Source organism: Mustela erminea, chromosome 12 (genome assembly GCF_009829155.1).
Source record: "Mustela erminea isolate mMusErm1 chromosome 12, mMusErm1.Pri, whole genome shotgun sequence".
NCBI classification, from domain to species: domain Eukaryota; kingdom Metazoa; phylum Chordata; class Mammalia; order Carnivora; family Mustelidae; genus Mustela; species Mustela erminea.
The window spans coordinates 66,903,499-67,191,856 of record NC_045625.1 but is presented as its reverse complement, the minus strand read 5'-3'; the positions used below and the strand labels follow the sequence as shown (position 1 = coordinate 67,191,856).

General features: G+C 39.5%; 1 protein-coding gene, 1 long non-coding RNA gene and 1 pseudogene across 9 annotated transcripts; 2 read left to right on the top strand and 1 right to left on the bottom strand.

The window, feature by feature from the left end:
• LOC116569999 overlaps positions 1 to 21,327 on the top strand; it is a 24,403-nt pseudogene extending 3,076 nt beyond the window's left edge.
• Positions 21,328 to 85,976: 64,649 nt separating this feature from the next.
• LOC116570994 lies at positions 85,977 to 92,843 on the top strand. The gene is made up of 3 exons (XR_004277637.1): positions 85,977 to 86,264; positions 88,001 to 88,105; positions 88,488 to 92,843. It is a non-coding gene; the product is annotated as an uncharacterized LOC116570994 (long non-coding RNA).
• A 16,708-nt stretch (positions 92,844 to 109,551) lies between these two features.
• AGTPBP1 (ATP/GTP binding protein 1) lies at positions 109,552 to 267,612 on the bottom strand. 8 transcript variants are annotated; one of them, XM_032306880.1, is made up of 26 exons: positions 267,397 to 267,612; positions 240,959 to 241,023; positions 228,851 to 228,975; positions 218,353 to 218,420; positions 214,919 to 214,982; positions 214,342 to 214,488; positions 213,403 to 213,534; positions 211,059 to 211,152; positions 204,122 to 204,159; positions 200,891 to 201,099; positions 198,786 to 198,963; positions 190,148 to 190,245; positions 185,014 to 185,130; positions 173,767 to 174,482; positions 165,055 to 165,138; positions 163,406 to 163,492; positions 163,176 to 163,324; positions 144,413 to 144,500; positions 140,689 to 140,833; positions 138,072 to 138,225; positions 136,728 to 136,908; positions 134,670 to 134,799; positions 133,553 to 133,684; positions 131,087 to 131,263; positions 127,189 to 127,349; positions 109,552 to 110,304 (listed from the first exon to the last, which is right to left on the bottom strand). In XM_032306880.1, exons 2-26 carry the CDS (start codon positions 240,988 to 240,990, stop codon positions 110,127 to 110,129), a joined length of 3,684 nt encoding a protein of 1,227 aa, XP_032162771.1. In that variant the 5' UTR covers positions 240,991 to 241,023; positions 267,397 to 267,612; the 3' UTR covers positions 109,552 to 110,126. The 8 variants fall into 8 exon arrangements, 6 of the variants coding, with proteins under 6 accessions (XP_032162771.1, XP_032162772.1, XP_032162774.1 ...); XM_032306881.1 differs by lacking the exon at positions 267,397 to 267,612 and adding an exon at positions 267,232 to 267,390; XM_032306882.1 differs by lacking the exon at positions 109,552 to 110,304 and adding an exon at positions 111,634 to 116,088.
• Positions 267,613 to 288,358: the final 20,746 nt, after the last annotated feature.

Below are 288,358 nucleotides of genomic sequence, written 5' to 3'. Positions count from 1 at the left end.
CAAACTGATGGACATTTATGCCCTTTTCTCCAGTGAGTCATTTAATTCTACAGCATCATAACAGCCCCCTCAAAGAAGTTCCCAGCCCGGGATCACTATACATCTGTTTCTCTTCCTTACTGTGGATACTGAAGACGCTTAGCCTACTTCACAAGTCCAGCGTTCACCGCATCTTATGACCACAGATGGCTTTGGTCATTTTCTGCTGTTTTCTCCAGGCTTCTTTTTCTCCCCTTCCGCATCTTGATTCAGGCTACGTGTAAGTCACTTATTTGTCTCTGTCGACTGAGGATCGGCCTTTTATTTTTTTTTAACCTGAGGGAAGTTAGTCATTTGAAAGGCTTTAATCTATTACAACGTATCATAGATGTTGTTCCTTCAAGGTTAAGAGAGAGGCAGGAAAAAAACAGAAGGGGAAAGAATTATAAGAAGTATCACTCAGGTGGTCCACGGATGGGACTAACTTCTCATAAAGCTGGCAAACACCAACACCATTCTCCAACCAAAGCCAATCCCCTGACCCCTGACCTAAGTCAAAATAGATCAATACTAACTCCAAACACTGGCAAGGGTGTGGAGAAATGGGGTTCCTTGTACATTACTGGTGGGAATGTACAATGACACAGTCCCTCAGTAACACAGTGAGCCAGTGTCTCGTACAACTACATACGCACTCACCATATGGCCTAACAATTCCATTTGTGGCCAATTCTGCCAGACAAATGGAAACCTATGTGCACACAAAAACCTGTCCACGGATGTTCATAGCAGGTCTGCTCACAAAATCCCAAAACAGGAACCCACCGAAATGTCCTTCCGTGGATGGCTGGGTAGAGAAACATGGATCTATCAAAACCATGAAATACCACTCTGCAGTAAAAACAAACTTGACAGACACACCAACTCAGATGAAATGAAGAATCCCAAAAGGTTACACCTATACGATTTCATTTACACAACATTCTTGAAACGACAAAATTACAAAGATGGACCAAGACTGACAGTTGCCAGGGTTGGTGGGGCGGGGGAGGGAAGGAGGGAGCTGTAGCTGGAAAGGGTAGCGTGAGGGATCCTTGCAAAGAAACTGTCCTGGGTCTTCACTGCGGTGACGATCAAATCTGTACAGGTGACAAAATTACACAGAACTGCATACACACAAATGAATGCATGCAAAACTCGTGAAATCCAAGTAAGATTGCTGGGTTGTATCAATCTCATCAATATCAGTTTCCTGTTCTTGATATTGATGATGTGAGATGTTGAGAGACAGAGAGATCAATGCTAACAGCACGTATGTGGACAATAAAGAACCAGAATCAGCTTACGGTATTGTATTTTTCCTGTAAGGTTTTCCTATCCAATAGAAATGCAAATCTGTCCTCTAGTCCACACTCCCTGCAATTTTAAATTGCTCCTAACTTTGGGTGTTCTGCTTTGTGCTGGTTGTCATGGTGATGTTTAAAGGAGGGGAGAACCATAAAGTGCTATACAAAGATCCTACTTTCTCCAAGGAGCTAGAAGAAGGTCTCCTGAGTAGAGCACATATCTTGGTTACTTGCCCACAGAGTGCGGCCGGCCTCCACGGTCACCTGCAGAGAGAAATACCAGGGGGCGGACACCTCAGGGAGTGGACACAATCCGCAAGTGAAGAAAGACCAGAGCTGGCGAATAAACATGGCGTCTTGGTCCCGTGTCATGGGACGAACCTGAGGTGTAATCTACACCCTCTCTCAAAGGGTCGGGTCCCTAGCGGGAAGAAATCTCAGTTGCCCACAGCACTAATCTGCTGATGACTATGCCTTTTATGGCTTTTCCTTCTTAGAAACCCCCCCCCCTCCCCCGTCACCCTCATTCCACCTCCCGAGTAAACCGCTGGACCCAACTCCTCCTCTCAGGGTCTGCTTTCCGAAGGACCCAAACTCAGTGTGAATGCTGAGGATACGCTCGATGCAGACTGCACTGCCTGCTTCGAACAACTGATATTTTACTTTCCTTAATCAATACCAAAATCTTTTAAAAAAATTGTTTTTAACCTGCTACGAATTTCATGGAAATGTAACAAAACACAACTCATTTTATTTAAGACAGATGACAAGATCCTCGGGTAAATACAGTCTTGGTCATTTCTGAAGCTCTTCTCCTGTGTGCCTCGTAGCCAAATGGCCATCAGGCTGTTTAACAACTCACCGCAAAGCTCTTTTCATGCAGACTGCATTCACTTCAAACAATCCACATTCAGCACACACCTCTTCAGAAAACTGCCGTGCTTGTGTTCTAGATTCTGGAAGACAATCCAGAGCCCACAAATCCAGTAGGGTCATCGAAAGAGCTGACATGTCAGCCAGTTCCCAAGAGGAAACCTAAGGGACTTAGGAAAGTCACTTACAGAAAACTCTGGACTGAAAAAAAAAAATTTTTTAATGGAAGATTCTTTGAGATCCTGAAAACCATGCTAGATATAACCCCCCTGGACTATGAACCAGCCGTTGTCCTGGCAGTAACACTTTGAACCACTCTCCTCTGAATCTTAGCTGGTATCAAGGCTGCCCTCCAGGGTCAACATTTTCAGTGGTTCCACTATAAACATGCTCGTGTCCGTGTAACATCCGATGGGCTTGGGAGACAGGAGCCGGAAGAAAAATGAATCGGAAGTCTGAACACTTAGAGCCCAGCCCTGCCTGCATCTGAGGAGGGGGCGGCAGGAGGGAAAAGTTTTGGCCACAGCCCTTGGGACTTCCTGGGTCTCTACATGTCAGCATAATGAAGGGTTTGAATCAGATGAAAAGGACAAACCAAGCTTGACAAATCTGTGATGCTAGACAGTGCTTTGCTTAGGAGAAATGGGACCTGCTAGCAGTATTATTACCCATGCACTGATTCATTTAGCAATTACTAAGCCTCTTCTTTGTAGCAAGCACTGTATGAGGGATACCAAGTGTCCCCATGCATAAGCAGACAGGCCAGCCCCAGCCCTTGCCACAGCTCATGTTCTCACCTCCATACTTCCCTTCATCTAAGCTTCAACTGATCCAGATTCAATATCTCGGGAGCCAGCGTCCACCAGGCCAAGCTTGGGTCGTGTGCTTGACCTCAGACACTTCAACAAAACAGACAAAGAATCTGGCCTCTGTCAACTTCCATGGAGGCAGGCAGCAGGAAGTGGCTGTCACTGGGAACTGCCCACCCACCAAGATGACACACATAGCAAATTGCCCCAGCAGGAAATCAGCGTACTCAAAGGAAGAGGGGGATTTGAATGTTGGATGACACACGTCCTCTACATCTGTGTCCCTGAGCTCTCTGACACACAGTGCAAACGTTGTGTGTGCATATGTGCATCTTTGGGGAAGGGAGGACCCACAACCTTCACCCAGCTCTCCAGATGATTCTGGCTTAGGCAAAGAGAAGTTAAATCCAGGGGGGTTCTCTTGCGTTAGTGGGCAGATGGCTCTCCATTTCCTTTCTCCTGGCGTTCTCACATGAGACACAGCCATAAGGAATCTACTCAGGAATCTGGAAGTCTAGATTGGGATTGCCTTGCTGGCTCGATCTGAATCTCCATGTACTGTCACTACCACCTTCACCAAGAGGCTGGCAGAGAAAATATTAAGGACAATGTTCAGGACAAGGGTGCCATGCAGTGCCTAGGTCATGGGTCACATGGGGAACTTGCCAACATTTCATGGGTAAACAATAGTGGTTATGTTGGCCCAAGCTGGCAGTGATGTGACCCTCCTCTGATCACAGAAAGTTGATAGCATCAGGCTGCCCCAGGTCCCAATACCTACTTAGCATCAGAAATCCTGCTTCCACCACTGCCCTTTGCTATGGCTCCCCTCTCACTAAATAACTTGGTGTAATTAGGAGGCCAACACAAATGAAACTTTCACATGAAACCCATAATCCACATAAGAACGCAAAGACCTATAGTAGAAGTAGCCATACCCCCGTGTTCGGGGCTGTATACTATTCCAAAATGTTTCTATTCCCCTAATCTTTTTTTTTTAATTTTTATTTATTTATTTATTTGACAGACAGATCACAAGTAGGCAGAGAGGCACACAGAGAGATGAAGGGAAGCAGGCTCCTCGCTGAGCAGAGAGCCCGATGTGGGGCTCGATCCCAGGACCCTGGGATCATGACCTGAGCCAAAGGCAGAGGATTTAACCCACTGAGCCACCCAGGTGCCCCTCTATTCCCTTAATCTTAATGGATATTTTTAACATTTCCAATGTTTTACATTTCAATTATTACTACTGTGAGTGCATGCACATGAATGTTGCCTGACTACGTACTTCATCATAGATTCCCAGGGCCCAGCCTAGGTATAACTTCCCTTTTATTAAATAATGTGAAATTATTTTCCAAGCACATGTCCCACTTTACCCTCTCCCCAGCAGTGCATCAGAGTCCTGGTTGCTTTACATCCTCAGCATCACTTGAGAAGTTCAGACTTTCTAAATGTTACCCATCTCAGCTACTGAAAATGGCAGAGCAAGCTGGTCCTTCATTTGCCTTTCCCAAGATGATTTTTTGCCTATCAGTCCTCACTACCAGACATTTAGATCCAAAAAGCAGAAAGCATGCAGAGTTCAGGTTTGTGGCCTCTGCACATAGAACTTTCCAGCACACACAACCAGTTAATGGTGGTGGAGTGAATGATGGACATTCATGGGCTTCCCAATCCACAAGGCTCAGAAAGGAACACAATAGGAAGCCTGGGGTTGGAAAGAGAAGGACAGTGGAAGTTGACCAAACCCATCTCTTGCCAAGTGAGATGTCATGGACCACATGGGGAGAAGATACAGGGGAACAGAAGCACAGAGCCTTGAAGGAGGGAGCCTGCTCTGTTTTGTTTCTCTTCTCATAAAATCCTGCACCAAGTGGGGTTAAGAGCGGAGGGGAGGGGCACCTGGGTGGCTCAGTGGGTTAAGCCTCTGCCTTTGGCTCAGGTCATGATCTCAGGGTCCTGGGATCCAGTCCCACATTAGGCTCTCTGCTCGGCAGGGAGCCTGCTTCCCCCCCGCTCCCCGCCTGCCTCTCTGCCTACTTGTGATCTCTCTCTGTCAAATAAATAAATCCTTTTAAACAACAAATAAATAAATAAAAGAGCGGAGGGGAAATGAAGAGATTTGCCCCCAGAACCAGGAATAGGATTGCAAGTTCTTCTGTCACACTGACCAACTTCCTCATTGCCTCTATTCCTCAGACAGAGCCCAAAGAGGGCCCCCCCCCCAGGGTGGGAATAGGAGCTAGGCCAATGCTGAGTAAGTGCCCCGAGAGCCCAAAATCAGCCAGCAAGGATGCTGGTCATGGGCAGAGCCCTCGTGGCGTCTGCTGGGTACTGCTGTCACCCCAGGCTGCACTGTTAGACCTGCTTCCCCCTTGTCCTTCCCAGTCACCAGTGGCGCGTTCCTGGCAGCTGCCTCTTTGCAGAATTCTGCACCAAAATTAAACCCATCAAGCTGTCAGCCCGTTGCCGGGGCTGCTCCCATGTCAGCCCATGTCATGACAACCGATGATAGAAATTCAGGCTTCACGGGGAGCATCTGTTTCCTTTTTAAAATCGCTTTAAAAAGAAGCCTGAGCAAGGCGCCTGATGCTCGGGACAGTGCCGAATGCCGAGGCAGGCAGGCAGCCTCAGCACCTGCTGGGGCGGCACTTTCTCTAGAATTGAGGAAACCAGTGGGGGAGGGGGGCAGGCTTCCAGAAACAGCAGCCCTGGGAGGGAGCGAGCAAAGGACCCACAGAAGTCTGAGCTTCTCCTCCCTGGGGTCCTCCTCTTCTTAACCACGATGCAGCAAGTGCTTCTTCAAAGTCCAGCACTGTGCCTGGCCCTGGGTTACAACTCAGTTTTGCCTTCTCAGGAGGGTCTTTGTCCCGAGGCACTTCCAAAGCTTCCAAAATACTGGAGATTCTCTCCTCTGACCCCTACAGCATGGAGAGAGGGTTGAGGAAGGCCAGGGGGTTTCTTATCCCAAACACAAACAGTCTCCCCTTTGATGGGCCTGTGATTCAGGATTGCTCAGCGACATAAAATCTGGGGGAGAAAGAGCATTAGCTGAATCCCTGCTGAGTCCCTGTCTCCAGCTGCCCTTGGCCCTTGCCCAGGATCTATCTATCTATCTATCTATCTATCTATCTCTCTCTCTCTCACACACACACACACACACACACCACATGCCCCACACACAATGTATGTATTATTGTGTTGACTAAATAGCCCCAGACACAAATTAAGCACATTCGTATTCAGTGTTCAGCTTCTGAAAAATCTCAGCTTCCATCTTTCCCATTTCCCTCAGGAAACTGAAGCCCAGAGAAGTCAAGCAACTTCCAAAATTTCACAGTTTGATATTAACAAATAGGGGGGAGAAATCCCAGAATCTTCTGCTCTTGGATCTGAGTATGACCAAACAACAAAAACCAACTGGGAAGCCTTCCTCTAGAGAAACACAAGAATACTCTGCATGGCAGAGGAAAGGTTTATCTGATAGGATCTGGAAAGCAAGGAGTATCAGAAAGCACCTACTTTAAAGATGAATTTTAAAGAATGCACCCAGACCAGCTTTACCTTACTGCAGACAGGGATTAGAGTGAATTGAGGGTCAAGGAAATCCTTACAACCTGGGAAGTAAGTACGAATGAGACTTGAGTCTTCAGTGATGCAGAGGCCCCAGAATGCCTTAGGCAGCTCACAGCTGGGTGGCTGACCTGCCAGGAAGACTCTGCCTTGGCCGAGCACATGCATGTCCAAACCCACCTCCGGGGGTTTCTGCAGGTACAAGAAGAGATTTAGCATTCTTAAATGTTGTCTTATACCTCACTTCACAACGATGTTCTTTTTCTAGTTCCATGGGTCTTATTTGCTGTCCCACCTACACTAGGGTTTTCTCTGTCCCAGGTGCCTGCTATTAGTCCAAACAAATGAATCCTTGCTTACAGGGAAGGGAATGCTGTCAGGTTCCCCAAGTCTTAAATATGTGTCAAAAAGTCTGCTGGCTAAGTTCCAGTATCCATTCTCCACTCCTTCCCTAGTAAAAGAATTCTATTTTACCTGAGTGCTTAGGAATCTTTATTAAGAATCCATAGCAACATGCTGTGGATGGTGATAGCAATACTGGTTTTCACTGACTGAGCACATAGCATACACCAGGCACTGTTCTAAGAGCCCCATGTTAATTGCATATTTACCCCACACAGAAGCTCTCCGAGTAGATGACAGTTGAATCATCTTCATATTTACAGAAGAGCAACTCAAGGCACTGAGAGTTTATATATTTTTTCAAGTCATGCAGCCACTAAATGTCAGGGCCAACTTGAGTGCAGGAGTCTGTCCCAGATGATGTGTTTAATTCCTGTGGCTGCAGTGGATGGGGGTCAAAAGGGGAGCATGCGAGACCCGCCTCAGCCATGGGCTGGTCCGCTCACTCTGGCTGTCTGCGGTGATTTCCAAGGGGGCAAACATTCTGGGTGAAGTTCCACATGGTTGTGTAACGTTGGGCGAGTGTGCAGTAAGGAGTCAGTTCGGCAGGCCTGGGTTGTGCAGAGTCTTCATATTCTACGGGTCCTTCAGACTGACCCTTGAGCAGCAGCTCCTGAGAGATCACCTCTGAGCCTCTGGAATATTGTACTGGACAGAGTGTCTCTGTTTACCTGGAGCCATGGGCCACACCACACAGTTTCTCCCTAACAATGGGATTTGTGGCAGGAGTCTCGGACCCTGCTCCATAGTTTGACCTCTGAGTGGCAGACTGGGGACTGGGTAACTAGGGTCAGTCGATGGGGTGCTGTGTTCCTATGTGACGGATTCCCCAGGGATATCTCTGGACACCAAGGCTCCCGAGAGCTTCCCCAGTTAGCAAAACTTCATATATGTCATCATGGCCTGTAGCTGGGCAAATTCAGCACTGCCCATTGAGTACACGGGGACATGGCCACCAAAAGGTCATACCTACCATTTCCTGAACTCCACCGTATGATTTCAAGCTGCATCCTTCCAGTGTAATAAACTGTAACTGTGAGTACACCTGTTTCCCTGAGTCCTCTGAGTCCTTCTAGTGAACTATCAAGCCAGTGTGTAGACTCAGTGACCCCCGACACAAGTCAACTCTTCCCTCTGGCCCTCGGGGGCTTCAAATATCAAGTGAGGGAGTTGACCAAGCATGATTTCCAAGCATTCTTAAATGTTGTCTTATACCTCACTTCACAACGATGTTCTTTTTCTAGTTCCATGGGTCTTATTTGCTGTCCCACCTACACTAGGGTTTTCTCTGTCCCAGGTGCCTGCTATTAGTCCAAACAAATGAATCCTTGCTTACAGGGAAGGGAATGCTGTCAGGTTCCCCAAGTCTTAAATATGTGTCAAAAAGTCTGCTGGCTAAGTTCCAGTATCCATTCTCCACTCCTTCCCTAGTAAAAGAATTCTATTTTACCTGAGTGCTTAGGAATCTTTATTAAGAATAAATGTGGTATGGACTGGCATGTTTGTGTCTTCCCCAAATTCATATGCTGAAACCCTACCCCTCAATGTGATTATATGAGATTCAATCTTTGAAAAGTAAGTAGAATTCAATGAACAGAATCAGTGCCCTTATAAGTGTCATAAGAAAGACTACTTCCCTTCTCTGCTCTCCTCCATGGGAGGACACAGTGAGAAATCAGCACCTCAAAAGAAGGTGCTCACCAGAACCTGGTACACTGACCTTGGATTTCCAGGCTCCAGAACTGTCCGAAATAAATTTCTGTTGTTAATAAGCCACCCAGTCTAGGTATTTTGTTACAGCAGCCAGAATCAAGATACCAGTCTTCCTAGCAACTAGATGTGGCCATGTGACTTAGTACTGATCAATAGTGTGTGAGCAAAATTATAATTGTGTGGTTCCTGGGAAATGCCTTAAAGGAAGCCTGTGCTCCCTTCCTATCTGTCCCTCTTCCACAACGGTGACTGGTGGCGTGGGGTGGGGGGCAGGTCTGGATGACTTCCCTGTCCATCAGGAGGAAGCCATGTTCTAAAGATGACAGCACAGGGAGATGAAGTCTGGCTCTCCAGGGACTCAATGAAGGCACCAGTCAGCCATGAACTGTCTCCTCTACATTTCTTTTTCACAAGCAACAAATAGCATCCGTCTTGTTTAAGCCACTGTTATTTTGGGTTTTCTGTCACATAGCTCTCCTAACCAACACAGGCTGCATCTCCCACCTAATGAGAGACTTAGCAGGGCTCCCCATCTGAGCCCATCTAGTGCCTGTACAAAAAAGCAATGATGATTCATTTAAAAGCACTCTATTCAGAATATGATCTTCTCCTATTTCCTACAAATCAAATTACCAAGAGACCAATTGGATTTTTCAAGTCCTTCAAAATGTTCTTTTTAGATGTTCTTGGTATTAAACAGTAAGAGAATTTAAATGGCATCAACCAAACACGCAGATGTGACTGTGATGATAAGTTACATAAATCTGTGACAGAAAGAACCTCACCAGAGCACACGGATACAGCCGAGATGGGAAAACAGTGAGCTGGATTTCACAGATTGTTTCTAGCTACTACCATCTTTTCATAGGTGACCATCTTCCCTGCTCCTAGGGAGACTGACATTCAAACAGTTTAGGGTAGTAAGAGGCTGGGAGCCTTAATATACTCGTTTCTGGAACTCACATTGTCTCTGGTCCCTGAGCTCATGGAAAACAGAAGCTGAAGTGGTGTCTCCTTCACCAAGTACATCCCTTGTGCCAAGCACAGTGCTGGGCCCAGAATAAGCTCAGTGTCAGGGGCTTGGCTTTAATCCCCATCTCTGTCAGCTCCATGCAGGTACTATAACCAAGGGACAAAACCTGAGCCCTTGCCAATATTCCCCTTTTCGTAATGGTTTATTGAGCCCTCCTACACACCAGACACTGTGCCGAACACTTCGCGTTCATCTTCTGTACTCTTCACAGCAACGCTGTGAAGTGGGGACTTTGAGTATCCCCATTCTACAAGGGAAGCAGAGGAGGCCCAAAGGAGTGAAATTTCTTGCCCGGAGTTATCTAGCTATCAAGGGGCAGACTGTGGATTCAGGGACAGCAGCTTGTTCTTATTGTTGCTCTTCTTGTTGCTGTCATGGACTCAAAAGAGGGGAGGGAACAAACGTTTGTGGGATGCCCGTGTCTGCTTGGGTCAGGACTATGCCTGACATTTTATCTATATTGTTTCATTTCATCTGCCCAGAGGCTTATTCCCAATATACAGATAAGGTAATTGGAACTTGGGAGGTCAAAAGAGATCCCGCAAGACTGCAGCTCTCATGGTAGCAAATGGACTTCACTGCAGGGCTCCCTGACTTCCAAGCCCACACACTTTCCATTCCTCCATGCTCCATCCAGGCCCACTCCCCATGCCATACAGGCTCCCAACAACTCTTCCTGAAAGACCAACAATTTCAGTTCTAATAAAGATGATTGCCACTGATTAGGAAAGCTTTTTACTATTAAAATCATTTAGGCTCCAACCCATCCAAAAAAAAATCTGAGGCAATGCAAAAGACCATCTAGAGGTTAATAAAATAATTATTTTATCAGATATCAAATGAGGGAGTTGACCAACCTCCAATATATATTCATGTATACGAAGTAATTATTGTTAATGGGGAATGTCTGTTGCTGATTTGTCTTAACAAAGCCAGTTGGGTCTTGGTCTGGCATAGCAGAATTGGGGGTGCCAGTCGGGTTTGGCAGGCAGACTCACAAGACACAAAGACTTTAATCTTGTACCATATTTCCTCAGCTTTATGGAAGGATATAGACCTGGAGTTATAGGTACAGCATTTTCAGTTCCTTTGGAGGCCCAGCAGCCACCTGAGGGCACAGCTTCTTCTGTCTCCTCATCCACATGGGACACATGCATGATGGTCAACGATGGGAGCTGAGGTGCGTGGGGAGTCACCTGACACAGAGAAACACAGAACACCTCGGTCCCTCACCCGTCTTTAATACCATCTTCAACCTGTAGGCTCAGGGCCTGAAGGCCCACTCACAGCTAACCCGCCCCAGATGATGTCTCCCCAGTCAGGGATCTCACAGATATGACAGTTGCTATTTGTCCCACCTCTGGAGTTTCCACAGAACAATGCTGTGGGAAGAAGGTCAACTCTGGTCTGATGGCAACTCTTAACTCCGAGGTGTCACACTAAGAGATAAGAACGCTCAAAGAGCTATGTTGTAGCATGTCAATTCTCCATCAGGCTGAAAGTAACAGGAAAACCCAACTAATATTTCCTTCAACATGCAGGCGTTGATTTTCTCCCAGCAGTAGCCCAGTGACGAGGTGCTGAGCTGGGGTGAATCCTGAGACGCTGTTTGTTGCCTTGTGGCCACCATACATGATGCTGTGCCATATGGGGTCCTAGCCACAGGACAAGCAGAAAAGGAGGGGAAAGGGAAAAGGGGGAAAAATCTGTAATAGGAAACTTTCCCCCAAATTCCCAGCAGATATCCCCTCACATCCCATTGGCTTTAGCTACCTCACAGAGCCACTGTTATCTGCAAGAGAATCTGGGAAAGCGAGTGTCCTCAGCTCACCAAAGAGCTGCCCCAAACACAGAAGGGTTCTGTTCATAAGAAAGATGGGACAATCAGATAGAGGGTAAATGAGCAGGTAATCCGCAATTCCTATCATACATGGCAACCGAGAAGAGAGTTTTCAAACCCACCAGGCCCTACACAATTTTAGGCTGCCTGCTTTACACACACGGGCCTCTTCCCAACAAGCAGAACTCATTCCATCTGCCCCTAGCTTCTTCCTCCTGTGAGCGCCCCATACACACAACAGTGTGCTACACAAACACAGGTCTCTTTGCTCAGCATACCACCCCCCCATTCTCTCCACTTGCCATCTGACTTTTGGGGAAATCCCCAAGAGATTTATATCCCTGGCCTCATTTTTAGAGCTCCAGTAAGGGCTTGGTTTTTACAAATGGACTTTAGAAAGAATGGTCAAGAACACAATGGCGGGGGCCACTGTTCCTTTAGGCAGATCCCCAGGTTTGCATGTTTTTTCTTATTTTGCCAACCAAATGCTGAGCCCTAGAACATACTTTAAAAACAAAATGGCTATGATGACCTAGATATTTCTTTGAGTATCTTGGGATTATTCGCAGAGTCTACACTAGTTAAAGCTTCCTTAGTAGGTAGTGAGCTCCTTGATATGAGAGACAGCCCACAGGCTGGCCAGCCACCTCTTAAAGGCAGCAGAGTGTGCTAGGTATCAGAGAAAGGAGAGACATTTCTTTCTGACTCCAAAAGACAATGGTTTGGAAATCTGTAGCTTGCTTTAGTTTCCCTGTTAAAACAGCATCAAGAAAAAGTTGTGAGGCTCCCAACAAAGGGAAAGATGAGTCATAGAGTTTAAAAACTGGGTTAAGGGAAGCTTAGTTCTAAACCTGCCCTGTGGTTGACTGGGATGGAATTCTAGATGGTTCTCCTGGACACCAATTTAGAATTTAGGGTTTGGGATTTCTTTTATTTTTTTTTTAATTATTTTTAAAGATTTTATTTATTTATTTGAAAGACTGAGAGAGAGAGAGAGCGCATGAGAAAAGGAGGGTCAGAGGGAGAAGCAGACTCCCTGCAAACAGGGAGCCTGATGTGGGACTCAGTCCTGGGACTCCAGGATCATGACCTGAGCGCAACAAACTGAGCCACCAAGGTGCCCTTATTTATTTATTTATTTATCTCCTGAGAAGAGGTACCTCATGGCAGCTTCATGATGGTGATGGGTTTTTATCTGGAAGCTGCCTCTTGAGGACACCCCAACCTGGCTCGTATTTCATAAGCTAGGAATCGAAGGGACAGGAACTATTAATAATAATACAACTATCAAAATAAAACTAACCTCTCCTCTCCTTCAGGTGGGGAATCTGAGAATGGGAAGAGAAAAGATTACTGAAGGCAAAAAAAAAAGCTCTGGAATGAAATCTTCATCCTAGAGTTTTAGAACCTAAAAGATCTACAAAGAAGGTACACAAGTTCCTAACATGCTCCAGTTCAAATCCTTCAAACATGCTCTAGATCAAATATTCTAATGTGCTTCCAGATCCTAACATGCTCTAAATCAAGTCAAATCTGCTTCTACATAGTGGGTCTTAAGATCACAAGGAATTTTGGGGAGAGGTAAGGAAATACAATTTTTTTGCTACTGGAGAAATATTTAGAAAATAATAACCCACATGTGGTAGACTGATTACAAAAACAACCTCCATTATTTACCACTCCCCGTACTCATAACCTTTATCATGTGATTCTGTAGCTCCTACTGTCACAAGGTGAAGTCTACCTCGCCACCCTAGAATCTGGGCCTGGAACTTTGCAATAGAATGTGGCAGAAGTGACAATGTTTGGTCAATTCTAAGTCTGGGTCTTAAGAGAACTTGCTCATGTCTGCTCTCTTTCAAAAACATTCCCACTGCTATGTGAACAAGACCAGACTAACCAGCCAGAGGATAAGAGGTCTCATGGATAAAAGCCCAGCCAAGGCCATTCCAGATTCATCCATAGCCAGCCAGCCACCAAACATGTGAGAAAGACCAGCCGAGATTAGCAGAACTGCCTGACTGACCTATAGCTGACTTCGGATGTATGGAGGAGGCAATCCAGGAGCTGAAGAACCCACAGACTTGTGGGCAAATTATAAATGCTTATTGTTTTAAGGCAGGGTCAGCAAACTTTCTCCACAAAGGGTCAGATAGTAAATATTTTAGGCTCGGGCCACATCTGGTCTCTGGGGCATATTCTTATTTTTGTTTTTCAAACACTTTAAAAATACAAAACCATTGTTAGCCTGTGAGTCCTATAAAAACATGCTGTGGGCCAAATTGGGGCACAGTTTTCCATCTGGCCTAAGCCACTGTGCTTTGGGATGGATTGTTACACAGTGATAGCTAGCTAACGTAACCACATGGCACGGGTTTGCTCTTAGATCTCATTCCCTTGCAGACAGAGATGAAACCATGGGGGTTCTTGCCTCTGGGATGAAGAGACTGCCTGCCGTAAAAACGAAAAAGCCACTGATCAACTCTGAGTCTCAAAGCTGATTTTGTCAGTTCCTTTTATAAAAACAACAGCCTGAAAGCCCATCTTTCTGGTGAGGAAGATTTCTAAACTTCAGGGACTACTAGTCAAGATTACGCAATTCCAGAGGAGACTGCCAGCATTTAATCCCAAAAAGTTAGGTAAAATCAGTCTGCATCAGTGGAAACCACTGCTGCTGTAAGACCAGAGCTGTCATCCTACAGTAAATACCAGCAAGGAGCCAGGGTCACAGTAAGTCTGCCTTTTCCTCTATGACCATAAAGTCACGTCAACCCAAGTTTCTAAACTCTAGATTCTGAGGAGATAGAAGGAAAAGAAAAAGGAAGTAAGAAACACTGAGCATCTATCTGAGTCATGCCCATGGAGAATGAATAGACCATTTAAGTCATTCAATTGGACTGAGTTTACTGGATTGGACTAAATTTAGTTTTTCCTTGCTACTCAGTGGGTTGGAAACTTAAAAAGGAGATAGATCAGTCATAGGAAATAAGCCTGTTATGAGTTGAATTATGTCCCCAAAAAGAGGTATCGAAATCCTAACACCCAGTACCTATGAATGTGATCTTCTTTAGAAGTAGGGTCTTTGAGGATGTAATAAATTACAATAAGGTCTTTAGGGTGGGCTCTAATCCAAGGTATCCTTATAAATGGAGAAGAAAACAGAGACAGGAGAAGGCCATGTGGTGATGGGGGCAGAGCCTGAAATTACGCAGTTGCAAGCCAAGAAATACCAAGGATTTGCCAGGAACACCAGAAGCTAAGAGAAAGGCATGAAACAGATTCTCCCTTATAGCCCAAGAGGGAGGCCCCAGGGGCCCAGTGTGGCCCTGCCAATGCTTTGACTTTGGACATGCAGCCTCCAGAATTCAGCAGGGATAAATCTTTCTTGTTTGAAACCACCCAGTTTCAGCAACCACAGGAAACGAACACCATGTCCATTTCTTTTTTAGAAAAGTAACTATATCTGCTAATTGATAATGATTTCAACCCTGTGTCTCTTAAGTTCCATTTCCGAAACTTGAAGGAGTTCCAGAGGGTCCCTCAAACACTGGCAGAAATGGGAGCATCATTCTCCCCACAGAGCAGATTCAGATGAACATGGAGACCCAGCATGAAGGTGTATTCTCTGAAGACTTCTGTTTTGGTTTGTGTTTGAGTTTGGTTTTGTTTTCGTTGTTGTTGTTGTTGTTTTAAGGTTGTATTTATTTATTTGAGAGAGAGCAAGCAAGAGAGCTCGAACAGAGGGAGAAGCAGACTCCCCACTGAGCAGGGAGCCCGAGGTGAGGCTTAATTCCAGGACCCTGAGATCATGACCTGAGCCAAAGGCAAATACTTAACTGACTGAGTCACCCAGGCACCCCTGGATTTGAGTTTTGAAGGGAAAAGGTTGCTTTAAAAAGGTAAGGTGGTTCAAAGAACAATTTGCCTTTTCAGGGCCCTAACTTTGGTGTGCATTAAAATCATCCAGAAAACAAAGGTTTCTGAGCCCTATCCTCAATATTCTTTTTTTTTTTTTTTAAGATTTTATTTATTAGACAGAGATCACAAGTAGGCAGAGAGGCAGGCAGAGAGAGAGGAGGAAGCAGGCTCTCCGCGGAGCAGGCACTCAATCCCAAGACCCCGGATCATGACCTGAGCCAAAGGCAGAGGCTTTAACCCACTGAGCCACCCAGGCTCCCTATCCTCCATATTCTGACTCACTTTTTCCAGAGAATGAAATCTAAGAACTATATCTTGAACAAGCACGTTCAAGGGATTCTGGTGAAATAGACAGAAAAACCCTTTCCCAAAAGCATTCATGGAGGGACCCCAAAATTCAAAGTGGCATGGAGTTCCCATTCATCTCCTGCCTGCCCAGAAAACTGTCCCGGTATGGGGACTGGCCGAAATGGGAGAGCTTGGACAGAGTGCACTTTCCATCTGTGGCATCCCTCAGGGCAGAAGAGAAGCAAGGCAGAACTAGCCTCCCCGTGGAAGTTCCTCACCCTTCCCAAGTTTGGACCCTGAACAAGACTCTGAGAAAAAAGCACCCCCTGGTGGCCATGTTTAGCTTTCCCTGTACCTAGCAACCGGAACAGGGCCAGTAGCTAGCTACAAGGCCCCCACATAAATGGATGGCACTATATCAGTAAAGCAGGGCAATGAAGCAACTTATTGTGATCTTGACTCATATGGCAATAAATATGAAATCGAAACACAGAAGCAGAACATCCACAGGAAATGGCAACAGCATTTTATGGGTCTTAAATTTCATAGCAGCAGAGAAAATCACTACCGGGCTCTGAGAAGCTGAAGCCAGTCTTTTTTTTTTTTTTTTTCTCCCAAATCCATTCCAGAAGAAAGCAAGGCAAAACTGAAGAACACAGAGCTCAGTTAGGGGGAGGTCAGGGGGAGTCAAGCCATTTGGAGAGAAAATCTCTGTAGTTTTTTTTTTTCTTAATCTTTTATTTTTTTATTAACATAGAATGTATGAAAATCTCTAGTTTTAAGAGGGAAACATTTGAGCAGCATAAATCAAAAGAAATTAAGATTCTTAAAATGCATTTGGTTTTTTAAAAGCAGCCAATAACTAGTACAAATAAATTTTGTTTTCTCCTTCCTACTCCATCCCATGAATTAAATTACAAAACGGGGAAATGATGAATCTCCGAATTTGGCCTCCAAGCCCATCAATCCCTATCGTTTGCAAGCACCTGCATGTTTGTGATAATTTCATAATTTCTCTGAACACCTACTATGTGTCTGACCCTTCGCATACATTGTCTCTAATCATCTGAGCAATCCTGTAGGTAGCTAATACTAATCACACGTTTCAGAAGAACTGACAGCCAGTGTAATTAAACCAGCTCACTAGTACTAAGGGTGGGATTAGGACACCAGCCTTCCTGACCCCAGAACTCAAGGTTAATCTCAGATTAGTTTCTCTGAAGAACTTGAAACATGTCTTGAACTTCCATTTTGCACAATAAAATAATACTAGAAGTGGGGATTCACCTTAGCCAGGCAAGAGTATCTCATTGAGCTAAAGAAAATATTCTAAAACTGGATTGTGGTGATGGTTGAAAAACTCTATAAACTTAACAAAAATCATTAAATTGGGGCAGCCGGGTGGCTCAGTGGGTCAAGCCTCTGCCTTTGGCTCAGGTCATGATCCCAAGGTCCTGGGATCGAGCCCCACATCGGGCTCTCCATTCGGTGGGGAGCCTGCTTCTCCCTCTCTCTCTCTGTCTGCCTCTCTGCCTACTTCTGCCTACTTGCAATTTCTCTCTCTCTGTCAAATAAATAAATAAATAATCTTTAACAAAAAATAAAAATTAAAATAAATAAACTAATTAATAAAAATCATTGAATTATGTACTTAAAATGGGTAGATTTCTGATATGCAAATTATATGCATAGAAAATGCAATATAAAAAAGAATAATATATTGAAACCAAAAGTCAAATAATAATGATGATGATGATGTCATATTAAGTCTATGGGAGATAGATTTGTTTCCCCATAAACCTGGGGACAAAATTAAGGGTAGAGTTGATGAAGAGATAACTGCCCACCACAGAGCAGGCCCCGGGGCTTTATCATGAAGACAGACTCAGGCAACATCAGCCTCTCTCTGTGGCTGAATTTCTCTCCTGAGAGACAACCACTTTCCTATCATATGGGAAATATGTGACTCCTTCTTCTTCCCTTCTTCCAAAACCTATTTGCAGGCCTTTGTTTATACTCAAGTGTAAATGACTGATTCATGTTTAAAGGGCCTCTCTTCTAAAGAAAATACATAATTTTAGAACTCCAAATATTCGATCCTCCCCTCTCTACTAAAGAACATAGAGACAGACCGTTTCACTTGGATGTCCAAGTGACTTCAAAATCAACAAGCAACATCTAAACCCATTATCATCACACCACCAATGATCCCCCAGGTCGAAATGTCCACCTTTCTAACTTCCTTAAGCCTGCTGGTCATCCACATTTCTCTGGCTCTCTTGCCACCTGCTAACATAGGTCTCAACCCCTCGAAAAGTCCCTGAACTCCAAGTACTTCTGGAGAACACCAGAGATTAGGTCCTGTAAGTTCTCAGATCATCTGTGCCTGTCAGAGGGCATCTGTCACTTTTATCTTCCTCTCCTGCTCCAACCTCCTCCATTCCAACCTTGGAACACAAGTGCCATTCTGCTCTGGACCATGACTCCCACTGTGTCGTCCCTTTGCTAGCTGGCATTCTGCTCTAGGGTACCTGTGTGTCCCCTGGACACGGCGGGCAGCCCTGGTACCTCTGTTGGCAGGTGGGAGAGAGAGAGCTGAGGGCCAGAGCTGTGCAGTGTTCTACGTTGACGTGAGAGAGTTCTCCTCCTCTTTCATGTGCTACACTGTTAGGAAGGTCCCAAATCAATCCTGCCTTCCTCCCAACACCCCACAAAAGGAAATCCAGAATTAAATCTAGGGATGTTTATCTGAATAAGATCTTCTATCTGGAACGACTACCAAACCATTGTTTTTCTTCAATAAACAGAAATATCACCAAAGGGTCATTTTTCATCTCGATGGACAAACCATCCAAGCACTTCGCAGTGTTTTACCCAGAGTGAAATCACACTGCAGTCCGCTTTTATAGCTCAATCCGCAGGGACCGTCGCACTCCAGAGAAGCTTCAAATTACCCCCGAGGCCAGAGAAACTAACCTGACATTGTTTTAGAGAACTCTAGCGCAAGGCAGGGATCTTAACAGGAGAGAATGCCATAAACCTCCTTCTTAATGGGGTCTCCTTTAGGAAAGCCCATAAGAAAGCTGCAAAGGTATTCTCCAGAGACAGTTAACAGACAATTGTGCCAATCAGTTTTTTAGAAAATCAATGTTTTGGCCTATGGTAAAGCTGTACTCCTTGATCTGGATGAATTTGGGCAGTTCTGCCTGGTTTTTTCTCCCTTGATTCTTTTTTTTTTTTTTTCTCCCTTGATTCTAATCCTGGGCAACCCTCTGAGTCTTGCCTTTTCAATGCACTGTTCTCTAGCATCACTTTAAAAAATCAGCCTCATTTTTTCCTTCTTAGTCAAAAGCAGCAACAAAATATGTTGATTTCATTTATGTCTCCCAGGATTCTAAAGACTCTATAAAGATATGATGCCAGCGCTACCTGGGACCCTGCTGCTGGGTATCATGATCTCTTGGAAATCCGCGCTTCTCCTCATACTCACTACCTAGTCCTACGTGCGCTTTCACACTGGGGATTTCCAGTCCCTGCTCTTCACCCTAGTAACTGCTCCTTTCTGCGCAGACAGGGTTTGCGACATACTTTCCTAAAGAGCTTTCCTTCTTTTGTTTCAATGACTATTTTGAGAAAGAAACTAGATAAGGTCTTTGGAATTACCTACCATGTCTTGGAGAAGGCAAAGAAAGCATGACCCCCATGCCATGCGAGCTCTCCAAGATCCCCCCATCGGGACACCAGGCGACATCACTCACTGAGTCTCCCTGCCCTGGACGCTGGCAATGGGACAACCCGCCATACCCAAGGTGGGGCCCAGGCAGCCACAGACGAACATAGTCACCACAGAGGATTTGTCAGGCAGGTGAGACGTACCTAGTGCTCTGTGAGTCACTTAGAACATGCTGACACGATCTGTCCTCATAGAAGGTGAAAGTATAGCTGGAGAAGTAAACTCAGCTTCTGGGAAACAGGAGGGAACAAGGAGCGAGCACAAAGCCAAGGGGATGGGGAGAGGGCACCGATTCTTAGAAAACCAGGAGTTTGGGAAAATGAAGGTGGATCAGAGGAAGCTTCTCGAAGGAATGAGCATTGAATGAGCAGGATTATAAGAGGCAGAAGGGGCCGAGGAAAGCATTTATGGTGGTGGGCGAGCGATTACAGAAAAGGTACAAAGAAAGCCGGTACGGGGTGGGGCAGGATCAGTCATCGGCCAGGAAAGAGAAAGCAAGCCGCTCCAGCACACCACGGACAAAGGGTTTAATAGCAAGTTCGTCTGCAGAGGGGAAGGCCCGTGTAAGAAACCACACAGGGTTTGAGGTCTCCTCAGGCCAGTGGGCCAGCGACAGTGGGGAGCTGTGGTAGCCACAATCCTCCCGGGACAAGGGGAAAGAGTGAGTACCAGGACCCGGAGAGGCTCGCTCTCCAGGGGAGACCAACACAAGCTGTGCTAAAAGCAACCACCAGTCTACAGAGAAGCTAGATTGGGGAGGAGAGGGGAAAGTCCCTTCCTTCCAAAGGTCACATGTTCTGCCCTGGTCACAGCAGGGGGCCAAAAAAGTATGACATTCTGAGCTCTCTGCCACCCCCAGAGAGATTTCTCTGCCCTTCCTTAATGCAGAGCTGGACAGAGCCCCCAGAGTGGTGGCCCAGCCATGGCCTCGGCGCTCCCTCTTGTCGGCTGACGCTCCTGGGGCAGGTCAGCGAGATGAGAGAGACTTTCCGGTTGGAGAGTCCCCAGCCATACATGGATTTATGCTGCACCCAGTTCCTGCGGGAGGAAGGTCTGTTCTGACATCAAACAGTCCGTCAGCATTGCCGTTCCAGAAACTGGTAGCATGATGAGTGGGCCCCACAAAGGTAGCGGGGTAACGGTTAGCTCATCTCTAATTATATGGGATTTACGATTAGGCAGCAAGTTTATTTTGGAACACTGCAGTAACAAGACACACAGCAGTGGTGAGGCCGAGGGGGCGGAGTTCTAGCTTGGCCTTTAGAATATAATAGCTTGTCATTGCCATGGAAACCAGCTCCCGGGGAGTTGCAGGCACCTTATTCTATAATTATAAGAGATCTGATAAGGGCTGGGGTTGGGGGGTTGGGGGGTGGTGGTGTGTATTTTTTTTTTCTTTATAAATTGTATTCGGTGGCTGAAAATAGAAGAACCTGGAGAACAAAGCCTGTTATTAACCACCATCTGCTAAAAGGCGTCTGCACTTCAGCTGCCTGGAGAGGCTCTTCTGCAAGGCCCTGCAGATGTGCCCAGAATGCCAGGGGTCGCTGGGAACTCGAGGGGCCCGTGCCGGGAAAGGGGGAAGGTGTGTCCGGGCCCGCCACGTGCGAACGTGGCTTCGAGCTGAAATGGCCGTGCTGGGGTGTTGGGATGGACTGCCCCCTCTGCCTGAGGGCAGGCTGCTCCGGGCCCCCACCCCAAGGCAATCTGCGGGGTCTCCTTGTCTCCTCTCCACGCCTCCCCCTTCCTTCTCAGATTTCAGCTGCGGGTGGAACCGCAGCCCTCCCAGCCTCCGGGAGCTTGAGCTCATTTCTTAGGCTTTCTGAACCTCCGTTCTTTTTGTGATGAAGGACTGTTAGGGGGAATTACATGAAGATGATGGGAACAGGTTTGGCAAAGTGGACACTTCGCTGCTCGCAGCTGGATTCTCTGAAGAACGGAGCCAAACTTGATTTGGGAGAAAATCTCCCTTCATTTAAAAATCAAACCCCCTATTTTCCAGTTGGATGAGTTTACCAATAATTCCACAGTAGATGTTAAAGAGAACAGAAATGCCCCTTATTAGAACAATAATAATAATCAATAGCTCCCATTTGTATAGCGTTTAATGGCTTCAAAGTGTCATCACCATATTTTATTGTAGTTATATGTTGCCTTACTGGAGTGAGCTCTGGGTTGATTCATTTGTAAGGAAGCCCAGGCAGTTTGGAAAGCTGCTTTCCTAAAAAGGCCTTCTTTTTTAAAAATGGGTCATGGTCATTAAAAACTGAAGCCCAGCAGCATCAAGTATGGCTGTGTATGTTAAGGGCACTGAGTCAATAAAATCACCAGGAGCTGTTTTCTAAAGCTATTCAAACTTGATAGAGTTCATCCAATTGCCCTCTAAAAACAGGAAATGAGTGAGAAGAATAGAGAATACTTCCTTCTATTCATGACCATGGTCAGCCTGTTACCCCACATTAATACTCTTTAAAAGCCAGAGACATATGGGGGGGGGGGATAGCTCACTTACATTGCTTCCCCTGCTACATATGACTCCCATGGATGGCCCATCACTTCTGGAAGCAGAAGGACAGTGTTCACTGCTCACCGTCTGCCATCAGTTAGGATTACATATGGTTCCAAGTAATAAAATCCCTAATGAACAATGGCTGAAATGAGGTAACAATTTACTTACCTCTCAAGTAAAGCTGCAGAGGTAGACAGCACAGTGCTGACATGGGGGCTCTGCTCAAGGAGTTCCCAGGGACCTGCCTCACCACTCTGCCATCTCCATGGCCTGGCCTCATCCTCGTGGTCCAATGTGGCAGCTACAGCACTGGCTCTCACAAATGCATTCCAGAGAGCTGGAGAAGGGACCAAAAACAAGGGAGACAGAGTGTGAGCTGCCTGTTCTTACGAGCTTCCGTCCAATAATTCTGCTCATATACCATTGGCTTAAGGTCAGGAGTTCTGGAAGAAGGGGAGGCTCATATGAGGGGCCACCAGCAATCTCCACCCATGCTTTTCACATTCTTAATCTGCTTCCACATCACTTTTTGCCAGGTGACACACTTGAGGTCATCCTCAACAACGTTGTTCAATTATATGGAGTCAGGAGCTAACCGGAGGCCTTGGACTAAGCCCCAAACAAAAACCACCCCACATTTGTGGATGTCCAGCCATGTTACAGGAGTGAAGGTGTACTTTGAGCCCCACTCCTAACCTCCTACCCTCAAAGAGCTTACCTTCTCCCTATGATAACCTCAAAGCCCAGGGTTGACAAGAGCCAGAAACTTTACCCTCTCCAGTTTAAACAAAAAAAAAAAAAAAAAAAAAAAAAAAAAAATGGACTTCCTAGAAAGATGATGGGTTCTGACTGAAGACTAAGACAGAAAGAATGTGTGGGTCTCAGGGGCCCTGAAACCAGGCACTGCAAAGCCATGCAGGCTTTTGTTCTTTTCCTGCATGTGTACCTTTCTTGCTGATGGTCTGCTTCTTCCATGAAGGGGACCACGGAGATGCCAACAGCTGCTGAGCTTTCCATCCTACAGCTTCAGCCACTTGAGACAGAAAGTGACCAGATGTGCACTCTGGTTCAAAGTCAGGAATTACCAGGGGATAGATTCAGTGGTCCACGTTAGCCAGGTGTTAACCCTGGGTTCATCAGGGTATCCAGATGGGCTTAGCCAGCTGAGACCCATGGACAGAGCAGGAAAAAGTTCCTACCAACAGGGAGCTCGTCAGACAGAGTCAGCTGACAAGTATGCAAGGCAACATTCTCTAAGCTCCAATGATCAGTTTCTAGGACAGGTCAAAATTCCCTGGGAAACAGCTACAGAGCCCTTGTCACTGAGGGCTCATTCGGGTAACTTCACCGGGGCAGTTTCCAGAGCCGCAGGACACACTCTGTTTATATACCATGTTCCCCCGAGGAAACAGGCTCTCCAGCCACAGCTCCAAAGGGCAGACCCATGTGCCCTCCAGGAAATGATGACGTTGCCCAAATCAAGGCCTCCAAATCAGCAGAATACCAAACACTCAGGAAAGTATCAGACTAGATTTTTGTCCCCCACCATGAAGTTTAAAACAGATGCAGGAAAAACGACTCTTGAAAAGTGAGCCCATGGGGCGCCTGGGTGGCTCAGTGGGTTAAGCCTCTGCCTTCAGCTCAGGTCATGATCCCAGGGTCCTGGGATTGAGTCCCACATCGGGCTCTCTGCTCAGCGGGGAGCCTGCTTCCTCCTCCCTCTCTCTGGCTGCCTCTCTGCTACTTGTGATCTCTGTCTGTCAAATAAATAAATAAAATCTTAAAAAAAAAAAAAAAAACAAAGTGAGCCCAAGGACAGTCACAGCTACCCAGGAGGGTTAACCCTCTGAAGGTATCCAGGAGGTCCTCTGCATTGCCACCTCACCAGTCAACAGTGAAGAATCAGGGGAAGCAGGTCAAAGTAATCACTCATGAAAACTAAGAAAAATGTATCCTCTGCCAGAAAAGATTGACCACGTAGCTACTGTCACAGTGTGCTGCATTAGATGACCTTCCCCCACCCCCTGCCAAGGTCCTGCCAGCCAGGGTCATTTTCAGATCTGTTCTCAGCACCTAGACTCTCATTGCCCATCATTTGTCTCCCAAGAGTGAGAGAAACAAAAAGACAAAACATACCAGTTGAGTCACCCAAGTCATTATGAAGCCAGAGTCATTATTCATTATTAAGCTATCGTCAATGATCACCAGAATATCCCTGCTTTCCCGTGAGGGGCTCTCTAGAGAAAAAACTGTGTTGTTATTCCTCAAATCACAGGACAGCAGTCTCCTAAGAGTCGCCTCGAGTGCTGATGGAGCCCCGCGTGGATGTGTTTCCCAGACCACATTGGTCTTCAGGAGCCAAACGGGGAGACGTCCTCCCCCCAGGAGCATCATTAGCACCGTGGAAATAATACTGAATGAGGGTCCAGCCACAGCTCCATTACTTTTCTGGAGAACTCAAGTCGTGTAACCCTTCTCATCCCTGCTGACTGCCAAAATAGAATGATACCTACCTCAGGGATAAGATGTGGGAATATGGAAGCATTCTGAAACTGTACACTTTTAATCTCAGGTAAGATGAAGGGTATTGGCATCATACGCACGTGTATTAAAGACAGAGCTACTGAAATGAAGAAATTCATACCAGTAGACCTCCGTAAGAAGCGATAACTTATATGGGTTTTCCAGTTGCTACCGTGAGTAAAAACTGCAGATCAGCCATGAGAAATGAGGCCAGGTCAGATCCCCAAACCTCCCCTTCTTCATTCTCTTCCTGGGGAAGCTACGTCACGGAACTCCAGTAAAGGCACATCTACCTTCATTTATGAATTAAACTTGCATTTTTTCTTTTGAAAACAAATAAAATAGCCCTTTTTCACTTTGTATCAATGCTGCCTACCCACGTATAAATCCTCAAAATAAAACCCATTTCACTGTCATTTTTAAAAACCCATTTTATCTGCCTGGTCTCTAGCCTCTGAAAGCACCTGCCAGATCTCTGAGCCAAGGTCACAGAGCACGTGGGTTAGCTGCAGAGACCCCCATTCACTCCCCAGTAAGTGCCTGGAGTGGCTCTTTGTCTCTCATCCACTTTCTCCAAGAGGCTCATCTTCACCTGTCCGTGATCTCCTGGTCTCACATTCCAGCTGCAATCTTGCCTCTGGACCTTGAGACTTGTTGATTCAGAAAACACTGAGTGCCTGCTGTGTGCAAGGCACTGTTTGTTCACAGTGAACAAAACCATCAAAACCTCATGGCTCCCTGAAGCTCATGGTCTAGTTCAGTCCTGAGTCCTAATGTTAGAATCTAGGTTTCTTCGAATGGATTCTGACATCTCTGGACCTGGCACGTTTTAGCCCTGTGGGCAGCAAACTTCAATTGTCAATTGTGTCATCAAGAAAAGGAGAACTTGAAGTAAATGGCACATGGAACTTTCTAGAAAACCAGGTTCAAGGAAACCAAATAAACTACAACAGGGCACACAAATGCAAAAAACACAGGCATGTCGGCTTCTGCAGCCTCCTTTTGTGGATCCTCCACAGAAAATGGCCAAAGTAACCTTTGCTCTCCTGAATCCCCTCTTCTAGTAGGATATGCCAGGCTGGGTGTCTTTCCCTCAAAATTATCCTGGATGTGTCCATTATGTCTCATGGGACTGCCTCTCTCTGGAACCATTTACAAGGTTAAGGAAGGGAAATAAAACAAAATACCTTCTTTAAAGCAAGAGTTCTAAGTAATCGAAATACCACATTTACTGGCCATCAATTCCTAGCACACCTGATGCTCTATCTCTGTTCCTGAGAGCGTGGAGTTAAACAATAAGTAAAGCACTTCCCTTCCAGTACCAGTTTGGAAATTAGCCACCGGATGGTGGGTTTTGTTGGTTGGCTTTTTCATAAACTTTACAATGGTATTCATTTTGCATATGGAGAGTTTTAAAAGAATGGCAGAGCTTGCAAGTTAAACTGGAGACCAGATAGTGGCCTCTGGATCCAAATGTCCCAAGCAGCGCGTCATATACTTATAAAAGTAGAAAGACGAAAAATCACAATAACACTAGAAACAAAGGAAATTAATAATCCAATGTTCTCTGGGAGAAATGTACAAAAACTGAAGCATGGATGGAGCCCTAGAACAGAGGAGCAGAGGAAGGAAGTAAAAATGCGCCCCCTCGTTTGACTATCATCTCAGACCTGAGATGTCAGGTCTCTGATGCCCTTATGGCCAGTAGCCCCCCTCCTATTGTCATGTAACCACTTTCTGAAATGACTGTTGTTTGTTTCCTACTGGAGTCATTAGTGCTGCCTACATGGACTTTTCTCTCTCTTCCTTCGTGTATGATAGGATTGCATTTCCTTGATCCCTTGATGAAATATAGACCTGTGACTCCCTTTGCTTGAGAAAAGTGATGTGTGTCACTTCTGGATGGAAGCTTTCACACCCAGTGCACATTAGCAAAATTGATATGGCCTCTGCTAAGGGGACCAGAAGCTCTCCAGACAGTGGCTGCTCCAACAGTCTAGATCCTGGAGTGAGAAACAAACCTATTATGTCAAGGCAGTAAGAGTTGGAGGCTGTTTGTTACTGCAGCATGCTGACTTCTATTCCTATACCTTAAACGAGGGTTGCCAGATATTCTTCACAAAATTTCATAATCCAGGTGATGTGAGAGTGAAAAATATGCATTTAATTTTTATGTGATCAAAGGTATTTACATTTTATAATATTCCCACTTTCAAAACTGTTCTGCTGTTTTACAGTAACTAGACAGATCAGGAGGCTGGCAAACTTTTCTGTGAAAGACCAGACAGTCAATACCTTAGCTTTTGTGGGTCATACATATGGTCTTTACTGCAAATACCCAATCCAATTGTTGGTATTTTAATATTTATGTGTTTATTTTAGAAAGAGCATGAGCATGCAAGTGGTAGGAGTGCTTGAGGGAGAGAATCTTCAAGAAGACGCCCCCGTATCCGTAGGTTGGTTGGAATGGTTATGCTTTAGGCTAAGAGTTGGGTTCAAGTTCAATTTCAAGTCTGTTGCCTGATAGGTATGAGCCTGGAGCCTGACAGGAGGTTCAATCTTGTGACCCATGAGATCATGACCTGACCGAAACCAAAAGTTGGACGATTAACCAACCGAGCAACCCAGGCGCCCCAACCCTGCTGTTGTAGCACTAAGCAGTTATAGACAATTTATAAGGGAGTATCATGGCTGTGTTTCTTTTTTTTTAAGATTTTATTTATTTATCTGACAGATCGCACACAAGTAGGCAGAGCGACAAACAAAGGGAAAGGAAGAAGCAAGCTCCCCATGAACAGGGAGTCCAAGGCAGAACTCATTCCCAGGACCCTGCGATCATGACCCGAGCCAAAGTCAGATGCTTAACCAACTGAGCCACCCAGGCACTCCCATGGCTGTGTTTCAGTAAAATTTTATTTACAAAAATAGATGGAAGGCCACACTTGGCCCACATGGCATGATTTGCCAACACCTGATAGAGATCACTGAAGAGGGAACAGAATCAATCAACTTTGTACTGACTTCCCCACCATTCGGCTTCATTTGTTGACTTACACATTGCTCGTTGCACTGAAAAATCTATCTACAGCTGCATTCAGGACAGGAATCAAAGCCTAAAAATGAATTAATTTCAAAAATGTTAGAACTTCTGTTAATTAAATAACTGTGCTGGCCCCACAGGGAGAGAAATGGTATAGTTAAAGAAAGAACTTCATCATAAAGGGAATTAGGAAAGAGATCTTTTTTTCCTAAGTAGGAGCCATTAATTTTTTCTGATTTCATCATGATTGGATGTTTACTACAAGAAATACAGCATGCACTGAGGCCACAAAAATACGATATACAAAATTACTCAAAGGACACATTTTCCTAGGTACCTTGCATAAATATTTAAAGATTCTTTTGTAAAATTTTCAACCAAACACACTGAAAACAATTGCTTATACAATGCAAATGTAACCCTTTTCTTAGAAAGTAATTATTTTTGTCAAGGAATTGAATTTTCTCAAAATGAAAGAAAGGGCCAATTTATTTTATTTTGAGAGTGAATATGATGAGCACAGAAATAAGTGAATAGAATGCAGACAAGTTCTGGAGCTACTAGCTATTGTAGTAGGGTATATCTTTGGCTCTTTCTTCCTCCCTGATCCTTGCCAATATCCCCCACCGTTTACCTCTCCATCCCACTGATGTTGTGCTCAGCCAAGTGACTAGTTTAGCCAGTTAACAAACAGAAATGACAATGTGGGATGTCAGAGCAGAGGTCTTTAACGACCAGTCCCAAGTTTGTTTTCCCCCTTTTGCACTCTGCCATCCTGCATGTGCCAAAAGGGAATGATGGCCCTTTGCCGTTTCTATCTGTGATGCAGAACACATGCAACAAACTTGAAATTGAACTTGAACCCAACTCATTCCAACCAACCTACAGATATGTGGGTGACAAAATAAATGTTTGTTTTTGTATACCATTGAGATTCTGGAGTTCTTTGTTATGCAGTGTTATCACATTAATTGTTGACTAATACAGCTTTTACCATACATTATTTCCCATTTTATATTATTTACTACTTTATATTATTTACTATTTTATGTACTATTTTGTTTTATATTTATATATTATAAATATATAATTATATCTACTATTTTGTATGTTACTATTAATATTTTACATTTCTTGCTTAATCAGAAAAAAATTTTTATATTGTCATGGGAAAAATCATGGTTTGCAAATAAACTGTCATCATTTCATGGGGTTCCTGTGTGGCTCAGTCAGCTAAGCATCTCCCTTCAACTCAGGTCATGATCGCAGGGTCCTGGGGTCGAGTTCTGCCTCGGGCTCCCTGCTCAGTGGGGAGTCTGCTTCTCCCTCTCCCTCTGCCTCTTCTCTCCACTCATGCTTGCTCGCACTCACTCTCTCACAAAAATAAATAAAATCTAAATAATAATAATAATTAAAAAAGAAAAGATATACATCTTTCCTTATTGATGACATTATTAGATTCCTAGAAAACTTAAAAAGATTTAATAGAAGACAATTAATTAGGTAATGGAACGAAACACAAAATAAATACATAAAATTAACATCTTTTACCAGATTAATAATAATCAACTATAAATATATGTGAAAAAAAATCAAGATGGTGATCAGAACTGTGTAATATATAGGAACAAGTGTGATTTTTTTTAAGGTTATAAGACATAAGTAAAAAGACATGCCACAGAGTCCAAAAAGATATTCACAAAGCACATATTCAACGAAAGAACTTATAACCAGAAAAAATAGATACATAATTTTATATATATATTCTAAGTGAGCTCCATGTCCAGCATGGAGCAGAAGGCCGGGCTTGAACTCATGACCCTGAGATCAAGACCTGGGCTAAGATGAAGAGTCAGACACTTAACTAACCAGTTAAGCCACCCAGGTGTCCCCAGAATGTATTTTTTAAAATTCTTTTGAATCAATAGAAAAAAAAAGCCAGGCCATTTAAAAAAAAAAAAAAAAAAAAGGCAAAAGACTTAAACCAGACACTCCCACCAAAGAGGCTATCCAAATGATAAATAAGCATATGAAAAATATTTAACATCATTGGTCACAATGAGATACTATGTACTCATCAGAATAGCTAACATTCTAACAACTGACAACCCAAGTTGGCAAGAACAGGGACATCTGGTCTGTCCCGAAGTTGGCAGTAGCATCACTTGGCATGGGAACTTTGCAGAACTCTAGCATTCTCTGTTAGAGGTGAATATCTGCATACATGCTGCCCAGCAATTCCCTTCCTGGCATATACTCAAAGTCAATGTGTCCACAAGTGGACCAACAGACATGTATAAGAATGCTTTGGGTGTTACTCCTAACATCCAGAATGCTAAACAACCCAGATGTCCAGCAAGAGTAGAATGGAGGAGTAGAAATGTAAATGATACACCCACTGTGGAAATGTTATAGTGATTCCTCAAAAAATTAATCATATGGCCCAGCAATTCTACTTCTGGGTATATACTCAAAAGAGCAGAGATCTGAATGGATAGCTGTGTACCCATGTTCCCACCAGAATTATTCACAACTGCTAAAAGATGAAAGTGACCCAAGTGTCCCTCAACAAATATGGATAAACACGGAGAAAACAAAATGAATGGGAAAAACAAAAAGATTCTACACAAAGGAATATTATTTAGCCTTAAAAAGAAATAATATGACTCATGCTATGATGATAGCAGATGATGACCCTTGAAGACAATAATTATACTAAGCGATGATGGGAGAGGATTTGCCAGTTCGACATTGTTTCCTATAAAATACACGTTACATAAAAATCTTAGCTTTAAAAAATAGAATGAACATGGGACGCCTGGGTGGCTCAGTCTGTTAAGTGTCTGCCTTTGGCTCAAGTCATGATCCTGGGATCCTGGGATCAAGTCCAGGCTCCTTGCTCAGCGGGGAACCTGCTTCTCCCTTTGCTTGCTGCTCCCCCTGCTTCTGCTCTCTCTCTCTGACAAATAAATAAATAAAGCTTTAAAAAAAAAACCAAGATGAATGATTTTGCTGAAATAAAGGCAAGAAACTCTTAAGAAAGAGTAATGTACAACAAAAAAAATTAATAAATAAAATTACACTGAGTGAAATAAGCCAGACACAAAAAGACCAATATGATACGATCCCACTTATATGAAGAACCTGGTGTAGTCAAACTCTTAGAGGCAGAAAGTAGAATGATGGCTGCAAGGGGCTGAGGAAAAGGGAAATGAGATGCTATTGTTTAATCCCCATAGATTTGAGTTTGGGATGACAAAAAATTGCTGGAGATGCATAGTGGTGACGGTTGCAGAACACTGTAAATATGCTCATTGTCACTGCAAGGTACACTTAAAAATGATTAAAATGGTAAGTTTTATGTTATTTATATTTTGCCACAATAAAAAAAATTTACCAGTGGATTTGATAACCTGTCACTCATGTAATGGAATAATATACAGCAATGAAAATGAAAACAACATAGATTTTAAATTTTTAAAATCCAGTAGCAAAAAAAAAAGTGATGTGTATGTTTGAAAATACATAAACAATGACAAAAATAGATGCAAAAGGACACTGTTACATCCTTAGAAATATAGAGAACATATTTTTAGCCATGGTAGAATTGCATTATGTTCCAGCTTTATCCAGGAAGCCTTCTGAAAACTGAGGCCAAGAAAAATTCAAATGATCGAGACAAATACTTAGATGACTTTTCTTTTAATATTTCTTACTGAATAAACAAACCAAAAAAAACCCAGAAATTCCAAGCTACCAGTTCTATCCTGGACCCTGGCATCCCTTCCCCGGCTACACTAATCATTCCCAGGGGCAGGGTTCTGAGACCGCAGTCACTGGCTAGGAGCTGAAGTAGACAAGGCAGTGAAGACTTGCTTCTCAAGTGTGAGATTCCAAGGAGGGATGGACAGAGTCAGGAATGGCCCTTAGAGAGGATTCTTGCCAAGACTGCAATTTTTGATTAATGTTTCTGAGGCAGGAAGAGGAATAGATTGTTTCAAGTGGCCAAGAAATACAATGTATCAAGTTACTCAACCTTCCTTTGGGGGAGAGAAGATTCCTGAGGCTCCCATCAAACAGTGAACCCGGTGAGATGCACACATGCTCATCCTCCTCCCTTGAGATGGGAGAGGAGGAAGACACTGGCAGCACAGTGTGTCAGGTGGGAGTTAGGGGGAGTTCAAGGACAACTCATACCCAGAGCCAGGTGAGCCAGGACCCTGACAAGCCCTCACTACTCCAACATCAAGTGGGCAGAAAAGAGCCACGGGGAGCCACAAAAGAAGGTTGATCCAGAGAAAAAGGAAATAGTATACAGTTTGCTGAGGCTAAGGAATATCCACTGTGTTTATTCTTTTAAAAAAAATGACAAACACTCAAATAAGCAGAAAAGTTATTACTGAAACCTGCAGCCCTATACTAGTCTTCTAGGATTCTCTCCCAGAGCCCTTGGAAGGAGCGTGGCCCTGACCACACTGCCAGAAGTGCGAGAATTAATTTCTGCTGTTTTAAAGCGCCTACTTTGTGCTGGTTCCTTATAGTAGCCCTAGGAATCTATTACAGTAAGATATTCTGAAAAGTGTATTTGATGTAAATGGGTACAGTTCAAAGTCAGTAACAATGAAATAAACAACCTTTATCCACAACCTAGTTTACAAAAGGGAAGTTACTGGTAGCTTGGAAGCCCCTCCAATGTGCTCTTCCCAGATCACTATTCCCACCCTTACCTCTACTATCTGAAATTTTGTGTTGAGCACTCCTTTCATTTTCTTTATAATTTCTTTACATATACATATATGAATCTATCCCGAAATAACATGGTGCTTAGTTTTGCCTGTATGGGCTTTTGTAAAAATTGAGTCATACTTTATATGCTCTTCTTTATGTATTTGCTAAACAATTTGGTTTTTTTTTTTAAGATTTTATTTGACAGACAGAGATCACAAGTAGGCAGAGAGAGAGAGAGAGAGAGAGGAGGAAGCAGGCTCCCTGCTAAGCAGAGAGCCCGATGCGGGGCTCGATCCCAGGACCCTGGGATCATGACCTGAGCTGAAGGCAGAGGCTTTAACCCACTAAGCCACCCAGGCCCCCCCAACAATTTGGTTTTGAAGAGTAATTTATGATGTGTAATATTTCACATACAATCCATTTACTTCACTACAAATAATACCTCAGTGGTTTCCTAATTTTTTGTTATTATAAACAGTATTACCATGAACATTCTTATGTAGGTCCCCTAAAACACATGGACATTACAATTATAAAAACGTGGGTTACAACAGGTCTAGCATTGAAATAGAGTTTCTACCTAACAGAATTGCTGAATTATAGAATGTGTTTATGTTCAACTTTATGAAAAGTACACTTTAAGTCCATAGATAACAGAATTAAAAGGAACTCTTTAGATGTCAAAGACACAGACTCAGAACAAGATAGAAAAGATGAGATTAAAAAACCAATCAGTTAATAATCCAAAACATCTGACAAGGACACGAAAGAAATACAGACCAATCTCACTTATGAATATAGATGTGAAAATCATAAGTAAAATATAAGCAATTCAAATGTAAAAATACCTAATAATAATATACCAAGTTGACTTTACTCCAGGAATGCATGCATGACTAAATATTATGAAAAATTCATATAATTTATAAAATGAGTCACACTATAAAACATGAAAGTATATGATCACCTCAATCAGTATTAAAAAGGTTTGATAATATTCAGAATCTATTTCTCTTTTTTAAAAAAACTCTTTATAAATCAATACTAGATAAAGTGATTTTTAACATGATGGAAAATATCCACATTAAATTAGGAACAAAGATAGAATGCTTGCTTTCACTTCCATTATTCAAACTAAAATCTCTAGTCTCTGTATTAAGAGAAAGTAATGTATAAATATAAAGGAGACAAAAATTAAAAAGGAGAAAAGTTATTATTCAGAGATGACATACGATTTGCAAGTGATTTTTCACCTAGAAAACACATGATTAAAAATCTTGGATTGTAAAACTTATCTTTGAAAAATGTTCCCATAATGGAGACAGATAAACATACCACTCAGTAGTGTGTCCTGCAAAGACAATTTGTCCTATGGTATTGGCACAATGTTTTTAGTGGAGCAACAGATTAGGGAGAAGATTGGCATTAATAATCCATGTTGTACGAAAAATGGTAACTATTGACACAGGTATCATGACAAAATGGTCACATCATTAGATGTAACAACTGGTTCACCTCCCCCTTCTCGTACTCACTCTTAGACAGAACTGTATTGGGTGGAAGGGGGAATGGAACTAACATTTGTATCATTACCTCTTTTCTCTCTATTTTTTTTTCCTGACAGAGCAGACATTTGAATTTATGTACTTCAAATGTATAAATAATCTAACATCATTATAAATAAAATCTTAATATCCAGGTGTGGCGGCTTGCAAATTCTGCTTTTGCTTGATGCTGGGCTTGGTAACAAAATCTAGCCCTGCTACAAATCCTATCTCTCAACAAATAATCCGAGGTTTTGCATGTGTGGGAAGTGGGATATATGGGAAATCTCTGTACTTTTCATTTGATTTTGCTATGAACCTAAAACTGCTCTAAAAAATATATTTTATAATTAAAATATAGAATTTGCTCATTATGTGCAAAATTAAAGAGTTGACATCACAGAGTGCATGTTATTTCCAATAGGCAACTCCTTTGGGCAATTAGGACCCCAGCTCTTGGTTCCAGAATTAAGAGGCCCAATTGTGGCTTTTTCCAGCTGAACCCTGTCCGTGACCTGTGGTCTATGGAGTCAAGAGCTGTGCTCTCTAGAGCACATGTCTTCAAACTGTCCTTTTGTCCCTCACCTACTCTCTCTTCTTTTCTGTCTATGCAATATTTCTCTGCCTCCCTTATTTTATTTTTTATTAGAAAAGCTTCTTGTTATTTTCATGAAACCCCAAAACCAGCTACATGATCATTTTTACCCTCAACCTTCTTAGAGTCTTTTTGCAGTGAAACCAGGCTCTACGTATAAACAAAGGTTAACATCAGCAGCAGAGATGCTAAGACAGTCTTCACCTCGCTTACAAACACAAACACAAATTCTTTCTATGTATATGCATTAATTTGTTAGAAAATATTAAGGAAAATGTCCTTTTGCATAACAACAAAGACAAAATAACCTGAAGTCAAATCAACAGAAAATGTGCAGGATTTAAATGAAAAGAATTGGCAGCATATGGAGGTACCCAAAAGCTACAAAAGTGGAGGGCTATACTGTGGTCCAGATTATAAGTTTCTATATTGTACAGATGACAATTATCCCCAAATTAACAATTAATGCAGTGAAATTCCAAACAAATTCTCAATGGTGTTTTTTTATTTTAAACAATAAAGATAAATAGGATAATATAACATGTATACTATCTTGTAGTGAAGAAGGCCCCAGAAGCATAGAATAAAACCCAAAATCCATCTAGAAACTCTCAATGGACCGCACACATAAAAATTTAGAATTTCTGCCTGGAAAACAAAAGCTATGTAAAAGTAAGAAAATGCAAAGGCAGAGGACACGATAAAATAAGTTTACAACATAAAAAACAGAAAAAAGTTGACATATTTGGAAGAGGTATTTTTAATCAATAAAATACTACAGAACAAGAAATCAAGAAACAAGTGAAGAACACAAATGGGTCACAAATGGCCAATAAAAATACAAAGTACTATTCAATATCAACAGTAACCAAAGAACGCAAGCATTCTTAAAATAAGATAATTATCCTTTATCACTAGGCAAAGATTTTTTTTTTAAGTATTCTTAAGGATTCGAGAATTGCACATTCTCATACACCATCAGCGTATGACAGGGTATAAACCTGCATAATTTAAAAAGTGCTTTGGCAGTAAACATAAAATCCATAAAATGTGCCTAACATTTGACTTAATAGTCTTTCTTTCAGGAATTTGTTCCATGGAAATAACTATACAAAGGGTCTAATTACCTGAGCAAAAGAATGATTGTCTTGACCTTTATGAAAGGTGAAAATTTCGAAACAGTCTGAATGTCCAGCATCTGCCAGGCCCATTAAAATTAAGCATCGCGGGGTGGACTATTGGACGGCCGTGAAAAATGACGCTGCCGGCTCCAGGATGTTAGCAGGAGGAGTCGCGGCAGCCAGGCACCTGTCCTCCCCACAAGCACCGCCAAGATGCCCAAGAGTAAGGGCAATTCAGCCCACAGGCAGTAAAGGAACCCCAAGCTATCAGCAAAGTGGTCCACCAAACCCATTTCTGCGAAAGTTTAAACCAACCCCCACCTCACAAAGGCAACAGGGAACTCTCAGTCTTCAGAATACAAACAAGTAAAGGAGAAAAAGGAGCAAAAGGAGGGGCTGAAGTGGGTCACAAAAAACCATAGACTGATCTGCAGAAAACAGAACAAACAGGAGCAGCCAGGCTCTGAGGAAGTCAAGCAAAAGCCCAGTCTGGTGACGAATATCCTATCCCAAGACTTCTCTGTGCTGCCTGCCCTTCCCTTACTCGTCAACTGTCTTGTAAAGACAAGATTTTTAGAAGCTCTGGAAATAATCATTAAGAGGTTTGGGGGGATTTGGGGGTTTTGTGTGTGTGTGTGTATGTTTTACATCCTTAGGTAAGTGTCAATGCTTTTTCTTCAAAGGCTAAACTAAGACCTGTTGTTCAGTGTTTCTGTACAGCCAGGAGTCTCAGGAATATTGGAATGAAGTAGCCTGTGGCATCTTATGCACCAATTTAGCATCCCACAGGCTGGTGCTGGGGAGGGTTAGAGCCCATTATACAAAACACAATTAAATGCCATGCATACTCATAATCATGTATGCAGCATGTCTCAAAGATTTCAAATTGTGGAGCTTCTACCCCCATGTTCTTTGAGAGCACAGTTTTTTCAAGGCACCTGCTCCCTGACTTTGGGTCACCCACTTAGACGTGAGTGTCACCTGTGACATTTCCAGTAGCAGCAGTCCAGTCTATCTTACAGCTTTGCTAATACACTGCTAAGATGGGACTTTTTTTAGAATGTATGATATTAAGAAGATTTAGAAGTATGATATTAAGTCATGAATTCATGGAACTTTAGACTTTCACTGAAGTGACTGGGCAATTTTTTAGAAAACAATTGCAATCATTCTTTTTTTAGATTGCTAATACTTGCATAGGAATTACATTCAGATTCCTCCATGTATAGATTCTTACATGTAAGAATTGTATCCAGATTGTTTATAGTGTCTGTGAACAGAAGAGGCAGAAACCTTAATATCTTAATTATTACCCAAATGAGGGGAAAAGGGGAGGGAATTCTTGGTGGCTCAGTCAGTTAAGTGGCCAACTCTTGATTTTGGCTCGGGTCCTGATCTCAGGGTCCTGAGATAGAGCCCTGCACTGGGATCCTCACTCAGTGGGGAGTCTGCCCTGCTTGAGGATTCTCTCTCTCTTTATCTCTCTCTTTCTCTCCTTCTGCCCCTCCCCCCACTCACGCTCTCTCTCTCTCTCTAATAAAGGAATAAATCTTTTTTTAAGAAAGGGGTGCCTGGGTGGGTGGCTCAGTCAGTTAAGTATCCAACTTGGTTTCAGCTCAGGTCATCATCTCAGAGTCCTGATATTAGGACCCATGTCAAGATTTTCTCCCTCTCCGTCTGCCCCTCCCCTACCACCACTTGCACTTGTTCTCTCTCTCTCTCTCTCAAAAAAAAAAAGTGCATATATACTGTATTTTATTGACTCAACCACCTACATTTTTCACACAGGTCCTGCTATCCTTCTAACTGCTTGGACATGCACAAACCCCAGCAAAGCTTCCATACAGTTATCATTTCAAATCGAGTTACACATTTTATTGGTAATAGAGCCACTGAGTTTCATTCTTATTTAAAATACCTTTCCAAAGATTTCACCATAACTTCATTGGAACAAACGTCCATAATGTATACAGAAAGATAGGGAAACAAAAAAGCAAGGAACAAACTTAATATTACTGAAGAAAATAATCTTTGTTGAAAGAATGAATTTAAGTTCATTTTTTTTCCTAGAGAAGACACAACCAAATGCTCAATGGGACCCAAGGAAGAAAATATGCAGAAGTGGCTAAAGATAGGAAAATACAGAAAGATCGCCATCACACACCATGCAATGCAACTGAAGGGTGGAGAAACACAAAAGTCAGAAGAGATGAAGGAAATTTTAAAGCATCAGGAAGCTGCTTCTGTCAGACAGAGAAAGACAAATACCATATTGATCTCACTTATATGAGGAATTAAAAAAAAACAAAAAACCAAACTCATGGATACAGAGAACAGATAGGGGCTTGCCAGGCGTGGGGGCTGGAGAGTAGGCAAAATGGGTGAACAGAGTCAAAAGGTACAAACTTCCAGTTATAATATAAGTCCTGGGGATATAATGTACAGCGTGGTGACTACAGTTAATAATACTGTCTTCTATTTCTGAAAGTTACTAAGCGATTAGATCTTAGATCTTAGATCTCATCACAAGAAAAGACATATAACTATGTGTGCTATTGAATGTTAACTAGACTTACGCTGATCATCTTACAATATATACAAATATCGACTCATTATACTGTACACTTGAAACTCATATAAAAAACACAATATAATAATATATGTCAATTACACCTCAATTTTTTATACTTTTTTTATTCATTTATTTGAGAGAGAGAGAGAGCAAAGTGAGTGAGAACATGAGTGAGAGGAAGAAGGGCAGATGGAAAGGGAGATACAGGCTCCCTGCTGAGCAGGGAGCAGAGCCCTATGTGGGGCTCGATCTCAGGACCTCAGGATCACGATCTGAGACTGCGGACCCTAACCGACTGAGCTACCCTGGCACCTCTACACCTCAACTTAAAAAAAATAAAACAAAAAAAAGAGGAGGAGGAGAAGGAAGAGGAGGAGGAAGAAGGAAAAAGAAGAAGAGGAGGAGGAGAAAGAAACTGGTCATGACACACAGGACTATCAATGAGGCATTGTCCCATAGTTTAAATGGCAGCATTTTTTTCTTTCTTCCTCAGCAGAACATTAAAAAAAAAAAAAAAAAAAAAACACTAACAATAATGATATCTTACATTCAGTGAAATATAGTTTTTGTGTTAACATGAAAGATAACCTTGATACACTGTAAGCTTCCCTTTCAGCAGCACACAGGCTAAATAAAAGAGAATGATCCAGAGTCGATGTAGCACCTGGATAAGGGCAACATGCAACCTCACAAAGTGTTCCATGGTCTTTCTATTTCTTAATCTAGGTGTTTATTTGTGAACATCCACCCATCTGTACACTTAGGTTTGGTGCACATTTCACTAAGTGCGCCATGCTTTAATATAAGTTTCTTGAAATATCAGTGCAGAACAGTTTATAGAGCACGGATACCTTTTTTGGTAACTCGGTGCAGGTGGGCACGTATTCTCCCATTTGTGTGCACGTTCGTGAATGCAGGCATAGAATCTAAATGTCAATAGGAATGATCGGAAGACAGGTACCTTTCACTTTCTTCTTTCTCCTTTTCTGTGTCTGAAGACTTTCTACAATGAGCACATTGTTTACAATCAGAAGAAAAACACAGAAAGGGCTACTGTCACTTTACAAACACATGCACATAAAACTGGCGTATTGTGCTTCACAGAAATTGTGTAGAGAAATAATGAAGGATGTGTACAAATCAGCTATTAGAAGACTCATCACATTCATATGTTCTACCCAGTATTTTCATTTCTGAGAATTTAGCCTACAAATGATTAGAGATATCAGCAAATATTTATTTACTAAGTTTTTCATCACAGTGTTTTATAAAGTATCAAACACTTCAATAACATATGAATAGTTAAATTACTGTACATTCATACAATGAATGCAACCACTAACATGGGTGTGGATTTTGAAGAAAATGTGATGACGTAAGAGATGCTTATTCACACCTGTCAAATGAAAATGTGCAACACGAGACTCTAAATGCAGTATAAAAGATTTTGTAAAATAGGCATAAAATAAATATATGAAATACACATGCAAATAAAAAAAGAAGAAATACATGTATGTTTATAGTGGTTATTTCTAACTGTGAATTTTACCTTTTAATTGTCTTTTTATACCTTTCTGTATTTTCTAAATTCTATAAAATGAGTATTATATATTCTGTAATTTTTACAAAGTCATTTTTTAAATCACTGCAGTCACACACTTAATCCAGAGAGCAAACATCCACACCAAAATAAAAAGCTGATTCTACAGAGAAGTACAGAAAGTGGCCCAGGCCCTGCTTTGCAGCCCTGTACTCACCGTAACTGAAAGATGCCCTGTTATTTAGAGTCTACTGGGTCCATTGAAATGCAGCCCTCGTACTCCCACTCATCTTATTTCCTTCCCCAAAATAAATTACAAAAACTGATGGAGGCAGGCAGAGGAATGTAGTTGCCAAGAGATATAACAATCAATGTAAACATGAGAAAAAAATAAAATGAAAAATAATAGTAGACACAGTTATAATCCAGGGTTATTTAGTAACAAGACATAGAATCCCATAGACTTGAGGGCAACAATGAATTAAAACAATCCATATCCACATCCAGAATGTAAGTCAAGTCATTAAAAACTTTTCTATGGAACATTTCTCTATTAAAAACTCTCAAGTTATAAAATTTCATAGAAGTGAGCAGAGTTATAAAAGTTAGAACAAGGAGTTTTATAATTTTTTGAATGCATAACAAACATTTCCTTTAACAGATTAATATTGTACTACCATATTTATAGAGAAACATAAATAAAAAATATAATTTTTGAAGGATCAGAGTTTGAAATGTGTCTTACACCATAAATGGATCATTTTGTGCATTGATTTAGTTCAGAATTCAGCAAACTAATATCTGTATTTTATTCACTCCTTTTATTACTGAACACTTTATTAAAACACAAGATAAATTCAGAGAATCATTTTATTCCCATTTTTACTGAGAATTTCTGTATTAAAAAGAGGGAAGTAGAAAACACCACCTGCTCAGTATTTAATTTATCTGTCACCTTATGATTCTCCTGGCAATCTTATAAGAGATGAGAAGAACAAACTATAGCCCTAGTCTAACACTATTGGATGATTGAATCTGGCTGCTTTTTGATACATAATGAAGCCCTTTTTACCTGACAGACTCCTTTTCTCTTACAAAAAATAAAAAGCAAAATAGATCATCTTTAATACCTATTACGTTACATTTTACATGGCGGAGGAAGGGTCTTTACTTCTATCTGCTCATGTCTTCTATACATCATAAATTTTTCTCAAGGTAAGCACCTAAGATTTGAGACAAAGAAAAGCAATTTTGTAACCATAACAATAATAATCACATATACAGATCTATCTATCTCTTTATCTATCTATATATAGTAAGTTATGCTAATATGTGAGTCTTGTATTACATAGTAAGGGCAGTTACATTTAGAAGTGATTTATAGGCAAAGATGACTTATGGATAAGAACTGCACTAATAACATACAACAGTGTTTTTCCCAACAGTAGCTTGTAAATTATGGAGGAAAGTATTCGAGATAAGAGATATTTGCCTAATTTTTAAAATATTACGTGAATGGCTGAATAATGATTATCATTTATTAATGTTTGTAAAAACTTTTACATTTTATGTCCATTATCCCACTGTTTCCAAAAGCATGAGAAATGCAACAAGCAAAAAGAGACATTAAAGATGACTGGACTGAAGGCAACTGTGGTTCAGCCACAACAGTAGCTACAACAACATGCAACATACATAGAAGGCACCCCTGAAGCACCAGATCCTGGTGAACAGCGGACACTACAATGCAGGGCACTATAAGATCTCCCCTTCACAATTCCACTACTTTCAAGAGCAGGAGACATAGCTGACTTTCCTAACACACATAGGGAGTTAGACAAAATGGGGAAACAAAAGAAATATGTCCCAAATGAAAGAACAGAACAAAACCACAGCAAAAGAGTTACATGAAACAGAGATAAGTAACATGCCTGATAGAGAATTTAAAGTAATGGTCAAAAATATACTAAGTGGACTTGAGGAAAGAATGGAAGATCTCAGTGAAATCCTCAACAAAGAGATCAAAAACAAAAAAGAACCCATTGGAGATGAAGAACTCAATAACTGAAATTTAAAATACACTAGAGGGAATAAATAGAAAACAAGAGGAAGCAGAAGACAGATCAATGACCAGGAAGACAGAGAAATGGAAAACAATCAGGCAAACAGGAGAAAGAAAAAAGAATAATAAAAAAAGAGAATAGATTAAGGGAACATCAAGCATAACAACATTCACATTATAAGAATCCCAGAAAGAAAAGAGAGAGAAAAGGAAACAGAAAATTTATTTGAAGAAATAATAGCAGAAAACATGCTGAATCTGGGGAAAGAAACAGAAATCTAGATCCAGGAGGTAGAGAGGGCCTCCAGTGAAATTAATCCAAGGTCATCCACATCAAAACACATAAAAATTAAAATGGTAAAGTGTAGGGATAAAGAGAGAATTCCAAAAGCATCAAGAGAAAAGAAAACAGTTACTTTAATGTAACTTATCAGGGAAACCTGATAAGCCTATTCACTGATTTTTTAGCAATAGCTTTGCAGGCCAGAGCAAGTGGCATCATATATTCAAAGGGCTGAAAGAAAAAAACCTGCAACCAAGAATACTCTATTCAGCAAGATTATGAGTCAGAATAGAAGGAAAGATAAATACTTCCTCATAGAAACAAAAGTTAAAGTAACTCATCACTTTAAACCAGTCTTATAAGAAATGTTAAATTGGGGGGGGGGGGTGCCTGAGTGGCTCAGGGGGTTAAGCCTCTGCCTTCAGCTCAGGTCATGATCTCGGGGTCCTGGGATCGAGCCCCATGTAGGGCTCTCTGCTCAACAGAGAGCCTGCTTCCTCCTCTCTCTCTGCCTGCCTCTCTGCCTACTTGTGATCTCTGTCAAATAAATAAATAAAATCTTAAAAAAAAAAAAAAAAGAAATGTTAAAGGGGATTCTTTGAGTGGAAAGGAAAGACCATAAGTGGGAATAAGAAAAGTAGGAAGCCCAAAGAAATAAAACTAAGTATATCTACAAAAATCAGTTAAGGGATTTGCAAAATAAAAAGAATGTAAAGTATGACACCATATATCTAAAATGTGGGGGGAGGGAGTAAAAATTTAGTACTTTTAGAATGAGTTCAAACTTAAGCAACCATCAATGTTAATATAAACTGCTATATGCAGAAGATGTTATATGTAAATCTAATAGTAACCACTAATCAAAACCAGTAATACATATGCAAAATATAAAGAGAAAGGAATCCAAGTATATCATTAAAGAAAGCAGCAAACACTGAAAGAGGAGAGCAAAAGAAGAAAGGAACAGAGAAGGACTACAAAAACAAGCATAAAACAAGTAACAAAATGGCAATAAGTGCACATCTATCGATTGTTACTTTGTTAATAGACTAAACACTCCTAGCAAAAGATAGAGGGTGACAGAATGGATCAAAAGCAAGATCCACCTGTATACTGCCTACAAGAGACTCATTTCAGACCTAAAGACATATGCAGATTGAAGTGAAGGGATGGAAAAGTATTTATCATGCAAAAGGAAGTGACAAGAAAGCTGGGTAGCAATACTTACATCAGAAAAAAACAGATTTTAAAACAAAGAGTGTTATAAGAGACAAGGAAGGAAACTATATAATCATAAAGGGACCAATCTGACAAAAAGATGTAACAATTGTAAATATTTATGCACCCAACAAGAGAGCACCCAAATATATAAAGCAACTACTAACAAACATAAATGAAATAATCAATAGTAATATACTAATAGTAGGGGACTTTACATCAATGAATAAACCATCCAAGCAGAAAATCAGCAGGGAAACATTGGCTCTGAATGATACATTGGACCAGATGGATCTCACAGATATATTCAGAAGATTCCATTCTGAAACAGAATACACATTCTTTTCAAGTGCACAGGGAACATACTCCATATGCCACAAAACAAATCTCAACAACTTCAAAAAGACTGAAGTCCTACCAGGCATCTTTTCTCACCACTACATTATAAACTAGAAGTCAACCATACGGAGATTAAATAACATGCTAATAAACAATGAATGAGTCAATCAAGAAAAAAAGGAGGAAATTTTTAAAAATGGAGACAAATTAAATTGAAAAAACACTGCTTCAAAATCGTTGGGATGTGGCAAAAGCTGTTCTAAGAGGGAATATTATAGCAGTACAGGCCTACTTCAATAACCAAGAAAAATCGCAAATAAACAACCTAAGATTACACCCAAAGGACATATAATTAAAAAAAGAAAGAAACCTTAAACCAGAATAAGGGAGGAAATAATAAAAGATTAGAGGAGAAATAAAGGAAAAAGAAATTAAAACACCAATACAACAGATCAAGGAAACCCAATTCTTTGAAAAGATCAACAAACGATTTAGCCAGAGTCACAAGAAAGAAAGAAAGAAAGAAAGAAAGAAAGAAAGAAAGAAAGAAAGAAAGAAAGATGATTCAAACAAAATCAGAAATGAAAGAGGAGAAATAAAACCACGCAGAAATACAAACAATTATAAGAGAATATTATGAAAGGTTATATGTCAGCAAACTGGACAACCTAGAAGAAATGGATTAATTCCTAGAAACATAACCTCTCAAAACTGAATCAGAAAGTAGAAAATCTGAACAGACTGATTACCAGCAATGAAATTGAATCAGTAATCAAAACACTCCCCAAAAATGAAAGGCCAGGACCAGTCTCATAGGTGAATTCTACTGGACATTTAAAGAGGAGTTAATACCTATTCTTCTCAAACTTTTAGAAAAGGAACCAGAAGAGGAAGGAAAACTTCCAGATTCATTCCATGAGGCCAGCGTTACCCTGATTCCAAAACCAGATAAAGACACTACAAAAAAAAAAAAAAAAACTAGAGGTCAGTATCTCTGATGAACACTGATGCAAAAATCTTCAACAAAGTATTAGCAAACAAAATCCAACAATACATTAAAGAAATCATTTACTATGATCAGGAGGGATTTATTCCTGCAAGACAAGGGTGGTTCGATATTAACAAATCATTCAACGTGATATGTCACATCAATAAGAGGATAAAAACCATATGATCATTTCAAAAGATGCAGAAAAAGCATTTGACAAGGTACAACATCTATTCATGATAAAAACTCTCAAAAAAGTAGGTTTAGAGGAAACATAGCTCAATACAATAAAGGACATATAAGAAAAACCTACAGTAAACATATCCCAGTGAAAAGCTAAAAGCTTTTCCCTGAAGATCAGGAAAAAGATAAAAATGTCCTCTCTCAACACTTTTATTCAACACAGTACCAGAAGTCCTAGCTATAGCAATCAGACAAGAAAAACAAATAAAAGGCATCCAAACTGGTAAGAAGGAAGTAAAACGTTCACTATTTGCAGATGACATACTATATATAGAAACCCCTCAAGACGCCACCAAAAAATTGCTAGAATGGATAAATGAATTCAATAAAGTAACAGGAAACAAAATCAATATACAGAAATCTGTTGCATTTCTGTACACTAATACATGAAGTAGCATAAAGAGAAATTAAGAAAACAATCCCATTTACAACTGCACCAAAAATAATAAAATACCAAACAATAAACTTAACCAAGGATGTGAAAGACCTGTACTCTGAAAACTATAAAACACAGATGAAAGAAACTGAAGATGATACAAACAAATAGAAAGATATTCCATGCTCATGGGTTGGGAGAACAAATATTGTTAAAATGTCCATACTACCCAAAGCAATCAATTTAACAGAATCCCTTCAAAATACAAACAGTACTTTTCACAGAACTAGAACAAATAATCCTAAAATTTTTTTGGAACCACAAAAGACCCCAATAGCCAAAGCAATCTTGAAAAAGAACAACAAAACTGGAGGTATCACATTCCTAGATTTCAAGATGTACTACAAAGCTATAGTGATAAAAACAGTATGGTACCAGCAAAAAAACAGACACAAAGATCAATGGAACAGGACAGAGAGCCCAGAAACAAACCTACAATTATATGATCAATTAATCTATAACAAAGGAGGGAGGAGGGAAAACTCTAGAATTGGAAAAAGACAGTCTCTTCAACAAATGATGTTGCGAAAACTGGCAAGCTACATGCAAAAGAATGAAGCTCAACTATTTCTTACACTATACACAAAAATAAACTGAAATGGATTAAGGACCTAAATGTGAGGCCTGAATAAAACCCCTAAAAGAAAGCACAGGCAGTAATTCCTCGGACATAGGCTACAGCAATGTTTTCTACAAGATGTCCCCTAAGGCAAAGAAAATAGACTCTTAAATACAGAGAACAAACTGGTAGTTACCAGAGGGGAGGTGAGTGGGGGAATGGGTCAAATAAGTAAAGGAGATTAAGAGTACACTTACTGTGATGAGCAGTGAGTCACATATAGAATTGATGAGTCACTATATTGTACACCTAAAACCAACATAACACTGTACATTGACTGTACTAGAATTTTATAAATTAAAAAAATAAAATAGAAGCATGAGAGATACTCTTCAACAAAGCAGTTCTGTGATCAAGTAAGTTTAGGAAATACTACATCTTTCTTGGAAATTCACAATGTCTTTAACATATCAAAAGCTCTGAGAAGGACCAAGGTAAATACTTTGTCTAAATTAGAATTGCCCAACATAGAATTTCCCAAATGTATTTGACCATGAAACCTTTTTTGTTTATTTGCCACCTACTAGAATTTCATGGAACTAATGACCTGGGACTATACTAGAGAAGCTTTATCTTCAATTTCCAATAATGAAATTGACTGTGGAGAAGTTGGAAAACCTGCCCAAGATTTTATCGCGGTAGAAGACAGAGCTAGTCTTCTGAACCACATCCATGGTCTTCCCCCTAGCAATTTCTCCAACACTTGCTTTATGATTAATAATAAAGAAGCCCAGTAAAGAAGAAACCTACCAATTCTCATTTAAAATACATTCTCCTTGTTTTATATTCTTGTTTTGTAGTTTTTCTTTTGAAAATGAGTCTATAGTCTTGCCAATAGTCTTGTCAATTATTAATGAAAAAATGAGGGACTTGTAGCAGGAAAATGAATGCCTTATGAAAACTGTAAAAGCAATGAGGGGGTACTTTATTCTGAACATGATTAGTTTTCTTCCCTTTAAAAAACATTGCATTGTGAGCTTTCATGCAAATAACAAAATGTACAAGATAAATTACAATAATACATTATGCTCCAAAAACCAATTCTTGAAACTATACAATGGAAAGAACTATAAGAATAGTCACTATGCAGATCAGTGGGCATTTTCTCGTATTGCTTACTAAATGGCTCAAATAATACTAAGTGTATTTCTTGTGTTATAAAAAATGTTTAAGTTAAATGCTATGAACCAACCCTCTTACTGAGTGTGTGTGACAGGCCAAGTACTTTGTATACATTATCTCATTTAATTCTCAGTGGGACCCTGCCAAATATAGGAAGTATATGCTCTTAATCCCATATGAAAGGTAACAAAATAAAGGCTCAGGGAGTTAGCACAGGTTCAGGAGCTCAGAAATCCAGTTTAAATCCTGTCTCTCCCTTCTGTGTAACCTAGCAAGCCCCTGAGCTCCTCTGTGCCTCAGTGTCTTTATCTGTTAAATGGGGACAATAATCCTCAATGAGAAGCTGCCATGATTAAATAAGCCTCAAAAAATGTATGTTACTTCTAGGAATGCCTGGGTGGCTCAAGCTCACTTGGTTGAGCGGCCCAACTCTTGATCTCAGCTCAGGTCATGATCTCAAGGTCGTGAGATCAAGCACGGGATCGGGCTCTGTGCTCAGTGCAGAGTCTGCTTCAGATTCTCTCTCCCTCCTCTCCCTCTTCACTCTCTCTCACTGTCTCAAATAAATACATAATTTTTTTTAATGTATGCTATCCCTATTTTTAAGTAAATTTCACAGGCTCACTGAGTGGATGCTTGTTTTTCTCTCGTGACCATAACCAGCTCCCTCCACCTTCTGCATTTATTATCCTGGAAATGCTTTAAGTCTCTATTCAAAAGCAGCAACGTGAGTGCTACTTCAATCCACTGCACCCCGGTCACAGAACGAGCGCCCACGCTTGGCATTCCATGTGCGTCACTTTGATACACCAAAGGAAACCATGGCGCCCAGAGGTCTGCTTCTGAAATGCAGACTGGAGGCAACAGGGCATGCCCCCGAGGGATGGGCCAGCCAGGTCCCCAAACCGCCGGCTTCCTGATGGCTTCACATCCCTCCGTGTGCTATGAAGACGGGACTCAACAGAGCACATGCCTGAAATCAGGGCTTATCCAAAGGCAAAACAAAACCAAAAATCTCACCAGAAAGGATGGAGAAGCCTGCGTTTGATATGCTAAACTGTAATTTTCTCAGGCTTGTGAAGGGGGAAAGGAAGAAACATCAAAAAAGCATTCAGAAAGCTGACTGCGACCACAAAGAAAATTCACTTCAGCTGAGCAAATATTTATTGAGAGTCTACTTGCTCAGGCCCGGGCAGATGCGAAGGAGTGTGGGACTGGAATTTTACACAGTTTATAATTGGGCTTCCTATTACACATGGAAGGCTGAACACCTGTGTTCCCTCCTTAAATCCTTCTCAAATGCCTAAAAGGATTTCTGAAAAAGAAGAAGCAAAGTTTAAGCTCACCGCCTCAGCTTACCCTCATCCTCAGTCTCCGCTGATGACCGCACCGCGTGTTCCATGAGAGACCTGAGGCAGTCAGAGAAAACTCCCCCAGCTCCCATCACATCTACCCGCCTCCAGCTGCCACAGCATCTGCACCCATGAGTCCTTCCTTCCTCTTCCTGAAAACGAGCTGAGTATGAGCACTTACGGCTGCACGGCCGTTGTGAGGCTCCCCACACTACGTGCTAGTTCAGGGACCCACTCCAACGTTCTCCCTGTCCCAACCCACCATGTCGGTGTCCTGGGCCATCCCATCTGTCAACAAACTAGCTGGATTTCTCCTTCCTCCTTCAGCTCCCTCCGTATTTCTCCATACAAAAGGTCTGCAAAGTCATCTTACACACTATTTTATCCAATTCCTTTCCCTATTTAGGTCCACCCCACCCAACAATCTTAGTGTGCCTCCAATGATGTCCACATTACTTATTCCAATAGTCAACTCTCTCCTTTCCTTCCCTGGCACAATTTATCACTCCCTCTGACTTGATACACTTCTCTACCTTTGCTTCTCTCAGAACACACTCTTCTGACTTTCCCACCTTACTGGTCCCATCCCTCATGTTAATCCTCTGTTCTCTCCGCCTGTTCCAAGGGCAACTCAGAGGCCACATGTTGAAGATGGTGGCATCAAGAGATGGAAGGAGCCTGAATTCCGTGAAGGTGTGGAGAACCACCTTCTACCTCCCTGACAATCTACACTGCAAAAGAAAGACTTTGTTGGCAGTGTCTTCTTTCTTTTCTTTTTTCATTCTTTTTTGTCAAGCCAGCATGATGGGGAGGTTGTTTATTACAGGAGTGAGCATTACTTAGCCTAATATTCTCAACCACTGGAAGACAATGAAATGTGATAAATCAAGAAACAGACACTGAAGAAAATACTTAGATATATGGATGTACATAGGGGAAAGAGAGAGAGAGAGAGAGGTGAAAATGATCCATCCAAGGAGTGGAACTAGTGTGGGGTGGGGTAGATGATTGCTGATTTTCATTATAAGCCTAAAAGTAATACCAACCTTCTAAGTATATCTTTGCATCATTTAAAGACATTATTGATTTAAGAGAGATTTCTAAGCGTCCAGGAGAAGTAGATACTAAGTAGACAGAATACAATCATAGAATACACACTATAAATACCCAAAGTGAAGCATGATGCGTTATGAGTAAAACCACAGGAAAAGTTCTCAAAAGGAATCAAACACACTTGAGTGTAATAAATGTTGTGTTCAATTCAGTTAGGTTGTTTCACTGTAGATTTGGGGCTTCACAGAGGGTAAAAATCTTGGCAGCATCTTCTTTCTTTTTTCTTTTCATTCTTTTTTGGGGGAAGAGGAACATGGAAAAGGCAGATATTTTAAATAAGTAGAAGAATGCCAAAAATCAGGGCTTTGCTAGCACACCCTTTCTTTGTGCAAATTTTTTTAAAGCACCCCTTCCTCGTGATACTTTCATCTGTTGGAAAATTGCCTCTAACAGACCTCTACTGTTAGAATGAGACACTTTACTGACATCTGGTGGATAAACATCATAATTAATACTCAAGTTCAAATACTCTTACCCGCCAAGTGAATTGCCCTCCTTAGATGTGTAATTTGTTCTGTGCACAACCTGTACAACTCACGCTTTGGATGTCATTGTTCCTAAAATATCTGTTGACGACCCCAGGCCTTCTAGACCCTGGCCCCTCAACTGACCCATTTGCTAGCTCCTCTCTTTCCCCTTCTCCCTTCCATCGTTTTCTTTCTCTCTGGCCTCTTGTTGAAGAGCACCTCTCTCCCTCCACTTACCACCCATTTCTTTTGCAGAGCCAAAGCCTTGGTTTCACCAATGAGACCCTTAGAGCTTCACTGTCTACCCAGACCTCTATCCAAAATGAAGGTGTAAATCCAGAACCTGTCGTTAAGAAAATATTTTCCACTTCAATATAGATATAGGCCACAATTCAGTATGTCTTCTAATTTAAGGCCCTTGCGCCAGCTGAAAGGGGTCTGCCCATAGCAGTATCTTGCCTGGAGGCTCTCCCAGCTCCATCCCTGGGACCAGGAACACAGCTGGCTTGGAAGTGAGTATTTGCCGCATCCATTCGGATCATCTTCAAAGGCTCACCTCAACCAGGGAGGGGCCAGAAAAGCAATGAGTGTGCTTTCTTCACTTCTCTTAGAAATCTAGGCTGGTTTTGCTGAGGTTTGCATGAAGCCCCTGCCTGATTCAGCTCAGCTGATTAAAAGGGAAGCCTTACTTATTTCCCTCTGCTTTTTCTGGTTCCCTAAAGCGATTGGCTGATACACATCTGCAGAAAAAGTTTCATTCTTTCTGGGCCTAACTCACCTCTTTCTCTTTGTGAGCAATTGAATGAACCGACCTATGATTTGAGAATGTAGAGTGTCTCAATCCCTTTTACCCATGTGCATGACTTCATGCCACCAATTCTCCGTATTACTCCCTATAACCCATAATCCCAGATTAAAAGATTTATCTCCAATGAATCTCTTTTTTGTCTTCCATCTCCCCTAACACTAGTAAAGGGAACTAAGGTGCCTTCAAACAGGCAACCCAATCTCAATGACTAGCTTCTGAATTATTTTGATTCTTAAACATGCCGTACTATGGGAAACATTGTCTGTAAACTTGGGGCAGTATAAATTCGAATGTCTTTAGCCAACTGCATCACAATCTACTGAGTTTGAGTCCTGGGGAAATTTTAAGAAATTGGGCTAGCCTCGGCCAGAAAGGAAAAAAGAGAAATTAGCCAGGGAAGGTATGGATACCTTCAGATATAAAAAGAGTTACTGTAAGGATCTTACCATTCATTTTTATTTATGTCCAATAAAATAAGCTTAAGTTGCAATTATACAGCAATCGGTTAGAAAAGATTTTAAACATGCGGATGAATAAACTCTGGAAGGCCGTCCTTACTCACACGGAAGAGCTTTTTGCTTTGTTATAAACCCACTGGAGGCAGGGGGATAAAGAGACGGCCTCCGTCGGACCCCCTGGAGCCCGAAGTCTACACTGCTCGCTCAACAAGCACTAATTGGGTGTCTCTATTCACCAGACACTGATGGGAGATGAGGAGTACAGAGTAAATCAACTAAAATCCTTGCCCTTAGGAGCTCGCAATCTGCCTGTGGACTCCAGCTTTGCCAATTCTGAAACAGCTCAGTTTCCCCTTTACCAACTGGTAAGGGGAAGTCACAAGTTACTCCCTTAAACTAAAGTCCTGCTGATCTGAGCATCTCTCAGACTCACCTGGCAGTGTAAGTGTGGCTGTAATTTACCCCAAATCATGAAACACCTGGATTCTGTGCCCTTCCGAAGAAGACCCCTTGGCTCTCTATTAGCCAGCCAGCATGGGAGCAAAGAGGGTTTTATTTTAAGTGTCCTAGAAGTACCTTCAATTACACTATACATCAGGAATGTCTTAGGAGTAACATAGGGAGGGATTCTAATCCCAAACTGGAAAATTCAATGCCGCTCTGTCTCTTCTGAAGCTATAATCAAGATTTTCCCTGCCCGTCCAGGATTACAAGGTTTGTAAGAAATCAGAGCAAGTGTAAAATCAAGACGACACACACTGAAATGTGAAAATGCTATATTACCTATTATATGATTTACCCTTCTTAGTCCTCATAAAATTAAATCATTATTATCATGCTTAATTAATGATCATTTTTCATAGGTCCTATATCAGCATTCTAGCAGAAAAGACTAGAATATTCAAATGAGAATATTTCAAGAAATATTAAATGAAAGAACAATTTTAAGTTGCACAGTGAAACCACAAGGAAGAGAACAGCCCCCTAAACTAGTGGAATTGGTACTAGACACTTGGGACTCAAAGTGGGAGGGAAGGAGTGGTCACCTACAAGAAGGTGTAAGTCATCAGAGGATACCTTTTGATGAGGAGCTGTGACTTCTGTGAAAGGGCACAGCCATCCAAGGCCAGCCCACGGGGGCAGACGTCCAGGAGAAGAAAGATCCCAGCCCCACCTCCCTCCCTTCCTTCCTCCTTCCCTCCCCAAGTGGAGCTGAAGGACAAAGAAGCCCATTGCTTCCTTCAGGATTATCACCAAGAGGACGAGAGCAATGCACAGTAGACATGGATGGGCAAAGAAAACATCTAGACCAGAATCCCAGGTCTGAAACCTACATCCAGTTCCCAAGATATCACCAAGCAACTTTAAAATTAACTCAGTCCACCCCATGGGATTAGAAAATAGATGTAGCAAATTCTCAGTCCAAACTGGACCATCCTTCGGACCCGTCCTGCACTTTTTCTAACAGTGTATCATCAAATGCCAATGGACATCCTTAGTAAGTCACTTGAATATGTTCATTAACTCCATGTGGGAAACCCTTTCACAAATCGTATGTCTATCAAGTCTCATGTTGTACACTCTAAATATCTTACAATTTGTTTGCAATAAAGCCAAAAGAAATACTAAAATAATTTCTTAGAAAGATAGAAAAATAATAAAAGAAAAGATAGATAAAAGATAGAAAAATAATAATAAAAATAATAAAAGATAGAAAAGATAAAGATACTGGTAACAATTTAATAAATGTATTTAAGATGCAGGGTCAGAAGCATGATTAGTAAATGGAGGAACACCAGTTAAAAACCTAAAAAGCTTCTGCTACTTTTTCTTCTCATTTTTCTATATAATCTATACTGCTCTATCTGTATCTATAGATACTTACTCTAAAATAATAGAATAAGACTTTACATTCAAAATCAACAACCACATACAAATATTTACTTTTTCTGTCAATCAAATCCCACTGAAACAATAAAAGAAAGAGTAATAAGTAAATCCACAGCAATTCCCATAAGCCAGGTAAGTGTCACCAGAAGAACTAACAATGACAAACTGAGAGATAAAGCAGAAGGGAAATAGTAGGTACCAAACTGAATGGACCTGAGGAGCTCATAAACCCAAAGTCAACAGAGAAGGGCATCCAATAATAGCGAGGATCTCTCTTCAGAACCTCTGAATAAACCCAAGCCAGCAATGACGGCCTGGAGAAAGAGCTGTTAGGAAGCTAAAATCTGATCACTGGCTCAAGCTTTCTGAAGATGAACTTCTGATGGGGCAGCGACCCAGGGTGGTAGGTGAGGCCATCAAAGCTGACGTTTATAAGGAACAGGCAGTGGGCTTGGAACCCAGAAGACAAGTTACCAGCACACCTGCCTAGCCACGCACCTGGCTAAGAGAAGTTCATGTACCACGAGGGCTGAGGCTCTGGCACCTGCACTGGGGCCCTCTGGAAGAGCTCATGCCTTCCAGGTCCACAAATCAGCTGATGCTAGAACCTTCCCCAGCCCAAGGAGTCCAGAAGGTGAGCAGAGGGTAAATTAAACCCACTGTAGCATTATTTCACTTTCTAACTGAGTGGGATTGGTAGAAACAGCTCTTGTTACATTATTTATACTTCTTACCTGTGTGCATACTTCATTTATTTAAAGAACTGCAACTTTAAAAGAATTGTTTAAAAGTTTTAAAGAACTCTTGTGATAGAAAAACATTTATCTGAGTATTTCCTTCAATTTCATTTCAGCTGCCTTTTATAATAATTTCAAATAATATTACTTAATAAATATTGTTTTTAGAAATACATGTGGTATAATCCCACATTTCTGAAATTCTTCCTGTATGTGTGTGTGTGTGCACGCGCGCACACACCTGCATAGATGCACAGAAATGTATCTATTTTGGTGTTCAAAAATATTAGCACAGGTGTGCTGGGGATAGTTGGGCCTTACTGTGGTTTGTCCCCTTCATTTTGTAGTTTAAAAAAAAATCACGTTAATTTTTTATAATGAGCATGTTTCACTTATGGAGAAAAACAGTCATTAGACCAAGGAGCTGAAATCCTGGGGATCTAGACCACTTGCCCTTAAACATAATGCAAGAGGGAAGGAATGTTCTCCCGTTCTTTGAGGAGTGACCGAGCCTGGTCAGGACACCGGATTTCTGCTAGTTCACTGAGAGATGGTCAAAGAGAGGATCCTGGCCCCAGCAGCCCTTTCAGGGTATCCCTGACCTCAGCACCAAGCCCAGCCTCCCACTCTGCTGAGCACAGCCACGGAGAGAAGCAAATCACCAGCAACACTGGGCAGCAGCTCCCTCACACTCTCACTCTCACTCTCTTCCCACCACACGCTCCTCTCTCTCTCGCTCTCTTTCTCTCTCTCTCTCTCTCTCTCTCACACACACACACACACACACACACTGTTTAAAGACTAAATGAACCACAGGAGGAGGCCTACCCTCTTTACCGTGGCACAGGAGAACTGGGGAGGCATTAAAAAACCTCTTAATCCCACCACTTACGGGCCAGCCAATCTTCAGCCATTCCAACCACAGCAAAAACACCCTTAACAACTAGCACCAGAGACTCGGGCCTCCAGAGGAACATGGGGCACCTGATCCACCAGCAAATGTGATTCTTGGAAAATCTGGAGACAGGGACATGATGCGGGATTCTGAGAAAATCAGGGGAGAAGTGGCCTCGAGAAAAGACTAAACTTCCTGCCAAACTAATGGTTTAGGACTTTTTAGAACCAGAGAGATAAAAGCGACCTAATCTATTCTTCCAAGCTGTTCTCATCCATTCTCTCTCTTGTGTTACTTTTCTTTGCACCTCTGCCTGCTCATAAGAAGGACGGAAGGAAGGATTGCCACATACTTATACCTTTTGTATCTTCTATATTGCTATAAATATTTATATATTGGTATATCCCTGATTTGTGGACTCAGTCTCTCATTCCATTCCTTCAGGACACATATCCATTAGCAATTATGTCATTTCCCTGCCAGTTTATTTACTCTCCCTCTATGCCACACTGGAATATAATCTCCAGGAAGGCAAAGAGTTTACCAGTTTTGTTTATCATGATATTACCGCTGCCCAGCACAGTGTAAATAATGAATAAATGTTCTACCGTGTGGCATCTACTATATCAGCTGACTTATCTACATCATCTCATTTAAGGGACTGCCAACAGCTGGACCAGATGTTCTGAAATAGGGGCCTATCATACAACACCCAAATACTTGATGAATCCATCAAACATAATTTTAGATGCACCATTGTGCTCACAATAAAGGATATCTCCATCCCCACCAGACCCTCCTCCACACCCCACAAAAAACACCCGTAAGCTTAAAATAGAGGAAATTTGGTAGGTAAGGCTACACTGGAATGGGAGCAAATGCTGATGTCAGGAACTCAGGGCCTTAGGGTAGGGAATCACAGCCACCTGCAAGGGAACAAGGCCTTGAGCCCACTGAAAATGAGACCCTACAAATAGCCGGGACAGCTTTAGTGGCACCGTGAAAAAGTGGGCAAGGGGAAATTGGCCAGAATCAAAGGGAGCCCATTTGTAGAAATGGGCTTCTACCAGGTCCCAGCAGAAAAATTAACAGTCATCAGTTCCTTGAGATACTGCAAGCAACAGGCGTGCTCTCACAAGAATCTGAGAAGGAAATCCACACTGGCTGCCGTGGCTTGGCAATGTGTCGGCTGGCTGGGCCGGACCACAAGTCCCAGAATTCCTTTCCTTACCTATTTCCGGTTCGGGCGGAAGAGAAGAGACTTGTGGGAGATTTGGAAGGAGGGAGGGAGGGGCCTACAGAGGCCCCTCCTTCCTCTGGAGCCTCCTTCAGCTTCTGTCTCCTGGATCCCAGGAGCCTTACTGGTGGGATCATGACCTGAGCTGAAGGCAGAGGCTTTAATCCACTGAGCCACCCAGGTGCCCCTGTTATTTTAAATTTTTAATTGAAATAAAATTGGCATGTAACATGTATTCATTTTAGGTGGATAACTTAGTGATTTGCTATGATCACTACAATAAGTCTACCGAACATCCATCTCCACACAATTACAATTTTTCTTTCCTTGCCATGAGAACTTTTAAGTTCTCCCTTAGCAACTTTCAGATATATCATATAGCATTGTTAACTGTAGTCACCATGCTGTACATTCTATCCCCGGATTTACTCATCTCGTAACTGGAAGTTTGTACCTTTCACCCATCCTCCTCCCCACCCCCTCACAACCATCAATCTGTTCTCTGTATCTGAGTGACATCATACAGTACTTGCCTTTCTTGGTCTCACTGATTTCACTCAGCATTATGTCCATCCGTGTTGTTGCAAATGGTAGGATTGCCTCCCATATATACTGCATCTTTATCCATACATAGTTTAATGGACACTTAGGTTGTTTACATATCTTGGCTATATAAACAAGGCTGATGTAAACACGGGGTGCAGATATCTTTCTGAGATAGTGATTTAGTTTTTTTCAGATAAATACCCCCAAATGGAATTGCTGGATCATATAGTAGTTCTGTTTTTAATTTGGGGGGAGCCTCCATACTGTTTTTCTATAGTGGCTGCACCAGTTTATATCCCCACTAGCAGCGCATGAGGATTGTCTTTTCTCCATATCTTTTCCGACACTTGTTATTTCTCATCTTTTTGATAATAGCAATTCTAAAAGGTATGAGGTGCTATCTCATTGTGGTTCTGACTTGCATTCCCTGATGCTTAGTAATGCCGAGCATCTTTCCATGTACCTGTCAGCTATTTGTATGTCTTTGGAAAAAAATGTGTATTCAGCTGCTTCCCATTTTTAAATCTGATTGTCTCTTTTCTATTAAGCTGTAGGTCTTCTATGTATTTCAGACATTAACATCTTATCAGAAATCATTTGTAGGTATTTTGTCCCATTCCTTAGGTTGCCTTTTCAATGTATTGATAGTTTCCTTTGCTGTGCAAAGTTTTTGTTATAGTTGTTATTATTTTTTTGTGTGTGTGGTCCCACTTGTTTGTTTTTGCCCTTATTGCCTTTGCTTTTAATGTCAGATCCTAAAAGTCATTGCCAAAACTGAAGGTTCTAGGGTTTCTGATCTTTAGTTCTCTGGTCTAATTAGATTTAAAGACATTAGTAAGTCTGTTTCTAGTGGTAAAGAGAGGACTGGTTTAGGGGCTCAGAGGGTTAAGTGTCTGCCTTCGGCTCAGGTCATGATATCCGGGTTCTGGGATTGAACCCCACGTGGCTCCCAGCTCAACGGGGAGTCTACTTCTCCCTCTCCCTCTCCCTCTGCCTCTCCCACTGCTCATGCGCGCTCTCTCTCTCTCTCTCTGTCTCTGTATCTCAGGATTGGTTTTTAGTTAAGCAGTAAACTGAAACAAAACACTGTTTATCTCACATTCTCTTCATTAGCCCTGCTCTGTGTCAGCAGTTCTGTTTTTTGAAAGGTTTGCTCCAGGCCTAAGATTAGAAATTAGTAATTACATTATTCTTCAAATAGTTGTCCCTGAAGATTAGCAGTTATCATTTTAAGACATATAATTTTCATGCTTTTATTTGATTTCTTAAAGCTTAATTTACCTTTTTATCTTTACAAATGTATACATAATATCTACTTTTTTTCCTCTCCTCATTGATCTATGCTCTTGATTAATCCTATTATTCCTTGTCATTTGGTATCTATCTACCCAGAGCCTTTCTGTGGAAAAATCTCTCTATTCACAGCCCCTTCAGCCTAATTTTATAGCATTTGGATGCTTTACCCACCTAGTCTTGCAGATTGGATTAGAAATAAACACTTAACCCATGGGCAGCCAATCCATAAACTTGCCAGCAATGACATGGCCTACCCTAAGAAAAGCCAGACTAAGCAGACCTTCTTTCTATGTAATTCAAATTGGGAAAATCAGGGATAATGATAGTCACATGAAAACTAAAGCAATTGAGGGAGTGTAAGCTGTGTGTAGGTAGACCAGCCCTGGCCATAAATGCTTTGAAATAAAGCAGGACACACAGAAGGCTACACAGATCCTGAAAGGGGATGGGTGGCTCATGATTTAGAGTAACTGAATCCTGGGGGCTGTTCAGTTTTGCCACTTTCCCAGTTCCAATTCCAGATAAGGTCCTTGTGTGCCATTTTCCTGAGTCATTTTCCTCAAGTAACAGCCATCAAAGGCTTATCAGCACATCACAGATCAATATTTTCACTATTAATTAATAAACTTGAAAGAGAAGCAGCTGAAAAACTGTCCCCAAAATGACAGTGTTAAGGTCACTGATCTGTAAATAGCTCTTATAGACAAAGAAGCAAAATAGACCCCAGCAGAAATATGGGCAAAGGAGAAGAGACAATTCAGAAATAAAAAAGAAAAAAGAAATTGTTAATGAACATAAGAAAAAGGTAACCGAAATCAGTTGTAAAGGAGAAAGCCAGTGATTTAGGTAACATATGATTTTTTTTAAGGGCACGGAGTGTCAGAGGGAGATGGGGAGAGAAAGAATCTCAAGCAGGCTTCAAGCCCAGCACAGAACCTGCCTGGGGCTCAATCTCACAACCCTGAGATCACGACCTGAGCCAAAATGAAGAGTTTAATGCTTAACTGACTGAGCCACCCCAGGCACCCCAAGTAATATGTAATTTTCAAAATCTCAAATAGCAACACTTAAAAGTGAATACTAGAGATGAGGGAATTCCAGGGTTGGGGCAATAGTGCGAAGTACGTACACATCTGCCAGCCGAGGGAGTGGTGAGGAAGGGAGGTGGTCACTGAGGACAGGCCGGTCAGGAGCAGGTCACACTGCAGAGAGATGGGGCTGAGGTTGGCCGGTCTAGTCTATCCCGGTCTCTCCTGGCCTCCCAGGGCAGAGCCCTCAGGACACCATTTCCCCAGTCTTTGGGGTGGTCCCTGATAGTCCCCATCCACCCGCACATTCATCTGCATCTCCCCTCTGTCCTGGGACATGAAATCTTTTGAAAGTTTAAAGCCAAGTTGCTGACCATACTTAAGAGTTTTTTTGTTTGTTTTGTTTGTTCATTTATTTTGTATTTTAGATTTCACATATAAGTGAAATCATACAGTATCTATCTTTATCTGACTTATTTCGCTTGGCATAATACCCTTAGGTCCATCCAGGTTGTCGCAAATGCAGGATCTCATCCTTTTTTACGGTGAGTAATATTCTATTTATACACACACACACACACACACACACACACACACACATCTACATCCGTTTGGTTGCTAGAGGGAAGGTGGGTGTGGGAATGGGAAAATAGATGAAGAGGATTAAGAGGTACAAATTTTTGGTTATAAAATAAGTAAGTCACACAGATGGAAAGTGCAGCATAGAAAATATAGTCAATAATATTGTAATAATGTTGTTTGGTGACAGAAGATGACTGCACTTATGGTGAGCACTGAGTAACGTACAAGATTCTTGACTCAGTGTGTTAAAAGTTGAATCAATATGTTGTACATCTGAAACTAATATAACATTGTATATCAACTATAGTTATAAATGAATAAATAAAGCTGCTATAAACCTCCTATGAATAAACGAATGTAGAGTATCATTAAATTATGGACCTCACCATTTAGTTATCAACTTACCTTATCCTTTCTGGTCTGATTGTCTTCTGTCTTTCTTTTCAAGTTGCTTGTTACACACTTAAGCAAATGTTGGTGGAGGCTTGGTCAGAAAATCCACCAAATGCCCCAAGTGTTGCTGATGCTCAGAGAGACAAGCTTTGTAAATGTTTTTGTAAAACTAAGATTTCTCCCATTTCGGGGGTGGAAACATCAGCCGTGGTAGTTCAGAATTTATAGTTTCACCAGACAGAAAAAAAGAAGAAAAAGAAAGAAAAAATTGCCAGCAAAGACATTGCCTGTGGGAAAGATTTATAAACATTTAAGATTCTAATCTCAGTGTAGGTTGACATCCTCTCCCCCAGTCCCACCCTTTGGGGCCTTGTCAGCTAATTCATCACCCTCCCAACCAGGAAAAGAACACTCTTTTTCTCAGAAGAGCTCTCAAGAACCTCCAATGCGGGGAGAGAAACAACTCAACAATAGTAGTTTCAGGGGGAAATTACAGAAGGAAAATGCTCAGATGGAGGCGGGTGATTGAGCTACTCTTCAGCAAATCTGTAACTTCGGAAGAATATTGGGACAAGAGAAATTTGAAGTGGTCCCTGAGGCTGCAGACAAGGAAATGGGAACTGAGTGGGCAGAGGCTGAAGCTCCCCCGTGAAGTTACTGAGGTGGGGGTGAGCATCACAAAAAGCGTAAAACCCGAGCAGACTGTACATCTGAAGCAAGTGTTTGAGACTCCTGAGTCATCCCTATAGTGGAGCTTTGTGAGGAGGGAGAATTCAGATTCCGAGAAGGCGTCAAGGTAGATCATCCAAAGCCTTGCTCACACCAGTTAGAGCATACCTTCACAACAGGGCACACTGAGATCTGAAACAGGAGGGCACAATGGTTTAAAGCAGCTTTATGATGCTAACAACTTCCACATAAAGGTAATTTACACTTAGATGTGGGGAAGCCATGCTGTGCCTCACTGTGGGATTCCTGCAGCTAGCAATGCCCATGGCCATAGCCAGCAGTGTGACATCGGGGCATAGGTGCATGAGGACACATTCTTATGTGGAACCTACCCTTTATGGCAAGCTCAGAAGAGAAATTTTTGAATTAATAAAAGAGAACTACATTTTGAAGATCCACTTTGGGACTCTACAAGTGACAGTGCTAAAAGCATTTCCAAACAACTTTAAAAAGTGGATCTTGCTCCCAGAAGCACATCTGAAGAACTGCTGGATAACCAGTGGGTAGCAGGCAATATGCTTTGTTTAGCAAGATCCACCAAGGTGCTAGAGAATGGAAAATCAACCTGGGAACTGATGAGGAAAACAGATCAATCATTCCATTTAAGAACCATTGAAAATTATCAACCGAGGAGAAGTGTCACTGGTTCTGAAGACTGCCATCGAAGTAGAGGAAACCAGCCTTCTACTTGGGAAAAGGCTGGTTGGACAAAATGGACAGTTTGGAAATGTTCTGTCCGGGCTCCATATCTAGCAAAGTCTTCCACTTGGGTTTGAGGAAGAACTAGAGAAACCCTCTGTAACTTCAAGCCAAGAAAGAGCAACCCAAGGCACTACTAAAGGTGATGCCCATGTAGAATTGAAAAGAAGGTTTACTGTTCCATCCCTACCAACAGAATGCTCTTTCTATGGCTAATTCAAGGCTGGGAGAAAGGACACACTATGCCAAGCCTTTAAGTGCTGCTGACCCCTATGTCTGCCTGCATCAGTGTAAAACTGAAGCCAGTCATCTCCAAAGCCACAGGCCCTGCACAGGGGGGTCCAAGGACAGCCACCATTTGGCTTGATGGCAGACTGCATTTGGAATCCAGTTAAGCCATATGCAAGGGTTATCAAAATAGACACCTTCAAAGCAGCAAGGCTAGTTGCAGAGGCTTCAGGTCTACTTGCTCAGCTTTACTTATATTTATTTTATTTTTAGTCACAGGTATTTATAGGTGAATAGGAGAAGCCAGATATGATCATGGAGGGCACAGGTTAGGCGCATTCCACACCGGAAGACTTGGTTGGCACGTTGCTCATAAGCTTGCCGCGGTCATTACGGGCACGTGCTCTGGCCACCTACACGTGTTCTCATGGCTTGGGGTTGCTAGACATTACTCAAGATGACATAGTTTAATTTTAGAAGAACAGGAGATTTTATACTACTCACTATTAACTTACTGCTAAATTCCACATTTTATTGATTAAATCAAACAGAAATATATCCTAACTGTGCCTCCCCTCCAAAAAAAAAAAAAAAAAATGAATTCTGCAAGGGTGTGGCAAGATTCACCACTGGTCATAAGGTAATTCAGAACACATTTTCGGAAAAATAGAGGAACATGCAGCAAAAACCTTAAAAGCGTGTATATTCTATGCATAATCGTCCTGAATCTCAGTCTTCTCACCATAAAGAGAGGACGATGATGACCCCTCCTCAGACTGCTGTGACAGTGGAAATTCTGTGTTCGCATAACTGGAAGGAATAGCTGCTCCGTAAACGCCACTTCCATTCTCCCCTCTGTTAAAAGCCCATCTGTTCATCACCCATGTCCCTTTCCTAGGTCCCACATACGCCCAGCAACTCAGTAGTGACCATGACTCCCTATGTTACTCTGGAGACCTGGTGCCACATGACATGCACGGTGAGATGGCTTTTAAACAGGGAAGATGACCAGTGTGAGTCCGAGGCCAAGAAGTCTGGTGCAGCCAGCTCATGAGACATTAAATTCATGATGTGTCCTCACTTTGTTAGCTTTATGTTCTGAACAAATAAGCCAAGGAGATAGAAAACGCACCAAGACCATTTGTTGTATACCCAGGACTGCCACATGTCTGACCTTATTTAATCTACCCAGCAACAACCTGAAATAAAGCGTTAACTCCATGGCACAGTTGAGGCATCCAGAGCTCAGAGTAAATATGTGACTCCCACGTGGCAGTCAGAGATAGACCCATAATCTGAACCTCAGTCCTCTGGCTCTTGAGACCCATCCGGGATCTTCCTTCCACCGTGCCCCCTCAGCGATGCTCCTGATTCCATCTCTGACCCAGCTGACCCGACAAGCTGTGGTGTGGTGTTGCAGAGAGGGCAGTGGCCTGTTTACATTCCTCTTTCATCAGATACTAACTGAGCATCTTCTGTGTGCAGGCTCCATGGTAGATTCCAGGAATGCAGAGGTCAATGAGCCAAAGCCCCTGATCAGCACATGGACTTATGCTTCGGCTGGGGAGTCAGCTTGTGGGGACCTGGAAGTGTGATGAGGGAAGCACTTGGGATGGGGCAGCCACAGCATCCACGCAGACTGCATTTGAAATGAGATCTGGAAGAACTAACTGTAAGATCTGAGGATGGAGAGGTCCAGGCAGAAGAGCACAGACAGCACATACCCTGGGGCGGGTGCGGGGTGAACAAGGAGAGGATCAAGAGAATGCCAGTGTGGCTGGAAAGGAAGGAAGACGGAGAGTGGCATGAGAGAGGGCAGGAGGTGAGCAAGGTCTAGGGAGTCACCACCTCGTGGGCCATGGTTGGATCATACTCTAAATTATGGTGGGAGGCCACTATGGGGTTTTTAGCAGGGGGATTACACCATCTGATTCATATTCTTAAACAACTACTCTGGCTTCTGTGTGGAGAGTGGAATGAGAGCTGTAAGACCAATTAGAGGGCCCATTACAGTACTTCCTAAGGGAGCTGATGGTGGTCAAGGCAGAAGCAATAAAGATGCAGGAAAATGAACCATTTTGACACCTGCGTTAGAGATAGCATTGAGTCAGTTCACTAATAAATTGAATCTGTGACTATTGGGAGTAAGGTGAGGGTAGGGGAAAGAAAAAAATTGAACCAGGTGCATTAACTGAGGTAGGGAGGCCTAAGGGAGGAAGCTGGGAATCAAGAATTCTATTTTGGCTGTTTGAGATGCCACTTAGAAATCCAAATGAATGTGAGAGAGGTAGGCAGGTGAACTCGCCTTTTGCCCTGTGGATGGTCACTGTGAGACTGGATCAACTAGGAAGTGAGTTAGAGAAACGGAGGAGTCTGGGCCCTTGTTTAGAAAGTTGGAGCAATGCTTCCTGCCTGTTCTGCCTTAAACATTGTCTTTCCTAGGAGGAATGAGGTGAGGGCAGATCTCTGTTGCAATGCCAGGGATTGTCGCTGAGTTGTAAATGCCACCTTCTTAGAGGTAAGGTGGCTGATGAGGATTTTCCAATGTGGAAAAGCCCCCCAATAACTAAAGAAATTGGAAGAGGTGCTGGAGTGACCTCTTCCCTCCCTCTAAGAACAGCTGGTTTCTCTGAGCCTTAGTTTCATTCCAGTGATCCTGAAACAACTAAAAATGAGCCCATCTTCTTCCCCATCCTGCTGTTGTTTCAGCGACTCTCACCATCATTGCGCTGAAATGCAGGGCCCACCAGGATGTGAGATGCTCTCGGAGCCATTGGGCAGTTGGTTGGAGAATTCTGGGTGAAACCAGTGCTCCCTTTTCTCAAACTTTATAGGCACGTGGAATGATTCATTTTGTAATTGCCAGATGTTCTTTAGTCTGTTATCTACGAGGAAGACAGATTCTTTTTATTTTGTTTGCAGTGTTACACACACACACACACACCCCACACACCCCCTTCCTCCCATCTAGCGGCAAAACAGAGAACATCTTTTCTTTGATTTCATCTCCTCTCCTGGGGAATGCCGACCAAGCATAGCAAATTTCCAGTCGACGGAGCAATTCCTTCCAAAGCTGTGATACCCATGAGGACAGGGTGCGGTAATGACCTACACCTGCACCCGGGCTGCATGCTCCTCGCCGTTGGCCCGTGGGGCAAGCGCTGGGCTGGAAGGCAGCCACCTGTGCGTTACTCGCACCTCCGCAACTTGTCCAGCCTTCCACCGAAGAGGATGAAAGCATTGTTTCCTCCCCAGGGGTGCTGTGGAAAATGCATGGGAGAATCCACTGCGTGTGGGCTTGTGGTCTGAGTTGCTCTAAGATGGGAAAAAACGAAGTATAAAATAAATGCCTTAGCAAAGTCTTCTTTTATCTTACTCGGTGACTAAATAAATAATAAATCATATTATATTATATCATATTATCCATGTTATTCACTCCTACTCATTCCCTCAAAAACACTGTATTGAAACGTGTCTATGTACATCTATTTACACAGACTCTTACATTTGCCTCTTATACACAATATACACAAGGAGGCTGTAGGTTACACAAATATTAAATATCTGGAAACTTTTCTGAAGTCCTACCCTGTGTCAGGGTCTATGCTAAGTACTACTGATTCAAAAATGAATAATGCACAAAATATCTTTTCTTGTGGAGTTCACTGTCTCATAGTAGATACAGACTCTTAAACAATCTCATTCTGCTTACCAAGGACAATATGAGGAATTTTTTCAGCTTTAGAGAATGTGCAGAGGACAGAGCAAAGCGATGTGGCAGAAAAAAATAGGCTGAAATAAAGGCCTCCAGATATATCCACGTCCTAACCCCTGACACCTGTGGATGTGCCTTACATGGCAAAAGGGACTTTGCAGATGGGATTAAGGATCTTCCTGTGGGGAGATTATCCTGGATTATCCAAGCGAGTCCAATGTCATCACAAGGGTCCTTGAAAGAGGGTGACAAGAGAATCAGAATGAGAAAGAGAAATGAGGACAGAAGCAGAAGGGAGAGGGATGTGTTAGGACAGGGAGGTGGGGGCCACAAGCTGGGAATGTGGTACCCTCTAGAAGCTCGAAGAGCCAGGGCACGGATGCATCCCCTGACGCCTCCCCAAGGAACACAACCCTGCTAGCATCTTGAGTTTAGACTTCAAACCTCTAGAACTGAGAGAATAAATTTGTGTTGTTTTAAGCCACTGAATTTGTGACAACTGGTCACAGCAGCAGTAGGGAACTAGCGCGGAAGGATTGGAAGTGATGCCTGGAGGAGAGTAGGTTTAGGTCTGAAAACTAAGTGGGATGGTTCTGGAAGCCAACACGGGAGTGACACGTTGAGGCAGCCAGGCAGAGGACCACCTCAGCAGTGGATGTCCCTGTAAAAACACATGCTGACGAGGCTTTGCTTTCATGTAAATTTTGTTCTGCTGGTAAAGGCAGCGGAGGGAAGAATGAGGTGACACTGAGCACACCGTGGAGGCCTTGAAAGGGGCCTGTCAGTTACCTATGGCCACAGCCAGGCTACATAACCAACCACCCCAACACTGTGCTTCCAAGCACTATGCTCTTACCGTTTCTCACCAGTTGGGTCATCTGGGTGGTTCTACTCACCTGAGCAGACAAGGCTATTTTAGCTGGACTTGCTCACGTGTGCGCAATCAGACAGGTTGGCTGTGGGCTGACTGGTCCAGAGCAGCCTCAGCTGGGAGGTCTTGGCTCTCCACCACGTATCTCTCACATCCTTCCAGGGGGCTAGCCTGGGCATGTTCTCTTAGGAGCAGCCAGGGTGAAAAGAGAAGCAGACATTCAGAACAACTTTTTCAGTCTTCTCTTTGCTTGTAGATTGCCACTGTCCCATTGGTGAAAGCAAGTCACGAGGTGTATTGGTTTACTAGGGCTGCCAGAACAAAGTACAGATTGGGTGGCTTAAACATCAAAAATATATGTCCGCAGTATTTGGGAGACTAGAAGTCTAAGATCAAGGTGTTGGCACAGTTGTTTCTTCTGAGGCCTCGCTCCTTGGCCTGTGGATGGCTGTCCTCTTCCTGTGTCTTCGCATGGTCTTCCCCCTACCCATGTCAAGTTCCTAATTTCTTCTTCTTCTAAGGACCAATAGTGTTGGATTAGGGCCCACCCTAATGACATAATTTTAACTCACAATTCAGCCCATGATACGTGGCCAAATCCAGAGTCATTGTGAGAGGGGAGTATCAAGGCCATGGACCCTGGGAAACATGAAAATGTGGGACCATTAATGTAATCAATGTCCCACATGAACTGAGAATTTTGCTTTAAATCCATTAAGTGATTGGAAGTCTAAAGATTTTTAACTGGAAAGTATAATGATTTTTTAAATATGTTTAAAAAGATTATAGTTCCAAACATATATTTTTGGTATACAGAACACTATATGCAGAATATGAATAAGAGTGGATTCTAAATGTCATGGCTCTGATCGAACATGCCGATTTCAGGTATCTATTGTAAAACAGCTCCAAACTTATGGCTTAAACAACCACTTTCTTAGATTGCATGTTTTTATGGGTTTGGAACTTGGGCTGGACCACGCTAAGCCCCTCAGAGCACCCAGATAGAGTATTACAAGAGAAAGTCCGGCCTTCTAAGGACTATGCCCAGAAACAGGCACAGAGTTACTGCCACTGCACTGTGTTGGGCCAAAAAAGTCACAGACCAAATCAGTCTCTTCGTTTCTAAAACCCTGTTGCTTCCTCAGGAAAACAGAGCCTGAGTGGCTGGGTTTACATTATCCTTTTTGCACATGTTTGAGAAGGGGTTTACAAGAACATGAGCAACACTTCACACCTGTGTGGGACAGTACTGGATCTGGAAGGTGGGTTGGTAGCCTGTTCTCAGTCCTACTGTAGATTCACTCTGGAGGACTGAGCCTTGGCTTGTATCCAGACCCAGCATCTCTGAGCGGGGGCTCTGTGCTCTTGACCGCTACCAGCAGCAGTGGGCTCCAGACTGTCTCTTGTGTGGAAAGAATGAAGGGACCAACTTTCTGGCCCTTCCTTACTGGTGCTGTTATTCTACAGCACCAAAAAAGGAGCAAGGGGCACAGGCTCCACATCCTCACCTGACTTCCCGGCTCAAAAGAGAAAGGCAGTCCATCTTCCCAGGATACACACCAGAACTTAGGTCTTGGGTTGGCTTACCCCAAGACTGTGAGTCGAGGATTCAAGTGCAAGAAGTTAACCTGCGAGGTGATCGCAGGAAGCTCCAGGAGTGCAGTGGAGAAGGGAAGGAAGCCCAAAGAGAGCATGTTGTTGAGCAGATGGCCATTGTGGGCAACCGAGACTCGCTCTTGCTGGGGGCCTCTGGGGCTGGGGGCCTCTGGGGCTGGGGGCCCAGAGAATGCACAGGTTGGAGCCCCCATGCATTCTGCTGAGGACTGCTCTCAGGACAACTCCCGTGCATATCAGGCCTGCCCCCTGCGTGGGGCTCGCAGCCAGAGCAGGCTCAGGCAGAGCGCAGGTGCTCACAGCGGCAAGCTACCAGCAAGTGCAGGGCAGGAACAGTGTCAAGGGAATAAGGGCAGGACACCAATAAGATCCACCAGAAACTCATAATCCAGGGGCCCACATTAGACCTCACATCCTGGCTATTTTTACCAATTACATCACTGAGATATTTTTCTACCAAATAAGAAAAGAAAGGAAAACTTGAATGGCAGATACATCCCAGGGAAATAAAATACACGGAAGTGAGTTGGAATGTTACAGAAACGTATGCAATCAAAAATAAAAGTCCCTTTCATCTCTTTGTTCCTGTGCCCCATTCCACAGAGGCATCAACTCTCTTCACTGTTTCTGTTTTCAGTGGCTGGTTACAATCATTCCTCTAAATCATATACTTAGACAGAAGGTCCTCATTATCCAAGTACAATTGGCACCGGAAAAAAAGCCACTTAAAGTGAATCCATTTAAAACAGATCAAAATTTCACAGTAAATGGTGATTAAGAGATTATCCTGAAAACTGAAACTAAAATTATAAAAATAAGTGTGTTTTTATTTAATAAAACTTAAGTTATAATGGCAGCTGGGCACTAGTTCTTAGAGTAAGAAGAAATCAAGCATTTAAGGGGCTTTGGGAGTCATTTTTCAGACAAAATTGTACAATAGCAGGAGACGACATCCTTTGTTACATATTTGACTTTCACAGTTCAATCATAGGACAATCATCTTTGCCAAGAGCATTCGGAGATTCCATAAATGTTCCCAAGGACTTCTCTTATTATGAGATATTAAAATTCATTTCCAAGCAATGGTACCATTGCCATTCTGGCCAGCTTTTCCCTTCCCAGTTGTTAACCCGCCTCTTCCTGCCAGCCCTTCATTTGCCCTTGGCTTTGAGGGTGATACACGCAGCTATGCTTCTTACTTTAGTTTACATGAACTCCTACATCTTCTTTAGGATTTTGATTGAATTAAAGTGATAAAGGGAGACAACCATGAATGTCAAGAAGGGAGGGTACTGGGGCGCCTGGGTGGCTCAGTCAGTTAAACGTCTGCCTTTGGATCAGGTCATAATCCCAGCTCTCTCTCTCTCTCTCTCTCTCTCTGTGTCAAATAAATAAATAAAATTTTAAAAAAGAAGAAGAAGAAGAAGAAGAGAGAGTGTGTCAGGGAGATTACCACATAATCCAACATGTCATGGCTCTGATCGAACATGCTGATTTCAGGTATCTATTGATACCTGAAATTGACAACTTTTGATTCTCTGTACAACCTCATCACTACAGAGACTGACATAATGAACCCTCAGATAATAGGGGCCACTGTCCATCCATGTCTCATCATCTTTAGACAGATCTACTTACATTCCCACTATGAAAGATGGAACATTGTTGCCCTTAAATTGCCTGCTGCATCCCCATCCTATACCTCTTGATTTTTGCTATATAATCTTCTAGGTCTTCTAGGTTTGCCTTTGTGGTTTTTCTTAGATTTTATTTATTTGACAGAGAGAGAGCACAAGCAGGGGGAATAGCAGAGGGAGAGAGAGAAGCAGGCTCCACGCTGAGCAGGGAACCCAATGTGGGGCTCAATCCCAGGACCCTGAGATCATGTCCTGAGCCAAAGTCACTTAACCAATTGAGCCACCCAGGTGCCCCAGTTTGCCTTTATGTTTTAGATACACTTCAACTTCTTTCGATCCAGAGATCTTGAACTGCAACCACTGACTCTGCCCTGAGAAGCACTGCCTTAAGCCCCCACAGAGCTTGCCCAGTGGACCAAGAGCACAGATACAAGTGTAGGACATCAGGCCTCTGGGCTGCTGAGAAAGGATCCCACTGCACAAGGGTGGGCCCTGCTGTGCATGGGGAAGGGCAGAGCTGAGCCCCAAGGCAGCTGAAATTGAACTTGATTCATTCTGGGTTTCTTAACCTGGTCCATTCTCAGTTTCAAGGGGGAAACTAAGGTAGCCAACTCCACCAAAAAGACACATGCATGTGTAGCAGAGAAAAACATCTTTGAGGTAACAATCTGTTAAAAAAAAAAAAAAAAGAAGAAGAAGAAGAAAGAAAAAGAAGCAACAGCTAATGTTGATGAGAATTTTCACATCAATGTACCTAGTCTGTAAAGGGGATTAAGTCTAAAATCCGAAAGAGCAGCAACTTCCAGGGCAGCAGTGCCCAAACCTGGTTATACATCCCAAACATCTGAGGAGTCCAGTTTCCAGGCCCCACCTCTATCTCTGGAAGTGGGGCCAGGGAGTCGGGCTTTTCATCAGGAACCCCAGGTTTCAGATCCTTCTGGGCACTCTGCAGCCCAAGACCTCTGAAAGGCATTTAAGGACCGCTTCTGCAGAAGTGCTCAGCTATCCTGGCTAGGCCACGGCACAGAGAGACCGGAAGGAGGAAGAAGAAAAAGGCCACCGATGTCTAGTGAAGGCCTCTCCCACGCCTGGCACGGGGCCAGGCTCTCTACATACACTATCCCCTTTCATCCTGACAACACCACCATGAGGTGTCAGTGTTCCCATTTTACAGATAATATATCTGAAGCTCAAAGAGGTTAAGCAAGTCATCTGGATCATTCAGCTTATAAATGGTAAAACCAAGATCTGAACCCAGGCCACTTGATTCATCAAGACCATTTCTGAGAACGGAAGTGCAGAAAAGGGTATTATGGTCTGAACTGTGTTCCCTCAAAATTTATATATTGACGCCCTAACCCACAGTACCTCAAAGCAAATTTGGAGATGGACATTTTTAAAGGGAATTCAAGTTAAATGAGATCACAAGGGTGAAGCCTAATCCAATAGGACTGATGTCCTTATTAGACGGATGCACCAGTACAAAGGAGAGAACAAGTGAGGACCCAGTCAGAAGGCAACTGTCAACACACCAAGGAGAGTGGTCTCAGAAGAAACCAAACGGCCCAACACCTTGCTCTTGGACTTCCAGTTTCCAGAACTATAAGAAATAAATGTTAGTTGTTTCAACCACGCAGCCTGTGATCTTGGTTATGGCAGCCCTGGGAAAGGAATACAGAGGGGAAATGGAAAAGGAACAGAGGAAGAAGAAAAGGGAAAGGGCAGCGAAAGGGAAGCAGAGGAAGTGAGGAAAAAGGACTCATCATTGGTCTCGCTTGGGTTGGAGGAGAAGCTTGCTTCATGAATCAGCAGAGAAGCAACGAACAAAACTTTAAGGAACACTCTCTTAACCATTGATAAGGAAAGCCTCTAGAATGTTCTGTGAACAGACACCAGCTCTACACACATTCTGGTCCCTCGGAAGGACTTGCTGATCCTAATAAGGGTGGCCTTTGTTTTATTTTCTCCTGCGCCCTTGACCTGACACAATGCCCTCGAAGGGAGGCATCAAAAGGAAATCATACCAAATGCCTACTAAACAAGCAGTTCTGACTTCAAAGCCCCTGGGAGATTTAAAGAAGCAAACTGAAGACAAGCTCCTTTGTCCCCATCAAAAGCAGTTCCCACAAAGCAGCAGCCCTCTCCACAGTGATTGCTCCATGTCCACGGTGACCAGCATGGCAGCCGGGAAGGGGTCCGTGCCAGGAACCCGAGGCCCCTGCCAAGGTGTGTTCACAGCAGACGCAGGATGCTTGCTTTAATGTCATCCAACCATTGGAGGGCGCAGAGCTTGAAAGAGCTTCTGTCTGAGCATGTGAAGGGGTGAGCCCCCCACACTAGCAGCTGAGAAAACCAAGTCTTCAAAGGTGGGCTCAATTCCTGACCACAAAGCAGTGTTAGTTCTGAGAAAGGAGGAATTTTTTAAACTTTGCAGTAGAGATTATGAAATAATAGACGGGATGGAGGTATCTGGAGGTGTGGGCGGGGTGCTTATAAACAACAGACATTTTTTTCTAATGGTTCGAAGGCTGGAAGTCCAAGGTTGAGATGCCAGGACAGTCAGGTTTTGGGAAGACCTCTTTTTTCCAGTTATAGATGGCCACCTTCTCAACTGGAGGGGTGGAGGGGTGGGGAGATTCTCCAGAGTCCCTTTTATAATAAAGAACACAAATGCCCATTGTGAGGGCTCTACTCTTATGACCTATCACCTCCCAAAGGCCCACCTCCTAAGACCGTTACATCCTGGGGTTAGGATTTCAATATATGTATTTGGGGGGAGGGTGACACCAACATTCAGACGATCACATAACATGACAGAACCACTCTTGAGATGGTCAGTCTGAGATCTTCAGTGAAGCAGAACTTTGGCTGTTGCAGGCCTTGGAAACCCAGCTCCAAGGAAGAATCACTCAACACACACCAGAAGGATGTAGTGACTTGCCTGATGAGGAGGTCTAGGAGGGGCTGACTTCAGGCCCACCTGAATTTGAGATAGGATCATCGATTGTCTTAATAGTTTGTGTTTGTTTTTTGCTATTTTTTTCCCTCTGAGAGCTAAGAAGGCAGCCATGGCTTTCTTGCTGCCTAACTTCGGAGAAGTGTTGTCACAGAGAAAATAGCAGAAATTGCCCGTACACCCTCAGCCTTCTGTTTCTCTGAACCAGGGCGTTCTTGAGAGGATGTCTGGGTTTGGGAGCCTCCAAAAAAGACCCCAAGACTAGGATGTCAGTGCACGTGGTTATTTGGGAGGCGATGTCAGAAGACACTATGGGAGTGCCGGGAGTGATGAAGGGGAGGGAATTGGCAAGTTAGCAATGCGGGTAACAGGGCTCATGCCTGCAGCAGAGCTCTGGGAAATGGTGTAGACCACACCTCGGAGATATCCCAGTCAAGAGGAGAAGCACTGGGAGCATCTGTCCACCACATCCCTTCCGTCATCAGTTGAGGGCTGCTCCTGGTGGGACGTGAATGATCATGTGCTTCCTGCCCTGAGAGCCTGCCCTGAGAGCGCGCCCAGGGGCTGCAGTGGCCAGAGGAAGGCACGGTCTACACACACTTGCAGTTGGAAGTGGGCTTGTGGAGCGTGTGAGAATGATGAGGGCTGTGGGAACGTTGGTAGAATACCACAGTCTCCGCCCCAGAGTTTGGGCTAAGGGAAGAGAGAGATGCCTGGCAAGTTAGAACTGACACTCAGCTGGTCCGAACCAACAATGGCCAATAACAACGGCTTGTATCAGGGGAAGAGCTCTAACTGTAGACAAACCCAGACCTAAATACAAGCTTGTGGTCAGTGGACTCTGACTGCCAGCCTCCACTTTCTGCATCTTTTCTCTGCCTCCCATTCTACCTCTTTCACCAATCCAATATCTTCGGGTGGCCCAGTGCTCTTTGCTTCAGAATTCTCACTTAGGAAATGCTCATGTGTCTGTCATTTACACCATGGTATGAATTTAAGATAATAAAGCATCTGTGCTGAACTTCATCTCGACTGTGGAAGAAAAGGCAGAATCTCTATGAAAGACATATTCACAATGGGGGTGAGGGGAGGTACAACTTTGCCCTACAGCAGCTCCATGGTAGCATCCCACGAGGAGAGGGATAAGGCAGGGTAGGCCGTAAGGCAGACCAATCTTACTTTAGTGTTTTGAGGGAGCTTGTGGCCTGTCTTCCCAGATCTGTCAGAGCCATTGACCCTTACATCCCTTACCCGTCAAAGCCTGATGACCTTCTAGGACACTGATCGAGCTCTTCCTTGGTGCCCACCCAACCACATAGCACAGCGTCTTACCAGAAACCAGCTCGGTGCTTCATTCCTTCACGGGTCGGGTGAGGAACTCTGGGCTTATTCAAAACAGAAGCCTGCTTTTGTAAGACTTTGCCGGCTGGGTCCCAGGGCATGCCTGCACGGGCTCTGTCCTCACCATGGGGTGGAAGCAGAGGAAGAACTCTCTAGCCTTGCACAGCTCTCAGTCCCCATGGCCGTGCTCGCCCGAGACTGTGCCTCTTCTAAAGCCAGAAGTCTCCACCTCTCTTCCCAGCCTCTACCCACTACTCTGCCCTGCGTTTTGCTGCAGATTTTTTTTTTTTTTTCCTAAAAGCACACTGAGCAGTCTTTAAAAGCACAGCCGGAGGTAAGCTGTGTCCCCCAGTAGACCTTCCAGTGGGTTCCTGCTGTTTTTTCGTAAGTCCCCCAAGACGGAACTTAGCTTGGAGGGCATCAAAGAACCTGTGCCAAGCCGCTTTCCCACATTCGGGTCCCGGAGTCCATGGGACAACCATCCTCACCTCGGGGGGAAATACAGAGATCTCTTCACATGCCCACTGCTCAAGGGCCCACGAGGTTGGCCTACCTCTGCTGCGGCATGTGTGGGGCGTCCTCTGGGAAGACATGAGATTGGGTTCATTCCAACGGGCTGGGAGGAGGTCAGGACTGCCCGCCGGGGCACGGGCGTGCAGCTGCTCTATGTGGAGTGGCTTCTGCATGCTCAGGGGGTAGGATTTCTTCATGGGGATTCAGAGCTCTGTATGTGAGTGTTCCCATTCCCAGGGCAGGAACCGCAAGTCCGGTTATGGCCTAGCCTTGCAGGTCCGGCATCATCATTGACACGGCCTTCCAGCGGCTACATATGGGGCACCAGCCACACTCTTCAGAGAAAGAAGAGAAGACCTCCCATGATGCATGGGAGATGTTGCTGGGATCATCTTTGGAAAATACGATCCGCCCAATAAGTAGAAGCCAAAGGAAACCTCTAGCTGTTAGCAAAGTGTGCCCATGCTCTCCCACCCCTGGCACCCCGGTGGGAGGCCTAAATATTCTAAATATGGTCTGGCCTTTAAGGTCCTCCTGCAGCCAAAGTCAGCCCTTCCTTCTCTGCTTCCCCCACACCATAGCTGTTTTCAGGTGACTACCCACTTCTCCCTTGCGTGCTAGGTACCTGGGCCCGCCTGGCTGTCCTAGTCCCCAGGGCTCGTGCCCCACACCTCTTCGTGGCCCCTCTGTATCTGGGAATTGGCCTGATTCACAGTAGATTTTAAACCCCAGAAGTATTCCAAGAGCACCCGTGAGGGGCCAGGGTAATCGGAACAACGTGTCCTGGGGGTGTGTCTGTTGGTAAAACATGCCTTTGGCAAATTTATTCAGCCTCCGAATGCAGCCTCGGCCCTGGCCCAGCCCCAGCTGGCAAGCTCTGGAGAACAAGCTGGACTGGCTGGACATCGTCACTGACGCTTTCCAGGCCCATACTCTCGCCCCTGGCTCCTTAAACACGATGCTCTCAAAACAGGCTCCCCAGCCTTCTGAGCTAGACAGACATCGCCTCCAGGCCTGCATGGAGCTGGCTGGCACTCAGGGCTCTTGCTGTACAAATGCTGGGGTCCTCTAGAGGCTTGGATCGCCTAAGATGTCTTTTCTCTCTGGGCGATGGTACTCATGTGAAGGCTATGGCCACTCCCCCTTCTTTTTTAAATTTTTTTCCAGCTTTATCAAGGTATATGTGATAAGTAAAACTGTAAAATATTTGAAGTGTACCCAGCGACGATTTGATAAATGCACACATTGTGGAAGGGGTCCTCCCATCAAGTCCACCTTCTGGACCAAGGATGGCAAACCACACCTGGGGCCCAAATCTGGCCCATCACTCGTTTTCATAAACTTAGATTGGAACACAGCCCTGCCCGTTTGTTGCACGTTGCCTGGGGCTGCTTTCCCACTCCGATGACAGGGTTGGGTATGACAGAGATTGTACGACTTGCAAAGCCAAAAATACTATCTGGCCATTTACAGAAAAAGTCTGCTGACCCCAGCTCTAGACGCTTTTAGATGATCTCACCATCCCTCACTGGGGAGGATGAGCCCCAGTCGGCATGTCCAACCTGCGACTCAGCCCAGGAGTTCAAGCAAAGGAGGAAAATTTCCAAACAGCACAGAAGATAGAGTCTCCCATGATACCAGATCAAAGGCATAAGGAGAAACAGACTCCTGGACCAGCAGGCCGTCCAGCTCTACTTCTCCCATCTCCTCCTCTAGAGATAAGCAAGTTTTTTTTTTACCTGCCTCATCTAAGAGCTGGGATTGAAATTGTATTCGAAGAAAACCCAGAGAAATAAAAAATGAATTGGGGTGAGCTAAAAAAAAATCAGTGTCCAGCTTCAATCAGCTCAGTGAGAACTACCTCCAGATTCGGAGCCCACAGCCCCCCTCAGCCAGGCTGGAGAATAGTGACTGACCGGCAGCAAAACTTGGGTCCCCTGCATGAGATTCATGCCCGCCACCAGGTCCTGGTTGTCTGGGGTCCTTTTTCATCTCAAATCTCAGCTGACCCCATGGTCCCAGCACCCCTCAGATGGGACAGGTAGACCCATTCTCTTTCGCCACAGTGAACCACCCCACAAGGCCACTCTACAAAGACACCCGTCCAGTCACCCATCCGCAGCAGAGAGATGACAACCTTACCCTGAGTCAGAGAAGGCTCCGAGGCTTTCCTTCTCAGGTGACCAACTTGTAGCCTTTTCCTTAAGGAAGGAGGCGTGCAGAATCCTATTCCATAAGGCTGTCAAATAATGAATTCCAAGAATGAATCTCTCCTTTGCCAGCTTTGAACCTCAAGCAAATTATTTAAATCTCTCCCAAGCCTCATTTTCATCTTCTGGAAATGGGATAATACTGTCAACCTCATCTGGTTAAATGGCATGTATGAGGCCCTCACTAGAGTGACCAGTGCAAAGGGTGAATGGGGGCTTTGAACAAACAGGAATAATGACACCTGTACGTCAGGGGAAGTTTTGTTCACCAGGCCTCTCGGGATTATGCCTCTTTCCCTTTGTCCTGTTTCATTCAATTTATCCTCATTTATCCCCACAGAAACTTCTTTCCCTTTTTATTCCATTCTCAAGGCAATAAAGAATAAAAGATACACTTGTAAATTAAATGTATATTTAGTTCATTATATTATACCGAAATACAAAATTTGGCAAGACAGCCGTACATTGCTGCTTCCTCTCTTTCTTCCCTCGGACCAAAGTTAGCCCCTACATATGCAGCCAAATTTATTAATGCCCAATAAACATATGTATGTGTACCTCGTTTGCATAAGGAAGTAACTAAATAAAATTTTTAAATGACTGAAAGGAGTGGCCAAAGACTAGAGTCCAAGTTTCTGCTTTGCCCACAGATACATCATGTGACCTTCAGAGACTCACTTGACCTCCATGAGTCTCAGTTTCCATAGCTCAGCATAAGGGGTTTGGACTAAATTCTATTATGCCTGGCCCTCTTATAAGACCTAACATTTGAGGAAAAGCATTTAAGTTCTTAGGTATTTTTAGAGAACCGAGACTTTTATCACTGTGTAAGGTCGCTCTTGATCTCCGACAACTTTCCTTGCTTTGAAGTCCGTTCTGTCTGAAATGAATATAACTACTTCTGTTTTCCTTTGAGTGGTGTCAGTGTGGTGTACCTGTCTTCATTCCTTTACTTCTAATCCACATGTGTTTAAAGTGAGTTTGTTGCAGGCAACATAGAGGTGAGTCTCACGCTTTGATCCACTCTGGCAATCTCTGCCCTTAAACTGGTGCCTTTAGACCACTGAGGCTCCGCGCGGTTACTGATAGAGTGACAGCCCCCATATTTATTACTGTTTTCTAGTGGCTGCCCTTGTTCGGTGTGCCCATTGTTGTCTTCCACTTCCTCCACTTTTCTCTTTTTTTGGCCTTGTGTCATTTTTTTTTTTTTAAAGATCTATTCATTTATTTGAGAGAGAGAGAGAGAGCATAAGCAGGAGGAGCAGAGGAGAGGGAGGGAATCTGAAACGGACTCTGTGCTGAGCGTGGAGCCTGACATGGGGCTCGATCTCACGACACTGAGATCATGACCTCAAGAGATCAAACCTGATATGAAACCAAGAGTCAGATTCTTAACTAGCTGTGCTACCCAGGCGCCCCTGTTTGGCCTGGTTTTAACTGATCACTTAATATGGTTTCCTTTCCTTTCTTAGCTTGTCAGTTGTACTTCATTTTCTTTTTTTTAGTGGTGGATTCAGATACGCAAGAATCTCATGCCTCACACTCACAGGTGCCTGCCAGCTCAACGTCCCCGTAACAGTCACAGCTTGGCTGTAGGACTCAGCGCATTTCTCTGCAGACCAGGCTTTTGCACTCAGCGGATGGGAACATGAAACGCTGGCTGGCACGTAAATCCTTCTTCCTGAGCTGTATAGCATTCTGGATAACTGAGAATTGGGGCAGATATTTTCATTCCAAACTTTCAGTCTTCCGCCCACCCAAAGACTTATACAGGAGCGGCCAGAGCTGCATTGTTCATAGCAGACCCAAACTGGGTACAATTCCAGCAGGCAACAAGCTCTGGATGAGTAAAAGAATGTGGTATGTCCATACAATGGGATGTTTTGCAGCAATGAAAGCAAATAGACTGCAGATCCGTGAGGAGATATGGATGGACTTCGAAAACATTTTGTTATGTGAAAGAAGCCAGACACAACAGACTATAGAGTGGATGATTCCGCTTATAAAAAAATGCCCAGAAAAAGGCAAATCTAGACACACAAAGTAGATAATTGGCTTCCTGGAGAGCGGAGAGGGAGAAATGGGGATTAACAGTAAAGGGGCATACATGATCTTACTAGGGGGACAGAAATGTTCTAAATGTGATTTTATGGTAATGATCACACAACTTGGTAAATTTACTAAAAAATAAATCATTGAATTGAGCACTTGAAAGGGATAAATTAGATGATATGTACAATATGCCCCAGTGAACTTTTTTTTTAATTCTAAAATTCGTAAACTTGTCTTTTAAAATATTTTTTGCGTGCCTCTGCCTCCCAGCCTCATTCATTCAGTAGAGAGGACCATAGCACATTTTCAACTGATTATTGCTGAAGATTTTACACTAAAGGTTCCGAAGCTTCAAATAGAGGGCTAACATCCTGAATCCGTAAGACCTACCCAGAAAGCTTTTTTTTAAGTCTCCAGCTTCCACACCCCTGCAATGTGTCCATATTTCTGTAAATGGGTTCTAAATTAATCAGGATTTTTATCATTTTTTCCTTTTTCTCCCTCCAGAATCTTCTCCTGGGGAGAGGCAGACCGAAAGCATTGGGCGCAATTCCAGATGGGGTCCTCGTCACTGCTACACCCCACCCGCCCTCCATCGCTTAACGCTTAGTAGGACCTCCATACTTGTGAAGCCGTAGAGAAAGGCAGGTTGCTTGCCTTCCATCTGGGAAACTTCATGACCCACTTCCAAAGCCCCTCCAAGTGGAGCAGCTGGCTAAGCACAGCACCGGGGAGTCAAATTTGTGTTTGTAGGAGAAACAAATAATTAAAACAGATCAAAGACTCGATGTGATAATTAGAAAACATGTTCATCGCTGTTCACACACTGGGAAGATCTCCATTCTCCAAGATGAAGAAACGGCCACAGGCATTATTTTAAAACTGTCCTCATTCCCGGCCCCCACCACCTAGGTTCACTCCCCCACCCCCGAGGGGGTTTGAGGTTTCTGCTTATCATATTTGCAACCTAAGCCTCGGTCTTCTTTCTCAGACTCTTACACATACTTTAAGACAACCTCAAATGCCACATCGTCTGAGAAGCCGGTCTTGGTCCCTTGGGGCTCTGGCTCGTGGCCGTTGGAGCCCTTCCGTTGTGCTTCGTCGGGCATCTGGGATGAGGCTGCAGGTTCCACCACCAGGGCATTGCTCTATGAAGGCCAAACCTGGGACACTCATCTCCGGGCCTTTGCACAGCCACCGGCCCCCAGGGCCCAGCAGGCGTGCAATATGGTTCACCCAGCACCGGCCACTGGCCACACAGCGTCTCTGCCACTCTTCCAAGGGCCACCAACATGCCCACAGTGCCCACAAGTCATCCACCTCTCCCCGCCAGACTCACTGAGAAAGGAGAAACATTCGGAGCTAATATTCTCTCCACCCCCAATCATTCCCCACCGCCAGTTCTCACCTGCTCCCTTAGTGTCGAGAAGGAGACCCCCTTCCTCTCTTTAAAGTGAAGTCCTCTCTCCCATCTTTTTCCACTTCTGTTTCAAGTATCTGGCATCTGCCCAAAAGCTTCCACCTCTCCCCCTGTACTTACCTCACCTCCCAGCAAACTCCAGAGGACCCCACCTTGATCCCACCCAGGTACGTGCTCATGCGCTTGCCCACAGGGCGTGCAACACGCAGCAATAAGGGAAAGGCTGGAGGGGAAGAGAAGAGGAAGTGAATAGACTGGGGAGCACCCAAGAGGGGTTACCAGGGCCTCCCCAGGTCTCTGTGCTCTGCTTTCTCTCCGGGCAATCTCATTCCTAGCTAAGGCTCCGGTAGGCGCTACACCACACTCACTGGCCACCCCTAACTCAGTTTCCGGCAAGTTCTACAGGCAGGTAAACATTCGCTCTTCCCTCATCCTGCCCTTTCCCTCACCGGCTCCTCATCACTCGGAAATCAATGTCACAATCCTTGGCTTGGCATTTCACCATCCTATGCCTTCCTGCCATCCCGCACCCTGCATCCCAGCCACACCAAACTTCTGGCCCCTCTTACTGCGCCGCACCTTGCCCAGCTCTGTGCTCTGTGTAGGCTTTTCCCCTTCTCTTCTTTCAAGATGGGCTCCGAAGCAGCCATTCCAGGCCCTGCCTTGGTGTTCATGGCACAACCATGAATGTAGTGTTTCCTGCACTGTGTTGTCAATCTGTGTTTGCTTGTCCGTGTCCACATCCAAATTGCAAGGATCCTTACTGCAGAGACTCTGTTTTGCTCATTTTCACGGTGCCGTGACTACCCGATTTTAATAGGTTTTTAATATTATTCTGGTATGCCAATGCCAACAGACCAGGAGAGGACTGCCAGTGAAACGATGGTATGTTAGTCCCAGTTCCCGAGAGGAGAGAGCACAGCACGCCACCATGTCACCGTGCGCCATATGGGGAAGCCCCAGAGCGGGCAGGGATGCAGAGGGCCTCAGGGGAGAACAGGGGCAAGAGCCTTTACTGTGGTTTCCGTGGGAAGAATGAGGGGATTGGGTGAGCAGCTTTAGCGTTGGCTCGTTGGAATCATTTCAGACGACAATGGAATATAGGAGCTGTTCTTAGAAGTCTAGCATCTGGGGTGCTAGGACACGTTGATGGTGGCCCCAAGTGTGCAAGTCCAATAAGGAAGGTAGCCGGGTGTGCGGACTCTGGCTGAACTTCTTTGTATTTGAAAAGCACAGCCCTGGGAGAAGGACTCCTCCCAAGCAAGTGGGAGGTATCAAGGGAGATAGACACAGAGGCCAGGTGATTCAGGCATATCACCCAGTTGTCGAGAACAACGTGTGTCTGACATGTGCACGCACGGCAGATGTTATTAAATCCTCGAGTTTACCAAAGCTGGAAACATGGTCAATACCGTAGATGCTTAAAAGAAGTTGAGACAATAACCAAATGGGTAGATGGTTGGGTGGTTGGAAGATGGGTACATGGCTGGTGGGCGTGTGTGAATGGAGAGAGGGGCGGCTAGATAGATGAATGCATGGATGGGGGTAAATGGACGGACAGGTGCATCGACAGGTGCGTGGATGGGTAAATGGACAGAGAGTTCACATGCCGGTAGTTTCAGATAGTCCAGAGAAATCACAGAGGCATTTTGGTCTTCTGTCCTTTAGAGTTTTGCATATTAAAAAAATATGGGAGAATTAGGATTTCTCCCTAAAGCAGTGCCCCCCAAAAACCGAGGAAAGCTTTTGTGCATAGCCTGATTGTGATAGATATTTTACAGATGCTATTAACTCACAACTTTTCCTTCTAATTATGGTTAAATAGAAAATTCACATTACAGTTTTGATTGGGGGAAGAGGAGGCCTCCTCGTTTACTGCCCCAGGAAATGCAGTAAAGACTGTAACGTCCCGCGCTGAAGAGCTCATTGGCACTGATGGAGTCCAGACCTATCTGGACTGGGATGTTCAAGGCCAGAGATGAAAAGGCTTTGAGGAGGCTTAGGCTCAGCCTGGAGTCAGTGGCATCAGAAATGGCTCCACCGAGGCTAACAGCCAAGTAAGTCCCTGATGACGCCTGGTGCCAACCACCTCCCTGTCTCCCTCTCTCCTTGTCTGTCTCCCTCCCTCTCCTTCTCTCTCTGCCCCCCCCCACCACAAATACAAATTTTTGTCACCAATTAAAAATTACTGATGATTTTAAACCTACTGCAAAGATGTTTCAGAAGAAAGCCACACTCCGGAAACAGAGCAGAAATCCAACTTTCAGACGCATCCCAGAAATATCCCTGTGGCGCATCCCCCACTTTAATCTGTTTTATGTGATTATAAGATTTTAACTTTTTTGTTTTTACATTGGCATCATCAGTCTCATAAAAAAAAAACACCCTGCCTGCTTACATAATCCAACTTAATATAAATCCAAACAAATATAAAAGGAAAAGAGATTGCATTTATAAGATCAAAGACGGCAAACCACTGTCATTGCTAAAATCTCACTTTCTTTCTTTTCCTTCCTTCCTTCTCTTTCTTTCTTTCTTTTTTTTTTAATCTCATTTTCAATGGCTTTGGTTTACCACTGCATGAGCTTTCCACTGCTCCCAAAAAGAAGGCCACAGGGGCTCATGTAGCATAGCCTTTAGCTGAGAGCCAATAAAAAGTGGGGAAATAGGGGCACCTGGGTGGCTCAGTGGGTTAAGCCGCTGCCTTCGGCTTGGGTCATGATCTCAGGGTCCTGGGATCGAGCCCCACATCGGGCTCTCTGCTCGGCAGGGAGCCTGTTTCCTCCTCTCTCTCTGCCTGCCTCTCTGCCTGCTTGTGATGTCTCTCTGTCAAATAAATAAATAAAATCTCAAAAAAAAAAAAAAAGAAACCAGGTAAAGAAAATAAAACATAAATTGTTAAAAAAAAAAAAAAGTGGGGAAATAAAGCACATTATTGCAGTTAGTGCAGGAGAGACATATCAGATAAAGCAGGCCAGAAAGTTTAGTGTTCATTCCTTAGGCTACAGAAAGACATGGTGTTTCCAAGTTCCCAATGAAGTGGATGTTCCTGGCAATGAGAGTCTCAGGGAACTTGGGGCTCACGCTTTGTTTGGCTTTCTCCCCCATGGGGAGTCAGAAACGGGCAACAGAGCACAGGGAGCAGACGGAAGGGGGGCAGTCTGCACACCCAGCCCTGCCTCACAGAAACTCACAACCAGCCTGTGCAAATGACCAAGGCGTTCTTGGGCTCCCACCGGGGCCGCCATCTCAGGCATCCTGACACAACATCCCATCTCCTGCAGCTGTGTCCGCTCCTCGCTACAGGGCTCACGGTGGCAGGGGCACCCGGGGGCAGTGACTGGAACGCCCCAGGTGGTCACTTTTCTCCTGCCCTGTCACCGTCCCTGCATCAGGGGCCCCTCGTAACTCATCTCCCATATGTGTGCCGATTGGCAGAACAACTTCCCATTTTAGCCAGATTCTCTCCTCCGGCCTCTACCTGTCAAGGTTCTTTGAAGAATTTTGAATTCAAGGCCCAGCACCTGTTAAAAACGTAACCCCGAGTTTGTGATGTATAAGCCAGGATTGAGAGCTCTGAATGTTATTGCTACGTGTTATATAGTGAAATAATACTTCGCATGTACTGGGTTACCTTAAACATGGACTAGACGTCAGCTGTTATTATGAAATTATTGATATTTTCTTAGTGTGATAATAGTGCTGCGATTGTTAGGAAAATTTAAATACAGACTCCTATAGAGCTCGGTACATCCTATCCGTAGCAAAATGTAAATGAATCTAGATGAAGTAAATGGGTATTCCTTGCACTATTATCTCAACTTTCTCACAGTTTGACCATTTTCTTTTCCTTTTTTAAAAAAAAGATTTTATTTATTTGAGAGAGAGCAAGAGAGGGCACAAGCAAGGGGAACAGCAGGCAGAGGGAGAAGCAGTCTCCCCACTGAGCAGGGAGCCTGACTTGGGGCTCGATCCCAGGACCCTGAAATCACGACATAAGCCAAAGGCAGAGGCTTAACCAACGAAGCCACCCAGGTGTGCTCTTGTTTGCACATTTTCATAACACACACACACAGAAAAACCAAACTGCAATTAGCAAACAGCCAAATAAATACTATTATTATAATAATCAGAAGCTTATAACCATAATTTAAAAGGAGAAAAAAAATCTTTATAACATGAAAATTTCCCATGTCAGGATATGCTAATCATTCAGACATCTAAGAGAAGACAGATGCTTGCAGAAAATGACCGCTATGGTCCGGAGGGTCCAGGGGTGGGGGTGGGGGTGGTGGGGCTGTCGTAGGCGCAGGCATCAAGGAGGGCGCTCCGGCCGGGTCTTCATGGCTTTTCCCTGGCAGTTCCACTGCGAAGAGGTGAGCCTGGGCAGACTGTAAAACAAAGGGCCGGAAAGACGCACCTTGAAGGATAAACACAGCTGGCAACTTACCAACAGTCCCTCGGGGCTGGGAGAGCCCCACGTTGGAATGATACTCAGGCATCACCATTTCGGATACAGACCACATAGGGTGCCCCTGAAAGATGTCCGTAGTTGAAAAAAGCAGCTTAGATAATAGATAGAAACAGACAGGGAGACATTATGGCTCTTTTTTTTTTTTTTTTAATCTTTACTTTTTGTTTCCTGAAAAATTTTAAATTATCATATTTTTGTAATGAGGGGGAAAATGGCCAATGAACCAAAAGGGCACAGGCCTGGTTACCCAGGGTAAAACTGTGGGGGCACAGCGCGTGCCACGCGGGCTCGCCTGTCTGCAGCGAGAGGCGCCGGCATTCTGGCCACAGCTCCCTGGTCACCCGCATACGTCCGCCAGGACCCCCTCCGGGCACTGACGGGTTAACCGAGTGTGCAGCTCTCAGGCTTCTCGGAAAGAAGAGCACGCAGTGTTATTCTTTCTCTCTCTCTCTCTCCAGGCATGCCAGGCTGCATTTCATAGTTTGATTGAAATTGTGCCATCCAGTCTGTGTCTCCACAAACAAATGGAATATTCTGAGCTTCCAGCATTTGGAGGCACACAGCTTGCATCTTTTTATGAAGAAAAATAAACACCGTGTATGGTAACAACCAAGTCATGATGGATCCAACACGCCTGCCACGCAGAAGCCCTCCCGCAGGCGGGACGGCCGACCGCAGCCAGGTGAGGACGGGCTGGCGGCGATGGGGCCCGGCCCCGGCATGGGGAACACGTGGGGACGTGCCCCGGGGAGCGCACCCTTATCTGGTCACGTGCCCACCTTTTCTGAAGAACAAAAGGCTCACGTTGTTTATCCCAATGGTGACATCGGAGGAGTCCGGTTCCCTCCAAGCTTCTGGTCACGACTCCTGTCACCCCTTCCCCCCCGGACATCCCCCCGGCTGCTCTGGGGCTAGAAGGAATCCAAAACCACTCCCGTGCGAATTTCCACCCCATTTCTTAGGGTGTCCCAGCGGTGGTTCCGCAAGCTAGGTCTCTGGGCGGGCAGATCCATACGGGCAGGAGTGCGTGCAAACTCCAAGTTCATAAGCTCCGCCCCAGACCTACAGGAGGGGGTGGGCCAAGGGCAAAGAACACATGCCCTGTGAATCTGCACCCACTGACAGACTTTCCAGAAGGTTCAGCCAACAAGCTCAATGGTGCCTCTTTGGCCAGAACTGTGTTGTATGGACATTACTCACTGCAAGGGAGATGGAAAGTATAGCTTTTTGGTTGAGGCCACTGCATTGGGACACATACACACATGTCCCCAGGAAACAAGAGTTCTGCCAGCATGGCTGAAAGAAAAGAGGTTGCTGAGTAGTGGCTGGGAATGCCTGCTGCCGCCATCGTGTGTCTCTTATTCACCCTTCCTCTTTCCACCCCTCCAGCAAAAAGACCAAGGAGAACTGGTCCACCACCTACACATGCGCAGACTGGAGGGTCCTGGAGTCATCAGCTTTCCTGAAGGTCAACTCCAGGTTGTCCCTAATCACCTCTTCTCATCTTTGGATAACACTGTCTCCCTTGGCACCTCACCACTGGCAGTAGAGAGACGTCCCTATCCTTAGAAGAGTGCCTCTTTCCTCACAAGTGCACTTTCTGCCTTTGGGAATTTCCCACGTCATCAGCATTCTCTCTCTGTGCCAAGAGGCTGTGTGTCACCTCACTGCACCCTTGAATGCCATGTGGTTAGTCCTTGGTGTACTCGACCAAGGCTCTTGACTTACTTTCATGGGACGGTTTGTCTTTGTACTTAGAGCATTTAGGAGAGCTTAGAAAGTCCCTGTAAAGGATGTCGGTACAAATCCCTCGTGTTCCAGTCAACCGCTGCTGCACAACAAACCAGCACAGAACCTGACTTGAGACAACAACATTATCTCCCATAGTCCAGTGTGTTTATGGACCTCAGCTACAGGTTCTTACGGGGACTCTCATGCCATTGCATTCAGATGTCAGCTGGGGCTGCGTCACATGAAGGCCTTTCCATGGACATAGCAACCTCCTGGAGTAGGTCCTTGGTGCTGGCTTTCAGCTGAAAGCTCAGCCAGGGCTGGAGACTGGAGTGTGCTCCCAGGGCTTCTCCATGGTGGAGGGAGGGGGTGGGGAGGGGAACTTTAGGTAAAAATTCCAGGCTTTGGGGGAGCCTGGGTGGCTCAATGGGTTGAGGCCTCTGCCTTCGGCTCAGGTCATGATCCCAGAGTCCTGGGATCGAGCTCCGCATCGGGCTCTCTGCTCAGCAGGGAGCCTGCTTCCTCCTCTTTCTCTACCTGCCTCTCTGCCTACTTGTGATCTCTGTCTGTCAAATAAATAAATAAAATCTTAAAAAAAAAAAATTCCAGGCTTTGCTCTAGAGAATACCCATCGAATCCAGATAGACTTCTTTTTGAAAGATCACAAGATCTCTCCCTATTTCAAATATGATGGACAGCTGTGGCCGTCCATGAGGGTTAACACTCACTAGTAATAAAGAAATAGCCATATCGTGGCCATTCAATTCAGAACTAGATCCTGGAGCAATTCTTCTAGTATTTGTGACAAGTATTCATGGAGCCTTCCTATTTACTGAGTCTTTTTAAAACTAGACTATAAAGGGCGCCTGGGTGGCTCACTGGGTTAAGCCTCTGCCTTCGGCTCAAGTTGTGATCTCAGGGTCCTGGGATTGAGACCAGCATCGGGCTCTCTGCTCAGCAGGGAGCCTGCTTCCCACCCCCCCCCACCCTCTCCTGCCTCTCTGCCTGCTTGTGATCTGTCTGTCAAATAAATGAATAAAAAAAAATCTTTAAAAAATAGACCATAAAGATGATCTCTACCCATGGAGGGTTAGATTCTAGGGCCAGAAACTGAATGAGTAAGTTGTGTTAGAAAACAAACGATCCTAAATGCCTCCGTCACATCTTTCTCAGATACTTTAGCACTAACTGAAAGTACTAGGAATTTTTGCCAAAGTGACCTCCTGGTGATGTCCCTGAATCAAGTCTCCAATGTTTCCACAAGTTTTATCTGGCCACCTGGCCACTCACATAAGAACTACAATTCCCAGGGGTGTCTGGGTGGCTCAGTCGTTAAAGATCTGTCTTCGACTCAGGTTATGATCCCAGGGGTCCTGGGATCAAACCCAGCATCAGGCTTCCTGCTTGGGTGGGAAGCCTGCTTCTCCCTCTCCCACTCCCCCTGCTTGTGTTCCCTCTCTCACTGTCTCTCTCTCTGTCAAATAAATAAATAAAATCTTAGAAGAAAAAAAAAAAAAAGAACTACAATTCCCAGCTTCCCCTGCATCTCACTTGGCCTTGTGACCACGTCTGGACCAATCAGATGACCACTGTCTGGATCATGACCTGAAAGGGAAGAGGCAGGCCCTGTACCTCTCTTGTCCCCTTTCTGCTGACTCTATCTCCTCCATGATAGGAGATAGAGCAGCCATCTAAGACCCAGAGGTTGGAAGCCCGCTGTGAATGGCAGCATGTGGCCATCCTTCACACTGCTTGCCACTGTTTAGTCCTCACCTCTGTCCCGGCACACCTGTTGGAGAATTTCTGCCCGTTGAGTTGTGTGTGAGCATGTCACTCACTGATATGAGGCTACTGCTGTGACCACCAGAAATGTTCCAGTAGTGGCTGTTAATCAGTCTGAGTCCCAGATAAGGACAACACCCCTTTGCTGACCCTCAGTGGATAGGGAGCATAACAGGGAAATAAAACTATCCTTTTAAGGAACTAAGATGTGGGTTTTGTTTGTCACTGCAGCATAACCTCACCTCTCCTGACTAATCTACCAGCCAACGAGAGAAGAGAGGGATCTTTCGTCCTTGAACTCCCAGCACCACCATCTCTCCTGTACTGCTCACACCAGTAAGAGAAAAAAATTCTTATATTTTTTTACAGCACTATGATTTTGGCTGTTCTTTGGCAACCAAGCCACTAATTTACTAACATAATTCTCGATCAGGAATCAAATTTTGGAAGGTACTCAGCACCCTGGTCATTTAAAAAAAAAAAAAAAAAGGAGGGGTGAAGTTGGGGGGTGGGCACCAGGATGTTGAACTTTGAGTTCCGATCATATCTTCATGTTCAAGTTTGGACAAATGGGGTTTAATCCCATAAGGGAAACTCTGAAAGCCAGGGTCAAACAGCCCAGTTATCGTACCCATGGTAGCCAGGAAGGTGGGGTATGTATCCACCAAGCCCTGAGAATTCCTGGTTCAGTGAGGCTCCCGGGACATTAATTTTTCAGAACTTATAGCCCGACATATTGGTGGCAAAGTCAAGGCAGAAGAAAGAGAAGGCCATCTGGTGAAGCAGGGAAGGTGCTGGTATTGTTACAGGTGGAACCTGTGGGTGCTCAGGTGGGAAGAAGGTCCAGAGGAGGTGGCCAGCCCATATGCCACGTGCCTCTAGGCCCCCATCTCTATCCCAAGCCTCAGCAAGAGCTTCTATGGGCAGGTGCTGACAAGGAGGCCATCTTCAGCCCAGCAAGCAGAGTTGTCTGAGTGAAGGCCCCGTACAGCCTAACCCCTACTGCCCTCTCCAGCTTTCTCATTCCCTCCTTCCACACGGTGCGCTGAAACCCGCAGTTTCTCCCAACCTCTGTGCCTGTCTCTGGCCTTCTGCATATCCTGTTCCTGCCACTCAGAATGTTCTGTTCTGGCTTCAGAGGCTGAAGTTCATTCTGTAGGTCTGGACTTAAAAACATTATTTGCTCTAGAAAGACAGCTGCCCACCTCCGGAGCGCCCTCTGCCCCATCTCGCCAGGTCTCCCCAGCCTGCTGGGCCGTCATTCTGTGGGGCTCGCCCTCTCATCCTTTAGGCCACTGACCCAACACTAGAGTCTGGTCAGCAGATGAAGCAGGCAGGTCAGCCAACAGCAACAGTAGGCAAGAGCCTCAGCCTTCCAGGAGGGGACCTTTCCCGTCAGGATAACTGACCAACTGACCCCTGTACCATGACCACCAGATGGGTCATTTGTGAGGCTCTTTCTTCCATAAAAAAGAAGTCAGTGAGATAAAAGGACTATATGAGCACTAAGTAGAAGAGGAGGAAGCTAGGTCAGTTTCCAGGTTTTGCACAATAGTCAAGAGATTCCTACATACCCCACCCAAAGCTGACCAACGTTCTCTCCCAGAGAGGAATGAGCAGGCATGACCTTCCACGCCGGGTTCTGAAAGCAAGGTCTCGACTCTCCCTCTTAGGACCTGCTTTGCTCCGTTCTGCCTGGGAGTTGGCTGTGTGTCCCCCAGAGCAATAATCAACTATCTCTAGTTCCCTCCGCCCCATACAGACAAAGAAGAAACCCAGGCAATAGGGCAAAAGCGAAATAAATGATAAAGAATACAGTTCTCACTGAGAAGCCCATCAACAGTCTGAGCCTTCCTGAAAGCCTGTTGTCTCACACTGAAATACCAAAGCAGCCCCAGGTGGCTCTGGGAGTGCTGGCCAAGAGAGGCAACCTTCCTCTATCAGACAATTTCCATCCCCATGGGAGAAACGCAGCCCCTGAAGTCCCCGGCCATTGCATGGACAATGTCAGGACCGCACTCATCTGCAAATAAAACCCCTATTTCCCGAAGACAGGTGAACCCCCACTCCCAAAGGGAACAGGACACATAGACATATTCTTTCTCCTTCCCCCATCCCATGACTTTATTTCTCCTACCTTAAAGATGGTAGGCCAGAGTAATTTGGAGAGATCTTTGTAACACGTATTCCCTCGTAAACAGTGGGGGGCCCAAAAACATGCTGATGAAACAAAGTCAAAGGAGAGCAGAGACAAGAATTAATGCTTGTTTAACCTAGGACGTACCATGTGCTAAAACAGCTGCTCTCATTCATTAACTTATCAATACCCACAAAAATCTTCTGAGGTCCGAATTGCCATACGTTATAAAAGAGATAACTGAGAATCAGAGAGGTTCAGCAACTTGTCCAAGATCACACAGTAGAGGTAGGAAAACCTAATAGGATCATCTTTTTGTTGTTATTATGGTTTTCTCCTCACCTTAACATGGCTGTTGGCCTTCTGCTCCCCCGGAATGCGAATCCGTCTGCTGTCAGGAGAAGACCTCTCCCCTCGTGCCTTCCCACCAACTCCCCCATTCCCACCCAGGCCCGTGTCTGTTTGACAAACTGCAGGAGGGAAAGCTGCTCCAGGCACAGCTCAAGCTGCAAAGCTTTTAGGAATGTGGGGTTTAAGACACCTTCTTTGAATGATCCCAAATCTGTGAGACACAAATAAAACCCAGAATTCTTCAGCTGTGGTCTATTGGAATATCTGGACCCTTTTCCCAGCATCATGACATCATTTTCCTTCCAGACTTCGATGTTAAAAATAGTCTAGCAAAGCCTTTGAACCACTGTCTCCTTAAAACACAATATGGATTGTATGTGTGTTTAGCACTTTGAAGAAACACTCTGTGACAGGAGACAGGCTGGCCGACTGCCCCCTCAGAGGATGCACAGGCTCGTTGCACTTACACTAAACAGACACGCACACACACTCAGGCTGCTCTTATGTGAGACAACCACTCCTAAGCCACGGCTCACAAGCCTTAAAACAGCCCTGTGAGGCGACCAGCACTCCGGACGACCGCCCCATGTTCTGTCTCCCATTCAGGTAGCTTGAAAGCCTGATCAGGCAGAATTTTAAGAAGCTGCCATTTTAATATTTCTAACAGCTTTTCTGTCTGGATGGGCACAACACATTTGGTTCGAGAAAATGTTACTTTCTGGCTTCTTTAAAGCGAGGCGGTTGGCCTCCTCTGCTCTGGTGCCTTAACGAAGGCCTCTCCTGGAGACACTTCATAGGCGGGACAGGCGCTGACAGGACATGAGAACGTTTGCCAGAAGCCAACACACTTCCTGGGGGGCGCAAGGATGGGGCACCGACCTGAGTCCTTGCGGTTCATGATACAGGAGGCCCTCCTTCGGACTAGAATATTCCACCTCGGTCAGATGACAGGACAAGAGCAAGCCCCTCAGTGGAAAACGGGTGTTTGACTGGAAAGCCCAGACCAGCTAGCTGGGCAGCCCTCCCAAAGCAGGTGCCCTGGCACAAAGGCGGCTGATCCTTCAGCCTCGTGGGTAAGCAGCTTCCCTCAGAGAAACACAGAAGCTTGCCGGAGATCCCGGGGGAGGGCTCGTCACAGCGCTGAGCAAAGGCACATCAAACCCTGAAGAGCAGTTTTTAAAGCAACGTGAGGTAGTGTGGCACTCAGCGAAAGAAGTGGATCCCCCTAGTTGTTTTGGGGGGATGTGGGAGGCGGCAGGGAGGCCCTGACATTTGCCAACACCACTGCGCCAACCCCAGGGGGCAGGGATACCCCGGGATACCCCAGGTCACCGGGTTAAATTGGAATTCCCGATAAACAATAAAGAAGGTCTTGGTGCAAGTATGTCCCAAATATCACACTGCTGTTTCTCTGAAATTCAAGTTTAATTGTGCGTGAGATCTTTCTGTTGGCTGAATCTGGCAACCTTGGCCTCACTGCAAAGTCTGCTGTGGGGCTCTACCTGCACAAGGACCAGAGCCTTCTGCCCATGAACCCAAGGAGGCGGTTGGGCCCAGCAAGGATGAGGCTGGGGAAGAGGAATGATTGTTTATTTAGTCAAGAGGGGGAAGATATAAAAGGACTGATGCTGTAGGGAAATAGGCGTGAGGACGAAGGCCCATGGAATCTTAGCACTTGAACCCCTAGGTTCTTTGGGGCCTCCTGAGCCCTGGGGCAACTGGATGATCTCATATGTGATTTTGGGTTTCTTTCCCCCAAATCTGAAATTAGCAGCAACCAGCGCACAAGGTCCCACAACCAAGCTCTGGAGGTACCTCCTAACGGCCCCAGGTGACGGCTCTGGGGCCTGGCCCTTCCCACTTGCAAAAGTTCACGTCCACCTCACACCACAGCAGAGACGGCGATGTGGGAGGAGAGGTGGCCGGCCCTCCTGCGAGAGCAGAGCCAGGGTGGCCTGAAAGTCAAGGGCCCTGCGGGTGGCTGTCACCACCACACCCCCCTTGGGAGGCCTTGGGGCAGACCCAGTGCAGCAGCTAGTGCAACTGTTGTCAAACAGCGTCACGGCCACAGCCAGCAGGCGGCGGGGGTCCTCAGAAGAGCCCACCCCAGGCCAAGCAAAGGCAAACAGAGAAGTCCAGCTCCAGTACCACCGACCTCCAGGCCCTGACCCCTCTGGCCAGGAGCATCCGCAGCTGCAGACCATCCCCCCCCGTCTGCCCTCTGAGTCTCCTGAGCTACCTCTGTGCACTCACCTCTCCCAGGGTCCCCGAAGAGGCAGAAAAGCCCTGGGTTTGGAGTGACTTTAGGGAGCATCTATGTGCTCCGATTTCCTCTCAGCCCGCCTCCTTGAAGACACGAAGAACTCATTCTTCCATGGTCAGCTTCTTCTACCTCTGGTCATTCCTTACACTGAGTCCAAACCGATTGACTCTCACACCGTTACCCAGAACCTGGGGCCACCTGGAGCCCGTGTCACCCTCTACTGTATGACACCTGTATCAATTTACAGGACAGTTCTCAACTCTGTGGGGATAGAAGCATGAAACAGTTTTATTTTTTCCTCCAATGATTTTTTTTTTTAAATTGAGGTGTAATTGACATAGAACTTTAAAGTTTTTTTTGTTTGTTTGTTTTTGTTGTTTTTTTAAATAATCTCAACACTCAACATGGGGCTTGAACTCACAACCCAGCCAGGGGCCTGTGACATTGAACTTTAGATTAGTTTCAGCTGTACAACATGATTCACTATTTGCATATATTATGAAATGATCATCACGGGAAGGTCTTGTTAACCTCCCTCATCACACCTAGTTACAAAATTTTTTTTCCTGTGGTGAGAACTTAAAGATCTACTCTCTTAGCAACTTTCAAATATGCAGTACAGTATTATTAACTATACATCATGCTGTATATTACCAGGACTTATTTATTTTATAGTGAGAAATCTGTACCTTTACTCCCTTCACCCCCACTTTGGTCCACCTTTTTTTTTTTTTAATTCTACACAGAAGTGAGATCATATATTATTAGCCTTTCTCTGTCTGACTCACTTCACCTAGCATAAAGTCCAGTGGTATTTTCTTTTTTTTTTTTTAATTAATTCATTTATTTGATAGAGAGAGACACAGTGAGAGAGGGAACACAAGCAGTTTAAGTGGGAGAGGGAGATGCAGGCTCCCCACCAAGCAAGAAGCCCGATGCAGGGCTCGATCCCAGGACCCCGGGATCATGACCTGAGCCGAAGGCAGACGCTTAACGACTGAGCCACCCAGGTGCCCCAGTGGTTATTTTCGATGATACTGTGTCAACTCTCCTATTTCCTCCCCTTGATGCCATTTTGAGTTCATACCATGGACTTAACCTCAAATTCTATTTCAGGCTCGTCTTCTCCCCTCCTCAAGGACTAACTTGATCAGACCCTGAATGTTTGCAGAGACGGGTCAGGGTTGAGCTCTGAATCAGCTCCTGACCCTCAGGGCAAGGCTCCTCTGGCCTGTAGGGGATGGCGCAGGGAGAGGGAAAGAGCCGTTGTTTCTTTAGTTCACTGGGTCCCAGTGTAGTCCCTTTCCTACTGGTTGCCTCCACTTCTTGGACTAGGAGTTAGGGGTAAGATTAGGCCCAGCTATATACCTCTTGCTCACACCGAGTCGTTATTGGTGCCCTTTGGGGAGTGGGCATTTCAGGGGGGTTGTGTCTGAGTCCTTCAGAGCAGCCTGAGGGGGACTCCTTATGGCTCAGTTCCCTGCTGTCTCTTTAGTGCCCTCAGCCTGTGCCCCCAGCATACAGCCCCTGGCCCTGGGCAGGGGAGGCCCATCTGCTGGGCAGTGGCAGTGAGTGGGACAGTGGAGAACCATCGCCAGCCCAGCTGCTCCCCCAGCTCCCCCTCCCTGGGCCCACCGACACGCACATATCCCACCTCACCTTTTCTACACGGTCCACTGGCTCAGGGAATTTTGCTCATTGTAATCCCACATGCACTGAACGCACAGGTGTGACCACACTCGGTAACTGGCAGCTGGAATAGTCCACCTTTCTGATATTAAAAAGGGTAAAAAGGCCAAGGTCATTCTGACAAAGTGGAACCTTGTACAAGATTCGAAATCAAGGAAAAAGCATATGTGGCTGAGAGTCCTATGGAGTTATGCAATTCTCAGGACATCTACATATTATCAATCACTCCACACAAATAAGGACACCCAAACTGGCCAAGCTGTTTGGGGCCAACTGGGTGAGGCAACTCCCAGACCTCTGGGCAATCCTAAAGGACAGCGCCAGGCTGCTTCACGGTATGTTTTTCTCTCTTTCCACCCAAAACTTCAACCGAACTACTACTCCACACTGAGTGTTAATCCCATAAAATGCCTGAAACGTCAACGCATTTGGAACGATTTGACTTTTAAATGAGGAAAGTATATTTTCTCCTAACTCAGAAGGGGATTAAAATAAACTTTCCAATATGCTTGCAAACAAACAGAAAGCAGCACCTCGAAGCTGAGGCCAAACGTGCAAGTTGGAGCTCGAGCGACAGGAGAGGTGGTTCATGTTGTCTGTCAAAGGAATCGCGTTGCCAGCCTATCCGAAACCCGCGGGATCGCCCCGTGGTGGCTGGGTGCTGGCTTTCCGTTCTTTCCCCCTCCCCTCCTTCTCTAGATACCCCCCTTTGGATTATTTTGAGTGAAAGTTACTTGAGGGGGGGAATATCTGGGTGGCTCAGTCGGGTAAGCATCTGCCTTCGGCTCAGATCACAATTCTGGAGTCCTGGGATCGAGCCCCATGAAGGGAGCCTGCTTCTCCTACTCCCTCTGCTCCCCTGGCTTGTGCTCTCTCTCTTTCTCTCAAATAAATAAATAAAATCTTAAAAAAAGAAAAGTTACTTAAGAAACAGCAACATAAGAAGGACATTCTGACCCTCCTTGGTCCTCCTGAAAGCAGGAGATTAATCTCCCAAACGACGGAACCCCCCAAGTACAGGGAGGAAAGCCTCCTTATGGCCAGAGATGGGGAACGGAAGGCTGAGGAGACGCGATCAACCAGCTTCGTCGCTTCTTCATAAATTTGCTATCCCAAACCCCAACCCCCTGTGTTTTGTCAGATCTTCACAAAGAAGTGAAAAAACGTGCATGAAAGCGGGCGGCTCTGGTTCCTTCTTTGGGACTCCCAGCTCTCGGGCTCCCGCACTCTCCCGTCGATCTGACTTAGACCAGTGTAATTATTAGTCCAGCCGAAGAGCCCCGACGGGAAGAGGGGGGAGATGTCGGTACAGAACATCCCTAGAATCCTGCCTCCCTCCCTCTAGTTCTGCTCCTATTTACTAACTTGTTTTTCAGGTTAATTTTCTTCTTTGTGCGGACGGAGAGCCAGGTAATTTGAATCTATGTTGTCACTTTCCCTCTGCTCTTCCAACTGGACGGCCATCCGCCTGGCCGCCTCGGCCGGGAAGCACCGGGCTTGCAACTACACGCCAGGGCTGGGGGCTGGGGTCACAACACACTCATACACACACACACACACACACACACAATGTCGGTGGAGTTCAACACCAGCTCCTTTGTGAAGCCTTCCCGGCCGCTGGAGGGGAGCTTTTGGGGTGGTGTGTATTGCCATCCTGCACAAAGTCGGGATCCCGCTGCGGAGGGAGAGCAGGGTGGCCCGGTCAGCCGTGCGTCCCCCGCCACATGACCCCGCCAGCAGCGAGGCGCCGCCTGTTCTCAGAGAAAACGAGCACAGTCTTGCAAAGAATCCGATTCGGAAAACACGAGTGGAGCGTCTCTGCCTCCGCCAGAGTGAGGGGTGATGCCTCCTGCTAGCTTCTTTCTCACCATTCTCCATCAGCACCCACCCACCCACACACACAGTACACACATACCCCACACAACACACACAACATGCCGCACACACACCACACATCAGACATTCACATCACACACACCATACGTACACCACACACACACGTACACCACGCGCATATACGACACACACACAGCACATACACCATACACACACCACACGTGCACTTGCATATCCCTCCACACTGTATACACACACCTCTTAAAAGGAGATAGGCTCTACAAACCTTCAGATGAGCAATAAAATATGTAAAAATGGCACCATTTGTTCAAATAGCATGGTTAACAAGGAAATTCCTTCTAAAGACAGTAACATTTCTCAGGAAAAATGGCCAACGTCGCTCTACTACGAGGAAAGCACCTGCCTCACAGGGGCCCGATGGGTGGTCTCCAGTGAGAAGTGGCCAGCGGTGTCTGTCTTTGGGTCTTTCAGGGGTGAGAGCTCCACCCAGAGTGGAGGTCCCTGCCTTCTCCCCAGCCCACCCTGTCCAGAACCACAGCTTCTCCCGCTTCCTCAAAACTGAGTCAAACCTATGCGCCAAAGCAGAGAATTCCGAAGGTACGAGAGAATCTGGGGGAGCCGGAGCTCTCGCTCTGGGCAGGGGGTGGCGTCACTGTAGGACAAGGGAGCCAGACACTGGGCAGGTAAGAGCGTGAGGGAGGCCTGGTGGGGGGTTCGGAAGGACAGGCACCCCGCGCTATGGGTCACCCTTGGAAGGACCACCCAGGAGAGCTGTCCCTTGCTCAGCCGCAGGAAGTGGGGGAGGAAGACCAGTGGCTCGACACTGTTTTCCCCACCTTCCTTCTCCTCTGCACCTGCAAGGCATTTGCACACTTTCTGGAAGCTTCAGCAGTATACAGGGCATGCTCTCGCTGGGGCCCGGTGAGCCAGCAGTGGGCACAGCAGGTGCTGACCAGCTGCAGGGGACAGGGACTGAGTCCCCCAACGGTCCCCCTGGTAGGACAGAGAGGAGGTGGCCCACCTCTAGATCTTTCTGGGCAACAGAGCCCAGCCCGAAACAAAAGGGCGATACAAGGGTTGGACACACACCTGCAAACCTGACTTAACTGTTCCTCCTTCACGTGCTCCCCCCCTCTCTCCCCTTCCTCCCTCACCCCCCTCACCTGCCCCCTTTTCACCTCCACCTTTTCTGTCTTCCCCTCATCCCAGACGAATGTGAACCTCATCCACCCTGCCTAGTCAACCCACAGATGTTAATCCAGCATTTCCCTCCAGTCCTACTAAGAGGGCTTCTAGATTTTGCATCTGAGAGAGAGAGAGCCAAGTGCAATGTGAGACACAGTGACAAGAACGAGTCACAGTACTGCTTACCACACTTGACGATTGTTTCTTCAGTTAGTCCTGGCACACCTCCAGTTCTTTGTCAGAGTCCAAAGCAGATCCCATGGGAAGACCAGCTTCAACCAGGTGGGGAAGTCACTGGCCTGCACTGGGAAGTGGAGGGTGCCAATGTCTGCGTAATGATCCCACTCGGTCCAGAGGGGGAGGGGCGGTCACTCTGCACCCCGTTAGAACTAGCGGTAGGAAGTGTCTATATGTACCATGAATTTATCAGAATGTCCAAAGTTGATGTGATTGATTCAAGTCCTTTCCATTATATGTAAGAAAAACCAGAGAAACCTATCTAATACATGTTTTAACAGATAAAGTTGGGCCAAATCATTGAATCAAAGAACCAAGGGACCTTAGGATCTCTCAATACTTTGACGTTATAGACAAAAAAGATGAATTTCAAGGAGATGCACTATTTGCTGTAGGTTTGACCAGGGTGCATTGATTAGACCAGCTGGCTCCCCTCGATTGAGTTCTGTCCACTTCCCGAAGATGACTCCCCTTAAGGATTCACTCAACAAATTCATTCATCGGGGATTTGTTTGCAGCTCGGGTGAGAAGGAGAATTATTTGTCAGTTTCTGTAAGACCTGCCAGCCTTAGGGAACTTCATTCTGTGCCCACATTGATCTAGCTTGGAATCCTTAACTGACACCTCAAGATCCCTAGCTCGCACGAGCTTATGAAATTCGAGAAGCAGGAGTTAACTTTGGTGTGATCATCACTGTCACTCCCTCTGGGCTACAGCAGGCACGGCAGGCCTGGCTCAGAGGGAGGCGGGGGCTCATCTCCGAAGGCTCGGGAGGCTTGCTCCAAAGGCGCAGCCCATGGCCAGAGGGAGCTGGGAGTCGGAGACAAACTCCTACCCAAAGAAGGGAGGTAGAGGCATACCTAAGAAACCCCACTGGATTGGTTATCGGATCCAAAAGTGCAATCAGGAGATTATACCCTTCTGATCACGTTTTGTCTTTCTACAATTTATTTTTACTTTTATTTTTTTTAATGTGTTTATTTGACAGAGAGAGAGCACAAGTAGGCAGAGTGGCAGGCAGAGGGAAAGGGAAAAGCAGGCTCCCGGCTGAGCAGGGAGTCCTATGGGGGACTCAGTCCCAGGACCTTGGGATCATGACCTGAGTTGAAGGTAGACACTTAACCGACTGAGCCACCCAAGAGCCCCCTATCTGTTTACGATTTAAGGCAACTCCCTTTACTTCCTTGCTCAAGATCCATCTGTAGCCTCCCACTGACCTACAGGCACAGATTCCACCGCAGAACTTCCAAGGCCCTCTGTGACCAGACCCCTGCTTCCCTCTCCTCGGCTGTCAACCAGCCTCCACCTTCCCTCTGCCTGGAATGCTGACCCTGCTCACCCGCTCTCGACCTGCCCCCTGCTGCTAATTCCCATCTCCACATTTCATAATTCCCAGCATTCCTTGAGGTCCAGCTGGGACTCACATTGTGACCCCTTTCCCAGAGGCCCACCTGGGGATGAGTCCATTCCTGTGACCCCCTAGGCATGGTGTCCCTTGTCCTGGCATCGTGTTCTGCCTTAACTCATTGCTGTTTATTGAAACCAGGCCCTTCTCCTCCACGAGACTCAAGGTCTCTGAGGGTAAGGACCATGTCTTACTTGCTTTTGTGTACCTTCACCCCCTCTGCTGCCGTGCACATCAGTACTTGCAAGAAGTTTGACGAATGAATGAATGAATGCTCTCAATTAAGAGCTGCCAAGCACACAGGCCAATGTCACGTGTCTCAAGTCCAAGGGCAGCTAGGACTCTGACTCCTAGAATAGAGCAAATTAAACCACTGAGGCAACAGGAGAGAAAAAGTTTTTTTTTTTTTTTTTTTTGCTACATCTACAAACAATAGCAAGCACCACTTGTAAACAAAAGACAGAAACATCAAACAGAAAGCTCTGAAAATGAAAAGTCAGTCTTAAGGTACTTCGTTATGATTCTGCAAAATAATCAAAATCTTAATCAGTCTTTGGGCAATGACCTGACACTTTGTGCCTTTCAAAATACAAAATGTGCCCCCGTAACCGCGGACCAATGATCAGAAAACTGGTGTCACTGACTCCATTACCAAATCCCATCTGCCCAGATTCCCTGTTTCACATGAGCTGTCATCATCTTGCTGCTCTCCTATGCTTCCACTTAAAAGCCTCATTATTAGGCAAGGAGTGTGCACATTTGGATGGGTAAAGCATTTGCAATTATATTTTAAGGTGCTTCCAAAGCTATAAAGTCAAGGCTATAAATGAAAGATGGGCGATGTAATTGTCAACAGAATATGAAACAAGTCTGAAATTAGAGCCGGCTCTGCTCAGCCTAAAAGCATGTGCCAGCAGAGCGTGCACATCAAAAAGGATTCGGAAGGTTTGAGATGCAGTCAGAAAGCGGGGGGCCTCCCTCAGGCAAGTCGCTTTTCCTGGATGAATTTCTTCATCTAAACAAGAGCGGGACTGGAGGACCTATGAGGGCCGAGACGGAAAAATTCTGAAATACTAAGCAGAGTAAATGGGATGGAGTCAAACGGGCCGCCATCCACAGTGTCATGCTATTTATTGAGCTGTTATTTTGTGCAGGGCTTTGTGCCTGACATCCTACGAATCTGGGTCTCTAAAACTTCACAAGCCATGTTGGGTGGATTAATTAAACAGACATGAGCTTCTCCCCCCACTTCAAACTAATTCCAAATTAGAAAAGCCGACCCCTGAAAGGACAGCCTGTCGCACACTTTATTGACTTTAGATCCCACTTACACAACAATATGAGTGACTTCCCAAGCCCACACCAGCCTCTGAACCCCTCCTGTGAGAACCTGATGCAGGGAAACACTCATATTCCGGGGGTGGGGGGGGGGGAGGGGAGGCGGGTATTGCCATCAGTTTCATCAATAAAGACACCAAGATAGGGACATGGGCCTGATAGAGATGCAAAGGCTGAATTAGGTACTAAGAGCTCTGGAGTTTGGACTTTTCGTGGTTCATTGACTAAAGTGTCCCCAGTTTCCAAGAAGTTTAGGGGCATTTTTGACCCAAAGTGAGGAGGCAATTTTAAAGCAAGATATAAAGACTGCAGAAAAAAAGAGAGCGAGAGAGAGAGAAAGACTATCTCTTGCTTTCCTTCCCTCTCTCCACTATAAACCCATACTATTATGTTAGGGGACTCGAGCAGACTAGTACCATCTTCCTTTAGCCAACAGGTTGTTGTCGTTACTTTGGGCCACCAGAACTTCATGTGCTGTGACAGTAATATTTGGTGAATTAATTCAACGGACATTAAATCTTTCACCAACTGCAAACTAATTGCATATCAGAAAGGTCGGCCTGTGGAAGGACATCCTCTGTCCCTTTGAACAGAGTCAGGTAATTTGAAGGAACCCATGCTGACGAGATTCCAGGGCTCTCAAGATGGGACCACAAAGCAGACCTACTGGGGAGGACGGGAGAACATGTGGGTGGGGTTGGTCAGGGAGAGGTTAAAAATGAAAACAATCATCCCAAAGACCTAGTGGATTTCTGAGGATTTCCGCCTCTGGGTGTTAATTCTGCCCTTGTCAGGTCTGAAGCAGGTAGCTCTGACATAGGGTGGGCACTATGTAATTAATTAGCCAAGAAAGTAGTCTTGTTATATCTAGCTTTTACCTGTATGGACCTATCAAATGACACCATTTTAAACAATTCCCACCTCCCTAAGCCTGGAGAAACATTTCATGTTCCTATACAAGCTGATAATAGTATATAATGCAAATGCGACAGTTCTGTGGGCGTGGGGTGGTTTCCTGCTGTGAGACGCTGCCCCCACACTGCCCACCAGATCACCCACTGATTCTCCTCCCTGGGCACTGGGAATCTTCCCACCCCTGTGGGACACCTGTTATTGAAAGACTCAAGAAGACAGTTGAGGTGAAATCAACCCTTCATGGAGCGGACAGTCTCTCTCCGTTTGCTGAACTGCCAAGTAAGGCAGAGGCAGAAAGCTCTTACAGGATAAGGAATAAAGAACAGGAAAAGAAAAAAAAATCCAGAAAATGTCTGATGGGCAGGAGCCAATGTCAAACCTGTTTAAGGGTGAGAAGGAACAGGGTGGTAAGTACGGAGCCCAGGGCTGGCTTGGGCGTTGGGGAATGGCTGTCTGGATATAGCACATCTGGCCAAGCCATTTATGGAGAAAGAAGGTTATCTAAATTTCCATTTGCTGTTGTGGCATCCTGGACAGCGGCTGCCCATCTTGGGCCTAAAAACTTATTCCAACACTCCCTCCGCCCCAGGTTCCCTCCAGGTGGCATCTGTACAGTGATCAGGTAGACAGTCCATGGCTGGTCTCCAGAGTGAGCTCCTCCCCGCCCCACTCTGCCCCCACACGACCGGTTCAGTGCACCCCAGGCAGGTGCCTCCCAGGGAAAGGAAGTACTGGAAGGTATGGCACCTCCCCCAAGAGGGGATGAATACTCACAACCCAACCTCCAGATTTATACACAAGTAGCGTGGGGGATATTTATTTTAGAAACATGTATTTGTTATTTTTTTTCTTGGTCCCAATTAACCATGTTCTCTTTATTCTAATCAAGACAACAGGACAGTTCTGATTCTATTTTCTCTCTCCTACAACAACAAAGGCTTATGATGGCTGGACTGGACAGTACGTACGTGGCTGAGTGACTATTGAATTCCATCATTCTTGGCTACAGGGAGGCCTGCGATGGGGGAACCACAACACAGACTGCAAAGTGAAATATGATGGAACTGAGGCCATCCTGCTACAGTTCCCAAGTCACTGAGGTTCCTAAGCTGGGACTTATGTGCTCCACTGCACCTGGTCCTGGGGTTAATAGGCAAAATGGCAGGCCCATGTCCATAAGCTTTTCTTGAACTGTATCGGTTATGAAATGTGCCCCCTGGTCAGACACCGTGGAATCTGGGATGACAACTGTAAAAACCAGTTTTTAGGTGGTTCTTAGTTGCCACTTTCCTGCTTGACTTGAATAAGAATCAACTTATTTTTCAACATTTATTAGCTGTTGATCTTTAACAGGTTAATTTCCACATCTATAAAATGGGAGTAATAATACTGTGCAGTATTGTGAAGATTAAATAGGTACACAGATCAGTATTGGTGGCTTAGTAAGGCTCTCAGTAAATGCTAGCCTTTACTATCACCAAAGCAAAAAGTCACTATTTTGTTCACTCTAAGTGTTTGACAGATTTGCATGCTTTGATCTTACTGAAAGATTTTTATTTAGGTTTGATGGGTTTACCTGTAAAGACACAGTGAAACCTACCTGACCCTATTAACTAGGAGTAATGTCATGAAGGATCCTAGGGCCCTCTTGCTTGTTTAGGAGGCTCGTGCTTTTGAATTTCCTATACACACCCTAAGACTTATCTGTAGGGGGGTGGGTATCTTCTGCAGGCAGGCAGGACCTTGTCAGAAACGTCACAGAAGCCTCAGGTGCCCAGTTGCTAAAAACCGTGCTCACACCCTTACAACTGCACAACTTTGAGGACAATTGAATCAGCTTGCTTAGCTTAATCAACAAATTTTTAAAAGTCTCCATAAAAATTTCGCCAACAAGGTGATCAGACACGAGTACAAGTCCAAGTCAGGGTGTTGAGGTCATCTTATTCTTGTTTCGAGTTATAAAAAAGATTATGTTGCTCTAGAAAACAGATAACTGTGGGCTTATTTCTAAAACTGATTTCTTGGCCCTGCCAGTTAAAGTGATAATGAAGCTACAGATTAAACTCTTTTCCCAATAAAAATGGAAATTTTTTAAGGAAGTGAAGCAAAATTTATTTTAGGTTAAGTCTATCAGACAAAATGTACTGTTCCCTTACCATCATGGCTATAAAAGCAGCCTTTCCAAGCCTTCAGAAAAACAAGAAAAGACAGAGTAAAGCTTCTACTAAACCATTACCTATTCTGTTAAAATAAAAAAGACTCAAGGGTCTCTTTCTTTAAAAAACAGAAAACAAAAAGACCCCCGCAAATTGGTTAGACACAAAAACTGGATGTACCACTTTCTAAAACTGGATGTACATTTTCTGGATGTACCTAACCATCCATAAAAATAGTGATTTGGAAAATCTGAGAGAAAAGGTTACCATCAAGATAATTTCCATAAACCCCCAGGAGAGTGGTCAACACACACTAGATAATATTGTCAGGTTTAGCTCATCCCGCCCTCTGTAGGGACCCTATGATGATGTAATAATAAAACAGTTGCAGATTTTCAGAATCATCAACCTGTTTACCAGACTCACAGGACTGGGACAGGCCACGGGTTGGCGGCACGTGGAGAGAAAGCACGGGGCCGCCAGCAAAGGGCCCGACACCCGGGCGTAGGTCCTCGCTGTGCTGCACACCAGCTAGCCTGGTGGAGGCCTATGCCCTAACCCTCATGCATTCAGTGGAAATACTAGTGATATCTGCTTGTCAATAGTGATGCTCAAGTAAGGGAACCTGTGGGAAATACTTCTTAAACTTTAAAGGGCTATTTAGACACTCCTTATATATGAATCCTGTGTGCAGATAAGGCAGGGATTTGTAGTTCTAATCAGTGGGGGGACAGAAACAGCTCGGAGACGGCTCACTAAATACCACTGAATCCTCATCGCATTATATTTGCTCACTGGTCTAACTGATGTAACTCAACAAAGGAATCTCTGCTCCCTCTCAGCTTGCTCTCCGGGTCCATCCTATTAGGACGCACCATCATAGAGACGCGATCCCTATTCCATATGAGTAGTTCACGTTTGTGTTCTCCGCTGCTACAACAGAGAACTTTCGAGATGTCGAAAAGTCAGCTCTTGGGCTCATGCTACCTCTGAACACACCAGTGACAAGTCTCAAAACTGGAGGAAATAATTCCTAAGTTTAGAGCAGGATGACAGAAATATGGCCCATTTCTGGCCCAGTAAATCTTTCTGGTAGACATAAAATAAAAACTAGTTTGACATGCTCGAGACGACAGCTGTTTTTGCCTTTCCAGAGTGTCCCTTTGGGTAAAGGGATTTGTCCCTTTCTTTTAACCGCTCTCAGGATGTGTGCTTTGGGTAGGGCCATCCCGCCGAGGATGGACACTAAAGGTTGCTGGTTTTTCAGATAGGTTTCAGACACACCTGTGTAAGACATACCTTCACCAGTGAAATTCAGTTTTAAAAGCCTGAACAATGCAACTGCCTAATTCAAGGTTTCACAGAAAGCTCAATACAGGGCTCCAGTGATAAAAGGACCCAGTTTCTCTCACTTCCGGCTCTGTTCGTTCAACACTGGCTCGTCTTGGGAGTGTTCTCCTCTCAGGGCTGCACAGAGGCCAGCAGTAGCTACAACGTTCCTGTTCATGGAAGGGCCTTTGTCCTAGCATAACTAGCCGAAGTCCCGATATTTGCTGTTTGGGTTCACGTGGATCACATGCCTGCCTGACCATCCTTGTGATGGGCTGCATGGGCGGGGGGCTCAGCTCTTGCGCGCCACTCCTGAAGCCTCAGGGAAAGGTATTGGCCGCAAGACACACAGGTCTTGAACATGGTTTGGGGCAAAGGGGAGAATGGATAGTCAAGAAGCAAGCATGCCCGGGGCCATTCCATCCGGTAAGCGATCTGGATTGTCATGTATGTGAGAATGGTGGTTTAGTTTGGTTTAGTTTAGTTTTGTTTTAATTTATTTATTTTTTTCAGTGTAACAGTATTCATTGTTTTTGCACCACACCCAGTGCTCCATGCAATCCGTGCCCTAATACCTACCACCTGGTTCCCCCAACCTCCCACCCGCCCCCCCCACCCCGCTCCTTCAAAACCCTCAGATTGTTTTTCAGAGTCCATAGTCTCTCATGTTTCACCTCCCCTTCCAATTTCCCTCAACTCCCTTCTCCACTCCATCTCCCCATGTCCTCCATGCTATTTGTTATGCTCCACAAATAAGTGAAACCATATGATAATTGACTCTCTCTGCTTGACTTACTTCACTCGGGTTTAGTTTTTGATAGATTTTCATCTCATGTAGCCGTTTACGAGGAAGAAATAAACCTTGACAAAGGTAGATGTGCACTAGACACTCCTCTCTCTATGTTAAACACAAATTATAATCCTTTAAAAGGGATCTTCTCAGATTTTGATATTTATCTTTTTTATATGAAATTATACAATTCGTTCACTGTGTTTCAAGTGCCCACAACTGAAAAGAAAAATAGATGAAATGTCAAACATTTCTAAGAATTAACAGGAGAAAAAGCAGTCATACAGATGACATGGAAGAAAGCAGAAAGAGTCAAGACACTACAAAGAGAGTATGTAATCTGACTTTAGTAACTATTTAGCACTGAACATGAAGGTAAGTTTCCAGTCTTAAAATTTAATTACACTTTCTGCTAGAGGAACAGCTACAGAGAAGCCCATCTACTTTCAAAGATGCAGACTTTATTCGTATTTATTAAACTCGAGTCTTTCCCATTTATTTTTCAGTAACAAGCATCCTTGCCTTCCATAATTTCTTCCCATCTGCCATTCATCACAGCTCTGTATGTAGCCTAAGAACACGTTAAAAATGTTCAGAAACCAGCGTCATGATTCCCCCGGCCAGATTTTTGTTACTGTTTGCTTTATATTTGCTTGGCATCCTATCAGGACATCTTGGAAAGGGACAGCCCCACATTTGTTACTGTAAAGGTAAACCTTCTGAGCATCTGCAGCAAAGTGTCCCAAGCTGCTGGGTTTACGAAGCGAAGGGCACCACAAGTCCACCCCTGCTCTGCAGGGGTTTGGGAGTGCGTATGCACGCAACCACAGGCAGAGCTCACTTCAGTTCTCACAGCGTCAGCCAGGACCCAGACTCCAAACTGTCACCCTGGCTGGCCTGCACGGTGCCTCAAATGCCACCACAGGAGGCCCATTCATTAGGATTTCAGTCCTGCCTATGCATCCACCTCAAACTGCAAAGTTTATTCAATGACCCCAATAACCAGCCATGCTCTGAAGCCTAAGAGCTGATAGAAGGTGCTAGGAGGTCGAAAGGACTTGGAGTGTGAGGAAGGTTATGAGGTGGAAGGAGTGGGGACAGGCCTAAGTTACTTCTTAGGGTCTCAAAAAAGAAGGTCCTAATGGTCAGCCCCGTATAGGTAAGTACAAAGGCTATATATAGACGATTAATGGTGGAAAACAACCGAAATTTGACATTCCAGGAACAGAACCCTCAAAACATGAATTTTCATAAAGAAAATGAGACTTTCTTCTGAGTTTCCCTTTTCCTGTGCAGGAATTCAAATGGGCTTTAGCCGGAGAAATATTTGCTTCATGTTAGTAAGAACATTCCATTGGATGAAGTAGAATGGTCTTTCAACTGAAAATATCGCTTCACCATCTTTTTCCAAATGGAGAGACCTAGGGCTTACATGTAGCTGATTCACTGAATTCACGGATTTTCAATTAATGTTTTATAACGATTAAAGTACATACAGGAAGGGTGCCTGGCTGGCTCAGCCAGTTAAGCATCAGTCACGACCCTGGGATCGAGTCCTGCATCAGGCTCCCCACTTGGCGGGGAGTCTGCTTCTCCCTGTGACCATCCCCCCTCTCATGTTCCCTCAAATAAATAAAACCTTTTTAAAAAAATGTACGTATAGGAAAACAAAAGGATTTATAAAGATACATTTATGGTTTCATTAGTGTCATTTATTTCTGGATCATGCACAAAGACAATTCCATCAGTACATTTATTATATTATCCACTTTAGTGCTTATAATAATACGGTCATCTTCACTTGGATATTTGAAATGTTGAAGTAGCATATTCACTGCTGTTAGTGCATATCTCAAGTGGAACTCCAGGTTACTTATTTGTAATTAGAATTCAAACAAATGTCCATGTCTCTGAACAACAAACACCACTGGCAGACGTGGCAGGAATTGAGTAAGGATACTTAAAGCAGGACGAAACCCTTTCTTCAAACAATAGTATGACTGCAATAAAGGAAATGCCGATGTGAACCACAGGTTTTTTGCATTCTGCCTTTCCTGGATAAATTTCACAGACTCAAGAAACAAAGACCCTCAAGCTTTTCACGTTCCTTACTCTTTGAGGGAAAGGCCAAGGACAGCACCTCCTTCTGCGGCAAGAACTCGAGGCTAGTTGCCGGCAGACCTGGGGTGAAACCCTGAACATGGTGACCTTGCCTGACCTCTGTGTGTCTACTGTCTTGATTCTACACCTGAGTCTGATCTAAACCATCCCTGGTGCTGATCTACAGTTCACAGGTCCTGCGACTCCTAGGAAACTGGAGGCCGAGGGAGCACATCAGAGAGGACAGTGGTTCTCCCAGTGTGGTTCCTGCAGCATGACCATGGTGAGAATTTTTAAGAAATGCACATTTGGGGCCCTGCCCAGAGCCACACTGGATCAGCGATCTCTGATTTGGGAAGCAAGTCCTCCAGGTGATTCTGACGTACACAACACAGTATGAGAACCACTGGATCAGACCAAAACCACAGTTAAGAAATTCGCAGTTCCAAACACAAGGCAAATTAAATCAGTCTAAACTCTATCACTAGGTTCAGTTTGTCAGCTACGCATTACTTTTTCAGGGTTATGTCACTGAAGGCATTTCAAACATTCTTTGAAAATCCTGAAAAGAAATAGCCACAGAGATAAAATGTAGGGCAATTTTAGCTACTAATAGTCAGTGACAGTTTTACCCACTAATTCAGAAAGTTAGGATTTTAAGTTTTTATTTTTATAAATGAAATTTTATAAATTTTTATAAATAAAGCTATTTATTAAGGAAAAAATCATTTCCTAACTATAGAAGACTTTCTCTTCAACCTTGTGAATAATGATTTAATAAAAGGCATATTCAGGTTTGTAACATATACTAAAAGATGGATGTCACCCATACGAAATTTTATAATAGTACACAACAAGGGATTTTTACACTGTCAACATAATAAATTGAAGTTCTGAGTTATCTGCACACTATAGTAACTGTAATTACTTCTCATATGTGGATACCTTGTGTTTCCATTTCTAGTTTTATAAGAATCAAGAAAAATTTACATACGTAGTAGCTCCATATTCCACTCTGGAAAAAAAAATCACAATTAAATATGCAATTATTTTCTATGTGAAACATATAAATTAAAATAAATAACTTTATGAATTATTAGATAAATTATTAAATAAATAATATTTTACTTCGCTAAAGTATCCTGATCTTTCCCAAATTAGCTAACCAACACACCAAGAGGACTGTCAACCCTCAAAATCTAGTCTTCTATTTTCTGAGATTAATTAAGACTTAGGCTACTAAGAGAAAAAGAACTCTATGAACTGCCCCATACTATGTTTTTAAACATAGCTGCTAGGACGTCAAAAATGAGCTACACTATGGAGAAAATGCCTCAAATGATACAGTGAAAATCACGGACTTGGAAAATGCAAAAAATCTGACATACATTTTATCATTTCTTTTCCATTATTATAGGTTTAAAAAAAAAGATTAAAAATTTCTAATCAGGAATAATGTACCAAAACCGAAGCACCAAATGTACCAAAATCTGGCAAGAATCTGTTAATGAGGTAACTCTTTCAGATTTGTTTTATTTTAACAGAACCTTAGTTCTTAGGGCATTTATCCAAAGTCGCTGAACTAGTTTTATTCTACTTGAAGACAAAGTCATTTCCGCAGCAGGGCAGCTTCAACCGGAAAGATGTCACTACAAGAAATGGCTTACGGTCACTGCAGTCATCTAGACTCAGACGCCAGGGTCAGCACCACACAACTCAGGAAATGCTAAATACGCTTAATATACAGATACACATTTAACACTGTATCGTATCCTCACTGCATGTTTCAAGCTGAACAAACTATTGTGATACACACTCTATTTTCTTTTAGAGAAAAGAGCCGTTCAAATATATTGTTTACAACACTCAGAGGTACACCTATACCCTAAAAAGTCTAACACTAGTAAATTCAGCATTTTTTTTTAAACAAATTTTTATCAATGTGTTCAGATGTTGGATTTCTAGAATATCTTCACAAAGATTCTATAAACCAAATAATCTGAGCTGGTTAAAAAGGATGACGAAATGAATTCAACATTTAATATAGCTTTTATTTGTTTTAATTTGGTAAGTGGAGAATGTAACGCTTTCAAGGCAAACTCTGGGTTATTTCAGTCACAAGTCCACAGTTAACATGATTCTGAAGCACAGTCTTATCTTCAGTATCTACTCACCCTACACAGTCACAGCTAGAGAAATCCATGTACATATATATTTGTTTTCAACAACTCGGGATTTTCAATAACTCGGGATTCAGATTTTATAGTCTCACACACTTCAAAATGTATCCATCTGATGCAGGATATAACCATAAGAAGATAAAAATTCATGCAATGATACTCAGGTTTTGTTTTGTTTTGTTTTAAAAATTAAATCCAGTATTTGATCATTCAATGCCATATCAAGTGCACTGAATATCTAAAATAAAACAAGTGCCAATTTTATCATGAATTAATAACATATTTATTGTCTTGAAACCAAACAGGCCCAAGTTACTTTTTTCTTTCTTGAGTCAGCTATTAACTCGTTTCTCTCAAACTTCCTGTGTAAGAAAAAAACAAGCTAGTTCCTTTCTGTTTTGCACTTTCAAGAGATGGTAGAAGGTTTAAGGTAGGTATGTTCTTGATAATTCAGAGTCAGAAAGTACTTCCTCCTGAGCAGAAGGTTCATAATCCCCTGCGTTTTCCGCCAATTCAGTATCTAAGTCGTCATTACTTTCTGCACTGTAATCCACTTCTTCAAGGAATCGAGGCTCATCTTCATCCAAAACGTAAGTGGTAGGGCTGTGGCCAGAGCACATAGAGCACACGAGACTTCATTAGATCCTAAGGTTCTAATACAAGGTTATTTGACCACACAGGGTTAAATCTGATTTCAAAATAATACAAGTAGTTTGCGTTAGCTTTAAAAGTGTTATCCAAATGAAAAAGTTAAGAGATTTATAATAGTTGAGACTATAAATGGTGACATGTTAAGTATTAATTGTACAACAAGGTTGTTGACATATACTCTACAATTAGACAGCTATCAAAAACAAGAGACTCCCCTATTTGGTTGCTTTTTTGTAGGACTTTTATCAATTTGCAGGGCTAAACAGACCATTTCAGTAAGCCTTACTTTATTTATTTTATTAATTCATCCTTTATAAGAAAGTGCGGTATTTAAACACTAAAACCACTTACTCTAAGTCTATACAAAGATTACTTGCCATAAAACAGCCCTTACGCGCTTCCTCCCAGTTTCCATTGGTCAAGAATAAAAATGAAAAACAAGTGAATGCTCCACACCCAGATTAATTACTTGCCCTTGGGACACAGAATAAGATATTTGCTTAAAAGCACTAAGTGCTTCTGAATATTTCATTAGGTAGGTTGGGATAAAGACAGCCTTTCCATCTTGATTTCTCCCCATCTGGGAGATTTTACACACACACGTGCTTGCGTGCACATACACGGCGTTATCAAAGAAACACTATACAAACATTTCAATGTCCCCATTTTGTGATCAAAACCATCTTAATTTCACACAGATGTATGTTTGATATCCCACCTGCTTCCAAAAAGGATTTCCCATCATGGATGCAATTAAAAGCTATAAAATCAGACAATAAAAAGGGAACAATAATCTGTTAAAATGAGCAGAGAGGCAAATGTCATTAGGCATCTAGAATGAAAAAAGTCCTGCACTGAATATGAAATTCAGTTCAGATTATCTCCAAGTCTAGGCAGGAAAGACAAGTTATTGGATTATACTGTTCTCGTTTTCTAAAAAGAGAAAGCAAAATTCATCCACTGAGATTATCTTTTTTCCCTAGAATTTTTTTTATCTTGCTCATTAAAAATATATTGCAAAACCCCCTTTGTCTTATGTAGCAAACTTCTTTAAAAGTTCAGAGCTTGCTCTGTGATGGAGTAGCCCTGATAAGCCAGCTGAGTGGCTTAAAGGACTCCGTGAGACTTTATGACTTACCTAACACTCACAAGTTTCATAGCTTTCAGGTATGCAACTGAAATATTTATGACGAATCTACTAGGTCTTTGGGGGAAAAATTGAGATTAGAAGGAAAAAATCATTTTTGCCTTCTAAAATGACCATTTTTTTAAAAAAAAAAAAAAACAGTAATTCACTCCTTCTTGAGTCTGGTGTTTCAAATTCTCAGGGTGTCCCAGGTGAATCACTGCATACGCTGAGGACTATTAGAACAGACTCTCAGGACAGATGGAGGCTTCTGCTAGAGCAAAAGAGGGGGAAGGACAGAAATGAGGGGGGAAACTTGCTTACTTTCTTCCTGGAGACTGTCCTAATAAGAAGAAATGATAGTGGGGATGCAAGGGAGGGGGTAGATTTCCTCAAAAGCCATGCACTCCACTGGTACAGGGGCTGGGGAAACCAAGCAGGACTGGAGAGGCTCACTCCACAGCAAGGAGGCACCGGGACCAGAACAGCGCAGTTACCTGCAGCTTCATGGGGTCTCCTGACAGGTAGGAAGAGCACAGAATCCATGTGGTGGGTGGGTAGGTGGGGGGGGGGGCAAGCATCGTTCAGGAGATCTGCAGACAGCAGAATTCCACCCCCCATACCACCACCAAAGAAAACAGACTGGCACAAAGTAAACTGGTTACCGGAACCTCAGCCACTACACCGAGGTCAGGGCGAGGACCTAGTTCTACATGGGAAGCTGAATACTAGAACATTAATCAACATGACCTAAGAGAAAGGGTTTAAAGAAAAAACCTAGTTTACAGGCTAGAAAATAGTCTTATAAGTTAAGGAAACAGAAGAAGTATGATTCAGAAGCAATAAAAATGCCCAGGATCCAGCCAAAAAAGTTCCTAGCCATCAAGGAGACTTGGAACAGTGCTAGGATCAGACACTTAATAAGCACTTTTGTTAAGTCTAAGAAGCACAAGAAACCCCATAATAACGAATGCTCAGAAAATACTTTGAGCCTGTCAATTCCTGATCTTGGCTCCTTCATATGCTGCGACATAAACTCCATCCACGTCGTGGCATCAACCCTCGTGATACCTAGCAATGGACCAGTTTCACACTCTGAGTCCATTTTCGGAACCCACACTGACCCTGCTATTTGATGCCTGTTTCTGCAGGTCCTACCGGACATGTTCCTAGCCTCAGCTTCATGAAAGTGTACCGTCTGTCTGAAATGCAGTGAGTCCATCTAGCAACGGCAAAGCAGGCCTCAGTGCCAACCTGCGCACCTGTGGCAGCGGGGAGAGTGCTGGGTAGGCCTAGGGTCAGAGCTGCGGGAATCCTAGACAGCAGGAACAGAGGAATTCAATCCCCATCACTCCCCTGAAAGCAGCCTTCTGGCCAGTGTTCCAGTTGCCACTCTCCAGTCCATTGTTTCTTGCCCTTAACTGGTAGAAATTCCAGCACTCCTCCCTTCTGGTGTGCCGCATTCCCCTCTGTCCCTGCTCACTGCTGATCAAGTGCTCTCCATCCTCCCTCCTATGCCTCAAAAACAAGCACTTATAAAAATGCTCTCCTGGCGCGCTCTCTTTGAGTAAACTCCCATATTTTAAGTTGCATTCTGGTATTTCCAAATTCCAAATTTCAAGCCCTGACTTCACCCCTGAACTTGCACTGTGCACACAAGCACTTGCGAACAGGTTCGCGCGGCTATCTCGCATATACCCCCACTGTATGTTTGCAAGGGAACTCATCAGACTCCCCTGCAAGTCTGCTTCCGCTTGCCCTCGTCTCAACATCATCCACTCAGTGAGTCATAAAACCACAATTCTCAGCAAGCAAGTCCTGCCAGCCAAGCTCTGAGCTACTTCTTGCCTCACATTTTACATCACAGACCTTCACTGATGTTGCTTCCTCTCTCTGGACATGCTTCCCACTTTTTATCTCCCACCGACTCGTATTTCCTTCAAACTATAGCTCAGGCTCATCTGCAGATGTTCTTCCTTTATGAAAGCCCATCTCGGGCTAAGCGCCCTTTCTCTGCATTCCGTTTGTACCCCGCACATTCTGTCTGGTCCCTTCTCCCATGCAGGTGAAGCCACCTATTTGTGGGTCCATCTTCTCATGAGCATGTTAAGGTCAGGAGCTGTGACTTACCCACATTAGTAACTCCTTTCAGCTCCTAAGAGTACTCGACACATTGCAGGCACAAAAAAAATATTTGCCGAACTCCTTACGAGAAGCCTCAGGGCCCACAAGATCACTGCTTTTTATATTACCCCATCCCACTTATTATACTTTGTGTTAAAAAACAAAAAAACGTAAGGCACAAGACCACAGCAATTCAGCTTTGCTTTTATTAGTAATTCCAACATGTTTTGAACAATGTACAACTTAGGAAGAGCCTTCATATACATTATATCTCACAATAACCTGCAGGGAAAAGAAAGACCTTAAGATAATCTGCCCTAGAGTTATAAAATAATCCCTTGACATCAGTAGAAAGGAATTCAATCACAAAATTCTGATCACAAAAAGAAACTCTAATCAGCACTCAATTATTTCCTATCACTATTACCTTTTTCCCATCACAACTTCTTTGTCCCTCTACTTTTCTTCATGTAAGCTTACTCCTGTTTCCCTGTTCTGCTTCATTCTCCAACAGCTGGCCTCTGTATCGTTGCCCTAACATCCTTCTTTTCTGGATTTTAATCAATAAGAAACATTTCATTCTAAAAGAGAATAGCATTTTAGTCCAAAACCAAATCCTTCTCATGGTGCTTCAGGAAAAAAAAAATCAAAACCTTCACCCAAATGGCTTTCTCACAGGATGAATTTGTTGAAATTCCCTGCTGTATGGTGTCACTACGATGTAGAAAAGGTTTAAAATTCCAACTGATTTCCAAAGATGAAAAATTGTGCTTCATTCAGATTCTGAAAGTATTCTGCCTATCACTATATTAACTAGTAAGCATATGCAATATGGAACCTAATAAATTCACCAAATCCCCTGATGTATGCCCAGCTACTTGCAGGAGAGCTGACTGGACATCTGAGATACCTGGACGCCGATCTTCAGCTCTGTTACCTACATACAAGCATGAAAGAAGCAAAACACTGGACCTGGAGTCAGAAATTCTGGGCCTGTGCCTCTCTTCTCCCACTAGCCAGCTGCATGACCCTGAACAAGTCACATACTCTCTCCAAGCACTGGCTTTTCTCCAGAATAAAAGCAGAGATAACAGTGTCAGCCCCACTACCTCACAAGTTGTTTGACTCCAATTAGGTAGTAAGTGTGAAAGCATCTGTAAATTCTTAAACTGTACAAATATAAAATGCTATTATAAAATTAATAAAACCTACCTTGTTACAGAAAAAAGCTAATCAGTTCCTAACGGGCCCAGGTAATGGGCTGGCACCACACCAAAAGGACTAAAAATACTGCCTTACTTTTGTAACTTCGAATCCTCCCTTAACCTCATACTCTTCTACAATTTTGAAACTAACCTACCTGTTTTCAGACAGCACAATAAAGATATCCTAGGGGAGAAATTCTGAAACTGATACACAAACAGAAATATACTCCATTGCCCAAATTAGTAGCAATTTGTGACTTGCTGATTATGTCTTTCCTGTATCGAATTATCAGGTCTCATGTGAAAGTAAAGGCTCTATCTGCCTAAATATCAGAGAATGTTTTATTTATATAATTTGATTCCCAGCTCATAAGAGATGTTTTATCTACTAAATATCAAAGCAAACAAAATTATCCATAGAAAATACAAGTTAACAATTTTGTCAGTCTTAAATGTCCACAGTGTATATACACAAGTATTTGCCCATTCCTACACAGGTATATATACTCAACACACAATTAGAGTACAGAATTTCTAACAGGATCATCTATGGTGGAGGGGAAGGAAAGAAAGTTGTTAATTTACTGATATTTTTTGGACCACAAATATAACCAAGCTGCCTTCAAAAAACAGTCACTAAACTCCAACTGACTTTATATTACTATTGATCTAAAAACATTCCTTATACAAAGCGAAAAGGTTAAATAGTTGTTTTCTCAATAATACAGGACACCCTCAAAAGCTGAAACCATTCCCTTTTAGTAATTTTGCTTAGTCACTTGGAAGATACAAGATACAATGAAAGCACAGGGGAATTCTGGAGTCCAATCAATCTGGGCACAATTCCTGGTTTCGTTGAGAATTACCAGACAGATGACCGTGGGTCAATTCATCTCTGAGCCTCAGTTTACACATAAGAAAAGGGGTAACAATACCATCTGTCTCTGATGGCTCTCAATAGAACAGAAAAATCTCGGAGATAATAATCAAACTTAACAGAAACTCAAAATGGGCATGCGTGTTTGGGTCCCAAGGCCATCCCTGGTCTAGTGATGCGCTAGCCAGATGTACAGGATTCCGCACACAGCTGCATTAACAGCTGTGACGGATATTACAGTGAAAGGATACAAAGCAAAATCAAGAGAAAAGGTGCATGGGGCAAAGTCCAGAAGAACCCAAGGCAAGGCAAGGGCAGCTGCTAAGAGGCAGAGAAGTCATCAGAGCTTTCAGCAATTTCAAAGGATTGGAGGCAAAAATTGGAGTTCAGAGCTGCCACGTTTCCTGAAAAAAGGGAGTTGCAGAGATATGACCCCAACAGTTCTCCCCTGGAGGCGTGTGACAAATTCATAAAATACACAGTGCAAGAGGCTGAAAAGCAAAGCAGAAAGCAGCAAAACAAACAAACCAGAAAATAAACAAGGGAATCTGGGGCAGTATTGTGGTACTGAGGAAAGGCGAAGCCCTAGGCCTTCCACAGTGACCTCTGAAGGGCAACTACTTAGAGGGGGACACGTGAACCATGGCTAGACAAGTTTGACAAGTTTTGCAAACCCACCTCCAGTTAGCTCCGTCCCTTGCCAGACTGGGACCACCTGCCTACTCCACAGCCTGCCAGAGGACAGAATGAATCCTCTTGGAAACAATATGTATTCTTCCTTATTCTGATATACCATTTTCTTACTTTGGCGTCTCAAACAGGCACTAAGAGGAATAACTTCATTCTTCCAAGAGGCTACTGAGAATATAGCTTATAAATATTAATAAGTACCTAAAATCATCAAATTCTTTACACTGCTGTCTTAGAGATTAACAATTACTAACTTCATACTTATCTGGATCTCAATGGTAAGGATCATTTCTTTTTCTTATGATAAGCCTCAAAGCTTTCATTATAATCAAATCTGGCCTGGGGTCCTGAAGTATTCACATTAAGCTCCCAACTTATTTTCCCAGATGATTTTAATATCCTCTGTATTTGTAGGTACAAGAGCATTTCATTGACTTTGCACAAAAACACAAATGGTTCACTTTTAGTTATGAGCAACTATGATTTCCAGTGGACAGAAGAGATAATATGATCTTCAATTACATGGCATGATTTATCTCCCTAGAAAATATTCTAATCTAATTATAGCTGTAAGAATTTTCTACACAGTTACAATAAATGACACTCACAAATGAACACCAGACTCAAGCATGTGCCTCACAGCCATTAAAAAGGATTTTTTAAGGAGCAGCTTGATTAAACGGTAAACTGTACATTTAAAATAAAGCACATTAATAACAGTAAGTTTGACTGCATTGCTGTAAATACTGCCATTAACACGTGGCCACAAACGGTCTATACTGACAGACTCTGTCCCTGACCAAACTTGAATTAGGTTCTTCTGAGTCCTCTTACAGACTAGGCCCTGACCTTGGGCTCTGTCCTCAGGGGCTCCCCTGCTTAGTCTAGCTGTGGTAAGAATCTTGCTGAGTCAGTTTTATCAAAATCCCTCACTCTCTGTATCTCATCAGTCTGGCCTGCTTTAGCAAAAACTCCATCAAGTAGGTTTAGCCAGAATCTCCCTTATATGTGAGTTCCTCTCAGTAATTTTCCATCCACCAAGCCCCCTCCCTACTCCCTGGCTGTAAATCTCCACCTTGCCTCACTGCCTTTACCCCTAGTAGCAGTCCTCCTGAACAGTCTGCCTTCGTAGTCTGTAACAGTGTCACAAATAAATTTCTCTTTAATAATATTAATTTAATTTTCTCAGAAGAAAAAGTTCTTACATATTTACAATAAACACTAGCTTCACATGAAAAAAGTACAGAAAATACAGAGGCTAATATTTCATTCTAGTGTTAACAGTCTGTAGCAATGAGTATCTTTATACTACCCTACCAGTAACTTCCAGCCAGTCTCTGTGATGATGCTAGCAACAGAGGCAGAGCCTTTAACCAAGAAACATGATGATGTTAACTCATTCACAGGCCTGTACTCATTCTCTATACCTGATGAGAAAAGTACTCTATCTTTATCAAAATGCATCAAATTAGATTTTTTAAAGAGTATTAACAAAAAAATAGAACAAATGCTAAGCATATTTTAAAGATTTTCTCCAGCTTAAGTCCTATTTATTTTATTAGTTGCATTAAGAACAATTTCTCACCAAATTTTCTAATGTCCATGCTGTATGCACAAATACAAATTAAGTGCCGACACATGCTACACCACAGATGAACCTTGTAAACAAGCTAAATGAGTGAAACCAGACATAAAAGACCATAAACCATATGATTCCATTTATCTGAAATATCCAGAACAGGTAAATCCAGAGACAAAAAGCAGATGAGTGGTTGTCAGGGTCTGGATATGACTGTTTAACGGGTATGAGGGTTTTCTTTGGGGGTGCTATGAGAAGTTTTGGAACTAGACAGAGGTGGCTGGTAGTTACACAATATTGTGAACATATTAAACACCATTTAATTGTTCACTTTAAAATGACTGATTTTATGCTGTATGAACTTCATCTCAGTAAAAAAAAGAAAGAAAACAGGTCAAAACACTGATTAGAAGACAGTCATTAGGCTTCATTTAAACACAGGCATATGTTTTTATTATGATAAGACACTGTATAGAGTTTGGCATTTTTCAACTTTGCTTTCCTATAATGTTTTAAATATATTCAAACTTCAAGTACTTCTTCTGTATACATGATATCCTGAATGTAGTCCCCACTAACCATATCCTGATGTGCAGCACTGTTAAATGTTTTATTAATTCTCAAATACTTTAAATGAGACTCGCTGAGAGGACTCTTTAATAGCTCAGGTGACAGGTAAAATAAAACACTTCCGCTAAGTACAAAAATACTACCTAGTTGTAAGTTTTAAATGAGCTCTACCAATATTCCCAGCTTTGACCTAAAATAAACACACGCCCCTAGGAAAGATACAATGCAGACTTAGTGTTACAGCCGATGAAATTTTTATTATACAACAGATACAATTAAATAAAGTTAAAATGATTTATGTATGGTAATTTCCAATGAATGCTCTGGGAATATAAAACGTGATTAATTTTCAACCACAGGCTTTGCTGAAAAAGAAGTTCTATAACTTCTGGTAAATACAGTGAATCTCAAGAGCAACAAAGATGATTGTAAAAGAGTAACTTTTTAAAAGGATAATCCACAGGAAAAAGAAAACTGAAGAGGAAATAATAGCAGAGAAGAGACATCAACAAATGTTAGAAGATGAAAGCAGATGGATGAAAAATGAATGGGGTCTGAGTACCAACCTCTACTTTGCTCAAGTACTTACAACAGGGGAAGCCATGGGGAAAACGCTGATTTGCATTACAAAGTCAAAGGAAAGCTAAAATAATCTGGGCGATAACCTGGTTATCAGGGTGCAATTGAAAAGAGAATAATTGATTAAAAGATTTTATAAAGAGCAGTTAGACCTTCAGATCACCTTCCTCAGGTTATTCCCTAGTTTAGAAAGTGGGAAAGATGACTTTCTAAAAACTTTTATCAGAGAGGCTATTCAGTTAGGGCCAAAAGACAGAAATGAAGGTCAGGAGAGTAAGTGAAAGTCTGGTCAAAGGTAAGTCCAACTGGGCCTCCAGAATGACAGCTACTGGACCTTATGCCCCACGGCAACATTTCTCAAAAATTTTTTAAATCACCTCCCAGTGCCCTGCAGGTATTTTTCCCCCTTAATCCCCCTAATTAAGTATAATTAATAATTAGAAAGCTAAAAGATTAGACCCAGCTAAAGAAAGGATAGGTGAATTAAAAGTTGGTTAGAAAAAGCACCTAACTCTGACAGTCAACAGGACTTGTGTTCACAGGATGCACAAGGCTATAATAAACAAAGAACCAAGTCTTAACTGGAATGCACAAGCACGCATGTGTGTGTGTGTGTGTGTTCAGCACAAAGGAAGCAGGCAAAACCGCCTGTCTCCCAGTCTTTCCCTTAAAAAGTTTCATTGGCATATTTTAGAAGCTGCAGCCTGAGGGCCAGACTTCTAATTTAGCAGGGATTGTGGACTGCCATCCTCTTCAGAGACTGGGGAAGTCAGCAGATACATATCCTGCCTTCTTCCGGCAGGGTGCTCCAGTAACCAAAGTACGTTACATCTGACGCCTCAGCTATTGTGGCTGCCACTGAGGAGACAGATCTACAGACAGCCTGGTTCTAGCAGCCAGCAGGGCTTGCATCCATGAATCCCATGTACCCTATCGAACAAACAGTTCTTAGGCACAGAGGCACGTCCTAATAGCCATATAGTCAGGCTACCACAAAGGGAAGAGGCAAAAATACCCATCTCCCAGTTTTTCCCCGGAAGGGCTTAACTACAGACTTTTCTAGCTGCTGCTAAAAGGTCCAGCTTCTAATCATCCTGCATCTAAGCGCGATTATGATCCTCCTTTTTGGGATACTACTATGACCTGGGACCCTCAACCACTGGCACTAAAGACAAAGAAAGAGGCCTGGGCAATCACAAAAGCCTGAGACACAACTAGAAGCTCAAGTCAGAATAATGAATGAAGTTTATCTCCTACACAAGAACATTCTGCCACAAATTGGGAGAGATGGCTATTTCATCTAATGTGCAGAAACCAAAACAGAGAGTCATGGAAAATGAAGAAACAGAGAAATCTATTTCAAACAAAAGACCAAGATAAATACCTAGAAAGAGATCTCAAAGAATGCAGATAAATGATATACCTGATACAGATTTCAAAATAATGGTAATAAAGATTTTCAACAAAGTCAGTAGCAATGCATGAACAAAGTGAGAATTTCAACAGAGAGAAGATATGAAAAAATATTGTGTAGAAATCATAGAACTGAAGAATATAATAACTTAACTGAAAAATTCAATAGAGGCTTCAGCAGCAGGCTAGAGCAAATGGAAGAAAGCATCAGTGAACTCCAAAAGGGAAGCAGGATTCATCCAAAGAGGAACAAAAAGAAGAATGAAGAGCGAAAATTACTTAAGGGACTTAAGGGACATCAACGAACAAACCAATATATTCATTACAGAGGTCCCAGAAGAAGAGATAAAGGGACAGAAAGCTTATTCAAAGAAATAATGGCTGAAAATTTCCCTACCCTGGGGAAAGAAAAAGATATCAGACATCCAGATTTACGAAGATCCAAAATGATGAATCCAAAAAGGCCCACACCAAGACACATTATAATTAAAGTGTCAAAGTTAAAGACAAGGAAAATCTTTAAAGTAGCAAGAGAAAAGCAACCTGCTATGTACATGAGAACCCACATAAGATTATTAGCAGATTTTTTTCAGCAGAAATCTTGCTGACTAGAAGTGAGGGGAAGGATTCCTACAAAGTGCTAAAAGAAACACACTCCCAACCAACCAGGAATACTTTTCCTGGCAAAGCTGTCAATCGGAATTGAAGGAAAAATAAAAAATTTTCCAGACCAAAAAAACTGAAGGAGTTCATCACCATAGGACTGGGCTTAAAAGAAATGTTAAGAGAGTTTTTCAAGCTCAAATGAAAGTATGCTAATAACAGAAAAACAAGTGACAGCATAAAACTCACTGGTAAAGGTGAATATATAGTTGCATTCAAACTGTATGTGAATATATATGAATATATGTATATGTATATGAATATATGTATATGATATATAATTACAATTATATTGTTATGGTGAATATATAGTTACATTCATACTATAATCTTTCAATGGTAGTGGGAAAATAATTTATGAATCTAGTATGAAAGTATTAAAAATAACCATAACTACAATAATTTGTTAATGGATATACAATGTAAAAAAGATGCAAACTGTGATGTCAAAAACAAAATGTGGGGAAGGAGGAGTTTTGGTATATATTCGAAGTTAAGTTATTATCAGCTTAAACTAGGCTATCATAAATATGTTTTATGTAACCCTCATGGTAACCACAACACAAAACCTATAGTAGACACACAAAAGATAAAGAAATCAAAGTATACCACTACACCATTCTCTGAAGTCATTAAATTTTTTATAGCCATGTTAAAAAAAAAAAGTATACCACTACAAAAAATCATCAAGTCACAAAGGAAGCAAGCAAAAAAGGAAGAAAGGAACAAAGAAATTACAAAACAGCCAGAAAACAATGAACAAAATGGCAACAGTATGCCTATACCTATCAATAATTACTTTACATTTAAGTGGACTAAATTCTTCAAGCACAAAATATAGAGTGACTGAATGGATTTAAGAAAAAAAATGTTAACACCCAACTCTATGTTCCCTGTAAGAGATTCACCTCAGCTTTAAGGACACACATAGACCGAAAGCACAGTGATGGAAAAAGATATTCAATGTAAATAGAAACCAAAAGACAGCAGGAGTCAGCGGCACTCACATCAGGAAGAAAAAAAAAATGAAAAAGAAGGTCATCATATAACGATAAAAGTGTCAATTAAGAGGATATAATAATTATAAATACCTATGCACTTGACATAAAAGCACATATTAAATAAAGCAAATATAGATAAATCTAAAGAAGGAAATGCACAGCAATACAATACTAGCAGGGGACTTGAAGTACCCACTTCCAACATGGATAGATCATCCAGACAGAAAATCAATAAGAAAACACTAGAATTAAACTACATGTTAGACCACATGGATCTTAACAGACATATACAGAATATTCCAACCAACAACAGCAAAATAATATATTCTTCTCAAACACACATAGAACATTATTCAAGGTAAATCACATGTGAGGACACAAATAAATCTTAAAAAATAAAAGACAACTGAAATCATATCAAGCATTTTTTCTAACCACAACAGTTTAAAACTAGAAATCAATTACAAAAAGAAAAAAACTCACAAATATGTGAAGATTAAACATGTTCCTGAACATGAGTCAAGAAAAATCAAAACATTATCTTGAGACAAGTGAAAATAGAAACACAACATACCAAAATTTATGGGATGCAACAAAAACAGTTTTAATAGGGTAATTTAGTGTGATAAACACCTACAGTGAGAAAAAAGGAAGATCTCAAATAATCTAACTTTATACCTCAAGAAAAAAGGACAAACTAAGCCCAAAGTTAGCTGAGGGAGGAAATAACAAAGGCAGAGCAGACATAAATGCAAGAGAGACTAAAAAGAAAAAAGAAGATGAATGAAACCAAGAGCTAATGTTCTGAAGAAAAAAAAAATATCGTTAGCTAAACTTTCCAAGAAAAAAGAGAATTCAAATAAAATTATACATCAAAGAGGACATACTACAACTGATACCAAAAAATACAAAGGATGTAAGAGATTACTATGAACAACAATATGCCAACAAATAGAATAACCTAGAAGAAATGGAAAATTCCTAGAAATGTATAATCTACCAAGACTAAATCATGAAAAAATAAATAGAAAATCCTAACCAGACCAATTGTTACTAAGGAGACTAAATCAGTAACCAAAAATCTCCCAACAAAGAATAGTTCATGACCAGAGAGCTTCACTGATGAATTCTACAAAACATTTAAAGAAGAACTAGTATCAATCCCGTTCAAGCTCCTCCCAAAATAGAAGAGGGAACACATCCAAACTCATATTACAAGGCCAGCATTATCCTGATACGGTAAGGACCTATTTAGCCAGAGGCTTCCATCAAGGTTAAAACAATAATGTTGTTTAAACTATCCCTACTCCCCTTCCCCCAGGGGACTTACTTAAAAACAAGTCCCGGAAACCAGCCCCAGGTAACAAAGCTAAAATACAAGGGTGGGTCAGGCCAGGTGGAGACATCTGATCAGTAGGGGGATGCATACTGTCTCCCTAGTTACCAAGGAGTATGAGCCCTGCCCTTTGGGCACATTTTGGGTGCCAATTCTGACGAAGGTCATAGGCTGGTTCAAATGTCTACTAGGGTAAATTGTAATTCAGTTGGTCACCTAGCATGACTTTGCAGCTTTTTCTGTGTGTTACAGTTTCATTGGCCACCTATGCGTGGCCAGGCCCAACCGCATGGCCTTTGCCCTTAAAAGCTAGTCTGTGAAACAGAGAAGGGTCACCCTCTCTTGTAAGAGGTGCGTCCCCAAACATTCGGTCTGATTCTTGATGCATGGTACGCAATAAATCTTTACTTGACCTTTGCTTTATATCAGTCTCGCGCCTTTAATCATGGACCCATTTTGAGGGGGGAGGGCATAACAATACTAAAGCCAGACAAGGGCACTCAAAAAAACAAATTACAGGCCAATATCCCTGATGAAGTTAGATGCAAAAATCCTCAATAAAGTATTAGGAAATTCAACTCAACAATACATTCAAAGGATCAAACATATACCATAATCAAGTGGGATTCATCTCTGGGATGCAAGGATTGTTCAACATTTGTAAACCAAACAATGTGATATACCTCATTAACAAAATGAAGAATAAAAATCATGTGATCACCTCAATGGATGCAGAAAAAATATCTCGACAAAATTCAACACCCATTCCTGATAAAAACTGAAAGAGGATGACACACACCTTTACATAGTAAGTTGATATATTATAAGCCCACAGCTAACATCATATCCAGTGATAAAGTGCTACAACAGCTTTTCCTCTAAGATCAGAAAAAACACAAGAATGCCTATTCTCACCACTTTTATTTAACCTAGTACTGGTAATCCTAGGAGCAATTAGGCAAGAAAAAGAAAAACAAAGGACATCAAAATCAGAAAGGAAGAAGTAAAATTTTCTCTTAGTACAAATGAAAGGTTATATATAGATACCCTAAAAACTTCATAAAAAAATGTTAGATATAATGAACAATTTCAGGAATGGTGCAGGAAACAAAATACACAAAAAACAGTTGCATTTCTATACACCAACAATGAACTATGAAAGAGAAGTTAAGAAAACAATCCTACTTACTAAGGCAGCAAAAAGAATAAAACACGACTAAGTTACTCAAGGAGGTAGAAGATATATACTATAAGAAAGCGATAAAAGAAATAGAAGAAGACACAAATAAACAGAAAGACAGTCTGTGTTCATGGATTAGAAGAACTAATGTTGTTAAAATGCCCACACTACCAAAAGCAATCTACAGATTCAATGCAATCCCTATCAAAATGTCAATGACATTTTTCAAAGAAACAGTTGAACTACAAAAGACCCTGAATAGCCAAAGCAATCTTGAAAAAGAATGAAGGTGGAGGCATCACACTTCCTGATTTCAAATAATCCTACGATAGTGGTGCTGGCATAAAGACCAGACACATAGATCAATGAACAGAATAGAGAGCCCAGAAGCAAACCCCTGCATATACAGCCAATTAATTTTTGACAAAGGAACCAAGAATATGCATTGGGAAAAGACAGCCTCTTCATTAAATGGTGCTGGGAAAACTAGACAAATACAAAAGAATAAAACTAGACCCCTACCTTACGCCATATACAAATATCAACTCAAAACAGATTAATGACTAGAAAGTAAGAATGAAACCATAAAACTCCTAGAAGAAAACAAAATGGGTAAACTCTTTTGACACTGGGCTTAGCAATAATTTTTTTGACACCAAAAGCAAAGGCAATAGAAGCAAAAATAAACAAGTAGGTCCACATCAAACTACAAAGCTTTTATACAGCAAAGAAAACCATCAACAAAATAAAAAGACAACCTATGGAATAGGAGAAAATATTTGCAAAGCACACATTCAATAAGGGGTTAATACCAGACATACACAGAATTCACAGCTCAAAAGCAAAAAAACCCCAATTTTTTAAAATGGAGAAAAGGACCTAAATACACATTTTTCCAAAGAAGACATATGAATGGCCAACAAATATATGAAAAGGTGCTCAACCGTACACTGCTGGTCACCACACAGACTGGTATAGGCACTATGGAAAACAGTATGGAGGTTCCTCAAGAAATTAAAAGTAGAACTGCCATATCATCCAGCAGCACCACTTCTGGGGACACAGCCAAAGGAAATAAAATCATTAGCTGTCAAAGAAATATCTGCACTCCCATGTTCAAAGCAGTATTATTTGTAACAAAGTATCAAAATAACTTAAGTGTCCATCAATGGATGAATGGATAAAGAAAATGTAATATACAGATATATAATGAAGTATAATTTAGCCTTTAAAAAGAAGGAAATCCTTTCGTTTGCTACATGGATAAAACTGGAGGGCATTATGCTAAGTGAAATAAATCAAAGACAGACAGTTACTACATGGTGTCATTTACATGTGGAATCAAAACAAAAACAAAAACAAAAAAATGGACCTCAGAGAAACAGAGAGTAGGCAAGAGGCTGCCAGGGGACGGGGTGTAGGGAAAAAAGGAAAAAGACTGGTAAAATGGTACAAATTTTCAGCCTGAGATGAATAAGGTCTGAAGGTGTCACTAAAAAGGAATGGTGACTACAGCTGATAATACTAGACTGTATGACTGAAATTTGAAGAGCAGAACTGAAATGGTCATATTCATTCACACACACACCAAAACGTGCACTGATGGATGGGTATGTTGGGAGCAATCCTTGTACAATGCATACATATATCAAAGCATCACAAAATCTTACAATTCTACAAATCTATATTTGTGAATTATATTTTGATAAACCTAGGAGAATAAAGAACACCTGAAATAACTTGAAGGAAGGCTTCTAAATATTAGTCAGAACAATGGACAATCTTTATAATAAATATGTACTTCCAGTAGAGAACTCAGGTGATTACTGTCTCAATGATCACATTAAAAAGAACAGAGTTCTAACTAATGTTTCACCACACATAAAACTCCTAAACTAATATATCTAACAGAGCATAGCAATAAACTGACAAATGACAAGTCAGTATCTAACAAGAAAAATCATGAACATTCCACAAAATGAGAATTTTCTTACCCATATCCATCAAACTATAAAATGCTAAGATCTGGTATTATGATTAAGATTTATAATACTGGGGGCGCCTGGGTGGCTCAGTGGGTTAAGCCTCTGCCTTCGGCTCGGGTCATGATCTCAAGGTCCTGAGATCAAACCCCACATCGGGCTCTCTGCTCAGCGGGGGGCCTGCTTCCCCCTCTCTGCCTACTTGTGATCTCTCTCTCTCTCTGTCAAATAAATAAATAAAATCTTTTTTTTAAAAAAGGGTAAATCATTAAGATCACTAAAAATAGCATTCAAAACACAAGGATGTTTCATTACAATCTCAATCCCAAATAAAAGAATGAAGAATATTATCACAATTTGGAACAAACAAGTATGTAATCTAGACATTTAAACTTAATTTTATTAATCCTAAAACTATTCTTGGCTATCAAAATCTCTGTGCCTTTCCTCAATTTAATGAAGTCTAACAGTATACTGCACATAATAACAGAAGGAAACAAGTGTGTCTTACCTAGTTACTTTGCAGTTCGATTCAATCAAGTCATTTTCAAAGTCAAGCAGGCTGGAAGGCAGATTATATTCCAATGGGGATGTCAGTCTTTTCAAACGCAACAGACCAACACAAAATTTTGCTCCCATCTCTTCCAATTCTCGAGTACCAATCTGTAAACCCTAGAAATAAAGCAATTTCATACATAAAATTAGGACATTTTTTTAAATTTAATTTTTTTTCAGTGTTTCAAAATTCATTGTTTATGCACCACATGCAGTGCTCCATGCAATACATGCCCTCCTTAATACCCACCACCTGGCTCATCCCACCCCCAATCCTCCCTCCCAAAACCCTCAGTTTTTTTCTGAGTCCACAGTCTCTCGTGGTTTGTCTCCACCTCTGATTTCCTCCAACTCACTCGCTGTCCTCTGGCTGTCATCATTATAATTACATAGGTGAAATTTATAATTACATTAATAAAATTAAAAGGTGCTTTGAATGGGGCTACAACTCAATAAGCGCAATGTCTTAACAATGTAAGATCGTTTTAGGTCACAAAGGAAACTGTCTCAAAAAACCATTTCTAAATGTTTGTTCTCATTCATGACATGCAAACTATTTTCACTAACACACAGGGGAAAAAAACATTCTGTGGTTATATTACTCTTGGGAGTTCATGTGTGGAATTATATTTTTGCGAGACATTGCTAGTATTTCTTGTAATCCACTACTTTGGATGCCAATGTTGAAATACTGTACTGTCAAAATCAAGGCCCTAATTTGTATATCTGAACATTACCATATATCCTTTTTACTGTATGATAAAAGAAAATGGTAAATAAAAAACAAACAAAAGAAAGGTAACTATGTCAAAAAAAAAAAAAAGAAAAAGAAATCAAACAGATCTAGGTCAATGAGGTAGCAGTAAAATAAATTTCTACATTCCATGTCAATTAGGAATGCCCATTTCAAATCTGGTCTACTGCAGCAAAAAGAGAATTTTACTGCAACTCATTATCCTTTTCTAACTGACAGTTCCCCAATAAATAATATAAGGCATATCAAAAGTTTAATGTTATCACATAAAATGATAAAAATGGACTACAAATCAAAACATTACTTATTGTTTAATTTTCAGATTAAAATTAATCTCTAAAATAAGTGAAATCCTTACACCAACAAAAGTTGCAATGAAAATGAGAACACACATCATTTAGAGAAAAGGTACTTTAAAATAGTTTTACAACAACCAGACTGAAAGCACAGAGTAACTGAAGAAAATAAATTGTAAAAACTGTTACTTACCCTACCCTGCACAAAACACATGCCTTTATAATAATGACTGTCTATTTTTTTTAAGATTTATTTTTTATTTTATATTTGAGAGGAAGGGGAAGAAGGGAGGGAGAGAATCTGCAAGCAAATCCCTCACTGAGTGGGGAGCCTGACATGGTGCTTGGTCCCATGACCCATGAGATCATTACCTGAGATGAAACCAAGAGCTTGACATTCAAACGACTGATCCACCCAGCCACGCCAGTTGACTGACAGTTTAGACAGTGTATCCATCTCCAAACAGTCTAACCTAACTTTATTAGAAGATTCATTTGCCTTCCTAATTTAAAAGCTTTAGAAAAGCTATGACTGTTTCTGAAGTAACTCACAGAAAATAAAAATAAGGATCATTTACAGCCTAAAATGCAGTAATATCAGAACATTCTTGAGGTGAAGAGAACTGTTTCTTAAAATATCATTAAACTTGTACAACTTAGTAGCTAACATTAACAAGTCTGAAAAGTATATATTACATGGGTAGGGGCAGATGGGAATATATGGGAATTACGTACTTTCCACTAAATTCTGCTATGCATCTAAAACAAAACCAAAGTTTATTAACAATAACAAAAAAGGTTATAAAAAGTAAATGTTATGATCACATTATTGAATTTTAGACACTAAAAAAATGGCTTAGTAAGGACATTTCTCTGCATAAGAGTTTTAAATTTAAAAAAACGTTTTAAATCAACATTAACTCTATTAACTAAATCATATAAAAAAGAAATGAGTATTTACTAGGTACCCATTTTATTTTTTTAAAAGTCTACATTTTTTAAAAAATAATTTTTAGAAAACTGGTCTAACATTTTATGTTTCAAAATATATTTTAGCTATTTTTTAAATGACCAAAAAATTTATCAAAATACAAATAGAATGTCTTAAAAAACCCAATGAAAGTCTATCAGTAGAATCCAAATATAGCAAGAAAGCACTACTGCTATATCTTATAATTGATTTCAAATGGCATGTAACCTCAGTTTCCCTACTTCTCTGCCTACCCCCAGGGGCCAGTTTCAAAAACACTGACACTTTAGGTTGCCTTCTCCTGTCTGACTGCATAAAGGATCTCTTTAAGAAGTAATTTACAGTCTATTTCCATAAATCATACAGCATAAGGGTTTTTTCCTCAGAGACACCTATGGTCTTAAACAAAAGTGATTCTCAAGCTCTGTGCCCATCCTACACACAGAACGTGAGACTCTTGTCAAAGTTGTCCATGACAGCACTGATCAGGAGACAGGGGCTGGAAGCTAGAGGAGTGCTCTAGGACATCTTATCTCCTATCACCATCATGTCCTTAGTAGATGAGAAGTCATTGTTTCACAGTATTGGAAGAGAATTCAAAAGACATTTTGTAAGAATAATATACTCTGGTCAACCTAAAATTTAGAGAAGTCACTCAACAGAAAGTACTGAAATTTCATTAACTTCTACTCTACAAGGCCCCTAAAGTTTGAATGTCAGTTGCAATATCTCTACAATTTTCTCCCAGTTTGGTACAGACTGAAAAAGTCATTACTTAGGCTCTCCATTTAAGCTTTCAGTCAACTATAATATGTTGACATTTTTACTACTAACCAATTGGAAAATTTTTAACTCCTTCCAAAGTTACAACCATTTTTATGTGAAGTATATGAAAATCACTCTTAGATTCAGTTTCCTCTTGCCCTATACCAAACCAAACCAAATCAAACAGAATGAGGAATAATTAGCATGACACCTGAAAATCTTTCTGTGGCAAGAAAAATAAGTACTTATAATATTTGTTTGCTGTTGATTATCCAAGGTTCAAACGATTGCCCATTAGGTTCTCAATCTTCCAAATTAAAAACGTCAAAGTCATCTAATATTTTATCAGTCTTTAATTTCAAAAGTAAACTTTAAGCTCCAGTTGTTCACTATGCACCAGGGGCGCCTGGGTGGTGCAGTCAGCTAAGCATCTAACTCTTGGTTTCAACTCAGGTCTTGACTGAGTCCAGTGGTTGGCTCTGCACTCAGTGTGGAATCTGCTTAAGATTCTCTCTCTCCCTCTGCCCCTCCCATTCATGCTCTCTCTCTCTCAAATAAATAAACACATCTTTAAAAAAAAATCTACAACACTAGAGAAGAGCAGTCTTAGTAAAGAAAACATTTTAATGAAGGAATATGCACTTAAAAGTCACACACATACATCTAAATATACAAAACTTTATAAATAAATGTATTTCTAAATGCATATAAATATACCTACATCCAACAAATTAAAATGATAGAAAACTTTTATTCATAATGTACTACTTACACTGCTCATAAGTTACCAGTCAATATTTAATATACCACAACATTATGTGGTATATTAAATAGAATATGATTATGATGTAGATAGGATCAACCAAGATTTCATAAAGACCAAAAGCAAGCTATTTAAGTACAGAGAAGTAAAAAGGAATTGCATATGATTCCGTTCTATTCTTGCAAATTACATTTAACTCAGTATAACAAATCTGTCATTAATACATACTTGAAAACCAACAGCATACTATATGAAAAGGAAGTCCTTAAAATAATTTTTACTGCTTGAAGTCCTGAGATGTTTTACCTTATATTTTCCCTGATCACAGCCACACAAAGTACTTTCCATGGTATAGCTTCTTTGTACCCCGATCTCCCTCCAAACTACAACACGTGCTGTAGATTCTTTAGATTTTTCTACTACAAAGCTACAGCTGCTCATGCAAAATGCTGGGGCAATATGGCTCAGTATCTTAGGCAAAGTCTGCAAAGGTAAGAATGACATAAGATTTCATGAAGTTTCTTTTAAATAATATTGTTTTTGTAATTTTTAAAAATTTTCACAAAAGCACAGTGATTAGAGCAGGGCTATGTGGATCTTCTTGCTTTATCCTCTGCTTTTCCAAGCATCCAAATCATTCTTTACTAATTTAGAATGTTCTGCTTTCCTGGACAAACAATAATTAGTTAGAAAACAGAATAAAGGATCACATTCATAGCAGCAACCAATAAATGAACAAAAACTATGTTAAAAAATGTTTTAAAACTATGGAAAAAAAAACCCATGTTTAAAAAACAAAGCAACTTTAGTCATGAAAGATGGTCTACTAATTAAGGGATTTCACATTATAAATGTCAATGACCTCTAAATTAATCAACAAAGCTAAGACAATCACAATCAAAATGCCCACAACCTTTTCAACTTCAAATTATTCTCAGGTTCTCTTGGAGTGTGTAAGTATGGGGGCAGAGCCAGGGCAACTCTGAAAGAAGAGGGTTTGACGAGAGACATGATCCAACAGATATTAACCTAATTACATATGTAAGGGAAGTAAAATTGTGATAGTGTGTGGGAGTAGATACCTCTCCAGAAAGAAAGAGAATTCTGAATTAGAACCAAAGGCAGATGTTAAAATTAGAATCATTAGTGGAGAGAAGACTGATCACTCCCTAACTGCTGGCACCACTGGAGAGCCACTGGGATAAACAAGCTGAAGCCACTCTTCAGTAGTTCAAGTCTAGCTGGATCGTAAATTTAAACATACAATTAGTAAAATTGCAAAATGAAGTTAAAAACAGTAAACATGGGGCTTTAAAAAAAAAACCTTGGGATAAGAAGTCTTTCTAAGGCTCAAAACTCAGAAGTCATTTTAAAAAAAAAATCAGTTGGGCACCTGGGTGGCTCAGTGGGTTGAGCCTCTGCCTTCAGCTCAGGTCATGATCTCAGGGCCCTGGGATCAAGTCCCACATCGGGCTCTCTGCTCAGCAGGGAGCCTGCTTCGCCCCTCTCTGCCTGCCTCTCTGCCTACTTGTGACCTATTAAATAAATAAAATCTTTTAAAAAAAAAATCAATAAACATGATGCAAGTTTCAAGTTACCACATACACACAAAAAATGTTTTAGTGTATTTGTGATATATATAGAGTTGTTAGCTTAAAAACAATAATGATTAGATGACCAGAATAAAAATAAGCTAAGAATATAAGAAAAGGCCTATAAAAGAGAGGGAGAGGTCATAATTGGCCAAACATATGAAAAGATACTCAACCTCATTTAATTACAAAGATGCAAATTAAAACCCTCAGTTTTTCCCTGGCAGAGACGACCACATGCTGTAGTAAGGGTATGGAAACAGCACTGTCAGCTGTTGTACGGAGCAGTATCAACGTACACAACCTTTCTGTAGGACAATCTGGCCATACCATTCAAATAGCCACTAACAGGTTGGACTACTAAGTAAACAAATTTTGGTACGTCTGTACAGTGATAAAAATGCAAAGCAATGTACACTGGCCGTGGTATGGGAATTAAAAGAGAACTTCATGGGCTATACGTACATACATTTAAGAATAAATGTTCTTAGAGGCAATCTCCCAACACACATGGTAGAAATGATTTGTGACTGAGAGATAACTTTTTTCACTTACTACTTTTGTTTCTGGAGTGTTCCCATTTTTTTTCTTTTTATATAACCCTAATAATTTTATTTATTTGGGAAAGGGGAAGAAGAAAGCAGACACCAAAAAGAAAATGTGAATTTGAATTTCTGCTCATGGCAGTGGTACGCTACTAAAACTCTTTTGGGAAAATAACCTGGGATGCTTTTTTGAGCACAAATACAGTAAGGAAAGCCACTGTGCCCAAACGGAGAGGACCCAGGGCGTGAAGCAGTCGGATCTCCTTAAGTCCTGGGCACGCCTCAAAACATACCCAGACGCGTAGAAACATGGTATGTAACAGATGGCTTTATAAATTGGCAGAGGAAGGATGTACTGTTTAATAAATGGGGCTGAGACAACTGGCTACATATGGGAAAACTAAAATTAGATCCCCAACCCTCATACAAAAATAAATTCCCAATAGATTAAGAATCTAAATATGAAAAGCAAAAATTTTAGAATGCTTAACTTGAAAAAATCTGAAACAAACAAAAAAAAAAACGGCAAAATGGCAACACTTGCTGAATCGGAGTAGTTCGTGTTTGTTAAATTATTTTCTATAGTGCTATGCATGTTCGAACTCCAAAACTCCACACACATCTGTAATAATTACCCTGTATCCTCCATCTTCCACAACGTCGCAGGAAGCTGCATTATCACTGGTATGCCATACAGTCTCTTTGATGCTGCAGCCATACATAAATACATTCTTCTTTCGTGAATGGCCATGATAATCACAATAAACCTGGAAAATATGATATATTTTAAAAGTTAAAAAGTTTCAAATTCATATACTGCCAAATAAAGCTAATGAATACCAAGACAACAAATGGGTCTGTTTCTTTGTTTTTACATTGTAACTGAACCACCATTTAACAAGTACAACTAATAAAAGTAGCAATACTGTGTTCTGGAAAGGGTCTGCGATTAATTCCAGAATGGCTAAATCCTTTCCAGGACCTGTATTTTAAGTCACAAGTTCCACTCTTTCTTATGTATCTACTATTTACGATTTAAAAAACAATAAAGTCAATTATAGTTCAAATCTACAACAGCAATCATCACTGATCCAGGGTTGTTAAAACATTTATCTAATTTGAAAGAACATGAAAATGCTCTCATGAAAAACACTATTTAAAAAAGAGTATGGTTTCAATTTAATTTTTAAGAGCATCATTTTTAAAATGAAGAAGAGGCTTGCATGTCACCGCTGCTCCTTCTCTACAGATTTCCTATCTTTCCCAAAGGAAGATTACCTCATTTAAACCATAATACAACGGAAACATTCTGCGGAAAACAGAAGCAGCATATAGCGTCTAAATGTTTGGAAGTCTACCACTGTGCCTACGCCACCTTTCATATATAAACTGGAGACCTACCTCCTTCAGAGTTGACTAAAGAACTCAGAAATAAGCTTCTTCCAGTTTGAGAATTTGGAAGATACATCCTGTTACCTTAGTATTGTTTAAACAATGAAGTTAAATACCTAAAACTTACCACCAGGAGTTACCAATATTCATAAATAAAAAAAGAGCTCATGCAAACTATAAAACTTAAACCTGATGAAATAAGCATATGGATACACTGTATTAATTTGGTATCATAATACACTGATACTATATAATTGATAACAAGTAATTGATAATAGAAATTAAAACTTAACTTTTATAACCATGAAATGCTGAGTAGTTAATTAACAAAAGCATCTCTGTGACTAGACAAATACTTACCAGTGGCAAATGCTTCACAGCAGCCAGGTATTGTAGCAGCCCCTTAGCATGATAAATTGTAGGATGTAAATCTGGATTTGGACTTTGCCACTGTCTATTCAGATCCTCTCCACTTAAAGAACAGCGGTGACTACACAGATGTAAACACAACCACAAACATCAGTACTGATAAACTCTTACCTATGTTTAATTTGATGATTCTAGTAACTATTAACTATTTCCAGTAAATACATTAGTCATTAAATAAACACTTAAGTATTTGCTTTGTGTAATATCTTGTTTTACATGCATTTAACCTGGTAAGTTTTCAGATACTTAGGCTAACACTGTCAACCTATTTTAAAAAAAAAAACTTGGGGAAACTAAGAGGCGCCTGGGTGGCTCAGTCTGTTGAGCCTCCTCTGACTCTTCATTACAGCTCAGGTCAAGATCTCAGCTCAAGATCTCAGTTGTTAAGATCAAGCTTAGTGTAGGGCTCTGCGCTCAGCCAGAAGTCTGCTTGAGAGTCTCTCTCCCTCTCACTTCTGCCCCCCCACCATGAGTGCACATGTATTCGCTCTTTCTTTCAGATAGATAAATAAGCAAATAAATAAATTCTTAAAAAAGGAAAAAATTAATTCCCATTTTATTCCAGGCTCTCTAAAATTTATTTTCCATTCTGGCTATGTAATAATCACTTGTTATATACTAATATCCTGTACTTAAACTGTATTAGTTACTATGTAAAAGTGCTATCTGGGGGGCGGCCAAGCAGCCCAGTTGCTTAAGCATCTGACATTTGATCTTAGCGTGGGTGTTGATATCAGGGTTGTGAGTTCTACCCCACACTGGTCCCCATGTTGGGCTCCAGACAGGTCATGGAGCCTACTTTTTAAAAAAGTAAAGAAAAGGAAAAGAGAAAGTGCTATCTGAGCTGGGACCTCCTAAAAAGGAGAAGTATATGGAAAGTTTACATTATTGAAAAATTCAAATATATTTTCATTTAATTGCAGGTATTAAGTATTGCAACTGAGCAAAAATTGAAGCAAACTATCAGAAGGTGATAACAGAAATATAAACGGAATTCTAACTAGCCAATATGTTTCTAAATTAAAACCAGTCATAAAAATCTCATTTTAATTCCATAAGATACTACCTAAAAGGACATTATTCTAGCTTTGTCATTCAAAAATCCCCTAAAATATGAGAACTACCCATGCTATCTTTATTAAATAAATAAAATATGGCATCTTCAGCTCTGCAGATGCTCGTAACATCAAGACCAAATTCCCATCTTTCAGAAACAGAGACCTTTCCTAATTCCCACAAAAAATAAATTGCACTAACTGTTAAGCCATCTCAACTTAAAAAGAAGCTATCTTCAGGAGGGAGACAAACCATAAGAGATTCTTAATCTCACAAAACAGACTGAGGGTTGCTAGAGGAATGGGGCGGGTAGAGAGAGGGTGGCTGGGTTATGGACATTGGGACGGGTATGTGCTACAGTGAATGCTGTGAATTGTGTAAGCTTGATGATTCACAGACCTGTACCCCTGGGGCAAATAATACATTATATGCTAATAAAAATAACAAAACAAAAACAAAGAAGAAGATATCTTCTAGTATTTCCAGTCTAAAAAATTATTTCTGTCAAAACTATACCTCTTCCTACCAGGAAGAAGCCAGTAGATAGAGCCAAACCATATCAGTGGAAAGAGATCCCAGAAGATTCTAAATCTTAGAACAAGCCAAGATCATGCCACTGACAAACAAAAAGGAATATAAGGGGATATGTTAAATATCTTTCTCATATCCTGACACTGATTTTTCTAAAACAATTCAAGCAAGACATACATTTCATAAAATCATACTCTTGTGGGATAAATACAGAATTTCTCAAAATATGATACTGCTACATAAAATGTATTTTCCTTTAAACATTTATCTTAGATGAATTCCCCACCAACAATTTCTTTGTTCTAGAAAAACCTCTCAATTTGTTTTCCAAATTAACCTGGATTCTAGTATTTTGAACAGCCACATTGTCAATAGCATGTCTCTAATGTTTGCTTCACTTACTTTCCATTGATGACGCCATCTGGATTTAGCATAGGGACAATTTTAAAAATATAGGATTCTCGTAGGCTCTGGGCAGTAGGGTTATTACTCATGAGGTACTCCAGTGTTCCCTTCATTACCCAACTTGCATTAGTTTCTCCAGGATGTACCCGAGCAGATAAAAAAACATAAGGGCGGTTTCCTAAAGTACACATAAAAATCTCAAGTTAAAATGAACAGCTACTAAGAATTTGTATGCTGTCTGACTTTGGGATTTAGAAATATTTCCATTCAATTGTAAATTCTCATACACATTCATAGCAACAATTTCCTGTGCACCTACTATATAGAACAGTGGCACAAGGCCCTCCAGAGAAAACAGATAAAACCCATATAAGCCATGTGCTAAAGGAGTCCATAGTGTAAACATAACACAACAAATACTATTGAGTTGCCTTTTTATTTCCCAATAATTAATCTGACATCTAAAACTAGTTCTTTTATATAATCTCGCTTTTTATAAAGAACAAGTTATTGGCGAAGCTTTAAATATAAATTTATTTTTCATAAAGTCATGGGGGGAGGGAAAATGTCATTTTACCCATTTTATAGTCGTTATAAGCACAGATAAAATAAGGTATATCTGCTCAGAGATTTACAAAGAAAATTTTTTCAATTATTCACTATACATTTAGATATATAGGTCTACAATATAACCATTCAGTTCACCCACTCATAACCTTCTTATCAAAATTAGAGCAGTTTTCTTATTTTTTCTATTACAGCTGTGCATCTGAGACAATTTTAAAAAATATAAATGGCCGGAAAAAACAAGTAGCTATTCAGTGCTGGCATCAAAGCATTTGATAGGTTACCAGTGGTTTTACTTATAATAAAATTATTTTATTAGTTTAATAAATAAACTACTAAACTTAATAAAATTAGTTTATTGTAAATTTTTAAATTTTTAATAAAATTAGTTTATTATAAATTTTTAATTGCAAAATTTACATTTTAAATGTTTAAATTTTAAACATTTAAAATGTAAATTTTTAAATGTTTTAAGAGTTCATGTAAACTCTTCAAACATTTTGTTGTATTATACTTTGGATAGTATTTCTAAGGATAAGAACTACAGAATATTCATATTGAGAGAGACCTTAGAGATAATCTCACACAACTCCACCATTTTCGAAATGAGGAAAATGTGGCCCAGAAGTAGGCCAAAGGCCAGGCAGTAATAGGACCAAGACTAGAACCCAAGACTTCTGATGCCTATTCCTAGTACTGCTGCCCTTACAAAATATATACGAAGAAAAAAAAAATAAGAATAACTGGTATTTTGAGTGAAGAAGACAGACTTACTGAATTGACAGATATGTTCATAATAATTAGACTCTGGCATTGCTGTTATAGTCACCAAGGGACAGGTGTTTCCAGACAGGGTTTCACATAACACATCTTTTCGAAAATAGATTTGCTGAGGATTGTGTGCTGATTCCAATTTTTGAAGATGCATCTTGATAAAAATTTAAAAGCAAAGTATACAATCATTTAAAAACTCCCTAGGATAAACAGAAACAAACGTATCCAGAGCTCCACACAACAAAAGTGAATCAGACTCCTAATTCCTTCTCTGAAACCCTCCGGGAGCCAGATGTAGTTCAAACCTCAGTTATTTGAGGCAGGTGAGAAAGGATGATAGATACAGTACATATACCGTTAATTCTGCAATACCCCAGTGGCATCAGTGCCAGCAGCCTGCAATAAGCACATTATTATTTCTGCAGCAAAACATACGTGGAGTCACTCAAAGTGGAATCAATATTCTAAATAAGCTCACATCAATTCAGGCCAGGCTTTGCTGCCAAATAGGCTAGGAGAAAGCTTTTGGTTTTAAAGCTTTCTGAACTTTGAAATTGTAAAAGTGACTACAGACCTGCAGAATGAAGTATGTAGCAGAAATTTTTTAACAACTTTTCCTGATTTCAAGATTAACTGTAAAATGTACAGAAGACACAGAAAGTACAAAGAAAAAAATTTTAAACACCCATAACTGCATCACCTAGATTACTAGTAACAAATGCCAATATAACCTGCTTTTATCACTTAATAATTTGTACACACACAAACATTCATAATCATGAACTCTATTATCATAGCACTCAACATGTGAATTATGTGTCTTTTGAAAACACAAATTTTAATGGTTTTAGTATATGGTTATATCACACATAAATTGTTCAATCCCTTATTTAAGAAACTTAGTTGGTTTCCAAACTATTGCCTACGTTTGTTCACATAATCACGATTTACTATGTGGTCACTATTTCTGTGCAGAAAACTGTGCCTGGCATTGGGGATGTAACAGGGAACAACTAGACCCTACCTTCAGGAAAATACAGGGTGCCATGAAAGCCTGTGATCAGGGGCAGGAAGCCTAGTGGAATCTGGACAGTGAGGAAAGGTCTCCTAAAAGAAGTCACATTCAAACTGAGATCCAAATAATGAGTGAAGAGGGGAAAGGGGGGTGCTGCAGGCAGAAGGAAGGTACGTGGGAAGACCAGGACAAAAGAAAGAGGAATAAAGAACTGACAAAGATGCCCTGGAAAGATGACCAGGAAAGCTGAGAAACAGAATTAACACAGACTGAAGGGCCTGGCAGGCCATTCTCTCACAAGGCACAGCATATATATGTACAGCTGGTAACTGATACAGAAATAAGTGACATGTGGGTAACCTTAACAAACAATGAACAGGCAAATATTTTACTGTGAATTAATACCACAAATATTAACTTAGCTGGAGGATAAACTTTGAAGAGTGAGTTATTTTAAAGTCCATTTAAAGATAAATATTGGTATATAAATAGTTCAAACAATACGTGGATATGGCAAAAATTGTGAAAAACAGTAGAGAAATGATGACATGAAGATCTTATGGGATTAGATCTTCCCACCAAGGAGCCCTCCTGCTCTAATGTGAGTGAAAAACTAATGAAGAGGAAAGGGGATAGAAGTGAATTCTAGAACACCAGTGAGAAGTGGCCAAGTGGAGAGGAGAGGCAGCAGTAATGCCTGCAAAGCTCATGGTAGTGCCATTGGAAAAAAGGAGGGGAATTCAAAATACATTAAAAAGGTAACGTCAATAAAGAACAACAATATATAACCCTGTGAATAATAACATTATATAGTCTGATGTTATGTTATTTGGCACAGAAAGATAAATGGTAATATCTTTATTGTAAATTGTAACCGTTATTAAAATGTCAGCCCATTGAATGTTCTCAGCCTTTCTATCTCTTCTGTTGGGCCGAGTATGTTTTTCTCTCCTTTTCCCCTCATAATTTGGAAGCTTATTTCTAAATCACAGTGTTCCAGTGTCTTTCTGGGTAAACTGATCATATCCCTATGATCCTTGATCATTAGGACAGACATTCTGTATTGAGAAAAAAAATCTACCACAGTAATTGCTCAAATTCATTTTTCAGTTTTGTTTTACAATGCAAACACTCAAATATCTCAAAAGAACCCCCAAAACCCAACATTTATATCCTAAATTCTAAAGAACCTGGATCTAGAACTCCATATCAAACCACTAAAAGAAATGAATTCCCTACAGAAAAACTTACACATTTTTCTATTGTTAGATTTTCTATGAGATTTAATGCCTCTCATTAAAACAAGTGGAAATCTCACCTAGTTAAAATGTGTAAATCATGGAAAGCTATAGATTTCTACACAAAGATGGAGAGTAAACATTTTTCAAATTTTTTAAGTATTTTTACTAAATAAAAATGAAGACTACATTTCCATTTTACTCCTTTTAATGTTTTCAACAAGTACTGTATTTTCTAAAATATTCAGCCTTGGATTTTTTTTCTCATCTTATTAAGATATTTCATTAATCCATTTTTTTCCCAATTATCTGACACATGCATATAGCTCAATGACAGCCATAATCCAACTCAATGACTTCTCACCTGTAAAGTCGAATATGTGTATGGATAGTGATAAGCAAAGTAGCAAACATCATCTTTATGTGGAAAATTGACAGTAAACGTAATTGTATAGTAGGATTTTCCCTTTTGCCCACCTGCAGCAACTGAACTTCTTGAGAAGTGATTTCTACAATAGAAAAGCAAAAAACATGTTTATTTCTTCCACACAAAAGTTCTGATTTTCCTTACTACTTTTTTTTTTTTTTAAGATTTTATTTATTTGTCAGAGAGAGAGGGAGAGAGCGAGCACAGGCAGACGGAATGGCAGGCAGAGGCAGAGGGAGAAGCAGGCTCCCTGCTTAGCAAGGAGCCCGATGCGGGACTCGATCCCAGGACGCTGGGATCATGACCTGAGCCGAAGGAAGCTGCTTAACCAACTGAGCCACCCAGGCGTCCCTCCTTACTACTTTTTTAAACAGAACTTTGGGGGGAAGCCCATACAGTTTATAAAAAGTTTAGCTTAAATATTTTATAAAACTTAGACTTGGTACTAATGAGCAGTTAATTGCTATCAATCAACGTTAGTTTTCAGCTTTGGATTTACTACTAAATGGAGTTGAGACTCTACATATCAATAAAAATCTTAGAACCTAATTCCTCGTTAGCCATTCATATTACTGGACGTCACCAATTACCATGGGTGACTGCTACCACACTAGATGAAAAGCTAATAATGGCAACGGTTCAAGTGGATGGATCAGAGAGGACAACAACTAAATTCACTGTCAAGATCACAAAAAAAGAAATAACCAGACAGGATGTGTTTCCTGATGTGATGCAACAGGAATTCACTGCACCACCTATGAAGTACTCTTGCCAAAACTCAAACCTGAAGTTGATCAAGCTTCTAGATTTAACTACTACTTTACAGGAAATCAGTAAGATAGAAGAATTAATTATCACCACAGGGATGCAACCAACAAAACCCAAAATGTGGAAAATTTTGCATGACAAATGACCCAGTTTCTTCAACAAATAAAGGAGAAAGAATAAGGGGGAAAAAAGGCAATGTACATATTGAAGGAGACTTAAGGGACATAGCAACAAAATCAAGTGCAATGTGCAGCCTTGGTTAGTCGGATTAAAACAAATCAACTATAAAACAACATTTATGAGGGGCGCCTGTGTGGCTCAGTCTGTTAAGTGTCTGCCTTTGGCTCGGGTCATGATCAGCTCAGGTCATGATCTCGGGGTCCTGGGATAGAGCCCTTGGGATGGCTGTCAGGCTCCCTGCTGAGCAGGGAGCTCACTTCTGCCTTTCCCCTGCCCTTCCCTGCTCCTGCTCGCTCTCTCCTGCTCTCTGTATCTCCCTCTAAAATAAATAAATCTTAAAAAAAAAAAAAAAAAAAAAAACTTATGAGACAGCTAGGGAAGTCTGAACCATGACAGGATATTTTATCATATCAAGGAATTTTCTGAGGTGATAATAGCATCATGGTTAAACTGTCTTTAAAAATCTCTAAAAGACAAAGATCTTTGAAGTATTTATCATAAATATGATATCTGGAAATGCTTTTAAAAATTCAGTGTGGGGCGCCTGGTTGGCTCAGTGGGTTAAGCCGCTGCCTTCGGCTCAGGTCATGATCTCAGGGTCCTGGGATCGAGTCCCGCATCGGGCTCTCTGCTCAGCAGGGAGCCTGCTTCCCTCTCTCTCTCTCTCTCTCTCTGCCTGCCTCTCTGTCTACTTGTGATCTCTCTCTGTCAAATACATAAACAAAATCTTTAAAAAAAAAAAAAAAAAAAATTCAGTGTGGTGGTAGGGGTGAAAGTATTCCTAAAACAAAGCCAAACACGCATTGATAACTGTTGAAACTGAGTGATGAATAGATGTGGTCTCATTATCCTATTACCCGCTTTTGTAAATGTTTGTAAAAGATTTCCCTAATAAAAAGTTTTTTAAAAGTGCACATTACTTTCTAGACTTTTAAATATCACTGACATTTGATGGCCTGACAGTACTTTGTCTATCAACCTAATTTCTAAAATTTCAAATCATCTTCTATGATTTAAGTCATAAACTGAAGGAAATCCATGACCAACAGTTTATTTACGTGCATGCACATACACATGGGCAAGGTATTTTCAAACTGCTGTTGTCTTCATTAATGCAGCCACCATATCTTGAGTACTCAGTGACAAGATGCTATGGGTTGAGGAAAGCACAAAATAAATTCCAGAACTTTTGGCCAACTCTCTTCCCCCCTAAGTTTAACATCTAATTGGAGAGTTATTAATAACAACCACATTACAGCTATATGGTAGTCTGTCAGTTATATTGTCTAGAGACTGGTGGGAGTAGTTTTAGTCTCATTGTGCAGATGAGACAAAGAAGCATTGGAAGACTTGGCTGACAAATGAAAAGTTAAGACACATGCAAAAACAGATTTTAATCCTATCTGGATTTCAGGTTTCAGGAAAGCAACTAGGATACTGCTTGTTACATGGAAAACAGTTAATAAACATCTGTCGAATTGACCTGAATTCCAGTTCCAGGTCTGGAAGTAGCCAAAAGAAGAAACAAAAATGAAACTAAACAAACAAAAACCCTTGACGTCACCCCTACACAAAACAGAACCACCACCTGTCATATTATGACTTTTCACTTGACTATGTGAAAAAGAAAAGCACTCGCCGACTGATGATTTCAATTTCAATTTTATGAGAAAGAGATAAATTAAGGGTACTTTTATATTAGCCTACCATTAAAAGAAATACAAAATGTATTCAGGCACAGATGAATTGCATATCATCTTATATTTCCATCCCTCATTTACGACTTATTTTGCTATTACAAGCAGGGGAAAAACCCTGCTGAAATGAATTCTAAGTAACACTGTCCTCAGAAAGTAATAGCACTTAAGAGCTAGGTTTTTCCAAAGCCATGTCTTAAACCAGTAAGAACATTTAATTTCAGAAGTCTTCTGATTAAAAAAGAAGGAATATTAGAGCTAGTTAAGCACCATATAAAAACGCAAAATCCACTTAACAAAAATGTCAGGATTAAGATTATTAACAGAGAAAAGACAGGGATGTCAAATGCATTCGGTGGAGGAAGTTATCTAGAAACATATTACACATAAAAACAGTAAAAACGGGAAGCAAGACATATAATAATGCCAGATTACTTAGACATGAAGTTGAAGAATAATCCAATCATTCCAATGAAGCAATAAATGATTTCAAGCACTTATTTCTGACTTGATAAGCAGATGGCCTATTTGAGGTCAAGTTGAACTGCATAGGCTGCTATAATAATGTAATTTTGGAACACATCTCCATGTAAAATATCCTGGAAATTCAAATCAAGTAAATATTTGCATGCAAAAGAGAAAAGATAAGAACTGACTTAATATCATCAGAACAAAAAGGCACTGATAATTACTTCCTAGAATTCCTAATTTCACTTTTATTTAAGTTTTCAGAGTCTTTTTATTTAAAGTTAAAAGAGTTGAGGACACATAGCTATCTAAGTGGTGAAGATAAGATTTGGACTAAGTAGGTCTGTCTGTCTTTAAGACACATTTTATTTCCACGAAATATACCACCTCCATAAATCTCAAATTTTAAAGGACTCTGTTAAAAGTAACAGTACAGCATACCATCATAGTTCAAATAATGCAATGACTCTACTTTCTAACCTTCAAATTGAAAAAGAATGAAGATCCCCTTGTGTCACCTGATGTCCTATTATTCTTAGAATACTTACTTATAATAACAAATGTCCGTTCCCACACGAATCCACCACGGTCTTGCGTTTAATGCTTCCTGAACCGAATACATGAGTGGTTGCATACCTTTGACAGAGAAATAGGAATAAAAGGAAAAAAAAATCTTTTCAGAGTTTGAGTTAAAAATTAATCACACCATTATAGAAAGCACCAAATGTTCAGCAAAGCTAAAAGAAAATACATTTCAGTTTTTAGTATGTATTAAAACAAAAGGTATTTCTTTAAAATCTCCTCTAAGTCCATCAATGATATGCTTTTAATCCCAGTTTACCTAAAATGGGATTACAACTTTGATGAGTGAGAAGTTATTAAACCTTATTAACTGATCTCTGTATGAGATCAAGTAAAAATAATAAAAATAATAAGTAAAATGTATTCCTTGGAGCAAGTGAGAGTCAAAAAATATACAAAGAAATAGTATATATCCTCTCTGGGCCGGACCTAATTAGCAGAAACATGGCTAAATGCACCAAGAAGGTCAGAACTGTGGGGAAACATGGGACCGTTATGGTGCCTCCCTCAGGAAAATGGTGAAAAAGACTGAAATAAGCCAGCACACCTAGTACACTTGCTCCTTCTGGGGCAAAACAAGATGAAAAGAGAAGCTGTGAGGATCTGGCATTGTGGCTCCTGCATGAAAACCGCTGGTGATGCCTGGACCTAGAACACCACTTCTGCTGACACAATCAAGTCTGCCTTCAGACGAGGGACAGAGTTTGAAGACTGGTAGAAGCTCCATCATTTGAAACACTGCTAGCCTATAATACATGGGCTAATTTATGTAAAAAAAACTACTTGGGCTTGTTGTTAAATTTATTAATTAGATCTTTCAATTTGTGGTGCATTAGTTTTGCTTTCTCAAAGGACTTGGAAATTAAAAATCCTTCTAAATTTTATTGACAAAAAAAAGAAATTGTTTATAATCACACTTTTAACTCTACACCGAGGTTAAGGAGGAAAATATCACAAAAATGTCAAGATTGTTTTCTTTTTCAAACTTCTCCAAATTATGTGCTTATAGAGAGGAGGAGGTGTAAAGACTATTAACAAAAATAGGATTAAATATGTAGTGTATCTTCTTAGGTAGTTATGGAAATATATTCTATATATGAACTTTCATATTATCTTACCCAATTTCATAAAATAATACACTAGACTTCTAAATGGAATTAATAAAATTCCTATGTTAATTTTAGAATTGTTGACAATTTTTTAAGACCTACTTTGACTTTCTTAGAGACAGAATAATTTTCTTGATTGTCTTGCTACAGAATAATTTTGTTAAATTTACCTCTGAATATTTTTATTAGTCTTTAGTAGTCTTTTGGGTTTCCTCCATATGAAAATCATATAATTTGTAATTCAAAGTATTTTACCTCCTCTTTTAGTGTTTGTATCAGTTATTCATTTTCTACTTTTATTGTCTTAGAGAAATGGAACAACCTCAAAAATGATTCCAAATATAGAGGTAAGAAAACAAACAACTCTGTCTTGTTTTTCATTTTAATCAAAATGTTTTGCCATTCAATACAACATCTGCCAACTCTTTTTGCATATCAACTGTACCATTTTTTAATAAAAAGAGCTCAGGCTGAATAATTTCTGTGTGACAGACACTGCTCTTAGCATTTTTACATGTGTTAATTCATTAAATCCTCACAACAACCCTCTGTGGCAGGTGCTATGATTACTCCCATAACTAGAGTAGTTTCTTTCATAAAATTATTACACTTAAGTATTTTAATTATTTTATCAAATGCCTCTTCAGCATCCACTAAAAGAATTACACAGCTTGTCTCCTTTAATCTGTTGATGCAGTAAAATGTGTTGATAGGTTTCCTAGTGTGAGCTATCCTTGCATTCCAAGAAAATGCTATTCTTTTACTAGTATATAATATTAGCTAAAATCTCATTTAGAGTTTCTGTATCTAAAAATTGACCCCTTTAAAAAAAACTACCGTTACCAAGTATCAGTATAAGATTACACTAGCTTCAGAAAAAGATACTGAGAATCTATCCATTATTTACTGGAATAAATAAAAGTATAACCTATTTTTTAAAAGATAAATATAATTCAGCTGAAATACCATCTAAGGTGACTAAAAAATATGTTTTTTTAAAGGTTTTATTTATTTATTTGAGAGAGAGACAGCAAGAGCACCAGCAGTTGGGGGAGGAGCAGAGGAAGATAGAGAAGCAGACTCCCCACTGAGCAGGGAGCCCATGTGGAGCCTGATCCCAGATCATGACCTGAGTCGAAGGCAGACACAACTGACTGAGCCATCCAGAGACCCCTAAATACATTTTTATTTCCCTTTTCTAAAGTTACAGTATGTTCAGAATCCCTACTTTTTATTAATCAATTCTGGCACGTTTTATTTCTATCATTATTTTCAGCATTTTAAAAAATTCATTCTCTTCTTTTTGGTTTATTTTCCTGTTTTTCTACTGTCTTGAGTACTTAGTTCACTTACTTTCTGTCTTTTTTCTTTTCTTTTCTTTCTTTTTTTTCAGATTTTATCCATCTATTCAACAGAGAGAGAGCACAAGCAGGGGGAGCAGGAGAGGGAGAAATGTGGTACTCTATCCCAGGACCCCAGGATCAGGTTCTGAGCCAAAGGCAGATGTTTAACCAACTGAGGCACCCAGGCATCCCCTTTTATATTTTTTATATATTTTATATTTTAAATAATATAAGTTATTAAAGGCTTTCAATTTCCCTCCAGCTACCAGTTTAGTTATGTACCATAAGTCTACAAAGTGTCCTCTTTTGAAGTACTCCCAACATTAGAGATGTTCAGTTGAACTCTACCAGAACAGAGATGTTCTGTTATCTACAACATCCAAGACGGCTGCAACCTCTGGCTATTAAGGATGGGAGATGGGCAGAGCACCACTAAAATAACAGAATTTTTTACTTTAAGTTTACTTAAATTTAAATAGCCACATGTGTATGCTGGACAGCATGGTTCCAGTGATCTGAAACACCAATTTTAAATTTTCAGATTTTTTTTTTAGAAGGAACTTTATATTTCCAAGTACCCACTTTGTTGTTGTTGTTGTTTGAAAAAACTAATACTCTGAATCACAATGAAATGTGTAAAATATGAGTATTTTAAAATCACCAGTAAGTTGTGCCTTTAACAAAATATATTAAAAGTTTTAAATGTTTCATGAACATAAGGAGGATACCTCCTTGCACTCCTTCTATAAAGCAGAATGTAAAATGTGAAAAACAACGGTACTTATATTCCGATTCTCTAAGTATAGTTCACTGCTCACCCACCCCCCAAAATAAAGAATTTCCAGGCTCAAGTTCAAATGGATTCTTTCATACACTTCATCAAATACTCCAACTCATGTGACATTTTGTTTCATTCACATTTGTAGCACGACTTTTTTTACAGTTCTGTTTTATCCTTCTGTGGGAGAAGATACAAAGGACTTTTGTCCTATGTCCCTAACATTTCTCAGTTTCATAATCATATTATAGCATACCATTTCTTGGGACCACTTCAATTTTTTTTTAAGGTGTGATTTCAGGATCCCACTAACTTCCAATTCTAATTTGGATGAGCTGCTTTCTAGAAATGCTGCTCAGCTTTCATCTTGCTCACAGTGGAATCCCAGATTAGTTCCACCGTTTCCCCCATCTCAGACCTTACATCTCACTCTCAGTCAGCTGGAACACATCTTCAAACATATTCTCAAAATTGAATCCTAATGAATCCCAAAACCAAGCTTGTTGACTGTATTACTCAAATTTTCTGTATCGTTTATGTAGTGTCTTCTTGATATGTTAAATTCTGAAAGGGGCATTTTAAATTCTTACAATAGCTGTCTTCTAATTAAGTTGTATTTATTGGAGCTTTTGTTTGATCTATACAGATGACCTGTGGTTTGGGTTGCTATTGTATTATATAAAGGTTTGTGTCCTACAAAGCAAAGGAAACCATCTACAAAATGAAAAGGCAACCTACCAACTGGGAGGAAATATTTGTAAATCCTGTATTCAATAAGGGGTTAAGACCTAAAATATATAAAGAACTCATACAACTCAAGAGAAAAAAAGTGATTAAAAAATGGGCAGTCATAAAAAAGAAGGAAATCTTGCCATCTCCAAAAACATGAATGGACTATGAGGGCATTATGCCGAGTGAAATAACTCAGACAAAGAAAGAAAAATACTGTAAGATCTCATGTGTAGAACTGGAAAAAAAAAATCTCATAGAACAGATTGGTAAGGCAGAGAGGGAGTAGAAACAGAGGTGGGCAAAGTGGATGAAAGTGATTAAAAGACACTAACTGCCAGTTATAAAAGAAGTAAGGCTGGGGAGTGTAAAGTATGGCAGTAGGACTATGGTTAATATATAATACTATATTACACATCTGAAAGTTGCTAAGACAGTAGATCTTCAAATTTCTCATCACAAGAAAAAACTTCATAACTGTGTAGCAACAGATGTTAACTAGACTTCTTGAGAGGATCATTTCAAAACATATACAAATATTGAAGCATTATGTTATACATCTGAAACATAAGGTTTTATGTCAATTATACCTCAGTTGAAATAATGTCTGTGATTGGGGCGCCTGGGTGGCTCAGTCAGTTAAGCATCAGGTCATTATCTCAGGGTTCTGGGGATCAAGCCCTACGTAGTGGGGCCATTATCTTCAGGGTTCTTCAGCTCAGGTCATTATCTCAGGGTTCTGGGGATCAAGCCCTTGCTCATTAGGGAGTCTGCTTCTCCCTCTCCTACTACCCCTCCCCCAACTGGTCCTTGCTTGTTCTCTCCCTCTCAAATAAATAAATAAAATCTTTAAAAAATGTTTGTGATTATTATACATTTTCAAGAACTGCAACAAGTATATATGAAGTATCTATTCAGTGCTTCTGAACCTGAATTTTTCTTTGTCTGGATGGAAATGTAAACTAACACCGCCACTACATACAACATGCATGGAGGTTCTTCAAAAAATTGAGAATGGATATACCATATGATCCAGCAATTCCACTTCTGGCAATAAGAGAACCACTTCTGCTGTATTTTATTTGCATTTGGCTAGTTTATCCCTGCCTAAGCACTTATTTTCAACTTTGTCATTTAATCAACACTGCCCTTCCTCCTACTGTATAATTTTTTTTTAAAGATTTTATTTATTCATTTGTCTGAGAGAGAAGAGAGCACAAGCAGAGGAAGCTGTAGGCAAAGGGAAAAGCAGGGCCCTGCTAAGCCAGGAGCCTGATGCAGATCTCAAACCCAGGACCCTGGGATGACCTGAGCTGAAGGCAGATGCTTAACCAAGTGAGCCACCTAGGTGTCCCCTATATAACTTCCAATTTTTTATTTTTTATTTTATTTTTGAAGACATTTCAGCTCACAGTTAGTGATGACAGATATACACTTCACCTCATTCCTTTCATCTAATTTTCTTTCTACTATTTAATGTTTCTTTCTTCTTCTTTACCTTATTTTTACTGGCCTGGTTACATTTCTCCAATTTCTTTTTCTTTTCCATTATTTGGAAACTTTCTATTGTGCTCATCAATTCCACCTCCCATCCTCATTTCACTGATACTATATCAGTAACTAAGCAATCCCACCAAGATAAATTAACTTTTCACTTCTCCCATGTCACCCCCCATAGAACATTTTAACTTTTAACACATTTTATAAATTCCATTTCTATCTTGAGATCTTTTACTCATTTATTTTTCTCACAGAGGGCTCAGGGGTAACATATTTTCTGCATTCTACATACACAAAGATGTAGTTTGTTGCTAGTGGCAAACAAATGACAGATTTCGCAAAAGACATTTGGCTATCCTCTAACTTCCAGTGCCACAGATGAGAAGTCCAACACTAACCTAATTTTTTCACATGCAGAACACAGTGATTAAGAACATACAATCTGCAACCAGACTACCTATCTGAATTCCAACTTCATCACCTACCAGATGCATGATCCCGGGCAGATTACTAAACTTCTGATGCCCTCTTTTTCTCTGCTGTAAAATGGATTCTGTTTAATGGATGACATTGTGTTAGCACTGGATCACATGTGTTAGCACTTAGAACAAGGCCTGGCACACAGCAAATATTCAATAAATGTTAGCTGCTCTTATTATTATCATTATTTAAGTAACCAGTTGTTTTAAAGTGGAAGTATGTTAAGATTCTCTCTTTACACCTGAAATTCAAGTATTTCACTGGTGCATATAATGGAGTCCAGGATCTTTATTCCTTCCTAGGATTCACTGGCCCATTTCAATCTGAAACTTCAAACTCCTCTAGACACGTAAAACGCATAATCAGAGTTAACTATAGTAAGGTTCCAGCTGAAGTCAGGGCACATTAGATTTATCTGAAGTATTCTAATTTTATAGAAGACAATGTATTCTTAAAGTACTTTTTTAAATGATAGTTGATTTTAGTTAGAGTGGAAGAAGGGATATTTGAAAATTCTGACTATAACAAAAACCATTTGAACCAAAGAAGTAGCCCCAGGAAGAATCAATCAAATGAGGTAACAGTCTATTCAGCCTGACATTTTGGCTGTAACTGTTGTCATCAGCCACAGGATAAACCTGTATATGCATAAAAAATATGCTAAGAACAGTCAACCTTGTCACTTGAATACAATCAAAATACTAAATCGCCACAATGCCAACAACCTTTGGCATTAGCTTCTAATAATAGCTGTGTAAAGGCCAAAGCTGTAGGGAGTAGATGCTCAGTAACAATACAGACACAAAGAAAGACAAGGTGTTTTAGGCCTAATCATCAAATGTACTATGAATCACAGATTCATGAAATTTTCAAGTTGAAGCTATTACTCTCACATTTAACAGAGAAGGGGGACAAGTAAAGTTTAAAATGGAGCTCGAATAACCTTAAGGCACCTATCACAACCTGCATATATTATCTGGACTTGGTAATTCCACCTAGAAAAAATACACACTTCTAATATGGCTAGTATTACAGCAGAAATTTATACTAAAAATAGGAAGACCACATTGTTGGTCTGAAGGATAATGGTGGCCACTTAAATCTGAATCTCCACACATATCCTCACCACCAAAAACTAAATAAATAAATTCAACAAGTAGCACAAATAAAACCACACATAACTCCAGGTTTTCAGCATTACTAGAAGACAGACTATACCAAATTTTTTAATTAAATTACCCTAAATCTAAAAATGGGCAAAGACACACTAGGCAGATAGAAACAAAGTAGGGGTTGAAACACTGAGATCAAAGTAGATTAAAGGCCAAAAAATATTAAATGAGACAAAGAAAAAACTTTATAAAGTGACCATTCACACTGAAGATTAATAACACCCAGTACCTATGTACCAGGTAAGACCAATGTCCTGTGTAAAGCAGAAACTACAGGAGATACAAAAGACAAATCATACTATTTATAGTAGACGGACACACCACTCTCAGTACATGACAGGCCAAGTGAACAAAAATGAAGAATATGTATATGGAAGATTTAAAGAACATAGTCGATGAGGTAAATCTTATATACAGATGTTGAACACAATATCCTGATAATACAGAATATATATACCTTATTCTAACAGCACGTGAAATACTCACAAAAACTAATTATATATTAGATCAAAAGGAAATGTCAGGAGTTCCATAAAAAAGAAACACTACAAACAAAACTGTCACCATGTAATAAAACTAGAAATTAAAAACAAAATGAACACAAGCAGAGAGGCACACTTGCAGGGTCAGTGGGAAGAAAAGCTGACTTGGTGATGTGTCAGACCCTGAATGAGGTGAGGAGGGCATCTGCCCAAAAAGGCATCAGAAGGATTTTAACATACACTGGAATTGATCACTATGTAAATACACTAGGGATAATGGAAGCGCAAATTCTCCATGTTGGAGAAGGACACTGTAGATATAGGGAAAACCACCAGAACAAATCTCTGGAATTAAAGGTGTAAGTCTCCATGACCTCATGGAGATTGTATGGGGATGTGTGTACACGTGCACACACACAAACATAAATATATACATACATGTGGAGAAACTACTACAAATGAAAATTCCTGTATATATATTTGTATATACAAACATACAGTCCTCAGCTCTGTCTACTGAGAAGTCCAGTAACAATATGCATACAGTGCACACAGACCTTGGTTTTTAAATACCATTCAAGACTAAAACAAACCAGGGCTCTTCCTAGAAATGATTGGTACCAGGCAAGGGAACTCTGAGCACCATGTACCAAAAAGCAAGGACACCCATAAAGAATGATAGGGATACATGAAAATAAATAATGACAGAAACAAATTACAATCCATCCAGTAAAACAGGAAACCCATTCTGGACTGATATTCACATATTAAAAGTCTGAAGAGGAAAAAGATATTTACATAGTTTCAAAATACTTCCACCTAAAATACTTACTAATTACAAAAAGAAAAAGGGTTAAGTTTACAATGGAAAAGCCTGACAGACTCAGACTTAATCAAGTGATAAAATGATTATTATCAGTAATGGACAAACACATCCTGTGTCACCAGAGTACATCACCTCTCTAACATTCCTGCCACAGACACCTAACTTGAATTGAGCCACGAGGAACATGAGGCAACTCCACACTGAGAACCACTCTACAAAATAAGAGTCCAATAACTTTCAAAAATGTCAGGTCATAAATGTTAAAGCCTGCAAAACTGTTCCTGATTAAGAGTTTAGACATCTAACAACTAAATACACATGGTTTGAGCTGAATCCTCTTGCTATTAAGCACATTATTGAGAAAACAGATGAAACTCAAATGAGGGCCCTATGGATTAGAGAGGATTCACGTATCAATTATAATTTCCTAATGTTAGTAGTTATATTACAATATGCCACTGTTTTAGAAAATACACCAGAAGTATTCTAGGGTAATGAGGCATCATTTCAAATCCTCAATGACTGCATTAAGGGAACAACTTTTCTATAAATTTGAAAGTATTTCAAAACATTAAGAAAAAGTTGATCATAAATTGAACTAGAATCTTTTTTGAATCTTCTTTATTTGAAGATTTGTGTTTTTTTTAGGTGGGGGAGGGGTAAAAGGAGAGGGAGAGAGAGAATCCTCAAGCAGACTCCCCGCTGAGCATGGAGCCTGATGCAGGGTTCAGTCCAGGACCCTTAGATCATGACCTGAGCCAAAATCAAGAGTTTGCCACTCAACTGAGTGACCCAGGTGCCCCAAACTAGAATCTTCTTGACATACTATTTTGTGCATATTCATTTTACATTCCTAATGGAATTTTCTTCATAGTTCATCTATCCATCGCCTCATTCATTTACCAATCGTCCATTCATGCCATACTGTAAGTACGGCAGTCAGCAACAGTGACACTGTCCCTGATTGTGTGGAATTTGTAACAAGTGTGGGGGAGGGTGGGCAGGAAAGGGATTAATCAGCCACACACATAAAAAACATAAAACTAGTATAAACACCCCAAAGAAAAAAAAATAAACAAGAAACATTTATCAAGGGTACTAATCCAGCCTGAAGAGTCAGGGAAGGCTTCCTTAGTTGAGATAGCTCAGCTCAACTTCCAAGTATGGAATTAACTATCATGGGCAAGGTGGGAATGCTACAGACAAGACTCCAAAATTCTATTCTGTTGCCTGGTTCCACACATGTTCAATTTATATAAGAAGGTGGTTAAAAATCCTCATGTCTCTGGGAGACATGGCTGGGGGGAGGGGGGAAAAGAAGGGTGGTGGTGGGAGCTAGAGAAATGGAGTACAAAGGCAACAGGGAAGGAGCTAGAAATGAAAGCTCCAAGTAACTAAAATGCAAGACTGCCATCTAGCGGTAATCTAAGCAAACCCCTTTCAAGTAATGGGGGGGCGGTGAGAGAGAAATAGATTACAACAGATAACAGCATTATTATACAGTGACAAAAATTCTCAAATTAAATTCACAAATAAGATCTTCACCTGTGATAAAACTAAGTATTTAATACAAGCAACTGAAAAATTCCCAAGAAAAGGGCAATTTCAGAAACAAAAGCAAGAGTAATTCTGCCTCTTCTGGGGGCAGTGCGAAGGAAGATATTTTTGGACATATTTGGTAGAGCCTAATACTTAAATACTCCTGCAACCAGAACGTCCCAATCAAAAAAAGAAAAACAATTAATTAAAACTAATTAATATTATTTCCTGATTTCAATTATGTATGGCAATTAAACAAATTCTTCTGGCTGAACAAGTTTCCATTGCAAATATTTTTAATCATCAGCACCATCCCTGAAGGGAAGTCAAAATGAATCTAATGACAATAACATTAAATACATAGCTAGTTGCAATTTCTTAAAATGTTGAATTCCAGTTTACTAAAATACTAGTCCCTTCCTTCTTCTATTGATGTTAAGAAAAACCAAGATTTCCTTTATGTTGTACTAACAACAAAACTAATGACAGAGTTTAACTTAAAAAAATACATCTACCTAAAAGCTCATTTTACAGCTATAAACAACTTCTGAGTTAAATACTTATAAATAATGGAAATAAGAAGAACTCATAAGAGGCCACTTGTTGTCAGAATTTGGGAGGAGTTTCCAGTAAACTTAAGGCAGATGGAGCAGGACTGAGAAAAATCCAATGCAACATGCCTCATGCTCTATTTTTTCATACATGTATTTTGGATTTCCACAGCTAAAAAAAAAAGTGCTGCACTACACCTTGAAGTCCCTTAAAGAATAACAGATAAAACAATAAAGCACAAAAACAGGAAGCATTAAAGAAACCAAACATGTCAATTATAAAAATAATTTTATATAAGTTAAAATCATATTAAAGACAAGGGTCAAACAACAAAATCAACCTCTATTTATAAGAAACAACAGGCAAAGATATATCAAGCAAATTCAAACCAAAACAATATAAAAATAGAATTCAAGGCTAACAATACTGAGGTATGGCTATTAATTTATACCATTAAATGGTACATACAAAAGGAATATGGAAAAGTTATAACTATGTGCCAAATAATATTGCTTAAGTAGAAAATAAATATGTTTTCGTAAATGAGGGATTGACAGAAACAAAGAACTGAAAGACAATTTTTTTAAGAGGCAGAAAGAGAAGGTAAAAAAATAAAGGACAGAGAAAACCAAATAAATGAACTTGTAACACTAAACTAACAATGTATATTAAGTTGTTGCCAGGAGAGAACATGAAATCAAAAACTGACCTGATCTTAAGCCACAAAAAGTTATTCCAAGTCATAAATTTTCTATGTATATGAACAAAATGCATTAAAACTTGAAAATAATTTAAAAATTTTAATCAAATAACCTAATCAACTATAGGAATATAACAGATGTTTTCCTAAATAATTCTTGGATCAGAAAGGATACCAACACTACATACAATTAGAGGCAATCTAGAAAATAATAAGGAGACTTAATATTAAAATCTAGAGGGGAAGGGATATAGAAATAAGTTATAATCAAGAGCAAATACTTGGTCATCAAAAATAAATTTAGGTAAACAAACCAAAAGTTAAAAAGAAGAAAAAAAAGTCAAACTTCAGGGAGGAAAACAGAAAAATTAATAAATAAAAATCTTTGAAAGGAAATAATGAATAAAACCAATACCTAGGTTTTTAAAACAATAAATTATGTTGTGAGCACAACAAAAGGGAAATAAGCAAAAGTAACAAGAAAGCACACATACTGCAGATATTGTATAGAAATCTACATGATTTCTATGCAATATAGTATAGAATTTTGAAAATCTGAATGTCATGTACATAAGAAAATATAAATTATCAAGATTGCCACAATAAGTAATAGAAAACTAGGTGCATTTGGGTGGCTCGGTTAGTTAAGCCTTCGGCTCAGGTGAAGATCCTGGGTCCCTGGGATCAAGCCCCATGCGGGGCACCCTGTTCAGCGGGGAACCTCCTTCTCCCTCTTCCTTTGCTTCCCCCAACCCCGTTCATGCTCCTGCTCTTTCTCTTAAATAAATAAAATCTTTAAAAAAAAAAAAGAAATAGGAAACTAGACTAAGTCACAGATATCTGAAAAAGTTATCCAGATACTCCCTTTCCCACCCAAGGGGCACACAATCAAGATAGTGCTGGAGATGCATTCTTTCCAAATTTCATTAAGACATGTAAATGCTGGGCGCCTGGGTGGCTCAGTGGGTTAAGCCGCTGCCTTCGGCTCAGGTCATGATCTCAGAGTCCTGGGATCGAGTCCCGCATCGGGCTCTCTGCTCGGCAGGGAGCCTGCTTCCCTCTCTCTCTCTCTCTGCCTGCCTCTCCATCTACTTGTGATTTCTCTCTGTCAAATAAATAAATAAAATCTTAAAAAAAAAAAAAAAAAAGACATGTAAATGCTATACTGCTCCAGAACACAGGGTGGGGAAATAAAACCTTCTCCATTTAAATGTTCAAAGTTAGCATCATCTTGCCTCCAAAACTGGTTGAAGACAGCCCTCCAAAAACGAAACTGACTTGCCTAACTTATGACCAGTAATATAAAAACCCTTTAAAACAAAATACTAATAAATTAAAAATAGATGTATATTAAAATATTAATTCATATGGCAAAGTGAATTTACTTCTGAAACCCAAGGATGATTTCATAGTAAGAACATTAGTACAGGCACATTAACAGCTCATAGTATTACATGGTCACATCATATTAATAAATAGAAAAAAAATACTTCTGATTTTTAAAACTTAATAAAAACAAAAATTCTTCACTACAAAAAAGAATCCATACTCAAAAGAAGAACTAATGTATTTAATGTAAATACTAGAAAAATTCACATTCAAGTCAAAATAAAACAAGGATGCCTAACGTCTCCTTTTTACTTTAAACATTCTCGTAAGTCATATCTGGAAGTTATGAAACAATGAAAGATACACTGTATAACTATGGATAAGGAAAAATTCCAGGGACCTACTAAGAAAATCCACAGTATCAACTGAGAAACTATGAAACCTAGTAAGGAAGTTCAGTAAGGAGGTTGATTTTCAAGTGAATATATAAAACTTGACAGCTTTCTTAATTATAAGTAATAACAAGCCTGAAAACAGGGAGTACTCTTTCCTAAAAGAAACCCCAAAAGTACATGAAATACTTGAAAGTAAGTAGAAATGAACAGAACTTACAAAAAGAAAACAAAAACTTAGGTGAGGCCATAACAAATGAATAAACAAACCTATACACCATGTTCCTAAGCAGTAAGACTTAATACAAAAAATTCAGTTTGTAAAAAAAAAAAAAAAAAAAAAAAATCAATTTCTCTCAGATTATTCTACAAGTTTCATACAATGGAAATTTTTTGGCACTTGAAAAAACTATTTGAATATTATTTAGAATAAACTATTCTAGAAAAATAGGTAGAAAAATTCTTAAAATTTTTGAAAAAAGTGTTAGCTGTACTATACAGTCACTTACACGACAGTGGTACTAGAGCAAGAAAGACATCATGGTGGGTATTAAGGAGGGCATGTATTGCATGGAGACTGGGTATGGTGTATAAACAATGAATTTTGGAACACTGAAAAAATTAAAATAAAATTTTTTTAAAAGATGAAAAAAAAAAAAACAAAGATATTACACTAAACAGAAAGTCTCGGATCATTAAAATCAAGTGGTACTAGAGCAACAAACAGCCCCCAAACAAATGCTAGTCCACTGCTACTGAGAACTGTGGTATTTCAAACCAGTGGGGACAAATAATATAAGTGGAAGGTCAGAATAATTAAACCTAGATTCAAAAAGGCAGTAACTATGTGCAAGTTAATAGTGCTATCTCACCGACCAGTTTCCAAACTGTTTTTACTAACCACACCATTTTTCTGTAAGAGCTCCCACAGACCAACCACATATAATGTCTTCTAAGTAATGTTTCCTCCCCTTCTTTCACTAGAGGGTCAGGAACAGAGTTATAAATATAAACATTTGAGGAAATAACTCAATTTGTCAATATTGACAAATACTGACTTAACTACTAACGATAGGATTAAGTGAGATCCCAATTCACAGAATATACCAAAATAAATCCTAGATGATTAATTATTAACAATGAAAGCATATTATCAAATGCACTTGAAAAAGGCTGAACTAATTTAACACCCCTACCAGCACAAAAAGTACCCCTTTTCCCTAGTCTTCAGGAATCTATATTCATTTTCTTTGATAAATTCTACTTGGAGGAATTGGTGGCAATGCAATAATCAGAAATATACACACACACAAAATAATTAAGGATATCAAGCACAGCACAGCTTATAATTCTGAAATGCTGAAAACTTAAATTCCCAAACTGTTATCATTAAAAAATCATTGTACATTACTCAACAAAATATTATAAAAACATAGCAATTATGTCGCTGAAAATACTGAATGGCATGGCAAGATTTCTTTTATAAAATATTGTGCAATTAAAATAGTTTTGTGTGAATTTTCATATTGTAAAATGAATCTATAAAAGAAAAAAATTTAATATTAAAATTATGTGAATAAGTTTGAGGATAACAAAATGCTAAATGGTGGTTTTCTCTTCTTCCTGTAAGATTCTTCTCTAAATGGGTTTTTAAAAAAATTTTTTATAGATTATTTATTATTTATTTATTTAACAGAAAGAGAAAAATGGTGAGTGAGGGAATATAAGCAGGGGGAGTGGAAGAGGGAGAAACAGGCTTCCTACTGAGCAAGGAGCCCCATGTGGGGCTCAATCCCAGGACCCTGGGATCATGACCTGAACTGAAGGCAGATGCTTAACAATGGAGCCACCTAGGCACCCTTAAATAGTTTTTAATTTGCCAAATTTCCCACATAAAGATCCACTATTTAGGGCGCCTGGCTGGCTCACTCAGTTAAGTGTCCCACCTTTGATTTCGGCTCAGTGGTGATCTCGAAGTCATGAGATCAAACCCCACATCAGGCTCCCCGCTCAGTGGAGAGTCCGCTTAAAACTCTCTCCCCTCCCTCCTCACTGCACATGAGTGCTCTCGCTCTCTCCCTCTCTCTCTAAAATAAATAAATCTTAAAAAAAAAAAAAAGGATCCACTGCTTACTCGTCAGAAAAAAAAGTATTCACAGCTGGCAGTCAATGATATTCCACTTTCGTGAATTTGTAACTAAATAATTATATACACAAATATTTTATACAATAATGTTGATCTCACATTATTTAAAATAGAAAATAATTAGAAACTTAAATCTACAACAAAGAAAGGTTTAGTTAAGTTCTAGTAACTCTGTAGGATGTCCATTTAAACTCTGTTTCAGAGTAATATTTACCAGAAAAAGCATTAACAATATAATGTTTGGTTAATATACAAACTGTGAAACTGCATGGGTTACATGTCTTATTTTTTTCTTAATATATACCTAACTGTGTATATGTAGAAATCATATATTGCCTTAATAAAAAAAGAAAAAGGTTAGAAAAAAACAACAATATTAAAGTGATTATTTCTGGATGATGCACTGTTGATGGTTTTAATTTTCTTGACACCACCCAAATCCCTATGAGGTTGAGTTGGAAAGTATGACAAACACACAAGAATACCCAAAGGGCAAGTACTAAGGAGAAGGGAAAATTTTAAAATAAAGTAGTCATCTGTCTCATTGCTTTGATTTGGTTTCAGTTATAAAATTTTATTTATTTTAAATTTAAAATGACACTAAAGGAAGAGTTGTTGTTGTTGTTGTTGTTGTTGTTGTTGTTGTTGTTTAAATGTATCACACGGAGGTACAGGTTTCAAAAAAAAATAGAAAAGAATTTTAATTAAATAAATAAAATTTTTTTAAAAATGGAGCACTGGTCCAAAACATAAGCTTTTAATTTTATGTATGTAGTATGTATTTATTTTTGGGAGAGAGAGCAAGCATGAACAGAGGGAGAGGGAGAGGAAGAATTTCAAGCAGGGTATCTGCTGAGCACAGAGCCCAACATAGGGCTCAACCTCAGGACCCTGAGATCATGACCTGAGCCAAAATTGAGTCTGCCACTTAACCAACTGAGCCTCCCACCCCTATAAGCTTTTAATTTTAAAAATTAAAATAATTAAGTTTAAAGTAGTAAGAGTATTATTTTATAAAAGTAAACAAATAAGAACAGTTAGTAGAGAGGTCATCTACCTATAGATCTACAATTTGAAAATGATCATTTCAGGAATCGAAAGCCTTTTTATATTTATATGCTCTTATGGAGCACCCAAAATACAAATATAATTCCATTTCATTGATTGTCCTTTTCCCCTCTAAAATACTATGCTTGCATTACACTTACAAGTTAAATATGGAAAACATGAGATTTTCTAATTGCTGTAATAATCTGAGTTTCAAATAAGGTAATTTTTAAAAATTATATGAAGGTTTAGGGTCAAAAGTAAATTTTTCTAAGAAATGTGACGTCCAGTGATTACTAGTTATGCCCCCAAATCCCAAAAACAAAGAATGTTAAATAGATTTGTATCAAGAATATTCATATCACTCTCCATGCAAAATATAACCATTGACTCCTTAATACACATTAAAAATGGATTAAAGTAAGATTATGAAATATTTAAAAACTTTTAAAAATGCTTATAACTAAACCAGATATTAGTTTATCCAATCTTCCTATAATTACTGCATTAAATTAGTCAATCTGCCTAAAGCTTTTATCCCACACATGTAATCATCCAGCATATACAGTTTCCTATTGTCCACGAAAATAATGACAACTGAACACACCGTTTTCAACTCTTGAAAGCTGTAATTTCCAGAAATGCCCCTTAAAAAGCATCATCATATTCACACTTAACAACTATTAATATTTTTGCTGGTACAACACTAGAGTTTTTAAAACTGTCTCATGAGAAAAAAAAAAAAAAACAACGAAACTAGAAGCTGGTTCTTGGAAAAAGTTAAGAAAATTGACAAACTTCTAGCAGGACTGACAAAGGAAAACAAAAAGAAAATAAGGGGTGTCACTACAGACAATGCAGACCTCAAAAGGTTAGTAAGGGAATACTGTGACCAAATCTACACACACATTTGACAATTTAGAAGAAATGGATCAATTCCTAAAAAGCACAAACTACCACATATCACAACTCACTCCAGATGAAATAATTTGAACAGCCCTAAAACTATTAAAGAAATTTAGTTTGTAATTCAAAGACTATCAAAAAAGACATCCTTCCAGATCCAGATCGTTTCACTTGGAAAATTCTATCAAATGTTTAAGAATTAACACTGAGAGGCACCTGGGTGACTCAGTGGTTAAAGCCTCTGCCTTCGGCTCAGGTCATGATCCCAGGATCCTGGGATGGAGCCCCGCATCGGGCTCTCTGCTCAGCGGGGAGCCTGCTTTCTCCTCTCTCTCTCTGCCTGCCTCTCTGCCTGTTTGTGATCTCTGTCTGTCAAATAAATAAATTAAAAAAAAAAAGTTATATTAAAAAAAAAGAATTAACACTGAATCTATACAAGTTCTTCCAAAAAACAAGAGGAGGAAACATTTCCCAACCCATTTTATGAGGTTATTATTACCACCATACCAAGAAGAAACGGAATACAAAAAGAAAAAAGAAAATTATAGCTCAATATTCTTCCTGAACATAAATACAAAAATTCTTAACAAAATGTTAGCAACTATACACAATGACAAAGTGGACTTTATTCCATCATTTAAAAAAAGGCTGGTTCGGGGCGCCTGGGTGGCTCAGTGGGTTAAAGCCTCTGCCTTCGGCTCAGGTCATGATCCCAGGGTCCTGGGATCGAGCCCCACATCGGGCTCTCAGCTCCGCAGAGAGCCTGCTTCCTCCTCTCTCTCCCTGCCTGCCTCTCTTGCCTACTTGTAATCTCTGTCTGTCAAATAAATAAATAAAATCTTTAAAAAAATAAAAAATAAAAAATAAATTAAAAAATAATTTTAAAAAAGGCTGGTTCAATATTCAAAACTCAATCAATATAATATACCATCGTAACAATCTAAAGAAGAAAAACAACCTAAAAGAAAAGAAAATGATCAGACCAACTGAAACAAAGCTTATGACAAAGTTCAACACCCACTCATGATTAAAAACAAAACAAAACAAAACAAAAACCTCAGCAAAGAGTAATAGAAGGAAACCTCCTCAACTAGATTTTAAAATCTGCAGAAAACTACAGCTAGTATCTTGCTGAAAGGTGAGTGATAAAGGAGGGGCACAAGGCTGTGTGGTGACAGAAGTATTCTGCATCTTGGTTTGCCGTGACTGGTTCAAGAACCTACAAATGTAGTAAAATGGCATGAAACTCTGCACCCGCACTGCACCAACGTCAAATCCTGACTCTGGACGTAACCACTTGAGGAAATTCAGTGAAGAGAATGTGAGAACTTTCCTCAACTTCTATCATATTTCTGGGAGATTATTAAAAATTTAAAAAGATGACTTTATGTAATTCTCCCCTAGATAAACTGACATAAAAAACTAGATTTTATGCAGCATTAGTAATAAATCTTTGGTTGTATTTGATTTGAATAAAATCAAAGATATTCACTACATTTTAAAGGGTTTTTCTCCATCAAAGCAAAACTCAGTTTATTTAAATTCTGCATAATAAATACCTGAATTTTGAGAACTAGAGAAAAAAGAACAATGAACCTTTTTAAACAAGTCAATAATTAAAAAAAAAAAAAAAAACTCCTGTCCCTCGGTTAAGATGCCTACATACTTTTTAAAATTAGGGGAACAAAACATGTCTTACCATAATTAAATTGACTGTTGGATTTTTCACAGTTAATGATGTTAAACCTGTAAGCAACACCCGGTCGCATTCCACTGACTTCAAAGTAAAACCACTGGTGATAATGATTGCTATTTATATCTGAGTTCAAAATAAGATCATATTCATTTCTGAAAATAGAAAATATAGAAATCTGATTAGAATTAGGAAAATATCTATGTATAGACAAAATGTGAACTTAAATGACTTACTTTCTAATCTGAATTACTTTGCGCAGATTCCCAGATTCAAATTTGGAGTTAAACTTCAATATATCTCCTTCTTCTGGTATAGTGTAACTAAACAAAATTTTTGAAATAAGTTTAATAAAATACATTGCATGTAAATAAGTGAACAAAAGATAAATAAAATTACACTACAAATTAAAACTATACCACTATGGCCACTTCACCCTCATTATTTTTAAACCAAAAAAATACAACCAACACAAGCAAAACACAAACTCTGGCTAACATTTATAGATTTAAAAATTAAAACTACAAGTAGAGATGTGTTCTCACATTTACAGTGAATGATAATCAAAATAAGAAATTCCACCTCACTGAATAAATGTCATTCCGAAATACTAATAATCATATAAAAAGGCCAGATTTTTTTTAAATGCACATGACCTGTATTAAGTAGCAATAATTCTAATTAAACTATGTAGTTCTCAGGTAAAAATTTCATTTTAAATTTATAGTGCTATATAACAGATATTATCTTATTTAATTAGTACCAAGAAGGTAAAGGTATTATCTTCACTTTACATAGTCACTACTTAGTATTTACTGATTGCCTACTAGGTTCCAGATTCAATTTTAGTTGTCTGTCTGTCTGTTTCCCTGATTAAATACAAATGCTTGCTCTTTTGAAGCTTACACTCTAATAGGGGGACACTAAGACTCCAAGAAGCTCAAGGACTTTGCCAAAGTCGTTTAAGTTAGAAATAGCACTGGTCTCTATGCTATCCTCAAGGTTCCTGAGTTTCTCTTTTTATCACACCTGCCTGATCTGACACAGAATTACAACTGAAATAACTAAGATATTTTGAATAAGGAGATCTGTTTTCCATTTTTAAGATTATTCCAAATTCAGTAATCAGTTTGATACAGCTTTTATCCTTATTTCTCTGACAAAGATCTTTAAAAGGTGTTTTATTTCCTCCAAAAAGACCAGTAAGATGTTAAATTTCCCCCCAAATATTAGAATGTTAAAGGAGGGGGAAACCCATTGAGGGCTAATTAAATTTCTCCTCTGAGAAGGCAAATAATAGTCACATTCATCATTTCTAATCTTCATTTATTTACTTATATTTAAACCCTAAAATGTGATGATACCAGTGATAACCATAAATAATACCAATGCATGAAGCATCATAAGCAAATGGCCTCAAAGGTCTGGAAAGTAATAGAAAGGACCAATGCATACTGTAAGCAGTAAAAGATGAGAAAGAATAACAGGGACCACGGAGAAATTGGCAACCACATATTCCTTCTATAAGGGATAGTAATTTGTTGTCCCAAGGAAATGAAGGTTCAGTATTACAGGACAAAACTGCAGCCTTCCATGTGAAATCTCCACTCTCTCCACTGCAGGTAATTAGAGATGTTTTTATCAGTTTGTGACCCTTCCCTTATTAAGCCCATTGAAAGTCTACCTATGAACAAAAGCAAAAGGCTGTGATATATTCAAATTAACATGATTAACTTTACCATTACATCCCTGCTAAAAGATGAAAATGGAATAAGGGCAAACTAGGTGGAATTTAGCTCTATTTTTTTTTTTATCTTTTACAAACAACACTGAAATTTGAGAGTACAAATAATACTAATAAAAGTAAAAGCAACAACAGACTTACTTGGGGTTATCTAAGTCATACACCACTCGATCTATGATATCACTCTGATGTATTAACCTCTCAATATCTTGAGCAATTTTTGTCCTGAAATCATAAAAGAGAAGTGTGACCACCGAAATTCATTATTATTATGCCAAGGCACAACTTTCTCCAAAATAAGTTTTGGATGAAAAACGTACAAAATGACAAAATTTCTTAAAAGAAAAATGATCCCTCCTCTATGTATTTTGTACACACAAAAAATTATCAATACATAACAAGACAAAAATCAGGATTTTCATGTAGCTGTAAGTCGAAGAGCTTAAAAAAAACTTGAATGTTTATGACAACTTTCTACATAGAAATAGTATGAAGCCACACTCTAGTCCTTAAGCAAATAATTTTACATGCATAATAACAGCAGTAAAGATATAAGAAGCCAGAAATTATATACAAAGGAGATTTTTTAAACCCACCCTTACTGGAATTCAGCTAAAACGCAAATGGCAAACAGTTTACACATTCCACAGAATCTGTGCTCTCTTCTGTGGCTGGAGAGGAAATGTGGAGGGAAGGGGAACACTTGTGTCAGGAAGCAAGTGTGGACCCTGAAACTCCAGGATTCTCTAGGCCCGATCTCCCCCTATTTCAGTCCAACAAAATGGACACCAACTAACTGAAAAATTCCTAAAATCCCTGCCACTGTCCTAGAAGAGTGAGCCACACACAGACCCCACAATTCTCCCTGTCAGTAATTAAGCCAAGGAATATACCAATCACTGAAAGTGGCACCAAACTGTAACCAAACCAGAATAAATGTTGACCATAAAACCGGATGCCTGGAATTCCAGGTAGGCTGGCCTCAAGGGTCCTGGTGGGAAGATGTCTGTTGGTGGTAATAGTCACAGTGTCACTTGTCATATTAGCACTTATTCTTAAAGAGGAAGCCAATTATATGAAATGATTTAAATTTTAAGTTTGTCTGTTTCAGCTAAAGATTGGTAATGCAGGAACGCCTAAGTGGCTCCGTCGGTTAAGCATCTGCCCACGTCTCAGGTCATAATCCCAGAGTCCTGGGATCAAGTTCAGAGCCAGGCTCCTTGCTCAGTGGGGAGTCTGCTTCTCCCTATGCCTGCTTCTCTCTCTCTGTCCCCCTGCATGTGCACGCGCGCGCTCGCGCGCTCTCTCTCTCTCTCCCTGACAAATAAATAAATAAATAACTTTAAACAATAAAAAGACTGTTAATGCAGACTAGAACTGTGGTCTACTGATTTACTAATAGAGCAAAGTGGGAAAATTTGCCAAAATGATTATAATAAAATGTTAAGAATCCACTAAAGAACTTCAGATAAATGTGAAATTGTCTCCTGCACAAAGATACTTCTTTGTGATTATGGAGTATTAACTCTCATATAATTTAGAAATATATCTAATCATATCACAGTATAATTTCAGAATAAGCTAAGAATCTATTCTGATGAACTCAAAATTATCAGGAAAACATTAAAAGGTGTGATAAATATAATACAGGAAAAATTAAGAATGTACAACTCTAAATTTATTTTTAGGTTTATTCTACAAAAAATAGTTCATCACTGATAAGCAATCTATCAAAAAAAATGAGTATCAAAGGATTATGATATAAATCCTTGAGTTAGGCTCAATATCATCACTTTCAAATGCCAAATTCTTCCTAAACCTTTTAAAAAGCTATTAATTACGGAGGCGCCTGGGTGGCTCAGTGGGTTAAGCCTCTGCCTTCAGCTCAGGTCATGATCCCAGGGTCCTGGGATAGAGCCCCCATCGGGCTCTCTGCTTGGCGGGGAGCCTGCCTCCCCCCCTCTTTCTGCCTGCCTCTCTGCCTACTTGTGATCTCTGTCAAATAAATAAATAAATAATCTTAAAAAAAAAAAAAAGCTATTAATTACAATAACAAACAAGTCCAAATTTTGTATCACCCAGATCTTAGACAAGAGATGGCACTCACATATATTCAGATATGCCATATCAAAAAAAAAAAAAAGTGAGTATTCAAGTATGTGTGAAAGACTAAATATATCCACTTGTCAGAATAATTTAGTAAATAAGGTTGATACCACAAATGTGCAAAAAATAGTACCTACAAAAGTCTGAGTTTTGTTTTGTTTTGTTTTTTTTAAGGAAAATGTTATTAACAGGCTGATACAACAGCTCAATTCTACAGCAAAGTCCCTTAATGTAAGAGAGGGTCAGGAGTGCCTGGGTGGCTCAGTGGGTTAAGCTTCTGCCTTCGGCTTGGGTCGTGGTCTCAGGGTCCTAGGATCAAGCCTCCCATCCAGCTCTCTGCTTGGCAGGAGGGCCTGCTTCCTCCTGTCCCTCTGCCTGCCTCTCTGCCTACTTGTGATCTCTGTCTCTCTGTCAAAAAAATAAATAAAATCTTTTTTAAAAAAAGAGAGAGAGACAGTTTGTCAGAACAGCACTGACAGCCATGTAGCAGGCAGCTCTAACTATGTGAGCTGACCCAGTGACCATTGTGGAGAACTGTAGAACACAGCCACTATCTAAAACTGCCAGGTATGAACCATAGGTTAAGGCTATCATACCAATTTCAAGAAACATCAGAAACTTAGATTTCTATGGGGAATCTCCCAAATCTTAAATGCTAGCAATCAGCAAGCCAAAACAAAACAAAACAACAAAAACCGGTCTGCAAGTGAAGCCAAAATCATGGGCAAGTTAATATAGCCAATGGGCCACTGGTTTTCAACCTGTGACATTGTATTTTAGGGGACATAGTGGTCCATGTAAAATTACATTTGAGGGAAATATCTCCCCTGCCATCGGCCCTCGTTAATAAAGAGGGAAACCAGTCCTTTATTCAGATATGGATTTGTGTGAAGCAACACAACTTTCATAAAATATCAATCCTTCCTTTACCTTACCTGCTTATTAAAATATACAGATTTCCAGCCAAAACAAAACAATAAAAATTTTCCAGGTACCCTCAGGGACTGTAACCTCAAACCTATTGACATTCAGTATATATCAAAGGCTTCGCCCAGAAGATAATTCCCGCAGGGCAGTCTGAACAGAAAATACTCAGAAGGTCATACGATATGCGGCCACCAGCAACACTGCCCTGTGTTAGTTAGGTTTTAACCAGTACAGAGCAGCGTTACAAGAAAGAATTTAATACATCTCAATGCTATATTTACTCTAGAGGTATTATGGGAAATGTTGTTTATCACACAAGTACTCCCTGAGGATCCACAGAAGATAATCTTTATAGAGAGTATGGTTTAACCACAACCACATATACATGATCATTCTATCTAAAGGATGGACAGGACAGGCTCTTGACCTAGACCAGAGTTTGACTCTTGGCTCTGCCACTTACTAACAATGTAATCTTGGATAAATTGCTCAAAAACCCTAGCTTCAGCACAGTCTTGTATAAAGTAAGAGGAAGAATAGCAAGTTCCTCACAAAAGCCAAGTGATACACCTTACTTTATTTTTTACACATATACATGGCATAAAAAGTGCTGATTACTTAGTTCTCTGCCTGGCCCATAAAAAACACTCAAAAAAAGCTACCTGCTGCTGTTGCTCCTACTAAGAGTTCTGCTATTATGTCTGTTCCAGAAGTACTTATGTTTCCCCTGAGCCATTCTAGACTTAATATAAAGAAATTCAGGGTTTTGCTTTCCTTATTTTTGTCTTTCCCACAATTCTTTCATCTACTTTTTATTTATTATTTTTTTAAAGATTTTATTTATTTATTTATTTATTTGACAGATAGATCACAAGTAGGCAGAGAGGCAGGCAGAGAGAGAGGGGGAAGCAGGCTCCCTGCTGAGCAGAGAGCCCAATGTGGGGCTCCATCCAGGTCCCTAAGATCATGACCTGAGCCAAAACCAGAGGCTTTAACCCACTGAGCCACCCAGGCGACCCTCACCTACTTTTTAATTTTAAATTTATGAACAGGTAATAAATTGACACGGAGCCAAACAACCCATAGCCTCCCTCCATCCAGTTAACTACTATTATTACTTTCCCTCTGTAAGCATCTTATAGCTCCTTCCATCAGTGCCTAGAGATCTTTCTATTTTTTAATCACTGCACAGTAGTCACAGAAAAGATACACCATAATGTATTAAACTAATCTGGCATGGGAACAACGCTGCAACAAAAAACTTTGAACACCATTTCACGTATGTGTAAATTATACCATGCATATAACTTATAAATTCCCAGATGTGGGATTACATGTCAAAGGAAATGTGTATTGTTCACCTTGACAGACCCTGTAAGACTGCCCTCCACAAGAGCTACTATCAATCTGAAATCCCATTATCAATGTATAAAGGAGCCTGTTCCTCCACAGCCTCATTTATAGAATGAGCTATAAAATGTCTAGATTTTGGCAATTTTTATGTAGGATATGGTATTTCAGCACTTTTTAATTTGCATTTCTTTTATTTTGAGAGAAGCTGAAATACTTCTGTGATTAAGAGTCATGCTATTTCTTTGTCGTATATTTCATTTTATTTTGATAAAAGTATGTTGGTACAAGGTCTTAAATGCTTTTTAAAACAAGGCAATACAAATTATATTCTATTATAAAATACAGCTAGACAATCTTAAAACACACAGAAAAATAATGGAAAGTAAAATCAAATGCTAAAAGTTACCACCTCTGGTGAATGGGGCAAAGTGACCTTTCTTCTTTCTACGTTTTCTCATTCTCTATTTTACAGAATATGAAAAACAGGAAAAATGTACCCAAAAATGCTATGCACACTTTATTTTTTTTTTAAGATTTTATTTATTTATTTGACAGAGAGAGATCACAAGTAGGCAGAGAAGCAGGCAGAGAGAGAGGGGGAAGCAAGCTCCCTGCTGAGCAGAGAGCTGGATGTGGGACTCGATCCCAGGACCCTGAGATCATGACCTGAGCTGAAGGCAGCAGCTTAACCCACTGAGCCACCCAGGCGCCCTGCTATGTACACTTTAAAACACAAGAGGTAAGTTACACTTTTCTTTTTTTTTTGGTAAGTTACACTTTTAATTTGTAAGCCAACTTAAATAAAAAATACGAATTCAAGTAATTATCAATATGTGATTACAGTTAAAAAAAAAATTTCAAGGGTTAAGTACAATGAAATACGAAGCTTATAATAGGTTTTACCCCTTCCATATGAGGTGAAGAAATTTTTAATGAAGTTTTATTCATTTGCTGCATTATTTTCAAAAATATTAATGCTTAAAAGATCAGTGATAGGGGCGCCTGGGTGGCTCAGTGGGTTAAAACCTCTGCCTCAGGTTGGCTCAGGTCATGATCCCAGTGTCCTGGGATCAAGTCCCACATCGGACTCTCTGCTCAGTGGGGAGCCTGCTTCCTCCCTTCTCTCTCTCTCTTTCTCTCTCTCTCTGCTTGCCTCTCTGCCTAACTGTGATCGCTGTCTGTCAAATAAATAAATAAAATCTTAAAAAAAAAAAATAAAGATCAGTGATATTTGGAAAGTAGAAATTCAAACTAACAGAAATATTTTTACTAATTTTAAGAAGTCTAATGCTTCCTTTTTCTGAAAATGATCAAACAAGAAATTCTTATTAATTTTGACATTATTCATTTATAATTTTACTGCATTTGAACAGGGGCTGGGCTATAAGTTGGCAAGTAATTTATAAAACGTTTATCATTTGCTCAAAACCTAAGTTGCAGAAGACGAGGCAAATAAGATAAGCAAACTAGAAACAACCTCCTCAATGCAGTATTTCAAAAACCGAGCATTTCTGGGTAATAAGAAATACTTACTATCTGGCCTGTATTGGATATTTTATCACATATACAGAACCAGGAAGCCTTCAGACCTAGCTACTGGGGTCAAGCAGACTTTTCCTTTAAGAAACAAATAATAAATATTTTAGGCTTTGCAAGCTACACGGTCTCTACAACAATCATTCAACTCTACCATAGTGGCACCAAAACAGTTACAGATCATACATAAACAAATAGGAATGGCTGTGCCCCCAAAAATCTTTACTTATTAACACAAATATGAATGTCATATAATTTTCATGTGTCACAAAATGTTTTGTTTTAGAACCATTTAAACATGTAAAACCACTCTTAGCTTGTGGGCTGAACATAAACAGGCAGTAGTGAGCTATATTTGATACAACAGGCCATAGTTTGCATATGTGTTTTCGAGGTGAATGACAAAGTTTTCTGATCATTACCTACTAGAAATACATTTTAAAATTCACTGTACTGGGTGCCTGGGTGGCTCAGTTGGTTAAGCGACGGCCTTTGGCTCTGGTCATGATCCCAGAGTCCTGGGATCAAGTCCCACATCAGGGTCCCTGCCCAGCAGGAAGCTTTCTTCTCCCTCTCTTCCCTGCTCCTGCCCTATCTCTGCCTCTCTTGCTCCAATAAATAAATAAGATCTTTCAAAAAAAAAAAAAAAAAATCACTGTCCTAATAGGTCGTCTGGGTAGCTCAGTCACTCTTGATTTTGGCTCAGGTCATGATCTCAGGGTCATGGGATCAAGCCCCACATCAGGCTTCCCACTCAGTGGGGAGCCTACTTGAGATTTTCTCTCTCTCTCTTTCCCTCTACCCCTTCCCCTGGGCACACTCTCTCTCTAAAACAAATCTTTAAAAAAAAAAAAAATGACTGCTATGTGTGTGCACATGCACATACACACATGCCCCTGAAACAAAAGTTTATGAAATAATACTTTGCTGTACTACATGACACACTATTATTTTATACTTTAATACGGGTTACTAATGGGCATCAATCCATTGTTTGAAAATAAAATTGATATCTAGAGAAATTAAGTTATTTCGTGCAAACATACACACACAGAATCAGTGAGAGAGCCAAGTCTAGAATCCGAACACTCTGACTTGATTTTCAGAGTGCCCTGTCCTGCCAGGACACACCCCACTAACTCGTCATGCCTATCAAGTCAAACCAACTGGTTCAAGTATGCTTGCTACATGCATTTGTTCCTCCAGGCTCAAATTATTGTCACTTGAAGGAACAAATGCAGTTCCCATGCAGTTCCCCCACAGTTCCTGTGGGCATCTCCTAAGGAGAACCTGAGAAGACAAATGTGACCAGGATGAACTTTGTTTCCAACACTGCAACCTCCCCAAGGCTGCAATGCCTCATCTCAATCCTCCAGCATCAATCTAAACCCCCCACCCACTCAGCTCCATCCTGCAAGTGACCCAAACTTAGAGGAGTATGAGCCCCTGGCAATCATCTCTTCTCATTCTGAGGGGCTGTGACATGCCCACTCATGCTTAAAACAAGTGAATCACTTGAGTTCCACACATAGTCGACCTGCTGCCATGGTGTACAAGCAATCTCACCTCCTTTAGCTGATCTGGGTCAAGATGCCTGCTGGTCCTAGACACAAGAGTCTAAAGACACCCTTGGCAGCCTGTAGGGAAGTTGTACCCTTATTACATCCCCCATGGAAAGACAACATCCACTCTGGGAGCCAGGACTACTAACCCTGCAGAGCTCAGAGGTACAGGGACAGAAAGTACCAAGTCCCCTAGTGGAACACTGCGAGCCACAGGTAGGTAGGACTACTTTCTGTCCCCACCTCCTGGTCCTCCTGGTATGAGACTTATGCATTCTTTCTTTTGGGAATACAGAACCACGTGGAAGTTTCTAATTTAGTACATATACTTCATTTTGAAAGATTGCAAGCCATTACTACACAGTATTTCCTCCTAGTTGGGAGCTTCACTGGCCTTTTGAAGGCCATTCTGGCACTCTAAGAGGCCAGGTGCCTCTGGACAGTGCAGTGTGTGTGTGTGTGTGTGTGTGTGTGTGTGTGTGTGTGTGTGATGCATCCAGTGGATGCCAGAGCCACACCCACTTCTACACACCTTTCCCAGTTCTGATGCTACATCTTATGTCATTCCATACCTGTGGGTAAAGGAGCCAAATGGTAGCATTAAACACACACTAAGTTGCTAAGTAAAAATGATTAATTTATATAATACATTAAATATAAAAAAATTAAGAAGATACAACTGTTGTTTTAAAAAAGCCTATAGTCCAAGGAAAATCAAATGCCCACAGCAGTGTCTTCTGTATCATTATGTGCTATACTCATAACAAGAGCACAGAGATTAGGCACTAGTAAACCATCATCACAAAACCCTAAACATAATCACTGAAAAGAGTCAAGTTGCACCACAAATGTACTTAGAGGCCAGGTATTACTAGATGGTAATAGTTAATACTATTTGTAATTTATAAAATTAATTGGCAAGATCTAATAACTTTAGTTACTGTTTTTATGAGACCCAAATTTTCATACTGAGTATTTCCAATTTCAATTTTTGCAACAAAGTAATATGTGTCCACATTTCCATTTTTAAATCATAAATCTAAATCAAGTTCAAATTATAATAAAATACTAAATTAATATATTGCTACTAATATTTATTAAAGATTAGTAAATAACCTATATATTCAGATGCCATCTAAATAAAAATTTCTAAATTGTCCAATGGTTAGGTTTATTATGCTGGCTCCATCTGGATAAGTAATGAGCTTAGAAAATAAAGTTAACCCATAAGAACAATTGCAAATAAGAGCAAATTTCCAAAGCAGGATAAAAAAATGACAATAACTTTAATTCAGAATACTTTTCTTCCTAAGTACTCATATTTTGACAATGGGCTTGTTTTAAGAGAAAGAAGAAACCTGAAACTCACCTTTGTACACCATATGGTCTTTCTAAAATAGGCTCTTTGAATGGAGGCGGAATGTGACCAAAATAATCAGGATAAGCCACTTCTGAATATTCTGGGACAGACTTTGTATTTTTCACAATCTCAATATAGAGATCTGAGTCGTGGAGTGTGGGTCCATCAGAGACTTCCACTGACGCTTGCTCCAATGATGAAACAGACTCTGTATCTTCATCATCCTCAGTTTCAACTCCAGTACAACACAGTTTCCCTAGCTGAACTGTTCTTCCCTCAAAAAGAACATTTCCACAAGCGGCCATGTGTGGACAAGCTTTAGTGCACGTGAGGACGGTAAGAGGGAGGTTGTAGTCCTTCTTGGCTCCTGCAGTAAAACCTGGGGCTGTCTGGGAAGGGATATTCTGCAACGTAATTCGGTCCAAGGCCTTCACAATATCATTGTTTACGCCCTGAGTGGATGTAATAGTTCTGTTTTGATCACCTAGCTGCTGTTGTGATGTTCTGTCATTATTCTTAATATCTTCTTTTGCCACATCCATACAGGTAGGTTTCTTATCACCTTCCTCTCCTTTAGGAGACACATTTGCATTCCTGACAACTCCTTTTTTTAAGTTGCCTGGATTCCCAGATGCTTCCTCTCCCGCAGTAGGAACAACAATAGGACCACGTACTTTTCCCTCAAATACGAAAGGCTTTGGTTCTTTGGAGATTAAATCATAGTCCTTTGAAAATTTAAAAAAAAAAAAAATGTTCAACCTTTTACCTGTAAATATTAAAATGTATTAACAAAACTAAGACTATATTCTTGAATATGCTGCTTCAGAAACCTAACATTTGAAAATCAGGAAGATGGATAAAAGAGTATGTTTTAATTTCACTAAGAAAACACAAAGTATTTAGCCACAAAATTCATTACACTTATTTTACTTTTTCGATTATAAAAATAATGCCTACATATAAGAGAAATATGGGAAATTTTACAAAAGCACAAAGCATTAAAAGCATCCAGTCTCCTATTAAAAAAAAAACACACACAACTGAATTGTTATTCATTAACTCAACAATTAGAGTGTCTGTTTTGTGCCAAGCAATGTTTCAGGCACTTAAATACCATCAACTTAAAAACAAAAAGAGAAACAAAAAACTCTTCCCTCTTGCAGCTTCCTTCTTTGGAAGGAAGGGAGAGGACTGTCAACACGTCAAGTAATAAACATGACACAGGCACGCCTGGGTAGCTGAGTCGGTTAAGCATCCACTCTTGATTTCAGCTCAGGTCAAGATCTCAGGGTCCTGACATCAAGTCCCCCACCCCATGAGGCTCTGGGCTTGGCAGGGAGTCTGCTTGAGGATCCTCTCCCTCTTCCTCTGCACGCACCCCTATGTGCACCCTCTTTTCCTTTTCTAAAATAAATCTTTCTTTAAAAATGACAAAAATGTATGCTATGGAAGGTGAGTAGGCTAAAGCATTAAAGAGGGGAGAATGGGAAAAAAAAAAAAAAGAGGGAGAATGGGGTACTGGTACTGTGGACTGGGAGCGCCAAGGGGAGGGAAGATGGGCTACAATTTGAAATTCCATGGATTTGTGAAGCCTCACTGGGAAGATAACATAAAAGCAAAGGCAGAAAGGGCTGCCATGCTCAGGAGCCAGAATAGAAGAATGCCTGATGTATGCAGAGACCAGCAAGGGAGTTAGGATGGCTGGCACAGAATGAGCAAGATGAAATCCAAGATGTAAAAGAGGACCAGATACTGTACGGCTTTGCAGGCTACACTGGGAGCCAATGGACAATTTGGGGAAGAGGAATGCCATGAGATGACTTATATTTAGGAAAACAAAAAACACACACAAAAGAAAACAGAACCTGTATAAGCACAGAGTTCCTTAACTACCTAGAGTACAAGGTTTCATAACCAAAGGGGTTGAGACATTTGATCTAGATAATTCATTTTTAGAGAGAGGGAAACAAACCATAAGAGAGTCTTAACCATAGAGAACAAACTGAGGTTTACTGGAGGGAGGCGGGCATTAAGGAGGGCACTTGGGATGAGCACTGGGTGTTGTTATACATAAGTCATGAATCACTAAATTCTATGCATGAAGCCAATTTTACCCTAAATGTTAACTAGCTAGAATTTAAATAAAAATTCAAAATTGTGTGTGTGTGTGTGTGTGTGTGTATTTCTTTTTTGTTGGGTTTTGGTTCTGTATTTCAGGGGTCAGGGGTGGCAAGATAGGCAGCACCATCTTGCACGTTATAGGATGTTTGGCAACATCCCCGGCCTCTCTCCTCTGTCTACTCTAGATGCCCGTAGCATCCCCACCCATTTGTGATCACCAAAAATATCCCCAGATATTGTCAAACACGCCCTGGAGACAAGCCCAGTTGAGAACCACTGTTCTATTATCCTTCTGAGGACTGAGGACCAATTAAGAGTGTAGGCAAGTTGGTGAGAAGGGGTTGGATTCTAAATGCACGGTGAGCCAGAAGTGCCATGACACTGCAAAAGACCAGAGGCAGGACAGAAGGTACACATACGTGACAGAGGTGTCACTTATGGCACCAAAGTGCTTGCCTGAATAAACGAAAAGCTTTAGTTTAGCTCTGAGAGGTTAAATGTGAGCTATTAAAGTAGGCAATTAGACATATGAGTTTAGAATGGAGAAGAAATATCCATCCAGAAGACAAATACTTGAGAGTCATTATCATACAGATATTATTCTGAACAATGAGAATGGAAATCATCATTGGAAAGAACTAAAGAGAAGAAAAAAGACTGAACACCGGGGCACTAAAATCAATCTACAGAGGTTGAAGAGATAAAGATAAAACCGAAAAGGAGACAGAGAAGGAAAAGTCAGTCTGGAAAGACAAATACCAGGAAAGAAAAATGTCCTAAAAGCCAAGTTTAAAAAAAAGGATGCTGCTGACAAATCAGGTAAGCTTCTCTCCTTTTAGATTTATATAAATATTTTTTTGTCTATATAAGACTCTATAAAAGAAATATACCGCAATTGACTTAACCTTTATTCCACAGTTGGGCATTAAGTCCTTTATACAACAGAGAAGGATTTAAACACATAAAGCATGTAAGTAAGCCATTTCCAAAATTACTACTATAAAGAATTCTGTAATGAACATCCTTTTGCATAAAATTTTTCTTTCTTTAGCACGATTTCCTAAGCACAGACATGGAATTACAGGGACAGATACTACAATCAATTTTAATATTTAATACAAATTGTCCAAATACTCTCCAATAATACATATCTTAATATTTATTCTCACTCTGTATGAGGTTATCTATTCCAACTGATCTTCTTCCTTGCCAACATTAGCTACTATAGTTTTAAAACACTTCTTTAAAATTGGTAGTTAAGAAGTATAATCTCCTGTCATTTAAATTTTAATTTCCCTATGAGAAAAGCAAAAAATTGTCTATTCATCTGTTAACTGGTTTAATTCTTCATAGATAACTTATTTGTTCCTGAAATATAGGGGTTTTCTTATTTTGTTGTATAAATTCCTCCATTAAAAAAATACAGACATACACACACACATAAACTAATCCTCTAACCCGTTTTTTGCAAATATTTTTCTGTATTTGCACTTCTTTTAATTTTCTTTAACTTTTTAAGACTCATTATGTCATGAAAATTATGAAACTTTTCCTTTGGGATTGATTCCTTAAATATCCACTGTATAAAAACCAGGGACTCAAAGATGATTCACTTCCAGCCCCTCTACCACATCTAATCCAAGGAGACAGTGGAGGCACAAAGGAGGTAGTAGGTAGGTGGCTGTGCATTACAGCTGTTGAAGAGGAAAACACTCTGTTGATTTATGAACACTGGCATTCAGAGAATAGTGCTGAATTAAGTGGCATCTAATATCTAGATGCCATTTTGATTCAAGAAGTTACTTCAGTATCAAAGTCGGTATGCAGCAGAGGAAGTTTCCCCATAAACAAACAAGAATGTAATATGAAAGCTGCATTTTTTAAAAAGAGTGTAAGCACATTCCATGTACATAAATTAATTTAAAATAATAAGTTGAGGCAAACAGTTAAGAGGTTTGATTTTTAGAACAGCAAGTTAACTGTAAATATTTTGATGTTAATCTACTCATCTATGATCTGAGATCATGCTGAACTGAGAACAATTCAAAATACAATTTAATGCATTAGGGTAAAAAAGTGAAAATAGTAATTCCACCTACAATCTTCAGATCACCCTCGTAATATGTGTTATGAGTCCATTTTTCCTGAGAGTGCCCTTATTCTGAAAAATTCTATAGTTAGAAGAGTTTGTTCAGAAAAGATGGGCTGCCGTGTATATATGAAAGATAGTTTTTTAATAAAACAGACATTTATTTTGTATCAAAAATACCACTGCGCTTATCTTATACCATCTGTACACATGTGGTGATATTAATGCTGAACTGTAAAATTCAGGAATTAAAATGTGACCCTGTAATTCTTAAAAAAAAAAAAAATCCTGTTGTAGGAAACCTGGTGAGTAAGGTATCACCCCTCAGAAACTCTTATAATTGCTGGGTAAGATATTAAAATATTTTAAGTACAACAAATGAATAAGACAGCAAAAACAAAGAGGAAATAGTAATGAAGATGGGATCCCAAAGTAGTAACTTCCACTTGGAAAACATTTGCTGAACCAGGTGACCTGGGGTTTAGGTTTTTCTATCTCAGAGTATAAAGAATAGGAGACTATCCCAGGACCTGCATAAGATGGGAAGTCTACCAAAAGGTCCTCCTCCCATAAAGATGAAACCTCATAAAGAACGAAACCTTTGCTATAAATCCCCTAGAAATAGTCCCACCACAAAAGAAATAGTGAAGAAAACCAACAGTCTCAAACCTTAGCAGTAAGAGGGTAAAAAAAAAAAAAAAGACTACTCATAAATTGGTACCAAAAGCCTAACATCACACACCACACAAACTGAAGCCTGAACTCACATTACTTGAGTATTCCAAAAACCCTCAAGGAGGAATGTAACCTATATGAGTGCTTGTCAAAGGAAATAACAAAAATGTCTGGTGTTTCCACATAAGCTCCACAAACAGAATTATAAAGAAAACAGAATTATAAAGAAAATCAGCTCACAGGGAGGAAAAAACAACAACAACTAAATGAAAAGTTAAGCAAGTAGAAGAGAACTAACTAAAACAAACAGATGTAGAAAAAGACCTACAAGAATTTCAGATACTAAAACTATAAGACTAACTAAATGGCTATATGTAATATGTTGAAAAGAAATAAAAGACAAGAAACAAGAAGTTTAAGAGTGACTAAACAGATCTTTTATAAACCTTCAACACCAAAAGAGAAAACAAGTTTCAGTGCCCAATGGATGTTTATAATGACCAATCAGATAGAGCCAAAAATAAAATGACAGAACTGGCAGACTGTTTGAATGAATTCAGTTGAATGCAGCACAGAGAAAGAAAGGGAAAACATGAAAAAGAGTTAAAAGAAACAGAAGAGAGTAAAAAAGTCTGGATTACCATCCAACTGGTAATGCCAAAAGAGAGAAGGAAAGAGAAAAAGGCACTTTCTGGAGAAGAGGTGGGTTTTTCCAACCCCTAAGAGAAAATAACTCAGATTCTAAAAGACAGTGAATTCCAAACAAGATTTAAAAAAGAATACCCACCCTTAGTCAACACTACTGGGAAACTGTGGAGCAGGAAGCTAAAGAAATTATCCCAAAAGTCACCACAAACAATGTGTTATAAAGTGAAAACATACAATTCCCATACATACTACCCAACAATTTCACTCATATTATCCACCCAAGAGAAATGAAGGCAAATCTCCACCAAAAAAAAAGCTTTTTACACAGATTCTGGTATCAATCTTATTCACAGTAGCCCCAAACTGCAACCATTCCAGTGTTCAGCAAGTGAATAGATGAAGAAATTATGGTACATCCATACAATGAAATGCCACTCAGCAATTAGGAAAGAGATACTGATACATACAACATCAGTGAACCTCAAAACCCTAAGACAAGCACAGAGGCCTTACACAAGAGTACATTCACATAGGATCCTGGTTATGAGAAGTTCCAGAACAGGCAAAGTTAACCTACAGTAACAGAGAGTAGATCAGTAGTTACCTGGGCAGGAAGTGGGGGGAGACTGACCACACAGACACAGGGGCCCAGGGACACACCTGGAGTGACGGAAATAATTCTGTATCTTGGCTGGGTTGGTAGCTGCACAGTTGTACAAATTTGTCAAAACTCACTGAACTTAAATATGAATAATTTACTGCATGTAAATTATATTTCATTAAAGTTGATTTTTAGAAACCAGCCAGAGAAACTAACTTTCAAGAATGATTACAAAATAAAGACAACTTTCAAACCAAGAGAGACACTAAAAGACATAATTCCAGCAGAAGGAAAGTAAGTCAGACTGAAAGACTGAGAAACAAGAAGTAAAAAACAAAAAGTAGGAAAAATGTCTGTAAATCATAACACTGAATGTAAAACACAAAGCAATACCATCATATAGATTTTTTTTTTAAAGCTAGCGTTAAAACATAAATTAAAAATATGTACATTGGTTTGGGAGGTGATTATACTTAAAGTATTCCAAGTTTCATTTTATCATTAAAAGAAGAAAGGTTCCAATTAACATCAGAATAGTAAAAATGTATGTTACAACACCAACAGTAGCTAGAATTTCTGTATATATGTCAATATTCAAACTTATACTTCAAAGGAATAGTTTATTGTATGTAAATGTACACCTCAACAAAGTTGATTAAAAAAATGACAAGACCGTACAGCTTCCAAAAGGATAAGGGTTAAAAAGTGAAACAAAAAAAGAGTCAATCGAAATGAAGGCTAAAAAAAAGACAAAGATAACACAGATGAAACAAATGAAAACACAAAACAAGATCTCATAAATATAAATCCAAATACAGTAATAATTCTATGTAAATGAACTAAATGCTCCAGTTAAATGAACTAAATGTTCCAAGACTCAGACTTGATTTTTTTAAATCCAACTATACACTGTTTAAAAAGATATACATCCAAGGATATCAAAAAGCTGAAAGTAAAAAGATCTTAAAAGATACCAGGCAAGGGGCACCTGAGTGGCTTGGTAGGCTGCAACTGACTCTTGACTTCAGTTCAGGTTGTGACCTCAAAGTTGTGGGACGGAGCCTGCACTGGACTATCAAGGCTGCTCAAGATTCTCTCCCTTGGCCTCTGCCCCTCCCCCTGAAGCATGTGCTCTCCTCTCTCAAAAGTAAAATAAAATAAAAATAAAAGACACCAGGTAAGTCATCAAAGTTAATTTAGCTATATTAATATTTTATTGAACATTTTTTGCCTTAAATTCTTAGAGATGAGCAACTTTACAGCATCAACAACTTCGTAACCATTAAAATTTCATTTCAGGGATGCATGGGTGACTCAGATGGTTAAATGACCGACTGTTGGTTTTAGCTCAGGTCATCATCTTAAAGTCCTGGGACAGAGCCCTACGTTGCACTCTACGTTCAGCAGGGAGTCTGCTTGGGATTCTCTCTCCCTCTCCCCCAGCCCCAACCTGCTCGCTTACTTGCTTGCTCTTCTCTCTCACTCTCTCTCTAAAATAATCTTTTAAAAAAAAAGTTCATTCCAGGAGGAACAGAAATCAATTCACATTTATATGCAATAAATAAATAAACTGAAAAATACATAACAAAAACTGACCTACAAAAAGAAGGAGACACATTTGCAATCACAGTGAGAAATTTTTAACACATTTTTCACAGTAATTGATAGGGCTGGAATAAAAATCCAGGACAGAAAATATCTTCTCAACATGATGACCAATCTTATCCCAATGGGAAAATATACCACTGTGCCTGACAGTTACATAAGAGTTCTTTCCAAGGATACAAAAATAGTAACAAAAGCTGATCAAATTCAATGCCATAAAATAAGCCTCAAAAATTTCAAAAGATTCTAATTATAAAGAATGTCCTCTTGGGGCACCTGGGTGGCTCAGTTGGTTAGGTCATGATCCCAAGATCCTGGGATCAAGCCCCACGTCGGGCTCTCTGCTCAGTGGGGAGTCTGCTTCTCCTCTGCATGTACTCGCTTTTCCTCTCTCTCTCCCTAACTCTCTCTCTCAAATAAACAAAACCTTAAAAAAAAAGTAGACTGTCCTCTTCCTGCTACAAATGCTAGAAGTCAACAGAAAGATAAATACAAAATTGGAATTTTAAAAAGCTTACTTTGACATGACTAATGAATCAAAGAAAAATCATAATGAGGGGCGCCTGGGTGGCTCAGTGGGTTAAGCCGCTGCCTTCGGCTCGGGTCATGATCTCAGGGTCCTGGGATCGAGCCCCACATCGGGCTCTCTGCTCAGCAGGGAGCCTGCTTCCCCTCTCTCTCTGCCTGCCTCTCCGACTACTTGTGATTTCTCTCTGTCAAATAAATAAATAAAATCTTTAAAAAAAAAAAAAAAGAAAAATCATAATGAAAATAAAGTTTCAAAACAAAGATAATGAAAATACTAAATATCAAAATATGTGTGATGTAGCTAAAACAGTAACTGGAGAGAAATTTGTAACTTGAAAATATATATCCTGGAAAAGAAGACTGATAATTACTGGATACCTATCTTAAAAACTGGAGGAAAAAGGAGGGGGGCAGTGACCAAAAGCAGGAAAATCAAGAGATGGCACTCTAAGCCTACTGTTTAGATGCATGGGGATTTCAACTTCAAAAACATGCTAAAATTGATTCTAGGAAACAGCAAGTAGGAAGAGGACCCAGTTTTTCCTGATTAAACTGTAAAATTATGTGACTCTTTAAACTCTGTCCATACATATCTTAAATAAAAATTTAAAACCAAATTAAAAAGAGGAATAAAAGAAAAACAAAAGTCCACATGGTAACTGTCATCATGCTACCAAAGACATGAAAAAAGAGCTGTGAAAATTCAGAATTTTGACACTGCCAATATTCTGCTATTAAGAAACAAAAGCAAATAAAACTGTAACCGTCACTATGAATAAATAATCACAGTTTTAAAAGCATGGTAAGAGCCTTCAAAAAGTCTGTTGATAATTACTTTAACAATTCTATATTTTGTCTTCAAATGCATTCAATGTGCCTCCATCTGGCCACTGAGTAACTGCCTTAACACATCTGGAAAAAAAGTGGATGGTGTACAGAAAACACATCAAGTAATTTTAAGCTCCAATGGTGGATACTGAAAATGACATGCAAATCCAAATGGAAAAAGTTGTAATTGAACTTAATTTCATTTAATGTTTAATATGTCATGATCTGCCAGTATTTGACAATATGATAGCTGAAAAAATCCTTTCAAATACTTATCTGGAACCAACCAATATTTTCAAACCTCAAAAATCTTTCACTTAATAATTTAACTGCTGCTTAGATATAGTTCCAACACACACTTCAAATAATAGAGACCAAAGCGTTTGAACAATGCATTCCTCTGAAACTGAAAAATGAGAAAGGTAGTCCAGTGCCAACACAACTACTTCAGAAATGATTTTCCAGTTATGTAAATAAAAGACAATGTGCTATTCCCCGTAACGTACGCTACAGAAATACAGCTGTTCTACATTAAACTTTATGGCAAAGTAGAGAGACACAGGAATAAATAAATACATGTTATCTGAAATACTTGATGCAGGTTTTTTTGCTTAAACATAATAAAAAGAAGTGACTCACTTGGGGAGACTTTTCAGAGCACTTACACTCTGACTAGCCTGTCTTTACCATCTGACCTTGGCCAAGTCAGACCAAAAGTAGGAACCTGCTCTCTTCAGCAACCAAACTAAAGGACAAGCTGGCCCAGCAAGAAAACATCAAGGGTAGCCTGTTCCAGGTGATGTATTAACAGGCAGACCTACAAGAACTCACCATAACAACCTACAAGAAAGAAGTGGCCTGCGAAAGAATGAGAATCAAAATCCCAGCCTTGACACCCATTAAAAAAATTTTCTTTACTCTCACATCAAAACTCTTACCATTTTTATTCATGTTATATAGTTCTTATACACATGGAGAGAAGAAAGTAGGTGACTTCTTCACATAATAATCAATCCCTTCCCCAAATTCCTTCCATATATATATATATATATATACACACACACACATATATATGTATATATACACACACACACACACACACATATATGTATATATATATACATACACACACACACACAATACATATATATAATACACACAGCATACAAAATGTGTTCATCAACTGCTTACATTATTGGTAAGAATTTCAGTCAACAGTAGGCTTTAAGTAAGTTTTGGGGGAGTCCAAACTTATACATGCATTTTTTTACTTTATTGGGAGGTTGGTACCCCTAACCTCCATGTTTTTCAAGGGTCAACTGTACTTCCGTTTTTTATTTTTCACATATAACCTTACAATGAAGTCTTTTTCTTTAAGCAACTAGGAATTAAATGCATGGATCTGGGAGGCATGAGGACCTGTAGTAAGAGCTGAATAAATCTGAGATTATCTGGTCCAAATGCTTTATTTTACAGGTTAAGATCCTAGACAATTTCAGGGACTTATTCAGGGACCCACCATAAGGGAGCAGCTGAATGAGAGTAAGAAACTCTATCTACTAATTCCCATCAATTCAATCTGGTTTACTTGCTGCATAACCCACGCTAAGTAAGTACACTCCAGAAAATAAATGAGGGTAAGAAATGTTAACAAGGAGTCAGTCTCCCTATGAACCAACTCAGATATAAAGACTTCGGGCCGTCCACCCCTGGCCCCACAGTCCCCGCTTATATGGTGATTGTCAGGAAAAACAAGCCAAACAGCAGAGACTCCAGTTTTAATTCAGCACTTGCTCAGCTTCTACCTCCCCCTTCAGCTGGACGGAACTGACAGACGACTTCAACTTAAGACTTTAAAATGCCATTTTAAAGATTTTTTTTTTAAGTAAAAAACTATGCTAATTAAAGCAATGAGCCAAAGTGATGATAAAATGCAAAAGCTAGTCCAAAAACTTAATAAGCTAGTCCCTTCATTTTACAGATAAGCAGTTTGCAGCTCAGAATGCTAAAGTAACTGCCCAATGACACCCAAAATACTTTCATATTAGAAATAAAATCCAGACAGAAAACAGTGATTATAGGCCTAAGGAAGGGAAAAAAAAAAAAAAAAAAGAACTGTTTCTTAAAATCAATTAAGATGCTGTATTTTCTATATTTATACCTGAAAATCATCAACAAGCTCAGGGAAAAGGTGTTCATACATTTTAAGTTCTTCTATCGTTCGTCCGGGTTCCTGCTGGGGTTTTAGTTTGTTAATATCCGTTTCAATATCATCATTCTGAAATAATAGAAATGTAACCAGTTAAGAAAATGTAACCAGTTAAGAAAAATACATTCAGATTAAAGTTTTCCAAATTATTAATTGCATGTAGAGAATAATCACTGAATAAAGGTTGTACTAATTTCACAGTAAGTTGAAATCTGCTTGTATTGGACCACCGTTGTGTTGTTGCTGTTTTGGTTACTGCACTGTATTTTGTTTTTCTCAGAGTTTATTCTAATAGAACACAGTATTTGGGCTCCTCAAGATAGAAAACTTAACGTCAAGATCCAGACTAAAGGATGCTCCCCTCAATCTCCTTAGTTGCCATATTTTTACTCCTATTAAAGGTCAGTTAAACTTAAGAAAATTAATTTAAAAATAAAAATATATGATGCTGGTGGCAATAATCAAAATAACTAACATTTACTGAGCACTGAAAATGTGAGAAGCACTATGCTAAGGATTTTACATAATTTAATCTGCAGAAGAACACTATCAAGTAGATAGTATCAACACTTCCATTTCACTGAAGAGGAAACTGAGGTAAAGGTTAAGGGGCTTGCTCAAAATTACACAGTGCGCAAAGAGCCAGGATATAAAACTAATCACTTATTTCAAAGCATACTCTGTTAGTCAATGCACTGCTTCAAGAAAACCAATGATTACCCTGTACTCTCGTATTCCATGTTCAACAAAGTTCCCCTAGAAAAGTTCAGTGTCACCACACAGTTACGTTTTTCAGGGTGGATGGGGAAGGGCGGGTGGGGGGGCAGTATGTAGAAAATTGAAATACAGCCAGAAATTATTTCCATGCTCCTTTAGGAAGAAAGAGGGTAAATTTAAAAGGGAGATTGACCTCAGAAAAACAGGACATGTATCTGGGATTAATTCGATCTGTTATCTACTCGAAGACCTAATATACACTGTGCCAGAAAAACAAGTGTCAGTCTACCTACCATCCAAGCTATTCTCTATGACTTTCAACAAATCTGACTTCACATAAATACAAACCCACCATTATCTTCATTGCTAATGAGAGATATAAGACCACTTACTAATTTTCAATGGGTTTAATTTTGTAATTATCTTAATATCAGAGTAAACCTACTTTTAGCCTTAAATCTGTTCTACCATGCTTCAATCCTTATAATGCTTTATATACATGTATCTGACTAAAAGTATATATTTCATATTACCAATTAATTTAAAAGGAAAAATGTACTTTATGTTACTCATATTTCATATTCAGGAGGTTAGCTATTATTTGTATAACCAATAAAAATTTTCTCCCTTGCCATAAATAATAAACACTGGTTGTATTTGAAGAGTATCACGTTAGTTTATAATTAATTATTGTATAGTTACTAGGACATGAATATGCAATTTCACAGATCTTTAAATTATGCACCGATGAACCAAAATATATAACTTCCTTGACTGGCATGTAATAAAGTAGACAATGCTTCAAAATAACAAAAAGTTTACAAAAGTATTCTTTCTCTAAAGAGACTAGAATTCAACATTCAATACTACTTTAAATACAACATCCAATAAAACATTTCAACACTACTTTGTGAAAACAGAGCCTTACATATGTGCTCTCTACTTCCAAAAAAATTAATTTATCTGTAAAAAAAGGCACTGTGAAATAAAAATTACACTTTGAGAAGTCAACAGCAGGAAATTTTGTGTTTTGGTTTAGGGGAAAACAAAGAGGAAGAGCTACTGACAGCCTTAGGGGGAAAAAAACCCAACCACCTATCATCACTCCTTAAAGCTCTTCTAAAGTAAAGGAAGGGAAAAGAATGCATGTAAGTTTATAAACTGACAAGTGCTGGCTACTGGAGATGAGTTTTCTAAATCTCCAAGTTTCTATAAATGCTACAAGCAGAAAAATCTGGGATAAAGAGAATGGAATCACTATGGTGAGGGAAAAACAGTCTCTAAAGCTACAAACACAATCAAACACAAACAAATATTAAACCTGTATGTAGCACCTAACACAGGAAATAACTAACAAGATTTAGATAAAAAGGAAAAATTAAGTCCAAATGTAACCACCAATGACAGTAAGCCAAACTGTGGTCAAGAAGAAAAGATAATACAGCTCAATAGTCTCAAAGAGCCAACAATTCTGTAGTCCTTTAATAAATAAATAAATAAATAAATAAATAACATTTTGGCTGGGGCACCTGGGTGGCTCAGTGGGTTAAGCATCTGCCTTTGGCTCAGGTCTTGATCCCAGAATCCCAGGATCAAATCTCAGGTTGGGCTCCCGGCTTGGCGGGGAGTCTGCTTCTCCCTCTACCTCTCTCTCTCTGTCAAATAAATAAATAGAATCTTTAAAAAAAAAAAAAAATAGATTTTGGTATGGTATGGTGGTAGAGAGAGCTGACATTCGCATCAGACTGCTTTATTCTAAATCCTGGCGCCACATCTTTAAGCTACATTAATAATCCTTCTGTGCTTCCTTCTTCTAATTACTAGCCCTGTAAAGCAGAGGTAATAATATCATGTACCTATAGGATAGACGTGAGGCTTTAATAGTTATTATAGGTAAAGAGCAGGGACTAGCATAGACGGTAAATTCAAAAGATCTAATTAGACTTATTGTGGTGAACATTTCATAATGTCAAATCACTGCTGTATACCTCAAACTAATAAAATACTTTGTCAACTGTACTTCAGTTTAAAAAAAAAAAAAGAGCATGGGCCCCTGGGTGGCTCAGTCAGTTAGACATCTGCCTTTGGCTCAGGTCATGATCTCGGGGTCCTGGGATTGAGCCCCGCATTGGGCTCCCTGCTGAGCAGGGAGTCTGCTTCTCTCTCTCCCTCTGCTGTTCCCTCTGCTTGTGCTCTCTCTCTCTAATAAATTTTTAAAAATAATATAAATTAATTACTTTTAAAAAAGGGCATGGACTAGAATAGGATTAGATATTGAGTAAATTCAATATATTATTTTTTCTCATTATTATAACTGGTGTGTTAAGATAAAGTGGGAGAGAATGTAAGAAATCACGGCTACTCCAGTGAACAATACAGCTAACAACTATATTTTTCAAAGATATGAATGTCACAAAAGAAAAAAAAAAGGAAAATATTCTAAATTAAGGGAGACTTAAAGGACAAAATAATTAAACATAGTACCTGATGGTAGCTCCTATTCTAAAGAGATGGGAAAAAAATCTCATGATGGACATTTATTATATAGTGGAATATGGATGACAGATTAGCTAAAAATGTTGTATCACTATAAATTTATTAAGTTGATAATGGCATTATGTTTACATAAGAGGGTACCACTATTCTTAGGAAATATTCACTGACATATTTAGGGGTAAAGGGCCATGATACATAATATATGTGACTTACCATCATATGATTTTTTAAAATTTTTTAAGTATGTATTCATGCATACACACTGACAATTTCCAAGCAGCAAAATTAGAATCATTATTATAGTTCCCATTGAGTTCTATTTCCCCATCAATCTCTGTCTTTACATCTGTAGTGATCACAACACAGATATTTTTAATGAGGATCCTGAGGCATAAAGAATAAATTATACTAGGGTTGCTGGGTGGCTCAGTTGGCTAAGCGACTGCCTTAGGCTCAGGTCATGATCCTGAAGTCCCAAGATCGAGTCCCACATCAGGCTCCCTGCTCAGCAAGGAGTCTCCTTCTCCCTCTGACCCTCCCCTTCTCATGCTCTTTCTCTCTCTCTCTCTCTCTCTGTCTCTCTCATTCTGTCTCTCTCTCAAATAAATAAAACCTTTTAAAAAAAGAATAAATTATACTCAATATACTATGTTTTTAATAACAAGGAAACATACAGAAGAGAAAGGTTTCAAAATACAATATATTAAAGTATAAACTTAGTATCAACCTGAAATTTTACTAAACCTAAACGCTCAGTTCCCAAAGAATCCAAACAGGTGATTTTTAATATAGCTCCTATTATCTAAAGAATACTTTACATGATAGAATTTAAATTCTCATAGCTTGGATCGCATAGTTCTTTCACTTATATCAGGTCCAGAACCACAATCACAGAGTTAACCCAGATTTTTTTCCCTTGAAAATCAGAGCCTGTGCTGTTTCTCTTCTTTCTACCTTCTTGAGGCAAGGCTACAGATCATTATGCTGCCTAGACTGGCTAATGACACAATTCTGCCAAAGCTTGCCTTGGTGATTGCATTTAGTGATAATGAAACTAGAACTACATCTACTATCAAAATGAATTATCTCCATCCAGTATCTTAGATTGTCTCCAGAGAGGGTTAATATTCAGTGTATCCAATTCTGATATAGAATTTCAAGAGAAAAATGGCCAAGCAGGCAAGGGTCAAATGAATCCCTCCCCCGCCACCAAAACAGACTAAGCTAAACAGCTGAAAACTGAAGGAGTTAAGCAGGCATTTCTCCACAGATACCAAAATGACCCCCTGACACTAAATTAAGCGAATATCTCTACACTTCCAGAAGTGCCATAAAATTCTAAAATCTCTCCTGCCTCTTTACTTAACATCGCATTTATATCATGACAATAATTTTTTTTTATCTTGTCTCAATTCAATAAACACTTTTGCCCATTTCTTCTCCAAGTAACTGAAACATAAGAATCATTATATAAACACTAATTCTTACCAAAAAGCCAGCAGTTACAGATTATTTTCCTACTATTTTTATATCCCCAAAAGATTGCTAAAAGAGGCACAGATTGCCACTTAGAGTCTCAAACCACTTTTCTTCAAGTTCAGATTTTCTCAGACTTTGAAACCTAAGTCAGATGGGCTACCTGAGGTTGTCCTGGTCAAGAAGAGTGAAAATAAGTTATTTTAAGAACCTTTTCAGACCAATGCATTCAAAGCAACATTATTTTCCCTTTCCTTAGTGTCCACAGTCATCACAATAAAAAGATGTGGACAAAACCAATTAATTTACCATTAAGCTACACCTATTTCCCCAATCTTTATTTTACAACTGCATATCCAATTTATAAAGTAGACAGAAGATAGAGATTTATACCAACCTTAAAATTCTGATCTACGTCATCTTCATTTTCAGTTTCATTTTCAGCTTCTAAGTCAATATCATCATTGTCGTCACTTTCATCTACTACGTCATCCACTGTGACACAAAACATGCTATAAGTAGGTCAGAGGTAAGCATTCTACAACATGCACATCAGAAGGAAAGATGCTATTTACATACAACATTGGTATTTCAATCACCAAAGGAAAAGTAAATGAAATTCATTATTAAAAATGTCCCTAGGGGCACCTGGGTGGCTCAGTGGGTTAGGCCTCTGCCTTTGGCTCAGGTCATGATCTCAGGTCCTGGCATCAAGCCCCACATCGGGCGCTCTGCTCAGCGGGGAGCCTGCTTCCCCCTCTTTGCCTGCTGCTCTGCCTACTTGTGATCTTTCTCTCTCAAATAAAAAAAATCTTTTTTAAAAAAAATGTCTCTAAGTCTGTCCTAGGTGTTGAAAAACCTATGAGATATTAAAATTTGCAAAAAGCACGGTAGAAATACATGGGTATTCTTACTGATGTTCTCAGTTTTTAAAAATGAATGTCTTCTTTTGCAACAGACTGAATCAAACTGCTTATTTCCTCTACATGATAAATTTCAAGAACTGATTTTACTCCTTTAACAACTGATTACCCATTTATTTGTTTCAATGGCAACCGTGTGCCATGAATGCAGTGTTGTGCACTGGGAATTCTTTAAATACTTGTAAATACAGTCCGTACCCTCCAGGGGTTCATGAGGTTAAAGAGCAGAAAAGACTAAAGTACAATACAAAAGTGTATGTTAGTGAAGGCAATGTTTGGGAAAACAAAGGATGGAATAACTAACTGCAAGGTTACGTGATCACTCCACAAAACAGGTAGTAATTAAGCAGTAACCTGAAGAAAACAGAGCAGCTTTGAAGGCCAAAATAAGGGTAGGTGAGCGTGGCTTTTAAGAAGAAAAAAAGAATTGAGATGATATCCTTGAAAAAAGGCAAGTGTAACTAAATGTGTATAATTGGGAAAGTACTAAAAAAGGCGAATAAGAATGAGAAAACAAAGGGGCCAAGTAGATTACACTTCTAACCTACTATGGAAGACAAGCAGTGAGAATTTTCAAGAGGAGAATGGCTTAACTCAACTTAACATTGCTCAAAAGATCACTCTGGCAAGCGTGAGAGAGGGAGCACATGCATGGAAGGGGACCAATTAACAGGAGACAGTAACTGAACCAGTACAGCAGGAATGGGGATGAAGAAGGAATATGCATTAGAGAAAAACTCAGGGCACAGAATGTAAAGGTCCATGAGGACCACGGCTGTGGGGGAGACAATGCAAGACGAGTGCACGAGTACTCAGGTAAGTAACTGAGTGCTTTAAAACAAAGGAGAGAATATTTTAAAAGGACATTTTTCTAAACTATTTGACTTTTGTTATTTGAAGAAATAACAAATACTAACCGTATATATTAAGGTGTACAAATGTGATGATCTGATACAAATACACATGGTAAAACGATTACCAAGATGAAGATAATTAACACATCCATCACCTCACATAATTAACATTATTACTGTGTGTGTGTGTGTGTGTGTGTGTGTGCGCACGCACGTGCAAGAGCTCCTCTGGGAAATGTCCAAATATGCAATATCGTATGACTGTAGTTACAGTCACCATGCTTGCTGTACATTAGATCCTCAGAACTTAATCTTCTTAGACTGAAAATCTGTACCCTTTGATCCCATCACCCCATTTACCACACTCCTGACCCCTGGAATCCAACATTCTATTCTCTATTTCTACGAAATCTTGTTTTTTTGTTTGTTTTTAAAGATTCTGCATGTAAGTGATACCATACAGTATTTGCCTTTCTGTCTGGCATATTCCACTGCCCTCCAGGTTCATCCATGTTGCTGCAAATGGCAAGATTTCCTTCCTTTATATTATCTGAATAACATTCATATCCTTTATCCATTTATCCATCAAAGGACATTACGGTTATTTCCAAACCTTGGTTAGTTGTACAGAATATCACAGGGAAGATGGGTGTACAGATCTGTCTTTAAGATAATGATTTTAATTCCTTTGGATATATATGCAGGAGGACCGCTAGATCATAGGTAGTTCTATTTTTAATTTTTTTGAGGAACCTCCATGCTGTTTTCCAGATTAGCTGTACCATTTTACATCCCCACCAACAGTATTAAAGAGTTCATTTTCTTTAGAACCTAGCAAATATTTCCTATGTCTTGTCTTGGGTAACAGCTATTCTAACAGGTGTGAAGTGATACCTTACTGTGGTTTTTATTTCCATTTCCCTGATGATTAATGATGCTGAGCACTTTTTCATGCACTATTGGTCATTTATATGTCTTCTTTGGGAAAATATTTATTCAGGTCTGCCGAATTTTTAATTGAATTACTTGCTTTTATACTCTTCAGCTGAGCCCATAAATATATATATATATAGGCACACATACGTGTGTGTGTGTGTGTGTGTGTGTGTATTAGACAGTAGCCCATTCCCAGATAAATGTTTTGCAATATCTTCTTCCATTCTGTAGGGCAATAAATTGAAATTGCTGTTTCAATTTATTTGTTTCCTGGGCTGTGCAGAATCTCTTTGGTTTGTGATAGCTCTACTTGTTTATTTCAGCTTCCACTGCTTGTGCTTTTGGTATCTTATTCAAGAAATCATTGTCAAAAATAATCCCCAAGTTTTCTTCCAGGAGTCTTACAGTTTCAGGTCTTATACTTATGTTTTGATCCATTTCAAGGTAATTTTTTGTGAATAATATAAGACAGGGATCCAATTTCATTCTTTTGCATGTGAATATCTAGCTTTCCTGATACAACTTATTGAAAACAATGTCCTTTCCCTACTGTGTATTCCTAGTGCCTTTAATCAAAAATTAGCTGACCACATATTCATGGGTTTGTCTGGGCTCTCTATTCCATTCCACTATAGGTCTATGTACCTGCTTTGAGTACCATACTGTTTGGTTACTATGACTTTGTAATGGTTTGAAATCCAGAACTGTGATGTCTAGATTTGTTCTTCTTTCCCAGGATTTCTCTGGCTACTGGGGGTCTCTTGTAATTCCATTAATTTGAACATAGTTTTTTCTATTTCTGTCAAAACTGCCATTACAATTTCAAAGGGATTACTTTAAATCTACAGACCACTTTGGGCAATATGGGCATTTTCACAATATTAATTCTTCCAATCCAAAAACAGAGGGTATCTTTCCCATTTATTTGTGTCCTCTTCAATCTCTTTCATCAATGTTTTATAGTTTTCAGTGTACAGGTCTTCAGCTCCTTGGTAAATTTATTCCTATTTTGTTTTTAATGTTATTGTACATAGGGTTACTAAATTTCTCTTTCAGATATTTTACTGTAATTGTATAGAAACACAACTGATGTTTATATATTTGATTTTATATCCTGCAACTTTACCAAACTTGTTTATTAGCTCTAACAGTATTTTGGTAGAGATTTTAAGGTTTCGTATATATAAGATCATGTCATCTGCCAACAGATGATTTTATTTCTTCCTTTCTGATTTGGATGCCTTTTATTTCTTTTCCCAGCCTAATTATTATAGCTAGAATATCTAGTACTGTGTTGAATAGAAATGGTAAGAGAGGAAAACTCTGTCTTCTTCCTGATCTTATACAAAAAGCTTCTAACTTTATATCAATGAGCACAATGTTAGCTACGGATTTATCATATACGGTCTTTATTATGATGAAGAACATTCCTTCTGTACATAATTTGTTTAGAATTTTTATCATAAAAGGATTTTGAATTTTGTCAAATGTTTTTTCTGCATCTATCAAGATGATCATATGACCCCCTCATCCTTCATTGTTAATGTGGTTTATCACATTTTGATTTGTTGATGTTGAAATGTCCTCGTATCCCAAGACTATTTCCACTTGATAATGGTATATTATCCTTTTAATTTGTTGCTAAAATCAGTTTGTTGTTACTTTGCTATGGATTTCTGCATCTAGGTTTGCCAGATATTATGGTCTGTGTAGAGTGCTAATAACATGGACTCCATCTCTGGCCGTCCATCTTGTTCATGTCCAAGCAGCGATCTCCCTTGGGGCCCAGTTATGCCCTGGCCATAAAGCATGAAGGCTTATTCTGATCTTCCTTGAAGCGGTGCGCAGATGACACCACTTTGGATACCAAGGAGAGATCCTCTGGCGCATATATAGATAGCACCACTTGAGATAATTACCCTTTCATTTCACCACAACTGCCCCTTGCTCCATAAAAGCTGTGAATTAAGGTCTGAACTGGGCAAGAACAGCTGTGTAGCAGCACCTGGATTGCCTGACCTTGTCAATAAGTTACCCTGAAAAAATTTTTCCCAAAGGAAAAAAATACATAATTTTATAGAGAATTTCAAAGTGTTTGTAGTCTTTGAAGTCTATTCATGGATTCCTATGGCTCAATAGATCCCAGGCTACAGATCTCGGTTTCGGACATACTTTTACATTTTAAAATGCATATATGAACCACTATTCCTATAATTCTTTTACAAATGCAAAAATAGTGTAATATTCCTAAGAACAAGAACTCTATCAATATAAGTAATATAAATTATATATAATATAAAAAATAAAAATTTTAGTTTATGTAAAAACCCCAGTTTGTTATAGCTGTGTATTATGTATCCTTGGCCAAGAGTTGGTTGATGTATTTCAAAATAGTATTACAATTATTTAGTATTATATAATTAACAATTTGTACTGTTTAATACAATGATTCTGCTACCATATTGTCTCTATTCTTGTCATCCTAATTCATCATTGGCCAGACGAGTAATATTTCATGTAATTACTTCAGAAAGGGTACCTAGGTATTCTACTCCCATACCCTTACAGGCCTAAGAATATGTCACCTTCACATATGGATGGCAACGCAAGTGTTCAGAAATCTAGAATCAGGACTCTTTCCTCCAAACCTCTGTTAGATGCTGCTTCACTATCTTTTGGCATTTAACGTTCTAGAGAATAAGTCTTGAGGTCAAGTCAATTCCTTCAATAATAAATGTTAAGTGTACACTAACTGTGTACAATGAAGGATTAAAAAAAACAGTTCTATCCTCACAGAACTTATATTCTAGCTGAGGAAGGTAAAAAATAACGAAAACTTTGAGAAATGTAATGAAGTCTGATATATGAAAAAGTAACAGTGAACAGAAAGAGGATATTTTCCTTGTGTCTACACAGTTGCTGTCAAAACCCTCCTCTCACATCTTAACCATGAAGTCTTGACCATCAGTGTAAATCTCCCTTTCTAATTTAGTGAGCCATTAGTCTGAAATGAGACAGGAAAGTAGCCCTCAGAAAAATATTATCTCTGTCATTTTTTCCCTCATGTTTGGTGAATTCACTGCACTAGAAGAAGTCAGCTTCCTCTATCTATGTGATTATTCTGTACACTGAATAAAGAACACTATAGGAAGATCCTATATCCTATCTCCCTCCTGTATTATCACCAGCTGTATCATATAGAACTCTCGCTGGCTTTCTACCAGTTACAACCACCGCTTAAACCCCCATAATCCTACACTGAGATACAGGAGAGAAAGGGACTCCAACTGCTCCCTGACTGTCCACCCGACTTAGGTGTTACTGGTGCCTCAACTTGGAGACATACATAACTGCATTCAAGAAGGGAGAGCAGAGAACTGGTGCCCTTCAATACATCCATACCTCTACCATGTACGGTGCATGTTCTACGTGTGGTTCATGAGAATGTTTCTTTTACCTTGTTCTCACTTCTGGTACAGACTTTCCCCTATTCTTAACGTCTGTGGGTAATTTTATATCAATCGGAAAGAGAAACTAGACCACAGTTTTCACTTCACTATCTTACTCAAGTTTCAGACTGAGTTGTAGACTTTTAAAACCCTTTAAAGAAGTTTCTGAATAATCCATTTTGGTATTTTACATAGACTAAAGGTGTACTTTAATAATAAAATATTTTTAAAATAAAATCATAACAGTGTACTCTGTGATATATACTACTAATAAATCTGTATCAAGGATAATAAAACTAATTATAATTATCTGAAAATTCTCTTACATCACTTATTTCAAGTAATTACTTTTAAAGATAAATATAAAAAACTTTCCATTTTTCTTGCAAAATATTTATCAACTGATGAGAAAATACTTTAGAAATTGTAATAATAGTCTAGACTATATTCTCTTCCATCTAACTAGATCTTACCTCCCAAAATTCTACTTTTCCCCATACTAAAATTTCAACTCTTTCTTCTTTTACTATGTTCCCAATATTGTACTGAAATGGCAAACAGCCAACTTCTGATAATTTCATTATTTTTATTTAGGTAAGTCACATGCAAGTTTTGTTAAGCATAAACCATAATATTTTGGTTTCCTGTGTTGTTAATTTTTGCCATTCTACTGGCATAAGGTGATATCTCATTGTGGTTTTGATTTGTATTTTTCTGATGGCTAGTGATGTTGAACATTTTTTCATGTGTCTGTTAGCCATTTGTATGTTTTCTTTGGAGAGGTATCTGAACCTTCGTACACTGTTAGTGGGAATGCAAGGTGGTACAGCCACTCTGGAAAATAGTATGGAGGTTCCCCAAGACACTACTAGGGATTTACCCCAAAGATACAGACATAGTGAAAAGAAGGCATAGTGGCACATGCAGCCCAATGTTCATAGCAGCAATGTCCACGACAGACAAACTTTGGAAGGAGCCAAGATGTCCTTCAACAGATGAATGGATAAAGAAGATGTGGTTCATATATACAATGGGATATTACTCAGCCATCAGAAGGGATGAATACCCACCATTTGCACTGACTTGGATGGAACTGGAGGAGATTATGCTAAGTAAAATAAGTCAAGCATAGAAAGACAATTATCATACAGTTTCGCTCATACATGAATCATAAGGAACAGCATGGAAAACAACAGGAAAGGGAGGGAAAACTAAATGGGAAGAAATCAGGGAGGTAGACAAATCCTGAGAGACTCTGGACCCTGGGAACCAAACTGAGGGTTACAGAAGGGAGGAGGGTGGGGGAATGGGATAACCAGATGATTGGTATTAAGGAGGGCACATGAGGTGATGAGCACTGGGTATTATATGCATCTAATGAATTGCTGAACACGACATCAAAAACTAATGACATACTATATGCTGGCTAATTGAACATAATAATAAAAAAATTTTAAATTTAAAAATTTTTTAAAAAAAGAAAAATATTGGTAAGTGGTTTTCTATTTTCACCTTCCCTTTTCCCAAGCATTATAATACTGTGCATATTTATTTTTTTTTTTTTTTTAAAGATTTTATTTATTTATTTGACAGAGAGAAATCACAAGTAGATGGAGAGGCAGGCAGAGAGAGAGAGGAGGAAGCAGGCTGCCTGCTGAGCAGAGAGCCCGATGTGGGACTCGATCCCCAGACCCCGAGATCATGACCCGAGCCGAAGACAGCGGCTTAACCCACCGAGCCACCCAGGCGCCCCTATACTGTGCATATTTATATGCAAATTCTGAATCATTAGAAAACACTGCTGTGAACCATATGCACTAATATAAAAACTTTTTCTTAGGACAACTATGAATTTACATAAGGAAACTAATCCTGATAATAGAAATTGTAAAATTTTTAAGTATTATTTAAATAGCTGAACCTTACTGCAGTAGACAGAAATTACTCTGTTAATTTGGACTAGTAATTTTTTATGCTTCTTAAAGTACATATTACCTTCTCTTTTCAATTTTTTAATCAGTGAGTCATCTGTTAAGTTCTTTCTTGCCACAGAAATTTCATGGGAATATGTAGAAACTCTATGAAGAGAGATGAATTATTTTATAATAAAAAATGAGTGCAGGGGCACCTGGGTGGCAAAGACATTTAAGCCACCGACTCCTGGTTTTGGCTGAGGTTGTGACCTCAAGGTCCTAAGATTGAGCCCTGCGTCAATCTCTAGGCTCTGCACTTCCCTTCTTCAATCAATAAGATTTTTTTTTTTAAATCATATTTTTGGGGGTGCCTGGGTGGCTCAGTGGGTTAAAGCCTCTGCCTTCGGCTCAGGTCATGATCCCAGGGTCCTGGGATCGAGCCCTGCATTGGGCTCTCTGCTCAGCAGGGAGCCTGCTTCCCCCTCTCTTTCTCTGCCTGCCTCTCTGCGTACTTGTGATCTCTATCAAATAAATAAATAAATAAAAATTTTTGAAAAAATAAAAAATCATATTTTTGGTCACTAGGTATTCTTAACTTGAAAAAAAATGAAGTTCACCAGAAAGTTATAAATGTAAGCCCAAATATAATTACCTAAATATTTAATGTTTACACTCTTATCCTTTGAAAATTTATGTAAACTATGAAATAATGTTCCTATGTAATGCTTAAATTTTTTCAAATTCAAATTTACATAAATATAACACATTCTATACTATTGCCCTTAATTATCAGATCTCAATTTCTTATATTTGAAGAAATATTTAACTAAAATATAATGTGAAATTTTCTTGTGCTTATTAATGTGCCTTCTTTTGCTGAAGAACTAGAAATGAGGAAAAAAGTCAACAGTCACACAATTCCAAGACCACTGAAAGCCAGCGGGAAACATACGGTCTTACCTTCTGGCGGTAAACTGTAGAGCTGGGCCACAGGCCCAGTCACAGGAATAACTGGCAGCTGGAAATGGAAAGAACTTTTAATCGTTGGGAGTGGCAGGCGATTTTTAGGAAAACACTTCCTCATTATCAGACTAGAGGTGTTGACAAGGGGATCAAGGGTCCTGACTGCCAAACATTCCTGTTTTTTAAGAAAAAGAAAAAAAAGATAAAAGATATTATGCCCTTGGTGAATAACTGAATCAACTTTACTTCATAAAGTAATACATCAATAATTTTCAAGAGACAAATACCACAAAAACCTCTATTTTAATGTAATATGATTATAAAATACCTCTGATAATTCAGAAGTATCTCTTCATAAGTAAGAACTTCATATGGCAAATTTAATAATACTCTTCCTAAAATACTTTAAGCAGAAAACAGTACCATCTTTGGTCCCCGAAGTCACCAAAGTCTTTAAGTCCTGCTTTGTCCCTGGTTTCAGTTACCCATGGTCAACTGTGGCCCAGCACTGATGATCTTCCTTCTGACCTCAGGTCAATACTAGCCCTAATGCTACAACACAACATACCTACAGCATTTCACCTCACTTCATCTCATCACAGACATTTTATCTTCTCACATAATCACTCTAAGGATGAGTACGGTACAATAAAATATTTTGGGAGAGGGACCACATTCACTTAACTTTCATGACAGTATACTGTTACAGTTGTTCTGTTTTACTGTTAGTTGTTAATCTGTTACTGAGCCTCATTAATAAATCAAACTTGGTCACAGATATGTGTGTTTAAGAAAACACACATTGTATATATGAGGCGAAGTACCATCCAAGGCTTCAGGCATCTAAGATCCAAGGGATCTTGGACCGTATTCCCCACAGATAAGGGGGGACTACTATGCTAAGTAGTATCTATGAGTGACCTACAAGGCAGTTAGCAAGCCAAGGCACAAAATAAAAATTCTTTTTAATTTAAGGGAAGACGAAAAAAAACATTAACTAAAAAAGACAGTAAGAAAGGAATAAGAAATAAGGAATGTGCACTGGCTGAGCTTTTCTCAGAACTGTATCAGTTATCATATAGCACCTTTAATACGCTAACTCTTCAACTTATAAAAAATAGTCTGAATACCATGATTTTAAGTGCAAAGAGTTTAATATGCTGTCCTGGTATCCAATCTTGACAAGGGCTAATAGACAGGGGATTTGAACTTGTAACATACAACACTGTAATTTTTATTATTATTGACAACTGGCATTTAGATAGCATTTTCATATCCCATAAAATTTTCAATACAAACTTTCACATCTGACCTGTCAGAACAGATGAGAAACTAAGGCTCAGAAATGTTAAGTGGCATAAACAAGGTCACCCAACTCTTCCTGATATATCAATTATCCATGACTGCCTACATTAGGAATAGTAAAAACAAGTGCATATGATTGATCTAGAAAAGAAAAAGATTAAGGTAAACATCAATTGTGTTTTCAGGTACCATGTAAAAAGAGACTTTCTAATAATTATAACCTTCTAAAAACAAAATGGTTGCATTGCAACATCCCCATTGTCCAGGGCTGACAGTCTCCTTGCTAAAGATACTGTTAAGAAGGTTTATTATTAAGATGGCCGGCAGAACTAAAATTCCTAACTCCAGGTTTCACTCTTGTACTTTCTCTGTGTAAAAATGCTCTATCCAGAAAGAAGACCCTGACAATGTTCCCAAACAAGAGAACTGCCTTACACTGCAGTTGTAAAGGACCCATAAATATCTTATGAGGGGAACATGTAAAACTGAGTACAGCCAACTGCACATCATAGAAAACATGGCTATACAGATTCCCCTCCTGCCCACTGGATGGATTTATACATCCCCCTTTCACTTAAAATCTCATATTGCAGAGATATGCACGGAGCCCTTTCTCCAACTCAGTCTGAGGAGGTCACATGTGAAAGGTTTATTATGCCTTTTGGTTTTCAGATTTTTTTCTTAAATATATTTATCATACTTTTTTGAGTATTTATAAGAAATACTAAGTTTTCTTAAGAACCAAATAATATCATTAACACATAACCACAATAATAGGAAGAAAATTAAAAACTCACTTGTGAAGTGTTATACAGAATTTTCATGCCATTGGCATCTATAAATGCTTTCCTTCCCAACTTGATGTTTGTAACACTTTTTAAACTCTGTAAAATTCCTTTCCGAATGAGCATGTTTCTATGCCGGTTATCATGGCGGTGCCAATCTACATAAATTGTTAAAAGGACCTGGACATATCCTCTGTCTACAGCTCTTCTGGCGTTTGTTTCTTTAACAAAAGAAAATTGAGAAAGAACATTTTTTAAATGACAAGAGAAAATGGTAGAATAAATTAAATTAAAATTATCACAATACTGTAATGAGTTACCATTTTTTTCAAAAAAATATACATAGCAGACACATATTTAAATATTTTTTCCTCTGACAAAATAAATGAAAAGTCCCAGATGGCAAACTACATTACCATTGTTGTAACTTCTATTATAAACCTTGTTTCCACTGAAATTAACTCTATTGAACTGTAGTTTCCATTACAAACTGTATATATTTCCACTAAAATCAAATGCTTTGATTACCTCCACAATTATATAAATATCCATGCCATAATAACACTAAGTTAAAAATACTTATAAAACTTTTAGTAAATGAAATGTAAGAACCACTTTACTGTTTTCTGGTCATTAATTATCTAATGCAATAAAAACTAGATTAAAGAGGTTTCTTTTGTAAATGGTTCGTTTTACTGGGGTAGAATTAACAGAAATCCACAAATCTGATGTTTTATTAAAGTGTTAATATTTTAGATTATTAATCAAAAGGGGAGATTTCACTGAAGTGGACGTAGGGAAATCCTACCACAGCAACCTCCTGAGCCCGTACAACACTGGTGGGCCAATGATAGGAACACAAACTGATGGGGATTACCAATCCATCCAAGCTTGTTTAGTTACAAAGAAACTCCAACTCTCCTTAATCTAAATTTACCCTGGCTCATGGCATAAGCACCAAGATAACGTAAAGGGAAGGCTCTGCTACTTTTAGTTACCTGAAAGAATTACTACAACTTCCAAATTGCTAATATGTACCTAAAACATAAAGATGTAGAGATTAACAAACTATTAATGCTCTTTCAGAAACCCTGTTCTGACTTCAGGGAGCTGGAAAAAATTCACAGGGTGGGAAGAGGGGCTTTCTTATATAAAAGCTTTAAAACCTCTTCTGCGTCTTCAAGAGCTAGATGGCCAAGGCTGTGGCTATTTACACAATCTGGTCAACAGTTCCGACTAACAGCAGTTTCCTGTATCTTAAAGGAATATACACTTCGTTTACACCACCTGGAGCATATAAGCCTTCAGTTTACTGGTTATGACTATGATTTTCTTAAAAGACACTATGAGCCTAAATGGTATTTATGTGAAATATTTAAATTCTTATTAAAGGTCAAATAAGAAACTTGCCCATAACTCAAACATAGGTGCTAAATGAAGAGATGTTGAACAGAGCTATCTGCAATCTGCAACTGAGCACAACTAAAAAGTTTAGTGAAGGGGTCTTTTTTCCTGTGCTCAGGACACCTAACTCACTATCAGCCTATGTCTCTTCTTCCCTCTCCAGTTAAAAGACAACTCAGGTTCCCCTTTAGACTGCAGCATCTCATCTATACTCTAGCGTTGGCCCTAAGGCTGCCTGTCCCTCTGCACTGTGTATGTATACAGAGGTTCTTTGCTTTATACTCGCTCAGGGATATTTTGGTAGCATCATTTATCCTTTTGTTTTTCTCTTCTCATTTATCCTTTTAAAGTAAGTAATTGCCCCCTCCCAGAAAGCAGTTAAAAAAAAAAAAAAATCAATGAATGAGAATGTTCCAAAATGCCCCAGTGCACTTAAAAATATGCAAGTGTTACTAAACATTATCTTGCATTATTAAATTTTTATTCTATTTAGTGCCATGTGCCCTAAGAAAACATACCTGATATAAACTAGACTCATCCTACTGGTCGGTTACTTTTTTTACCTGACAAAGTAAAACAGGTATGTTTTTCCACCATCCTGCTTTGAAGGAGGAGGGAGTAAAAGGAAAACTATGGTACCAGATTATCCAATTCCTATATATAGTTGAAATTTATGAGGGTTTTAGAGTTTTTACTAACTTAGTGATTTTGTCATCAGTGATTCTGAAAATTAGTAACTTCAGTTGTAATAGCTATTTTAATCTACTCTAAATCAAAAATATATGCCTATATTAATTTAAAAATTAATCTTTAAATGACAATTTGAACCGCAAAGTCAGGGCACAATAAAGCCAGGCTACAAACATCTTTTAAAATTAATCCAAGTACTATTCTCTGATCTTGGTCTGAAGTTTATCACATCATACATGAAAATAAAACTACATGGCTCATCTAATTGAGTCCCACACATTTCATTTCAAAGATAAAACTCTTAACTGAATTTTATATACTCTGGTATAGAATACTAATACCTAAGATGACTTTTTAAATTTAATGCATGTAATAAATCATTACTTTACCAAATACCAGATTTTCAATCAATTAATCATTTGCTACTATTCAAATGAACAATTCTGGTCATTCAAATTTAAGGGCAAGTTGGTCTCACCATTGATAGACCGTTTTTGGGAAAAATAACATTAAAAGCCATCATATCCTTGGGTCTATATATTACTGTGGTTAAGATGTTAATTAAATCAACCAATGAGAATGGAAGTGCTAACAAAAGTTAATATTTAAACCACAGATACTGAATACCCTGGAGAGAGAGAACATATAATACAGATAAATTGCTCTCCAAAGGAATCATATCAAAAGACACATTTACTCCAAAGCTTCAATTCTAAAGATAAAGAACACAGTTCCTTTAGTTTTTAAATGAACTTAGTGAATTATAAATTTACATTAATAGTCATTTTTTAATGCTTGAAACTTGAACTTGATAGAAATAAAACTTCTAATAAGTGGTTTCTAAATAACAATCATGTGTGTTCAATATACAGTAGTCGTTCACAATATACTTCATAGTAAATATCCCCAATATCATGTTAGCTTCATTTTTTAAAAGATGACACTTACATAAGATTTACATGTTACTTGTCTCTATTAACAGGACTTTATATTTATAACTGAACTTATAAAAAGGAAATCAATGTAGAATAAATTATAACAAGCTAGCTTTGTAACTACAGACTAAATCTACATTTCCAGTTTCTTTAACATAGTAGACAGAATACTCGGAAAAATAGTATCTAGTATTTCTAGTATTTAAAAACTTACTTGATTTTAGCAATGCAGCAAGAGTGTCTAAAGCAACCCTGTCAATATGAGAAAACACAAACAACAACAAAACTAGTAAAATTAATCTACAATAGTAAATTTATACAGTCTTTTCAGATAATTATTATCTATTCCAAAAGTCATTCCTATTATAGTCAATTACATATGGTGTTTCTCTGATGCATCTCTCTCTTCAGGTTAAAATTGGGTATGAGGAAGACTGAAATTTTAACAGGCAAGTATCAAAAAAACTATTTTTAAGGAAAAATAAAAAACACTGTTTAAGTCTTTATATAGGAGATTAGATATATAGAATCAATTATTGTACTTGTATCTGACCCTGACAGAATTCACAAAATAGCAGTATTAAAAATCAGAGGCCCTGATTCATAAAATATTAAAACAAAAACAAGTTTTAACACAAAATTCATAACTACAAAATTCTACAGACACTCATAGCTATCTAACTTTAAAGAATTTTAGCTCTATCAAGCAATAATCCTAATATTCAAGGTCATAGCAAATGTAAAATATTTTGGAACTAAGAGGTTTGGGGAGAAGTAGGAGCCCTTAACATTTTTCAACCATAAGGCACCAAAGAGAATAATGAACCCAATTAATATCTCAAAAACTCTTACTGCCCATTAGAGGACAAGGAATCACCCATAAACTTAAAAGTTCTTATATTTTCTTTGAACATAAATATACAATATGCACAGTGAAATCAACTGCCATTACTTAGCTTTAAAAATGTGCAAAACATCACTGTGGAAAATCTAAAATTCAAACATTTAAAAAAAAGTAAGTTACTGAGGAAATGGTACTTAATTTCAGTAACTTTAAAAATCTAAAAATGTAAGGCTACAGATTACAGTACCTGTTATGGAGATTTCAACAACTATAATTTGCATAAAATACGCACTTTGTCAAATGTAAGCATGTCACTCATCATTAAGCATTTGTTGAATGCCTACTAGACACTAACAATGGCAGGTTCTTCGTTGGTATAAAATTAGAAAACTCATCTCTTCCAAAAACAATTTTACAAACTAGATAATGTGATAAAATATACACACCTATGAAAAAGCTGCTCAAGAAATTAAAACAAAAAACAATGAAGTAAAAGCCGCACACACTAGTGTGTTTGGAAACACAGCATGACAGAGTGTTTAACAGCAAAGAGCACAATTGACCAGAAGACTGAAGATGGATGCTAGTTCACAGTAAAACCTGCAACGACTGTCTAGAATTAGGCACAGAGTAAGTGCTCATTTATAATAAATGCTCATTAATGCTACCCTCTAGAGCAAGTCATTAACAGCTATGCTTTGGTTTACTGACACAAATAAAGCAATTATACAAACCTTTATTTAAGATAGCATTCATAAAAAGAAAAATAAAAGTATATGCTTTAAAGAAACATTACAAATTCAAACCTGGAACTTTCTCAAAACAATGTGAAGTTCTTGTAATGGTGAGTTAAAAGTAAATGAAAACTGTGAAATTACATACTGACTTTTCATGGCACTAAATTATCAGTAAGAAAGTATCCATTACCTTACAATTATGCACTAAAATTTACCTAAGATTTACAACCATGAGCATAAGGATAGCTTTGAAATTGGTCAAAATTAAACACAGAACTAAAGGGATCTTCCAAGTGAAACAGCAATACAAAATAAGAAATAGAAGAGAAGATCGGATAAATGCCAGAAATAGTTACAGATACCTTACATATGGGTTTTCTAGTTTATTTTTTTATAAGGATTTTTATTTATTAGAGAAAGAGACAGAGAACACAAGCAGGGGGGTGGCAGGCAGAGAAAGAAGCAGGTTCCCTGCTGAGCAGGGAGCTCAAATGCAGGACTTGATTCCAGGATCCTGGGACCATGACCTAAGCTGAAGGCAGACGCTTAACCGACTGAGCCACCCAGATGTCTCTGAATGAAATTTCTAATTTAACTCTTTTTTTCCCCCTAGCTTAATTCTTAAAACAATCCAGGTCCATAGAACGGGCACATTTTATGGATAAAGAAACAAAAGATTTCAAAATACAATATGCATAGGGTCCCATAAAAATGAGATGCTATGGAAAAAGAATAATAAAAGTCTCCTGTTGTGAAGGCAACTTTCAAAATCAGAAATATCAGTCTCTGCCAAAGAGAGGTTGAAGTCCTAACCCCCAATACCTCAGAACGTGACCTTATTTGGAAAGAGGGTCACTGCAGATGTAATTAGTTAAAATGAAGTCATACTGGAATACGTGGCCATTAATCCATTATGACTGGTGGTGAAGAGGAAACTATCTGAAGACAGACACACAAGGAGAGAACTTCATGCGAGCATAGAGGCGGAGGTTGAAATGCTGCAGCTCCAAGCCAACAAACACCAGAGATTGCCAGCAAACCACCAGCCAGAAAGAAGCAAGGACGGATTCTCCCTAAAGGTTCCAGAGAGAGCACTGGCTCTGCTGACAGGTTAACTTGGATCTCTAGCCTCCAGAACTGCAAGACAACACATTTCTATAATTTTAAGCCACCGAATTTGTACTAGGTACTTTGCTATGATTGCTCTAGGAAACAAATACAATCACTTGGATGCAATCAATTGCAATGAATTTAAAGGATTTTCCCACCTACAGTTAAGACTGTTTTCAAAATTTTAAATATCTTAGAGTGCTTTTAGAAATAGTCTTACTCCCTGGTTGATAATAGTTTAAAATGTATTTGAACCAAATAAAGTGATTCTGACAGCTTCTAATCCTTAAACTACATGTTTTTGGGTTGATGGTTATTCTTTAACACTGGCAAAACTAGGATGTTAACCCAATTCTTTCTGACTCCAAAGCTCGTCATGCTTGTTTTACAGCTGCACTAGATTAAAAGAAATTATGAAGGGGCACCTGGGTGGCTCAGTCGATTGGGTGTCTGCCTTGACTCAGGTTGTGATCCCAGAGTCCTGGGATCAAGGTTCCTGCTTGGCAAGGAACCTATTTCTCCCTCTCCCTCTGCCTAGTGTGCCTAGGCCTCACTCCCCCTGCTAGTGTGCTCTCTCTGTCAAACGAATAAATAAAATCTTAAAAAAAAAAAAAGAAAAGAAATTATGAAATTTGGTGCAAAGTCACTTGATATTTTTACCAAAATGTTATTTAAAATGTATTTTTAGGGACGCCTGAGTGGCCCAGTTGGTTAAGACACTGCCTTTGGCTCAGGTCATGATTCCAGGGTCTTAGGATCGAGTCCTGCATCAGGCTCCTTATTCGGCAGGGAGCCTGCTTCTCTCTCCACCTCTGCCACTCTGCCTGCTTGTGCACGCTCTTTCTCTCTCTGACAAATAAATAAAATCTTTTTAAAAAATAATAAAATAAAATAAATTTTTTAAAACTTCAGTACAAAAAAATTTCTGAAATTCTCTGACACTTATAAGCCAGGACAAATTTATAAAAAGGAACAGAAGAATTTTAGAATAACAAATTTATCAAAATACACAGTCCATATTATGTTAATACATAATACTATTTTATATTTCCTCATATATTTTTCCAATCTTCCTATGTCCCACACAGAATAATACAACCAACAACTGCTTAAAAAGCACCTTGTAGCTTATTCATTTGGGAGCAGAGAAGGAAGAAGAGCTTCAGCTCCAGGTACTTAGGAAAGCTGTATCTGCCTTAAACTGTGGGGGGGGGGGGGGGGGGTCAAGCCTTAAGGGGACATTCAAGAAGAACCCATTACTTCCTGGATTCCCTCCATCTGGATTAACAGTGTTTAAATCCAAAACCTAACTTGGAAAGGAAAGGACATCTTCAAGGGCAGCATCATCCTTCAAACATAAATAATATGTATAATAAATAATAACCCTAATCTTATTCCACTAAGCACAGGGCATTGTTTTAGGGGAGGAAAAACAGCAAAAAGAGTGTTCCAGATGTCAAGATTTTTTAATTAAGGGAGAGACCCTAAGATTATTAAAAATGATAGAGAGCAAGATACAGATGTTTGATCAATGAATCTTTTATTCTTTTTAAGGTAAAAACAAAGAAAAAATTTTTCTTTTTTAAATATAAATACAGGAAGGAATGAAGGGATAATTCAGATAGCTCTATTCTTTTCTCAGGAGTTTAGACCCATTGATTTCTGCCTAATTTTGGATATATCCCCATACTGTATATTATAATGGCACTTGTGAAATGTTCTGTTTCACCCAGGAACATTATACTAGATTTGGTAACTGGTTAGAATAGGCTAATATACACCTTAAGAATGAGATCGTAACCACTAGATAAAAAAACAAATTAAGAAGTACATTACAGGTCAAGGAGAGAAATGGAATATAAATTTTAAAATACTGAACTATACATTTAGTCCTAACTAGAATTAGTTCACATCCACATTACTAGATTACTTACTTAAACTGATCACATTGCATTCATAGGCATTGTGTTAATTAGAAGAATCATCTCATTAAAACCTAACATAAATCTTCTGCTATAGGGGCTAATACTATTATTTATAGACATGAAACCAGGGCGTAAGTTAGGTAGCGTACCAGGTATCAATGAAATCCAGGTCTCCCTACCTCCAGAGCCCACTCACTACACTACACCAATTCTGTAAGTTGGTTTTACTTAATTGTGATATAATCACTTTTTTGTTTTTTACATTTCATCAGATGTTCCAGAATTATGATCTTTACATAAGTAAAAAGTTAAGACATCCCACCAAGTAAAATTTCATGAATAAACATATGTGCAAATAAGCTCCCATTTTCAAGAAGGATATAAGCTAAAATATTTGACTTTTTCTTCACCCTGATCTTTATTTCAAAAGAGTGAAAAGACTGGAAATGTTCTAAACTTATTTGTAAAATTTAACCAAAGAGTTGATGTGAGTTCTTCCACACAAGAGTCACAACTAAAAGAGGTAGAAAGAATGAGAAAATTAGAAAAGTCACTATTTTGCAACCCCTAAAGAAATATGGATCTAGACAATGTCATGAAATACTGCTAACTTATTAGTTGAGAAATGGAGGGATCATCTCAAGCCAGTGATCTTAAGTGGTGCAAAACAGAGTACTAGTACCACGTATGAAATATTTTTGACCAGGAAAAAAAAAGAACCCAAATCTAATCAAGCCTCCCGATCTATTGGCCTACAGGAAATTGGAGGGACATACATACATGGTAAAGGGCCCCAGGATACAGTCATCTTAATCAAAAATGGTGGGACAATCTACAAGACATCACGCAAGTCCTTTAGCAAATAAATAAAACAGAATCCAAAAATAGAGGAACTGTTATTGATTTTTAAAGATTTTTTAAGATTTCAATATATAGCAATCAAATAAAATGTACAGATCTTATTTAGATCCTGACTGGAACAAGCCAACTGTAAAGAAGACATTTCTTAAACAGCCAGAAAATATTAAGGAATGATATTAAGGGATTATTAATATTGCTGGACAAAGAAACAATAGTCCAGAGACAGTAAAAGAAAAAAGTTGTGTCTGATAGTGACCATACCAAAGAATTCACAGAACAAATGTAATGGCTAATATTTGCTTTGAAATACCCCACCAAAAAAAAAAAAAAAAAGGAAGGACAGGGAAGGGAAAATGGAGATCAAAATGGCACAAGGTTGGTTACTGCTGAAACTGGGTGGCGGGTACATCAGTTCTCTTCTAGTTTTGCATAGGTCTGTAATTATTCTATTTTTGTGTAGGTTTGGAAATTTCCTAAATGTGATAAGGAATAATGTGTGCACCTTGCTTGGATTCTGATTCAAACAAACTCATTATAAAAGGGCACTTTGAGACAATGGGAGAAAATTAATAATTTGGTTGAGTATGATTTTAGTATTGGTTATTTTTTAAGTTGCTATTTAGTAGAGTGATATACTAAAGTATTCAGGGAAAAAAATGATAAAATATTTTGGATTTTTTTTTATAGAAATTCATATATGAGAATGACATCTGGGATTTGCTTTAAAATACCTCAGGAAAAATAAAAACATAAAGGGGAAATAAATGAAACAAAAGTGACAATATTAATAACTACTAACTTCAAGTAAGTGATTAATAAACCTAATTCAAAATAATTTCAGCCTAATATAATATAAACTCCAGGTATCTTTGAGTAATTCCACAATAAAATATTTTCTTAAAAAATGATTTCTAGGGGCACCTGGGTGGCTCAGCAGGTTAAAGCCTCTGCCTTCGGCTCAGGTCGTGATCCCAGGGTCTTGGGATCGAGCCCCACATCGGGCTCTCTGCTCGGCGGGGAGCCTGCTTCCCCTCACCCCACTCTTTCTCTGCCTGCCTCTCTGACTGCTTGTGATCTCTGCCTGTCAAATAAATAAATAAAATCTTTTAAAAAAAAAAAATGACTTCTAATATGGTTTAAAAAAAATACTAAATATAACCAAATAACTGGAAATTGCTCTATTTTCTGAGGCTGAAAGATCTACCAAGAAATAAATATGTATACCTTATAATATATATACATAATTTAAAATAAGAAAAAAGAAAAAGAATGACATTATTTTGACAAAAAAGAAATGTATAAATTTAAAATACATTCAGATAATTGTGAGAATAAAGGATGCCATCATTAAAAGACTGCAAACCTGGGTAGGGAATATAGTAGGCATTCAATAAATGTTTCTGAATGAATGCTACTCTGTCAATGATCATTTTCCTCTTAGATTATCTAGGAATGTTGACATCTAAATTTCCAAAACACTATAGTCAACGAATTTAAAGGTTTCTAATTTTGATACACCTCCGTTGAAGAAAACCTTTACCGTAACAAAAATCAGTATTTAAGAACTAAGAAAGGACTCTAGATATAATACAATTCAACCTGTTGGTTGCACAGATAAGATGATGAGGCCCAGAAAAAAATACACCTCTATTTATACCCAAAGTATTTACTCACTTCATGAGACCCGAATTCTTCTTACTAAATGGTCCAATGATTTTAAACAGCAGCTCCACAACTCCATTTTTCCCTAAGGATACTGAATTCACAGCTAGGAGGCAGAGGAAAGGATGCAAAATGATTTTAAAACCTCAACAAGTAGAAATGTGTATTCTTGGTGCTATAGAGCTGAAAACATACACAAATTCTTTAGCAGACCCAAGTCACTCATAAAGACTACCTTAGCCAATCACTTGAAGGGAAGACTATTGTTTTTTGTTTTGGCTTTATTTACTACCTTGCAGTTATGTAAAACAACAAAATGTTACTATTTTAAAGTAAGAGTTTTAAGATGCTCTATTTATTTCTTCAATAATTTAAATACCAGGTCATGGAGATTCAAAGACAAAAACTAACAGTGTGGGCCCTCAGAGAATACAGTCTAGAGGAGAGTGACAAAAATAAACAAATAATTAATAAGTTACTTTCGAAACAGATTAAGAGCTGCAGGGTATTTAGTTACACCAGTATGGAGCCCCAAGTCCATAATGAAACGGAAGGCATCTCTGGAGAAACTGATGCCTGGGCTCACTCTGTACCAATGAAGAGGAGCTAGCTAGGACAGGGGCTGCTGTAAGGACATGTCTCTGGAGACAGGGATAACACAGCAAACAGAACAGAGTCAGTGAACACCATGGGTATAAAGTTACACATTAAAACTTATAGTACCAGATAAAAGCTGGTGGATGATGAGGTGGGAAAACAAATTACAGAGCCTAGAAGTTGTTCATTCCTGCAACTACATGGAATTGCCCAAAAGGACCCGACTAATCAGACATGCATTTTAATACACAGGTCAGATGTCACAGCACTGTGGGGAAGACAGATTTGAGATACACGGTCGCAGCCTGTGGTCCAGCTGAAGGGTGACGAGGACCCTGGCTAAAGCAGCTGTAATAGGGAAAAAGAAAACTCTAACTAAACTGTAGAATTTCACACAGAATATGCAAACAATTACCTAACCAGAAAAATGTGCCTAACATTTTCACTCTGAACAAATATATTTTAAAAGTCATAGATACAACATTTACTAGTCTTCAAATGGTAAATTCAGTAAGATGTCGCCAAATATGTCAGCTAAAGTCTTATATGATTTTAAATTCCTCAGTATCTATTTTTCTATTATCCTTTCTAATTTTATCTCTCTGCGGTCTTCCTTTTCCTTAATTGGGGTATTCAATGGTTTATCTGTTTTAGTTTTTAATTTTATCTGAGTATAGTTGACACACAAATGTTACATTAGTTTCAGGTATGCAACTTAGTGATTTGGTAAGTTTATACATTACGCCATATTCACCACAAACATAGCTACCATCTGTCCCATTATATTACTAATACAGTATTATTTTATTTTTAATCCAATCATTTTACTTCTTAAATCAACTGGGGTTTTTTCCCTAATGTATTCTTTTTTCCTCTACATTCCTCTGTTTTCCTTGTATTTATTGCTCCCTTCCTAACTTCTTTGGTTAGATATCCAATTCATTCACTTCCTTCTATCGTTTTAATTACGTAAGTGTTAATTATTTAAGTGGTCAAAGCTATTTTCCTATGAGCTCACCTTTAGCCATACTGTCAAAGTATAAATATAAATAAATAATCACAGACATACATAAAATTTTGTATACACACACACACACACACACACACACACACACACACACGTATACACCCCCATCTCTACTGCTTTGAATGCCATTATTCTGCAATATCATGTACTCTCCACAATTTCAATTTCAGGTGTTTTGTTAACCACCCTAATCCTGTAGTCAGGGAATAGGAAGAAAATCCATACCTTCTAGGTTTGGGACCTAATATTAGAGACAGTGTATATCTGCGCTGGGAAACTCCCTGTGATCTCTCTTCTCTCCAGCTTCCTCGGAGGATGCTATACTATTCATTTTTCTGTTCTTCTACTTCCCTATAAATAATTAGCTCCAGGTGACTAATCTTCCATATGCCTTCCTTCTCAGCTTTCCTCTCATCTGCGAAAATCCAAACAGGCTCAGCAGTTTTTCCAGCTGCCAATACCCTCCAATTCTTCCACATCTTTCCACGGACTGCCTACTCATTCCCTTCACTACAAGCTTTTACAAACCGCAGGAAATGAGAATTCTCAAGATTTTGTCAACTCACCTTCCTACTCCACATCACTTTCGTGGTGGTGGGATTAGGAGTTATAAAGGGTCATATTACGTATTATCTTTTCTTGTCTACAATTTTTAGAGATTTAAGGAGTTCATTTTCATTTTGTGTAAGCTGACAACACTGAGCTAACTGAAAGATGCTCTAAAATACTTACAGTTGGCAGAATATACTCGTAAAAGCTGAAGACAAGGCAAAACCAAGCGATGATTCTGCAAATTCTGTTTGACCAAATTCAGGGTTATAGTAAGAGCTCCATTAATTCTAGCTTTCACTCCAAATTTTTTGTCTGTTTAAAAAAAATGAACACACACAATTTATTCATGTATAGTTTTTGAATGAAATGAAATGTCATAAACTGTATACACTTTTTAGAATAAGCATTTTAACCAAACACTTCAAAATTTATCACATATGTATGCCACAAAAGCACTGGGAGAACTCCTAAATGATCACTATTCTAAGAGCTTAGAGAATCATTTTAATCTGTGTAGCTAGACAACTATAAACTGAACTTGGGTTCTATTCCAAGGATGCCTTTCTCTGTTAACCTAACCTAAATCAGCTTTCTCCTTATTTCAAATTCCATGTTTTCTCAATTTCTGTTTTTTAACACTTTGCATGTCTTACTATTATGATAATCAGTCCTACAATTTTTATATCTTTTGGTCTGACTAGATCATAAGCTTTTTAAGCACTGAGAGTGTGCAATACCAATATGAGTACTAATGAAAAGCAAACACATTTTACCTACATGTTCCTCAAAGCATTCCCATCCATACTTCCTCCTTCCAGCTTCAACCATATCCATGAAATATGTATCCTTTGCACACATACAAATGCAAACTACACACACACTGAGACACACTTGTGATTCTGATATCTTTCTCCCTTTTTCCAACCTATGCAACAGAATTCCTCATGAATTTAGGATCCTCAATTTTTTCAGGTCACCAGTTGGCTGTAAAAAGTAGTCCATGACTAAGACCAAGAAAAAGCAGTACTATTTTAGATTTTCAAAATTTACCAAGTTTCAAGGCAAACAGAATCAATGTCACAAATGGTTCTATGATAAACACACAAGTGGAAGCCTTACCTTTAGGTCCAATCTTTGCGAGAATAGAATGAATCTGCACCATCAACTCCTCATTTGGGGGAGATTCCTTGCTCGCATTCACGAGTAACTGCAACAATATTTGTGAACCACCTTTGGTGACCAAGAAACTTGCTCTTCGGCCTCCACCTAAAAAAAAAAAAAAAAATTGTTTTTAATTGCTTAAACAGCAAATCTTCCCATAGCATACTAGACATCACAACTTGTTAGCATTCAAGAAATATTTCAAATGATGACTTCTGAAATCAAACACCTCAAAATCAAATTTTCTTTTATCTCATTTAGTATTTTAGTTAGAACATAGCAATGAGGGTAAATACAAGTGATGTCAAAATTCTACATTCAAGGCTCTGAAAATGGGGTTTGATGGTTTGAGGGATACTGGAAGACCCCTCAAATCACAAACAAAGCAAAAATAAGAGTATAACATTTCGGTTTCCAAATTCTGATACTCAGAATAGCCTCTATAGGAGTATCAGAAAATTCCAAATAAAGTACACGATATATTGTTGATCACTGCTTACAAACAGAAATTAGACCAAAGGAAACAAAAACTTACCAGCTGACACCAGCTCAACAAGAATGCTTAAGATATTAAGTGTAGTTTGAAGATCTTTCGTGTTCTGAAATAAATAGTTTATTTGCTGTATTAAACCATTGTAAATCTATGATTCCCAAACCTTTTCTGATCCTGTTGTGAACTACCTATATTTTTACAAATGACACTTCCAACTTTCCTAAGCACAAAGGTATTTGGGCTTGCACTATTCTCGCTTAACACTTCAGTAGCTTCTTCTTGCCCCTGAGAATGTCTACAAGTCATCTGAGCTATTGTTTTCTTAGTATCAACATTATTACAAGACGAATTAATTTGTCATTTGAACTCACCATCTTCTACCAAATAGATAACCCAAATGAATTAATCAAAATGTAAAAGGCACAACAATGTGTATATGATGATTACTCAAGTCACCTAGCTCCCCTCTCAGAAGGCAATGCCATTATCAGTTGCTTGCATATTCAGCCAAAGATAATGTGCACACAGGAAAGAAATCCATGTAAATATATGTGTATATACAGATTCATTTCTCTAAATGGTATTGCCCTATGGATACTATTTAATACATCGATATTTTTATATATCAATAAATCATTTCTTCACCCTTTTTAAAGGAAAACCATATGGCTATGCCATTATTTATGAAACCAGTAACCTACCAGTGGAATATTTGATTTTTTTAATCATTTGCTACTAAAAAACTGCAACAAGAAATTAACATGTTTATACAGAATCAAGTACATCTCCATATGGGATAAATTCTTAGAACTTCTGAGTCAAAGAATATGGGCATTTACTTCGATGAATATTTAGTAAATTGTCCTTCATGGAGTAATTTACACTCCCACCAACAACGCAGAAGAGCAACTATGTCCAAAGGTGTGGATAACCAATCTAAAAGAGAAAATGTTTAAACACTGTACTTTGGTTACATCTCTTTTATTAAAAGCGATGCCTGGATAAGAAAACCAGAGAAAGCAGAATTATGACCTATTTAAGGAACTACTTCTCCTCCAAAGTAAAGGAATTTTAAATGTTTATACAGAGGAATTTGAGAAGTGCTGTGTATCGGTAAACTGGCATGGGACCCTTATTCTTTGCCCTTCCAAAAGGGAGTGAATGTTGTCTCTGCTTCACCATTTGACCTTATAGACTAACAGAACCAAAAAGCCACATCCATACCAGTTAGAGGATTACATATTAACCAGAAACCCCTGTCTCAGCATTGCGGGTATTACATGCACCACCAACTCACTAGAGAGGAATTTGGAGGAATGAAAGGGACAGACATGTGTTAAAGAGAAGAGAGGACTGGGGCAAAATATTGCATGTGTTTGGCAAACAGATCTCATCTTCTTCCTGGGTACACAGCCAAATGACATTTTCTAGCCCTTCAGTAATTAGATTTGGGCCATGTGACTGAGCTCAGATTTGACCCTGAATGGAAGTTGCATTGTTATCTCTAGGCCTTACCCAGACAAGTTTCCCATATATAATTCACCACCTCCCACTCCTGCTGATCTCAATAAATTGTGATAGAGTAAACAGACAAACCAAGGAATGGTGTTCAAGCTCAAGTGCCATTTGCATTTCTTTTCCTGGGAACTGTCCATAATGTCTACACATTTAAATCAAAGTCTATTGATTTAATTTTTCTTTACTGATTTATAGAAGTTCTTTATATGTCAAAAAATTAAACAATTTGAAACATTTTTCCTCAGTTTGCCAAGTGCCTATGGTGTTTTTTTCCTCATGTACTTTTGTTAATATAGTTGAATTTAACAATCTTTTCCTTTAGAGCTCCTGGGTTGTTTGTATTAGAAAAGCCTTCCCTGTTTTAAGATTATTTAAAAATTTTTCCCATTACTTCTTCTAGTATTATGATTTTATTTTCCATGCTTAAATCTTTGCTACTGATATGGAATTTACTTTGGTATAGGAAGTAACGATCCACTATTATTTTCTAAGTGGCTACCATCTGTCCCAGCTCCCCCTAGTAAATAATCCCTCTACTCCTCACTGATCTGAAATGCTACCTTTCTTAAGTGGTTTTAAATTGCCCTATGCCAAGATGCCCTTCAACAGACGAATGGATAAAGATGTGGTCCATATATAGAATGGAGTATAATTCAGCCATCAGAAAGGATGAATACCGAACTCTTGCATCAACATAGATGGGAGTGGAGGAGATTATGCTGAGTGAAGTTAAGTCAAGCAGAGAAAGTCAATTATCATATGGTTTCACTTACTTGTGGAGCATAAGGAATAACATGGAGGACATCAAGAAAAGAAAAGGAAAAGTGAAGGGAGGGAAATCCAAGGGAAAGAGGAACCATGAGAGACTGTGGACTCTGAGAAACAGACTGAGGGTTTTAGAGGGGAGGGGATGGGAGGGGGATGGGTGAGCCTGGTGGTGGATATTAAGGAGGGCATGTATTACATGGAGCACTGGCTGTTATTTGTAAACAATGAATCTTGGAACACTACATCAAAAAATAATGATGTACTATACAGTGACTAACATAACAAAATATAAATAAATAAATAAATAAATAGTCCTGTGATCTTAGTTTATTTTTGGACTTTCCACTCTGCTACACTTATGTCTATAACTCACATACAGTTTCTAACCCATCTGAATTACTGAAGTTTTACAATATTCTCTGATATTTGGTGCAGCTAGTCCTTTCTCTCTTCTTTTTCAGAAATGTCCTTTCTACTCTTATTATTTTCCCAGGGGACTTTGGATTTTAGTATTTTTACTGAGATTATGTTAAACTCACAGATTAATTTAGGGGAAAATGACATCTTGTACCATTTTTAATAGGAAGTAATTCCTATCAAAAAATATGAATTCAACTCTGTCTTTTTTTTCCCAGTTCTATTGAGATAGAATTTGACATATAATACTATGTACTTTTAAGGTATACAACATACTCCCTGTTTTTAACATAGCACTGAATAAAATTTAAAATTCTGATTCTAAATATATCCTTCTGATCCACCCCAAAATTTCACACTGGGATAGAAATTTAATTTTACAAACATAATACAGTTATTCAACCAATATATGTAGTAAACTAAATCACAAATATATATCACCTAAAATAATACAATAAATGAGAATTTCCAATATCAATCATTTATCTTAGACTAAAGCTTTATTTCCAGTTAATGCTTTACTTTTTTATTACCAAGTGGCATATTAAAATTAAAAGTATGGTTAAAATTATAATCATAGGGAAATACACTTAGAGGTTTACCTAATATATATTAGAATGCTTCTGCCACTGCTTCAACTGATAATTTAAAACATAAAATTTCCATTCATTTGCTTTACCTCTAGGATAAAAATTTTGTACTTTGTATATACATTTTTTCCTTCTGCTTGTTGGTATTAATAGTTACATAATTAAAGCCTGTCCATGATTTACCTCTAGGGTTGACAGCAGAACTTCCATTCCTGTAGAACCTTTGGCTGTCATTTCTCTCCTTGTCTTTTCTGAAAGGTATAAAAAAGTTTTCTTCTAAAATAAGAAAAAATTACATATGCCTTTATCCTATAGCTAATGTAGAATCAACATGACTCAATTGGTTTAGTAAACATTATAAATTGGTTCTTAGATGTTTCTCCCTCTGATGCTGCTAATTCTACCAGGTGGGAACTTCCAGATCTCAGTTTATAAGCCCTTTCTTGCATTTAATAACATCTCCTGTCATGAATTAGATGAATCCCTGTCAATCCATCTACAATCTTAAAATCAACAACAGAGTACGAGTACCAGAACTAGAGGTGAGGTAGAAGGTGATAATGGCAGGTATCTTTATTATCTTTACAACTAGAGCTAGAAAACATCAAAATTGGTAAAAGCAAAAATTTAGTACCATTTTCAAATGTTTTTACTGAATTAATACTATTTTAAAATTCTGAATTACACAAAAATAAACAAAACTAAGGAATAAACAAAACTTGCTGCTTCTGCAAGAATCTGGAGACCAGATCACGCAAATAATCCCTTTTATGGGTGGGGGGGAACCAGTATAAATTTTTATCCTATTTAAATGTTTCTAGAATTTCTCCACTATTATTTCCCTTCAATTAACAAGATAAGAAAGGTAGATCATAGGTCAACATTTAGGTAGGTCACATACAAATTATATGTACTTGACTTTTATTACCTCATTTATGACTCACTTTAACACTTCAGGAGAAAAATCACCCTTTTTATAGACCAGGAGTTTGTGTTCAGAAAGGAGAAGAAACCTGCACAAAGTCACTGAGCAAGTAAGAGAAAGAAACCAGGTGACCCAGGTATTTCTGAACACAAAGCTTCACTGATTTCATGTATTTCTAGAAGACCCACAGGACTCATTCTTTTCGGCAGGATTGTTGCACAAGAGACTTATTAACCCTCTCCAACTGTTTCACACCTGGATATTAGTGCCAGAAATAGGATGACAATGCTATTTCTTTCACATTTTCAGATTTTAAAAACAGAACACAAATAACCTATTCTCTATACAGCACAATTACACAGTAAAGTTCAAGTGACAGTACCAAATCTGTTTTACATAGAGATAATCAAGCAGTCTAAGATTAAAATGAGCCCTGAAGCCCTGATGGGGGGGGGGGGGGTAAAGTCAGGCTAGGCCTTTAGAACATCACACTTTGGCCCAGAGCAAATCCTGTTCAACTTCCATTACAAATGAACAAAAATCCATAGGGGTATAGTTTTGACACATACAAATTACACATTTAAAATTTCACAAGAACATGAAGTATATAAGGTATAGAAAAGGAGTCACAAAATCTCAGAAAAAACTCATTACTCTGATATTCACCTGAAAATCAGGTTATTCTAAATTAGAAGTTATTAAAGAAAGGGACAAATGTGCTACAGAGAAGTAACAGGATCATATTATTTATGACAACTATCAGTAACTACCTACAAAATAAAAACAGGAATTAGAAATATTTTTCTTTAGGGGTGCCTGGGTGGCTCAGTGGGTTAAAGCCTCTGCCTTTGGCTTGGGTCGTCACCCCTGGGTCCTGAGATTGAGCCCCGCATCGGGCTCTCTGCTCAGCAAGGAGCCTGCTTCCCTTCCTCTCTCCCTACCTGTGATCTCTGTCTGTCAAATAAATAAATAAAATCTTTTAAAACAACAACAAAAAAAAGAAAGAAAGAAAGAAAGAAATATTTTTCTTTAAAACAACAATCTCATGCCATCATGCATCATTTTGGATCCTGATAATGAACTTTATAAAACTGACAAACACCTTACTATCTTTCTAAACATAAACTTGCAGAAGAGATCTAAAGATCTAAAACAAAGGGAAAACTCATTAATATTTGTAAAACCCAATTCCTTTTTTATTTTTTTTTTTTAAAGATTTTATTTATTTGACCGACAGAGATCACAAGTAGGCAGAGAGGCAGGCAGGGGGGTGGGGGGAGCAGGTTCCCTGCTGAGCAGAGAGCCCGATGCAGAGCTTGATCCCAGAACCCTGGGATCATGACCTGAGCCGAAGGCAGAGGCTTTAACCCACTGAGCCACCCAGGCATCCCCCCAATTCCTTTTTTAAAAGTGATTCCTCACCTGATTCTTCATCATTTCCCTGGCCCAGCTACCTCCATCAGTAAGTATTAAGTTGTAAAATAAATACTGTTTACAAGACCAGTGCTCTAACCCCTGTGCTATGGAGCCAACTGCTAAATACTGTTTAAATATCTACAATGCACCCATGATTTAACATTTTAAAGATTTTTTTTTTAATTTGACAGAAATCACAAACAAGCAGAGAGGCAGCAAGAGCGGGGGGGTGGGGGGGTAGGGGGTGAAGCAGGCTCTGCCAAGCAGAAAGCCGGATGTGGAGCTTGATCCTAGGACCCTGAGATCATGACCTGAGCCAAAGGCAAAGGCCCAACCCACTGAGCCACCCAGGCGCCCCTGATTTAACATTCTAAATAAGACAACTGATTTAATGTTAAAGCCAAATGATTTTTTCAATATTAATCACACAGAGTAGTCAGAAGACTGAGATCTCCTCTACTAACAAACCATTGTTTTTTCACCTTCATGGGACAAACCAAAAACTCCCCTTATTGTAACATCCACAATCATGGAGATTACTCCCCGCACTAAATGAAAACTAGGCACTACAGTTTTCTACTCTACTCTAGACTCTGTCATCATCTAAGGAGACTTCAATCTATGTGGATGATTCCTTCAACACCTAACTACATAGTTTTTTGACCATGTAACAACAACAAAAAAAAAAACCCTTCCCACTTTGTTCCAATTTATCAACTCTCTCAATTCTCAAATCTCAAATTGCCTACCTCTGAAATCTTAGCCTCCAATCTCCCACTGACAGACCACAGCCTCCTAACACTCCCATTTCTCTTTGCTTTCAGAAAATAAGGGAAGCCTCACTGTCACTTTCACTGAAACTTCTAACTCATCAGTGGTAGTGCTGTTCTCCTGTAAAATCAGTTCTAGACATGCTCACTTGGATACCAAGGCTCTCCCCTTAAACTTATCAGCATGAACCCTTATAATTAAGTAAATGCTAAAATGTGCACTTTCTATTCCTACATCACAGTAAAAATAAGGCCACAAGAATTTCTTCTCCAAGTTTAAGATTCTTAGTACCAAAAAAATTCACCATTTCCATCCTCATTTGGAAACACAAAACTACTGTTCTTACTCACCTCAACTCTCAGCCATGTCCATCTGCCCTGCCATAGCCCACAGCTATTCCAAAGTGTGCCAGTTCTCAACCATACCTCTCAATCTCTGGACCCGTTTCTAACTCTCAGCATCTACATTTCCTCAGTGAACCGAGACAAAGTGATAAGTCAACCAGAGATGAAATTCTATAAACAATGACCAAGCTCCACACACTCGTGTATCCAATCCTTGACGATTCTGCATTCCTTTTTCCAGCCTTTGGGTGGAAAATGAGGATGTATCGTTTCTACTGTGTTCTAAATCCCATCCTTCCTCCCTACTTACAAACCTACAGCTTCAACCTCTACCCACATATTGTTTTGTTTTCCCACATAGGTAACAAATCTTATTTTAACTTGTCTCCTCCTCTATTTCCTTCTTCTTTCTCAGTAGAACTCCCCCATGACAGAAAGTCTATACTCCCTGTCATTATTTCATTTGCCATTCACATTACAGCATAATGCAATCTTCCTTCTAATTCCACCACTTGAAAGTGATCTTACTGTGGCCAATAATTTATTAATTGTCAAATCAAAAAGATCTGGGATCGAGTCCCACATCGGGCTCCTTGCTCCGCGGGGGGCCTGCTTCTCCCTCTGACTCTGCCTTCCACTCTGTCTGCCTGTGCTCGCTCTCGCTCGCTCTCTCTCTGACAAATAAATAAAAAAATAATAATAAAATAAATAAATAAATAAATAAAAAGATCTTTATTTTAACTAACCTCTCTATGTTCCTAACATCCCAGACAATGTTTCCTCCCTTGGCTTTTCTAAAACAGTCCTTCCCAGTTCTTATACCACTACATGCTAATAATAACCTAAATGTTATAACAGGCAAGAATTTTAAAGCAGCTACTATAATTACATTCAATCACATTAAGGAAAACAAGCTCACTATGAATCAAAAGAGAAGAGATCACAAAAGAGAGAAACAAAAAGTATAAAAAACACACACACATCTTAGAAAAGGAAAATATAGTATGTAAATAATTATCAGACAGACATAATGGCAGAATGCAGAGGAAAAAGGCAGTAGCTTCAATGAAGAAAAAGGGAAATTATCCAATCTGAACAACACAGAGAATTAAGATTGAAAAATAGGAACCTCAGGGAGCCTGGGTGGCTCAGCCATTAAGCGTCTGCTTTCAGCTCAGGTCATGATCCCAGGATCAACCCCCGTGTTGGGCTCCCTGCTTCTCCATCTCCCTCTGCCTCTGCCCCCCTCTGCCCACCCCAGCCCACTTGTGTTTGCTCTCTCTCGTTTTCTCTCTCTTAAATAAAATCTTTAAAAAAAAAAAAAAAAAAGGAAGAAAAATAGGAGACTCAAGGACCTTTGAAGCAATCTCCAAAAGTCTAACATATGTATAATTATATACCAAAAGAAGAATGAAGAATAAAAAAATTTTGATCAGGAAAAATTTCCTAAAATTGATAAAAGACAAATTTACAGATTCAAGACACTCAGCAAATTCCAAGCATTACAAAGAAAACTACACACACATTCTGAAACCAAACTAATGGAAAATCATGACCTCAACCAGAGAAAAATGACACATAATTTTCAGAAAACAAAGATTCAAATAATAGACATCTCCTTTGAAATTATGGAGGCCCCAAATAGTAGAAGCACTGTTTTACATGTAATTTATAGTGCTGGAGGACAAAAACCATCAACCCAGAGTTCTACACCAGTAAAAATATCCTTCAAGAATTAGGTGAAATAAATCCTTTGTCAGATTAAAAAAAAAAAAAAAATCTCCCACAGCAAACTTCCACTAGAAATACCAAAGGAAAGTCTAGAGCTAAAGGGAAATTATGCCAGATCAACCTCATGTCCTTGGCAAAGAAAAAAGAGCTTCAGAAATGGTAAACATGTGAGTAAATATAAAAGCAATTTTTCTTCTTCTTAATGTCTTTACAATACACATGGCTGTCTAAAGCAAAAATTGTCTTTAGGGTTAACAGTGTATATAGATGTAATACATATCAAAACTATAGCTAGAGAATAGTAAACACAAATGGGTATGCAAGGTTCCAAGGTTTCTGAATTTCATATGAGGTTACAATATTAATTATAAGCAAAGTACAAAAAGTTAATGATTATTTATTGTGATCTCCAGAGGAATGACTTTTAAAAAATGCAAACAGGTATAACTTTAAAAAGTCAATAGGTAAATTAAAGTGGAATTCCAAAAATTGTTCAAATAATAGAAAAGAGGGCAGGGCAATGAGAAACAAGAAATAAAAACAGAAAAGACAAACAGAAAACAACTGTAGATCTAAGTCCAGTCACATTATATTAAAAGTTATCAAGCTAAATGCTCAAATTAAAAGGCAAAGGATGTCAAAGTGCTATCTACAAAAGACGCACTTTAGATTCAAAAATACAAACAGGCTAGAAGGAAACAAATGGGAAAAGCTAAACATCAAAGCAAAGAAAATCACCACAGATAAAGAGGAACATTCTATAATGATAACAGGGTAAATTCATCAAGACAACATAAAAATCATAAAAATGAACTTGATTATTTTCACAGGACTCTACTGTAGCAAAATACAAAATGTAGGCAGTTCCCAGAATACAAATCTCAACTGTCTCCCTCTACATCTCCTCCTGAGACAACTTCGCTGCATTTCCATTACTTTAACAACCAAGTTTTGGGTCTAAAACCTGTTCTTCATTCAGACCTCTGTACTGAATTTTCCACTTTTCTCCTAACTTTTTTTTACAAGGCTTAAAACTGTGGAAGCAATAATGATAATAGAGTATCACTGGGGTCTATCATCTATAAATATAATATACATGACAATACAGCACAAAGGAGTGAGAAAGAAATGGAGCTATACTGAAAGAAAGTTCCAATATTGTACCAGAAAGAAGATGGTACTAATCTGAAATTCAATATATATTGTAATCACTACAGGAGCCACTACAAAAATAACTAAAAATTTAAAAACTAAAAAAATCAACAGATGATACAAAAGAAGGCAGTAAAGGATGAGAAGAATATAAAAGACATGAATCATATAGAAAACAAATGGCAAAAAGGCAGATGTAAATCCAATCACAGGAATAAGTACACTGATTTGGAAACAAACAGATTAGATTTTTAAAAAGCAAGATCCAACAATACTGTCTTAAGAGAAACAGATTGAAGGTAAAAGAAGAGAAGGGTATAATATGCAAGGAATAGCCATAACTGCTAGAATGATAGTACTATTATGAACAGACTTTTTTTTTTAGATTAAACAGACGTTAAATCTGGAACTATTACTGGAGACAGAGACATTTCACAATAATGAAACAATCAAACCAATCCACCAAAAGATTTAACAATTTAAATGTTACACAGCTAACAGAGTTTCAAATATATACAAACTAAAACTACCAAAATTGAAAAGAGAAATATATAGTTCAACAATAGGTAGGGAATTCAATACTCAATTCTAATACTTAATAGAGCACCTAACTAGAAAATCAACAAGGTATGGAAGATTTGAACGATACTATCAACCAGCCTGACCTAACTAACATTAATAGAACACTCCACCCAACAAACAGCAGATGGAACATTCATGTGCACATGGAACATTCTCCAGGAATTACCATAAATTAAGCCATTAAACCTATCTCAATAAATTCAAAAGGACTAAAATCATACAAATCTCCAACCACAGTGGAATTAAATTAGAAAACAGCAGAAAGAAATTGGGAAATTCTGAAATAATGGGAAATTAAACAACACACTGCTAAATAATCTGTGGGTCAAAGAAGAAATCAAAAAAGAAATTAGAACATATGTGAACTGAATGAAAATAAAAATACAACATATCAGTATCTGTAGAATGCAGTTAAAGCAGTGTATACAGGGACATTTATAGCTTTAATGACCACATTATAAAAGAAAGTTCTCCAAATCCATTATCAAAGCTCCACTTTAAGAAAACCAGAAAGGGGGCGCCTGGGTGGCTCAGTGGGTTAAAGCCTCTGCCTTCAGCTCAGGTCATGATCTCAGGGTCCTGGGATCGGGCCCGCATCGGGCTCTCTGCTTAGCAGGGAGCCTGCTTCCTCCTCTCTCTGCCTGCCTCTCTGCCTACTTGTGATTTCTCTCTGTAAAATAAATAAAATAGTTTAAAAAAAAAAAAGAAAAGAAAACCAGAAAGGAAGCACAAATCAAAGGGGAACCAAATAGAAGGTAGGAAGCAATAAAGATAAGAGATCAATGAAATAGAAAAAAGAAAAACAGGAAATCAATGAATCCAGAAGTTGGTTCTTTCAAAAAACTGACAAATGTGTCTAGCTAGACCTGGGTCTCTCAACCTCAGTACTGTTGACAGTGGGGCCAAATAATTCATTCTTATAGGGAGTGGTACTGTGTGTTATATAATGTTAGCAGCATTCCTCGCCTCTACATAGTAGATGCCAGTAACAATCCCCTTCTCAAATTTCACAGCCAAAAATATCTCCAAACATTGCGAGTGTCCTAGGGCAAGTGGAGGGGAAAAATCACCGCAGCTGAGAACCACTGAGCTAGACAGATCATGAAAGAGACAGATGACACAAATGACAAAAATCGAGAATGACAGAAAGAACATCACTTCCTTCCTTAAAGAAACTCACAGGATTATAAAGGAATTACAACCAAAAGATGTATGCCAACAAATTAGACCACCTACATGAAATGGATAATTATTATATTTCTAGGGAAAAAAATCAAGGGTAAATTATAAAAAGTACCGTGCATGCTATAAATGAGTAGTACATTATTAAAGGTAAAAAATGTGGGGCGCCTGGGTGGCTCTGTGGGTTAAGGCGCTGCCTTCGGCTCGGGTCATGGTCCCAGGGTCCTGGGATCGAGCCCCGCATCGGGCTCTCTGCTCAGCGGGAAGCCTGTTTCCCTCTCTCTCTCTGCCTACTTGTGATCTCTGTCAAATAAGTAAATAAAATCTTTAAAAAAAAAAAAAAAAAGATAAAAAGTGTAATGCACTCAAGAAAACTAGCACCAAATTGTGGAAATGTGTGTCTCCAGTATGTGAACAGGTACTGTAGGAGTTTGTTTTTTTTTTTAATCTTTTAAATACATAAGTAGTATGTTCTTATTGCAACAATTCTAACAGTAGAAAAGTACTTTAAGTACATCAGGAACTTACCTCATTCCCCTCCATTTCCATCCCACTGATAACTACTGCTAAAAATTTGGTATCATTCTTCTGGTTTTGTGTTTGGTTTTTTGCCTTGCTCATATAAACATTTACATACATATTTAATGGTTTATTTGTATAAAAATGAGGCTACACATATAGTTACATGAACTAAAGAAACCTGCTCTTTCATTTAATACATTAAACTTAGGACTCCAGAACAATTCACAGAGTTCCATATATAAACTATCTGTCCCAAATATCACAAATAACTTCATGATAATAACTACATAATAAACTTTTTAAGTTCCCCCATTTGACCACATCAAAATTAACTCAACCATTCTCTCACTGATGGGTATTTAGGGGGTTTCCTGATCTTTGATATTACAAACAATGCTGCAAAACATCCTCAAACATTCAAATACATTCCTGAGAGTCAGCCGGCAAATGCATTTTAAATTTTAATAAACATTGCCAGATTCTTATCTCCAAAGTTAGCAGTAACTACTGCACCACCAACAGGTTAGAGAATACCCTATTTCTCATGTCCCCCAACACTGGATGTTGTCATTCTTTAATTTCTGCCAATCTAACTATTAAGAAGTGTATCTGTTGTTTTCATTAGCAATTCCTGACTTTGGAGGAGTTAAAGAACCTTTTCATAGGTTTACTGGTTACTTGCATTTCTTCTTCCTTGAACTATAAATTTCCAAACTTTTTCTCTCAAATGGATAGCCAACTGAATTATCCTATAATGATGATGGGACCCTCTTCCACTACTAATTGACATTGTCTTGACTGGCTAATCCAAGGTAACATGAACAAAGTCACTGTCTTACACAACCCAGGAGTGAGTGGGGTATCACTCACCCCAGAGGTGAGTGATAGCATACAAGGGCAGTGGTGATGTTGGAGTAGGGGCGTCCAGACTGCACTGGGGAAAGTATGCAGGAGTGGGAGCAGTGTATACAAGTGTTAGCTACACTCCTAAGAAATGTGTTTTCTTTTGTTTTTACTGGTTTTGTTTTGAGGAAGTATTTCATATAACAATACAGTGAATATACTTGGTACCTCTAACTCTGCACTAATATAATGTACATCCTTGTACATTGACCTTGGATAATAAGCACTGTACTTTCAAAGGCTAGAATCCAGCACAGTGACTTCCTGAACTAAAAAGTATAGACAGGTATCTTAGATTTTGCTAGAAACAAATGTCATCTATTAGAGACCTCACCTAGGTTTTGGAGTGCTGTCAACTACCCCCTAAACACATGGACTGCATAGGAAGAAGTTATCAAAATACGTCTGTGACCATGAATAAGGGTTAACAGAGTTCCTGAACACAGTAAATACCTACTAAAGGACCTAAAACCCCAGCATGAAAGAATTCCAAAAATTAAATACTAATTATAAAATGTCTAGACTTTAATTTTAACAGAATGTGTTCAATATATTGCTATTAAATATTAAGGTAGCTGCTGGTTTAACCTTATTTTAAAAGAAAAATCAGGTGTCATCTTGTTTTGTTTTAATCAACCAGAGTTTTGGAACCTTAAATTCCTTTTTTAGTATCTACTGAAGTGATGCCTAATTACAGACATCATATATTGAACACTTTAACATTCTTTTTACATGCTTCTCATGTAAATCTCATGGTAATTACTGATATCTCTAGTCTCTCTTTCGGAGATGGTGCAGCTGAATCCTAAGAAATTTCCCTAAAATCACCCCACCACTGAATGACAGAGCTTGCATTTGAAGTAGGGATCACACTCGTAACCATCTACTTGACATCTTTTTTCCAACTTCTAGAACAAGTAACACTGGAATTAAGTATTGTTTGAAAATGTGGTGGTGTAATCATACTCATTTTTAGAAAGAATGCTTTGAACAGCAATTCATTCCACAGTTACTGAGTTTTCTACTTCTTCAGTCTATTTGAGAAAGTTCAATTTTTACAGAAAATCATCTATTTATCAAAAGTTTGAAAATTCTTAACATCTACATTTAAAGAACTGAAAAAGTATTTCAGAAGCAAAAGTTTAAAATTTACCTTGACTTTGAGCCAGATGAAGAATTTTTGATGTGACATATCTGGCAGTATCTGATTCTGAAGATTCAGTATTGATCTTCTCCAGCTGAGCCAGGAGTCCCACGACCCGAGAATTATTGGTAAGACTAGAAAGAATGTTAATTTACATTACGACACATTCTACATCACTTGTAAATTCAATACAATAAAGATCACTGTTTAAAAAACAAAAAACTGGGGCGCCTGGGTGGCTTAGTTGGTTGAGCGACTGCCTTCAGCTCAGGTCATGATCCTGGAGTCCTGGGATCAAGTCCCACATCAGGCTCTCTGCTCGCCAGGGAGTCTGCTTCTCCTGATCTCGTACCTCTCATGCTCTCTCTCTCTCATCCTCTCTCTCTCTCAAATAAATGAATAAAATCTTTTAAAAAATTAAATTAAATAAAAATAAATTAAAAAAAAAAAACTCTGCCCTTTCCTAAAAACGTGAAGCATTTATGCCACATATCCTTACTGTTTTATAGCTTAACATTGCTATAATTCTATTAAGTGATAAACATATTCCATTTCAGAAAACCACAAATGTGCATTCAACCCTGTCCAGCAATCTTACATCACACTTTGAAAATTCACTTTTTCACTCTCTGAGAATTTCCTATGTTCTTACATTTCCTATGTTCACCTCAAAACTCTAATCATCCTTCCCACCCCAGTCCCTTCTCAGAGTCCTGCTTTATTACTGTTACAAGCCCAAAGAGGAACACACCATCTCCCCACAACCACATCCTTAAACCTATCTGATTTTCTACCCACTTTCTTTCTTCCCTGTCCTTTCATTTGCTCATTTGCACATTCTCTACATTTACACATTTGCACATCTGCTACCATACTAGGTATTACCAACAGTAAACAAAACAAAAATTCCTGCCCCCTACAGACTGAACATTCTAATGGTAAGAGGCAAATTAAATATGTAAATAATCATACAGTATTTAAGGTGGTGGGAAGTGTTTTAAATAAGAGCAGACTAGGGGGACAGATGCAATTTCACACAGTGGTCAGAGAAAACTATATTGACAGGGTACCACCGAGGGAAAGGTCTGAGAGAAATAAAGGAGTAAGCTGCGCAGAAACCAGAAAGAGCTGTCCAGGAAGGAGTCACAACCACGGAGACCAAGGCAGGGGTCTGCTACACTGAGTTAAAAGTGAGGTAGCCAGCGGTGAGGCTGGAGCAGACACAAGGAGGATTACAGTAAGAGGAGGTCAGAGGTGGGGGGGTGAGGTGGGAGAGAGCACCATCATTTAAAGTTTTGCAGGCCACTGTAGGAATTTTGACTTTTACACTAAGTGGGATAGAAAGTTTTTGAGCAGGGGACGCCTGGGTGGCTCAGTTGGTTAAGCCACTGCCTTTGACTCAGGTCCTGATACCAGAATCCTGGGATCAAGTCCCACATGGGGCTCCTTTGCTCAGCAGGAAGCCTGCTTCTCCCTCTGCCTCCACCTGCCACTCTGCCTGCTTGTGCTCTCTAATAATAAAATCTTAAAAATAAAAAAAAGAAGAAAAGAAAGAAAGCTTTTGAGCAGAAGAGTGATACACTCTGTGTTTTTAAAAGGCTCTCTTTGGCTGGTATGTTGAGGCAAAGAACAATTCCTCCCCTGTATACATGACCCAGTAACCCTTCCTGCATTCTCAATGCATTTGCTCCTTCACTTAATCTTTCCGATTCATCATCTCTCTCCCCCTTTCAACTGGATCATACCAGTGGCACACTAATAAGATGTAGAAGAGCTCCCACTCGCTACCACCCTATTTCTCTCCTACGAATGAGGTACCTCATCTTCTCACATCCCATTCACTTTTCAAGCTTGCCTTCCCCACCCTGAGGTCTCCCAACCTCCTCTGGTCACCTCCTTCCTTATACTCAGTACCTCAGCACTATCCAAATCAGAGAGCTCACTCTTCCTTCACCTCCCTTCTCTGGGTTTCATGGACTCCACTCTCTACCTTCTTCCTATCACCAGCTCTCCGAGATACCTTCTTTTGGTTCCTCCTCCTGTGACACATTTCTAGCTGTTGATTCATGGACAGCTGTATTCCCAGCCCTCTTCTTTCCACTCTCTCCACTCTGACAGTGTGATCTCGTCTAATCCCACCACTGTAATTATGATTTAAATGCTGCCTGGCTCTGACAATCAACTACAGCTTCCCTCTGATGGCCTACCCAACCTAACAAGCCCAATATAAAACAATTTCTAGTTCCTCCTCTCAACGTATTGCTCTTCCGATCTTAACCCTCCCAAACTCAAATGAAACCATTAGTTACTCAGGAAAAAATCTGGATTCTCTGCCTCACACACCAACCCCTTACCAGCTCCATCTCTGAAACAACTCAGCTTCATCCACTTGTGTCCATATCTACTATGACTATCCAAGTCCACACAATCATCATCTCTCACTTGGAAATCACAACCTCATAACTAGTCTGCTTTCATTCTTGCTTGCCAATAATCCATTTTCTCAGTGATTACCTTTATCTTTTTATTTCAAAATAATTGTAAATATTCACAGGAAGCTGCAAAAACTGTGGAGTGGTCCCTTCTGCCTTTCACATAGTTTCCCCAATGGTTACATTTACATGAACCACAGGGCAATAGCAAAAGTCAGGGAACTGGTTAAGTATGTATTTACAGGCCAATTCATCACATTTGTAGATTTGTAGTACCACTGATCTAATCAAGTTGCTATCCAGCTTAAAAAAAAACCCTTCAATGGCCCTTCAGACTTTAGGTAAAATCTTAAATTTACTTATCACAGCCTTCTAAGCCCTTTGTCATCTGCCTTCTGTCTACCTCTCAGACTTTATTTCTCACAACAATCCCCTCATGCACTGGGATCCAGCTCAATGGCTATCAGTTCCCTGAAGACAGCAAGTTTTTCCACAAGGTCTTAACTCCTCTCAATCAGAAGGGTGATGTCTCCCAACTCTCTTTAGAGCTGGCAACTTCACATTTCAGGCTGCAACCCAACCATCTGACCACTTCCTCACCGGCCCCTCCACTCTGGTATTAAAATGTACCTACAGAATTTATTACTATTTGAAATTACGTAAATTCTCTAGAGGTAGAAGACCTTGCATATCTTATTCTATATATCTAGCATTTCAAACACTGGCTGGTACAGCACAGACAATATATATCTAAAAAATGAAAAACAGTATTTTTTTTTTCAGATGAACTGTGCCAAATGTTTTAAATTTGGAGATATTTCAACTGAAAAGGTATCGGAGTTTGAAAATACACATTAAGCATACATTTGAAAATGGGCCTAATGTACCATTTAAAATAATGCAACATTTCCCATATTTTAGAGAGCCAACATAGCAAAGACATATATTCGTATATATAAATCCTCAAGTATAAAAATAACCCAAAAAACTTTAATATGTTCAGTATAATATCATTAAGTTTTAAAATACACAAATTCAACATAATATATTATTTAATGTGTGTATATATATGAAAACATTTTATATACACACACACACATATAAAAACATGCATGGAAATGATGAACATCAATTCAGAATAGTAATTACCTTGGGACAAGGGAAAAAATGTTATTAGGCAATAATACACACTGTGCTTGTAATTTTTTTTACCTTGGGTGGTAAGTACACAGGTGTTCCTTAAAGTATTCTCTATCCTTTTAGTTTTCAGAAACATTTCACAAATTTTTTATTTTTTATTTTTTTTTTTTTTAAAGATTTTATTTATTTACTTGAGAGAGAGACAGTGAGAGAGAGCATGAACGAGGAGAAGGTCAGAGAGAGAAGCAGACTCCCCATGGAGCTGGGAGCCCGATGCGGGACTCGATCCTGGGACTCCAGGATCATGACCTGAGCCGAAGGCAGTCGTCCAACCAACTGAGCCACCCAGGCGTCCCCACAAATTTTTTAAATAAAAGAATTCTGTAGAGATAAAACTATGTTACATGTTTGTACATATTTGTACATATTTTCTTTTTCTTCAACTGTTGCAGGAGGAAGGAATGGTTCCTTAAAACTGCTATAAGTCTGAATGAGCAAAAACATTACTACTGAAAATTCTATAATGAACAAAAAAGAAAAAAATTGTATAATGAACCACCATGTCCTCATCACCCAGCTCCAACAATCATCAATCCACAGACAATCTTATTTTACACATACATACCTACCTACAAGTGCACACGTCAATGGACTAATTTTGAAGCATGTCTCAGAAAGATCATTTCCTCTGTAAATACTTTGGCATCCTTTATTTCCCAAAATAGAAAAACTCTTCAAAATATATATAACTACACTATCACTACCATACCAAAAACAGAAACAATAATCCATTAATACCAAAATCTAGTCTGAATTCCATTTTCTTAAATTTATTAGTTCATTCTCATTCTCTCACATTTTCTTTAACAATCTGGACAAATCAGAAACCAAATGAGGTTTAGATATATATGTATTTGTCTTTTTATCTACAAGTTTCCTATTACACTTTTTTTTTCCTCACAATTTATCTGCTGAAGCAGCTTGATTAGTGGGCTTTAGTTTCCCACATTCTGGATTTTGCCAATTACACAGCCACAGCATAATTAATACGTTTATTTCCATATTTTCTGTAAACTGGCAGTTGAATTTAAAAGCCTAATCTGATGAAGGCTTGGAGATGTGAATTCTTTAAAGTGGTACTATAACATTCCATAACAAAGCAAATAGTGTCTGGTTCTCTTACTTTTGTAATATAAGCAATCACTGGTCACCAATGGCTACATCCATTACTCCACTAAGGATCAAAAAACAATGATACCTTACCATCCCACTCCTTCTTCATGTGTTAACTAAAACAATTCCATAAAGAGAAAAATTTCTTATTTGATGATCCAGAGGTACAACTCATCAAATAAAAGCAAAATAAATGCTGGGTTGTTTGGGTTTGTTTTTTTTTTTTAACTTACTTGTATTTACCAGTTTCCAGAAGAATGAGTTATTCCCTAAAATTTGTATCAGATAACCAATGAAATATTTTAGTTTCATGCATCAATATGAACTTAAAAACTTAAATACATTTGGTATTTATTCACTACAATTATAAACACTCAATGATCAATAAATGGGAGCTTCCCAAGTTGGTTCCGGAGTCCTTTTGGTATGATCCTAGCCTTTGATAGGTTTCTGGCTTTCAGGCATGACAAGACTATTACTGGCCAAAAGTCTTCAAAGTATTCTATAATACCCTGTCAAGTACCTAAGACCCTATCATAAAATCTACAAAGTCAAAGTCTATTTTCATAAAAATACTATCTGACTCTGTGTTGAGATTTGCCTTGATGATCTAAAAGCACTGGTGGGTAAAGGGCTAGCACCCTGACACAAATCAAGACAGTGACACCAAACTGTACTACCAGTCACTATGTTTTTCACCACCCTGAACTCAGTTAAAAACAAAAATTCCAGGGATGCCTGGGTGGCTTAGTTGGCTGGACGACTGCCTTCAGCTCAGGTCATGATCCCAGAGTCCCGGGATCGAGTCCCGCATCCGACTCCCAAGTCCATGGGGAGTCTGCTTCTCCCTCTGACCTCCTCGCTCGTGCTCTCTCTCACTGTCTCTCTCTCAAATAAATAAAATCTTTAAAAAAAAAAAAAAATTCTCGTTTCACCCATGAGTACGAATTTCTTTAATATTGTGTGTGTGCATTAAACATTTCAGCTGCACACTAAATACGACGGTTACCTTGAGGGAAGAAAACCTGTGATTGTTTAAAATGCAAGCTGAGCTAGCCACTTTTTTCACAGAACATGGTTACTTCAAAAAACAAGTCAAAAAATAATAGTAAAAGAAATTTCAAAAAATTGACAAAGATTATTCAGACTGGAGAATTCAGGCATACATTTTTTAGAAGTAAACAAAGTGAGTATATCATTTCAAGAGAACTGACCAATCTGTTGCCAATGATAAAATCTAGCTTTTGAGCAAACAATAGAATTTCGAAAAATGTGGATCTACCGTCATAGCCTTGTCAGCTGCCCTAGAAAATTTTCTAGGCACCTGCCTGACTCAGTCAGTTAAGCATCTGACTCCTGATCTCTGCTCAGGTCTTGATCTCAGGATGGTAAGTTCGAGCCCCATGCTGGGCTCCATGTTGGGTGTGGAATCTACTTAAAAACATCTTTTTTTCCTGATAAAAATCAATGGTGATATTAATACATGTAATTTTTCAGTACTGTGTAATAAAATGTACTATTCAGAAGATCTGCATTAGTCATGGAATCAATTATTTCTAAATGACCAATGCTGGATGTTACAAACTTAAATATGGAAAAAAATTATTCAAAGTGCAAAAAAAGACCAACAGAATTTAACAGAGAACAGAAAGTTCACTAATACAGTTTCAGATTCCACCCTGCAATTAACTTGTAAGAAAACTATTACTTAGCAAGAATATCCACTTCAATTTGAATTTCAAGCAATACGGCTTTATTTCCAAAGAATAGTATCATCATTTATATATATCTATTCCTCATATATAATTATTACTCTTGCTTTAATCATATTTTTACTGTTTCTCTACAAATACTGAACACACAACTTTATTTTCCTCCACCATAAATCAAACGACAATTATCCACAATTATCTATAATGGCCTTTTGGGATATCTAGGTGGCTCAGTTGGGTAAGCACCTGCGTTCGGTTTCAGGTCATGATCCCAGTGTCCTGGGATCGAGTTCTGTATCAGGCTCCTTACTCAGTGGGGAACCTGCTTCTCCCTCTGCCTGCTGTTCCCCCTGTTGCACCCACTCTCTTTCCCTCTGACAAATAAATAAATATAATTAATTAATGCATTAAAGGGCCTTTGATTCAAGTACTTCCTCCTTTTCTAATCACATATCTATGTAAGCCCAGATTTTCTTCATATTCTATAATAACAAGAACACCACACATGCACAAACTACACACACAAGTATAATATGTGCACATATTACATGTAACATAGATCAAGACAGATTAAACTCAGAAACAGATAAGAGAATCTAGCCATCTTCCATTATGCCACACATCAGATTCGCAAAAACATAATAAAATAATTCTAGTCTTCCAAGTGGTGATGCAACATGGGGGCTTAAGTGGGTAGGAGAAGAATCAATGACACAAGATGGGATTGGGAGGGAGACAAACCATAAGTGACTCTTAATCTCACAAAACAAACTGAGGGTTGCTGGGGGGAGGGGGGTTGGGAGAAGGAGGTGGGGTTATGGACATTGGGGAGGGTATGTGCTTTGGTGAGTGCTGTGAAGTGTGTAAACCTGGCGATTCACAGACCTGTACCCCTGGGGATAAAAATATATGTTTATAAAAAATAAAAAATTAAAAAATAATAATAATAATAATAATTCTAATCTTCCACAGTTGAAAATATAGTTATTTCTAAAACATTGTTATACAATTGGTTTATTGTTATTTTTAAGTGAATAAATAGAGGCTGTGGGTGACAAAAGGCAGTTAAGCATCAGACTCTTGGTTCCAGCTCAGGTCATGATCTCAGGGCCATGAGATGGATCTCCTCATCAGGCTCTTCACTCAGGATGGCATCTGCTTAAGTTTCTCTCTCCCTCTCCCTTTGCTCCCCTCCCTCAGCCTCCACATGCACAGGTACTCTCTCTAAAAATATATAAATCTTTTTAAAAAATGGTTTTAATTTCTCAGTTTTAATATATAACAATGCAAAATATCAATAGATACTTCACATCAACAAAAACTTTCTGGAGCATTCATCACTTTAAGAGAGCACCAAGAGGTTCTGGGCTAAAATATGTGAGAACTATTCCTCTAGGTTTATTTTGCACATTTTGTGCTCCTGACCTAGAATCAGCCCTTTCTCCAAAGAGTCCTGGTTCTTTTTGGTGAGAAATGATATTAAGAGAGCACAGTTTGAAAACTAAGGAACAAAGTACATCTTTAAAAACAATTCTATAACCTGGGGCGCCTGGGTGGCTCAGTGGGTTAAAGCCTCTGCCTTCGGCTCAGGTCGTGATCCCAGGGTCCTGGGATCGAGCCCCACATCGGGCTCTCTGCTCAGCGGGGAGCCTGCTTTCTCCTCTCTCTCTGCCTGCCTCTCTGTCTACTTGTGATCTCTGTCAAATAAATAATTAAAATCTTTTTTTAAAAAAAAAAAAATTCTATAACCCAAACTTAAGAGAAATTTGCATTAAGAAAACCAAAATTTTTTTTTTAATTTATTTATTTGACAGAGATCACAAGTAGGCAGAGAGGCAGGCAGGGATGGGGGAAGGGGAAGCAGGCTCCCCGCTGAGCAGGGAGCCCAATGCAGGGCTCGATTCCAGGACCCTGGGATCATGACCTGAGCCAAAGGAAGAGACTTTAACCCACTGAGCCACCCAGGTGCCCCAAGAAAACCAAAATTCTGATATTTAATAATGAAGTGCTTCTTAAATTTTCTTCAATTCACATTTTTCTTAAAGATCATCTCACTGTTTTTCAGTAGTTAATAAACATCTGCTATTCAAAAAATTCACAAACATACAAGACACACTAAGCATAAGTAACACACAGTCAATTCTATCCCCAACTAAGAATTTATCAGTAACTATTAAAATTTTAAATTACATTACATATTAAAAAAAAAAAGAAAAAGGGACGCCTGGGTGGCTCAGTTGGTTAAGCAGCTGCCTTCGGCTCAGGTCATGATCCCAGCGTCCTGGGATCGAGTCCCACATCGGGCTCCTTGCTCAGCGGGGAGCCTGCTTCTCCCTCTGCCTCTGCCTGCCATTCTGTCTGCCTGTGCTTGCTCTCTCCCACTCTCTCTCTGATAAATAAATAAAATCTTTAAAAAAAAAAAAAAAAAAGAAAAAGAAAAAACCTTTCATTGAAGTGATTCCTTTCTAAGAATCATGCTATTTCAAATGATGGATGGATGAACAGATGGATGGATTTTTTCAAGGGAGGCAAATAAATGGAAATTGAGAACATAGGCAAATCAATTTCCCTCTCTATTTCTACTTTTTTAATCTACAGAATGAAAACTGAACAAAATATCGTAAGCCACCCCAACTCAGCTCTAAAACTGTAAGGCTGTTGACACTAATGTTGAAAGAATCTAGGGTGAACACCAGAGGGCAGCTCTACCTTCTGAATAATTTTTAGACTTTGGAAATTTTGAGGGTGGGGTAAAGCTATACGGCTATTCAAAGGACAATCTGAACTACACTGAGAAAATTTTTAAATAACACAACTCAGAAAAGGATGTATCTTCCTTACTTACCCTGCTTTTAGATGAATCAAAATGAGACCAAACTTCAGAGACTTATGATTGTTAATTACCGTATAGTGAGAAAATCATCAAATTAAAAATATGATCAGTATGAAATACATCAAATCAACTTTCAAATGGTAGTTTAAAGACAGTATCACTCAAATATTTGTTTCATTGTAGTAGTCTCCTACTACTTGATGTTTGAGTTTACTCTCAGTCTTACCTATTTTTCTGAAAGCATAATAAATGTTCTTGGATATTACCAAAGTCCCAATGATGTACAGATACTATCTTTGCAACAAATAATTTCCCAAGTAAGTGCAAGTGTTATGCAATCTACCTTCATATTATAAATCAATGTTACCACCTTTTTTACCTTAAATTGCAGGTAACAGAGAGCTGTCCTCATAAAAAATAAATAAATAAAAACATCTCACAGAAAAAAAAATTCACAGAAATATACTACGGTTTTAGACTTAAACATGACTCACAGAAACTAAGATTTAATTTCAAACAGTATGGTTTTATTTCCAAAATGCACATTATCTTTCAGAAACATCTGATCCTCATTTATAGGCCTTTTTTAACCTTTTATTACTTTTGCTTTATTTTTATTTTTACTGTTTCTTTCCAAATTCTGAACACATAACTTTATTTTCTTCCACCATAAATCAAAGGACAATGAAAAATAGAAATTTCATTATCATTCTTTTGTAGAAAGTTAAATATTTAAATATGTAAATTTGGAACAATATTCTTATAACTGGAAGAGAAGAGTAACTAGTTCTCTACTTCTTATAATTAAATGCATAAAAGACTTCTTTAACAATAAATTCTAGTTCAACACTACCAAGTGACTTGTTATAGACAACCAGAAAAAACTTGCTAAAATTTTAAACTGCCTAAATTTATACTAGCATCAGCAATAACTAGCCATTATCCTTTAAATTCCTTTACCAAAGTTAATTAAATGCTAATTATTTTATATTCATTATTTTCGTAACTTCTCTGGTCTTGTTCTACAGGGACTGTAGGTACGTGTTTGTGGCTAACTGCTTTGCCCTGGTATCTGTTCTATCTTTCAGAGTAACAAGTTTCAATCAGGCGTATGGCCACCCTATATATCACATTTCTCATTTTTAGCTTAATATTACACTCAAAAACCATTGAGGAGACACAAAGAGCTGTTATTTTCATGGGAAAAAGAAATAAATCTAACAAACAACCTGAAAGACCAGTACACTGAAAACTACAAAGCATTGCTTAAAAAAAAAAAAAAAAAAAGTTAAAGAAAGGTCATAAAAAAAGAATATGCTGTACTCAAGACTGAATGTTGTTGGGGTGCCTGGGTGGCTCAGTGGGTTAAAGCCTCTGCCTTCGGCTAGGTCATGATCCCAGAATCCTGGGATCAAGCCCCGCGCTGGGCTCTCTGCTCAGAGGGAGCCTGCTTCCCTTCCTTTCTCTCTGTCTGCCTCTCTGCCTACTTGTGATCTCTGTCTGTCAAATAAATAAATAAAATCTTTAAAAAAAAAAAAAAAAGACAATGATTCTCTCCCTCTGCTCCTACCCTCACTCCTCAGTGTACACACACACTCTCTTCTCTAAAATAAGTAAATAAAAGAAGTCTTTAAAAAATAAAAATTTTAAAAACTGGGGCACCTGGGTGGCTCAGTTGGTAAAGCACTTGCCTTTGGCTCAGGTGATCCCAGGATCCTGGGATAGAGTCCCACGTTATGCTCCCTGCTCAGCAAGGAGTCTGCTTCTCCCTCTCCCCGTCCCCGCATCCCCTACTTCCCTGCCCTGCTCTTGCCCTCTCTCAAAATAAATAAAATCTTTTTTTAATTAAAAAATAAATAAAACACAATCACTACCTAATCCTTTCCTATAGAAATTACAAAAATACTTAACAATGAAATATGTTCTACTGTATTACATAGTTAATAACTGGAAACCCTAACAGTTTAAGGAACAAATCTTGATCTAAACTGTGTATATATTTCTCATTATAAAACAGAGTCAAACCATACCTGTAAACACAAAGTTGTAAAAACATAAATATAACATACAATGCTACAAAGCAAAAACTGATTATCATCAATATTAATAAGTTGTCATTTACTGAGCCTGCTAGACACTGTTTAATCATCACAAGTTCAAAATGATAGCATTAGTATTTCACTCATTATATAGATGAGAAAACAGAGACTTAACAGAGTTAAGCAATCTAGCTAAAAAAATTCCAAAACAGAATCAATCAGTTTGTCTGACTTTTAACTGAAAGAGTCCACAGTAAAACTTTGCTAAGGACAATTTCTTGGTACGTAAGAACTTTAATAGAAATAATACTTTAACTGAGGGGTTAGTTAAAAGTTTGAGGTAAAGAGCCAGACAGAACATATTTTAAGCACCATATGCCATATAGTCTTTGTCATTACTACTCAACTTTGCCACTGTAGAGCAAGTGTCCAGACAATACACAAAGCACAGCTGTGTTCCAAAACTTAATTTATATATACAGAAATTTCAATTTCATATAAATATTCTTTTTAATTTTTCCCCCAACCATTTAGAAATGTTAAAAACTCTTCTTATTTCATGAGCCATCCAAAAACAAGAAGTAGATCAGATCTGATCCATGGGTCGTCATTTGCTAACTCCTGCTTTAACTGAAAAGTTAAACATTAATAAATATTAATTATAAAATATAAATACAACACACAATTATTTAAACATAAATATAATAAATTCAAATAAGGAGTTTCAAATAACCACTTCATGTAATATTTCCATAACTGATACATACTGGTATTTAGAATTACAGTACCTTTTCTCTGATATCACTTTTAACTTGCTCATCTTGAGTTACTTCATTTCAACATTGCAGATAATCTAAAAGAAAAAATGTTAGTTGTATTAAATACACAATAGTTTGTATATATTAGACATCACAAAAACCATACCACTGAAAGTTATTATGGGAAACTGGAAACCAAAGGAGAATGTTTGAGTTTTATGTGCTTCTGGCAAGTTACTTCAAAATGCAAAAATGGGGGCGCCTAGATGGTTCAGTGGGTTTAAGCCTCTGCCTTCATTTCAGGTCATGATCCCAGGGTCCTCAGATCAAGTGCCACATCGGGCTCTCTGCTCAGTGGGAAGCTGTTTCCCCCTCTTTCTCTCTGCCTGCCTCTCTGCCTACTTGTTATCTCTACCAAATAAATATAATCTTTTAAAAAATGCAAAAATGTGTGACTATTACATGATCTAAAACCAGTCAGTAAAATATCAAAATCCTAGAGCTACAAAAATGAAAAAAACCTAACACAACAATCTATGATCTAGTGTTAAGATTTCTTTTGAGACAATTCACATTATCTTTTCCTGTTCTTGTAGTCCTATACTCAAACTATAGCATTGTACTTAGTGTCCACTATTCACACAGTGGTCAAATACTGGTAAGTATGTAAGATTATTTCTATGTAAGAACAATTTTTAATAACAAACTATGTACACAGTAAAAACCACCTATATATAATGTCATCTCATTTAATATACTTAATACATATTTTCCTTCGGGGCACCTAGGTGGCTCAGTGGGTTGAGCCTCTGCCTTCAGCTCAGATCCCAGGATCCTGGGATCGAGCCCCACGTAGGGCTCTCTGCTCTGCAGGGAACCTGCTTCCTCCTCTCTCTCTCTGCCTGCCTCTCTGCCTACTTGTGATCTCTCTCCCTCTGTCAAATAAATAAATAAAATCTTTAAAAAAAAAATACATATTTTCCTTCAATCAATACCAGTTTTGTTATTAGAAAGTACATATTGGGGCACCTGGGTGGTTCAGTAGGTTAAGCCTCTGCCTTCGGCTCAGGTCATGATCTCAGGGTCCTGAGATCGATCTCCACATCAGGCGCTCTGCTCAGCAGGGAGCCTGCTTCCCCCTTTCTCTCTGCCTGCCTCTCTGCCTACTTGTGATCTCTCTGTCTCTGTCAAATAAATAAATAAAATCTTAAAAAAAAAAAAAGAAAGTACACATCATTCACAGAATCTTTACAACTTTTCAGATTTATTTTGCAACCATTCACCCCCTAAAAAAAGAAAAACAAACAAACAAACAAAAGATTCTGGACATCTTTTAATTTTACATATCACTGCTTATTGAAGCAGAATTTTGTGGCATCACTAGACAGTGAAACAATGACAGCCAGTTCAACAAGTTTCTCACATATTTATGCAGTATTTAGTAAAGCTATTTAAAGGGAAACAAATATACAAAAGAATGTAGTAGATTTTAAAACTACAGGTATTCTGGATGTTTTTCTTCAATTAACAAGGAACTTTCAGTAAAACACACATGATTTCAGTAAAATATATGTGATTTTTTTTTCAGTTTTTTTCATTAATTCAATCATAAAAAAGAAACATGTATTTAGGATTGTGTACAAAAATTACAAAAACAAGAAGTAGATCAGATCTGATCCATGGGTCGTCATGGACTATTTTTTAGGCTGGCAAGAAATTTAAAACTGCTGACTATTCTTTCTTTTAACTGACTTAAGAAAAGATTACAAAGTCAAAGTAATTTTTTCCTATCTCCAAATTAAGAATCAAAAATCCAAAGGAGGGGGGAAAAAAAAGTCCTGTGATTTCAAAAGCACTACTGCAGCCATAAACGTAAGGTTAATTAAGTTACTTCTACTTGCTGGGTGGTAGTACTTTCTCTAAAAGTACATTAATAGCACCTCTCATGAAAAGCTTAGTGTGACTCTTATTAAAGCTGATAGAGTTGGAAAGGTTAATGCTGGTTAACTTAAATCACAACCAATTCTATTTCAACAGTTAAGAAATTATTCAAACTTCCAATTCAAAACAAAGTACAGTCAAACAACAGGCATTCCTGTCCTCTCCCTCCCAGGATTAGAATAAAATAAACAGCAAAGCAATAAAGAGAAATTAAGATATGTTTAAGCCCACAGTGACAAAAAGAAAAACTAAAGTTGTGAGGGGGTACCCTGTCCAGAAGAACTCAGGAAACTTGGAAGCCAAGGACTTGGAGGTGCCAATCACAAGGCAGGAAGAGACTGCTCAACAGCTAATGAAAACTCTGTAATTCCAAATAACCTCCTACATCCTCAATACCCCATACCTCATCATTGTGGGAAATGTTCAACAGCCAGTCCTAGAATTTCTGACAAATCATCTCCACTAAAGAAACTGATAACCTCAAAGAATTCTGCTTTCTGGGACTAGAGAGTCCCCCAGGAAGAAGGCCAGCTCTCAACCCCATCATCCTAGAGCTAAGCCAGTTTTGTCCCTTGTGGTCACTTTTTATAGCCTAAGGCCAGAGTGGCCCCAGAGAACACAAAAACTTTCTATTTTCAAAGTCTGTGTTTGTTACAGCATTGTGTAATTCAGAGAACAGGCACCTGGAAGAAGTGCTGCATTTCACCAAGTTTGTGGCAAAGCAAGAAAGAGGCAAAGAAACTGAGACTGCATACAAGGGCATAACTATAAAAACTGACCATGAAGTTTATTTAGGTATAAGCCCCTTAATTGAGTCATTTTCATCATCATAAAATCATGTTGCTATTTCCCTGTCTTGAAGGAAAAAAAATGAACTCTCTATGCTCCACTTCCTAAATCCAGCTTCTGTCCCATTTCTCTTCCCTCCCAAAAGCAAAGTATTGTTTACCCACACTTGGTAACAAGTCCCTTCTTCCCCTCCTCTCCTAAACACACTCCAGTCGGGTTCTCCCCACCCCGCTTGTCAGTCCCAGGGACCTCCAATTCCTGAATTCAACTGTCAGTTCTTAGTCCTCATCTTACTTGTCTTAACAGCCACATTTGATAGAACTGGTCACTCCCTTTTCTTGGAAATACTTTCCCCATTTGGCCGTATTATCTAAGTTTCCTTCACTGGATGCCCCAAGCTCAGCTCTTTCCTGTCCTTTTCTAACTCCAATCCCTTCCTTAGTGATCTCATCAGGTCTCATAAATGTTCAACATCTCCACGTGGGTCTCTAATAATACTACAAACTCAGCATATCCAATACTGATCCCTGATCTGCCCTTCCCTACTCAGTGTGCTCTCACTTCGGCTTTTCCAATTGTAAAGAGAATTCTCTCTCCAGTTCTTAGTCCAAAACCTTAACCTCCTCCTTCACTGTCTTACATCCAACATCCAATCCATCAGCAAATCCTGATAATTCTACTTTCGAAATATATCCAGAATCTGATCACTTCACCATAACAACTACCATGGGCAAATCAACCATTCTAATTAATCTCCCTTCCACCTTTGGCCTTCTCCAGTCTATTCTCAATAAAACATCCTGACTGATTCTTTTAAACCCCTAGGGGGAAAGAAAGAAAAACAAACAACAGCAACAAAAAACCTTCAGTAATTCTTGTCACCACTCTGCTCAAAGTCCTGAGATGTGTCCATTTCAGGGGTATTAAGGGCCTTAGGGAACACCCTCAGCCTTCCTTCCCTGACCTCATCTCCTACCTACAGCTCTCCTCACTCACACTGCTCTTGACATACTGGCTGTGCCTTCTTGCTTTCCTCCAATTCTTACCTTGCCCAAGCTATTTCCTCTACCTGAAACGTTCTGCCAGATATCCTAATGCCTGAGTAACTTCCAAACTTCCTTTGCTTGAGTATTACTTTTTCAATAAACCCCACTCCAACCATCCTATTTAATTCTGTAAACTACCTCCACACTCCAGCATACCCACTGCCCCTCGCCTGAATCTACTGTCTTTTTCCAGAGCACTTACCACCTTCTAACACAAGATGATTCAAAAATAACTGAATACTTTGAAAACTGAACTATTCAATAACTGATTACATATGAACCTGTGTCAAAACAACTTTTAAGGGAACAATCAGGTCAGTTCTATAAACTTCTGAATACTCAATGGATGCCCCATTACATCACATATATCAATCCTGTAATCAAATTCATCCCATACCCTTACCAGCTTATCACCACTGATAATGACAAAAGCAACCACAGGGGGTTCCTTCATTTCCTCAAGGTTTTGAGGAAAAAGTAGTAGCAACCCAAGGTTCTTGATATATCCAAATAAGAAATCACACGGTTTAATATCTAGTATCTCACTGGTCAATATGTCAGTCATTTTATACAACTTGTACGCTAGACCATTTATTTAACTCTGTGCATTGCTTATTATCTGTATCTCCCTGCTAGAATTAAAGCTCCATGAGGGCAGAAATCTGCTTTGCTTTAAATGCCTCTAATGTATCTAAAATAGAGCAAGCACGTGGCAGGTGCTAAAAAATTCTGAATGAACAAACCAACATTTTAAAGACTTGCTTTAAGAAAATTTTACTACACAAATGGGCAAAAAAGTCTTCATTTAAAAAAAAATATCTAACAATATGGCAAATACGGTGTACTGGCATACAATATATATCCCAATTTCCATCTAGTTGTACCTTCCTGTAATATAAGAAGTCGAAAGCTTAAAAAAATAAAAATATAAAAAAAAATTTTTTTAGGGGCGCCTGGGTGGCTCAGTGTGTTAAGCCTCTGCCTTCGGCTCTGGTCATGATCTCCAGGTCCTGGGATCGAGCCCCGCATCGGGCTCTCTGCTTGGCGGGGAGCCTGCTTCCTCCTCTCTCTCTCTCTCTTTCTCTCTGCCTACCTCTCTGCCTACTTGTGGTCTCTGTCTGTCAAATAAATAAAATCTTTAAAAAAAAAAAAATTTTTTTTTAAAAGCATTTCCCAGACTCCCCTGCAGCTAGAGTTCCAGATGTGACTTAAATCCACCAATTTCAATCTCATCATTTGAAAGATACTTAAAAGCCTGAAAGGATGCCTGACTAAGGCTAACACAGACACACACAATTGGTTCTTAGACAGCAATGTATGCAGAGGTCCCAGAGTCTAGTCCAGCGTTTCTCATAAGCTGTAGCTAGAATTCTTTTTTTTTTTTTTTAAGATTTTGTTTATTTATTTGACAGGGATCACAAGTAGGCAGAGAGGCAGGCAGAGAGAGAGAGGGAAGCAGGGTCCCCGCCAAACAGAGAACCTGATGTGGGGCTCGAACCAAGGACACTGAGATCATGACCTGAGCCGAAGGCAGAGGCCCAACCCACTGAGCCACTCAGGTGCCCCTGTTGCTAAAATTCTTTGAGAGCTCACCGTGGAGTGAATATTTCTTTCTCACTTTTGCGCACCAAGCAATGGCAGCATTCACAGTAACTAATGACTGTGTAGAAATCAGCCATATAGGAAATATCTGGATGGCTCAGTTGGTTAAGCATCTGCCTTCGGCTCAGGTCATGATCCCAGGTTCCTGGGACTGAGTCCCATGTCAGGCTCCTTGCTCAGTGAGGAGTCTGCTTCTCCCTCTCTCTCTGCTCCTCCTCCCTCCCACTCCTGCTTAGTTGATCTCACTCTCTCTCAAATAAATAAAGCTTAAAAAAAAAAAAAAACAGCCATATGTGACAGTGCACAGTAGGACCATGTTCATTTGGTTAGAGTCTGACTTCAAAGTTGGAGGCTGCGTGGCACAGGGGTAGGATGGTAGACTGATGAACACCAGTTTCTCCCTTTCAAGTTACCTCCCCTAATCCAGTAAGATTAGCAATGAAGAATTGTATACTGTGAATCATTTCACTAAATGAGCAAAACAGGAGACATAAACACAAAGCCTCATCTTTACAGTGAAAACTACTTATCAGAGATGCCTGGGTGGCTCAGTCAGTTAAGCATCTGCCTTTGGCTCAGGTCACGATCCCACCGTCCTGGGACTGAGCCCTGCATGGGGCTCCCTGCTCAGCAGGGAGTCTGCTTCTCCCTCTCCCTCTGCCCCTCTCCCTTCCTGCCTTTTTCATGCTCTCTCTTTCAAATAAATAAATAAAAATCTCAAAAAAAAAAAACCCTATCAATGGGCTGATACATGGGCTGACAATTTTAATTGTCATATTCTGTTTTACATGGGCTGTGGAAAACCACTTTTCAAGTGCAGCATGGCTCCAGGAATATTCAGAAAGCATGTAAATATAAATTACTGTCTTCTGACAAGTTAAAGATACTCAAAACAAACATGATAAACCTTTTGTTAAAAAAAAATTACAGGGAAAAGGCTGAGGTAACAAGTTATATAGTTAGCAGAAATTACTGAACAGAAAAGGGAAAGCCACCCAATTACAGAGACCTTAATGAGGCCAGAAGTTCTCTTATGTAAGAAATATTTTTGTTTTTCAAGAAGCATCAAGAGCAAGGAAGAAATCATCTATGTCAATTGAAAATGAAATCGGTGAGCGGTTATTTCAAGTTCAACACAGAAAAGAAAACATTCAAAAGAAAACAAAAGTTTAATACGAGAGATAAACTTCATTCTTTCAGTTTTAAAAAATAACTATTTGGGGGCACCTGGATGGCTCATCACTGAGTATCCATCTTCAGCTCAGGTCATGATCCCCAGGTCCTGGGATGGAACCCCAGCTTGGGCTCCCTGCTCAGTGGGAAGCCTGCTTCTCCCTCTCCCTCTGCCCCTGCTTGTGTTCCCTCTCTCGCTGTGTCTCTCTATGTCAAATAAATAAAAAAAATTTTTAAAATCTTAAAAAAAAAAAACCTATTTTATTGTATAAAGACTTTTCACAAAAAATCAACACATCATCATTTGGAACTTTTGGACCTATATTTGAACCTCATGAAGTTAGTAAAGGAAAAAAAAAAAAGATTGTGTTTCTTCCATTTTCTGGTATAAATTATGTCTTAGGCTCTATTTTTATCAATAGTATTTTGACTTATGGCTTTTTGTAGCTTTGCTATTTGACACTGTTAATGTTCACATTGTAAAAAACATTAATTAGAATCAACTTAGAGTGGTATTGGCAAAAAAAAAAAACAAACAAAAAAAAAAAAACCAGAAAAGCAGACCAACAGAATGTACATTAAAGTCTAGAAATAAATGCACACATCGATAGCCAGGTGATTTCTGGCAAGGGTACCAAGTCTACTCAATGGAGAAAGAATACTAGCATACCTCAGAGATACTGCAAGTTCAGTTACAGACCACTGTAATGAAGCAATTATCACAACAAAGTAAGTGAAATGACTTTTTTAGTTTGCAGTGCATATAAAAGTTATGTCTTCACTATACTGACAATCTATTATGTGTGTAATAGCGTAATGTCTAAAAATAACAATATGCCTACCTTAATTAACAAGTACTTTATTGTTAAAAAGTGTTAACCATCCTCTAAGCTTTCATCAAGTCATTATCACTGATCGCAGATCACCATAACAAATAATGAAAAAGCCTGAAATAATGTGAGAATTACCAAAATGTAACATACAAAGTGCTCATACAAACTGAGCAAATGCTGTTGAAAAAAGGTACCAACAGTGTTGCCAGATGCAGCATTGCCACAAAATTTCAATTTGTAAAAAACACACATATCTGCAAAATGTAACAAAGTGAAGCATACTAAAATGAGGTATGCCTGTAGTCCCTTCTGCTGCTGGGACAAATGGATTTCCACATGTAACAGAATGAAGCTGGTACTCAAAAACCATGTTATAAAAATTAACTGAAAATAGATCAATGACCCAAATATCAGTGCTAAAACTTAGAAAACATAGAGGTAAATCTGCATGACCTTGGATTTGGAAAGAGATTCTCAGTGACGGCAACAAAAACACAAGCAAGAAAAAAGAAGACGAAGTGGACTTCAAAATTAAAAACTTTTATGCATCAAAAGGACATTATCAAGAAAGTGAAAAACAAACAGAATGGAAGAAAATATTTGCAAATCATTTATCTGATAAGAGTTTAATAGCCAAATATATAAAGAATTCCTACAATTCAACAACCAAAAGATAATTCACTTTAAAAATGAGCAAAGGACTTGAGGGGCACCTGACTGACTCAGTTGGTAGAGCACGCAATTCAGGGTTCTGAGTTCAAGCGCCATGGTTACTTAAAATAAAATCTTTTTTATTAAAAAAAGATTACTTTTTTTAAGTAATTTTTAAAGTAATTTTTAAAGTAAGAGGTTACTTAAAAATAAAATCTTTTTTTTTTTTTTAAATGAGCAAAGGGGGACACCTGGGTGGCTCAGATGGTTAAGCATCTGCCATCAGCTCAGATCATGATCCCAGGGTCCTGGGATAGAGTCCCACATTGGGCTCCCTGCTTGGTGGAGAGCCTACTTCTCCCTCTTCCTCTCCTGCTCCCCCTGCTTGTGCTCCCTTGCTCTCTCTATCAAATAAATAAATAAAATCTTTTTTAAAAATGAGCAAAGGAAACTTGAACAGACATTTCTCCAAAGAAAATACTCAAATGACCTATAAAGCACATGAAAAGATGCCCAACATCATTACAGTCATTAAAGAAATGCAAAGCAAAATCACATGTATTACTTCATACCAACTAGCATGTCTATAATTTTAAAAACGGTAAATAAGTGTTGAAAATGTACATAAACTAAAACCCTCACTTGTTGCTGGTGGGAACATAAAATGGTGTAACCACTGTAAAAAACAGTTTGGCAGTTCCCTCAGAAATCTAAATATAGAACACCCAGGAATTCTACTCCTAAGTATATACCCAAAAGAACTGAAAACAGGGACCCGAACAGATAATTGCACATTAGTGCTGGTAGAAACATTATTCACAATAGCCAAAGACAAAAAACAATTTAAGTGTCCACTAACAGATGAACAGACAAAATGTGGTATATACAGACAATGGAATGCTGTTTGGCCATAAAAAGGAATGAAGTTCTGACATACACTATAATATGAACCTTGAAAACATTATGTCATAGTGAAATAAGCCAGAAACAAAACATCAAATACATGTTTCCACCTATATGAAATATCTAGAATGGGCAAATTCTAGGTATATTAGAAGTTTACCAAGGGCTGAAGGCAAAAGGGAAATAGGGAGTCACAGTATATCAATAATTACAGAATGTAAGTTTGCACTGACAAAAAACTTTGGAAATCGTGGTGATGGCTGCACAACTTTGTGAATGTAATTAAAATTAATGCTACTGAATCAGAGGTTTAAAAATGAGTACAATGGCAAATTTTAAGTTAGGTATGTTTTTGTTGTTGTTTTTAAAGATTTTATTTATTTATTTATTTATTTGACACAGAGAGAAAGAGCACAAGCAGGAGGAGTGGCAGGTGGACAGAGGGAGAGGGAGAAGCAGGCTTCCTGAGGAGCACAGAGCCCACCACGGGGCTCGATCCCAGCACTCTGGGATCATGACTGGAGCCTAAGACAGATGCTTAACCAACTGAGCCACCCAGGTGCTCCAATGTTAGATACGTTTTACCACAATAGAAAAATTATTAAAATTGGCTTATATTATTTATTTAAATTAAGCCCATCAAGCCTATCTTTATTTTTTTAAGATTTTATTCATTTATTTGAGAGAGAGAGAGCATGAGCAGCAGGGAGAGGCAGAGAAAGAAGGAGAAGCAGACTCTCTGTTGAGCACGGAGCCTGACACAGGGTTCATTCCCAGGACCTCACTATCTTAAGCCAAAGGCAGATGCTTAACCAACTGAGTCACCCAGGTACTCCAAGCCTATCTTTAAAAAAACTGAATCCCATTTTAGCTGAAGTGAGTTATTTAATAGAAATTTACTGGGGTGCCTGGGTGGCTCAGTCGTAAGCACCTGCCTTCAGATCAGGTCGTGATCCCAGGGTCCTGGGATTGAGCCCTGCATCATCGGCCCCCTGCTCGGTGGGGAGCCTGCTTCTCCCTCTCCGACTCCCCCTGCCTGTATTCTCTCTCTATCTGTCAAATAAGTAAAATCTTCATAAATAAATAAATAAGGTATATAGCACTAGGCCATAAATTTTACCCTTTCAAAAAAAAAATTATATTTACCATATGAGGTTTTAAAAATCATGAAAAGGAAAAAACATTAGTTCCCAGAATGGTAAGATAAGTTTGACCACCTATCTGCTTCTCATGTAAGGTTCATTAAAAGTTTTTTGGGTGTGCTTCAAATAAAGAAAAATAAAACTACTCTTATATATATATATATCATATACCTAAGCCATAATTTATTAATATCTTGTATAGTAAAAATCTGTGGTAAGACTCCTAGACCTACTTAAATAAAGTAAAAAATAAAGTGGGAATTTTCAGAAATGGAAAACCTGCTTCTCCTACCTGCATTATTAACTCACATTAGAGCTTATATCCTTTATGGGAATAGAGATTCACATGAAAGAGTAGACTAATCAAATGGCCAAAATAAACAAATGCACAGTTTGGCAGTTCTCTTTCAAAAGGGCATTAACAATCATTACTGGAGTACTATCACACAGACCTAAAATTTCAAATGCTGTCCCACCAGCTTTGAGCCTCACAGTGCCCCAAAGGCATATGTATTCCCACCTAGCACAAAAGACTTCACCCAGCTAACTAGCTGAACCAGCTGCACTCCACTCAGTCAAGCTGTCAGGCCTGAGCATTATTCAAACTAATCATATCCTCCCATGAGAGCAACAGTCCTTCTTACTTCATCCTTTTGTTATTACAAAGCCTGCCAAGGCCTCTGTGACTGGTTCACTCTATTCCCAAGTGCAACCCCCATGAGACATGTGGTATCCTCCACTCCCCCCGCTGTGAATATATGACTAATGAACTGTTGTTAATATCATCTGGTCAATGTCAGGTAGCAGCTATGTCACACTATTTAAGAGAGAAGATACCTCGTTCACCAATGAATAGGTGACCAAAAAACAATTATTGTATCTAAAACTTTCTCTTTACACTATCACAGCTGTAAATGTTCTAATTTTTATGAAGGAATTTCCTGAGACCTGAAAATTATTTCACAGATCTTACAGGGTATAAAGAAAGAAGCCAATACGCAGGGCTGTTGCAGACCACAACAGGTACTGGTCCACTGTGGATCTACAGCTATACAGAAGGACAATCCTGACTACCATGGCCTCCTGACCAGCACAGTTTCCTGATTTTATTATTTTTTTTAATAAAGAAAAAATTCAGTTTCTTCAACTGTTTATGATACAGGACACAAAAGGCAAAGTGTTTCACATTAAGATTTCACTTTCAACTCCCTGGAATGTTCATTTCTTTGGCTAATAGGAGAGACTAGACACAAGAGGCAGGCCATGCTCAGGCAACTGAAATGAACATAAGGAGGGGGCAATGCTAACAACATCATCCTCGAAGGGAGGGGCACACAGGACTGTTGGTCACATGCCATTTTCTGGAACAAAGGAGTACCACCTCTGGATGCTCATGCCATCCTGGGCCTCAGTCATCCCCACCACACAGGTACAGCCTGCAGGCAGCTGCCTTAAGTGTCTTGCTGGGTACAGTAGTACAAGAACTTGCCATAATTTCTCTTGAACTCAGACCTAATTTTCAACACATCCATTTCACTGTGAGAGATACCAGGACTCTAATCAGGACTTTATCGGGGCACCTGGCTGGCTCAGTCAGTAGAGCACGTGACTCCTGATCTCGGGGTCAGGAGTTTGAGCCCCACGTTTGGTGCAGAGATAACTTTTAAAAAAAAATTTTTTAAGACTTAATTAGGACTTTATCACGAGTCCCCTTGCCATTCTTGGAATCATACAGTTGGTCAGCAAAGTTTAAGGGCTTGCTCTGAATGCTGTGGAACAGGTTCAGGAAAGCACTTTCCAGGTCTCCTTTGCCCTCCTTTTTGATGCTCTCCAGCATGTCATAAGGATTCAGGAAAGGATTATTCAAAGTATCATTTATGTACTCTTACCAAGTAAATGCATTATTAGAAGTGAGAGTTTGGAGAGAAGGGAGTTGAGGGAAATTGGAAGGGGAGGTGAACCATGAGAGACTATGGACTCTGAAAAACAATCTGAGGGTTTTGAAGAGGGGGAGTGGGAGGTTGGGGGAACCAGGTGGTGGGTATTGGAGAGGGCACAGATTGCATGGAGCACTGGGTGTGGTGCAAAAACAATGAATACTGTTATGCTGAAAATAAATAAAAAATTTCAAAAAAAAAAAAAGTGAGAGTGTGCAACATGTATTCTCAGATTAACTTTCTTTCTTTTGACAGAATTAATTAATTTGTAAAAGAACAAGTGAAAATTACAGTAAATCTTGATTTCTACAAGGTCTTGGAATAGTTTTCTTATTACATCTTTCAGACTCCAAGGTCCTTGAGTGCAGGGGATTAATTAAGTTTCATTTGTCTTTGGGTCCCCCAATGCCAGGAAGAGTTCTCAGTAGTTTGCTAAAGTCTGTGCTCCAGATAAACAAATACATTAACTGAATGAAGGATGCAGAAACAGGCTCAGATGCTGGTAATAACCGAGTGGTTACCAGTTAGACAGTCTTGCCTAAAAGATCCAGCCAATGGATCAATATCAAACTAGACAAATGAGAAGTTCAAACTGTGAAACAGGTAGAGGACGGTATCATTTTGTTTTTGAAAATCACATATTTGCACGGAATAACAGAGAAAATGTTATTTCAGCAGGGAGTGTAAATTCGTATAGCGGTCGTAGAGGGCCATCAATATTAAGTGGAATTAAAAGTGTTACAGTTTATATCCCAACAATTTGACTCCTGAGTATGTATCTCTTCACAGATCCTTGAGGAGACAGAAATGAGAGCTTTTATCATAATGCTGTTTGTAGCCAAGGACAGCAAACAACACAAGGGCAGTACCTTAGACCTGGGCAAGAGGGGCCTCTGCTCTGGATCCTACACTTTAGAAGTCCTCACGTATCACAAAAAAACAAAAAGTTTATTTCGTGAAGTACATATGGGCACCTTGGGCACCAACCTGGTACTTAAGGCTGGCACGGCCTGACCTGTAACCAACCGTACCTATACTCAGTTCTAATTCCTGTCTCTGCTCATTGCTGCAGTTGGTCAAAATGTTGGCAATAGTGACCGCAGCACACTTACGGTCTTAATGACTATTTCAGTGTTCAGAGGATCATACTCACTATCAAATTTGATGTACACTTTTACCAACCCATATGCACGTGGGGGTATGGAGGGGTCACCCTCTAAGTTGAGTTTGCAGAGAATTTCGTGAACAGGAGACACTTTGAAAGAAGCTGGGTCAGACGTCGAGAGCAGCAAGCATTCCCAGACGTGGAGGCAACAGCTTCCTAATTTTAAAACATCAGTGCAGTTCTAGCCGTGAAGATCTAGAAGCAATTTCATAGACAGGAAGTCTCTTAATCATAAAAGAGACAGTGTCTCCCTTGGTTTCTCAGTTTTAGGTAGGGGATTTGGGAGTTGTTGCTTACAGCGCAACCTAGAATCTCTTTTTCTACAAAGCTCCAAACAATTCTGTAAACCACTTAAAACCTGTGCCAGATATTGATGTATTGCCCCTCATCTCCAAATTCACCCTTTTTGCCTGCTCTGTGAAAATGGATTTGTGCCCTTAAAATATTTTCCTAGCCAGCTGGCAAGATATTAAGCTTTATCAAGAGGGCATTGGAAAGATACTGCAGAGGAAAAGGATTTTGCTTCCTGGCTTCAGGGTGTTCACGGCTGCAGCAGACAAGGCCTCTCTGGGACCCATCCCTGCAAAGAGGACGGCTTCTATAGCACCGGGCTCCTGCCGCACCTGCAGCTTCTCCAACAGGAGTCTAAGCTGTTCTGTAGCAGGGTGCCTCTGGTGAGATATCTCCCTATAAACAGCCTTCCCTGGTACCCTAGAGGGCAAACCCTCAGCAAATTCCACTAGGGTCACACCACACCTACTTGCCTTGACCTTGCCCCTTCTGACCTTGACCTTGCCCTTTCCACCAAGTCTTCAGGGGAGGGAGGGGCTCACTCTATCTCAGCCCTGGGGGTAATAACTGGTCTCCATAACAGCTATTCCTCTATTTAGAGCTATCTTTATTTCTTGCTGATAAAGCCTTCAATTATCTAATCCCTGTTATAGCCAAAATATTTTTGCATTAATTTTTCCCTGTTAAATTACCATGTGGTTTCTATTTCCTGACTGGACCCAGACTGGTACATCCCAACAACTCTTTAAATTATTTAGTATCCTAAAATAAATAAACCCTCTCTGCTTAAGGTATCTAGAGTGAATTCTGTTCTCCACAACTCAGACTGCAATTTTCTTTTTCAATAAAGAATTTCGTGGGAAAAAAAATCATACAATGCCTTCAGAGATTAATCTATGACATCATTTTTTTTAATTAGTAAGTGATAATAATTATGCATAGCCAGGGTTAAGAATGGCTTCTGATGATTATCTTCCTAGGTCAGCCTATTAAATATTTTAATTGTAATAGTAACTCCATCTTAGAGTATTATCACTCCTGTTATGCTTAATCACTATTTAAAAACTTAACCTGCAGGGCGCCTGGGTGGCTCAGTGGGTTAAGCCGCTGCCTTCGGCTCAGGTCATGATCTCAGGGTCCTGGGATCGAGTCCCGCATTGGGCTCTCTGCTCAGCAGGGAGCCTGCTTCCCTCTCTCTCTCTGCCTGCCTCTCCGACTACTTGTGATTTCTCTCTGTCAAATAAATAAATAAAATCTTTAAAAAAAAAAAAAAAAAAAAAAAACTTAACCTGCAATGAGATACCACTCCACACCCACTAGAATGGCTATAATAAAAAAATACAGACAATAACAAGCTTTAGCAAGAATGTGAGAAACTAGAACCCTCATACATTGCTGATGGCAATGTAAAATGGTACAGCTGCTTTGAAAACAATCCAGCAGGTCCTCAAAAGGTTAAACATAAAGTGACTGTGTGACTCAGCTATTTCATTTCTAAGTATATACCCAAAGAAAAGAAAACTTCTATCCACACAAATATTTGTACACAAATTTCACAGCAGCATTATTCATAACCAAAAAGTGAGAATAACCCAAATATCCACCAACCAATGAATGGATAGATAAAATGTGGTATAGCCATACAATACAATATTATTCAGTGATAAAAAGAAACAGTACTGATATGTACTACATGAATAAACTTTGAAAATATTATGCTAAGTAAAAGAAGCAAATCATGAAAGACCACATCATTATATGATTCCACTTTATATAGTAGCATAAAATACCATTTATATGAAATACCCAGAACAGGTAAATCTATAGAGACAGAAAGTAGATTAATGGTTACCTAGGACTAGAAAAGAATGGCATGGAGGAGGGGACGTACTAGAAGGATGTGGAGTTTCTTTAGGGGGTAATAAAAATGTTCTAAAATTCACTGTGGTTATAGTTGTGATGTGGGAAACAAAGGTAGAAGGAAATGTAAATAAAATTATAATTATAATTATAACCGGCAGCCCACTGACAAATACTTGGGATACGCAGAGTATAAGATTCCTCCAAGATCCTGTGAGTCTTCTTCAGCCTACGAAAGTCATTTTGGAACTTCCCTCATCTTTACTCCCCCCACAACCCCAAGGTGTATAATCAGCTGCTCCTCCCAATCCCCCAGGGCATCAGGGAGCCACAGCAGGGAGTCAAAGCAGGTAGCAGCAGCAATTCATTCAGCCCATGGGTCCTGTCCCTGAGCTTTAACAAAACCACCATTTTGCACCAAAGACACATGTCAAGAATTCTTTCTTGGACAACTACAGACCTCACCAACACAAACATTCCAAAAACTACATCAGTTGCACAACCCTGTGAATGTACTAAAGGGCAGTGAACTGCATATTATAAAGTGAAAATTGACAGTATGTGAGTTTTAGCTCAATAAAACTGTTAAAAAGAAAACAAAAACAAGAACTTAGTCTCTGCTAGAACCTTCTAATTCAACCCATCCTTAAATTAGGGTCAAGGGTTTACACCCTCTGTAGTTCAGCACCTGATTCCCATAATAAAATATATCCTTTTACACTAAAGCAAAACTATTGACCCACCTGGGTCGTTAGAAAATGTATTCTAAGTTACTCATCCAGCAGACTAAAAAAACAAAAACAAAAACAACAACAACAACAAAAAAAAAAAAAAAAAACAATGGCACCTGTGTGGCACAATCCTTAAGCAGTCTGCCTTTGGCTCAGGTCATGATCCTGGGGTCCTGGGGTAGAGCCCCATGTAGGGCTCCCTGCTCCGCGAGAAACCTGTTTCTCCCTCTCCCACTCCCCCTGCTTGTATTCCCTCTCTTGCTGTCTCTCTCTGTCAAATTAATAAAATCTTAAAAAACAACAAATAAAAAAACCCTTCTGTGCTATACATAAAAATTCACAGTATACATTTCCCTAAGTGGGAGGAAAGAATTTATATGAGTTGACTTTTATATATTTAAAGATGGCTTGAACTAGAATTATATATATACTACTAATCTTTACATCCATAAGCATTATCTTACTCTAAATTACTATTACTGAGGTATACATTTTCATCCAGTTACCTTACTCATGTGTCATTCACAACACAGGATTGGGGCAAACACAGACACCGAGGCACTCAAAAATCCACATAAAATTTTTGACTCCCCCCAAATTTAACTATGAACAGCCTACTATTGATCAGAAATCTTAACAATAATGTAAACAATAACACATATTTTGTGTTGTATATATTATATACTGTACTGTCACAATAATGTAATACATATTTTGCATTCAATGTATTATATACTGGATTCTTATAACATAGTAAGCTAAAAAATATTAATAAAATCGTACGGAACAGAAAATATGTTTACAGTACTGTATTAACCAAAAAAATATGTGGATAAGTAGACTCACACAGTTCAAACCTATGTTATGAGTCAACTATAGTTTATGAATGTTTTAACCCAATGTGCAAACAGACAACTTTATTTCACCTACATTATCATTAATTTTACAAAAAAACTGTGGGTAAGAGTAAACCTGTAAAAATTATACCTTTTACCTTTCTTCATCAGGCATCCTCATTAAAAACACAAGTTTGGATAGTTCACACACTATGCCACAAAGACGTTTCGGCACTTACGGAAGGTCTAATTTGCTATGAGATGTTTTAATTATACTACAAATAATAAGGTTTTACTGTTTGGGGAGAAGAATTACACCACACTTAGATCTAACTAACAGTAATAATTTATTTAATATGATGCTTCCCTCAGCTCAGATTCCAACTATTTTTAGACTTAAACAAATGCCAAATTTTCTAAGTATCAAATATCAAATAGGTGATATCTGAAATTAAAATTCTTTCCTTGAAACACACATTTTCCTTGTCCCTAACCTATGACTGACTCATCAAAATGGTTCGTTTAAGTATCACAGCCGAAGTCAGCTCCAACAAAAATCAAAATATACAGGATATGAGGAACTCAAAAAGTCATAAGGCATATAAAAAATAGCAAGATGATAAAAGCTCCTCCTTACCAGTAATCACTGCAAATGTAAATGGATTAAAACCTCCAATGAAAAGGCAGAGAATGGCAAATGGATTTAAAAATACAATCCAAAAAATCTGTTCTCTACAAGAAACTCATTTAGATATAAAGGCACAAATAGGTTGAAAGTAAAAAGACAGAAAAAGATATTCCATGCAAATAATAACCAAAAGCAATAAGGGGTAGCTATACTAACATCAGACAAAATAACTTCAAATTTTAAAAGATTACAAGAGACAAAGGAGGACACTAATTATTAATAAATGGTTCAAGAGGGCAAGAAGATATAACAATTACAAACATTCACATACCTAATAACGGAGCACCAAAATACAATAAGCAAAAATTGACAAAATTAAAGGGAAAAATAGTTTTATAGTAATTGTTGGGGACTTCAATACCCACTGTCAGTAATAAATAGAACAACCAGACATAAGACTAATAAGTAAACAGAGGACCTGAACAACACTATAAACCAACTATTGTTTATATGACCAACAGTCGGATATAAAACGCTACCAAACAACAGAATATGTATGTTCTTCTCAAATGCACATGGGACATTCTCCAGGATAGATCATCTTTTAGGCCACAAATTAGGTCTCAACAGATTCTAAGAGATAGGTATTATACAAAGTATCTTCTCCAACCACAACAGAATGAAGTTAGAAATAAATAAGAAAAAGAAAACTGGAAAATTCACAAATTTGTGGAAATTAAACACACTCTTTAATCACAGGTCGAAGAAAAAATCAAGGCAAATGAGACAAATGAAAATAAAACATACCAAAATTTATGGGATACAGAGAAAGCAGTGCTAGGAAGTTAGTTTACAACTATAAACACTTACATTTAAACATTTAAAAAAAAAAAAAAGTAAAGTTTTAAAAAGGGTGGGCGTGCACCTGGGTGGCTCAATCAGTTAAGCATCAGCCTTAGGCTCAGGTCATGATCCCAGGGTCCTGCGATGGAGCCAGGCATCATGCTCCCTCTCCCTCTCCCCTGCTCATCCCCTCCCTTGCTCTCGCTCTCACTCTCTATCTCAAATAAATTAAAAAAATAAATAAAGATCTCAAATGAACAACCTAACTTTACAAATTAAGGAACTAGAAAAAGCAGAACACAAAGCTAGTAGAACGAAGAAAATAATAATTAGAGCAGAGATAAATAAAATAGAGAATAGAAAAATAGAGAAAATTATCAAATAAAAAAATTGGTTCTTTAAAAAGATAAATGAAATTAATAAACCTTTATTAAACATAAGAAAAAAACAGAAGACTCAGATTATTAAAATCAGGAAAGCATGTGAAGACACTGATTCTACAGAAATATAAAGGATTTTAAGTGAATAGTATGAAAAATTGTGCACCAACAGAGAACCTAAATGAAACTGACAAATTCCTATACACACAAAACGTACCAAAACTGAACAAAAAGAAACAGAAAATCTGAATAAATTCCTAACTATTAAGGAGACTGGATGAGTAATCAAAAACTTTCCAAAAAGAAAAGCCCCAGATTTGATTGTTTCACTAGTGAATTATACAAAACATTTAAAGAACATCAATCCTAATTCTTCCAAATAACTTAAGAATACTCCCTAACTAATTCTATGAGGCCAACACTGCCCTGATACCAAAGCCGAACAGAGAAATTACAAGAAAACTACAGATCAATATCCTTTCTGATCACTGATGTACAAAATAGCAGCAAACCAAATTCGGCAGCATGAAAGCAAATCAAAACCTACCACGTCACACCCATTAGAATGACTGCACAAACCACCCCACCTCCCACCCAGTCCCCGCCCAAGAGAAAGACCAATCACACAGAAAACAAATGTTTACAAGGATGTGGAGAAACTGGAACCCTCAAACACTGTTGGTATGAATGTAAAATGGTGCAGCTGCTATGCAAACAGTAGGGTTGTGACACAGGAACTTAAAATAGAATTACCATATGACCCAGCAATTCCACTTCTGAATATGTACCCAAAAGAACTGAAAGCAGGGTCTTGAAGAAGTATTTGTACACCCATGTACAAAGCAGTGTTAGTCACAATGGCCAAAGGTTACTGAAACAGCCCAAGGGCGCAATGACAGATGAAGTGGTATATACAAACAATGGAACATTATTCAGCCCTAAAAAGAAAGAAATTCTGATGAATCTTGAAGACAATGCTAAATGAAACAGCCAGTCACAAAAGGGCAAATACTATGATTCTACTCATAAAAGGTACTTAAAGCCATCAAATTCATAAAGACAGAAAGTAGAATGGTGATTGTCAGGGGCTACAGGAAGAAGAAAATGAGGAGTTATTGCTTAATGGATACAAAGTTTCAGTTCCGCAAGACAAAAAGATCTGAAGATGGACAGTGTGATGGTTGCACAACCATCTTAATGCTAATAAACTAAACACTTAAAAATGTTTAAATGATAATTTTTATATTATATATATACAGCCATAATTTTTTTTTTTAAAGATTTTATTTATTTGACAGAGAGAGAGATCACAAGTAGGCAGAGAGGCAGGCAGAGAGAGAGGGGGAAGCAGGCTCCCTGCTGAGCAGAGAGCCCGATGCGGGGCTTGATCCCAGGACCCTGAGATCATGACCTGAGCCGAAGGCAGCGGCTCAATCCACTGAGCCACCCAGGCGCCCCTACAGCCATAATTTTTAAAGTAAATTTTTAAAAATCAAAATATGAACCAAAAATATGAATATAAATCAATGTTAAGAATTGGGAAAAATAAGTTTCAAATGAAAACACAAATTATAATTGGTAAAACAGAATTAACAAATGAAAAAGACATTCTCAACAGGCAAAGAAAAAAATCCAGACTTCTAGAGTTGTAGGAAGCTTCAAAGATCATCTGGGAGTCAAATTCTCTTACTTTGCAAATAGGAGAGAAGCTCATCACAGAGGTTTGCTATCTTGCATTACCCATTATCACTTCTACCTGCATGCAACTAGAAACTGTGCCTACAACAAATTAATAAATCTGGAGAATTCCCATCAAAAGTAGTATCCTTTTCAATTCATTAAACTCATTATATGTAGGCAGTGTTCACACTTTTATTACCGTTATTGCATCATAAATCCTCACAAACCTTATTACTTTTATTCCCCATGTTACCTATACCCTTAGAATCTTCGTAATTTTTTTTTTTTTAAAGATTTTATTTATTTGTCAGAGACAGAGGGAGAGAGAGCGAGCAAGCACAGGCAGAGAGGCAGGCAGAGGCAGAGGGAGAAGCAGGCTCCCTGCCAAGCAAGGAGCCCGATGTGGGACTCGATCCCAGGACTCTGGAATCATGACCTGAGCTGAAAGCAGCTGCTTAACCAACTGAGCCACCCAGGCGTCCCGAATCTTCATAATCTTAAATCATTTTCTCCCTAAGGTAGGATGTGAGGCAAGGACAGCAAGTGCTGGGTACCTCTTCTTAGGATGGTTCATCCTCAGCATGAATTAGGTAAGAAATGAACAGAGATTAAGAAGGGAAGCTAAAATGCTTATTTTAGCTTAAGAGCTCAGTATCAGTTGAGATTTTCACACTGTGCCTTCACTATTTGTCTAATATGCAACCCCCCCATATTAGATTTGAACATTTGTGTGGATACATAAATCCCAAATCTTTTTGTTTTTAGATAATCTAATTTCGATTACTAGTACTGTAGTTCTACTATACTAGTATATAATACTAATACTACAGTTCCCCCGTATCAGCACCTGACCAAAAGAAATCTCAAGAACCCTAAACTTCCTGTGAATAACCTCTATTGGGCCTTTAAAAAAAAAAAAAATTAATACAGCCTTTACTGGGGACCAAAAGTCTGAAGCAAAAACAGACTAGTGATTGTCACCACCACTTCCCTTCCTTATCAAGGTTTGGTAAGAATCAACTGATTTATACCAGAAGTCCTCAAAATGTGGTCCATAGTCCCCCTCGGCACCTGATACCTTTTCAGGGGGTCCACAACGTCAATACTATTTTCATAGTAACACTAAAATATCATTAAACTTTTTAACTGTATACATTTATACTAATGGTACAAAAGCAATGATGTATAACATTTCTGGCATCTTGGAACAACTTATGGTACTGGCAACAAACTGCACTATTAGTCATTATATTTTTCAACATCAAGTACCAGTTGCTATTTAAAAAAAAAAAAAAGCCTTTTCACTTAAGAATGTCCTTCAAGGGGCACCTGAGTGGCTCAGTTGGTTAAGCAACCCTTCAGCTCAGATCATGATCCCAGGATCCTGGAATCCAGCCTGATGTTGGGCTCCCTACTAGGTGGGGTGTCTGCTTCTCTCTCTCTCTCTGTCCCTCCCCCTGCTTGTGAGTGCATGCTCACTCTCTCTCTCTCTCTTGCTCTCTCTCAAATAAATAAAATATTTCCAAAAAAAAACAGTAAAGATTAATTTTATATTCTCAGCCCTTGAATATATACCTTTACATCTTTTTAAATATTCTATGTGACAAAATGTTAAGTACACATGAAGCATTTCTGGCCACATACTGAATTACAATAGTTGATGGCTGTCTCAAGGTAAAGTACTTGCGTGACTGAACTAAGGGCTGACACTAGTCTCTTTTTTTCATGAAACACCATTTTTACTTGAAAGAATGACTACGATTATTCACACTTACGTATTCTGGCAGAGGTTCTCTCAGAGATGAACAAAATCTGCTTGTCACTTCTAGGAAACAACTGGCAGTCATATTTCTTGCCAATGATAAAATCTGCACTTTCAAGCAAAAATCAAATTTCTGGAAAACTCGTATCCACCATCAATCATATCATGACCTGGACAGCTTCCCAATAATTTGTTTCTGATAAGTGGTAATATTAACAAATGTGATTTTTTAATAACATAGGAAATGTGTCAACATTTGGAAGATCTGCATAACTGAGCCAATACTTAAAAAGGACCACAGCATGATGCTACAAAGTCAGGCATAGTTATGTAAGATCCAAAGTTCAGACCAATCGATTTTAGTGTAACACTATGAAAAAAGTCCATTGACATGATCTCAGATTCCACACTGCAAATAACTAAAAAACCAACACATGTTGAGTTGTGATGTTGTACCAAACAAGAAAATCCATTATTATCTGAAAAGGCTATTAAAATGCCTCCCTCTCTTTTACAGCCATTAGCTATGTAAGGTAGGATTTGTCTTTCTATATACTTCAAACCAAAAAACACTGCAAAAGACTAAATGCAGGAGTAGACAGAAGAATCCAGATGTTCCTATTAAACTAGACATTAGAGAAAAAAGTAAAACAAAACTGCTCTTCTCACTGCCTTATCTATTTTGAAAATACTTATTTTCAATAAAAATGTTTACATGAACAAATTACTGTCATATATAAGTAAATTAATAAAAGTTATACATATCTTTTTAATTATAAGACAATAACTACAGGCATAATCCACAAAAGCTCTTTGGGGTGCTCAGTAACTCTTAAGAATGGAAAAGGGTCTGAAATCAAAAGTTTGAAAACAACTGATTTAAAGAACTGAGTATTAATATCAGATCCTTGCAAACAAAGAACAGTTAAGTATATAAAATCATTAATTTATTTTTTTTTTTAAGATTTTATTTATTCATTTGACACAGAGAGATCACAAGTAGGCAGAGAGGCAGGCACAGAGAGAGAGAGGAGGAAGCAGGCTCTCCGCGGAGCAGAGAACCCGATGCAGGACTCGATCCCAGGACCCTGAGATCATGACCTGAGCCGAAGGCAGCGGCTTAACCCACTGAGCCACCCAGGCGCCCAAAAATCATTAATTTAAAAAAAAAAAAAAAACCTTCCTAGAAAAATTACATGAAAGCTGAAAAGGAATACAATGTCAAATCAAAACCAACCTCACTCTCTAACACCAATAAAGAAGAAAATAAAAGAATGCACAGATAAAAGTGATTTTGTATGTCCTGGAAACATCATGCAATATCTTGATCAGATAAACTCATATATACCTATTAATAGTTAGATAACATTTTTGATAGCAGCACATCACAGTCAGAGAAAACACACAGTCACAGAAACACACAGTCACAGAAACACACCATCACAAAGTCAAAAACAGGTGATTAAAATAGCAGTCATGACCACCAAGAGGGAGACAATCCAAGGTTCTGTCAGAAGGGACAAACAGGGATACTTCAGCACCTCTCCAGCAGCATCACAGGGCACGCAGCTCAGGGTCTAGCTGTTCTATTTAAAACTAAATTACATGCTTCCAAGGCAAGATAGTGAGACTAAGTTCTTATTTAGCCCCAAAGGATCCAATGGGTCACCATGGAATTATTCTACAGTAATAATGCTCCATCAACCTTAAGTCCTTCTTCAGCTTACTAGACCCCTTGGAAGAGTGAGGAAAAGCAATAGCAGTAATATTTACTGAAAGATTACTACATGCCAGGCACTGTGCGCTAAGCACTTTATGTGCATTTAATATTCAAGATCTTCAGGGCATAACCATTATTACTCCCTTTTTGGAACTGAGAAGACTGAAGCACAAGAGGATAAATAACTTGCCTCAAGCAAAGCCAGGCTTCAAACCCAGCCAGGGTGGCTATGAAGCCCAACTTCCTAGGCACTACACTACAGTACAAAGGCACAGTAACCAAGAACAACAGATAAAATTTAAAAGTCCGTGTTCACTCTTAACAACTTCTGTCATTCACATCAAGAGCCACCACCTAAGGAAGGCTCCCAACTTGCAGAGAGCTCTCTGACAGTTTCATCCATAACTACTGATAGACTGTTCAACTTCCAGGTACCGAAGGACCTTAAGCAAGAGTACATTTTGGAAGGTGAACACTGTGGAGATTTAGTGAAAACTCCAAAATGTAGAACCTAATACAAATTAGATAATTTCAAAAGTCTTCGATCTCTTTTCCCTCTGCTGTTGGAGATAAAAAAAAATTATTATATAATAGTCTAGCTAATCTGTTTCAAAGAGAATAATGCTTCAATGCAAGTCAACGGGGAAAGCTTCATAAAAATTGCTTCTACAAAAGCTTAAATTACATTAAAACACTTAAATATTCTGCAGAGGAACTCCAAGTCCATCCCCTTCATTTCAAAGTTCAGGGTAAGACTGCAGTGCTAAGTGTAGAAGCAATTAAGGCAGAGTTTTGAGGTCATTAAAAATGAATCTATAGCTTCACTGCAGAACCTAACTCAAGCCAGGTGGAATGGGAAACTAAAGAAATCATATCACAATGAGAAAATAAGCAGTAGATAAGATATGGCTATCTCACAGCAATTACAGGACTAATGACAGCAATTATAGTAAATACTTACACATCTCCCGAGGTTTTGTTTGGTTTTGATTAGTATTTGGCACATGTTTTGAAATAGGTACTATTTAAAGTGCCTTAAATAAACTACTACTTTTCAGCTTACTGAACTGAAAACATTCCACTACACTATTACAAAAATAACTTTCTAGTTTTCTCAGGAAAAAAGACAATTTATTTTTTTTTTTAAAGATTTTTTTATTTATTTATTTTGACAGAGAGAAATCACAAGTAGACGGAGAGGCAGGCAGAGAGAGAGGGAAGCAGGCTCCCTGTGAGCAGAGAGCCCGATGCGGGACTCGATCCCAGGACCCTGAGATCATGACCTGAGCCGAAGGCAGCGGCTTAACCCACTGAGCCACCCAGGCGCCCGAAAAAAGACAATTTATAAGAAGAATTCAGAGGTTACTAAAGAAAGTGATAGAACTCGATTTACATAAAGATTACAACATGGACATAAAAGTGAAAATGAGTGATCAAGAAGACTGTTCATGTCCTTTCTCACTGCAAACTGTCATGCATTATAATTAAACACTGCCACAATTTTCAACACCTAAAGAAAAACAAAACACCCACAAGGAATTAACATTGCCAAAAAAAAAAAAAAAAAAATCCGGTAAGTGTTACAACACATTAGGTCATCAGCAGCGCTGGACCTTCAAGCTCTGAATTGAGCAAGCCATGTTAAAACAAGAAATGGCCTTGAAATTATCAACATTCATATCGATTATGCTAAGGTGTATAAAAACTCCACTGTAAAATGGGTAAATGCCCAAGAAACCAACCGATTCAAAACTGCACTAGTACTAATACTAGCACTAGTACTAATAAGAGGCTTAACCGGCACAAGCGGAAAACAACAGTAAAGACAAGCCTTTGCGCGGGGGTTGCAGAAGTCCTTGAATACTTGCAATGAAGAGCCCGCAACTCAGGAAGGCAGGCTGTAAGGAAACTCTGCACTGTCATCTAGGGCGATCTGATTCAGGTTCAAACCAAACCCAAAAGGCGACAAGTTGTAAACAGAGAACACACTTCAGGCCAAACCACCCCGTGAAAGGAAGCAAACCTAGCCACCGCCGAAATCACACAACACCAACCCCACTGCAAAGCAAGGCGCACCTAGACGGTGGGTGCCAGGGTGGGTGGGGAGGCAGGGCGCGCGCCCACCCCCGGCCCGCCGCCCCTCGGCTCTGCTCCGCGCTGCAACGCGGCGACCGCCGCTCCCGGCCCCAGAGAAAGGGCAGGGCACCGGGGCTGCCTCTGCCCGAAAACTGCGTCGGCGACCCTCCGCCTGGGATTGAGGCGGGGGCCACCGAATGCCCGCAGGTGGGGGCGGGGTGGGGCGTTTTCCAAAAACCAGCCAAAGCCCCTAGCCATCAAGGGCTTCCCTCCAGCTCGGGTCCACTCCCCCCGAGAGACACGCGTTACACAACCTGTCAGGTGAGGGGCGGCGGGGTCCCAGAACGCAGACCGCGGCGGGCCCCGGGTCGCTCCTTCCCGCTTCTGCCGCGACCGGGAGAGAGCAGAGGGCAGCGGGCGGGAAAGCCGCAGCCAAGAGGGGGCCGGCCCGGACGCACGGACGGTGGCGGGGCGCTCACCGGCTCAGGACGGGGCGCTGGCAAGGACTGAGCAGAGCCGCAGCACCCGGCTCGGCGTCGGCAGCGCCAGCGGCTGCTCTCTGGAAGAACGGCGGACTCCTCGCCGCCCGCCGCCCGGTGTTTTCATACAAACCCCGGTGGCAGGCGAGGCTGAGGCAGCGGAGGCTGAGGCTGAGGCGGCGGCGGCGGCGGAACCTGCCCGCATCCCGAGCAACGTCAGCGCGGCGCCCCGCCCACCGCACGCCCGGGGCCAGCGAGCTAGCGCGCGCCGGGCAGAGGGAGGGCAGAGTGCGCGTGCGCGCGGGCCGTGTGGGCACGCGCTGGTGGGAGGGAGGGGCATGCGCGGGCCTGAGCAAGGATGGGGCTCAGGGAGCGCGCGTGGGCAAAGAGGGAGCGTGCGCAGGAAGCGGGCAGGGCGCGCGCGCCGGCGTTTGGCGCTGTAGGGCGGGGAAGGCGCGGCCGGGGTCGAAGGAAGGGGATTGCACGCGCCGGGGGTCCTGAGCCTTCTGCCGGCGTCCAAACGAACCGATTCGGTTCGCGGGCGGCTTCCCACTTTCTGCAATTCATCTTCCTCTACGGTCCCAGTAAGAGCCTCCCCCCTTTTCCCGGAACTAAGCCGGCTCCCATCCCCACCACCATCAATCACCCCCCTCTTCGGAGGCTGATAGCTGCACTGGAGGAGCGGTTCTTAATTCCTCCACGTGGAATCAGCCCCTGGGGACCGTGGTAAAGCTCAGCCTTTTCCTGACCTCAAGGAGAGTCCATAAGAAGCAGCTGGAAGACCTGCAGTTACCACAGCTGTGCTCTCAGAACCCAAGGAAATTACACCTTATGGCCAAACCTCAATAAATTACAAGCCTGGAGCTGCGGAGAAAAAAAAAAAAAATAGCATGCTGATTTATTTTTTGCTTTGTCGTAATGTGCCTGCATAGAGTCACGAAAATGGTAATGTTAAATTAGCCCCTGAACGCAGAGTGTTTTTTTAATAAGAGCCTGAGTAATGTGTCAGAGAGCTTGAATACTGATACACCCCCTTCTGTTTTGACTGCACATAAAGACACTATAATAGATTCTTAATAAATACTCAACATTTACTTTTTTCCAAGATCATAGATCATGTCTGCCGCTGTTTATACTAGCTGCTACAGAATGTAAAATTATTACAGCCAGATAGAGAAATAAATTGAGAGCTGTGATATTTTTGTTGTGTTTTCTTATCACCATGTTTAAACTAAATTAAACAGATGTGAAGGCAGTTCACAAGGTAATCTGAGGTGCACCACACATGCTTCTCACAGTATGCCCTTGAGAGATAGCTTGACTAGGATAAACAAGGGAAAGGGACTGCCATTTTATAAATACCATAATTTCCATGGCTGTGAGTACCAAAAAGTAGATAACAGTATTTTAAGTAACTTTAAACAAGAGCCACCCCAGATCACCTATCTGAAAAGCATATCTTACAACACCTAATTACCTAAGAATATTTAACATTTTACAGAAATCAAGTACATGTAATATACATAAAACTTTATTTAAAGAGTATCTTCCTTAATGAATCAACCTGCAATATATAAAGATACAGACATAAATGTGAATGTATGTGTACATAGAATTTGAATTCCACTTAAGCAAAGCATTGTTAGTGTGGTTTGATGGCCAGGACACAGGCCTGGTAGATTAATCCGCACAACTAAGGAAGAAGCAGAGCCACTCCCTGTCTGTCACCTTTTTCCACTATTTTATATGGTTTCCTCAACACACCTTGTTACAATGTATAAAACTAAATATAAATGATTGTTTGATTTAGATCAGAGTCTGATCTTCTACTGATATTCATTTAACTCCCAATTCCTCAAGTCAGTCTAGCCACTGCCTTATAGGAATTCAATAAATGTTTGCTTTTTTAACTCTGGACTAGTCAGACAAAGAAAAATGAACAGTGGAGCACAGCTATCTCTTTCTCCTCTTTTGCTTGTTTCCCTGCCTCCATCCAACTCTTGATTTTGGTTCAGGTCCTGATCTCTGTCTGGGTTATGAGGGGGAGCCCTGCATCAGATTCTGTGCTGGGCATGGTGCCTGCTTAAGAGTCTCTCTCTCTCCCCCTTTCCTTATGCCCTTCTCCCCACTGCTATCCCTCTCAAAAAAAAAAAAAAAGTAACATCCAAATTGCAACAAATATTTGACAAAACTATATAAGCCCTAAGGTTTAGAACAGCCATGGACCCTCTCAAAGGTCTACAGCCATTTCCATCTTGAACCACAAATATTAAGAGCACAATCTCGATCATGAAGTTTCTGAAACATACCCAGGCCTCTGAAGTTCTAAGTCTGTTACAACTATTCAACATCAGTTAACATCAGTTAACAAAATCAGTTAACATCATACACCACATCAATAAAACAAAGGATAAAAAATCACTTGATCATCTTAATAGACATAAAAAAGCATTTGACAAGGACTATACCCCCAACATAATAAAGGCCAGCTATGAAAAACCCAAAGCTAATACCATCCTCAACGGCAAAAAACTAAGAGCTTTCCCTCTAAGGTCAGGAATAAGAGAAAGATGTCCACTGTCACCACTTTTATTCAACATAGTACTAGAAGTCCTAGACATAGCAATCAGACAAGAAAAAGAAATGAGACATCCACATTGGTAAAGAAGTTAAACTGTCACTGTTTGCAGACAACATAATACTATACACAGAAAATTCAAAAGATTCCACCGAAAATAAATAAATAAACTACTGGAAGTAATAAATGAATTTAGTAAAGTGGTTAATACATAGTCTTTCTTTCTTTCTTTCTTTCTTTTTTTTTTTTTTGTTAGATTTTACTTATTTATTTGAGAGAGAAACAGCACAAGCAGGGTGGAGGGGCAGATGGAGAAGGAGAAGCAGACTCCCCAATGAGTATAGAGCCCAACACGGGGCTGGATCCCAGGACCCCAAGATCATGGCCTGGGCTGAAGGCACATGCTTAACCAACTAAGTCACTCAAACGCCCCTCCCTGTGTTTCTACGCATTAACAACAAAGTCTTAGAAAAAGAAATGTAAAAAACAAGACCATTTACAATTGCACCTAAAAAGTTAAAATACCTAAGAATAAACTTAAACAAAGAGCTGCAAGACCTATACCCTGAAAACAATAAAATGCTGATCAAAGAAATTGAAGATGACACAAACAAATGGAAAGATATTCCATGCTTATGGACTTGAAGAATTACTATTGTCAAAATTCCCATATTACCCAGAGCAATGCAGAGATTCAATGCAATCCCTATCAAAATACCAATAGCATTTTTCGCAAAACTAGAACGAGTAATAGTAAAATTTATATGGAAACCAAAAAGACCTTAATAACCAAAGCAATCCTGGGAAAGAAGAACAAAGCTGGAGATATCACAATACCAGATTTCAAGATATAAGAAAGCTGTAGCAATCAAAGCAATATGGTACAGGCACAAAAGTAGACACATAGATCAGTGGAACAGGATAGAGACGAGAGAAATAAACTCACAATTATACTCAGTTAATCTACAACAAAGAAGGCAAGAATATATATACTATGGGGAAAAGACAGTCTTTTCAGTAAATGGTGCTGGGTAAATTGGACCACTTTCTAACACCATACACAAAAGTAAACTCAAAAATGGATTAAAGACCTAAATGTAAAACCTGAAACCACGAAATTCCTAGAAAAGAATGCAGGTAGTAATTTCTCTGATATCAGCCACAGCCACATTTTTCTAAATACCTCTCCTAAGGCAAGGATAATAAAAGCAAAAATAAACTACTGGAACTACATGAAAATAAAAACCTTCTGCACAGCGAAAGAAACTGCTAACAAAACTAAAAGATAATCTGAACAAGATAAGATATTTGCAAATGATACATTTGATAAGAGGTTGATATCCAAAATATATAAAGATCTATACAGCTTGGGCCCCTGGGGGGTTTAGTCAGTTGAAGACCTGCCTTTTGCTTTCAGGTCAGGTTGCAATCTCACTGTGGTAGGATACAGCCCGGTGTCCATCTCTGTGTTCAGTGGAGAGCCTGCTTCAGGTTCTCTCTCACTCTCTTTCCCGCTCTTGTGCTTGCTCTCTCTCTCTCAAATAAATAATTAAAATCTTAGGGAAAAAAAGAACTATACAGCTCAACATTAAAAAAAAAAACACAAAAAACTTAGTCCATTAAAAAATGGACAGAATACATAAATACACACCTTTCCAAAGAATGCAGACAGATGGCCAACACACACATGAAAAGATGTTCTACATCACTGATCTTTAGGGATACACAAATCAAAACAACAATGAGATATCACCTTACATCAGTTAGAATGGCTAAAATCAAAATGATAAGAAATAACAAGTGTTGGCAAGAATTTGGAGAAAAAAGAACCCTCATGCACTGTTGGTAGGAATGTAAGTTAGTACAGTCACTGTGGAAAACAGTACAGAGTTTACTCAAAACTTAAAAATAGAAATACCAAAAATTACCAAAAATTCCACTATCGGGTATTGACCCAAAGAAAACACAAACACTAATTCAAGAAGATATATATACCCTTCTGTACATTACAGTATTATTTACAATAGCCAGGTTATGGAACCAACTTAGTGTCCACCAACACACAAGTGGATAAGGAAAATGTCATGTGCGTGTGCTCATACACACACACACAGAGGAATATTACTTAGCCATTAAAAAAGGATGAGAGGGTGTCATTTGAGACACTGTGCATGCACTTAGAGAGTATTATGCTAAGTGAAATAAGCCAGACTGAGAAAGACAAATACCATATTATCCCACTCATAAGTGGAAATTTTTTAAAAAATGAATTAACAAACAAAGAAGAATTAAAACTATAAATACAGAGAACAAATTGATGGTTACCAGAAGGGAGGGGTGAGGAGGAATGGGCAAAATGGGTGAAGGGGAGAAGGTGATACAGGCTTCCAGTTATGGAATGAATAAGCCATGGGAATGAAAGGCACAGAATAAGGAATACAGTCAAGGATGTTGTAGTAGTGATGTAAGGGGACAGATGGTGGCTCCCCTAGGGTTAACACAGAATAACATACACACTTGTCAAATCACTAAGCTGTGGGACGCCTGGGTGGCTCAGTTGGTTAAGCAGCTGCCTTCGGCTCAGGTCATGATCCCAGCGTCCTGGGATGGAGTTCCACATTGGGCTCCTTGCTCAGCAGGGAGCCTACTTCTCCCTCTGCCTCTGCCTGCCATTCTGTCTGCCTGTGCTCCCTCTCTCTCTGATAAATAAATAAAATCTTGAAAAAAAAATCACTAAGTTGTATGTCTGAAACTAATTGACATTGCGTGTCAACTATACTAAAAGTTTAAAAATGAACAAATAAAAATAACCTTTAAAATTTGTAAATAGAAAATAAAAAGGACCAGAATCTCTGTCTCCAGCAACATAGTGTGATTACTACTTCTACCAAAAACATTCACATTTATATATAATTTTGTGGTTTTCCTTTTAGAGCACTTCCCACAGTGTGAGAAAAAGAAAATTTTCCATCATTTTTTGGGTCAGTTTCTCAATCTTACAATTTAGACACTGTTTTAAGTTTTTATTTAAATTCCAGTATAGCTAATATACAATGTCATCTTAGTTTCAGGTATATAATATAGTGATTCAACACTTCCATACAACACCTGGCACTCATCACAAGTGTACTCCTTAATCTCTTTGTTTTGCTTTTAATTACCAAAATAAAATAAACTTTTTAAACAAAAATCATAAAGACTAGAAGTACTTTTATTCCCTATTTAATAAAATTGCTCAGCATTTCCAAAAGATTTCTTCATTAATAATTAACTGATTTGAAAACATTAAGGAAATTGTTCATATCAGCTGTCCAGAGCTTCCCTGAGGCAAACTGAAGCCAGCCCCCTTATTCACCCCACACACAAGGTGGAGGTCATCAAGACACCAAGGAAAGAGACAATCCACTCCAGATTGGTAGATGATAGGCTTAATAAGCAAGAGAATTTACATAGAGGCTTGTCTTGTGCAGCCACAAGATGAGTTCTCTGCAGCCACCCAACAATTCTTAAAAGTTTCTGCAGAGGCCTTAACTGGGTTCAGTCGCAGATACCATCCAGACAGTCTCAACATCAAGTGTCTTAAGGCTATGTCCTTGGGATAGCCTCTGGGAGTAGAGAATGCACATTCCAAAGACAAGGAAGAAGGTACGGAGGCTGTGATATCAGGGGTCCAGCTCACAGGGGTCATGTCCTCTCAATAATCTTCCCCCAACACTAACCATTAATGAGACTGAAACTTAGAAATGGGGTCAAAACTAAGTTCACTTTTTCCATTTAAGAAACTTTTCGGGGCACCTGGGTGGCTCAGTGCATTAAAACCTCTGCCTTCAGCTCAGGTCATAATCCCAGCATGCTGGGATCGAGCCCCACATCGGGCTCTCTGCTCAGTGGAGAGCCTGTTTCCCCATCTCTCTGCCTGCCTCTCTGCCTACTTGCGATCTCTGTTTGTCAAATAAATAAATAATATCTTAAAAAAAAAAAAAACGAAAATTTTCAATGCTTAATATATCATTAAGTGAGAAAAGCAAGTTGATGAACTGAATAGATTATATGAGCCCATTGGAATTGTTAAAAAATCAATACTATAGAATATACTATGCGTTTCTAGTTTCATAAACAAAGTTAAAAGAAAAATGGGATTCTGTTTTCTAAGAAAGAGACAATTCCACTTACTAGAATTACTTACGGACAGGTTGAAGTAGGAGCTGCTGCCTTATATATTTTGCACTGTTGAAACATTTTTAAAGCATGAAATGTAACAAAAAATAAGATAAAATTGAAAACAAGAAAATAAAAGAGAGTCTCCAAAATTATGTAGGTTTCAAATTGCTTGAATTCTAGATCCTCCTCTATTCATTTACTGATACATTTCAATTGATTATTTGCATAGCTGCTTGTCTGGGCCTTAGGGAAAGTAGCTTTCATTAGGTTATTAAAGACTTCCTAATTCAAAAGGATTAGGAACATGGTTTAAAAAGAATACACTCAGGGACATAACATATTCATGATATATTGTTATGTAAGCTAACAAATTACAAGTAACGTGAATTCATTTTTGTAAAAACATGTCTATATACATAATAAGACTGGAAGCATATACATTGAAGTTCTAACAACAGTTATCACTTACTAGTGGGATTACAAATCATTTCAAATTCTTTTTATTTCTCAGTGTTTATCACATTTTCTACAATGAATTATAATATTTTAACAAAAAAAACTAAAATGTTACATAATTTAACTGTCGTCGTGACTAACTTTGTGTGTAGATTAAAAGGTAAGAGTATATGTCAAAGCAGGCGATAAATCATAAGGCACTTACAAATATTAATTATTGTTTTTCAAGCTTTAAAGCAGGCCCAGAACACAATAGATTGCATTAGCCTGAAACCAAATGTGAGCATTGGAAAGTCTCATTCACACAGTAATCTCTTCTGTCACAATGAAACTTGTGGACAAACACCATTTAAAACAGGAGTTGATGGGAATATAGAGGATTTGGATTTTTTTCTAATTATAAAGAAAATTCATCCAGAATATCTTGATATATTTAGCCTCAGGTTTAAACATAAGACATACATTTTCACAATTTCTTGAAGAAACACTATTTCCTATTTAGAATATGTGAAATTTGGGGGATTCCTTCATCCTCCCAGGGCTAGACCTGGCTTTAATCCCTGATTCATCACTTTGCATCCTTTGACGCATCATGTTGAGATGGAAATTTCAGGACAATAATCAATCAAAGGAATGAAAGGGCCTCTTTATTCTCTATTTGTATCAGTCTCCATGTTGGAGATCCAGATCTTGGGAAGAGTCCAGCAGTGGCTAAATGGATGACAGAGAAGTCACTTTGGTCTGTTAACAGAGATGGCTGGAAATCCGCTATCTAGCTGGGAAAACTTGTTCATGGGAGGTGTCTCACTGGAGACACTCTGCTGTGAGACTGCCTGGAAGGGTGCCAGCTACTGGCCATTGGGTGCTGGTAGTCATCTGCTGGTGGTGAAGGTGACCAGCTGGGTGCTATCGAAGCCATGTGTTGGAGAAGGCATCCAAGGGGACAAAATGTTGGTCTCTGCTGTGGCAAGCGAGGCATGCAACAGTAACTTTAGCCAAGTCACCCTCAGGAAGTATAAGTCCGTGTTGTTGAGCATCCATCCCTCCCTCCCCACAGTCACTTTGTTCCAGGATCTGCTGAGCCAACACTGGGGTGGCTAGAGAAACTGTCTGACATCTCAGAGAGCATCATTTTGTCCATCTGATAATGAAGAGCCTTCTCGGCTGTGGCTGCCCTTCCGTGGACTCCTGTGGAGCTCACGAATCCTCCCAGTTTGTGCCCTTCCTTGTCATCAATCGTTCAATCCTGTTTCTTCCAAGTCCCTGACCCACTAGTCCAACAATTGGCAACTGCCCAAGAAGCAGTGTAGACCCACTCTGCTGGCTGTCTCCCTCCAGACATGGAAAACCAAATCTATTACTCGAAATCCTGCCCACTGAAAGTATTTTTCCTCACCCTTGTCCTTCGGCATCACTGCTAAGTAGAGCTGTAATGCTCTAGCCATCCGCTCTCGGCAGTGCTAGCACATTCTACGGACCTAGCTGTAAACCAGGCTTGATCTATTTTCTTCCTCAGACAACTAGTCATATACACAATGTCCCCAAAATATCTAGGTACTATTCGTAATGCTTTCAGTCTTCCTTCTATCGTGGGAACCCTCAATTTCCCAAAAGATTCTAGAACTGTAATTCCTCTCTGAGAAATTGAAGTTTCTCATGGCCTTACTGTGGAGTCTCTGTAGTCTGAACAGGCTTTAATTCTGGAACACTGGTCAAAGTAATTTATAACTTCCCTTTGAATGGTTTGATAGTCAGAGTGAGAAGCTTATAACTTGATTATTTATAAAGAAACACATGTCAAAAACATAAGGAAACACGATTCATAAATAAGAAGGATTTCAACCAAAAGATTACCAGATGTTTCTCAGTGAGGCATGGAAACATCTTACAGAAAAATACTCAGTGACTTTGGCCTGCCTTGCTTTTAAGAACAATGGTCACAATATGCTGATTATTGTTTCTATAAGAAATGAAAAATTGCAATTTAGGTAGGGTCAGACATCTCAGGCCCCATTCTGGGATTTCCTTGAGAATCCCTCACAACACAGGATAACAGAGAAGGAATGCTTCTTTCTTCTGAGAATTCATTTCTCTTGATCTCTAGAGTGTGCAGAATAATGAACCACGAAAGATATCCACATTCTAATCCCCAGACTTTGCAGATTTGATTAAATTAAGGGCCTTGAGATAGGAAGATTATTCTGGATCATCAGGATTATTCCAAATTCTCTGGGCCCAGTATAATCACATGAGACCTTAAAATCAGAAAGCCTTTCCTGGCTGTGGTCAGGGGAAGATGCGGTTTGAGAGGATGGCTCAGAAAGATGCAACATTGCTGGCTTTGAAAAAGGAGAAGAGGTCGTGAGCTGGAAAATCTGGGTGGTCTCGAGAAACTGAAAAAGGTAACAAAAGGGATTCTCCCCAGAACCTCCAGAAAGGAAGGCAGCCCTGTCAAAAATCTTAATTTTCACCTAATAAGACCTATGTCAGATTTCTTTTTTTTTTTTTAAGATTTTATTTATTTATTTGATAGAGAGAGACACAGCGAGAGAGGGAATACAAACAGGGGGAGTGGGAGAAGGAGAAGCAGGGTTCCTGTGGATCAGGGAGCTGATGCGGGGCTCCATCCCAGGACCTGGATTATGACCTGAGCTGAAGGAAAATGTTTAATCAACTCACAAAAAAACTTTTTAAAAAGATTCTAAGAGATTTACAAATGCTGGACTTCTACTCTCACATACAAGCCAGAAATCTTTTATGTTAACTATTTAAATTTAGAGATATGATTGCATATACTCAGAAGATCTCAGAAAAAATAAACAAGGAATTGATAACAATGTTTGCTTCTGGGGACAAGTGGCGGGCTACAGTTTATTGAATACCATATCGTGTTTGTAAATGATACCATATGCCTGTGATGTCCACCATAATTACTACTCAATTTTTAAAAATGTGAGGCTTTTACATTAACTATTCTTTAGAATTTTATATAGAGAGATCTTTCATGTATAGATCCAGTGCACCTGTGTATAACAGATAATCACACTGATAAGAACCCGTCAAGTGACATTACATCATGATCTCAAAGTTGAAAAACTCCTCTTTAAAAGAAAAGTCATGTGTATGTGGGTGTATATGTGTGTTTCTAAAGAAGCTACTGGTTTTGGATGGTGGATAAAGTGATTTTCATTTTGAACTTTTTGCTTCTTAACTGTCTAAAAATTTATAAGCGACATTCGGGTTGCTTTTGTAATTAGAAGAGGAGCCATTTTAGAAGGTGTATTTAAAAGGTTAGAACCTCCCATGATTTCAGCCCAGCTCACCCAACTGACTCATTTTCCAGTTTCCTTGTAGCAAAGAGAGTTTCCCAGTTGCTACCTATAAGACAGCAACAGTGTGCTGACTACCGCAGGCAAAATCTCAGAAGGACAATTCCTAATCAATGACTCTGGGGTTCAACATGGTTACTTAAGAAATTTTGAATTTTCCATTCGTGGGTCCCTATTTTATCAGTTGGTGAGAAACTAACTGATGTTAACTAAACTCACAAGTAACTGAATTATGCCCAGGAGAATGATCATTTGTTAACAGTAAGATATGTGATTTTCGGGGGAGCAAAGAGCTCTGGCTTACTATTTTCCAAAAAGTTTTTTTGTAGTGGTCTGCTTTCTTCACGCAATGGTTAGGTTGGCTTGTTTTGTTTCTGTTTTCGTTTGCTTGTCTGTTTGTTTCTGTTTGGTGGGGGGACCAACATGTAAAACAAAGAAAATGAAGCTGCTCCGGTAGCAGATAGATAAAGATCTGTTCAGCCTCAAGCAATTCTTCTCCTCCCTTCCCCAGATGTCCCCCAGGGAGTTCCTTAGAATCCCCAGGACTTTAAAGGACACCTTCGAGCACCAATGCATCTACAGGTACCAAAACAACAACAACAACCAAAAAAAAAAAAAAAAAAAAAACAACACCAAAAAACAACACCACCAAGAATCGCAGCAAGTTGCTCAGGGAGAAAGAGAACTAGAGGAATGCTAAATCCGGGTTCTGGGAAATGTCTGATGAGCTACTGCAGCTCCACAATAACACACACCCCCGAGAGGTGGAAACACGTCTATCCTGACTGACAGCACTAGGCAGTGGTAGGCTGGTAAACTAGCTTTCTGAAGGCAAAGCAAGACCAGCCTACGCAATGATATGCCCTAGTCTCCAACAATTGCCAATTTCTGTCATATAAACACTGCCACCATGGTTGATTTCAAACTACCAACTGAATTTAACATCAGCTGGCAAAATTCCCAAGTATTTCACATTCAAGCCTGTAAGCCTGTTCAGCTGACTCCAGCACAACACTATTTTGTGTGCTCGTTGTGCCGGACACAACCTGCAGAGTCTTCATTTGTTCAGACGTTGGGGCTATAATAGAGTTAATTAGGCCCCAGCTTTCTCTGGTGATGTTCTTAGCTTGGTGACCTATGTAGATCTTTCCTAAAGGTAGTGGTTTCCTGAATCTCTAATGATCCCATACCTACAAACCATCTCTACAGGAGGGTTTCTGTAAAGGGCAAATCTACCTGTCATGTGATAATCCTTACAGTCCGTGTTCAGAGAGCATCCCAATTCTGAAAGTCACACTATTTATTGACAGCAGTGTTTCTGGCAAATTGTGATGATTTTATACCATACAGACCTTTTTCTCCCTTATGAATCATACTGTTGTTTACTTCTGGAAGGGAGATGGGCAATTTTTAATAAATGCTGTGTTCACACCACTGGGAAGAATTGGATCTAAACAAACAAGTAATTGAGCAAGTCCCTTTTCACTGTGTCCCATCCCTTTGCTTTTGTTTCACACCGAGGACCTGGATGACCAGTTCTGATTTCCAAGATGAAGAAGTTCCTGCTTCAGGTTTTTGCACAATCGTGTAAGATTACCATCTTGAGCAGAATCACAAACTCTGTAAAATATTTTCATTCATCTCTTAGGCAGTGTTAGCTAGCATTCATGGCTGATGTGAAAGAAAAAAAGCTTAGCATTACTGCCTACTCCAAAATATCTCTAACTGCAGGTACATGGAGGGACCTGAAATTCCTAGGCTAGGAGTCACCGATTTCAGGTCAATTACAATTCTCCAAAGGAACTCATAGCTAGGGTATATTTAACCTACGAGGAAGATGCCTTAGCAGTTAGAAACACAATTTTCAAGGAATTATTAATTTAATAGAAAGGAAATTGACAACCAAAGAGATTATCATGAATGAAAGGGAGGTAGGTACTGAGCTTGGCAGAATGCCATGTGTAGGCTCTGTGCAGAACAAGTCACAGTGAGCTTTTAAATTGAGTATAGGGGCGCCTGGGTGGCTCAGTGGGTTAAGGCCTCTGCTTTCGGCTCGGGTCATGATCCCAGGGTCCTAGGATCGAGCCCCACATCGGGCTCTCTGCTTGGCGGGGAGCCAGCTTCCCCCTCTCTCTCTGCCTGCCTCTCTCTCTGCCTGCCTCTCTGCCTACTTGTGATCTTTCTCTCTGTCAAATAAATACATAAAAAATATTTTTTTAAAAAATTGAGTATAAACTCACAGTAATGAAATGCAAGGGAATGGAAGACAGACTGCTTCTGTGATTTTTCTTTGTTTCTCTTTCTGGCTGTGATTCCAGCTCATGCATGCTTTGGAAAACAAAACACTTCTAACTGAAGTGCTTCAATTTCCTTTGGCATTGCCCCTGAAACTGACAAGGGGCTGAGGACCCTATGAAGACATACCAGCCCCGGAAAGAGCCATCTTCGGTAGGAATCAGCAGTAATTGTATTAGTCAACAGATGACACCAGGAAGGCCATCAGCATGTCATGTAATCGGGTATTGCTAACTGTTACAGGAAGATGAAAGGATACAGCAGCCGAGGCATGCGGCCTGAAAGCAACCAGAAAGCTGAATCATACTACATACAGAATCAATCCTTCCGGTCAGTCTTTGGGAGACTCCCTTCTTGCCAAGAAGGGTTTAATTCAATTAGCAGAGAGCTGTGGGGAAAGGTCTGTGCAACCTTGAGCCTGGCTGGATATCCTTAGCTCTAAAGCAAAGTTATTTTGGGAGAATCATCATAATTCACTTGCTTCAGCATCTAAGCCCATTCTGGACATGCTCCCTGAAACAAAAAAAGCTCTATCCTACATCCTGTGTTTGTTTGTTTGTTTCTTTCTTTCCTTTTTTTTTTTTTTTTAAGATTTTATTTATTTATTTGACACAGAGAGAGAGAGAGAGTGAGAGAGGGAACACAAGCAGCAAGCAGGGGGAGCGAGAGGGAGAAGCAGGCTTCCCACTGAGCAGAGAGCCAGATGCAGGGCCTGATCTCAGGACCCTGGGAGCATGACCTGAGTCAAAGGCAGACACATAATGACTGAGCCACCCAGGCGCCCCCACTGTGTGTTTCCGAATGTAAGTTTCCATGAACTTTGTTACTTCTCCCTATGCCCATGCCTCTCCTAGTTTCCACTGCCTCTCTACCGAGTACCTTCACTTCATGGGCACAATCTAATTTGTCTTCTGCATTCTCTGTACACACCCCTCTCCCTGAATCGGCTGGATCTGTCTCCCCACCAACAAGCCTCAAGTTACACTCTCCACTCTTAGACACAGGGAAGGCATCACCCACCAATACCGCGCATGATGGCTGGATACTCCTCACAGAGCATTGCGCACAAGACCCTGGAAATTTTCCATTTACATATGAAGAAATTGAGACCCAGATAGGTTAAGCAACTTACTCACGGTCACACACCTAAACGGAACAACAGCCCTAATAACTATTATTTATTAAGCATTTACTATGCGCTGAGCAATTTTTATACATTATCTTTGAATCAGAAACCTAGGGTTTGGCTCTGGCTTTAGTGCTCTTTCCACTATACCCGATCTATAATTACAGTTAATAAAGAAAGTGCTATATCACGAATCAATGTGGGGGTGCAAACCAGCTTTATTCACAATAGTCAATTTCCTTGAAACAGCTAAAATACCCATCAACAGGTGAACAGTTAAACAAATGTCGGTCTATCAGTATGATGGATACACAGCCACAAAAGGAAAAAACTACCAATTAGGTCCTGGGGATTGAGCCTCACTTCTCGTCAGGCTCCCTGCTCAGCGGGAGTCTGCTTCTCCCTCTGTCCCTCACCCTGCCCATGCTCTCTTACTCTCACTCAAATAAATAAAAATAAAATCTTTTAAAAAAGTTTACTGAGCTGTCCACTAAGAATGGATTCATTTCATTGTGTGTAAATGATATCTTATTGAAGCTGACTTTTTAAAATTTCATTAACATATAACATATCATTTGCTTCAGGAGTACAGGTCTGTGAATCGTCAGGCTTACACAATTCACAGCACCCACCATAGCACATACCCTCCCCAATGTTGATAGCTCAGCCACCCTATCCCTCCCCTCCCCACCCCCCAGCAACCCTTAGTTTTTTTCCTGAGATTAAGAGTCTCTTACAGTTTGTATCCCTCTTGATCTCATCTTGTTTCATTTTTTCCCTCCCTGCCCCCCACAACCACCCACCCTGCCTCTCAAAGTCCTTATATCAGAGAGATCATATGATAATTGTCTTTCTCTGATTGACTTATTTCACTTAGCATAATAATGCCCTCTAGTTCAATCTACATTATTGCAAATGGCAAGATTTCATTTTTTGATGGTTGCATAGTATTCCATTGTGTGTGTGTGTGTGTGTGTGTGTGTGTGTGTGTGTGTGTGTTTATGTATATTTCACAACTTCTTTATTCATCCAACTGTTGATGGACATCTAGGTTCTTTCCATATTTGGCTATTGTGGACATTGCTGCTATAAACATTCAGGTGCACATGCCTCTTTGGATCACTACATTTGTATCTTTAGGGTAAATACCCAGTAGTGCAATTGCTGGGTCATAGGGTAGCTCTATTTTCAACTTTTGAGGAACCTCCCTACTGTTTTCCAGAGTGGCTGCATAGCCTGCATTCCCACCAACATTGTAGGAGTGTTCCCCTTTCTCCACATCCTTGCCAGTATCTGTCATTTCGTGACTTGTTAATTTTAGCCATTCTGACTGGTATGAGGTGGTAGCTCCCTGTGGTTTTGATTTGTATTTCCCTGATGCTGAGCGATGTTGGCACTTTTTCATGTGCCTGTCTTCCATTTGGATGTTTTCTTTGCAGAAATGTCCATTCATGTCTTCTGCCCATTTCTTGATTGGATTATTTGTTGTTTGGATGTTGAGTTTGCTAAGCTCTTTGTAGATTTTGGACACTAGCCCTTTATCTGATATGTCTTTTGCAAATATCTTCTCCCATTCTGTCAGTTTTTTGGTTTTGTTGACTATTTTCTTTGCTGTGAAAAAACTTTTGATCTTGATGAAGTCCCAATAGTTCATTTTTGCCCTTGTTTCCCTTGTCTTTGGCGACGTTTCTAGGAAAAAGTTGCTACGGTTGAGGTCGAAGAGGTTGCTGCCTGTGCTCTTCTCAAGGATTTTGATGAATTCCTGTCTCACATTGGGGTCTTTCATCCATGTAGAGTCTTTTTGTGTGTGTGGTGTGAGGAAATGGTCCAGTTTCATTCTTTTGCACATGGCTGTCCAATTTTCCCAACACCATTTGTTGAAGAGACTGTCTTTTTTCCATTGGACATGCTTTCCTGCTTTGTCAAAGATTAGTTGGCCATAGAGTTGAGGGTCCATTTCTGGGCTCTCTATTCTGTTCCATTGATCTATGTGTCTGTTTTTGTGCCAGTACCATACTCTCTTGATGATAACAGCTTTGTAATAGAGCTTGAAGTCTAGAATTGTAATGCCACCAACTTTGGCTTTCTATTTCAACATTCCTCTGGCTGTTGTGGGTATTTCCTGATTCCACATAAATTTTAGGATTATTTGTTCCATTTCTGTGGGAAAAACTGATGGTATTTTTATCGGATTGCTTTAGGTAACACAGACATTTTCACAATATTTATTTTTCCAATCCATGAGCAGGAACATTTTTTCCCTTTCTTGTGTCTTTTTCAATTTCTTTCATGAACTTTATACTTTTCTGAGTATAGACTCTGCCTTTTTGGTTAGGTTTATTCCTAGGTATCCTAGGGTTTTGGTTGCAATCGTAAATGGGATTGACTCCTTAATTTCTCTTTCTTCTGTCTTGTTGTTGGTGTATAGAAATGCAACTGATTTCTATGCATTGATTTTATATCCTGACACTTTAATGAATTCCTGTATGAGTTCTAGCAGTTTTGGAGAGGAGTCTTTTGGGTTTTCCACATAAAGTATCATGTCATCTGCAAAGAGTGAGAGTTTGACTTCTTCTTTGCCAATTCGGATGCCTTTAATTTCTTTTTGTTGTCTGATTGCTGAGGCTAGGACTTCTAGTACTATGTTGAATAGTAGTGGTGATAGTGGACAGTGCTGTTGTGTTCCTGAAAGTAGGGGAAAGCTCTCAGTTTTTCCCCATTGAGAATGATAGTCACTGTGGGTTTTTCATAGATGGCTTTGATGATTTTGAGGTATGTACCCTCTATCCTACACTGTGAAGAGTTTTTGTCAAGAAAGGATGCTGTATGTTATCAAATGCTTTTTCAGCATCTATCGAAAATGTCATATGGTACTTGTTCTTTCTTTTATCAATGCATTGTATCACATTGATTGATTTGCAGATGTTGAACCAACCTTGCATCCCAGGTTAATCCCACTTGGTCATGGTGAATAATCCTTTTAATGTAGTGTTGGATCCCATTGGTTAGTATTTTGGTGATAATTTTTGCATCCATGTTCATCAAGGATATTGGTCTATAATTCTCCTTTTTGATGGGGTCTTTTACTGGCTTGGGGATCAAGGTGATGCTGGCCTCATAAAATGAGTTTGGAAATTTTCCTTCTTGTTCTATTTTTTGGAACAGTTTCAGGAGAATAGTTATTAATTCCTCTTTAAATTTTTGGTAGAATTTGCCTGGGAAGCCATCTGGCCCTGGGCTCTTCTTGTTTTTTGGGAGACTCTTGGTGACCGCCTCAATCTCCTTACTGGCTATGGGTCTGTTCAGGTTTTCTATCTTTTCCTGGTTCAGTTTTGGTAGTTTATATGTCTCTAGGAATGCATCCATTTCTTCCAGATTGTCAAATTTGCTGGCATATAGTTGCTCATAATATGTTCTTATAATTATTTGTATTCCTTTGGTGTTGGCTATGATCTCTATGCTTTCATTCATGATTTTGTCAGTTTGGGTCCTTTCTCTTTTCTTTTTGATAAGTCTGGCCAGAGGTTTATCAATCTTATTAATTCTTTCAAAGAACCAGCTCCTAGTTTTGTTGATTTTTTCTACTCTTCTTTTGGTTTCTATTTCATTGATTTCTGCTCTGATCTTTATTATTTCTCTTCTTCTCCTGGGTTTAAGCTTTCTTTGTTGTTCTTTCTCCAGCTGCTTTAGGTGTAGGGTTAGGTTGTGTGCTTGGGACCCTTCTTGTTTCTTGAGAAAGGCTTGTATTGCTATATACTTTCCTCTTAGGACCGCCTCTGCTGTGTCCCAAAGACTTTGAATATTTGTGTTTTCATTTTCCATTGTTTTCATGAATCTTTAAAATTCTTCTTTAATTTCCTGGTTGACCCATTCATTCTTTAGTAGGATGTTTTTCAGCCTCCATGTATTGGAGTTCTTTCCAACTTTCCTCTTGTGGTTGAGTTCTAGTTTCAAAGCATTGTGGTCTGAAAATATGCAGGGAATTGATCCCAATGTTTTGGTACTGGTTGGGACCTGATTTATGACCCAAATGTGATCTATTCTGGAGAATGTTTTGTGTGCACTCGAGAAGAATGTATAGTCTGTTGCTTTGGGATGGAATGTTCTGAATATATCTGTGATGTCTGTCTGGTCCAGTGTGTCATTTAAAGTCTTTATTTCCTTGTTGATCTTTTGCTTGGATGATCTGTCCATTTCAGTGAGGAGGGTGTTAAAGTCCCCTACTATTATTTTATTATTGTTGATGTGTTTCCTTGACTTTGTTATTAATTTTTTTATATAATTGACTGCTCCCATGTTGGGGCATAGATATTTAAAATTGTTAGATCTTCTTTTTGGACAGACCATTTAAGTATGATTTAGTGTCCTTCCTCATCTCTTATTATAGTCTTTGGCTTAAAACCTAATTTATCTGATATAAGGATTGCCATCCCTGTTTTCTTTTGATGTCCATTAGCATGGTAAATTTGTTTTCCACACCCTCATGTTAAATCTGGAGGTGTTTTGGGGTCTAAAATGAGTTTCTTACAGACAGCATATTGACGGGTATAGGTTTTTTTTTTTTATCCATTCTAATACCTTGTGACTTTTTTTTTTAATTTTTTATTTTTTATAAACATATATTTTTATCCCCAGGGGTACAGGTCTGTGAATTGCCAGGTTTACACACTTCACAGCACTCACCAAAGCACATACCCTCCCCAATGTCCATAACCCCACCCCCCTTCTCCCAACCCCCCTCCCCCCAGCAACCCTCAGTTTGTTTTGTGAGATTAAGAGTCACTTATGTTTTGTCTCCCTCCCAATCCCATCTTGTTTCATTTATTCTTCTGTATATATATGTGTGTGTATATGTATGAATAGACTGATGAATAGAACAAAGCCACAGACTTAATTTGGAATGTATTTTGGTCTGTTAGAAGAAACTGTCTCACAAAATTTTAAAGAAAGAAAAATATATATACAAAAATAAGGGTAAAAATGATGAAGGGATGGAATATGAATATAAAGATGAAAATTTTAAAATTTTAAAAAAGGAATTGATAAGAAGTTGGTTGAAAAAATTTTTTAAAAAAAAGGGGAGAATGTGATCAGGCTGGAGACTAGAACAAAACCATATGCTAGATTTAGGGTATATTTTGATCTGTTAGAAGAAACTGTATCCCAAAATTTTAAAGAAAGAAAAACTTATATGTTTATAAAAAATAAGATTAAATACAATGAAGGTATAGAATATGACTATAACAATGAATAAGAAAAAAGATTTTTAAAAAGGTATTGATGAAATAGCTTAAAAAGGTTAAAATAAGAAAGAGGAAAAATTTTTAAAAATAGAGTAAGAAAAAAATTAAATTAAAAAAATTTGACTTTGAAAGACTAAAGAATCCTGGGGGGAAAAGCCATGAATCCTATGTGCTGCGTTCCCCTAGGTCTGGAGTTCCGCAGTTCTCATTGATCAGTGAACTTGGTCTTGTCTTGATGTTCTTGGGGATCTTCTGGGGGAGGGGCCTATTGCTGTGATTCTTAAATGTCTTTGCCTGAGCTGGAATTGCACCGCCCTTGCCAGGGGCCAAGGTAAGCAATCTGCTCAGGTTCACTCTCAGTAGCTTTTGTTCCCTGAACACTTTCCATACAGCTTTGGAGGACAGGAATGAAAATAGTGGCCTCCTAATCTCCAGCCCTGTAGGAGCTGAGAGCTTAGGTCCTACTCCTCAGTGCACCCTCAGAGAAAAGCAGTCAATTCCTCCTGTCTCCCTGGTCTCTGGCTGCACTCCAAGTTCACCTGGACTGTGACTGATGGTTTCTATCTCTGGTGCAAGGCCCCCTTTGGAGTCTCCAAACCCAGTGGATTCCTGCAGCATGCTCCCGCACTGCTCCCTCTAGGGGAGGAAGGTGAGTCTCCCCAGAACTGCCACTTGTGGGGTCCCTGAGCAGTGGCCTGACTGTACCTCAGACCTCAATTTAAGCTAACCCTGAGCTGAGATCTCACTCGTTGGCTCCATCTCTATAGCTGGCTTCCCTACTCTGATACCTGGGATCTCTACCACACTCAGACACCCCCGATCCTTTGTGACCCCATGGGTCCTGAGACCACACTGTCCCCGCTAGGGCTCCACCACCTGCTTAGCCTCTGGAACGACATCCCTCAGTGGAGCAGACTTCTAAAAGTTCCCATTTTGTGCTCTCCTGTCCCACTGCTTGCGGGGAGCTGGCCCCTCCCCCCCCGGTCTCTCTTCCTGTATATTGCTTTGGATTCACTTCTCTGCATGTCCTACCTTCCAGAAAGGGGTTGATTTTCTGTTCCTAGAATTGTTGCTCTTCCTCTGTTCGATCTCCTGTTGAGTTTGTAGGTGTTCAGAATGGTTTGATAATTATGTAGCTGAACTCTGGGGACATGATGATATTTAGGTCTCCTGCTCTTCTGCCATCTTGCCCTTCCTCCCTAAAGCTGATTTTTTAAAAAAATAAATCATTGGTAAAAGACAAGGGAATGAGTAAAAGAGGAGGAAGTGACTAATAGTCCATAGTGGCTAAGGAAGATTAGACAAAGGAGGTGAAGAATCTAACTGGGTTTTGAAGGTTGAATAGGAGGTTACCAAGAGGGAAGAAATTGGAACGGGATAATGGAATGGTATTTTTATGTTTATCTATTGCCTCCACTAGACATAAAAAAAGGAACAGGAAGGTGGGGAGCCTGGACTAACAGCATCCTGAGAGGACCTGGCAGCAGTAAAGAGTCATCATCTCTAAATAGAGCTATTGGGAGAAACTCTAATTCAGTATGTGCCCTCGGGTAAGCCACACCAATTCTCTGGGCCTTGGTTCTTTTTTTCCTAAAATTGAAAGGCTGGAAAATAATCAAACTAACAAAATAAGGGGCTGAACTAAACCTGGGAGAAGGTAGTATTTCCAAGCATGTATGCTAAGTAATATTAACGTAATGGGGACAGCTTAATGGTGAGCAGTCATGTTGGTGTCCAGTGTGCACTCTGATTGGTCAATGCCCGGGCAATAAAA

Bases quoted from the DNA above. Each gene is read 5' to 3' on its own strand.
- AGTPBP1 (XM_032306880.1), bottom strand. From the start codon at position 240,990: ATGAGCAAGTTAAAAGTGATATCAGAGAAAAG. The intron at 211,153-213,402 runs GTAAGTATTTTA...TCTGCCTCCTAG, and splicing joins ACGAGTATATTCTGCCAACT to CTGTGAATTCAGTATCCTTA. The intron at 110,305-127,188 runs GTAAGACACACT...CTCTGGCCACAG, and splicing joins TCGAACTGCAAAGTAACTAG to CCCTACCACTTACGTTTTGG.